This window comes from Gallinula chloropus (genome assembly GCF_964237585.1).
Source record: "Gallinula chloropus genome assembly, chromosome: 1".
Taxonomy (NCBI): domain Eukaryota; kingdom Metazoa; phylum Chordata; class Aves; order Gruiformes; family Rallidae; genus Gallinula; species Gallinula chloropus.
The window spans coordinates 14,552,225-14,840,582 of NC_140085.1; the positions used below are offsets into that span (position 1 = coordinate 14,552,225).

General features: G+C 42.1%; 1 protein-coding gene across 1 annotated transcript; it reads left to right on the plus strand.

Moving 5' to 3' along the window:
• Positions 1–47,824: 47,824 nt before the first annotated feature.
• On the plus strand, positions 47,825–225,062 carry LHFPL3 (LHFPL tetraspan subfamily member 3; the record flags this gene model as incomplete). The annotated part of the gene is made up of 3 exons (XM_084279408.1): positions 47,825–48,293; positions 223,795–224,031; positions 224,875–225,062. 3 exons carry the CDS (start codon positions 47,825–47,827, stop codon positions 225,060–225,062), a joined length of 894 nt encoding a protein of 297 aa, XP_084135534.1.
• Between the last annotated feature and the right edge of the window lie 63,296 nt (positions 225,063–288,358).

Genomic DNA, 288,358 nt, shown 5'->3' on the forward strand with positions numbered 1-288,358 from the left:
TGGAATTGATGAGTGCTGCTGTGTCTAAGAATCAGCAAGGATTAAACCCTCACTGCAGAAGTAGACCACCAAAGCATTTGTACATCATCTAACAGGAGAAAAGTCACTTTCTGGGCTTCCTAAAGCAGATTTGCATGCTGTTACACCTTCAGGCCAGCGGGACATGAAATACATAGTAGCTATTTTGCCAGAGCTTTAATTTTTCAAATTTACATCATGGTATGTATCAATTCAGTTTATTAATAAGTCCAGCTCATCCATCTAAGGAGTAAACAAAAAAGCTGTAACTTAATAAAAAGTTAATTTATATTTTTGATTAATTCTTTTAGAGTTTGAGAGCTGTCTTTAAACATTTAGTAAATTATGTTGACAGTTTGATATAACTAATATATACTAGCACATGGTGGCATTTATAAGAATAGATATAAGAATTTAATGATAACCAAATCATATGTGATTGCTTTTTCTAGCCTCCAGTGAGACTTGATCACATGGTCAAATATATTTTTCTTGTGTTAGAATTACAATATTCCTTTTTCTGAATCTCATTACACTATCTATGTAGCACCTTTGATTTCAAGCACTGAATTATCACAAAAGCAATAAAGCAAAATATGGAAGAAACCCTGGATTTTCATAATCACTTCCTTTAGGTGCTGTGGTTGTTTGACCCTGGCTGGAGACCAGATGCCCACCAAAATTGCTCTATCACTCCCCTTTTCAGCTGGACAGGGGAGAAAATATACATTGAGAGGCTTAAGAGTCAAGATAAGGACAGGGAGAGATCATTCTGCAATCAGCGTCATGAGCAAAACGGATGCAACACATAATAAAGGAAAGCAAGCTCTCTAATTTATTACACTATACATACACACATACAGAGACAGCAAACCAGAGTAGGACCTTAAAACTCCTTCCCCCATCCCTCCCTTCCTCGTGGGCTTAACTTTATTCATGATTTCTCTCTCCCTTCTTCGCCCCCAGGCATCACAGGGAGAGATGGGAAACCAGGTTTCAGTCAGTTCATCACAAATGGTTTTCCTTCGGTGGGGGGTGGGACAGGGGTCCCACAGGAGACAGTCCTCCCCAAACTTCTCCAATATGAGTCCTTTCCCACAGGGCTTCAGCCCTTCACCAACTGTCCCAGCATGGTTCACTTCTATGGGGTGCAATCTGCCAGGCCCAGGCTGCTCCAGCCTGCTCCCTCATGGAGTCACAAGTCCCCTCAGCAAACCTGCTCTATCATGGGTCTTTCCACGTGCTGCAGGTCCTGCAAGAGGCTTGCTCCAGCACAGGTCACAGCATCTTCCATATGTCTCCACCCACTCCAATGTGGGGTCTCTGCTCCCCATCATCATCCATGGGCTGCATGGGGACACTTGCTCCATCGTGGTCTTCACTTCCTGCAGGGGCATCTTTCACTACGGCAACTGGGGTACCTCCTCCCCCTTCCTCACTGACCTTGGTGCCTGCACAGTTTCTTACATCTTCTTCCTCCCTTCTCTGGTGGCAAAAAGCAGCTGCTTCCTGTATTTTTCCTCTTAAATATGATTCACAGAGGTGCCATGACTGGGAAAATTAAGCCAGTTAGACTCCTGTCCCCATGGTCAGCTGCAGTGGAGATCCTGAGCCTTCTCCTGTCCTTCATAGTTGCTGCATGAACAGTACTGGCCTAATGCAATACTCTTGACTCTTTGACAGTAAGATAGTAATCAAGAGATAAGAACACTTATTATATATTGCAGGAATGATCCCATACTCTGTATGGAAAGTTACTGATGGAGGATGAACATATACCACAAGAAAGCCTCTTTGGAACATCTGGTAAGACCGTAAATAAGCCAGAGATGCCCAGAAGATAGAAGAATGTTAAAGACAAAAGGGTTTTGCTTTGTGCCTGCTACTGCTAGCCAAAATATCCATTAATATAGACAAGGAGGTAGGGCTGAAATTGTGAGCCAGTGACTGGTCCAGGCGAAGTCCATTTCTTACTAGCAGTTCCATTCTGAAACACCATAAGCATTGAGGAAGCCATGGGGGAGAAAGCAGAAATAATTAAGGAACCTGAATGTCTACAGTTAAAGATAAGTCTCCTGCTACCAAGCGCTTTGCAGGGCTTGTCAGTGCCTACAAGCTGCCAAAAATGTGTTGGTGGAGAGTGGAAATGGAGTTATTCAAAACAAATTTAAAGAGCATTCTCATGTCCCTGTGCAGCAGCCCCAGCCGAGCTTCATTTCAGGGCCCACAGACATACATTACACATTGCCATCAGGAAACACCAGTCACAGAACTGGAAAATAAAACTCCCTTATGCCTGTAACCTGTTTTCCCATTCTCCTGTGGTGGAGACTCATGGTTTGACTTTGTGACTTCCTTAGTAACCTCAAGGGCTTAAAGATCTTTTGGAAACCAGCACAATTCACAACTTCCAGGCTGTGTGGAATGGTGACTCCATGTAGCCTAACTGCTGGCGCAAGGAACTTGTATCTCCAGCTCAGAAAAAGTGAAGGAGCTTTGGTCAGCCTTTGTTAGAGTGTTCTTCTAAATAAAGATGAATTTATCACATAAATAGGCTTTCATTCAAGAGAGCACTTTCACTTTCTAAAGCATCTCTAAAACATAATTCAGATATATTGCTTTAGTGTTAAGTTCGTTTGGGTGCTCCCACTGTTACCCTGAAGCTATGTTTCCCCTCCAGAGCACTGTATTGAAGCAGAAAGATATTTGCAAGTCAGTTTTTAAAACTGTAATATTTCACTCGAGTTGCATTTATGCAGGGAAAGAGCCTCTCCAACCTTTTTATCGTATCATTTACATTGCAATCAGGTTCTCCATAGCCCACTTAGCAACTATTTGGCATTTCCCAGCTGACACTGTAGTTCCCATTAACAAACCCAGACAGGACAGGCCACATGCCACACCATTTAGTGATGACCAAAGCTACTCACACCCAGCTCAGAAGCATTTAGCTCAGCTGGTTCATCCAAAGTGAGCTCATACTAACTGGGTGGAAGAACACAGATTCAGCCCAGATTGCTCCAGGCTCTGGGAAGCTCTGCATCCTCTTTCTTCAAACTGCTGCTTCATTGCCTTTCAGTGGCCTCATTTTGCTGACCAGAGCTCTGGCTGGGCACAAAGGGTAATGCTCTGCCTCCGCTTTGAATGCTGAGCAGCCTCTTCAAGTGGCATAAGATTCCTTTCTTGTTCCTTTCTCTTTGTCCTAGGGCTTCATCCTAGGAAAGGTGCCTGCAGACCAGACGAGGAAGCATATGCTTCATTTTCAGTAAATGGCTATTACACTGAAATGAACTACTATTCAGTGTAAGGAACATGCTTAAATACCAGCAGGATGCCTAAATCTTTGCAGAAGATTTGCACTGTAACAAGCCTCTACTGGAAATGCAGGTCTTCATTAGAGTTGAAATGAGAGGGCCAGGGCAGCATGTTCTGGGGCAGACAAACAAGGGCTGCTGGACACTGTCCTTCTCAGTCATTGAATTCACCGGAGCTTGTGTTGATGTTTCCATTAAGTGTTAAAACTGTCTTTGAAAATAACTAACTATCCTCTTTGGGTTTTGTAGTATGTACTTTGCAAGTGTGAGCATCAGTGCCATCTCCTCTTCTCCCAGTCCCCAGCACTGGATTCCCAATCTCCTTATGTGATTAGGCTGGAGGCTGCTCAGGGCTTCTACCTTCTGCCTGTTTTGCCTCCTTTTCCAGTGGCTGAGGAGAACAGCAGACTATTTCACAAGAGATCAGTTTAGCATTAGTATAAGAAGGATCTTTGAAAACTGTGTTGCTTCTGTCATTCAGAACTGTGCTCTACATACCAAAATCCCATGCCATTTTCTGGGTTTGCTCATCTATCCACATAGACACAGACTGGGCGCAATCCAAGCAGAATAATTAAAGCAGTAGTTTGATGACAAAATACTTCAAGTTTTGTCCATCTTCTTCAGGATTTATCTGCCACACAAACATTCCTTTAGTTCCAGGTTTTGTTGTCCATGATTTATCCAGCACATCCATTCCAGTCTCTGGAGAAACACACAAAGCACTGAACATGAGACACAATTAAAATGAACTGAAATGAGTAAGGTAAAAGGTAAGTCAAACCACTCATTTAATTACATGCTGTGTTTCTTTCAGCAGCTTATATGGCTGTCTCCTAGGTTATGTGGACATGCTTCTCACCAGGCATGGGAGACGGAACTATATCTTGGACCATACCTGGAAGCAAATTTTTTCAGGTGTACCTTAAGAATGGGCAGTTATTAAAATATTGTAGAGAGGTACTAGTGTATGTTACAACCTGTGGACACCAAGTTCAGTACTTTAATCATCCCCTCACTTCTTTGCTACGAGTATGTTTCTCCAGGGCACTCCATGGTCTTAAACAAGAGTGGTTCCTGGCTGTGGGATGCTGTAGCCTGGCTGTAACAGATTCCTGATTTCCTGCAGCTTCCCTTCCCACAGCTAAGGGGCAAGCCGTACTGTAAAAGCCAACATGCAGCAATTCAGCTGGGCTTCTGCATCTGACAGCATGACTTGTCTGCTAAATAAGTACCCAAATTTTGTTTGGTACAATCAGATGGAGGAAGCTCCCTCGAAGGGCACTTGTACAGATGAAGGGGGGAGGATTTCTCCTATAGAACAAAGCTTGTGACATGAACAGCAGCATAAGCACGCCTCACTGAGACATGCTATCGGATGGAAGTGGAAGTAAAATAATTGAAGTATTCTGTACATGTTAGACAGGCTTTCTAGTCAGAAGTACACTGACTGTCTAACCCTTATTGCAGCTTTATTATTTCTTAGTTTCAGTCTTTGATAAGGCACAAATGGCCGGGTGAGCAAGTAGGAATTGAGTGCATGTATTCCAGCTCACAGGCTCTCCCTCAGCGGCTGTCCTTCCCCACTTCAGCAGCAGTGGAGTTAACCAGGCAGTATCTGAGATGCACACTGGCTGGTGGGATCAAAACAGAGCTAACCACAAGTGACAACCTGCTCTCCTACAACTCCAGCTGCAGAATGCCCATGGCAACTTTGCCAAAATGAAACTGTCTTCACCCACGTGTCTCTGAAATTGCAGGAAGCTCTCTCTGAGTGCCAAAAAAAAGCAAGTGAACCTGACAGCAGATATGCTTTCTTGTCACCACAGGGATAAGGTATATATCTTCAGCTTTTTTTTTTTTTTTTTTAACAGGGACTGTCTTACCCAGATCATCTCTGAAACAGGAACCATGACCGCTTTCTACTCTACTCCCAGCAAACACAGTTCTCACCAAAATAACTGCAATGCTCAGCACTAATTCACTAATCCCTGCAACAGCCACAAATCAGCAGTAACCTTGCCTTTTTGAATACATTGTTAGTGCTACAGAGCAAAAAGCACAGAGAACATGAACAGAAATGGGTGACTATAATAAGGACATTTTAATGGTTATTTTAAGTCTTCCTTATTCCAACCTCTATAGTTGAATTTACAGATAGTCTTTACTACAAGTCTTTGTTCCAACAGTTGTATGTTATTGAATACTGCTGGAGGGGCCCCAACATACAGTGTGGCTAGGTCTGGCATATTTCTGTGCACCATATTTCTGACGCATCATGGACGCAGCAGGTCCACTAAGGACATGCTGCCTACATGGCCAGATGCACAGTAGCCCCTTGTTCCTAAACTACAGGAGTAGTCCATTAGACATTATTCATGAAGGAGGCTTTTGATCACTGCTGCTGCACATTTAATAATGTAAAGCTGTAATACATATTGCAGCTACAAGGCAATATTCATCATTTAGCCATGAAGAATTCTGAACATTTCTGAAGGGCTTAGACATTGTCTTACATTAATTTGTTTTATGTTAGTGTGTGTTGGGAAGTAACTGCAATCCAGATAGATTTTTTATATATGAGTCAAAAAATTATTTTGTGTGCATATTTATGCAGATGTTTCATCTTCATTTTCAGAGGAATACAGGACAAAATAATAATAAAATCATAAGTAATCCATATTTTTAATGTCATTTCCCAGTATGCTTCAATTATAAAAAACTTTCCTGTTGCATCTTGGGTAAGGATGGAAGGCAGCTAAAATGCCTCCAAAAAGGGATATTAATTTGAGAAAAAGCCTGACTTTGTTTCATTGTAATACGAAGAAAGCAATAATGATATGCAAAATGCCTGATACGATTCACTAACTGCAACTGTATGGATAGGCATATTGACTGGTAAAATCATCAAGAGATACATGAAGATTTTAACAAAGTTAATCCTAGGAGCCAAAGAGCTGTACAGCCAGCTAGCTGGGACTTGGTCCGCAGCAGTCTGGTCGATTTGTGCACCTGTTGCAATAGCATTTTTACCTACAGTTGTTGACCCAGAAACTCTGGAATTAGATGTTTTGAGCCTCACTTTAATTTTTCTGCTGAAGGACACACAAGAACTCAGTACTTCCCCTATTTTATTTCACTTTACTGAACTCACAGTTTAGTCAATGTCACTGCACCCATGTTTGCATGTCTCTTTGTGGCTCTGATTCATATAGAGCTCTGGTTCACACTCACAGAACACAGCCAGCAGGCAGGAAAGGAAAAACAGCTTTGTATTCCCCATGTCAAAGAAGTAGCACTTTTTGGACCTTTTTTCTCCTGCCTTTGACAGTAGGACAGAATATAAAATACACAAGTTTCCCCGTAGCCCAGTGTTGTAGCTTTGCGCAGCTGGGCTGGAATATTATAGAATCATAGAATCACAGACTGGTTTGGGTTGGAAGGGAAGATGATCTAGCTCAAAACCCCCACACCTCTCCCTAAGAAATATCATCTCTCCCTGCCTCTTCTGATGTGGAATTGCTATTTGCTATAATTTGTAAGTAGATTTTCTTCTCAAAACTTTTCTGTCTGAATTGGATTGTCTAGGAAAACTTTAAATAACACATTTCTCCATATACGTGTTGCCTCCCTATAGAAATTTACTACTTTAAGGATAATGGACCCCAGTATTAGAGCAAACTGTTCTTCTACAAGCAATAAGAGAAAAATAATGTATTTTTATTATTTTTCACAGTGTGACTAAACTCCTCATAGAATAGGCAGTGTAGCTCACTGGCTGCACCATGGACCCCAGGTCAGGAGTTGGTCTCTGTCCCTCATCTGCTACTCAGTGTTTTTGTCACATGAGTCAGCTCAGAATTTTGCAGACCATGCTGATCGGCATCAAAGCAAAATCTGCACAGCTACACACATGCTGCCAAGAGAGAGTTACACCTTCCCTGGTTCAGTGCCATGCTAGCAAAGCACAGGGCTGACTCCAGGCTCTGAGCAGAAAGAAGTTTGCATTTGCCTGAGCAAGAGCACACAGAGGTGCCTGTGCCTCCAGATCTCCTCTCACTTACCTCCATGGTCATTTTAGGTTTTAGGGAGATTGGAACAGGAATTTTTACATCCAGCATCTTATAATAACAGTTCTTGCAATTAAACTGTGTTCTTGTTTGGGGTGATCCTGTGGAAATTATTAACTAATATGCCACTTAATGCTTAAAAATACTGGGGTTTAGAGTTGTAGGGTACAAGTCCAGGAAGTTTATTAACATTCATCACCAGATAAATCTGGAAATGTAACGGTACATGCTTAATGATGAAAACATGTTCAGAAGCCTTTCTCAGGGAAGTGACTTCTCTTCGCTGGTGGGTTGTTATGATTACTTGGAAACTGCACAATCTGAGATGCTGATGCCTGTCTCTTCTCCTGAATGATGAGAAACTTTTCCTGTCAGAAAACATTTAAAGTATAGTTTTTCTTTCATTGCTTTCAGTTCCCAAAGCAGTTACATCAGAAAGACCTAGAACTGGACCAGTGTGATTTTCTTTTAAACTGATGCAGTTTTATCACTGAAAACATACTAATCAATGTATACTCTAGATGTGTGGGTGCCTATTCTGCCAGAATTGCTATTTTCCCAATGATATTGAAAACTGTCTTGCATGAAGAGGATGCTGTTGCTCTACCTAAATCATTATGGATAGCATCTAGTGAATTTTAGTTTTAGCAAGACCTAAGAAAATAGGTCCTAGTTTGGAGGGCACTCTGGCTGCCCGTTGCTCTCTGGTCTTGGTTCTGATTTCTCTACATGACCCAGAGCTATTACTGCTCCAAGGGCAACAATTCTGGAGTGTATTCAGCCATTATCATAGAACAGTTTTGGTTGGAATGGACCTCAGAGATCACAGTTTCAACCCGCTTGCCATGGGCAAGGACACCCTCCACTAGATGAGGCTTCCCAAAGCCCCATCTAACCTGGCCTTGAACATTGCCAGGGATGGGACAGCTTTTCTGGGCAACCTGTTCCAGTGCCTCACAGTAAAGAATTTCTTCCTAATCTAAATCTACCCTTTTTATTTTAAAGCCATTAACCTTTATCCTGTCACTCCATGCCCTTGTAAACAGCCTCTCTCCAGCTTTCCTGTAGGCCCCTTTAGGTACTAGAAGGCCACAGTAAGATCTCTCCAGAGCTTAATTCTGTCCTCACAGGAGAGGTGCTGCAGCCTTCTGATCATATTCATGGCCTTCTCTGGACTTGTTCCAACAGTTCCATGTCTTTGCCGTGCTGAGGATCCCAGCGCTGGATGCAGTGGTCCAGATGTGTTCTCGGGAAAGCATCTCCCCTCCCTCAATGTGCTGGTCACACATCTTTTGATGTAGTCCAGGATACAGTTGGCTTTCTGGGCTGCAAACACACATTGCTGGGTCACGTTGAGCTTTTTATCAACCAACACATTCAAGTATTATATTCAGAGAACATGAATTATGCATCTGTAACACAATTACACTGTACAGTATGAATCCCCTACATATTAGGGGAATACTAGGTTATAAGCTAAAGAATTGTATCTAGCAAAAGCATAAATACACAACTAAGAGCCAAATGAAAACAGCAGCTGAAGACCATGAGCCTCTCTCTCACCCCTCCAACAGAGGAGAAAGCAGACAGATCCCCCATGGGTTGGGATAAGGATGATAAGGACAGTTTACTGACAACACTGCAAAAACAAAAGCCAAGGACAAAGTACACACACCTGGTGATAATACCAAGCACTTTACTGACCTGATGCGACAATAACACTGAACACTGTACTGAAGTGAGGACCAACCACATTTGAACTGTTCCAGGGGCACACAAGAGTACCCCTTCCCTGCCAGCCCCTTTTACAGAGCAGTGATGCTAGGTGGTGTGGAAAACAGCCAGGGCTAGCTCAGATCACCTGTACTGGCTGCTTGGGAAAGTTAACTCTGGCCTGGCTGGAACCAGGACACAAAAATATGCAACTAAGAGTAAAATGAAGACAATTAAAAGTTTTTCTTTTTAATTCTTTCTCATATCCTCAGGGAAGAAAGCAAGAGATAGTAAAGGAACAGCAGAGAACAGAAAGAGCCTATTTGACAAGTGGGTCAAGTTACTTAGAGAAAGACATTTTAAAAAAAAAAAAACAAACCAAGAATTGAGGATGCAAGGGGAAAGAGAGAGAGAAAATCCAGAATATGGAGAGGAGTCTGCTGAATGGTCTAGTCTTGCCTCCTCTACAACTGACCCATATAAGTTTACTGGCATTGTACTTACATGTGTTTTGCAAAAATCCGTCTTCTAACAAGGCACCCAGCAGAGCTCCATGTTCTATAATTCACAGGGAAATAAGTTCAGTTCTCTGGTAACACAAATTAGGACAGGGATTTTGGAATGGACAGACTGATATTAACAACTGGACTGGAGATGTTGAATTGTCTTATGGGAGGGATGTAGGGATGGGGGGGAAGAGTGCCTGCCCTCCTCAGCTGCACCAACTCTATAGTATGGGACTAGATTTTAATATCCATTTGGTTTAGGAAACCAACCCCAACTTTCTAGTTTTTAGCAGTCAGTTTAAAACAATGTGCCACCACTGGTTTGAATACTTCAGCTGTTGTAATTTTACATGCTGGGTCAGTCCAAACACAAGAAATCGATGTGACATGCACAGAGCATATGTACATCACACAGATGAGAGGAGGGACCATGATTTTGCCTGCCCCTTCACAGGTCTCCAGTTTGTAGGTACCCTGGCAGCACTTCCAAGAGGCCAGTGGCACTTTTCAAGGCTGTTTCTGGTTCCCAGGCTCGCAGGTCCAGGCTGGCAGACCATTCTCTGTCAGTATTTTTTCAGCAGACCATTTCTTCTGTTCTATAATTTTCCTTTTCTAACAAGGCTCCCTTGCTGCCTGCTCACATCAAGGTTGTTGCCTTGTCCTTTTTTCAATTGCAATTGTCTGCCATCCATCTGTCTGGTTTACGGCTTCCCCTCTTTTCCTAGTTGACAAGGTCCTGGATCAGACAATTGTACCCAAATACTCTTATATCTACATATCCTTATCAGTCAGTGTTACTGACTCCCATTACTGCGTCCTGTATTGGTTGTTGGTTAGGTTTGGGTCTCTATGTCCTCTTGTTTGTGGCATCCTCCTTTTCTTAGCATCCCCTTTTGCATCAGGAAGGTCCTTACCCTGACACCTTTCAGGAAGCATACACTCTCCTTCCACGTACCCTTACAGTAATAATTAGGACCTTGCTGAGCAGTGAGGAACATGCCAGCAGAGAGAAAAGGGAACTGGTGTAATATCCAACATATACTATATTAGTAGTTGGACTTTGAATGTGACACAAAATTTCACCAGAAGCCAGTACAGAGACTTTAAAATGGGAGCATTATGTTGAAACAATTGAGTTCCCAAAAGGCTGTGAGCTGCAGCATCCTGTATCTGCTGCATTTGGGAGATAACATAGTTGGTAACTCCTGCAAACAAAGAATTGCAATAATCCAGCCCTGAGAAGTCAAACCAATTCAAAACCCTCCCCTCTTAGGAAGGGACACAGCCTGCTGCTATTTCATAGGCAGCACAAAGATGGCCTGGTAAATCAGTGTGCACATATCTGCTGATCAGTCTGGCAACTCAACGGTGTTTTCTGCATCCAAGGACTGGCTTTCCTCTCTTGCATGTCCTTACAGCTGGGCCCAGCACAGTTGATGGTGACTCCCTTGCCCTGTCCTGGGTTTGTCTTCCTGCTGGCTTCTTTCTTTTCTTTCTTTGTTCTTTTTTTAACACAGAAGGCTCAAACATGCTGTACACATCCACTGGGACCCACACAGACAAGATATCCATTATGATTAAAATAAATTTAAACAGAAACTGATAAAGCATCTGCAGCTGTAGTCTTCAAACAAAACAGATTTAACTGAAGGTACAAAATGATGCCAATACAGCCATAAAAGTGAAGGTTCAAAGTCACCACTCTTTTCCTCCATTTACCTGTCAGCAGTTATGACAGTGAACACAGAGTGGGATGAGACAGACACAGTGAAGGAGACATTAAAACACCTTCTTCTCTTTACATTAAAAACTGGAGCCCTGGGTCCACCCATCACTGTCTATATTCCCACTTCCCAGAAGAAGCTGTGTCCTTCCCTACCATGAGCAGCATGGGATGGCTTCTTCTCTCCACACTTGCTTCCTCAGAAAATCCTGCCTCTGGGGTAAGGTGGTGTTAATTCAACCTGTAGAAACAGCAGAAAGCTTGACCCATTGCAGTTAACTGAGCCATGTACAAGGGCAAAAAGGTACCTGCTACCTCTGTGCTAATCAACATTTCAAATCTATCACATGCCTCAAATTAATTTCCAGCTGCAAAGCAATCATTTTTCAAGCACTTGATAAAAACTGTATGTAGAAATTAGACATAGCTTTGATTGATTATTTGTCATCAAAATGGTTATTTATGACAGTTTCAAATTTGATGAAATAAATTCATTTCAGTAAACTCCAATTCTTTTGTTGATAAAACTGAAGAGAATTCCCTTGGTAATTCCTGTGGCAAGTACCACAGAGATCCCACCTAACCTTGTGTTTGAATATAAAAATATTGGCACAGTCAGACCTAGGGAATGTCTCTGCCACAGTCCCTGAGGTGATTATTTGGCACAGAAGTGTTCACCTTAATTTTAAACTAGCAGGGCCAGAGGGGATTCTGCAGTTGATGGGACACTGTAAATAGAGCACAGTCAGGCACAGAATCACACAGCCCAACACAGATTTGCAGTCTGGCTTCTCCTTTCCTTTCCCCTCAACTCAATCCAATGAAGCTTGATCCAGACTTGGAGCTAGGTCTATCCTTCTGTGACATCCAGAGGACTCAGAGAGGACTAATTTAGGCTCATCAGTAGAAAATACTTGAGGAAAAGAGCTCCTCATTCATCATGGGAGAGAGCAGGCACAGAATTATTCGTGTGGAATTGCCCTAAAAATGTGTGTTCATTCCCTAAGAAAAGCCCTAATCTCTGTATATTACCCACAAGGCAGTACAAACACATGTGTCTGGCACATTTGGTCTGTTATCAGCTGGCTCTAGCTATGGTGCTCATGTTTTCAGAGCTTTTGCAAGGTGGCACCATCCAAAAACTAGCCCAAGATCTCAAGTTAGCATCCAAGATCTCCTGAGCACATCTCCTGGGCACTTAGGTGGGCTCTTCAGTACTCTGGCTGACAAATTGAGCTCTCCTACTTTCCCAGTGATCACCTGGCAACTGGGGAACACGAGCTTGGGAACAGGATGCTGCTGTTTCCACTGTGAGATGCAATCCTGATCCTCTCTACAAGATCTGAGGGAAGCGATGTCCCATAGAAGCAGGCCAGTAGGGGACAGAAAATGGTCTTCCCTTAGCTGTTGAAGGGCACTTAAGTGACAGTTGTTTAGTGAAGTGCCAGTCGCTTTCCCTGGCTGAGGAGCTGTGTGCAACCCAGTACAACAGTCTCAGAGTCCACCCTTTAACACAGGTACACCCCCCTCTGCCACACTCTTCGGAGACAATCCAAAGTAATTGCAAAGCTGTCTACTGGTACCATGAAAGCAGATGATAAGTAGTGAAAGACCTTTATGGGTTTAGCAGGCTGTGGTCTTACGGGAGGAACTCAGGTGGTTCCTCCAAGAGGAGTTATCTCAAAATGCATTTGCTTAGTGCTAATGAGAAGGTACTGGTATTCAATTGCATGGGGTTTCTATGCATGCTAAAAAGACACACAGCCTCATTAATCCCCTTTAACTGTGAGCAATTTTTCTTTCACTTTTAATACTTTCAAGCCCAGGGAGTACCAAGGGGAATACAGGACAGGCTGGCTACAGAGGAGTTATTTCTTCTGAAATCATGTTCATCTGTCTGTCAGGAATTCTTGAAACAACTGCAATAAATCCTGAATTTTTAATACGGTTCACAAGTTCAGAGACAGAAAAAACAGTGCTCAGACAGCTGGGATTGCAGTAGTTATGTACGATGTCAGGGTACACATGTTTCTGTAAGAGGAAATCAAATGGGAAACTGCATTGAAAAAAAGTGATCAAATATGGTCAGGAGACAAATAACGACTGCTGGAAAACAAAGAAAGATGGTTCAGAAGAAATGGGCATGAAAGGGCCAGGAGACAAAAATAAGCTTTCTGCCTGTTTTCTTACTGTTCTTTGTTATAGCCAAATACATGGGCCTGTATTTGCCAACACCATACATGTAAAGTAGTGGTACCCAAACCGTGTAACATAGGCTGCTGTATTTGCTCTGAAAAATCCAGACAGCCCGAATCCTTACAGAGTTCTTGGTTGTAAACACAGCAAAAGAGACACAGCAGAAGAGACACAGCTCCAGGGGAGTTATAGATTGGTCATGCTGCCCACAGATTACTGACTGGAATCAATGGTAGGGGTTGATATTTCCCTTGCAGTCCCCCTTGGCATCAGGAGAGAAGCACATGACGTACACAAGGAAGAACGGATCTTGCACCATGTGTGTTTCTTCACTCCAGCTGTGGCCCCACTGAAGCTGGAGTGTCAAACCTCACACTTAACATCAACATGGATAAATATATGCAAGGAATCACAGATGTAATTTACATTAAGGAAAATAATGATGCATATGGACATTGACTAACTAAGAGCTGGGTCAGAAATTATTTCAAGACAGAATTATTTCAAGGCCAGAGGGAGGAGAATGAAAAGGAAGCATGAAAGGGCAGCTGGAGATGAGGAAAACCACAGAGAGAGGATATAATTAAAAAACTGCAATGGACCTTGTCTTGTGCTACCACAGCAGACAATAAGGTCTACTGTCACCAAGTCCAAGGAACCCCAGCTCTGCAGGCAGAAAGCCAAACTGCTGTGAAGGGAAGAGGGTCTGAAAGTCAAGGAAAGACAGTGTGCATAGCAAGGAGGTGAAACAGAGGTTCTCTCCCAGGAACTTTGACAGAGTGGCCAGTCAAAGCCTACGATGAAAACACAGAAATCTCAGTAGGATTTCTGTGTTCACATATGGGGAATTGTCTGTGGTCCCACTGGAGCCAATGGCTGTCTAATCAGTGCAGTCAGTGATAATTAATGCAGGTGGATAATTAATCTGATAATCTGATTAATCTGATAATATAAATTTCTACTTTAGGATGAGATGAATCATTATATCAATTTTATTTGCTAGGTTTCTATTGACCATAAAAGGACTCCAGGGTCTTTTGTTGAGATGCAGATGCCTACAGTCTGGAAATCTGCACAAATCCAGCTGACTAGCCTTAATGCAAAGAACAACAAGGAAGAGTTAGTGACATCAGCAAATTCTGGCTATTACATACAGCAGCATTCCAGGCAATAAACTTGATTTCAACAAGCTCCTTTAGGTTTCCACAAAATGTTTTCCTGGGTCTTTCTGAAGGCAACAGCATCAGTCAAAGTGAGTGGTGAAGAGATCTTTTGAGACAGTGTCTCCATGAGCAGCTGACAGTTTCAATTTCAAACCCACTATGCTAATGTATGCAGCTTGTATGGATATACATGGTTTTCTGGTGCTCTTGGAGGCCTCTGATGGGGTTAAGTATGTTGAGTTTGTCTTGAAACATTCTGCCTACTGGCAGGTACTCAAAAGTAACCGGTGATGTGTTCTGCTCTGGCCAGCACAGACCTTCTTTGCTGTGTGGATGCACTGGCAGTTAGCTCTGGGTATGACTACTTCTCTTCTTAGCTAACTCTATAATTAAGCAATTTTCCAAACTCTTTATATTGACCAAAACTCCTGGTCTTACAGATTCAGGATCTCTTGAACATGCAATACTGATTACTGCATTAAAAGATCTCTCAGAAATGAGAGGTTGTCTTACATTGGAGCAGTTTGGCATTAGGCAGTAGAGAGAGAGGCATAAGACCTGCTATGAGATCTTCGAAGCACAGAGGGAAAAACAGCTTCAGGCATTGAAATGTTGTTAACATACATACTACTGAGAGGGTCAAGATCTGAGCTTGGGCCACTTCCTTCTTCATGCCAGAATATTCCTGCCAGTGAAGCCAGAAGGCTTCCTTTAGCCCCAGGCCAGAATAGGAGCTAACAGTTTAGTGTCTTAAGGGTGGTCAGGAAACTTGAACTTTTGTTAGATGATGAGTCCTAGTTAACACAGTGGAGATATCTGGTTACCTGCTAACCCAAGTCCACAGCGAGGCCAGATGGTGATCAGAGGAGCCTGAACAGTCCATGTGAATCAGCCCCTCCTAAGCCCACTGCAGGTGGACCATTAAGTGATTTCCCCTGTTGCAGAGCCCACTAAGGATTTCAACAGATGAATGTTGCTCTGCAGCACTAAGGAAGCCAAGGGGGTCTTTTGCTTAAAGGACTTACTATGGGATGTTGGATGCATTACATCTGATGGCCCTTAACAAACACCAACAATGCGATCACACTTCCACAGCCTCACTGTGGAAAGGTCATCTTTATAAGGCACAGTTACATCTTTGGCTGCCAGAGATTAATTAGGGATTAACTAGGTCAGACTGCAGCTGGTATGGAAGAGCTTGGTAAGCAAAACCTACAGTAAAATCTACATCTCTATATAGGAGAGATGGGAAGCTTGTGTAGGTGTCCAGAAAGGGTAGGAGAACTTGGGGTTTTGTGTGTCCATGTAGACTTGACCCTGTATTTAGGCTGTTTTATCTTTATGGCACAGGACCTTGATGTAATGTAGCAGATTGCTTAGCTGGTTTCACCCCAAATGTGAATCATATGAAGAGGCCAAGAGGAAAAAGGGAAGAAGTACTGCCCCATGGGGTAGAATGCTGCAACCAGGTATGCCTAGCAGTTTTCTCTGGGTGGAATCTGCACTACTGTGTATGCCATGTACATAGAAAGCTGTCACAGGAAGGTCTCTCCACTGTGTACAGACACTCTGCCAGCAACCACCCCACACACAGCTCATTCATCTGCACACAAATCAATGCTCACACTTTGCCTACAGATTGCTCACATCCATCACAGCAGTGACAGTACCTGGGCATCAGCAGCACATGAAAAACAGGCAACTTGATGGCAGGGGCGGCTGCACAAAATTAAACATAAATGAGGAGGAATATGGAATTAGTTGGGAGGGGCTAATATAGAGATGGCTTGTGTGATACTTTGGTTTTTGATTCTTTACATATACAAAAAGAAATAAAAACATGTTATGCACACATGGAAATATATCATGTGCATATCAGATTGCTGTACAGAGATTGGGGAATTGTGCAGATAGAGCATGACTTCCAGAAGAACAACAGTCAAGGACTTACTACATGCTACGAACAACAAAACTATTCTTGCATTCCTTTTTGCATGCCACGGATTTTAGTAGGCACTGGAGCCACTTAGTTGTAGAACAACCCTCTCACAAGCATTGACTGTGGAGAAGTCCCCCTCATGCCTGAAATTCCCAATTTTTATGTGAGTCACTGGCAATGCAAACTGTTAAGGAAGCTGTTTGGTGCTTACAGCCAGGAAGACAGCTTGAGAGTGGCTTCGATATGCAGTGCTGATTCACCCAGGATTTCCAGGTAACTGGTTGCCTGGAATGTCAGGCACCTGAAAACTTAGGCTGCTGGTAAAATGGCAAATTTCTGGTGAAAACAGGAGTTTGACACCAAAGTGGCAGATGTGGCAAGTGTGTGTAATGACAGGAATTTCTGCAGCAGCACGAGGTCAGTTTACCTTTCTGAAGAATTTCAGGAGAGTGGGGGAAGCTGCTTGCTTCACATAGAACATGTATAGCCAAAGAATAATTAAAAAAACAATCAATCTTATTTTAAAAATCTTGTGGCTTTCAAGGCATTGAATTGTGTTGATTTTGGAGTTTTAGGTAGTGACTTCAGATCACGAGTGAAAATCTGAATCTTGACTCTCATTTGTCACTCTGAAGCAGAGATGCTCACAGCCAGCATTAGGGGGTTCAAAGTAGGCTTGAACTGCAACCCACTTCTGGAGGTTTGACTAAGTAGTATCATTTTCCATCAGAAGAGGGGTGGCCAGGAGGGACAGGGAGGTGATTGTCTCTCTCTACTCTGCCCTCATGAGGCCCCATCTGGAGTCCTGTGTCCAGATCTGGGGACCCCAATACAAGAAAGATGTGGAACTGTTGGAGAGGGTTCAGAGGAGGCCATGAAGGTGATTAGAGGGCTGGAGCACCTCCCCTATGAAGAGAGGCTGAGGGAGCTGGGCTTGCTCAGCCTGGAGAAGAGAAGGCTGTGGGGGAACCTCATTGCAGCCTTCCAGTACCTGAAGGGAGCATGTAAACAGGAGGGGAATCAACTTTTTAAAAGGGTAGACAATGGTAGGACAAGGGGGAATGGATTAAAGCTAAAGGAGGGAAGGTTTAGATTAGATATTAGGGGGAAGTTTTTTACAGAGTGGTGAGGTGCTGGAACAGGCTGCCCAGAGAGGTAGTGGATACCCCGTCCCTGGAGGTGTTCAAGGCCAGGTTGGATGGGGCCCTGGGCAGCCTTGTGTAGATCCAGGCCTGGAGGTTGGTGTCCCTGCCTGTGGCAGCGGGGTTGGAGCTCTATGATCCTTGGGGTCCCTTCAACCCAGACCATTCTATGATTCTATGATATTGTTAATTTGCCTTGTAAATTTTCTTTTGTGTTCCTCCTCTCTTGAAGTTCTGCTTGTTTAAAATAAGTTTAAAATTAGCACTCAAGGTGAAGCTTCAGGTTTCCAGATGGAGACTTGGATTGGAACTACTTCTGTTCATTTGAGAAAGAACCATGAAATGATGATGCCCAGTTAACACAGCCCTTCTTAATGACAAATGCAGCTGGTAAAATGATTCTGTATCTAAGAATACTATGGTTTTTCCCTTGCCAAGCATTTGCAGTATTTTGCTGCCATTTATGTGATACATTTCTTTTTCTACCTAACTCTGTTAAAAATGGGGAAAAAAAATCTGGAGTCACCAATCACCAAATAGTCAAGGTTGGCAAGGACCTCTGGGTTATCTAACTCCAACCTCCTCTTCAAAGTAAAGTAGCCTAGGGCAGGTTGTTCAGGTCTGTGTCCAGTCAGGTTTTGAGTGTCTCCAAGGATGGAGACCCCACAACCTCTCCAGGCAACCTGTGCATGCAGTTTGTCAACTTCACAGGATAAAATGTTGGGGGAGTTTTCCAATATTGATATGTAATTTCCTGTGCACATTGCCTCTTCTCCTGTCACTGGGCACCACTGAGAAGAGCCTGGCTCCATCTTCTTTGCTCTCCCACATCAGTATTTAACACATTGATGAGAATACCCTTAACCTTCTCTTCTCCACACTGAACAGTCCCAGCTCTCTCAGCTTTTCCTCACAGAAGAGATACTGCAGTTCCTTCATCATCTTCACTGACTTTCACTGGACTTAGTCCAGTAAGTCCATGTCACTCTTGTACTGGGAATCCCAGAACTAGACCCAACTGTGTCTCACCAGCACTGAACAGAAAAGAAGGATCACCTCCTCAACCTGCAGGGAATGCTCTGCTTAATGCAGCCCAGGGGCTGGAGGGAATTGTGAGAGCCTGAATGAGAGCACAAGGGCACTCTGGGACACTGTGGCTCAGGATGCATTACTTCAGTTTATAAAATGTTTTGGCATCCACTATGAGGCACATCCATATAAACTTCAGAGCTCTCTCTCATGAAAACCCATGTTCATGTTTGATCTTGAAGTGTAGTGCTTGGATATTTGATCATTTTGCTTATGCTGAAGTAATTTTTCACACAATTAACTGTAGGGAGACAGTAAGAGAGATGGTTCTGATCGTGTTACTTCCCACAGTAAGATCAAAAGTCAGGCATTTTTAGATGGTTCTTGACAGAGACATGGTGAAAGTTTAAAAAAAAGATTACAATTGACGTCAGTGATACAGTCCTTCTTGGTAGCAGCAGGAAACATTCAAATTGGTAAAAATAACTTTTTTTTTAATCTTTTAAGACTGCTGGTAAAAGGTATTTAGGCTGCTCTGGCTTTCCCTCAAAGTCTTCACAAATGTGTCAAGCTGTTTCACCTGAAGACTTGAAAGCAGGAAACAGGAAGACTGTCATAAGCTGTTTGTATTTTTGAAACTGGAGGCTCTCAAGGTGCCAGGTGAGATGGGTGCAGGTTGCTTTGCTGCAAGTGCGTGCACACAGCAAAAACCAGCAGACCATGTGTGCATGGGATGGCTGAGCCTTCCTGGTTTCCTGAGCAGGCCAGGAGGCTTCAGATGTGCCCGATGTTCAGGTGTCCAATGATGGAAGACTCTCAATCTTTGGCTGCAATACCTGAGCTGTCTTGCTAACTCACAAGCAGGAAACCATCAAGCAACCCTATTGCAGTCACAACTTGCTGTCTCAGATGACAATTAACATTCCTTTCAGTGTAAAATTCCTTCTAATTTTATATTTGGTATCAAAACTGCATGCATTTACCATAGTGTCAGTGTCAGCCCAGTCTGAGTTCATATTTATGGTCCAGAGCAAGTACTATAAACTTACATGATAATTTTAGTAGGACCTGTGATAGGCTATGGACTCACCTTCCAGTTCCTCCTCACAATTCCTGAAACCCCATCAAGCCCATGGATCACATGAGTTTCCTTCAATATTCCACCTTTGCCCTTTTCCCCCTAACTTTCTGCCTAATTTTGTCCTTGTGCAAACCTCTTCCCTTTGTGACCTCCAAGCATTCTGGCTCGATCACTTTGCTAATGTCACTCTGGAGAAAGTCCTTTCCCAGATCTGTATGGGCTTCTTACCAGTCAGGGAGGTAGCTCTGGGAAGGTGCCAACACCTCTGCTGTCAGCCTGCTTGATCCAAAATCTCCCGCTGAACACAGTTGATGTCTGTGTCTTTCTACAACTGCCAGATATGCTCTGTCTGGATGTAAGTGGATTAGTCTGTGTGTACTCAGAGTAAATCTGCACCATGTCTTCCAACTTTTAACACCCAATTTTATTACTTATATTACAGAATTATCAATGTAGTTAATAACATTTTTAGTATTTCTTTGCTCCCAGCACCACGATTATCTCATACACTCCAGTGGCTCTCCTCAATATGAATATATGGACACTTGTTTGCAGACATAATGGTCTTTCCCATGTTTCCAGACCTCCTCTAAATGGATGATGGGAATGGAGGAATGAGAAGGAAGGAGAAGAAATAAGATAGTAAGGAATCGAGTCTGTTTGGTAGTTTGGAAGAGGGTTGAAGTCAGGTTTTGAAGGAGGAACTAACAGAGAAATCAAGGTCAGGAAGAGAAAAAGATAGTAAAAGTGGGTAGTGGGAGTTTGCTTGAACAGAAGAAAGATATGCCCCCAAGAAAGAGGGAGAGAGCAATAAAGCTTGCAGAAAGTCTGACACCAAAAAGGAAAGTGTGGGGCTGAACTGTTTCTGGGGAAAAAAAGCAATTCAGAAATCAAGGGTACCACTTGTGTTAAAGATGCATTTCCTATTAAAGGAGAGAGGTAGATTTTATGTAACCTAAACATTTTAAGAAACACTATGGAAGAAAGGGGAAAAGCTACAGAAGAGATGCAAAGGAGAGGTATTGGCCTGTTTGTCTTTGGTAGGGCATCCTTCAATTCATTGTTCACAGGAAGGTTATTCATCCTCTTTGAGAAAGGGGGTATTTTGGATGCCATTCTTAACCTGAAGTCTATGCATGTTGCTTCTGGATGCCAGAGATTGTGCCAGATCTTACAGACCCGCTGCCTATCCCCACGTCCTCCCAGTGCAATGCTCCTCTGATGACCTGTGCACTGTGGGCTGCAGGTCACGCTGCCCTCTCCACCTGGAAACCCAAGTTGGCACCTGAGTCTAATGGTCAGGGAAAACATTTTAGGATATGTCTGGGTCATTTAATGCCAGGAGCCAGTTAGTGAAATGAGCAGGTGTGCAGACAGCTTACCTAATCCAATTGTACTCCTGATGTCCTCAGATGTAATCCATCCAGAGTGCTGCTTCCCTGGATAACAGCTGTAGCAGCCCTGCTCACTGAGATAAGTGTTTACAGGGAATCCCCGGGGACGGGCGATTGTGTCTTTGAATTCCCGCCAGCTTTCACTCCCGTACGGTAGAGCACATATTAAGTCTCCTTAATTCAGAAGAAAATCCAATTTTGAAATTGTGGTGGCACCTGACTCTCTAGCCAAAGTGCACATTGTGTACATGCAGAATGAAAATCAGTGTCCACAGAAGCAGAACACGACACCAGATCTCCCCATTTTCGAGGAGGTACTGACTTTATAAAGTATTGGCTGCTCAGAGCAAGCTCCTTTTTGCAGTCATAACTGCAGTATGTAGTACATACCACCTGCAGCTCAAATATAGCTTATAGTCACTTGCTTCAGCGTTGGAATAGGTTTTTGTTTTGGCTGTTCATAGTCTTCTCCAAAGCAAAAGATGGAACTGAATTCCCAAATGTGAGCAAAAGGCTTCAGCGAACAGTGGATGGAAAAGCTTAACTGGGTGGTTAAGCTCAATTAATGTTACCAAAGATTGCTGGCACTGGGAGGTCTTCTGCTGCAGGAGGAAGTGCTGCAGAGGGATTGCAGCTGGAACATGGACTTTATCTGCAGAAGCATGTTGACACTTAATGGATCACACTGCAGACTGTGTGCCCTGTCTCTGCTGTATCAAGAGATGAAGAATCAGTTCACTTGACAAACACAGAAGAGATGTGATCTGTGAAAACGCAATCTCCAAGCAAGCCACCATACCAGTGAGTTCAAGTTACCACCATATCCTAACAAAATCATCCTGCATCTGCAGGACAACAGAGGAAGTCTTCCTACATCCTTCCAGCTTCCTGATCTAGCACTGCATCCTGATGCATCCTATCCCTAGTACAAGTACTTCACCTTGAGACTTTTCTCAGACCGGTCAGAGGGAATACCAGCAAACAGTATTCCTGGCACTATGTAATGCTCCAGATAGAAGTATGCCATTTTTCATCATTGATACCCTAACACAGGGTTTTTTATTTATTGCTCTGAAGCCCATGCTGACAACTCTAGTGCCATACTCAAATCTGGTTTTGTCCCTCAGGAAATTTTGGTCTTCTTGAAAGTGACAGCTTCATTCAGTGGAGGTTTACATCTCCATTTCATTTGCATTAGCATGGTACAAAGTGTAGTAGTAGATCAGAAAATTTAGTTTGTGCCTTACAGTCTTTTCCTCATCCCCTTCCACCTGGACAGATTGCTTATCATAGTATCTATTATCACCTCTGCTTCTCGTTACCACTTGCTGACACTAGCCAATTTTAAATCTTCAGATAATTCTGTTCCTTCTCTCACACTAACCTCACTGCGAGCTGGGACAGGCTCATTTCCCTGAGTTCAGCACCCAGAAAGGATTATCCTGCTGGCAAGAGAAATCCCCACAGTCACACCCTTGTCTCATCCATCACCTTTCTAAATCATCTCTTCCCACATCATAAGAGTCTACCATTCCAGAGTCATCCTGCCCCAGAAACTGGCCTTTACCCTCACAGCTTCTGCATTTTGCACAATGCCATGTTAATCTGCCTCCCAACTAACCACTGCTGCTGGTTCCTGGTGGTGCATCTGCTTATGTTCTCACTTTCTGCCCAGACTGAACAGTTTCAGATCCATATACTTCTCTTGAAAGACCTCTCTTGGCTTTCTATCAGCTAAAAAAATACTGTGATCATCCCAAAAGCCCTTAATGGGGCTAATGGGTGGTATCTGTGCCTACTGCTACACTTACTCCCTCCGACCTCTATGCTGTGGCTCTCCTAAGACTTCAGACCAGCCTGAGCCGTAACCTTGGACCTTCTTTCCCATTACAGGGTTCATTGCTGTTGTCACACCGGCTACACACGATGGGTTTGCAGGCTATTATACACCTCCCTTATTAACACATCACCTCTTTCAAAATTACAGCTCCAAAGTGCTCCAGTCTCTTTTGCTTACAGCCTTGCAGGCTGCAGCCGTGCTGTGTCTTACTCCTACCCGAGCGTTCCCTGGTTTATGGCCCCGTATCTCCTCTGATTTTGCACTGCTACATTTTACAACGTTTTCCCTTGCTGCAATTATTGTGCTTCCGAAGGTTTTGTATGCATGATGCCTTATAAAAATAAATTGAACCTCTGCTCTTTTTACTGTTTTCTAGCCACAGGGGAAAGTAATTCATTTGTTTGAGGAAAGGGGTGTGGAGAAGGCACCAGCACTAGGTCAAAACTCCTCAAACCTAAAACAGATTACACTTTGCTGAAAGGCAGAGAGATCAAAATGTTTCTTCAAGCACTTTTCCAGACATATGGAGATTAAAGTTAGAAAAAAAATTGGTTTGTATATATTTCCCTTCAGCTTGTGTCGCTTTATCAAAGATAGTCATTTTCAAAAATGGCCCAGTAATAAATCAGAAATAAAACTTGGGAGAAACCAATGAATCTTCACTTATTTTTCAAAGATACTTTTAACTGGATAGCATCCCAAGATACACATGATATTTCTCTGCATGGATATTTATTACTGATTCACCTGCCTCACGTGCCTTTTAATAAACATGTTAAAGTGTCAGCTAGATTCACTGCATCTCCAGTAAAAAGTAATTTTGCATCCTTCACTTAAAAACTAGTTTTGAAACATCCCAAAGCAATTATTCCTCAGTGAATCACAACAGACAGCTTGGTATTGTTAGAGATAAAGCGCCTAAGGGTACTGCTCTTTCTTTTTCCTGCAATGGCACAGGCATCTTCATCACACTGCACTTTAACTCCTCTGCTCTGCTCTCTATGTCTCAAGACTAAGAAACTCTGCATTTACAATGATCTCAAAACATATAAAGGGCATTTCAAAGGGCAGTTATATAAGAGTGCAGGAGATTATGAAGACAGTTAATAGCAAAAGCAACACAAATTTTTACTCCAAATCCTACAGCATTTTATTTCTTGAAAAATAAATTATTTATGACATCTTTCCACATCAGCTACTCATAATGTAATCCTTCTAGGAGGCATTACATTGGTGTTGCTCCTCTCTTTCTCAGCAGGAATCATGTGCAACTTCATTTGCAGTTTGTATTAATTACAGAAGATGGCAGTACTAAAAGTAATTATGATGCATGGTTCATTGGAAGACTACTTCATCATTTATTCCTCAGTTTGGTTTTACAGAGGCTGGAGCACACCAAAGCCAAACTGGGCCTTAGGGCAGAAAAAAATATGAGCTTTAGGACAAACAGAAATTTCAATAATTGCAGGTAAATTAAAAGGGTTGGATTATGTTCAGTATGAATAGGAATGATTCCTGCTATTATTCAATTATGATAAATATTATTAGAAATAATATTTTTATTAGTTATATATTTCCTTCAACTTTCTTCAGTGAAACATTTTGGAAAAGCTACAGAATTTTTGGTGTTACGAAGGGGAGCTCAATCCATAGGCACCAGAGACTGTGGTCTACATAGGCATCATCCCACCACAGCCAAAAGTCTGGGATTGATACCCATTAAGTAGAATTTTCCCAGAGACAACGATGTGTTTGGATCAGTGCCTGAACACTGTTTAGTTTAGGGTTAAATGTACTGACTCGCTTTGCTAACAGCTCTGCTGTTGAAGAAGGGCCAAAGGACTGATAAGAAGCATCTTTTGCTACAAATATCCTTGGAGAAGTGCTGAAAGGCTGATGAAATGGAAACATCCCGCCCCAGCAGGTGCCAGAGCTGGGGCACTGCCAGAGAGTCCTGAAGTCAACAAAAACTGGAGGAAAAGTAAAGGTGGCCGGGGGAGATCATGACCACCCACCCAATTCAAGGACTATGCAAATGACACCATCTCCCCCCCATTTTCAAGGAGGGTGCATACAAGCCAATTGGAATATGATTGACCAATAGGAGATGATGTGGTAATTACTAACCAGTTAGTGTAAGTTTAGGTGGGTTTTTCCAATCCTGTAACAAGATAAATCAGTTGTAAATTCTGTGTGTAGCTGGCCAGTTTTGTGGAATTACCACCTAGCACCCACCTCTGCACAGACATGGAATAATTCAAATACCTCTGCTCTGTGTGTATATTGGCGTACTGCACACCAGGTAATGACTCCACTTTAGGTACAACAGGATCATCTGTGTTCATTTGAGGATCTGAGGATTTAAGGTGAAGTCCTCTCTTCCTTCCCCCACCTCATTCCCTCTTCTTTGTGGGGCACTGAGTGCTTCACACCAAGGAACAGAGGAGAGGACACATAAGTACATGTCTTCCAGCTTCTGGGTCAACATCCCAGTAAGGATCCGTGGGCTCACCTTCATCTGTGCCCTTCTGGGAGCCTCTGAGGCGGCTGCTATAGGTTGCAGAAGAGCACACTGTGGCTGTTCGGGGCAGCTGCTCACTTCTGGGAAATACAGCTGGTTTAAGGAGCCCTCCTAACTGGCTGCAAAGTGATGGGAATTCTTCAGAAGGGACAATTGTGAAGGTTACCACCTGCAACATTCCTTAACGTATTTTCCTTCTAATTATTAGCTCTCCTAAATCCACATGAAATACATGAGATGTTATATTACTAGAGGGTATATTTGCTATTAAATCCTCTGTATAAAAGCAAACAAATAATTGACTTCTGGGGATCATAAGACCATTCTTGCAAGTGGCTGGAAAAATTGCTATCTGTATTTCTGTTCAGAACCTTTAAGATGCAAATTCTGCTGGAAGTTCATAAAGGTTCAGTAATGAGACTGATGCAAAACAGTGTGAAAACCTGAACCACCAAAATCAGAGTTTAGACTCTTTTAATGTCTGAGGAATAAATCAAAGAATTTGAACTGCTTACATGTTTTCATTATTATTTGTGTCCCGACTTTATTTTTGTCAATGCAGAGAACCCATTCTGAAGAGATAAAGACAAAAATTTGGTTTTAGTACTCACTTCTGTAACAGTTAATAGCCCAGTGACTTCAAAAGGAATAGCACATAGCTCACCAAGCCTGAGTTTGGTCCACATAATATAAAATGAAATATGCTTATGCAAAATAAAATTGCATGAAAGTCTTAAAGGATGAAAGCTTACAGTCCTGGAACCCACAACAGAAGCAGAAAGTGAAGAGGAGGAATTCAAACTCTGCTACCACAAGATTTTGCTGCTTTTTTAAAGAGTGTGTAAAATGATTTATTTTTTTATGCAGGTTGTTTCTTTACCTAAACCTCCCCAGTCTTCAGTGATAAGCCTGCCACAAATAAGACAAGTGAGTGTGTGCAGATAATATTAAAAATGCTGTAGAAATTGAAAGGATTTTCTTCCAAACAGATCTCAAGTTCTCCATTTAATTTTTGGTAATTCTGCTTTTATTAAATTATTTTCCTTAACTTCAAAGTTGATTCCAAAAGGAATTGAGGATGGCAAAAACTACTTAGAGAACAAAGTGGAAAGCCTACTATACATTAACCTCCAAATTGGGACAGACAACAGAAGGGAGAACCTTGAAGATCCACTTACGCACGGGCTTTATGCACACACGTGGCCCTCACTTTGGCTCCATGCTCCCTATGGAACAATCTAGCTTTCAAGAACATTGTGATAAATAAATACAAAGAAAAGGGGAAGGGAAGGAACTCTCCTGAAATATTACTGTGTTGAGTAAGTCCACAGTTGGTGGGGCAGAGTCCCTTCCTGAATTTATGCCTTTGTGCCAGGGAAGCATGAACTAGGAATTCAAAACTGGCTTAAAGTTAGTTTAATTAAATCCCATACCTGTCAATCTGTGTCCTCTTGAACAAATTACATCATGGTATTTTTTAATCAAGGGAAAGCTGGAGCAGAAGCAGCCCTCAGGATCCAAAACCCAGCTGTGCCCTGTACAACATTGTCCAGCTCTTGTCTCCACTAAGAGTATTTTGAAAAGTATCTTGCCTGAGTGGCACCACAAAGCATCCAACCACCTTAGCAGGATCCCAGATTTGCAAAATGAAAGCAAGACCATGATCAGCAAAGAGCAATTTACAGGAAACTTTCCCTTTTCACCATCCCTTGCTCACGGCTGCCTTCAGTTGCAGTCCTCTTCTCTACCTCTGCCTGGCATGAATTCATGCTCTGGGATGCTTCGGGTCACTGCTGTGAAGCTGTAAAGGCCCTGCTTTATTAAGCACATCCTTCTCCTAGATTTCCACCAACGCAGCATTATTCTAGCCTTCCAGCACACGAGACACATTTTTTTATACACCTACTGAGCATCACATGAGTGCAAGGTACACCCCATATATTTGTTTTTGCTGTCTCATTCTCTTCCTGACACTGTTTAAACCATGCAGGAGCAGCTCTAGACCAGGTCCCACCGAGCATTGCTTCTAGTTCTGTTAACTTTGGCCCCAAAGCTTCAGTGGCTGTTGGTCTCATACAGCCCTTGCACTCCTGACTATACTTCCACATGCTGTATTCAGCTCTAGCTAGGATTTGGGCTGAGAACTTGCCAGTGAAATGATCTTTAGGTCATTGCTCATCAATGCATCCAGTCTCCAGCGATGCAGAAGAGGCAGGAGATCCAAAGCTCCAGGAGATCTGAAGCTCCAGAACTCAAATTTTAAAAGCCCGATACAAAAGGTCCTTGTGCCACAGCAGCACCTGGGGATGTGCTGGTATAACCCCTCACAGTGCTGCTGTGCTTGGTGTAAGTGCATCACGTGTCAGCTCTGTGTCAACTGGTGGTAAAATAAGAGAAAGCTGTGAAAGAGAAAAGTGTTGTTTTTCCTTGTTAGAGAGTAGGTCACAAGTGTTACTCTGCAGACTGGGAAAATGTCATCAGCTACGAACTTCTTGTGTGATTTAGCCACTTGGAGATGATATTAAATAAAGATGGTGTCAGTAGTGAGAATATAACATGTGAATGTTTTCCTTTATTATTGGCAGAAACAAGCACCTATTAAAAAATACGTGGGCATGTTCAAGGATTGAACAGAGAAATTAGGTAGCGCTCTCTTTCACTAGTAAGAGACCCAGCACAAAACAGTAATTAACTATCACATTCTGTTGGTTTCTCTCATTTAGTTACCTCAGAACACTTTGCAAAGCTGAGTCAACAGCCAGAGATGTCGATCTGTTTCACATTCAGTGTTACCAGGTCAATCACTCTGGGCAAATCAGGAACTGGCTCCCAGTAACTCTGATCCCTGGGGTCTGCTCCAAACTTAGGGAGTTCAGATTCATCAGGGTAAGTAGTGCAATATCAGTTATCTAAGTACTTAATTATCAGGTAGCCTTTGCATATTTTGAGAAGAAAAAAAGGCCAGTCTTAGTTGTTTTTTCATGAACTATTTATTATTCACAAGACCAGACAACTAGTTCTACTTTGTTGGGATAATGTTATAATTCAGATACCAACAAGCATCTTCTATAACTCATTTTGTACATTATCCTTTTATAATAATGCATTCCCTGTTTCATTCCTGCTGGAAAAATAGTCTTCATCCCATACTGGTTTTAAAACACTACTTTATTGATCTAGTTCTCAACTTGGAAAAAAAAACTTCCACTGTGTCCCCTTGAAGACTATCTAATAAAAATAAACACAGCTCCTTTAACTTTTCTTTATAGCCCATTTTGCAGAGCTAGTGCAATATTTGTTGACATCGCCTGTACCCGCTCTAAGGTAATAATAACCTATTGATGTGTTAAGGGACTGATGTTGTAGTGCTCAGGATTTGAAACGGTGCTTGACAAGTGTCTTGTACAGAAAAAAGCATCACCTTTTTGTAGTTTCTTTGGGTTTCGGTTTTTTTAATCAATATATTAGGTGTAATTTTCTTTCCAAGGCATTAGTTTTCATGAAAATTAAGATTATTGTTTTCATACAAGCTCCTGGTCTTACTTGATTGTTCCACTTAGCACCTATTTCTTGGGCTGCTTCCTCAATCTTAGACTAATTATTTTACAGAATTCTACACTGAATTTCCTTTACCATCTGCCGGTCTAATCAAGCTAATGATCCATGTCCTCTGGAAGCAGATTACATTATTCCTCATTATTTGCTCTGCTTCTGACTTTACCTTTGTTCTGTAGAATGAGGACTTGGCCCCAGTTCTTAGCTACTCAAGAGAGCAGTGACAGCACAACTGTAAGCAGATGTTAGATAAGGTTACCTCCAGAGGTATTAGCATCATCTCCTATCACAACTCAGAGTAGCCTAAAAGCTACCTGAAATGAGAGCCAGCACCATTGATGCCCATAGCCACAGTTACTTAAATCAGAGGAATCAAAAAAATTGTGAGGATTGGTGTTTCTTAGCCATGCTCTAAATGCTGCCAGAAGAGGGGGATAACACAACCCCCCACCTTGTGCCTGTATGTTACCAAAGATTTCTCCTACCAAGACTGACTTAATGACAATTTTATACAACCTTCAAGGTGTAAAGAAGATGAAGTGCTGCCAAGATTGAGTTCTTTTTTTAAAAAATGTGTCTTTTGATTGTTTTGATGTAAAATCGTTGAGTATATGAATCAGGGCCCTTAAAACTGACTCATGGCTACTCCAACTTTAAAGCCAGTGAAGCACTAAATAATTGCTTAGGATGAGAATGTCAGGGGTTTTTTCTTCTTTTTAAAAATTGTACAGATTTACATTAAACAGAAATAAGCTGGAGTTTCACCTATGACTAGTGTTCAAACTTAGATCTAGAGTGTAACATAGCTACTCACACTCACTGCTGCTTCTGTGGACGGAGTTCCAGCAAACACATTCACTGTCAGATTCTTGACTGTGAACATTAACAAACATATTGGATAGGAAAAGCACTTATTCTTACAAGTTGAATGCACCTCTGCTCAGGTATGGAAGTCACCAAAAGTATTCATGACTTTTCTTCCAAATAAAAGTCTACAGCAATGAATTTTCTGGGCAGTTGGTGCAGGGACTGCTCATGGTGGTACAATCTCCTAAAAATTGTGAACAGTATCTAAGAAGGGCAAAGTGGTGTGGAGAAGGCATTCTGAATGGCAAATTGTTTATCTCTACAATGAATATGTCAGGTGCTATTTTTGCCAAAAAGCCAGTGAGGCTTCGCATACTGTCAGCCTATCCAGGGCACTGCACAATTAATACTTGTTTATTGGCTGTGATTTATAAGATTTTTTAAAATGAGGAAAAAGATATCCACTGCACATCCAACTTCCTGGGAGGGTAACGCACAGATAAGAAATCAATGTTGCATAGAGACTCTGCAGAGAGAGCACATCCTGGTCCCAGACAAGCCTGACAACGTTTGCGTTCTTACAGAGAAGAGCTAATCAAAGCTGTGACACGGTTAAGTTCCTCTAAATTAGAAGATAAGGAGGAAGGGGAACTGAAGTCCCTGGGAAATTATTTGATACTTCATTTGCACTCAAGAGGCAACCCAACAACTGTCACTGTCACATGGGGACAGAAAGGAAAGAGAGATGCTGATTCCGTAAGATAACGCTGAGCTCTGCTGATTTGTTTCCTCAGCTTCTGTGCCCCAGAGAAATCTCACAATGACAAGTACACTGGAAGATGCTTTTGTTGTGTGTTGTTTCCCTTCCAGAACTTGATTGGTAGTCAGGGATTTAACCTTCGCTTTTCCACATAGCTTGTTTCTTAAATGAACTTGCTGAGCTTCTGAACTTGGGGTGAATCCAGCAAAGCTGTAGCACGTGTTGCCTCAGAGGTGATGAATTCAGGGAGAGCACAGCTTGCAGGCACCTGCTGGAAGCGAGTAGGTCTGGAAATCCACAAAATGGGATGTGTTTTCCTGGAGAAGTTTGGGTCTGGGGTCTTGCAGCAAGGAACGAACTGCTGCTGGCAGGACATTACCAGTGAGGAATGAGTGAGAACTGTGACTCCATGGTGCTGAAGGTTATTTAAGATAACAACCATTTCAAATGCTCAGCTCCACAGAAGTGTGCATTAAAAACTGAATTGTGTTGGAAGGCAGCTGCATTCTTTGGACAAGAGTATGTGAACTCCAAGCCAGTCTCTTCTCCATTACAATACAGGGTGAGAGTTGCCTGAGCTGCACAGTCCAGGCCAGATGACCTCCTTGAACAAGCTGCATTTCAGAGGATATTTATCTAAAGGAGCTGTCTTTACTACCTGCATGGTTCTTGGCATGCGGGAATCACAACTCTCAAATTCTGCCACTGCTTTTAAGAACCTATATCCAGGTGGAATTTATCTGAATTCAGTCTCTAGCCAATGAATCATCTGCTTTTGTCCAGCGTTTAAAGACATTTATCACCACGCTTCTGTTCTGAACATATACGTGGGTTGGTTGACTCTTCTTGTAGTCTCATCTTTGTTAAACAGACAGATTTGGGATGCAGGGTCTTTCAGGTTAAAGTGTATCTTCTCCTTTCACTGCTGTTCCAATCTTTCTGTGAACCATATCTTCATTAACTGGGGCGCCAGTATTACACAGACCAGCTGCACCACTGCCAGATACTCTCACTTGATTTTCTTCTGCATGTGCATCCCAGAATCATGTATATAGAGATGTTTTCCATCATTCATAGATAAAGTATTTGTAACTTTCATTCATAAAATGTAATGTTGTGTAGTAATAAATTAACATATAGAAATTGAGTAATACTGTGTTAATAGTATATTAATAATATTTCTTTGAAAATAAAGATCCAATTGTAATGGGTTTTTTTTTCCATATTTATGCTAAAAGTTGGTTGAAGTCCCATGAGAAATTGTTATATAGACTTCACACTTTGCCTGTTTCAAGAACATCTAATCACCACAGTAGTACAACGTATACTTCTCCGAGTGGGACTTTCAAAGACTGTGTTCCCTGTAAATCTGATCTCTGCAAATGACCTCAGGAAAATGGCTTTGTGGAGAATTACTGTTTCTTTTGTTGGCATAATGCAGTTAATGCTGCTAGTCTTACAAATCTGATGCAGTGACATTACTCTTCATCTTTCGTATTTTAGTGGCCTCAGGGTTTTTTATTCATTTTTACCTTGGGATGATATTTTGCATATGTTTAAAAAAACCCTGCTTCTATTTCTTATTTGGTAGGACAGATATGGAGTTTTATGGCAACTATGGGAGGGAGATGCCACTCTTTTAATTGTTATTTATGACAAGAACAGGTAAGGAGTCAAATGCTCAAATGGTTTAGAGCTGTGATGATTGAAACCACTCCAAAAAATTGGTCCTGTTCAAAATGCAAAATTAAAATGCTAACTCTTTTGTGTAGATTTGCTGTGCAGAAAGATGAAATATCTAGAGACTGGTCGGGCCTGTAAAAATGTATCTGCTGGATACTTCCAACAGTATTTAAGAGACTGCAATTATTATACTAAACAACTATTAGCCTGTTCAGTGATACAATGTCATGCTGAGATTGTGACAAGCAGGCAGAAGGAATGAATGTGTGAGTCCTGCATCAAGGAACAGGTTGCTCTACTAGTGGTAGCAATGGCAGCTCCTCACCCTGCTCTCAGAGGAATATCTACCCTCGGTGAGGAGAAAAGTACCCCATGCTCACCTCAGGGCTCACCTGCACCCTCACAGACAAAGGGAGGCACCTAGACAGAGTCACGACAACTTCCCATGACTGAGGGCTCTGGAAAAGCAGGGGAAATCAAGCCAGTGATGCACATTTAGGAAGGCTGCAGATGCACATTTAGGAAGGCTGCAGAGAATGAACTGGTCTTCTGCCCGGGAGCTGCTCTCTGCTTTTGTATCTATGAATCCTTTAAAATTTACTGCTGAGTCTGATCAAACATTTCAAATTTCAGGGGCGTCACTGTGAACACGCTGGAGCTGTACCTGAGTGGTACCTAGTCTGACATCCACAGCCATTTTGGCAGTGTTCTTCTTTCCAATCAGAAAGAAATGCATCAATAAAAAAAAAAACCAAACAAAAAACCCCACAAAAAAACTGCTCTCAGTCTACATTTGCTATAGTCTTAAATTAATTTCTGACTAGCAAATATGATGATGGTTTGCTTTCATGAGAGTCATTTTTTTGGTCATTTGTCTAAATGCATCTTTGAACAATTGCAGCAGGTATTTTCTTTCTCATTCTTAGAGAGAAGGGATTTTTTTAGGTATTCCCATGCTTTGGCATAGTTACGTATCAAAAATAAAATAAAAAACTGAGACAACTTTGTTTCAACAGTCATACTGTAGAAAAAACAAGAAAGAAGTAACAAGAGGAGGGTCACTCACCTTACGCAAGATGAAATATTTAAACATCTCATTATTCAGGGAGCAGGAACATATTTCACCCTGAGAAAACAGGATCTAGACACTGTCTTCTTGTAGGAAGCACTTAAACCTGTGAGTGAGGGCCAAATCCTATCATACACTGTCCGTGTGAGAGAGCAAGGAGGCAGTTGGCAGACTAAGGAAACCTCTCTGCAGGCAGATTTCTATGTGAACTTCCCTGCTCTGCTCTGGACAGTAACAAAAATATCCCAAACAAGGATGGGGAGAAAACTTTTTGTTCAGCTACATTTTTCTTGCAATTCAGGGGTTCATTTATACAGAAAGCCAGCTCAGCAGAACTGTGTGCCCCTCAACACAACTTCTGTGGGCAGCGTTAAACCTGGTAAAAACCTTACTTTTCCAGTCCTTTTTCTGCCCCGTGTATCTGTGTCGTGGTCTTGAAGCTGACAGCACATGAGCTGCTGTGTCCTGGCACCACCTGAGTTCCGCAAGCACGAGCCCCCCACATTTGGGCTTCTGGGTAACGCAAATGACCCACATTTGACATGGCAGCAGCTGTGTCTTAGGAGGCATAGGTGGGATGTTTAGCATGGTAAAGACTGGGAGCCAGCAGCGAAAGGTCACAATTTATGCTTTTTCCTGGAAGGTAAATCACAGCCCAGAGGCTGGAGTGTCATCTGCTGGTAACCACCAGACCAGGGACTGTTTCTAAGGCACCCGAGTCTATTGTTGGACTATCAAAATGTGCTACACCAGCTGTGTACCTTCCCTGGGCAATGTTTATGGGTCTGCAAGCTGGAGAAGGCTGGGGATCTGTGCATGGCTCTGCTCAGAGCAGGGTGGCTGTTCTGCTGCAGCGCTGAGAAAACCACCTCAGAGCGTGCGTCATTCAGGCTGCACAGGCAGCAAGAAGTAAGGGTTCCCCAGCATGTGGCAACTCAAGAGCCGGCAGAGAAATGCCTGAGAGCAAGAAGGGAATTGGATGGTTCTCCAGGTGACAAAGAAAACTGTGTAACTACTGAACAGTTAGGCATGTTCAGAGGCACAGCTTGCTCCTTCTCCTTAACAGATAGGTCAGGTTCTGCTTATTATAAGAAGCCTGCAGACTCCCTGTCTTGCCCCACCCCCCCCCCCCCCCCCCCAGCTTCCCAACTGCTCTTTCCCAGGATGGTGCCACTGTCACTGGCTGCCAAGAAGGCAGCACAGGATGTGCTGCTGTGACTCAGGGTGGGAAGTCACGGAGGTGTTTGCAGAGACCAACTGTGGCCCAAGGTGAGGACACCCACTCCTGAGGAAAGGATTTTGCTGAGCATCCAGATGGTTGGGAGGAAGTTGGTACCAGGAAAAGGATACGAAGGAAAAAAGAGTAGCTCTGGAAAAGAGTAAAAATATCACAGAAAAAGGAAAAGCAAGAATGCACACAAAGGTACCAACCCAAAAATCCCAGAAGAGCAGACTGTGGCTCCCCTGCAATGCACACCACTGAACACAGCAGAGGGGCCAGAAACTGCAAGCAAAGCTGTCACCTGGATCACGTTTGTCAGACAGAAGGGACAAGGAGTTACCTGGGGCAATAAAACATTTGTAGCTGCTTATGAAGGTGGCTGAATCTTTGCAGCAGGTCTGACAGACTGCCTGCAGCAATGGCTGTCTCTGGCTGGCAGCTCCAGAGGGCAAACCACTGCTGCCAGTGCAGCTCACCAGCCCCAAAAGCTGAAAGCATGGCAGTGCCCAGCACTGCTGCCCTTTCAACCAACTCAGAGGTGCCAGGATGTGTTAGATAAACATCTTCATCCACTTTAAGCAAAATAATTTATTCATAAATGTCTCACGAGAAAGGAAGGCATACCTTATTCAATATTTTATGTAGCTGATGCAGTTTGCAAAGGATTTGTAACTTACCACTTGGCAAACAATGTTTTGGAAGTCCTGCAGAAGTGGGCAAATGGTGGCATTCAAACTCCTGCAGAGAACAGTGGGGCCCTAGACACTGTCATGTCTCCCCCTTTTAACAACAACAGTGTTTTTATAGTTTTGCAGAATGGACGGGAAAAGAGTAAAAAATTATGACCAGTTTTCAGCAGAAATGCAATTATACTGAAATGTGTTAAAAGATTGCATCAATTTCAATTACATTTGAGAGAAAAAACCTTTAAAATTCAAGGCTGAGATTGAACCTTTCTCACATATACTTCCTTACTTTGATACTGATCCATTTAGATGTTTTTATTTCATGTTTACTGTCTTTCTTGTTTCGTGTTGCCCAAACGAGGCGGTTCAATGGGGACCTATCAGCATTTATGAACTGAATTGTTCTGTGATTTCAAAATTTTCACTTTCATTACCTTTGGGCACAAAAATCAATCCTGCCATCAATATTGACCTTACTGGTGGAGCAAGTGGTGGATGCAGAGTGCAACCTGGAACACAGATAGAGAATGTGGTAGGGGCAGGAGAAGATCATATTGTGGCACTTCACAGTTCCTTATTCCTTGTCATGCATCTGGCATCCCTGGGAGCTGACTGAAGGAGGCAAAAATCCAAGTGTGCTCTGTACAAAAGAGGCCATCTACAAATAATTGGAAGTGATTTGTAGTGAGGTCTTCAATTCCAAGTCTGTCTGCCTTATAGAAGAGTTGGGATTTAATTATACTTCTTGCAAAGCTTTCCTGACATTCTTGAGATTACTGAGCACGTACTTAAAGCAGCAAACTCTGCAAACCACTAATGTTAATTTTTCTTTATAGATCCTGGAAAAATGGAAATGCAGTTCAAAACTGATGTGGCAATTTTTAATCATTCTAAATGGATGTCCAGAAAATTGTGGGTCAGTCAGTGTTACAGTGATTCCTAGCAAAAGAATGGGAAATGGGTTTTTGTCAGATTAGTGTGTCAGAGTAAGAATTCCATACAGCATTTAACCTCCTATTGTGTGACACTGTGATTTAAAAATTAACACTATCCAATATCAATATTGCAAGTTCTAAGTGGATTAAAAAGTAACAGATAGGTTTTATGGGGTATTTCTTAAAGAGAATGCCTAATGGAAGAAAGTGTCACTGAAAAGCTGGGCAGTGATGAGTGCCTGGCTCAGTACTTGAACTGGCTAATAAAGTTTGCAAAAACTCCCACACTGGCAAAGTGGTAAATCATGGTGAGAACTTAGACAAAGTAATTCTGGACTGCTCTATAAACTGAACACATATATTGCAGAGGAAAAGAAAAAAAAAAAAACCAAGAAAAAAACCCAAAAACCAAAATCCCAAAGAAAGAATGCTACTGCAGCCAGTGACAAGATTCTCACTGCCTCTGACAGTGATGGTGGTTTACATGCCTTGTTTTAACAGAGTCAGACAGGGGTTAACGTATCTGTAAGCACAGATTGCAGTTCTGCCCCTGAAGACTGGGACATTGCATTAGGATACACAGGACTGAAAATATCTGTAGGTCACTATGGATCAATCAGCTGAGTGAAAGTGCTGATGGTAACACTGCGGCTTGCAGGGCTGGACCTGGAAACAAGAGCGGTTTAGCCTCGTGGCAAGGGAGTCCTTGGCCTGAGCAGGTCTGGGAGCATCAACTGTGTACCAAACAGCCGAGTGCTCCCGGGCCAGATGCTTCACTTTTTCTGTTGTTCATTCTGTATTTCCTAGTTAATGATGCTGTGGGCCAGCCTGATGTTTCTTCCATCTCAAAATTCAAACCATTACTGATAAATTGGCAAAGGTTTAGGATGAGACGAGCAAGTAATCCAAAATCCACCAAGTGCGTGTTACATGATTAAGGATCTTTGGCAGCTTGGCTTTTCAAAAGAGTAAGAAGTAACTTCATCAAGGTCTTTAGTTATATATGTGTGAAGAAGATGGCATCTGATACATTACAGTTATGTCATCTATCAGACAAAGGTACAACAAAATCTAATACCTGGAAGCTGAAGCTAGGCAAGTAATTACCATTATATGATCTTCTAAATCTTGTTTGGGGTCTTCTCACAGGCTGTCCCTAGGCATTTTTCTGGACAAGTAAAGTTGCAAAACAGACCTCATGTTCCAGTGTAGCATCTAGATTTCACAACCCACATTTAGCTTCTGACAAGTGACTGACCTTAGCTCTGGGACCCCCCAGGCCAGGCACAGCAAGGAACACTGCAAAGAAAAACACATTATTTTTTACTCCAAATTGTTTTCATTTATGAGTTGCAACATTTGAAACAGCCAAAACCTGAAGGTCTCTGCTGGATCTCCCCAGCATCTCCTTAGCCAGGGCATCTCCCATGGTGGCGACAGGGACAGAGGTGCTGTGGGCTGAGAGCAAGGGCCAACTCTGGGCTCTGCCCACCACAGGCTTCTGCAGAGAGACATCCTGCTTGACCCTGCACTAAAAACCTCCACGTTTTTTAGTGTGTGGGACTTCTGCAGAGCTCTGCAGAGCTGCATGATGCTGATGTGGCCCTTGACTCCTTTGTCCCATCTTCTCCACCCTTGGTAGATGTGTGAAGATTTTTGATGCCTGGCAAAGACCAAGCCAGCACTGCCAGGTTGGGGCTCCAACCCATGGTGACTTGTACAGGACCTTCACAAGACCAAATGGGATTTGTAGTTTCACAAGGAGAGCTCCTAAACTGTGAGAAGTTTTCCTTAAATACGTGTCCTAGAGACCAACCATAAATTTTTGGCGTGGAGGTAGGGCGTTCTGGGTGAATTGTTACAACCCATGTTGTGCAAATGAGTCTATTATATTCTGTTCTCAAAAAGACACATTATGAATCAAAAATCAATTCACATGTTGAGAAATTCATTTTGAGTAATAGCACCAGGGGGAAAAAAAAGCAAACCAGAAGTGCTCTGTTTCAATATTTTCAAAATGAAATGGTCTTGGTTTTGTTATCTAATACTGCCTCATTCTAAAATTGATCTATGTTTAGTGTTAATAAATGGTAAAAATATGTGAAAAGCAAGTAATGTATCTGACTGGGTATTAGTTTTCCCTAATTTATTTTCAGTTTGGCCACCAAACAGAAAAATCAATTATTCTCACAACTCTATTCACTATAAATAAGTGCCTCTCTTCCAACACATGGCTCTCCACAGTTTTCTTCTCTTTTATGGAGACTCTTATTTTTCCCAGATATAGTAACTCACGGTTTTCCCCAGATGATATCTTCTGACATTTTCATTCACATAAATTCCCCTTAATTTTTTCTACTGTTAGTGATGATTATAACTAGTTAGCCTCTACTGTAAGTTTCATTAGCATGGTGTTTATTGCCTCCTTCAGATAATGATGCTATTAATTAAAATTGTATCTAACAAGGACCCACTGGGTATGTGACTAAATATTGTTCCAACGTACTTAAATGTTGGGTCTGATTATTTTCATTGTCTTTCAAAAGGTTTTCAGTACACATTGTAATGAGCCTATCCAAGTCACTGAGAATATTTTGGACAAGATACTACAAAATGCAGAATCATGTTCTTCAGTGAAACCAGAATGCTATCGCCCTTCCCTCCTATTGCCATTTAACTGGTGAGAAGTATGTTGGATAAAACAGATACCGTGTAAACTCCTATTGTTTACCGCTCATTGGTTTCATTAGCCTCTTCATTTTAGTGGCCATCTGCATCTATTTCTCCCATCATCAAAGTAAGTACGCACACTTATTTTATGCAAAGAGTGTGTATTATTGCCAGTTTCCCACTGTGAAAGTCTTGCTACTTTTTTCAGAGCTATTAAAGTGTTGGCTCCACTCAACAGCTGTTTACCTCGGTACAACCATTAAGATGAAAAATTAGTTTAGAGACATTTTGGGGCCAAAGATAATTTCGGCTGTACATGTGAAGTAAACATTTATTCAAATCACAGCCTGGGGCTAAAAACAAAGAGACATTCCAGAAGTTAGCATCAGGAGAAAGAGCAAGAGACTACAGAAAGTGTTTTTTTACTGATCAGTGGAAAGGGAAAACTTCTAACAGATGACACAAGGGCTGACAGATAGTGGCTATTTTTTTGCTTCATCATGGATGTTAAATTTGATCATATGGTTAACACCATTAACGTTATTATCAAGAGGTGAAATTGCAGGTATGGAATAGGAATGGGAAAAACAATAGGAATTAGGAATAGGTTAAGAACTACATGAATGGGTCAGCTGATTAGGAGAGCCCATGGAAATAACTGAGGGGAATGGCAAATCTTACAGGCAAGAGGCTGAGTCAATACCATGGTACGCCAAAAAAGAAGTTTTAGAATATTAGATTATAACAGGACAAATACAGTACCTGTGTTTAGAAAAGGATGAGGGAGGAATATGAACATAGAGAATAGAACTGATGGAGCGATAGATTGGTCTGCCAAGCTTTAATTCCTAGAATATGGAAATAAACAATTTTTTTACGAATACATGCGAGATAAACCAGGAAGGAATAGCACCTAAAATGGATTTTTCCAGGAACAATCTTGTCAAATTTAATTTGTTCTGTTACAGGAAAACTCACCTTGCAGATAAAGACAAAGATACAGACGTTTTACATCTTCTAAGGCTTTTAGTGCCCTCTTATGTAATATCTTCATAGCCAGATGAGGAAAGGTTGTTATGTGACGCTCCTGGAAGATGAATGCACAGGTAGGTGGCAAGGAACACATTAAAAGAGTAGCTACTTGTAGCTCACTGATATATTGAATGTGTGTATCTTTAGCTGTTCCACAAGACTTGGGTTTGGTGTTAGTCAATATTGTTATTAATGGCTCGAACAATGAAACAGGTTATATGCTTATTAAACCACTAGATTATATTAACCTAAGTGAGCTGCAAGCACTCTGGAGACTTAAGCGGTTAAGTACATAAGCATGATGCTGTGCCCAGGTTAGTATAACCTGCTTGTCATCAGGGCTAATTAATCACATTAGCATCTGGCTAATGTGACCGCACTGCTAGCGGTAGCTGTGATATCCCTGAATGGCACTGCAGTATGCCACAGAGATACTCCAAAAGAGAGAAATTTCATACTTTCTCCATTTAATCTCCTTCACCACTTTGCTGCAGGTCAAGATACTGATTTACTGGCAGGTCACTTAGGCATCTTTAAACATTTTACCATAAATCCTCCTGGAAACACAGCAGACTTAGTTGAGCTGTGTTGTGTAATGCCTGGGTGAATGCTCACTTTATGCTGGAATATCATCTTGTGCAGCATCAAAATCACTCACTGCAGCTCACAAGCTTTCCTTGCAGATTCCTCTATCCAAGTATTGATCAGGCCCTGCGTGTTAGAGAGGTCTGCATAGTCCCAAATATACCTGCACTGGGGGAATGGTAATTTTCCTGCTTTTCCTGAAAATATATTAGATTGCAGGAGGGCTATGATTCTAGTGGATCAATGCCACAGGAGTTAATATCACCTACTTTTACCTCCCCATAGTATAGTTCTAAAATTAGAAACAAGCAGAAACTCTATGCAGCATCCTAATTGGCTTGTCACTGTCCAGCTTCTGACTTAGTGGAGATCAGAAGGTCCTTCTTTTGCTACATCCTCACTGGTCTGTTGTTTCACCTCTCAGGAAGAAATATTTGAAAATAAACGTAACATATCTAATTGGTTATAATGTTAATCTAATTAAAGCATCATTTTTTTATCCAGTGTGAGGTAAAATATTTTTATGTATTCTCTACTGTGAAAAAAAATTACCTGAAAATGTCATAAGTCACATCCTGACTGCTGTAATACTGCCTTGTTATAGGCAGAGAAGGGACTTCAGCGCTGGCAGGAACAATTTTAAGAGCCTCATTAACGTTATGTTTAGCATCATACAGTCCTTATTCAAATGGCTGAATGTTGATGGTATTAAAGTTTGCAGGCACCTACATGATGCTTAGGGGTCTGGAAAGAAAGCCTAAAATGGATCTTGTTGGCAGAAGTGTTTATGTAATTATCTTAAACTAGGCTGATCTATAGAAATATAACATTTCTCCATGTGAATTCCAGACTAGGAATATCTTAACTAAACTTTTATTATATGAAAAACATGTCTAGACACCAGCCTTAACTGTACAGCTATCCTTGAAGATGTACAGTATATAGCCTGCAGCATGGTACTTCACAGTGCCTTTTGTATTGAATCTACTGACCCTCTGGCAAACAGCTGCCACAGCAAGAGAGGTGAAATTTCCATCATTTCAGGTGGCGTCTCTGATGGTGTGTCTGAACGGCACAACGCAGCAAGCCACCTGAGCGCTCTGTCTGGGTTAATTAGCAGCACTGACAAGCAGGCTCTGCTAGTGAGGCAGAGCACTGCTCTGTGTGGTTGCTGTTGGGAGTGAGACGACTTGCTCAGAGATGCCCTGGATAGCAAGACACTGCACTGGGCTGTGCAAAATGCCCTTGACATTGTAATACAGCTTAGCAGGTCCCAAGAGCAAGCTTTTCTTGGTGAGAAGGGACTGGAAAGCTTAAATCCCAAGTGGCCCATAAAATGGTTTGCTTTGGCCTGTGTTTTAGAACCATTTTGCAACTCCTCCAAGTTACATAGGCTGAGGGAAAGAAGCTGGAGCAGATCTTAGCTGAGCTGTATGTCAAGAGTGCAACAAGATCTCTTCTTCTTTGCCGTGGATCTCAATCACTATATTTCCAATTTCCCAGTACTTACTTCACCACGTTTGTCTGAACTCCCACCTGCTTTCCCCTTCAACAGCCATCATCCATGCCATTTTTTCAGAGGTGAATGAATCCTGGGCTATGATGTCCAATCTTTTGCTGTCACCGGGAACCTTGCTACTTAGTGCCTTTTCCACATTTTTCTTTCTTTTAAAAACTGGTGGGATGTTTTCTTCTTTTCAGTCTTTGCTTCCACATGCAACCCAGATATTTCTCACCTTCCTCACATCTTTTCCCCCTCACTACAGCCACTGTTCCTTGCCAGCCCCTACTCTGTCTACTGAATGACGTCTGTCATTTGCAGACATTTGCAGACAAGGGTGGAGTTTGAGATATCTGTCTTTTTTCCTGATGATTGCACCCCATTCCCCAGGTCTTTGGGATATCTAGTCCTGCAGCCTGCTTGGGAGCGGCTCCAGAAGGACCACACTATGCTTTCCCGCTCTGCTCTGCTCTGCTCTATGGGTGCCCTCAAGGACTTACCCTCTGCTATCACCAACAAAAGCAGGACTAAGTTCAAGAGAAGCGGGGCAAATCTTCTAAGTTATCCACTCTCTAATTTTTAAGGTAGGCTTAAATTGGACTGTTTCTGACTGAAACAGTGACAGCAACAGCAGTTTCACTGACACGGGTAACAGCTACTCTGGGCAGCCCTTTGCTGTGTCTCTCCCAAGGTTGCAAACACTACAGAAGTAGAAAGAAATGCCATTCCCCACTCCCCAAGAAGGATCGTATCACCAGTGCAGCTAGGCCCTGGAGGGAAAAGAAGCCAAAATGTGCAGAAACTATAATAAAAAAGACATAATGTAAAAGTTAATGCTTTTTGATAGACAGCAAGAGCTCATCAGTGGTGAGGCTGTGGGTTGCCATGGCGACGGGTCTGCACACCGGAGCTGGCTGGGCTCCTAGTGCTTGGGTCTCCGGCTTAAAGGGAATCACTCCGCTGCTCTGGGTAAACACACCAGTGACTGTCTGCAGTCAGCTCCAGACAATGTGGGACAAGGGAAAAATTGATCCAGACTGACGTGTTTTAAGATGCTACCTACCAGTGCTGGCACCCAGTTAAGCTGTAATGAAGCTCAAAACATGCTTAGGTTATCTCAGTCACCAGTGAAATGGCACAAAAATTCCCGCTTGGCCTGTAGCATTGCCCCAGCTTGAGCTCACACCAAGTGCAGGAAAGTAGGAGCAGAGTGGAGACTTTCTGCTTTTTCAGCTTCTGCTCTGGGGGCCCCATGTATCCTTGGACACAAGCTGGAGCACCCTCAAGATTTGCCTTCCTCCTCATCCAGCCTCAAGATCTAGGCTGGCTCGAAGTACCTTGTTCTCTGGACATACCCGTATCAGTTGTGTTAAAAGTTTATAATGGTTATATGCAGTAGCTATTTAAGAGGGCTCAGCTTGAAATTACTGGTTGGTGACATGCATTGGTTGAAGATGATAGCCAGTGAGTGGTAACACAGAAACCTTTGAGGAACGTCCCAGAGAAGTGGAGCAGTTCATGTACACTTATGTGCAGCTACAGGTATGGAAAGCCTCTGGGCAACTTCCTCCCCTTCTGTTAAGCATGGAAGAAAAGCCTCTGAGGCAGAGCTGCAGTTTCAGATGGGGGAAACTGCTCAGAGGAATGGGTACAATGCAGTCATGTGCCTGAAAGTGGGCATCTCTGTCCCACTGAAGTCTGCATGTGTTTGGGTGGGCACGTTCTCATGAACTCAACAGTTTTTCACAGTTCTCTCAAACTGTCACCCTACCAGGCTCCAGCCCCACAAAAGCTGTCAGACACCTTTCCTGCTATTTATTAATTAAAACACATCTTCCTACTACCCCATTCCCTCCTCATAGTCTTCTTTCTTTCCTATGTAAGTGCTCTCTCTCTAACTCTTCTCCAACCATGCATTCACTCCTCCTCACCACTGCCTTTCTCTTAGTTTCACATCCCATGAATATCAATGAATTCCCAGATGTGCATTCCCAGCAACTGCATTCATCTGTTGTTCTTACCCATGGTATCCAAGGGTTTCCCTGGCACGACACGCAGCCCTTCCCCGTGGCACCCCAAATAAAATGTTTTAAGCAGTCCTCTACCGCTGCTCCAACACTGCAAGAGAAATGCCGTGATTAGAAAAATTAACCAAATAACAGGCTTTTATTTTGTGCTTTGTGTAGTGACAGATACAAAACTGAGCACATCTGTGGTTAAATAAAATGATCAATAGTATGGTCCATGCCAATGGGGAACAAAGTATAGTTTCAAAGACTTTATAAATTTTCTTTACACTTCCCTATTTTATAATCCTGTGTGCAAACAAAAAATGTTTTTAAAAGCAATACTATGGTTGTAGAATACTTCCCGAGTGCCAAAAAAAAAGAGCTGCATGTGTCATTTGATTTACATCCCCTTTCTTCTGTGTTGCATGCTGATGAGCTAATTGGTAAACAGGATCCTGCCTTATCAGGTGCGTGAAACAGCATCTGCTGTCCAGAAAGATCAGGATGATGAGAATCCTGTTTCACCTGTTGAAGAAGCTTTTGGTGAAAATCCTGGCTTAAGATTCTGACTTTTTTTAGATGAGACTAGGTGGCAGCTGCAGGGCTGAGACCCAGTTAATTCCCAGGCAGAAAAATAGGGGAGGTACAACAGGTTGTTTGAAGTAACGGACAATTTTGTGAAGATGATGAAAGCCATCCTGAAGAACTGGAGACTATCCCTGCTTCTGCCACAGAATTATTCTGTGATGCCAGGCAAAATACTTAGAACTTTTTATAGCTCAGCAGCAGCTCAGTATGGCTCCTTCTGAGGCTTCGTTTGTAGAACCGCTGCAACCAAAATCCATGGGAGCTCTGCTTTGAGAAATGAGGTCCCAGCTGCCTTTTACATGTCCTGTCCAACCTTCTATCTCACAAAGACACAGTATTTTCTAAGACTATAAAGCACACAAATAATTCTAGTAAGAACCATAAAAAAGCCTCCTGAGCCTGTCTTTAGATATTCTGAAGAAATTTCTCATAGCAAAGAGTGAGATGAGGATTCAAATCTCTAGAGAGGGACACAACTGGAGTGATTCAGGTGCCCCATAAAATAGACATACGGAACCATTTGATAACAAAACCGGCCACTGCCTGGACACAGGCAATCATGTCTGCTTTCCAACACTCTTTTACTCAGCTTGTCAACAGAAACCAAGTTTCTTCCCCAGCCTTTCCTTTTCTTGCCCAAACAGGATCCCACCTTTCCTCCCCCTACCCCAGTCTGACTCTCTTCCTGCGGCTTCTCCTCTCATTTCAATATTTTTGGCTTCCCAGATCCTTCGATCCATCTTTTTCTGCAGAGCACCTCATTTCTCATCTTGTAGCTCCTTCACAGGTCCAAATCTCTTCCTCCTGACATATCAACTCCAAGTTTCATCTTGCTTGTGCCCACATTCACAAGCACTTTATCTCTACAGATCCCATCTGCCCCAGACCTCCCTTCTTTTTAAGTTCTAGAAATTTCTCGCCCAACCCTCACTCCAGCCTCCACCCCTAAATTGTTTGTCTTAGTTCACTTCAGGTCTCCTACTGCCTTCTGGGTCTGGCTCATATTGTCTTCAACATGAGATCAGGAGTCAGGTGCCATATGCTGAGCTCTGGGGCCCAGATACCCTCCGCCTGGAGAAAACAGGAACATGCACTGGAGGGAAAGACCATCACTTCTCTAGCTGCTCAAGGCTGCAACAAGTTCAGTTCCTCTCTGAAGGCAGCATATGAACAATCTGGTCATGTGCAGCAACTGCAGTAGGAACAAGGTGAGGCAGTGGGGCACCCTCAAGCACCTCCCCCAGCTCTGGACAAAGAACACTCGCTGGGAACCAAATCTCCAGGAATTTTAGCTGTAGCTGGCACGCTTGGACCCACCTTTCCAAGAAAGCAAGACAAGTGTGAGTATTTGGGGTCCACGCTGCCCATGAACAAGCCCATGCCACCTGTGCCACCTGCTGCTCTCCAAGAGGGGAGTGTTCCTGCATGGCGGCAGTACCACTGTGATGGCACCGAGGTGGCTCCCCTTGCGCTTCTACCCTTCGGCAACAGCTTTCAGAGCTCTCTGTCCCCGACGTGAGGAGCATGGGAGCCTGAAAACCTGCCAGCAGCGCTGCCCCTTCCTAGCCCCTCTGCGGCAAACTTGGGAAGGGCCGGCGTGCTCGCTCCATTGGGCCGCGCCTGGTTTTTGGCAGTTGCAGGGCAGAAATCAAACTTTATCTGAGGCGAATTAACATTTTTCAACGAACGCCAGGAGTAATTTCCACTCAAGTCTCCCTCCTCCCGGGCGCTGATGAGCACTAATATTTAATTGAGTGCGGCCCTCTGCCGGCACTGAGCAGCAGCCTGCCGCGGCTGGCGGCCAGCACGGCCTCTCACTCTCCCCAGCCTCCCTTTGCTCCGGCTGCGAGCGCGTCCCAGGAGACCACAACCCTCGGAGCGCTGTAGATATGTACCATGGATTGCTGTTATTAACTCAGGCTCAACGCATAGGTCGGGGACTGCAAATCCAAGTGTCACTGGCATAGGAATGGTTATTACCAGATGCTAATTGCTCATTAATATATGCTAATCACTGCTGCATGCCAACATGCTCAGCACACGGAGTGTCAGGCCAAAGTCACTTGACTGGAGTGGAGCTGCTCTTCACTGGTGCCATCTCACCCACCCACACCAAGAGCTGCTGCCACCATGGCCCCACTGCTGCTCTCTGTTCATGGCAGTATTCTTCTCCAGGTTTGCCATCCTGCCTCCTGAGGAGCAGCCCCTTATTGCCGCGTTCCCCAGACCTAAGACCCGTCCCTGGCAAAGGTCTGATGCAGGCGGGAAACAAGTGCCTGTGGGCTCCCCCTGCACCCGGGCAGGAGGCTGCTGACACAGGGGGTTCAGTGGTTATGGCCCTCGGCTGAAGACAGGCTGATGTTCTCTGAAGGAACGGAGCACGCAGGCTTTTAAAAGAAACCCACGCACAGGCTTTAAAGTTTAAAATCCGTTGGCTGAACATGTCTCCCAGGACACGCAGCGTGAGCAGCGCCGGGACTTGCTCAAGCAGCCAGCCTTCGGCTGCCCCGGCCGGAAGGGGCGCCCCAGGCGCCCGTCAGCGGAGAGGCTGAGGGGAGGCTCCGGCCGCAGCGCCCCAGCCGCCGAGGGGCTCTCCCTTCCCGCCTGGCGAAAGGGCGCGCACGGCCCCTCGCCCCCCGCCGCCTCTCCTCAGGGACGGCTCCTCGGCCGGGCTTCCCCCCACCCCGCCGGCGGGTGGCGGTTGCGCAGGGAGGCGAGGCGCCCCCGGCCCCGCGGCGGGCGTTGTGGCCGTTGGCGACCGGCGCGGCGAGGAGCCGCGGGTGGCGGCGGGAGGGCGGGCTGCGGGGCGGGCGGTGCGCGGCGGCCGGCAGCGCTGAGCCCCGATAGGCGGCGGCGGGCCATGTTGGTGCTGCCGCCGCTGCCGCTGAGGTTGCTGCTGCTGGCGCGGAGCCGCTGAAGCCCGGTGGAGGGGCTCGCTGGCTCTCGCACGCAGCGGCGGCGGAACGCGTCGCGTCGAGCGGAGCGAGCGGAGAGGAGGAGGAGGAGAAGGAGGAGGAGGAGAGGAGGAGGAGGAGGAGGAGGAGGAAGGGGAGGGGGGATCTTCTCGGCGAGGATGCCCGGAGCGGCTGCAGGGACGGCGGCGACAGGAGCAGGCTCGTCAGGAGCGGCAGCAGCGGGGATGCTCCCGGCTCAGGAGGCGGCCAAGATCTACCACACCAACTACGTGAGGAACTCGCGGGCCATCGGCGTGCTCTGGGCCATCTTCACCATCTGCTTTGCCATCGTCAACGTGGTGTGCTTCATACAGCCCTACTGGATCGGGGACGGCGTGGACACCCCGCAGGCGGGCTACTTCGGGCTCTTCCACTACTGCATCGGCAACGGCTTCAGCCGGGAACTCACCTGCCGGGGCAGCTTCACGGACTTCTCCAGCCTGCCCTCGGGAGCCTTCAAAGCTGCCTCCTTCTTCATCGGGCTCTCGATGATGCTCATCATCGCCTGCATCGTCTGCTTCATCCTCTTCTTCTTCTGCAACACAGCCACTGTCTACAAGATCTGTGCCTGGATGCAGCTGACCTCGGGTGAGTGGGGGCAGCGGCCCCGGCACTGGGGGGGGGGGGGGTCTTCGCGCCGCCTTGCCCAGCCCTGCCCTCCCCGGCCCCGCGGGGGGACACGGGCGGCTGTAGAGAAACTTGCGGCGCCGGCGGCCGCCCGGGCCGAGAAGGTGCAGGGGCGGTGTGGCGGGCGCGGGCGGCATGGGCCCGGGGTGCCCCGCCGGGGCAGGTGGGGGAGCTGGTGCTCGGGGTTGGGGGGGGCGGGACGTGTCAGCAGCGTTGCAGAGCGGTACTGGTGCCTGCCCTGGGCAGCCCCACTGCCCGTTTGGATACCGGGCGTGGGCCGAGGTCAGGTTCAGCCCTCGGCCCCTGGCACTCCCCCGAGGAGCAGAGGTGCGCGGAGAAATTGTCCGGTTTCGTCCTGTGAACCGACCCGTGAGCATGACACAACCCCAGGGAGGGCTGCGGGCGGCGGCAGCTCCAGGCTGTCCTCCGGCGGTTGGTCTGTCGCTAAAGGTCAGGAGAAAATGGCAGTGGGGACTGTGGGGATGCCTGGAGCGGGTGACTGTGGGGGAAGGCAACTGCCAGCCTGTTGAAGGTTAGTCCTGAGCCCGGGTTTCCACCTGGTCGAGGTAGACCCCACTTCAGTTCAGCAGGAGGGGATGATGAGGTCTTGTGCTGGCCAACTGGAAGGGCAGCTGAGGTCATTGGATGCTACACATTCGGGTTTTGGTCAGGGTCTGTTCCCCCTGCTAACATGGTTTATTTTGCTCTGTATGTTAGGAGTGTAAAGGAAAAAAAATCATTTCAGTTGCTGGTTTTGGCTCAGAAGGTCTCCTGACTTCATTTGACTTTCCCCATCACATCCAGTGTCTCCCTGGGGAAAGCGCATGATAAAAAAGAGGGAGAACACCAGGACATCCCTTTTTGTATTTCCAGCAGAGCTTTCCCTCAGAGTTAGAGACAACTGGTGATTTGTGTGCAACTGGGAGGCAGAGAAGAAATGAATGGCCTGTAGAGTTGACATAATAATAAAATCCATTTTAGCAAGATAGAAAAGATCAATTCTTTGCTAATTTGGAAAGAAAAAAAAATTAAAACATACCTTCTACTTTTCCTCCCAGTAAAATCCTGAAATTGAGAAGTTTTGCTTTTGCTGGAATAAGCTGTTAGGGAAACAGAGCAAAATGTCTTCAAAATGGGCTCACAATCACTTTTTCAGTCCCCTTAATTGACCTCCATTTATTTTGGTTTACAAGCAATCTTTCTTCTGAGTTGTTTGCTGAGCAACTTCAGCATTATTCAGTTTGCCACCTAGTCCGTGAGACTTAGTGGAAATTTCTGGTTCATATGAAACGGCTGTAACTGTTTTTCTCTGTGATGCTGTTTTTATGTGTGCTACATCTAATTTTATGGTCTTTCTATCACTTAAGTTTCCATATGGTTTCTTTATCACTTGGGGATTGATCTGTAATCACTTGAGGTTGGTAGATTTTCCCCCTAATCCAGTGAGATTAGGTTTGGGTTCATATCTCTGCATTGGGAATCTTCTTTGATGCTGGTGGCTACTTTGTTCAGTAACACACATTCTGGTAGTCTTATGAATTGTACACAGTCATATCACTTGGCTGGAGGCAGAGCAAACTCTTCTGTGTTTGCACCGCTGAGGTTTCCTCTGCTCCATTAAGGACTTTGACTCTCAGCTGTCTCCTTTCGGTATGGTTCCACTGGTAAAAGGTGGGATGAATATTCACTAGTTTGGTGCATCCTCAGCTTGTTTTGTTCATGTCCTGCATGCAGTAGGACTGCACAATTTCCAAATCCCATACATATTCCAACATCAGAGATAAGGGTGTTTTATTTATTTGGTTCTGCTGCTTTATGCCAACAAAAGCTAGTGCAAGGTAGATAAAATGAATCTGATTCCTTCACTGCATTTCTGCATAGGTGAATGATAATGTTTAGAAACCACTGCATGCAGCCAGGACCCAAACCAGTCCATACTGTGCTGCACGTGAGCAGCTGTGATGAACTCAAGCTACATTTTCAGGCAAAATAACACAGATTATTTTTTGTTATCTTCAAAGCTGGTAGATGCACTGGTGGCATTAAAAAGTCACCAAGAGGAGTTTTACGTCAGCGACAGAATCACTTTTCAGACTGCTTACCCCTAAAATTAAAATAATAGGGAAATGCATGTCTATACCAGGTGGTTATTTGCCATCTTTCGTGGTTTGTACATGAATGTCTTGGTAGAAATGGAACAATGTTGGGTGTTGAAAGAGCTTGGCTTTGTTGTTTGCTGAATGTTATTCTTTAATTCAGGATTTACCTGGTTGTTCATTTCTGTATTACTTCAGAAAGTTTCCTCAAAGGGACAGAAAGCTACCAGAAAAGCCATGTTGGTCCTGTTGCATACTTTGAAGAAGAAAGCAATGATGGTGGGACAGAAGTATAACATAGAATTAAATGTGCAGGACAAGAGAGTAATAATGAGTTTTGATAGATTTTTTTGTGAGCTGCTTCTGTTATTATATTACTGTTTTAAGAGTATAAGTAATAGGTAGTAATAAGTTTAAGATGCTTATCTCACCAATAGCAATATAGTATATGCCATCTACATATGCATATCGTTCTGTGGGGTACAGGAACAAAATTGAATCTGAAGTAGTAAAATAAAAAACTATGTGAATATAGCTTTGATTTAGCTTTCTTTTATGTACCTTAGCAGTGTTAGCATTCAGTTAGAGCATATAATAGTACTTAAAATTGATGTAATTTAAATCTCCTTAGAAGCAGTTTTTTCAATGTGGGATCATGCTTGGTTTAGGATTGCAAATAAAAGCTTAGGAACTAATTTCTTTAAAAGAAAGATTTTGATCACATTCAGTCCTGCATGAGTCATTATGATTTGTCAGTATGATATAGCTCTTGTTTTGAAGAGGTGTTTTTAAAATAAGGCAAAGGTAAACAATGTCCTGGACATATACATTTTCAATCCTTTTTGCTCTCTCATTGTGTCTATGACATGATTAAGCAGAAAAATCCCGGGAAAAGCTATTTCCTTTGTGTATATGAGGACAAAATACGTTAGACTCTTTTATGATTTTTGCCAAGGCTCAGACTGCTTCTCTTGTTCTATGTGCATAATGCTGTCAGGGTACGCTTGGAATCTTGAGCACCAGCGTTGGCAGCCCTGTCCATCCCCTAGCCTCCTTCTGTAATTTCACAATTAGATGTACGAACACTTGCACATTCACTTACCTAATCTCAGGAGCTGCATGAACACAAACATTTACTGCAAGTGTTAGATATGAGGTTGTTATTGTTCCTTACTACCCTGCATCTTAAGTTTGCAAGAAACCTCACAAATAAAGATATTTCTTGAGATTACTCCTTTATAAGTTAAATAAATTAAAGGTTTCAGTTCTGTCATTGTGACTTTTTTCATTATTAGACATAATTCATTACTTTTTTCTTTACTAGGGTGTTGCAAAGTATAAGAAAGAGAAAAATAGAAAAAGCAAAAGAAAGGCATAGAAGTGTTCCATGGACAAGTAGGATGAAAACAATATACCTCTTTTTCAGGAGATGCATAAGCCCATGCCCACAATAAGAGGATAGTTGAACAAAACAGTATAAAACCTCTGTACTTCATCAAACCATCAGCCCATCTAGTCCAGTGATCTCCAACAGCGGTCTGTAATGTGAGCCCATGGAAGCACCAGAGCAGTTAAGGCTCATTTTACCCTCAGTACTCTCTGTCCTCCAGTACTTGTGTTCAGGGATTTCCTGAGATATGTCTTGGCATTTAAAAGCCCTTGCTGAAATTTCTTTTTTATGACTCTGGTCACTTTTTGAACCCGTGTAAACTTTTAGCATTTACAGTTCCACAGAACAAGCAGTTCCACAGCTTAATACGTGCTGTGTGAAGATTCAGTGGAGTTTTAAACCTTGTACCTGTCCATTTCATTTGATCCCCCAGCTCATGTATTGGAAGAGGCTGTGAACAGAGGACCCCCAGACACCTTCCCTGTCCTGTTCCTGATTACACCTTTGCTGTATCCCCTCAGTTATGTGTTTTGGAGAGATGATTAATCTTTGGCTTCGTAGTTACATCTTAGTTGTTAGGTTGTACCATGCCTGTGATCATCCCTGCTGTCCTGCCCACAGCCATTTCCAGTCTACTTTATCCTTTCAGAGACGGTGGGACCAGAACTGCACACAGTATTCAAGACTGACAAACCAGGCATTTATAGAGTGACATAATAATATTCTCTCTTTCATTCTTTGTTCCTTTCCTAGTAATTCCTGATACTCACTTTTTCACTGTTAGTGAAAAGTGGGCTGATGTTTTCACAGAACTGCTTATTATAACCCCAAGACCTTAGTACTGAAGTGGTAATAGTCACCTTGGAGCACATCGTTTTGTGTAGTTAGGTTTTTTTCCCCTCAAAGAAACAACTTCATATTTATTTATCTACCTTGACTTTAATTTGCCTTTTTATTGCCTAGTCACTCAGTATTGTGAAGTCTTTCTTCATAGTCAGACCTTATCTTAGCTACCCTGAATGAATATCAGCAGCAAACTTTGTCACCTCACCATTTACCCTGTTTTCCAGCTCATTTATAAATAAGCGAGCAGCTCCCAAGTTCCAGCACAGATCCCTGCAGGACTCCACCATTGACCTGTCTCCGCTTGGAAAATTGACAGTATTCTCCTACCATCTGTTTCTAATTATTTATCCTTACAAGGACATTTATTTTTATCCTCTGGGAGTTTAGGTTTTTTAAGGCTTATGAATGACAGATTTATCCAATGTCTTTTGGAAATCCAAATGGACTTTCTTAACAAAAATTTCCACAGTGCACATTATTTTTTAATTCTCTGGAGAACTCTAGTAGAGAAAAAACCCCTTAAAATTGGTATGTTGGTCCTACCTTACTTCCTTCCTTTCATCACAGAAATATGCCACGTTAGTGCAGATACTAACATTCCCTGTTGTCTTTCATAGCTCTTACCGATTCTGTGGCACAGATATCACTATTTCCCCAGGGTTTTCCTGAGCCTGTTTTAAACCAGTTGTTAAAACTGGTTTCATGTATCTCAATTGCCAGTTCTTTGGAGCCAAAGCAGCCATAAGATAGAGGTTAGTGCATGCCACAGTTAAAAGTGCTTTAAAACAGAGAATTGTTTCGGAATGGAAAGGTGACATTCCTTGTTGCAGCTGTGTTGTTTGCCTTTATACTTGAAATCAGTCTACAGGACCAGGTGACTTTTATATAAGAGTCTTAAAAGGCTTGACCTTGATGTCAGATCTTGGTATAGGGGTAAAGTACAGAAGGCTAGAAAGAAAAACAGTCTTGTGCTAGTGTTTGAGCAGGGCATCTAGTGAAGTGAGACAAGGATCTTGTTTGTAGCCTCGGTATCCTTAACAATTAATTGGGAGAGTAATAAGCATTTATGGCCACTGAACTTTGCAGGCAGCACCAAATACAAATGGTCTAATAAATGATAGTAAGGATAGCTAATTCCACAGACTGATCTGGATGTCATAATAATCTGGGCTTACTTCAACAGCCTGTATTTTAATACATCAAGTGCACTGTAAGACTTCTGGGCATCAAAATGTAGGAGGCATCCTACTGATGAGAGAATTATGGAAATTATTTGTTATGGAAAAGTTATTTAGAAGATAAATTAGAGGCTGTGGTAGATGGGCATCTGCATGAGAGCTCTCACTGCAGTGCTGCACTTAAGTAGTCCAGTGTGGTCCCTAAATATGTATGCGAAAACTGGGACTGCTGTGCCTGCTCTGTCCAGGTTAAACATCTGTCAAGACTCCCTTTCAAGTATAAAATAGAAAGGGTTTCAGGGCTGACTTAAATAAATCAAAGAAGAAGAGCTAAAAGGATGAATTTTCTTGCTATTCAAAAGAAGATTAAAAATTGACAGATTATGGTGTGTGAGGACCTACGGGGGGAGATTTCAAGTCATGCAGTGCTCCTTAACTTGACAAATGCTGTGTTTGGAAGATGAAGTTACACAAATTTGCATTAGCCATGAGGTATATACATTTGTAACCTGTTAAGTTTAATTTGTTAATTCTCACTACAGTGGTTTCTTCTTCACTTAAAGTTTTTACATAAGATTGGGTGCCTCTTTCTAAGAAGCATGGCCTAACTCACCAGAAGCAAAAGACCTTAACCAACACAGCTGCCAGCTTTTGTTCGCATCACGTACTTCAGTTGTAAAGCAAGATGCGCACAGGAGGCCAAAGGGAGAGGAAGGCAAGTCCCAGAACATTGATCAGGTTTTTGATTTGAGTTTCATCATTGATTCTGACTTTAATAAGAGCATTCACACACCCCCATCCCACCCACAGGCAACTGAGGTTATTTAGTGGTCCATGAGCACTAGCGGGTGTCAGACCTTTGGGGAGAAAATTCTGAAAAATCTGGGATTTGGAAGGCTCTGACCATGATAAAATGAGGATTACTTCCATGTCATGGGGAAATGGGTGGCTGGAGCTGTGTGGGCAGGCAGGGGTTCAGGGAAAGAGCTGAGTGTTCTGCTTGCCAATAAACAGACTGCCTCATCAAACCTATAAGGACATCTCCTAATCCAAGTGGGCCGGGTGCATGTGCTTCTTGTTTCTGACAGGGGAAGTCATGTTGCCAATATGACTTACTGTCCATTCAGTTCCAGAGGAGAGTGTCCTGTCAGACTTAATAGAGATCCCCAGTGCCTCCCTTGTCCTTGGGGTGGGAGTGCTCCATGGTAGCCTTTGCTCTGCTGCTGTCACACTGGCTGTGATGAGTACTGGGGGGGGACTACTCGTGTCCTAATGTGAGTGGGAACATTAGCTGTGTAGGTTGGAAAGATGGAGAATTCAAGGGTTTTCTGTAAAGTTGCGGGTGAAATGAGCATTGAGGCTGTGCAGCCTTTTTTGTTTCATTACTTTATTTTTTTATTATTCCCCATATTTCATGCTTTGGCTATAGAAATGAAGGTAATAGGTGTATCCTGTGAATAGTGGAAATGAAGGAGGAATGCTGTGCCCCAGTGGCCCCTTTCCAAGTCATTTCTTCCCCCACATACCATGTTCTCTCCTACATCACATCATCCCCTGCATTTGGTAGCTAAACTCTCCAGCTCATCGCAGGCTCTTTATTGACAAGGACACAGCATGTGTCAAAGCTGCCAGAAAGCTATTCTGGTGCTGATTTGTCACCTAGATTTATTAAAGTATAAACTATCCCTGTCTTTCCACTGGGGGGAATTTGGGATCTTTTCTGCTCTGCCCAGGAACTAGCTCTTTCACAAAACTTGCAGAAGTTCAGTATCTTGGAGGCTTGTAGCATCAGTCAAATTCGGTTGAAATCAGTCATCAGGCTCAAAGTCACACAGTGGCCTCAATCTTGATCCCAGAGGGAACCTGGCTAAAATGTATCATGTAAGAAGTGTATATCATTTATTTGTATGTGAGATTTGAGATTTTGAAAGCAAAACTTGTTTTTGAAGGATAAAGGTGTTTTGGGAATGGAAAAGAGATATTTTCTTTTGTTCTAGAGTGTAATAAAATTTTCAGCATCTTATAACTCTCCCAATTGCCTTTTATGAACATCCTGGGGGCTGTAGTCCACTGTTTGAAAAACACTAAGATAACAGAATAGTAAGATATAAAAGGAAATGCATGAAGTTATCTGGGCAATTTGAGGATGAATTCCATTTCACCGGGGGGAAAACAAATGAAAAATATAAAAGTGAGGGTAGAAAGGAGGGGAGTAAGAAACTGTGAGAGAATTGAAAATAGGGAAATTTCACCTATTGAAATGTGGGAAGCTGAGAACTGGGATACAGTTGGGAAATGGAAGTGGGGTTTTGGAAAGGAGTGGGTGTTGGCACAGCCTTACTTTCTTGCAACTGAAGGGGCTTCACTGAGATAGGATACGGCTGCTGCTGAGTTCTTTCAAAAATTAATTTTAAAAGCTTAATGAAGACAATTACTATATGGGAAAATGAAGCCAGGAAGAGGAGAAACATATGGATATTATCAGTAGCAGAAGGCATGGAATAACAGAAGGCTAGATTTCAAACACTGAGGTTATTTTACCTTTTGAGAAGTGAACCTTTTTAGCACTGTGGTATAAACAGCATTAGCTTTGATCTTGCAAACATAAAGACAGCAAACATATCAGAACATAAAATCTGTGGTGTGATCAGACAGTCTGGACTCAATATTTGAAAACTAACAAGATCCAGCTGTGAGGAATGGCAGGGTCACAGCAGTGAGGCATCACAAAGGAAAAAATAAAAACATTTTTGCTCAGAAATGGTGAAATGAAAATAAGACATGAACAAGTCTGGAGCCTGAAAAGTCTGCAGAATTGGATAACATCGGTTGCTATCAGCATTGTTAAAAATGCAGCGGCAGCATGACTGAGTGAATAGCTAGAATATGCATTACTGTGTGGAACAGTGTGCAAATCCCAATTACTAAGGGAGAATTATGGCTAGAATCCTTAAGGAGGGGAATATAATAGACTTCAAGATATATCTATTCTAAGAAAGATATTATCCGTCTTCACGTTGGCATTCAGAGATGCAGAAGACTTGAAACGAGCTGGCCTTAGAATGAGAAGGTCATACATACCGGGGAAAATGGTTCCTTTATTTTCTCCTTGAGAAGCCAGATGCAAATTTATGAATTTCATTGATTTTAAAAGGTAGCTGATGGCCTCTGTGGAGAGCCTCTCTGACACAAGCACATCATGTGCTATTTCAGAGAATATTATTCAATCAAGTAATTGAGACTGCATCAGAAGGAGAGAGCTACAGAATAAACGGTTTGAAATAAATTATTACAAACAGTTGATGACTTGTCACACATTCCACTTTCCTTATTTTTCTGGTTATCTTTCAGAAAGGAAAAGTTTATGGACAAAAAAGCTAGACATACTGTACTTGCAAGGTCAAAACCAAATATTCTGAGTCAAGAAGTTTAGAAAACGCTATTTGTGAAATCTTGGGAGGTTCTTCTGTTTACTTCTGAAAGTCAAAAGTCATGCCCCTCACTTGTAAAAGTTTATTGATTAAGGTGAGTGATCTGATGTGATTAACATGGCCAGAGCATCTCTTGTAATGCTGTGCTAGGCTGTATTGCTGCACCTCAGCCCCACAATACTTATTTATCATGATGAATTTTGTGTGCAACAGAAGTTTGAATAAAATAGGACAAGGTCTCTTATGATCAAGGAAGATTTTAACAGGGAGGGAAGGATGGCAGGCTAGCAGCAGCGTGTTTCTCTCCTGCCTGACCTGCTGCCTCTTTGAGTGGCTGCAGAAAAGTGAATGTTCCTTGGTTCTGTGTAACGTAGTGCCTCTTGATGTGGGCAAGAAACTTGGAGAGGGTTGTTTTGCAATGGCCCAGATGACAGCATGTAAGCGCGAAACACCTACATAAATGATCCTGTGCTTCTTGGGGACTAACAGTCTTCCAAGTTAGGCTCAGGCATTTCTGTATGAAGTCATCTTCTCAGCTTGCCAGGGCCCAACAGAGGGATGCAGTGGCTATGCCTCTATCTGCAAATTGAGCATGTCCAGAACCACCCTCTTGTGTAGAGTCATCTGTCACTCTGGCTGGTGACCATACTATGATGGTTTTTTACCTTTGAAAACTGGGTCACTGGACTCACACGGCCTATTGGGAACCATTCCTGACATGTCCTAACTTACAAACTGTGCCCTGGCAATGTTTTAGAAGATTGTTGTTTGGAACAGACAAGAAACACTCCTGTGACACATGCTGTGGTACAATTCTAACAGTTTAATAGTGGAGGCAGTTGAGTTTCAATGCCTGGGAATTCTCCCTGGCTCTGCTTAACTTACCTGTGTAGGCGTAACCAATATGATCTGTGCAAGAAAGTTAAGGCAGTATGGGATTTGGTCCTTCAATATAAATCAATGCATAACTGCAAGTCAGTCCTGTAGGATTAATTTTTGATTTTCTTTCTTTAAATTAACAATAAAAAATCTGTGGATGAAGAATTAGTATGAAGTGTAGTTGAGTTTGAAACTGGACTTAGTAATGACCTTGAAAAAGAAAGATGTTTGTAACCTTTGTCAAGAGGAAGAAGTGATTAAAAATGTAGAACAAGCCACAGAAAACTTCACCTAGAGATAGTGGGAGAATGTTACCCGTGAGCCTAAAAATCATAAATGAATCTGCTCCCTGATGTAGACTGTGTATTTCAAAACCAGATTTCCCCAAGGTATCCTCACCTTGGTTAATACATCTTTGAAGACTATAAAACCGTTATGTATTGAGTCTTAACTTGACAGACATTCAGTGTAGCTTCAAAAAGAGTTAATTCAAAGTTTTAAGATTATTCCCATGGAAGAAATTTTAGGCTTTTTATGAAAATAAAATTATTCATTCTCGTATCTTTATGCTTCTCTAAAGAAAGTTAGTTATTAGTTGGTTGCTGTGTCTTAGTATTTTGCCCTTCTATTAATGGTGAAATTATATTAGAACATCAGTAAAATAAAAAGCTTGAAATTGCAATTCATGGTCATTATACTAGAAAAATACAGTCCTAAAAAATCCAAATATGCTGGGTTTTTATCAGCCATGATCGCTTCCGTTTAGTTCACATCAGGTATTTTTATCTGATTGGATTCATCACTTAGTATCATATCATCCACTGGCTTACAGTCATTTCCAAGCTGACTCTTCACTGTTTGTCAGCCTCAAGGAGCAAGGCAGTAGTGGTGGTGTGGGCTCACTGGTGCAGAATTAAAGGCCTTGTACCTGGAGATGGGTAACAGTGAGTGAAGAGAGTACCTGAGTGTATCTGTTCACCAAGGGATGGCAATGGGATGTCAATGTAGTGTAGTTTTCAAGAGGGCATGCATGATCCAGACGTGTGTTTCATGAATTATTTCCAGCTGATATAGGGCAAAGTTAACATCCTACATTTCATGTAGGATTCTGAACACTGATGTCTAATTCTTACAAAGATGGCAATAGCTGCAAGGAGGAAAACCAGTGACCAGTGGCATTTTTTCCAAGGAGAAAGCTAGGAAAGCTTGGTTAATTTAATGCACAAAGAAAGTTGGTAAGACTGCTGTCTAAAAACACATGTAAGGGCTAAAAAAACAAGACGAAGGGAAAAGAACTGTTTAAGCCAGTGATTTTCACTTTGATTTGATGCTGTAAACTTTTTTTAAAGAAGATGCTACATGCCTTGTAGCATTGTTGGAGCGAATTGCTTCCTGTTTTGCTTCATGACACTTTAAAAATCTCAGTAGTAGTTTATGAACCCCTCCTGAGTACATGGACCAGAGAGTGAAAAAAACGTGTGGCTAATGGTGGGACAAGAAAAAATGGATATTATCTGGATATAAATCACTTCAGCCTGGAAATTAAAAGATTTCTAACTATTAGAGCGGCAACGTTCTGCAGTGACGTTCTAAAGGGAAGAGATTTGGTAATATACTGGGCTATACACTGGAAATAGATGATGTCTGAAAGAGATTACAGAAAGCAATGTTTGTAACAGTATGCCTTGTTCCTCTTTCTCATTTCTCAGAACCAATCCATCTAGGTGAATGCTCTTTTCTATTCTACTCCCATTTGTTCTTTTTTTTAAACAGTATAGCTCCTATCTTAGTACCTTCTAGGATTAAAAATAGACAGTGACCAAGATCTGTAGATCTGTCAAGTGGGGCTCCCTTCCTGCCAGGCATTCTGACCAAACAAGCCAGGGTTTTCTTTAAATTCCCAGCAAAACTGCAAAACAGTGTAAACAACAGCTGCTGCATTTATGTGCTTCACATTTTCCTTTTGCATTCAACATTTTCATGTGACTTGGATCTTTAATTTCCTTTAAGAAAATTTAATTTGTGTCAGCAAAATACTGAAGTTTGAAAGTGAAAGTAGTTGAAAAATAAATCTTTAAGACATTCTAAACCACCAAGGTTACAGGAAAAACAGTTTACAAATGATTAATTTTATGACTAACATGAGATCTAGTTTTGCTAAGCAGGTTTCCTAGAGAAGTTGTTCCTTGTTAACTCTCCATGCACGTAATTATTTTTGGGATGCTGTGCTGCTACATAGTCTTCCTAAATAGCTAAGAAATGTGTAAAATCTCTTCATCTTGTTGGTATGCTACTGGATGCTTCATTTTTTGTGTGAATAGTTTGTGTTGAATACATTGGAAGTCGTAGAAAGAATGAGCTCATCAAGTGGTCTTTGCTCATGCAGAATGGGAAGCAGAGCAACGCGGAGTTCCCTGTTCCATCCTGGCTGCCTCCTTTTCTTGACTCCTGTGGTAGTTTGAGAGGCAGAGAGAGGAAGGAACACTTTGTCAATGGGATAAACAAGTGTTGAGTGCATCAAACAGCTGTATATAAGGCACACCCTGAGCTTCAAATGAAACTATTTTAATCTTGTACATTTCTGTGAAAGCTTTTTCATGCAGTATGCATACTTAAAAATGTCTGTTTGGGATTTTATACCCTTAGGGACAGATCTGAGGAGACAAGTATCTGGTTTTAAATTTAGCCTCGCTGAATTCAGTGAGTTTCTATGTGAACCTAAGATGATACATATAATAGCTGACTGTTAAACATATAGCACAACATTTCATTTAGTTTTAATTCTATTACATGTCGGAGACATTGTGCTGAGGCAAAAGCAAGGTTGTCTGGGAAATTCTAACTGCATTTTTTTGTCTCTTCCCAAGAGGTGGGATTTTTTTTAGTCCTTGGGGCTGCTTTTTCCCAAATCAAGTCTGAACCAAATGCAAAGCACACTTGTACAGACAGCTCCAATTTACTTTACACTACATCAGGTGATGGGGTAAACCTAGAGACAACATCAGGGATGTGCCTGAGAACATGAAACGAAACAAGTTGGGCTTGTTCAGCTTGGGGAATGGAAGGCTCCAGGGGGACCTTATAGCATCCTTCCAGTACCTGAAAGGTGCCTGTAAGAAAGCTGGGGAAGAAGTGTTCACGAGGGCATGTAGCAGTAGGACAAGGGGTAATGGTTTTAAACTCAAGAAGGTGACATTTAGGTTTGATATTAGGAAAAAGTTCTTCAATATGAGGGCGGTATATCACTGGAACATGTTGCCCAGAGAGGTAGTGGATGCCCCATCCCTGGAGATATTCAAGGCTTGGCGGGACCCTGAATGACCTGATCTAGTGAAGATGTTCCTGCTTACTGTAGGGTGGGTTGGACTAGATGACCTCCAAAGTTCCCTTCCAACCTTACACATTCTATGATTCTAAATACCTGACTACACACACCTGGCTTAGCCTGTCAGACTGCATCAGGGTGGTATCACCATTGTCCTTGGCAGTCCTAACCTAGCTCTGACAAGGCCAGTCAAGTATTTCTGCAGTGAATCTAAGAGTGTCCAGGGTCGTTGGGTACGGTGTCGGTCTGTGGAGGCCAAACTTTCAAGCAGTTGTCTACAACATTGTATCTGTGCTTAAAATACCTCAAGGACACTGTCTGATCACAAACTGCTTCTCCAGAAGGACATAGGTCTTCTATAGGTTGTCAGTCACCTATACTCAGGTATCTCACAAGCTCAAGTTCTGGCAAGTGAATCAAACCCTAGCTTCTATCCTTAACTCATCTATAAAACACTTCCATTTAGGTTTCTCAATCTGGAGCTGAATCCACCTTCTATGATTATAAAGCCAGCCTGGTCTCAGGCACCTAATTAGCCCTGATATGAGCTACTCTGAATAGGGCCACCATACATGGGTGGCATGGCTGTTGTGTCATCTGGATAAGCCTTCAGAGATTCTGTAGTTGACCTGTGTTGGCCAGTGGTCTGCAAGGGGACCATCCATGGGGCTGACTGTAAGAGTGTTTTGGTCAGGAGTGCATTTTTAAAGTTAATCTTCTAGTTGTCCCAACCTACTACAACTTGATTTACATTGTAGAGCTGTCTTGGGTTATGAAAACTGAGTTTCTTTCTAAATAAACTGAACTAGATGTCCTCCAGGAGCACACCTGATGCACTTCTACTACTAATGTGTGTACCTTCCACAGGACCAGACTAGGGCTAATCCCAAGTGACATCTCTGAAACACATGCATTGTTGATAGTATGCCCAAGGTACTCCAGATTTGCTCTGTGGCAGTACACAACTTGCTAATGTAGACATGGGCTATGCTTTCATGCATTGGATTTTGTTAATTAGGTTTGCCTGTGTCTTTGATTTATAAAGCTGAGTTTAGGAATGATTCAACAAGTGTTTTGTGCTAAATTAGCAATATAATGTCAAGCATAGTTCCTTCTTACTGTGCTTTTGCCTGGGATTAAAATAAAGCCACAGTGTAAATAAAAGCAGGTATCAGAAATATGATAAAGGAATTTGAATAACTTGAAGATTAGTGGATAGTGTACGAAGAGCTGCAAAATAGGTATTGATAACTGCTAAACAAACCTGTTGATATTTATTGCTCCCTTTATAATAGCACTGAAAGTCAGATTCTAATCGTTTAAGTAAATAACTCAGTTCTCAGTTATTTAAGTAAATAACTCAGTTCTGCTGAGTTTCAGTGATACCTGTCAGGGAGGGATAAATTAAGATAGTAATGTGTATCTAGCATAATTTCTGAAAGGTTTTAGTAGTCTAAAATTAAATTGCATTAGTAATTTTATGTAGGTTCTGCAGTGCCTTTTTGATGCTATATCAACAGACATTGTGATAAGTCATTAATTTGTATGTGGATTTAGCCAATTGAGAATAGGAGAAAGGAAAGTCGTTGTAAATGAATGCTCATTCTTTTGTTTGTAAAAATATGTATTTAAACTGCCATTTCTCAAGCTCTTCTAGAGTAAATTGTATTATTGTGCTGATCTAGAATCTGCTAGCATCAGTGAAAAGCTGTGTTTGTTTCAACAGGCTCCATCAGCTGAGCAAATGATTTAAGCACATGTTTTGATTGGTTGGAAACATGTTTTAAATCCTTGGCTTAATTGAAACCCAGAAAAAATACACATCCATCTGAGGTTATAGATGTCAATCACATATTTACTCTATATGCTTTTTCCTTAGTTATACAAATGCCTGCATTATAATAAATAACAAGGTTGCAGATCCATACCAGAAAACTGAGGGGTTAACTTCTAAGGACCGTTCAGCAACTGTGACTTGGTACTGAGCAATCTCACTCTTGCAAATAATCCTATTGTGTCTATGCCATTCAGCATTAGAGGCGCTATTAATTCTTATATTGTATGACATTATATCGAAGTCTCACTGCACACTTGTAATGTTCAATGTCCTGCTGAACCATCAGATGAAACGCAGTGTGACTCCACAAGAAGAGAAAATTTGTCTTTATGATGTAAACATAAAACGAGCCTTGTGCAATCAATTTTATACTCAGTTAAGTCTTTTAAAGAGGAATAGCTATATGGTCGTTTGGTGCATAACATTCTGCTAGCGTGGAGCTGCATTAGGATGCAGTGGCAGACAGTAAGGTGGGAGCTTAGTAAAAATTAGCATGAGTGAAGTTATTTCATTAGTTTATAGCTAGTATACCAAATTGTCATGGGCTGTAAAGTGTAGAAACACGTATTGTATAAAAAAGTCTACAGCAAGTGTTGTCCTAGTAGCAGATTAGAGAGGGAATTATAAAATAAGTATATCACTCTTTAGAAAGTACAGTGCAATGTAAGTATGGGGTTAGTGCAGTGTGAGTCAGTCCCCTGAAGAGTGAATAGCAGGATCCAGTTGCTGTCCTTCAATGTAATCAAAGACCATGGGAGTGAAAGTAAAGCGTTTGCTCAATTAAGATTATGAAGATAAAGTGCTACCTAAGTAACTAGACAGGTGGCTGTCAGTAACGTGCTTATATTTCTTACCCGCCTAAATAATTTAAGTAATAATAAGCCTTCAAGCTTCACAGTTATCTGAAACAATGTGAAACCACACATTCCCATTCCTTCTGTTCCTCCCTCTCTTCTTCCCTCCCTTTCTATCGCATTTTGTGTTCCCACAGAATTATGTCCCTACTGAGACTGCAAGCCCCCTGGAGCAGGGACTGGATGTGATTTGATGTTTGAACAGAGCCCAACATAAGCTGAATCCTGATTGTGGCCTCCAGCCCTGACTGCCGTGCAAATTGCAGTAAAAATAATAATTATTGTTTGAATTTTATTTGAGTGGTGTGAGTAGCATGAGCTTGATGAGCTACCCAATTTGCAACGATAGTAACTATGTACTGAACAGACCCTGCTGTGCGACCTTGGGTAAGTCATTTCACCTTTCTGAGTTTTGCCAGCTGTAAAATGAGAGTGAGATAATTCTTTAAAAATATTCTACGGGCATGGACTGTTATTACTGCAAAGAGCTGATTGCATGCGGATTCTGGGTCTCCTGTATGCAACGTGACCTCTCACCCTTAAAACTCAGAGATCTCTTGGCCATCTTAGTACTAGTCAGTGTAAACAAGGAAAGATGGCAATTACCTAGGGTAGGAAGTAGCAAAATTAAGCATATTTGTGGATGTATATCACTGTGAGCAACCATCTGTAGGACGATAAATAGTGGCAGACATATATAAACACACTGGCTTCTCATTCCAAACAACATATTCTGTGTGTTTATCTCTGCATTAATGAGGTACTCAGCTTGGTTTTGACATCTGTCACTCTGCAATAATGGCAGTGCAGTTCTGAATTTGAGAACAGAATTTATGGGGATTATTTTAGCCTTTCATTCCATGCACTGGAACTACATGTGATGCAACAGATTGGGCCAAACTAGCTTTTTTCCTTAGATGACAAGACCAGAGTAACTGAATAACGTAAGCAGATGACATGGCTTGAAGTGCATCAGTTCAGGAATCCAAGCAAATGCTGAGGCTGTGATCGTAATGGGCAGGGTTGAGAGGACTGCTGTCATACAGGGAGGAATGACTGACAGATAAGCAAGTTTAGTTGATCCTATTTATTTGGTCACTTCAGCATTCAGCAGAGTATTACACTTCCTTTTTGACTTGCTTTTTCTTTCAGAAAAGAACTGCAGCATATCCAGATATATAGCTCATGGCTCATTTACTCACAGTGCCAGTGAGTGCCACCACAGTGATTCTCTTTTGAACTTCCATGAGTGACAGATTGTTCAGACCACTGGTTTTCAGTGTCCCAGCATACTAGCATGTAGCAGGGTTTTCTGTGGGCAAGAACTGCTGCAGGGAGCAGAAGCACAGTTGATTCCCAAGGAATTACCAGAGATACTCAGGCCACATCCTGGGACCATGCAGCCGAGTGCACTAGCTTATCACCTTATCCAGAAGGACCAAATCTCAGAGACTTTCAGTGTTCTCCATTGTAAAGCAGCATTCAGTTTAATTCTCGATGAAGGAAGGCTTCTTCCTTCTTCACTACTGGCTCCACTTACTGAAGTATTTTTCTTAGAAATACATTTTCCCTGTTTGAAAACAGGCTGTGCAACTGAGCTAATTTTCGCATAAGGCATCCTCATGAGAAAATGCAGGTAGCGAAGAATTACAGGAATGGGTAATTAAGCACCCTTTGTGCGGTCATAGTTGATGGCTCCCTAAGTGGGTTCCACTGTAACATTTTAAAAGCAAATGGGTAGTCATTTGTGGTGCATTGCTGCAAGCTAGATTCCTGGTGTCTGAAGTACAGGGAAAACCCTGAAAATTCTCTCTTAGCAATTCTCAAAGGCTGTTGATGCTGTGTATGCTTTGGTTGTCACTTTACTTGTGGTTCTGACAGAAGAACTGACATGAGCCCAGAAGTAAAGGGATAATAGTGAAACTCCAGGTAAATAATCCTTGCTATTGTACTACAAGTATATCTGTTTCTTCTCTAATGCTAATACCCATCTGGGAAGAGTTTCCTTCCAAAAAGTGTGAAAGCTATAAGAAGATAACAGTTTTCACCCAAGGGTAGTAATCTGGCAAAGATCTGGATACTATTCCTGAGCTGTGAGTTTTAGTCCTACCCGCAGAGATAGTGGAAGGATAATTTCAATCACAAACACTTAGAAAAATCTGACGTGGGGCACTGTTCCAGGAAAGCAGTGCCAAGAAGGATAATTTTATTCTTCAATGAGTTTTCGGGTGGTACTTTCCTTATGCACCGAGAACCCTTTATAGGGGTTTTTTTTGAGCCACATTTTGCCGATGAAACCTCTGCTCCACAGCCAGGGAATGCTGCTGGCTGGGGAAAAAAAATCTATAGTGTTGGCAGCAAATTTTATGACATATTGGGTGATGTCATTAAGGGAGCTGTTAGCAATGTGTCATTTAAGGAACAGCTTCAGCTAGTCCAACATAACGGAAGTGATTTAATTCCATGTCTGCTTGGATTTCTCCTATATAATCAGTGGAGGCCCAGGAGAATTAGGAGACACAGCATGATACTTTTCTGATTACTTTGCTGTCATCTCAAATTTATGGCCTAAAATACATGAGAATAAAGTGTTCGTGCCCAGAGGAGCTCACAAGTGCTTATTACAGGGTGCTCCTCCAATTCATTTAGCTCTGGTGACTGTACAGGATAAGCTCTCTTGTGCAACAAATAACTGGGGTGGGTATAGCATCATCTAGCTCAGGCTATGCAAGCAGGATTGCTGACAAGTGGCAGGGGGAATAGAACTCTGCAGGAGATCCCATGAAGAGGAACATGAGGAAGAGCTCTTCCTGGTGGAGTGACGGACATTAACCCAGCCTGTACCCATCCCCTGAAGTTTATTGTGGCTGTTACAGCTTTCTATCAGCCTTCATTTCACCTCAAGGTGACTTGATCTTGTCTTCTCTGAGTTTTTGCATGGGGTGGGAAGTGATGGTTTGGATGTCCCATAGGGAGTACAGCTCACTAGAAATGGAAGGAGAATAGGTTCATATGTTGCCCCTTGGAAAGCTGCTCAGATCTTCAGTGCAATATCCTCTGTTAGTTGCTTGTGGTTTAGGTCAGAGAATAGAACAGCAGAAAGTTATCCCATGTTGCAGTTTGGACCTGCTGCAGAGCACATTCAGCCTTCTCCTGCTTTTACTGTAGGACACAGAAAGTTGGTTTGGGAGTACCAGCATCAGGAACCAAGCTGATCCTTCTGCCCATCCCTGTAGGGTACAGAGCACAATGCTGTGATGCTGGTGTGGGGATACAGGGTGATAGCTCCAGTTTATTGCCAAATTATGTGGAAAGCAGAAGCACAGGTTGCTTCAGAAAAGGATTAGACAATTAAGAGAGAAGGGAATTTACTGGTCTGCACGGTAGCAATTCACCTTCCGAGGAGCAGATGGATGGAAGTCAGGAAGGAGTAGATGAGGGAAGAATGCTTTCTTTTGTTTCTAATAAGCTTCTGATATTTTCTGCTTCCAGGAATGCCATTCCAGTCTACATGAACCTTTAACACACCAAGTATATCCACTGTTGTGTATTAATTGCTCCTCTGCAGGTAGGCTTAACAGAGATTATTTGGTCTTTCTGTGTGCCGTGGCATGTTCCATCAGGAAGTGCCTGACCATCCTGGTTTGAATCTTGAAAGTGCTTTGGGATCAAGGGGCTGGAGCACCTCTCCTGCGGAGACAGGCTGCAAGAGCCGAGCTTGTTCAGTCTGGAGAAGAGATGGCTTTGGAGAGACCTAATTGTGGTGTACTGATGCTTAAGGGGGTCCTACAGGAAAGTGGGAGAGGGACTGTTCATCAGGGAGTGTAGTGATAGGACAAGGGACAATGGCTTTAAACTGAAAGAGGGTAGATTAAGATTAGATATCAGGAAGAAATTATTTACTATGAGAGTAGTGAGGCACTGGAACAGGTTGCCCAGAGAGGTTGTGGAAGCCCCATCCCTGGAGGTGTTTAAGGCCAGGTTAGATGGGGCTTTGGGCAACCTGGTCTAGTGAGGGTGTCCCTGACCATGGCAGGGGGGTGGAACTAGGTGATCTTTGAGGTCCCTTCCAACCCAAAGCATTTTATGATTCTATGACTTTTTCTCTTCATAAAGTGAAGTCACAGAACTACAGATTATAGGGCCAGAGAGGTCCATTAGTCAGCTTTACTGGGTAGCACACAACATAGTTTTATCGAGCTGTTGCTGTACCGAGCCCAAGTATGCTTATATTTGTTCCTTTACTCTGTGAGACACTGTAATGAGGTGCAGTGAGCATTTGCTGCCAGTGTCAGGATCACTCTTTTCCCTTCCCAGGAGATGGCTGCTGAGTTTGTCTTCTCCTGATATCCTATGATTTAAAAAAATACAGTTGTGGTTGATTTAGTAAATGGTTTGTGCATAATGTCTGTGAATGAAAAAGCATATTTAAAGTAGGAGCAGTATATAATGATACATAGTTAGCATTCATATAGTGGCTTTCAACCAACCACGTAGAAATATTTTGTACATAAGGATAGGCATGGTTACTACTCTATCAGTTCTTTTGGTCTCAGCAACTGAGGACAAAATGCTGCCCATTCTGGTTTTGTATATCAGTAGGACAACCCAGAATAGAATCCAGCCTCTTCCTCTGATCTGTTGTTGTCTGGATCTAATTAAACTGAGAAGATTCATGCACAGCCTTTTATAGGGCCAGTGGTTCTGCAAGTAGCTGCGCTTGGAAGGAGTGGAGGACCATAGCTTCAGCAACTTGATTGCCATGGCAGATGGGCACTTCTGAAATGCAGCTGCTGTTCTCATAGCCCCCAGGAGAGTGGTGGGAATGCTGTGGTGAGGATGAGAGGTCAAGAGGTGAGAGTGGAATGTGCTTCAGTCATGAGGGCTGAGGATGCATTACATGGTGGGAAGCAGAATTGGCAACAATTTGAATTGAGTTGCAGCCGTTAAGGATACTTGAATTCTTAAATCTGATTGTAAACTAACCATGAGTCAACTAAACATGAGTAGTCATGAGTTAAGACCCTCCAGAATCACATATCTGCATAAAAATCCAACATCACAAAACCCAAATACATTTGGTAAGGACTAATTGCCATTTAGAGTTGTACACTGTGGATTCTCATTTCCAGAGTTTGGTCTACAGCTCTGAAGGTTAATGGGAAATTCTTGTGTACTTACAGATCTCCAAACCCCAGCTCTTTAATAAATCACAAAATATCTGAGATACTTGGTGAAATTCTGAGGGTGAGCAGCACACATGCAATTAGCCTAGAAACTTCAGCCTAAGCTTCAGTTGTAAACAATTCCAAATATATTGGGGGTGGGGGTTTTTAACCGAAGTAGGAAAACAAGTTAGTGGGAGAAAAATTTCTAGATCTAGATAAAATGAAATAAAAATAACCGGGCTGGGCGATGATCCTATTTGGAAAAAAAAAAGGTTTTATGCAGAGGACAGAAAAATGGCAGAAAGGGTAAATTTGACAACAAGATAATTTATGACAGTAAGGTGCTACCATTTAGGGGAGTGTTAGAAATTGGAAAAATACCTGCCTAAGAGAGATAAGTTTGGCTATGCAAAGATTGTCTGTAAAGAAAAAAAAAAAGTTCAGTACAAAAAAATCAACTCTTGCAGGTTTTAAAAATAAATTTTAATTGTATAATTTCTAATAAGCTGCAAGGCTTACATCCTTATCATAAAATTCCTCTAAGCAGGAATTAAAAAAAAAAGGCAGAATGAGATTTTCAGTTTCCAAAAATAGTTTGCCAAGAGTGGAGGTTTTTTTCTCCTCCTGATTGCAAGAGAAATCACTCTGCAGTGTTTTATTGAAGAACAAGTGGTATTGAGTAAAAGAATAATTGATAAGTAATTTTTCTCCCTTTCTGTTCCCTAAGCTGGATTTTGTTGTGCTGTCTAGATGAAATATTCACGATGGCACTGACCCCTTTCTTGTGCAATTTGTCCAGTGTTTGCTTGGAGATGTTCAGAAGTAGTGGAGCAGAAAATCCCTTGCTACAGCCAGCATTTGCTGGGGATTACTCCTCACACTGGTATATGTTGAAGGAGATTCTCTGGACAAGCTGATGAAATAGCTGTATGGTTTCAAGACTAGCAATCTTTTGTGCAATCCAGCCAAACACCCTGCCCAAAGAGGGAAAGCTGTGTTCTATTTTTATGAAAGTGGTAAAAATACAGAAAATGTTGAACTGTTCTTTGAAGCGTGGACATTTGAGCTCCGGGTTAATGAGTGAGGTGAAGATAGTGCTGCCTCTTTGCTTCTTTTTGATTCCTAGGAAGAGTACTTCTGGGGTCGGCTAGGGCTCCCCATTTCCTGAAGAAATCAGGAGTATTTGCTGATGTATTGTATTTGACCATGCTGACTTCACTGCATTGCTGCTCTGAAGGGCATCCTTAAGCAGAGAGCTGAAGTCTCAGATAATTGAACGATCAAGATAATTATATATAGAAATATGTATGTGTCTTGCAGAGTGACCAAGTGTTCTCTCTTTTGATAATTGACCAATTTTGCTAGAACTCAGGCTGGGAGCTCATCAGAGCAGTGACTCCTCCTGGTTTCTGGGAAGTACATCCTTCTCTTTGGGTATTCGGTGTCATACTGCAAGGGAAACTGCAATCAGGACACCTGGCTCCAGTGCTGGCATTGCGGGAGCTGGAAATAATGGTGTTATCCCTTCCAGCCAATGCCCCGGTATCGGAGACACGAAGAGAACAGCATCTCATGTCCTGCTTCCTCCCTGAACTCTTGTGTACCTTAGATCTCTCATGCCATTTTTATTTCTTTGTACAATCCTTCGCAAAAAAGTTCCTTCATTCTTTTGGCTCTGTTCTGCCACTAGGCCAAAAGGATTTGCGTCCAATGCCTGAGAGGGCAGGTCTTACTAAATTCAGCCCCAGTTACAGGAACTTACTGCCTGTCAGGACAAAGAATGTTTCTGGAGTTGAATGGTACCCCTTTGGTGATGGTGGAGGTCAGGGAAGCTTTCAGCCACAGGCTTGCATCTGCCATGCCATCCCACGACTGTAGACGAGTTCAGGTTCTGAATTTTACTTGCTACAGTCAGCTGAACAGGAGAGGATGTTATTCCAGGAAACTCAGTTGTGCCAGGTAGTGAGGAGGATCTTGAGATAACTTGGATGAAGCAAAAATAATGGTGCTATCAAACATGCAGGTAAGGCAGTAGGACCATGCGCATGGAGGAGAAGCAGGCCTATGATGTTTTGAGTCGCATGATGGAAGCAATCACAAGGTAAGTACATAGAGTGTCGTGCTGTGTGAGCACAGCTGTACTCTTCCCTTCATAGACACCCATGGTATGCAGTATAGAAGGTGTCCGGTTGGCATTTGAGCCTGGTTGTGATGAGCCCTGTCCAGAAGGAGGTACAAAGAGACCACTGTGTTCCAAAAAGTTCCATGTTCAGAACAGGCAAGGCAAGACGGGAAGCAGTGGCAGAGAAAAGAACAATAAGCACCATAAGCACAGTGTCCCAGAGAGCCAGGAGGATGGTCTCCGTCTCCTGACTCACACTCCACTAAGCTCTGCTGCCTGAAAGCAGTCTTGGGAGGGCTTTTTGGGCCATGGGCCATGGATTGAGGTGAAGTGTTTTTAAAGAATGTTCTACCAAATCTCAATGAGAGATATTAGCAGTAATTACATATCATCTTGCTCTATGGTCTTCATGTCTAATTGCTTTGTCTCTTTTCTATACATCATTCTAGCACAGCTCGGCTCTACATCCAGTCCATCTCTGCTCCACTGTACTCATGCCTGCTAAAAGTTTTTATACTGAGTAGCTGCCATAAATGTACAGTATCAGCTTTCCTAATCTGGTTAACTCAGTATTTTTTTCATTATTTGATTATTGCAGTATCAAAAAGGTCTGAGTGCCTTTGTGGATGAGTGACTAGAGAATGTATTTTTGTGGAAAGGATCTTTTTTTAGTTAGGAAGCAATTCTAAAAATGCCTGAAAAATCCTTAATGATATTTATTCTACTCATCTGACCTAAAAATAGCTAAAGCGATTTGAGTAGAAATGAAAAATTGCTTGCATTCTGAGTTTCAGCTCTGTGTGGAAGGCAACATACCCTCAGATCAAACAGTGAGGTAAAAGTCAGGATATCCTAGTTTAGAATCATAGTTTTGATACATTGTGTGGCTTTGAGCACCTCATACAGTTTCTCCTTCTTTAAGTCCGGTATGCAGATTACTTGCCACCTAAGCTTGCTGTAGAAACATGACATCCTGATAACAAAGCTGAGAGAGCATGGGATGGATGAGTAGACAGTGAGGTGGGTTGAGAATTGGCTGTTGGACCGAGCTCAGAGTGTCATGATCAATGGAGCACAATCCGAATGGAGGCCTGTGACTAGCGTTGTTCCCCAGGGCTCAGTGTTGGGTCCAGTCCTGTTTAATATCCTCATTGACAACCTTGATGAAGCAATAGCATCCACCCTCAGCAAGTACGCTGAGGATACAAAGCTGGGAGGAGTGGCTGACACACAGGAACACTGCGCTGCCATCCAGCGAGACCTGGACAGGCTGGAAAGCTGGGCTGGGAGAAACCTAATGAAGTTCAACAAAAGTAAGTGTAAAGTCTTGCACCTGGGAAGGAATAACCGTTCATATCAGTACAGGCTGGGGGATGACCTGCTGGGGAAGAGCTCTGTGGAGAAGGACCTGGGGGTCCTGGTTGATGACAGGTTGGCCATGAGCCAGCAGTGTGCCCTAAGAGAGCCAATGGGATCTTAGGGTGCATCAGGAGGAGTGTGGCCAGCAGGTTGAAGGAGATGATCCTCCCTCTCTACTCTGCCCTGGTCAGGCCCCACCTGGAGTATTGTGTCCAGTTCTGGGCTCCCTGGTATAAAAAGGACAGGGATCTCCTGGAGAGGGTCCAAAGAAGGGCCACGAAGATGATTAAGGGCCTGGAGCATCTCCCCTATGAGGAAAGGCTGAGTGAGCTGGGATTGTTCAGTCTTGAGAAGAGAAGACTAAGGGGGGACCTTATTAGTGTTTATAAATATCTTAAGCATGGGATGCAGGGGAAATTGGCCAGCCCCTTTTCAGTGGTCTGTGGAGATGGGACAAGGGGCAATGGCTGCAAATTAGAGCACGGGAAGTTCCACACCAACATGTGGAAGAACTTTTCCACAGTGAGGGTGACAGAGCCCTGGGACAGGCTGCCCAGGGAGGTTGTGGAGTCTCCATCTCTGGAGATATTCAAGACCCGCCTGGATGCCAATCTGTGCAATATGAGCTGGGGAGCTGCTTTGGCAAGGGGGTTGGAACCCAATGATCTCTTGAGGTCCCTTCCAACCCCTACGATTCTATGATTCTATGATAGTTAACATTTCTAAGTCTTTAGTAAATCATGTCATGCTGCTTTGTAGTTGGGGTACATCTGTATATAACCCATAGGTCCATTTCATGTAGATCACACCACATTGGTTGGGTTTCCTTAAGAATTGCTGCTGGAGAGCAAGAGGTTAATATATAACCTGTTAACAGCTTGCTTGGACCTCAGAAAGGTTTCTCAGCCCTGCTTTTCTCTCTGATCTTAGAGTGTTGGAGCACTTTGCAAATGTTCATGAGCTGAGCCTCTTAACCCCAGACAGAGAAGGGCAGCTCTGCTGCTACTTAATGAGGAGAAATTTGAGGTTCACAGAAACTTACACCAACAGCTCTCAGACTCAAGAGTCTAAGCCTGAAGATGCTGGTTTTCTGAGACTGGGTCAAGGTTGCCTGGGAAAGACATGGTATGTCCAGGTCTGTAGCCTATAGCTCTAGTCTCTTAATAACCAGATTAGCTGTGCTTTGTCTGTGAAACGTTCCTCTTAATGGAGCTTCACGCAGAGTTATAACTGCTTGAACCTGGAAGCATGACACTGTATTAGCCAGAATGCAGCCAGTGACCCTGACATGAAAATATGGTCTAGATTAACCAAAAATACAGTGCTGTATTTTCAGTGAAGTATTATTTAGTATTGAATGACCTTTTTCATCACTTTCTTTCCATGACTTGTAAATAGAGATGAATCCAGGTTTGTCTAAGGTCACATTACTGTGGTGCAGCTGATGATAATCTTACAGTAAAACTGTGTAATAAAAAACCTGTTACTGTGAAATCTGTCAAATGACAGTCCCCTTGTGTGTATGCAGGGAGTTGGGGACCCTTGTGTTGCGTGGTCTGTGGGAGTCTGATGCATAGAGGAAAAAAAACCCAGCACCCTATCTAAAAAAAGAAAAGAAACAGGATTCTCCTGACAGACCATCAGATTCCTAACCAACTCATATTGCAAAACTTCATCGCACTACTGTGGGTACTTTGGTTTTTTTTCCAATTTCTCGTGCAGATCTGGTTTGCAGAACACCATGAGGGTGTGTGCTGGTTTTGTCTGGGATAGAGTCAATTGTCTTCATCGCAGCTGGCACAGGGCTGTGGTTTGGGTTTGTGCTGGACACAGAGCTGATAACACAGGGATGTTTTAGCTGTTGCTGAGCAGTGCTCACACAGAGCCAAGGCCTCATCTGCCCCTCACCCCACCTCACCAGCGAGTGGGCTGGGGGTGCACAAGGATTTGGGAGGGGACACAGCTGGAACAGCTGAGCCCAACAAACCAAAAGGATATTCCACACCATATGACATCATGTTCAGCATACAAACGGGGGGGAAGGACATTGAGAGTGATGGCATTTGTTCTCCAAAGTCACTGTTATGTATGACCGAGCCCTGCTTTCCTGAAGATGGCTGAACACCTGCCTGCAGTGGGAAGTAGTGAATGATTTCCTTGGTTTGCTTTGTTTGTGTGCACATCTTTTGCTTTATCTATTAAACTGTCTTTATCTCAACCCATGAGTTTTCTCACTTTTACTCTTCTGATTCTCTTCTCCATCCCGCTGGTGAGGGGGGGTGAATGAGCAGCTGTGTTGGATTTTGGCTGGGGTTAAACCATGACAGTGTGTGGTTTTTCCATTCCTACCAACAGGTTTGAGTAAACAGGGAGCTGTAAGGAAGGATTTATTGCAGAAACACTGGAGGATGGAATAAGGGTGGGATAATCTCTTTGCTGCCATGTGGCTGAGGGTGTTAAAGGAGCAAAGACACCCTGCATAACAGCTTGGGAGTGAAGCACTGTGACAAAACAGGTGTTCTGACAGGGAGATGAGCTGGAATTCCTATACTTAAGACCCGTAAATTAAGAAGGAAGCTGTATATGCATCATACTTTTTCCCAAGCACAACTGCAGTCTGGGTGGAGAATGAATTGAAAGCAGCACTGAGGAGAAAGATTTGCGAGTGTTGATTGATGAAAAGCTCAGTGTGAGCCAGTAATGTGCACTTGCAGCCCAGAAAGCCAACTGTACCCTGGGCTGTATCGTAAAAAGCGTGACCAGCAGATTGAGGGGAGAAGATTTCCCTCCCCCCCTCCCCCAGGTTACTGCATCCAGCTCTTGGGTGCCCAGCACAGGAAAGACCTGTTGGAGTGAGACCAGAGAGACCTAGAACCTACCTATGGCTTCTACCCTCTCTGTAGGAGGAAAGAACCAACAGCAGCTGGACTGCTGTGAAAACAGAGGTCTGTTGCCCATTTCTGCCCTTCTCCATCCCTTCTTCTCAGGGGAACATGACTCAGCAGTCTCTTAGAAGTAGGGCTGCACTCAAGACTGAAACATGAGGTCAAGACACCTGGCTAGGCTTGGCTGCTGAAAGCAGTACATTCTTCTTGACAGGAAGCAGCGAGGATCAGACTGAAAGAAGGCAGTGTAGTTTGGTCACTCTTTGAGATAACTGTCTAGGGTAAGCATCTCAACATCTGTCTGTTTGCATATGAGCATAGTTTACCTGCTATATGTGTGACAGGTTTGTTCTACTGATGTGTGCTTACCAGTAGGGAGAGGGAATGCAAACCAAAGTCTTCACAGATGGAAGGATGTGGAGAGCTCCAGCTTTGCCATATCAGTCAACACCAACTTTTCACCTCTTATAGATCAACATAGTCTGAAAATGCAGCCTTTTCTTGCACCCTGTTCAGCTGCCCAAATTCTCACGGTCATCAACCTGGTGCCAAGCCACTTATCCTGCCCATGTATCTGTTTCACCCTATTTCCAGTGATGATGTGTCCTCATTCTTCTGTCCGCCATGGTGTACCTGTCTGTCAGGTCTGTGCAGCTGAGATGCCAAAGAATGAGTCCAATGTTAATTGTTTGTACTTTATAAAAAAACCCTTGCTATTTATTTAGTAAGAAGTTTTCTGAAGTTTGTAGTGTTTAAGAGTGGTGCATAAAGTGCTGGCTTCTAAGGAAGATAATGATTTCCAAACCAAAAGTTGATTGTTTTTCCTGTTTTGAATATATCCAATTCCTGCAACCCCCAGAAGTGATGAAAGGTCATGCAGAAAAGACCACAGAATATATAGATTGGGACATGCATATTATTTTCTTGCTGTTAAATTTAAGTCTCTTTAAAGAAAGATATGACTTTATTGGAAAAAACAGAGGCCCATGGGTGCTCCACATTGCTGCAGTAGATCACAGAGCACTTGCAAATGGCACTGACACCTCAGGGCAGATCCCTGGGGGTTAGCAGTGTCCTGACAGTGCACATCTAACCTCTTAACTGTGCTCTCCAGTCTCTAGCATTGCTAATTACCATCTAGCACTACTAAATAAATAATGCATGCTGCATTCCTCTGAATTTATAAATAGGGGAGTGCTGCCAGTCATACAGACCTTCCCAGTAATGGTGCTCTGTAGTGTCCTATCTGCTTGAGTAAAAAGTTGTTAGGGCATCTGTCCTGCTATTTGGTGAGAGACTCTGTAAGAGGTGAAGCTTTCTAGCTTTTCTGCATTTCCCAAATGTGTGCTAGTAATGCTGTGTCTCACATCCCTAATCCACGATGATATGGCTGGGAGCTGTTGATTTACATGAATCATTCACATCCTAGCTTTGGCCACTATCAGTTCACATTGTAAAAGGTTTGCAATTGCTTTATCCAGTGGTGAACAGCAATAAAGAGACATTTCCAGTGTCTCTTTATAGGATTTAGTAACAACATTAGTTGAGAAGTAATGTATGCAAAGGCATTTCCAAATCCATGAAAGGAAACTTTCTGGGGTAAAATTGGTTGCTTCCTGAGCTAAACTCATGGTGTAATTCTGAGATAATCCATATAGCCGATTAGAAATGTTAACCAAAAGATTTTTCGTTACAAAGTGATGGTTTGCAATAATCAAAGCCATGTGTAGCACTCTGCTAGAGTGAGCAAAACTGAAGCTAATGGGAAAGGTGTCTCCTGTCTAGGCCAGGAATCACCAAGGGGAATGCTCTGGAATAGCCCGTTGTCTGAGATGCCGAACACCCACTATCAAACCTTTCCCTTGAATTAGATGACCTTGATACCTTAATGTTGGAAACTCCTCCCTGCCCAGGAGGATGCCCTGACAGACATCCTGTCGGCTGCCCTAGCATGTCTCTCTCTTTTATGGAAAGCTTCAGTAAGGTTTTGGTTGCATCGCAGTGAGGAGTGGGGTGTCTTTTGGGTTTTGCAGAAAAGCCATTTCCTCTCCAGACTAACAACAGACAAACCAGACCATCCTGCAGTGCTAAAAACCAGTGTAAACAATTGTTGCTTCCCCCTTTGCCTGCAAAAGAGTCACTCCTGGCAGCACACAGGAGGCTGCGGTGTTCGCTGAGCCGCTGCGTGTGCCGTGCTGCTGGGGCGGCTGAGCCCAGCATGGCGGGGCAGGGCCCCGGGCAGACCCCTGCCCTTGGCTGTGCTCCTACCCTGGCACTGCAGGCAGGGTACAATCCTGCCTCTTGCCTGACAGTAAGTTGGGAAGGTGAGAAATTTTCTGGCATGTGCTTTCCCACTGTGCAGCTGGACAGAACCAGGTCTTAAGGCTATTGTTGTGTTTGCCTCTTACAGAGGGAATAAATAGGCCAAATAAATAAATGAAAAAGGCCAAAGGCTTTTTGTCAGTGGTTGTTCTTTAATTGTGTTTCTCTCCTGCCTTGTAACTTACAGGAAGCCCTTTAGTACCAGTTTCATTATTAAATGAATGAGTCCTTATTAAAGATCATGCATTCCTATACCCTTTTCCCAAATTTAATGCTTCCTGGCCTCTGTAAGAGTTCAGAGTGTTTCTCAGGGTGTTAGTGTGGTGCACTGCTTTGCCTTTTTTGGTATGAGGATAATAATGAAAGCTTGCTAGAACCCATGTTTTGTCTGTCTAAAATCTCATTACTGTCAACTTCTGAAGGGGAAAAAAAAGTAACTTGCATACTTTCCTCGTTGAAAATTAATTTCCTTGGTCACAGAGAGTAACACTACCTGTAATTATATGAGTAAGAGTTACAGCCTTTAGCCACTTTTGGAAGCTTTTCTGTATCATAACAGACGAGAATGTAGTCTGATGAGTTGTAAAGAGGAATGTTTTATTCTTTATCCTTTTGAGGCTGTGGATGTGTCATAAGGTGACATCCATATATTATTGGTATGTTTGCCCTTCATTTATTTGGTAATTAATTCTGTCTTTGCTTCTTTACTTTGTTTCAGTTGGGGCTTTCAAATTTATATTAATATCTGTTATATTCCAGATAAAAATACTGAGTTTGCAAACATAATAGATGCAGTGATGGTGGCTCTAAGAGTTCCTAAATGACAGCAGGAGTGACTGTGTTTGGTTGTAGGAATTTATTTCTCTTTTGATAATTGTTATTACTACATATGCTTGGTAAATAGATCATAAGGAGGGCTTTAAAACACTTACAGGATCCTAACAATCTGTAACAGTTCAGATCATTCTGTTTGGCTGAACACTGATATAGGAAAGTTAATTGTAAAGCAGGTAGATAATCTGGTATATAGCCAAAGGATGGTGCCTTAATCACAGATATTATGTGTAGGATTATTTTTGACTTTCCATAAAAACTTATGACAGCAGACATCTAAACCACTTGTATTGACTTACGAAGGTCTAGGCATAACAGCAATAACCGTGTTGCAGAGATGAATCACACATTTGTTTTTGCAAGTTTATTTGCTGTGGCTGATCCAGATCCAACAATCTGTCAATGGGCCTCCATGTGCAGGGTGGGATTCTCTTGGCAAGTTAGACAACTTTATAAAGTCTGTCCTCAGGGATGCCTAGGTGAACCGATGATTTCCTCTTTGTCTCACTCTTATTCAATGTTTACCAAGGGAAACGGTGGCTGCAGTGAAAAGGCAGTGAGGTCTGACTTCATCAGTGTGCAGAGAACCCTAAAACCAGCTTTTCTTGTGAGCACCACTGTGACTGTTTGCTTCATGATGGAAGCATCACGTTTAAGAGAAAACCTTGCTTAACCTACTAATGCTTAACTGAGCTCAGTTTTCCAGTGTGCTACATTCACTGTTGGCCACAGTCTACTGCAAAACTTTTACAGCTGGGTTCAAATCTTTGACCATTTTTGGATATGTCTGTCTTAGAGACTGTCTGTGCCATCAGCCTGTGCTGCATCTGCTGCAGGGGGTTGTGGAGAGCATGCAGGGAAAGTGTGCTTGTTCCAGCCTTGCTCATGAGCTGCTGCTGGCTGTTGATAAGGACCACTGCTTCTCCAAGGCTTCACTTCTCTCTTACCCTTTTCTGTCTTCTCCAGACTGTGGGTCTGTCAGCTCTTTGGCTAGGCAACATCTAAGTCTGTGAGACCAAAGTGGGAATAGGGTGCTTTTGGATGTCATACATGTGACCATAAAAACCCAAAAGGCAACAATTCTTTAATATGTACATTTCTGTAGTAAATGCTGCAACTTTGTGCTTCCCTGCTTATAATTGTGGGGTTTTTTTTCTCCTTTAAATTATTTGTATCTTTTTATGTCAAAACAATTTGAATCTATTTCTGTTACAAGATGGTGTAGGGTAATGATAGGCATTTATGGGTTTCTTTGTTGAGCTGCAGAAAATGTTTTAAAAGCCTTGTAGTTTTATTTTTCTCTTGGAATGTCATGCTACTTACAAACTAACATCTTCATCAAGGCTCACTTATGAAAGGACAATGCAACTTCCTGTGCTCATTGACAGTCCTTGGAGCTTACTTCACTCCCTGCTTTTTTCTGGAGACTATATTTGAAGTAGGTAAGATCACTGAAACCATGTCGAGATGTGAGAAGCTCCAGATAAATTAGATGACTGAAATAACAGTGATTGCTTTTAACTTGATTTCTCTTTTTCTCTGTTTGCAGGCAGATGGGAGGAAAGGTCTGTACTGCAGTCATTTACATGATTGCCTACTTTATCCCTTGACCTGAGAACCTGAATAGTGGTAGGTAGAATAAGCTCTAGTCAGGCAATGAGAGGCCAAAGCGAACAAGGGGTTTCTTTGTTTAATCCTTCCCTACTGCTTTTACTGAATACAGCTAATTTCCATCACTTCCATACAGAGATATTGTAAAGTTGAATAACGATTAAAGGGGATGTTTTAATCTATCCAGCTTTCTTTGTGTGAAAGATCTGCATTTAACAGCTGATTTTATTAACAATTCAAATGTAACTGATGAGTTTTCTGTATATTGTGTGAGTCTTTTTGGCAAATAAACATTTCTACAAACACTAAAGAGCTCAGAAGGTGCATGTGTTGTATGTTTGTTACTCATCTGAATTAATCTTTTCTACCTGTAAATGGTGGTGCTTGGGAGTCTTAGAATTGAAAACAAAAGTAGTATTTAGCAAGATAAATTTGAGATGACAGCAACATTCTAGATTTTTTTTTTAACAAAATGATACATAAGCAGAAAATTTCAGAGAGGAAGACTCGGAACAGACTCTGGTACCAAGGAAGCTGGAAGAGAATTGGACAGGAAAATCTCAATTTCCTAGAAATCTAGAGCAGCTGATAAGTTTCTTGTGCAAATAAGTGTATTTGATTTCATGCCTAATGCATATATGCAGCAAGGAATGGTGGAAGCAGACTGAGTGACGTCAGCTGCTGTTCAGCGATGCTCATGGCTCCAGAGATCAAGCCAGTGAAATGAGCAGCCTGCTAGTCAGGAGGGGTCCCACCAGAGGACAGCCACACAACCATGGAGGGAGAAGTGCAGCAATAAACATGCCTTTGGGTGTGTCCCAGATTGACTCTAATGCATGCCAGATATGTGTGTAGGAGTAAAGGAGATTAGCTTTTCAGCTACAGACAAGTCCTTCATTGGTAGTTATTTTTCCCAGGAAGTTTTTCGAACATGGTTTGTTTTTTTTTTAGCCAAGCCCACAGCTATGAAGCTAAAAGGCTGATTGGTTGGTTTTGCCAGAGAGATAGTGATTTGTTGTCCACCTTAAAGTAAGTACTCTAATAAAGGAAGCCACAGTTTAAATTGTTTGCTGCTTTTGAGGTATATGATTTGATCTCATATTAGAAAGGAAAAGATTGTTCTAATACTTTATTGCAACCTTTATAATTGCAACCATAATTTCTGCTGCTAGGGCCAAATAAGTTTCTGCTGCTGGGGTGAGATAACTTAATTACATACAATTCACGACTTAGGTAATTTTGTATAAAAACTATCTACACAGACATGCTTGAGTTTATAAAAATAATTAGGATAATCTGGAAGACAACAAACAAAATCGGTGAGTGTTTTAGATAATGAGCTTCTGTTATTTTAAGTCTGAACATAATTCACAGAATTGTAGAACCACAGAATGGTAGGAGTTGGCAGGGACCTCTGTAAACCATGTAGTCAAACCCCCCTGATAAAGCAGGATCACCTAGAGCAGCTTGCACAGGATCATGTCCAGGCAGGTTTGGAATATCTCCAGAGAAAGAGACTCCACAACCTCTCTCCGCCATCTGTCCTGCTGCTCTGTCACCTTCAAAGTGAAGAAGTTTTTCCTCATATTGAGATCGCAAATTCAGAACATATTGGTGACTCATGGTTAACTTCTTGTCTTCCAAGACTCACAGGTCCTTCTCTGCAGTGCTGCTTCACAGCAAGTCAACCCCTAACCTGTACTGGTCCCTGGGATTATTCATCCCTAGGTGCAGGACTCTACATTTGTCTTTGAATTTCATTTGGTTCCTTCTCTGCCTGACTCAAGTCTGTTCAGATTGTGCTGAATGGCAGTGCAACCTTATGGTGTATCAGCACTCCTTCCAGGTTAGTATCATCTGCAGACTTGCTGTTACCTGTCCCCTCATCCAGCTCATTGATAAATGTGTTGAATAAGACTGGACCCAGTTCTGACCCCTGGGGCACATCGCTAGCTACAGGCCTCCAACTTGATTCTGTGCCACTTAACTCTCTCAGCTGTGCCATTCAGCCAGTTCTCAACCCACCTAACTGTCCACTCATCTAGCCCACATTTCCTAATCTTACTTATGAAGATGTTATTGGTGACAGTGTCAAAAACCTTACTGAAGTTAAGGTAGACAACCTCCAGTGCTCTCCCCTCAGCAACCCAGTGAATCATGCCATCATAGAAAGCTATCATATTGGTCAGGGATGGTTTCCCCTTGGTAAATCCATGTTGACTAGTCCTAATAACTTTCTTTTCCTGCACATGCTTAGAGATAACCTCCAGAATGAGCTGTTCTATCACCTTTCCAGGGATGGAGGTGAGATTGACATTGGCTTTCCTGCAATCCTCAGCCACCTCTCCTGTTCTCTGTGAGCTTTCAGAGATGATGGAGAGTGGTATAGCTGTAACATCTACCAGCTCCCTGAGCACTCATGGGTACATCCCATCAGGGCCCACGAATTTGTGGATCTTGAGTTTGGTTAAATGTTACCTAACCCAATCCTCCTCAACCAAGGTAAGGTATTTCTTTCTCCAGACTTTCTCTCTGTGATCTGGGATTCCTGAGCGTCAGCCTTAGCATTAAAGACCAAAGCAAAGCAGGCATTTAGTAACTCCTCCTTCTCTGTACCACTAAGACACCCAGCTCATTCAGCATAAGTCCAACATTTTCCCCAGTCTTCTTTAGCAGCCAAGGTACTTGAAAAAGCCCCTGTTGTCCTTGACATCCCTTGCTGGATTTAATTCCAAGTGAGCCTTAGCCTTGCTCACTGCATTCCTACATACACTGACTACATTCCTATATTTCTCCCAAGAGGACAGTACATTTTTCAACATGCTGTAAACTTCCTTCTTCCTTTTGAGTTTTTCCAGGAACTTCTTGCTCAGTGATGCAGTTCTGCCTCACTCACTTGATTTCTTACTCTTTGGGAGGTAGTGATCTTGAAGTCGGAGTAAATGGTGCTTAAATATTGACTAGCCCTCCTGGACCCTCCTACCTTTTAGGACCCTAGCCTATGGGAATGTCTCAAGCAGGTCTTTGAAGAAGCCAAAGTTAGTCTTATGAAGCCCAGGGTTGTAGTCATACTTATTGTCCTACTTCTTCCACACAGGATCCTGAACAACACCATCTCATGGTCACTGCAGCCAAGGGTGACCCCAGCCTGTACATCCTCAACCAGTCCTTCTTTGTTAGTACAAGGTCCAGCAACACCCTTCTCCTCGTGGTCTCCTCCAGCACCTGCATCAAGAAGTTACTAGTGCACTGCAGACACCTACTGACTGTGTCGCCTTTCCAGGGTGGTTGAAGTCTTCTTGTAAGGACCAGGACCTGTGATCTTGAGGCAACTTCCAGCTGTCAAAGGAAGTTGCCTCAAACAATTTCTCTTCAGAGAAATTCTGATCGGGTGGCCTGTAATAAACACCCACAGCAGCATCACCAATATTACCCTGTCCCTTAATTCTTACCCATGAGCTCTTGACTTGTTCTTCATCTGTGTCTGGGCAAAGCTCAGTATGATCCAGATGCTCTGTCACATAAAGAGCAATTCCATGACCTCGCCTTGCTGGCCTGTCTTTCCAAAACAGTACGTAGCCATCCATGACAGCATTCTAGTCATGTGAGATATCCCACCATGTCTCTGTAATTGCAATGAGATCATGTCCCTGTGACAGCACACAGACCTCTAGTTCTTCCTATTTAGTCCCCATGCTTGTATTGTAAATGTCCTGAACCAAGTAAGCAGTAGACATGTGGAATGAAGACATATTTATATAGATCATAATTGTCATGACCTTTTCAGAGTTCAGGTAAAGGTAAGTGAGTATCTTTGGTGTCATGTCCAGGTACCGTGTAACTATTTTGTATGTTACCTTTAGAAATCTTGAGGATTTTTGTTAGGTACAGTTTTCTGAAAGCACATAAAAGGCCTTCAGAATTTACCATCTCTGTACGCACAAGCACTCTAATGTTTGAGTAAAATGTTTGTAAGTAGAAATGATGCCTCTCCCTCTTAAAGCCCAGGTTCTTTTGCTCATCAGAGTGGTCCATGAAGGCATCATGTAGTTTGCCACATTGCTAATTCCATTTATACAGTTGTCCAACATTGTGTATTTCTAAAGATTTTGTTACACCTTTAAAACAGAATGTTCTCTTGCTGACATAGTAGATCTGGAACCTGGAACAGCAGAATCCATACAAGGAAAATGAGGATAATCAGGATCAGTCAGCCATCAGCAGCTACCAGACATGTCCGTGGTGAGGAGACAGCTGCAAGGTCAGGCAGGGAGGTCCATGAGTGAGGGTTAACGTGCCACATGTATCCAAGGGCCAAGAGGAGAGGTCTAAGCCAAAGCACAGTTGCTGAGGTGAGGCTTCTAAGCTCCTTGACACAGCCTTTTCCCACAGCAGACCTGTTTTCACAGCAGCCGTAGCCAGGGTCACACTGCTGGGCTGTGCCAGAGTGGACCTCGAACAGAGCAGCTAAACTCTTGGGGGAGACAAGGCGGGCTGCAGAGTCTGTTGGTGAGCACAGGGCACCAACATATGCAGCAGACAGTGCTGGTCTGCACATCCCTGTTTCTAAATCAATCAAACACAGCTGCAGCTTGCAAGCCAGGCTCATCAGGTAACTCCCCTGACTGGTGACAAGTATTACGAGCTTGCAGTGGAGTTCTTAGATTAGGTTACCCTGCTTTTCTCTCTCCAAACCCCCACTAGAGCCTCACATTCACCCCCATTACAGCAGAGCAGCATCTCTTCACTTGCCTGGTCCAGAGGCTGCTGCTTGCCAGGGGCATTTGCAGGTGCTCCCCATCTGTAGGAGAAGGTCCTTCTAGCTGCACCTTCCAGATTGCTATTTAAAATAATTATAAAAAAAAAACCCACACCAACCAATTGGTATTTGTGACTGATGCTGTTTTCCAGTGAGACTAGTGTAATCCTCACATTTTTTTGGAAACTAATAGTTTCCAAAGTGCTCTGTGTGCTGGTTGCTACTCACACCAAATCACCATTCAGAGAGCTTTTAGTTGCGTCCTCTCTGGAGCACACTTGCTGAAATTCATCTGAGCTGATGCCTATCTCAAGGTACATGCTGGTCAGGAAGATAAAACTGCTCAGTTTGTGGATACGTATTTCACAGTGAAGCAGGGAAAAGATTTAGCTGTCTGAGTAGGCAGAAACCAGAAATACTAACCCAGAAATTATATTTTTAGAAAATCACCCTGACTGTTGTGGATGAAATTTACTTTCAGGGACCTGATGAATTCAGTTGATGAGGACTTATTTAAAGAGCAGGTATGCAAGACAGGGATTTTGTTAATTTCGTTCTAGAACAGTGTTAAAAGGTGAGGTTTCTCAAAAAATGAACAGACGTGACTCAGGGTTCAATAAAGAGCCAAGTGAATGACCAGTCATAATTCCTTCCCTATGGTCTTCTTTATTCACTTGAAGGAAATCCAAGAGTAAGTCCTGTTGATGGGAACCCAACACAGATACACCAGGGAAAGACTGGAACTTTGATTTTTTTTTAATTTAAATTAATTTAAATTTGAATTTTTTTAATTTAAAATTTTTTTTTTTTTTCCCCCACAGAGGTGAACATAAGATATTTTGTTTAAGAATTAAACTTTTAAATAAAACTAAAATGCTTTGAATTCTAACAAGTCTTGGGGTTAACAAGAGGAAGATTTAGTAAGATCTGGACTTTGTAAAACTAACAGAACAAAAATTCCATGGAGCAGTTCTTCTGAACTGGGAAGGAAAGGATGTAGAGGAAATTACTAATATAAAAATGGTGTCTCTTCAGATCTGAATACACAGGCAAAATCCAGGATGGAGTAAGTTACTTTCTTCAGCCTGTTTTGGGATGTCTCACTGCTGCTCCGTCAGAGCTCTCACTTTCTTGTTTCCTCATTGCACACATCTGTGCCCAAAACCATGTTCAGCACAGCTTCTCTTCCCAGCTTATCAAAGTCCCTTGGTACGCTCTTTCAGATAAGCTTCTCTGGGCTAGTCCTAGCCAATCTCTACCCTCTGTCTGAAAGGCAAAACGGGCTAATTTTGCTATTTTCCACAAAGCTTAATCTAGACGTTGTGATTAGGGCTACTCCTTTACTTTCCATCATTGTTCCTGTGCCTGGAGGGGTGATACTGTGAGCAACTTGCTGAACAGAATGCAGATAAATAGTTCAAAATGTGAGAGGTGGGGTTAGTACATGGACAGGCTCTATCTGCCTGATGATTTATTGTGGGGAACCCAAACAGCCCAAACCACTGAAACCTCTCTAGGTGCTTCCATCCCCCGCTTAGTTCTCTTCCAGCCTCCGGAGAAGCAAAAGATTCTTTTTCTTTGACTGACTGCAGGGACAGGGGTCAGCGTGGTTGTCACACTGACCATGGCACTTCACTGTAAAAACTGAACTTTGCTAATACAACTACCAGTGGTCATGGACCCAAAACATTTGTTTCAGCTTTGTACCTTTGTCCTTTGCAAGGCCCTCTTGAATCACGATCTCTGTGTCGTTTGGTTTATTTTATCAGAGGCTGTGTCTTGTTTGGTTTATTTTAAAATTCCCTCTAGAAATCCTCAAATTTCAGTAGTTTTAAAATTATGAAATACATACGTAGTCTTGTAAGAAGAAAGGAAGGGGTTGCACTTGTATAGTTTCTATTTTATATGCAGTCCTGAAATTGAAACCCCTATAAATAGGAAGCATCTAGCTGCTCCGGCATCTATTCCTGCAGTCCCACCTCATCACCGGTGGATAAATCAGCAACATTTCCCTTTCTGCAGATTACAGAATGAGATAAGACAGTGATTTTTTTTTTTCCTGAGTATGCTTGCTCCTTTGAGAAATCAGGTTTTGCTTTCCTTCTTAAGGCAGTGTTTGCAATCTATCACTTCAACAAGGCTATCTTGACAAGACATCAACATTGCTTTCTGGTGCCCGTGTGAGGCTGTACAATCACAGCAGTATAGTTTTTCCAACTATGCAGCAAATTATTCCTCAGGTTTGCAGAATCCGTTGGGGGTATCGTTGGGGTGGATGCTCTGTCTTGGTCAAAAACTGCCTTCTCTGTAGTTCAAGCTGCAGTCTATGACTGTCACCCCTCTCAGGGGTTTGTTCCAGGCTGTACAATGATTTTCCTCCATAGAATTACCCGATTGCTATAATCAGTTGCCATCTGCTTCAACTCAGCCTGTTTCTGTGTCAGTACTTCTCTAAGTTGTTGCTGGTTCCCAAACCAATATTAATTCATTCCATCCAGTATGAGAAGAATAGGAAATGTGAGTAAGCCACGACAGGGACAATCACGGGGTGTTTGTAATTCTGAAAGTGGCAAATTGCAGTCTACTGATGCAGAATCTGTTTTTCACCCAAATCAGAGAAAGTTTTGCAATAATGATAATTTTTTTTAAAAAAAAAATCTATAATAAAAATAAAGTCCTCCAAAAGTTTACATATTTATGAACATTTGGAGAGCTGGGCACTTCAGTACACAGCCCCCTTTATGCTGATGGAAATTTTGGTTTTGTGGATAACATACCTCCAAGAAGCTTCCAGTGCTTTGCCTTTTGCAAGATTAACAGATTAATATTTGTTGGTTTATCTCAGACCAATTTTAAATATTTCAGTTTTGGTAGAAATCTTTTTTACCTGTCCTTACAATACCAGTTGCAGGTAACACAGGAACTGAGAGATGCAGACTATGCAACACCCCCTCTGGGAGAGTCAGATGCAACAGGTACACTGCCCAGGCCAGAAGTGGCACCATCCTTTGCTGCAGCCTGTTTTCAGCTGTGAAAACAGTTTCCTCTGTCCTTTCTGTCCACTTCACCTTGCCGAGACCCATTCTTATTTCTCATTGGGTTGAACCTGCTGCAGAGTTAGATTATCATCTCTGTGTAATAATAGATAAAAATAATTTTAAATTACTTCATTTTTTATAGATATATAGAATAACCCAGATTGGAGGAGACCTTGAATAATCATCTCTCCAACCTTTTGCAACATATTTTTTCTCCACTTCTGCTCTGATTTTACCATATTTTTTTGTTAACCAAAAGTCTGGATGAGCCCAGAGACCAGTTAAACTCAGCTATTAATTTACTCATTGACTAGCAATGCTTTTCCCTCGTGGGTATTGCTGTATGGCAAGGTGGAAGGGGAATGGGCTGATGTCCTCTGGTGTCATTCCCTTGCTGCCCCTCCACAGGCAAACTGAATAGGATTTGGAGTATGATTCCTGGTTATTAACCAGAAACATCTTAGACCTCTGTGCTGGAGGAAGCCCTGTACATTAAATAACATAGAGAAAGAGCTTGTAGCTATTCTGGCTGCATCTTAAACCACACTGGGTTAGAACTCAAATGCCTTGTATTCCAAAGGAAGGAAATACTGGTACATAAGCCATATGGTCTAGTCAGGTTCCTTATCTGAAGTGCTGATGGACCATGACCTATGAACTTCATACGTACTCTTTTTGATCAATATTTAGGCATAAAGTCTCCTGAAGCTTAAGCTTTCCTTTATTCCGTGTACTATTCCTTTACACCAGTAAGGGCAGCTGGTTTGGGGTTTTTTCATCTTTTCTTCCATCTTCCACGAAGCTTCATCAGTCTTCACAGCAAAGATGTGTCCCTGTTTTGTTCACCTAAAAGGCAGTAGCTTCCCCAAACTCCTCAACAGCCTAGGTCCTAAAGCTGCTCTATCCCATCTTTTTTCCTCTCAAAACTGGATAATTATTACATGGGTTTTCCCTTGAATTAAGAATATTTTGTTTGCTGACATCCAACTGTATCTAATTTGTGTCACTGGATCTACATCTATCTTTTTTTTCTTACAGTACAAAATAACAACTATTTAGATGATTCACATATATCTCAACTTCAGTGCCCTATCTACCTCCGTTTAAGTATCTTCTTCCTGAACAGAATGGAGACTTTGGCCATAAGTATGTCTCTTTTTTTATACTTAAACTATTCTTATTTTTCTAGCTATATTAGCACTGTACTGGTGTCAGCTACATGAGGCCCTGTAATTGTTCTGCTAGGTCACTATTCTGTTTGGCTTAAAAACCACTTTTAATCATCTTTTTTCTCTACTAAACGTGAATCTTTCTTTAACCTTGTACATATTAAAGACAGAGCTGCCCTTACGGGGCTTGTGGCAATTGCTCTTTCTCACCAGTGCTGCCTTCGTATTATGGGACACTATTAAAGGAAAATACTGACTGTCCCCTCGGAGGACTCAATTTCTTGATACTCAGTCCAAGCCCAGCTGATAAAGTACATTCATGGACACTTCATCCTGTAATTTCCTGATGGTACTGGGCAGGTTTTCTTCATCTTTTAACCTTTGTAGTTCTCCCTAGACAGTTCTGGTTTACAGCATTTTTCCTTGTACGTCAGGCTGTATGGCTGGACACTTTCCTCTCACACACAGGAACCAGCTCAATAACTGACAGAAAGGGCAGGATCCCAATCTGCATCATTCAATCTCATCCTAAAGCATAAATCCTTTGAATGGTGCACTTGGGCATCTAGTGGCTCTATTCCATTCTTCTCTCTTGCATATACTTTGATTTCTACCCAGACCTGATGTTTGAGATGTATTTTCTAATATCCCTTTCTATAGCTCATCTCCATTAGCAATTCTAGATCAACCAAAGTCTTTTTCTATATGCCAGAAGAACTCTTATTCTGCAGTAGATACACAGAGGTCTTTGATTTGCTTACTGTTCCAGATGGGAGTTTTTATCAGATCTCTGTTCCAGTTGAGTTGTTCAATATGGCCAATACCCTGCAGTTGTCTCTGTGGGGCATCCTCCAGTTGTTTCACCTATACAGTTTCCCTTAAACATGCATGGCCACACAGTCCCACCTACACACATACCCCCACATATCTCTGCACCCCAAAATACTCTGTATTGTTTTTTCTTTCATAATGTTTGAGGACTCGCTATGTGCTGTGTCTCAGTTTTAACTAGAAATGTGTGTTTCTCTGTCATCTTATGTGAATGGTGTTAGCTAACCCTACTCTTTTCAACAAAGTTTAACCTGATTTGAAAAGATTTTTTTCTTTAATTAACTTGAGAGGGTCAAAACCTGACACCACCAGCTGTGGCTATTGGGACAGCTGCACTTGAAGCTTGAGTTGACAGGTGGTCAAAACATCCTCTCCCTAAGTCAGAGGGAAGCGAGTTGGGCTAGTGAACCTAAGATGATCTATTTAATAGCTGACTGTTAAACATATAGCACAACATTTCATTTAGTTTTAATTCTATTACATGTTGGAGACATTGTGCTGAGGCAAAAGCAAGGTTGTCTGGGAAATTCTAACTGCATCTTTTTGTCTCTTCCCAAGAGGTGGGATTTTTTTTTTAGTCCTTGGGGCTGCTTTTTCCCAAATCAAGTCTGAACCAAATGCAAAGCACACTTGTACAGACAGCTCCATTTTACTTTACACTACATCAGGTGATGGGGTAAGCCTAGAGACAACATCAGGGAGGTGCCCGAGAACATGAAATGCAACAAGTTGGGCTTGTTCAGCTTGGGGAACGGAAGGCTCCATGGGGACCTTATAGCGGCCTTCCAGTACCTGAAAGGTGCCTGTAAGAAAGCTGGGGAAGAAGTGTTCACGAGAGCATGTAGCAGTAGGACGAGCGGTAATAGTTTTAAACTCGAGAAGGTGACATTTAGGTTTGATATTAGGAAAAAGTTCTTCAATATGAGGGCAGTATATCACCGGAACATGTTGCCCAGAGAGGTAGTGGATGCTTCATCCCTGGAGATATTCAAGGTCAGGCTTGCTGGAACCCTGAGTGACCTGATCTAGTGCAGATGTCCCTGCTTACTGCAGGTGGGTTGGACTAGATGACCTCCAAATTTCCCTCTGTCCTGGTTTTGGTCAGGATGGAGTTAACTTCATTAGTAGCAGCGGATGGAATGCTGTGTTTGAGAGTTAAAATGAAAGCAGTGCTGATAACACCCTGATGGTTTTAGTTGCTGTCAGACAGTCAAGGACTTTCTCAGCTCTTCGTATTTCTCTATTCACGAGAAAGGAGGAGCGAAGCCAGGACAGGTGACCCAACTGGCCAAAGAGAGTATTCCACACCAATTACGTCCTGCCCAGGATATCGGGGGGCTGATGGGAGAAAGAGCAGGGGCAGCTCCGGGACGCGCGGTTCTGGGGGGACGGTCGGGTTCCGGGACGGCTCTGGGTGGCACGGCCTGAGTTGTGGGTTTGGTGAGAAACTGTATTGTGTATCAACAGCTTCATATATTTTTGCTCTAAAGTCCCGTTAGCATTGTTATATTTTATCTTTCTGTTATCTTAGTAAACTATCCTTATCCCAACCCACGGGCCTCTTAGTTTCTGGGTTTTGGGGTTATTTGCCGCTTCCTTTTCCCTTTCCTTGCCTCTCACACACACACACACACACACCCACCCTTCCCTCTCTCCCTGCTCTTTTCCTTTAAGGAGCAGGCAGCTGTGTGGATCTCGGCTCTCAGCCGGGGTAAAACCACGACACCTTCCAACCTTACACGTTCTGTGATTCTATGGTTCTATGTATTTTACATTGAGTATTACAATAGAATTGGTAGAGTAACAAGGTAGTGGATGAAGGAGAAGTAAAAGTTTCTAAAGATGCCATATTATACTCTATAGATAATTTTTTCTGAAAGTAAAATAAGGCAATAACTTGTCTACTGATTCAAATATGATGAATATAAAGAAGTGGGTGGATAAATTTGTTTTAAAATGCAGAGGAAAAGTCAGTTGTATATCAGGATATAAATGACAGGGTTTGAATATAAATGAGATGGCACAGTAAATGACAAGATCTAAGAAGAGGAATCTTTTTGCTAATGAAGGTAACATGTTTTGTTCTTAGTCTGAAGACTTGAGAGAGTGAAAGAACAGAAATGTAAATGAGCGCTTGGGGTTTAGTGATGGGTACAAACCACAGGCTGGAGTCTTGCTCAGTCTGGTGTAAAACCAGAGGTACCAAACTGAAATTAGAAAAGCTAAATTAACACAAAGCTGACAAAAGTGATAATCAAGCTTTGTATGAACAGTCTGGAGTTCATCATGACAGCTGAAGGGTTCGTACTAGACAGGAATATTTCAGGTGGCAATGGAAGCAGTTCAGAAGAGGCTGTTTTAGACAAGGAGGAGATAATTTATCTAAACATTGTCATATATTTTCTGGCTTACAGAAATGGCTGTAAACATTCCAGTAGTGAGTCAGTATGTGACTGCCATGGCCAAGTTCATTAATACAAAGATCCGGAACATCTGTTTGCATAGGCAAATTAGCATCCCTCCCGTTGGTCCTACTGAGCTCCACAGAAGTGTTTGAATGAATCAGACTGGGAAAAGCAGTTTATTTTTTCCCCTCAAATGTGATTTACCTTGCAGAATGTTCTATTTTAAAAATACTATTCTTTGAAATTCTTTGCCATATTTTTCTTTCATGTGTACTTCATGTGGAAAGACTGGTGGTGGAAGGAAGATGGTATCAGGCATGATGCAGCAATGTGACTCTCATGCAAAATTCTGTTACACAAATAATGTATAATTGGGAATTCTGTTATTTCAAAGATTGTTCTGAAAATGTTCATGTTTTTTTAAGGGAGTATTTTAATTCTTAGAGGATTTTACAGAGAAATTCTGGACAGAAGCAAAAAATTAAGTATGTGAGGTCCTTATTTGTGTGTTAGTGCTAAAAGTATGGATATGGATGAGTGGAGGGAAAAGTTATTCTCTCCAGCAACAGAAGATTAATTTTCCTTTGCTCCTGAAAAGATTCTGTTGAGGAAATGGGATCAGAGCAGCCCCTTATGAAATCTCTTACCCTTTTTCTTAATCCTTCCTCTTCAGTGAAGTTCTTTTTCAGTTAAAGGAGAAATAAATATTGCACTTACGTGTATAGAACATGTGAAGGAACAACCTGGAAATCTATTTTTTGGGTAGGTCTACTGCAGTGTGGGTTAGTGAGACTTGTGGTTAGCCCTGGCCAGCAACTAAGCCCCACACAGCCACTGGCTTGATTTTCCCCCCGCAGGATATGGGAGGAAATCAGAAGAGTGAAAGTGAGAAAATTCATAGGCTGAGATAAAGACAGATTAATAAGGAAAGCAAAAGCTATATGTACATGCAAAGCCAGGAATTCATTCCCCACTTCCCATGGGCAGGCAGGTGTTTGGCCATTTCTGGGAAATCAGGACTTCATCATGTGCAACAATTATTTTGGAAAACAAACTCCATCACTTGGAACACTGCCCCTGTTCTCCCCACAGTCATTCCTCTTCCCCAAGCTCCTTAAAGCTGAGCATGATGTCAAATGGTATGGAATGTCCCTTTGGTCAGTTGGGGGTCAGATGTCTCGTCTGTGTCCCCTCCCAACTTCTTGTGTACTGGTGGGATTGTGTGAGAAGCAGAAAAGGCCTTGAATCCATGTAAGCACTGCTCAACAACAACAAAAACATCTCTATATTATCAACACTGTTTCCAGCACAAATCCAAACCACAGCTTCATACTATCTGCTATGAAGAAAATTACCTCCATCTCAGTTGAAACCAAAACTGATTTTAATGCACATCATGGGATTGCCTTCATATTTCCGTGAACACCAAGATTATTGTTCCACAGAGAAATTGTTGACTGCAGGTTACTTTGGCATGTATGTACCCTGAGGTCAATAAATCTTGATATTCATCCTAGCAGAAGTCAGTATTAGTATTATTTTTTAAAAGAAGATTATTGATAAGAGAACAGAGTAGCCAGGTGCTGGTGACAGGTTTCTGATAAACTTCTGAAGATGCTAAATCAGAATTGTCATGCAACAGAGAGGTAAACTACTAGTACCTAGAAGATGAAGTCTTGTTTTTAAAATATATCGACTACATTTGAAATGTAGGAAAACATGGAAGAGAAGTGCTTATACCTCAGGCATCCAGGCAAAGAGGAAATTATTTGGTAAGTTTACCAAGTAGAAAATTTACATGGAATAGATTTCGAAGTTCAGCAAAAGAATAGTATGTTGGATGGTTCATCTATTTAGTAGCATTTATTACTGTGTGTGCTTCTTATAAAGTAACAGCCAGAGTAGCAAAGAGCCATAAGATCATTAAATATCTTGAATATGTGCTATATTGATTCCCTCATAATGTGGCAAATACTGTATCCACATCTAGTCAAGACCATTGTTTATTACTACCAAGAAAAAAAAAAGCCTAGAAAACTAAAAATGTCACCTAATGGAGCTTGTTGGCATTTCTAGTGGACCTTTCATTGTTGAAGCTTTCTCAGAAGCAGGATAGAATTTCTAGTCAAAACAAGGAGAAATAAAAAAGGAGAAGTAAAGAAAATAACCCTCCATTTTGCTTTCTTTTCATCAATCAAGATCAATAGAATGATTGGTTGGATGAATTTACAATTTCTCTCCCTCTCACTTTCCTTCAAAAAATTACTGAAAATAAGGCACATTTTATTTTGATGATTTCTGCTTCATTCTACAGCACAATAGAAACCAGAAATATTTACAAAGCATCAGCTCCATCCTGGACAAAAGGCTGCATGTTGTTTGAATTGGTAATAGTCATATTCCAGGATACCTTTTATGTTTCTGGAGCATAAGCATCTATAAAGGAAGTAATAATAGTATTTCATTGTATTATATCCATTTGTTGACTTTTTTGCAAGTCACAAGGGAGCAAAAATAAAGAAAATACTTGATTTTTAATGGTGCTATGCTTCTGAAGATAGAAATTCTCAAGAGAAAGTTCCATAGTGGTAATTGAAGGAAACTAACTAGGAAACTAACTAACTTTGATAATGTAGAAAGGAGGAAAAATCAGATGGAAATAATTATTTGCCTTCAAAAAGACATACAAAGATAGAAGATTCTTTAAAAGAATACAGAAATCAAAAGCACTTAAATGTAAAGCAAAAATTTACTACACAGCAACTGAGTGAAAAGTGCAGCAAATAAAACTAGCTGAACCTTACTTTGTGAAGAGAGTATCAAAGCTGATAAAATTCTAGCTTATCCACTGGAAAGAAGAAATCATGAGGAAGAAATTTGCAAAATAACTGAAAGGAATGTGATAAGACATTCTAGATATTTTTAAATCTGGCTTTCAGGGTTCCTCACAAATCTGTGTATCATGAAACAGAAAATCTACTGGAGCATTTCAAATGCAAACGTTTTGATTCTATCAATCAACCTCAAGAAAGTTGCAGTTTCATTAGGCAACTCAGTAGCTTAAACAGAGAGGGAAATGTTTGTAAACAGTTTAAAAATTGGGGAAAGGCCAACTGTACTTCCATACAGTAAGAGTCTGTAAAATTACAGAACTAATTACACCAGGTCTTTGTTAACGTTCTGACAAAGAACGTTAGAAGCATGCACCAACTTATTATCGGATGAGTCACAGGAAAATAACGTCAGAGATGGGAATACTTCTCTTTTTTTCCCCAGCATCTCAAAAATATTAATAAAAAAAAGAATATAAAAAGAATTACACTGTATGCTTGAAAGGATGGCCACTGGCCTTTTGACCGTGATAAGGTGACTCGGGTCTTAAGACATGTCCAAGGTAGACAGCTACATCTGAAGTTTCCTTTATAGCTAAGTAAGTTGCTTTGTCCTATTTTCGGATTAGTGATCTACCGAGATATCATTTTTTGCCAGTGCCTCATTTTGTTATTGCCTTAAAACAAAGTCTTAAACAGCAAACGCGGATGTACCTAGTCCCCACCTTGAAGGCTACATCTGAGCAGGTGAAACCTCCCCTAAATTCTTGAGACTGCAAGCATACTTATCTCTTGGAGCCACTTTTCAAATAATATGTAATGCATATTGACTTGTAACCTTATAACCAGATCAGAAAAAACAGATCAGCCTTCTCTTTATTCCCTTGATGTAGCAAGGGCCTTTAGCTTAGCTAAGAGGCTGATTTTAAACTTTAAATTTCATTTCTGTCTGTGGCCCTTGGTGTAACAGTAGCTAAATGTTTTATACTCAGTCTGAGATCTAATTTTCCAGCTAAGGACTATTTTAAAGGGAAGGAGAGTAAAGGTGATCTTTTAAAAACTTTTATTTGCCTAGTTAATAGGGCAACTAGTGCAGAGAAAAAAAGACATTTTGTGTGTCTGCTAAATGATCTGAAACTGAAACGTAATACAACATGACCTTATACTTAGCTGACATTTTACTTAATTTTACAGAAGTTATATCTTCTATATCATCTTTCTGGGACTACTTTAGTTTTAGCCAAGTATTGACCTATAAAATAGATATTTCTTAGAAATGATACCTTATACTGATGAAAGAGAAAGTCAGGTTCAAAAATTTCATCTCATACTATGTAAACCACTACAAAAATTATTATTTAAGTATACAAGTACATCATTTAACAGACTACTTACTGAGTATTCCTCCTTTTCTGAAGTGATCACAGCAGGGAAACAGCCTATCTGGAATAATATATATATATACATTGGCTAGGCAGATAACATACTGTATGTATGAATTATTTGTGTCATGTCTTATGCTTTTCCACATACTTTTGACAACTCTAAGATTTCTATCTTGAAAGTAGAAAAGGAGATTTTGAGAAGGAGTCTGCAAACTGAATTTAGGATGAATATCTTCTATTTTAAGAGTTGTGGTTTCTGAAGCAGAGTTTGAAGAATGTTTGTTTCAAAAAAAAAAAATCTCCTTTGGAAATCATTTGACCAGCATTATTTAATGCAGGTAATCCATAAAGGATAGGGAAAATACAGCACCTGCGGTGGACAGAGTAGGCAGCTGCTTGGTAGCAGAACTTCCCCAGCCTCTCCACTGTGGTACCTCAATTTTCATAAAACATCTTTTTGAGTCTGTGTGTAATAATTGGCTTATAGGTATTGGGTTACAAAATGACTGGATGGATGGCAGGATGATAGGTGTGATTTACATGCTGCAGCCTTTGTTTGAAGTAAATGGCCATATAAATTCTGTCATCTGTAGTCATCTTGGGTTAAAGGAGATAATGCTGTTGTTTGTTGAGCTCATTATATTTGCTGTGTTGCTTTAATATAGGCATATGCTGTAACAATGAACTTAGACACTGCTTTTGAGTAGGTAGAAGCCAAAAAAAGCAAAGCTTTTTCTATGTGAAGAAATAGATGTGCTGATGCTGAGGCCTGAGGTACTTGGGCAGCCACTGGAGGGGCTGTGGTGACCTCAATTAAAGAGTAAATCAAGACACTTAACAGTGTGTGAATTTTCCAATTCTTCTCTGCTCTGACGGGTCAAAATCCAGAATAAGTAGTTTGTATTTGGTATTGGGCTTGAAATTGTATCCTGAAAAAACTAAGAGGACCAGGCTCACAATGCTTCTTCATTGAGCTTGCTTATGATGGAGTTTTCCTGCATTGGCATCTGACCATGCTGTGGAAGGAAATGAACTGCTGGCTGCACAGTGGCATCTGCTCATTCATTGGTTTGGTTTAGTACCACTTCAGGCCTTCCAGCTTTCTAAATGTGCTTATTGCAGCCATTAGAGCTGATTAAGTACTCTGCTAAGAACATCAGCTTGGTTACCGATGAGAAACATTCAGCCATGAAGATTCAGAGATCATCAAGTCCAACCCCCCTGCCTAAGCAGGTTCCTTAGAACAGGTTGCACAGGGAGGTGTCCAGACGGGTCTTGAATATCTCCAGAGATGGAGACTCCACACCCCCTGGGCAGCCTGTCCCAGGGCTCTGTCACCCTCACTCTGAACAGTTCTTCCGCATATTGCTGCGGAACTTCCTGTGCTCCAACTTGAAGCCGTTGCCCCTTGTTCTGTCCCCACAGACAACTGAAAAGGGGCTGGCCATTTCCCACTGTGTCCCACACTTGAGATATTTATAAACATTAATAAGATCCCCTCTTAGTCTTCTTTTCTCAAGGCTGAACAGACCCAGTTCATTCAGCCTTTAACTTGATAGCAACCTAATCTGTACAGCTAGATGCAAGAGTGTTGCTGAATATATTATACTGTTGATGGATGTTTAATGTATCATTATGTTTAATTACTGTCACTATTTCTGTTAAAACGTGCTGAGAAACTCAAATTCGGCATCTATGACTATCTTATTTTTGCCATTTCCAATCTATGGAATACTTAATTTTGCAAGCCTGAACTTCATACTTATACCTTGGGATAATTAGCATTATAGCTTATAAAGGAATACTCAAGAATAAAGGATTCAACAGAAGCTATGATCTTTAATTAAAATCAAAATTTAACTAACTTTTTCTGTAGCTTTGCTTGCATTAATGATGCTGGTGGGCAAGGTTATTGGAGCATAATAGCAATATATGCATTGAAATCACTAAACAAAAATAGATGAGTCAGTTTCAGTTAACTCTAGTAAAATAATTAGCATTTGTTGAAAGAAAAAAGGGTGAAAATCAATACAGAAGAAAAATATTTGCACCATACAGAAGGGATTGAAAAATGAAAGGGAAAAAAACCTTTAGAAAAATGCACTTTCAAGTGTCTTTGAGAAATGAATGAGAAACAAAGTAAACAGCCATTGAATGCTCAGAAATTCAATGTGATGAAAGTGAAAATCTTTAGGAATAATTAAGGTGGATAAAATCTCCTTGCATTGCAAACAGTAGAAACAAAACCTTAATCACAGTAGGAGTCAAGCTTGGTAAGACAGACATCACTGTCACTAATAAATCATTACTGAGACGTGATCTAACTGTCATTCCAGAGATCAATTTCTTAATTTTTTTTTTAACTGTAAAACTTGTTTGCATGGGAACTGCACAATTCTGCTGTATGTCTTTAGAGTGTTTTTATTCATGCAAAGTAAGGAACATCTAGAAGCTCATCTAGAATAAAACTCAGTGTCATAAATTAAAATATATCATAGATACCCTAATAGGATTTTACCTTCATGCCCACAATGACCATTTGGATAAATTTTGGCATGCTGAAGTTAGGGGTAGTCTTCAAAAAAAAATTGAAAATTGTGCATATTTGGGGTAGGTTTTTTATAAGAGAATATATTGGGCAAAAAATATTTCATAAAGAATGTAATGTGTACAGCTCAGGGAGTATGTTCCAAAGAAAATCTATTCAAGTGAGAAGCATCAAAGCATTCAAGCAAGACCTTGAATGAGTTATTAGACAGTAAATAGTCTGGGAATGAAGGTAGAAAAATAGATATGAAAGGGAAGGCGGTGGATGTGATGAGCCTTCTGCAGAAGCTGTTTTTTTTCCCTGGCCTGTAATTTAGATGTGAATTTATTCTGTACTGCACATATTATTTATATCTTTTCTCACCACCTTTTTATCTCGTGATTTTGCGTTTGGAGTGACTTTAATGGGAGCAAGGAACAAGACTTACCATAAAATAAAGATGTGATCCTGAGAGGCAGGCCAGGGTTGGGCCCCTGTGAGGATCGTGTCCTGAAATATTAAGGGTCATAACAGTTGCTGATTGCCTGCTGGAATTTCCCCTAAATTATTGCCTTCAAATAATCTGAGTTTAAATGGAAAGTGTCATTTTCCCCCAAGTAAGCTATTTCTCTTTAGCCATTAATGGGAGAAAGAAGACTGTGAGCCATCTGCGATTCTGCTCAATTTCTGCAGGTTATATAGCAAGTTTTAGTAATTTTTTTTCCAGTTCACTGATTTCTCTAGTGGTATAATGTTTTGGGGTAATTATTTCAGCTGCTAAAGATCATTTACAGTATATGTTTGCTATAAATATACACATGCACAAAAATGGTAGCTGGCTTAGAGGATAAGTTGAAAGAGTCTTGATAAAAGAATTTCATCTGTAAGTTATCAGTATAAATCTGGATAAGATAATACTTAATACTTTAATAACTTAAAGCTTTAAGATGGGCATTTTTCAGCCTATCCAGCCTTGTTTAGAACAGTCTTTTTTCAAACAGGTCTGCAGCATCCCTTTCTACTCTTTGTGTCTGAATCTTGCAGGATTTTTTCTTGGCAGCCCATTTTCACCAGGATTTTGCAGGCTTTTGGACACTGGATTTGGAATCATTGCTCTACAACTGACATCTTAAAACTCTGGCAGTGGGTGAAAAAGATGTTGGTTGAAAAGGATTTTCAACCAGAAAAAGAAACTTTTCCAGAAGGAAAGCAGAAGAGAAGAAATTTTTTTTAAGGAAATTTGTGTCACTGTTAACATTTTTACCCGATAAATAGACATATCCATAAGCTGGTAGGTTTACAGGCTGCAAAACCAGCTGATTTATACTCCTGGATAATATAGGCCACGTGTTTTCTTCTGAAATCTGTTTAGGTTGAAATAGGACACACCTTTCAGACAAAACTCCTATCATGTATTTAGTTTCTAGTGGTGTGCCATCACAAAACTGAAAAGGTGTTCCAGCTATAAATCACCCTCCCTATACAAAGTGTACAGCTTATATCTGAATAGTCCTGACTCAGTTTTCAGGTCTTTGGTTTGTTTGGTAGACTGGGGAACCCTCTGAACCAAATTCGTGTTCAACAAGGTGTGTCTTAGGATGTGTGCAGATACTTTTTGTTCTTAAATATCTTGAAGACCTTGAACCTTTTCACGTGAGCCATGTGTTCCAAGCCTTTCATCTTTCTTTTGCCCCTTGTCCGAACTCCCTCTGACTGCTCAACATCTGTCTTGAACTGTGGGCATCAAAGCTGGATGCAGTATTGCAGGATTGAATGCTAAGGTGAAAGCCTGTTGCCCTATCCATCATTTCCACACATTTAGTCCGTTAGCAGAACACCTTACTCAAATGCTTGATCAGCTGAAAACAGCTCAGTGCCCCCCAGCTCTTTTCAGATTGCTTTTTTCCCTGAGAATAGAGTTCCCTCTGTTAACAGCATACGTGGTCTCCGTCTGGCTTTACTGGAGTTGATGCTGGTTGGCTTTCGGGTTCTCCAGACAATCCAATCCCCTGTACCACAGGCTATGTCTCCTCATTATTTAGCCTCTCATCCAATTTTTGTCCCATCTGCCAACATTATTAGTAATGATTTTATGTTTTCTTGCAGATCAGTGATAAAATATAAAGAAGAGTAGGGCTAAGAACTAATGCCTTTAGGATCCCACTGTTAACACATGTTAACACATGTTCAAGTACAATTCCCTAGTGAACGATCAATTGCTCCAGCTTTAGACCTTTTAATGTATGTCATCTTGATTTTTATATTGTTCGGGTTGTGTAGCTTTTAGAAGTCATGGTTACTTTTAGCAACTTGAAACTCCATAAAAAATCAAATTAGTTTGATAAAATCTGCTTGCTATAAGCCCGTGTTGATTGGCGGTAATTATATTAGCCATCTTTATTTCCTTATTAATCAAGTCCCTCTCAAGACATTTCATTATGTTTTTCTGGGATCACTGTCAGGCTGACAGGTCTTTAATTACCTGAGCTGCCTGTGTACTGCTGACTGAAAATACTGGCACAACAGGACTTCTGGGTGTCTGCAAGTTTATGTCTCTGTATGAAGAACAGTGTTAATGGCACAAGCACCTCTTTCAAAATTCTTGGTTGCATGTAGAGCAGATTATTTAAAATGTTAAAAAAAACCTAAGAAGAAGCTGCAGGCTTTGTTGCTGGCAGGAATGTATATCCTTAAATAATAACAAAAATACGTGTTGGAGTTCACATTGGATGAATGGGTAATAATAATTAATAGATGTTAGCAGTCAGGGCACATTACAGGCAGGCAGAAAGATAGCATGTGGCTTATATGGAAAACAATTTTCTGATTGCAGAGGATTTTAACATTACCGCATTCGTTTGGAAATATGAGAGACTCGATAAGTGGGGAAATGCTACATGAAAGTAGCATTTATAAGTTATTACTTTCTGAGCATTTCTCCTCTTATCTCTGGGCCTGTCAATCAATATTTTTTTTTCTCACTCAGTCATCAAAAATATAAACAAATTAGAAAATTGCTGAAGTTTCCTGCAAGAGAAACTTTACTGGAAGTCTTTGCTTATATATTAAATTTTGCAAATATCAAAGTCTCACTCCAAATTAGAAGCTCTTTTTGCTCTCTGATAGAAGTAATGCAGCTTTAGCTACATTTATTCATAATTAATAAATAGAGATACCCAAACCAAATATCCTCAATGACACATCCTGCTTGCTTCTCTTCCCACTCATGGCTGCAGTGTCCTCACCAGCTGGATGGACATGGTTAAGCAGGGGCACCCACCAAGATTGTGTAGGGCTTCGAGGCTCAGCATCCCACAGGCTGGCCAGTGTCTGTGCTCGTTTCCTCTGGCAGGGGTACCAGGCAGGAAGCAGGTCCCAGACCAGTGCAGGCTGACAGTTGCTTTGTCTAAGCAGATGCAAGTGTCAGCTCAAAGCTAGTTGCTCACCTGCTTTGTTGGAGATTACGAGCCTAGAGAAAAAAACAGAAAAACAAGAGCAGGACCTTGGGGAATGTGTAGTGATCTTCTTGCAGACCCACAGAAATGAGGTTAAAAAGATGAAAAAGCTTTGCTGTTCTTTCCCTGCCTTTCCTCAGCTGTGTAGGCATTTACTGAGGACCTTCTCCATGGAAGTGGACCCACTGGGTCTCTCCTTTCCTGGCCACATAGTGTTCTGGCCAGAGGCTGGACTGCAGCTGCCTTGAACCTGCAAGCACAAGATAAACGTGAGGCTGGAGCAGACCCACAGTAAGAAGTTAGGGGGTTTTTTTAGAGTCTTTGATGAATAATATCCACCCTTGAACTGAGGCATGAAGCCACGGAACAGGAAGGTAAACCCTGCTCTACTGATTGGAGGAGATGCAGAAGCAAATCCTCAAGAGGGCATTTTCTCTCCTTTTGCTATCCCTGCACTCCTTTGCAGATTCAAGGGTTTCTCTTGGTCTTGATTAATTTCCAGAGGTAACTCAATATCAATGAAATAGTTACCCAAGTCTATTTTAAGTGCTCTGGGGGACAGTAGTACTGTGTCTGTGTCTGGAAGCCCCACTGCTGCCAGAGGACACCTGTGGGATGGGACTGTGCAACCTGATGCTTTGCTCTGGGTGCTGAGCAGTTGGAAAACAGATGGTGGAAAGGGAATTGGTTTTCTGAGACTGCTCCACCTTTTACAATAACAACTGTTTCAATTAATGCAGTGTTTTTGTAATACCCTGATGCAGTCTTAGGATGTTTGAGCTGGAGGAAGATGCTGCTGAAGAGGTGGCTGCCTTGTTGTTGCATGTTTGTGTCCTAGTTTGACACCAGCCAGTAACTGAGCACCACACAGCCACTTGCTCACCCCTTTGTCCCCAACAAAAGGAGAATGGGGAAAAAAAATGTGGGTTGAGATAAAGACAGTTTAAGAGCATAACAAAGGAAGATAATAACAATAATAAAAATAAATAGCAGTAAAGTGATGCACAAATGCAAATGCTCACCGCATGCAGAAAAAAAACCCAACCTGATGCCCAGCCTGTTTCCAAGCAGTGATCGTACCTCCTATCTCACATCTCCAGTTATATCCAGAGCATGAGGTTATATGGTGTGGAATATCCCCTGACCAGCCTGGGTCACCTATCCTGGCTGTGCTTCTCCCAGCTTCTTGTGCACTTGGCATGTGTGAGAAGCTGAAAAGTCATTGACTTAGTGTACACACTACAACTACCTAGAAACAGCTAAAAACATCAGTGTGTTATCAATATTGTTCTCAGGCTAAGTTCAAACCACAGCACCATACCAGCTACTAGGAAAAGAAAATTAACTCTGTGTTAGCTGAAACCAGGACAGTTTGCCTGGATTTTTTTTCCCCTTAGCTAATAGCAGTTTTTTTCTTGTGCACCAGTCTGCCAAGCCATGTTAAATTTAGAGATTCATCATACCACCCTCCTCCATGGTTGCACAGAGATCACCCATCAGGAAAAAAAAATCACTCAGCTAAAGCATGGGAGCAGAGTAGCATTAATTATAATCGATTTTAAGCTATACAGTAAATGTGCCTCAGTGCTCTGGCACTTTACAAACGTGAAAATATTCATAAAGACAACTTTAAAAATGGAAAAAGAGTGGTACTTTTTTACTCTCAAGTTACTAAAACCTTAGTTTTATGGTATCCTTGCTAAAAATATGTAACTTTAAAACTTCAGTCCTTGATCTTGACCTTACAGTTGATGTAAACAAACTGCTGTGCTCCCCTTGAGTGTCACCCTGCTCTGTTACCTCTTGTGTGAACAGTCGGTCAGAGGGAAAAAACCATCTCAATATCATATATTGAACGTCTTTGCATCAGAATGTGGTGTCATGTCTGTGGTGGAAGATCTTATTTCTGCTTCCTGACCTGTATCACTGCCATTCACTTTCAGCAGTTATGACTTAACCATGACATTGAAGAATCCTTCTTGCTTAGGAAGGATTTATCCCTCATTTTCTCACAAGGATGCTGATTTACAGTGTAAGTGCTTTCCCTTGTACTAAGCGTGGACCTATTTTTAGACACTTATTTTAAAATGTTAATTCCTACATAAAACCAAGTTTTAATTCCTAATTATTTCTTAGGCTTTCCCATATCTTGTCCATTATTTTTATATTATAAATAAAATGTGTTCAGGGACAGACGTTTGCACAGATGGTATATCTTAATGGGCTTTGTACCAGCCTGGTAGTAGATACTGTTGCTCATAATAGTTAACTTTCAATTTTGAAATTCAGAGGTAGTAACATTTTACCATGGCTGGTTGGATACAGTGACATTGGAATCCTGTAAAGTTTATTATTATACACACTGCTTTTTAGATTAGATTTATTGGCTATGTCATTGGGGGGTTTAGGTTACCTGCTTGACATTTCTTTGTGTATAGCACAAAATGTGCTAATTATTTGTATTCATAAAGCAAAATGTGCTGAGGACATGACAGGTTCTGTACAGCTGTATCCAAACACAGCATTTTTCTTAGTATCTCAAGCACAGTCAGTACTCATACAAAATACTATGTTAAGATCCCAATCCAATAGCTTTGGAAATCCACTTTTGGTTTGGATTTCTAGTGTCATTCCGTGTATCCCCTTGTTCTCTGACTCCAGGTGGTGTGGCTGGAGGAGTCAGTCCTGCACCTCTGGAGTTTTCCCAGGGCTAAAGGAAGGAGAGAATGCTGCTTTTGTGTTTTTATCCCAATTCTCTGTTGGCTGTCAAGCAAGTATTTCTTCCACTCCATAAATATTCAAAAGCAGAGGGAAACTCCTTATCTTTGAAATTATTTGTCAAGCTATCAAAATTTACAGAGCGTATGAAGGATTTTGTTACAGAAATTGTCTGCTGCATAATTCACCCATCTAATTTCGTATCAGATCAGTCTTAGCAGATCTTTAAACTGACTCAGGCTGTGGTGATCATGTAACCCTATGAAATGTTTACAAAAACCAGAGATTCAGTTTGTTGCAGAGAAATGTAGAGAGTATATTATGTTTGATACAGGGATTGATTGCTCTTCTCATAAAAGGAAATCAAATGTGGAGTAATTTGTCCTAATTAGCTATGAAAATGGTTTATTTGACTGACTCAAAGACTTTCTGGAATGAAATCCAGTCCATTTTACCGAGTCCTTGTTGCAAATGATCCCTATGAGTTTACATGTGTAAATTGTACGAAATTAAGGACTCTATACCAGGACTACATACTCCCTATATACCAGAAGGAGCCATCATGATTCAATAGCCCTGGGTAATTTCCATCTGCCCCTTCTTTTTTATTGTACTGCAGAGCACACACCTATATGATCATGTTTTCTGCTGGGGTGCACAAGACATCCCTTCTTTGGCAGCATTTGCTGCGCTTGGGAATGGGTGGCTTGTTGGGATGGGATTCACCTGCGGGTGCTGAGAGAACTGTCAGATGTGCTAGCCAAACCCCTTTCCATCATCTATCAGCAATCCTGGCAGACTGGGCAAGTTCCACTCGACTGGAGGCTGGCAGATGTGACACCCATATATAAGAAGGGGCAGAAGGAGGATTTGGGGAACTACAGGCCTGTCAGTCTGATCTCAGTCACGGGGAAGATCATAGAGAGGGTCATCTTGGGAGCTGTCATGCAGCACATGCGTGATGGCCAGGGGATCAGGCCTAGTCAACATGGGTTTACAAAAGGTAGATCCTGTCAAACTAACCTGATCATCTCCTGTGACAAGGTGACCTGCTTAATGGACAAGGGGAAGGCTGTGGATGTGGTCTACCTGGACTTGAGTAAAGCCTCTGACACTTTTTCTCACAGGATTCTGGTTGAGAAACTGGCTGCCAGTGGCCTGGAAAGGTGGACCCTCAGCTGGGTTAAAAACTGGCTGGATGGACGGGCCCAAAGGATAGTGGTGAATGGAACAAAATCCAGCTGGAGGCTCAGGGCTCAGTCTTGGGTCCAGTTTTGTTCAACATCTTTATCAATGACCTCGATGAAGGGATTGAATGCTCCCTCAGTAAGTTTGCAGATGACACTAAACTAGGAGGAAGTGTTGATCTGCCTGAGGGTAGGGAGGCTTCTCAGAGGGATCTGAACAGACTGGACTGATGGGCTCAGACCAACGGGATGAAGTCTGACAAGGCCAAGTGTAGAGTGCTGCACATGGGACATAACAACCCCATGCAGCACTACAGGCTTGGGGGAGACTGGCTGGAGAGCTGTCAGGCAGAGAAGAATCTGGGGTTGTTTGTTGACAACAGGCTGAATATGAGCCAGCAGTGTGCCCGGGCAGCCAAGGAGGCCAATGGCATCTTGGCTTGTATCAAAAACAGTGTGGGCAGTAGGTCTAGGGAGGTCATTGTGCCCCTGTACTCGGCATTGGTGAGGCCACACCTCGAGTACTGTGTGCAGTTCTGGGCTTCTCACCATAAGAAGGACATTGAAGTACTGGAGTGAGTGCAGAGGACAACCAGGCTGATGAAAGGGCTGGAGGGCAGATCATATGAGGAGCGGCTGAGGGAGATGGGGCTGTTTACCTTGAAGAAGAGAAGGCTGAGGGGAGATCTTATCATCACCTACAACTATCTGAAGGGAGGTCGTAGAGGTGGGTGATGGTGTCTTCAGCCAGGTGACAGGAGATAGGACAAGGGGAAATGGCATGAAGCTGTGCCAGGGCAGGTTTAGATTGGACATTGGAAAAAAAAAATTTACTGAAAGAGTTGTCAGGGCCTGGAACAGGCTGCCCAGGGAGGTGGTTGAGTCACCTACCCTGGATGTGTTCAGAAAAAGGGTAGATGAGGTACTTAAGGAATATGGTTTAGCATAGGATGGGAATGGTTGGACTTGATGATCTTCAAAGGTCTTTTCCAACCTTGTGATTGTGTGATTCTGTGATTCTGTTGTGGAGAGTAGAGTTCCCCCAGCAGTGAGTGATGTCTGACAGCAGCCTCCACATCTCATGGCCAGGCTGTGCTTTCCTGCATTTGTGCATGTGAGTGCCTGCTCACACAAATGAAGTCAGAGCAATGACCCTGGGGTCCTCACATTCACTGGTGTGGAAATTGGGCTCATAGCATTCTCCAAGTAGTTCTTTTTCAAGAGCCAAAACCTTTTTACCAAGATGCCCACTAAAGCTAACATAATTGTGAGGTCAAATGCTCAATAATTGAGTAATTTTTGCTTTTTTATCACTTTCTGTGGGAAGCAGTAGAATACTTTCTTGCAGGCCAGATCCTGAAAAGGTGTCTTTGATTTTTTTAGGAGAGGGTGTAATGTTTAGGAGAGGGTGAAAGATGGGCATCTCTCTGTTGATGCACTTTTTGGTGTGTAAAGAAAGGCTACAAAAGGAAGCAGGGTGCTGTTGGGTCTATCAGGGCAATGAACCAATATTTCTCAAATGAGGAAGAATGTTATGCTTGGAAAAATCTATTTGATTTCCAAGGTTTCTCCAGAAAGTACCAAAAAATAAGTGAGAAAACTACTACTAGCCTATTCCCCTAATGCAGTATAGCAGCAGACCAGGCTTTCATTGCTGCCAGTTAACTGTTTTTGGAAGACAGGCTTTCACAGACTGGGATTAGTGTGGCTAGCATTTGCAGACACAGGCTTCTCTCTTTCTCCACAGCATCACTGCAGAGCAGGCAGGCACTCCTGCAGCCAAAGTGGTCAGGTGCACCCCAGCACCACGGGGGACTGAGTTTGAAAGCAGAGGCATGTGTCAGGTAGCTATTCTCTCTTGGTTTGTCAGTGACCAGTTGGGAAGTGCTACGTTACGGCTGATGGAGAAAATGCTGTAATGTGTACTTCCAGTAGACTATAAATATAGGAAATTATGGCAAAATTTGTCATCTCCTATTGTTGCTACCATCCCTTTACCCAGTGCAGGGTGGCACTTCTCTTGCGTGGTTCAGACTGTCACTTGAATGACATTCCTGAGTCCTACTCATGCATGTGAATAGGTGGCTCAGAGTGACCCCAGCCTACGGGAGGTTTTCTGCTGCTTCGAGGGTGATGTTTTTGCAGCAGGGTGAGGATGTGCAAGGCTCTGCAGAGGGGGGAGCACTTGTCTGGGTAGACATCCTCATCCACAGCCTGCTTTCTCCATGAGTCCTGTGGAGTCTGCTCTTGCATGATGCTGGCAGGAAAGAAGGGGGCACCCATACCCTCCAGGATGCCAAAGGAGGGAATATACTGGCCTAATTTGTCGGCTCCATTCAGTGTTTAATTTAATCAGTGATCACGATGGCCTGAAAAGGTTTATTTTTCCTCCTCAGTCTCTGTCTAGACTTTCATTAGTTTTATTGGTGAATTCCTGTCCACTCTGAGTTTTATACCTGCTTTTGATATGGGATGGAGGTAGTCAGCAGTGGTATTTTTAAATATTTGAAGGTGTTTGGCCAGAGGGTAAAATCTCGTTAGTTTTCCTCAGCTGGTGAAGTTCAAGTGGATGGACTGCACAAGAACAAGGAGCAGAACTTCACTATGAGCTTGCATATTGTATCAAAAATAACAAGAGTCCACCCAGAAAGCAGTCTTGTGAATGATAGAACATGATGTGTTCCAGAAAATACAATTTAAAATTCAGGACACCCTTGCCCGAATCATGTGCTATGGTCCGCCATCAAAGTGAATTACAGATCCCAGCAGGATCGCTCCTTTTTGTGTACTTTTGTTGTCTTCAGAGCTTTTATGATAGAGGAAGATTTTTTTTTTCCTTTTGAAAGTCTCCAGCTTTGTCTAATGGCAAGCCCTGAAAATCACAAACACGCTATTTCAGCTGCAGCATCGTCCTGTAGAAACATGTGGCAAAACAAATGAAACCATGGTTATTGGATTTCTTTGGTGAGCACAGAGGGGAAATGTCTCTTTTCCTCTCTCTGGAGGTGTGACCCTCTGTCCCAGGGTCCTGGCATCACCCATGCCTCCTGGCTTGCCTGCATAGGATGTGTGATTGCAGCCCCTTTCTGCAGCATCTTTCTGCATGTGTTTTGATTTATGACAACATGCAGCCCAGTATGATTAGTCCTGGTAATGTTAAGAAGAACTGAATATATAATTTGGAAAACTATTGTCAGTCCATTATGCAGAGAAGGTGTTTTTGTAGCAAACCTTGTACTTAACAGGAGAGAAAACCTTTGTGAGCTCGTGGTTGTTACCCAAACTTCAGCTCCTCAGTAATCAAAGGGCACGGAAAAAAAGTTTGCTTTATTTTGTTAGAAAACTCTCTTCACTTTGTGGTTGTCATTACAAGTCAGAGACTGCACGTCAGAGGAGCAGGGGATGGAGAGGTACAGATTTGTGGACGGAATCCTCAGACATCTGTACACCAGCTTCATGTCATAATGGACCCACAAACAGAGCAGTGCGCCTCAGCATGGCATTTTGTGCTGCTGAGAGCGTGGCACATGGGACTCCTTTTGCTACTGCTCATGCTTTCAGACATAGTTGCTCCTAAGCTATGTGTAAAAGTAATGAAGGACTAAATTCTGCTTTATTAACATTGTTTTATGGGAGAGGGGAATAGATGTTGCAGTTCTGGAAAACACCGCATAGGCAATTAGTATTTTTTTTAACCTCCGTTTCACCTTGCTCCTTCTTAATGTTAAAGTCTTCCTGCCAATAGATCTAATTGAATAGAAACGTGTGTTGGAAATTAAACATTCAAAACACATGCTGGTCACAGCAAAATAACCATTATCCTTAATGGGAATTGTGTGTGCATATTGAGTGAGGGATTCGCTGCTTTGCTTTTAATTCCATGTCATTTAGAATTACCGAATGAATAGGAGTATGTGTATCTGGGCTTGTTTTCTTCCCCTAATGTACAAAAGATCAAATCCTAATTAAGGAGAAATAATTATCAGTCCATCCTCTTGCAGTTCTCTTTTCTGTGTTCCACTGAAATGGTTCTGAATACCTATAGATGGAGTCAAAGATTAGTGGTGTTTTATGGCCAATGATGATTTTTCATCTTGCAGCAATAAATATGATGGCTTCATAATTAGCCTGGTTTGTAAACAAGTGTTAGTATTTAGCTGATAGTGCAAAATGCTCTTCAGCAGTATTCATCAAGTGAACACTTATTTGGGCATATCTTTTGAAAAATGAGGATTATTTATCTAGTGGTCTGAGATTTCTCATCAGACCACAGTATGGAGATAATTTCCTGATGTCTGATTAGCTTGTGCCTTCAAAGCACTGTTGGTGAGTGGAGAAAGGGGTGCCTGAGGAACAGCAGGTCATTGGAGGGTGCACCTAGAAGTGTCACATCCTCGTTAGGACATGCCACTTGCACAGTGCAATGCTCCTGTCTTTTCTGGCATTTATCAGGCATGCCTGTCTGTACTACAGTCCTTCCATCTTCCAGTCATCTTGCTTCTTGTCAGCATATGCCAAGCCTTGTCTGAAGCAAAGCCAAGATGCGTGGGTGCCTCTCCCTCCTCCACGCACCTACTTGTCTGTCTGGGATCGTGGAAGCAATCACAGCATCTCATTCTGCCCTTGTTCACGTCCCCGCGATGGCACTGACATCAGCTGCGTGTTCCACGGCAAGTGCTGGAAGTAACAATGATTTACAGCAACTGCTCTGTCTTGCAGCTTTAGGATGATCGTGCCATAACGGGAGCTACAATGCATGAAGCGTCTCTTGTCTTGCAGTCATCCTCCTGGAAGAGTACAAATTGTTCTGAAAGATAGCTTTAAAAAAATTGGATCCTCACTGACAATCATATATGCCAGTTTTCACCAGTCTTTGCTGTAAAGGATTTGGAAGGAGATGTGTGCAATGGGGGCACCCTTAAAACAGCATCAGCAGGGGTGCAGATGCACCCTAATGCAGTCAGGTTGACCATGACTTTTTCCAGCTGGGGTTGTGGCAGTGACATTTCTTTTGCAAGAGGCAAGTCATTTATTGTTTTAAGAGAAAGGAGTGGATGGGTTTATATGGAAGGAAAGAGAAGTCAGAGCTACAGAGGTGTTCTCAGAGTAACTGGCAGTTTGATGTTTCAGGTATGCCTTCTCAAGCATATTTAGTGCCAGCTGAGATTGTGCTGTGGATGTGAAGGGAGCCCACAGAGATGTGAAGCCAGGCTAATCCAAGAGAGGCAGAGTTGGAGAAAGCTCTCATTGCCCCTTAAAACAGTGTAAATGGCAGCTCATGGGAGAGAGGGTTCAGCTCCATTCCCAGGTTTCAGTGGGAAGTGCAGGATTATGAAAGGCTTTTATACTTTGTGAAATAAGCATATTTAGAATGGAAAGACAAATGTGAAGTGCCACAAACCATAAAATGAGTATTTCAAATTATGTTGCAGGACAGAATTACTACCTTGGATGCTGTACAGTCTGGGGTTCGTGCTGCAGTCCTAGGTCCCACAGCCAGACACCTGCAGTGGCCATACGTACTTCTGGGATTCTCCAGACATTGCCATGAAAGCAGGAGAGCGTTACAGTATTTTTGAGTTGTGATTATTTAGGAAGCACTGAGAAGGGTGGAAATGTGGCAGTGGTGGACACAGAAAAGCAGGGTCTGGAGCGAACAGGTTAACATAGGGCTGTGGAGTTCACTGGCTGACATGGAGACGTGAGCAGCTTGGGGCTCAGCAGGATTTCCATCCTCATACCTCTGGACAGTTGTGTCTAGCTGAGGGTGAAGCATGCATTTGTGTTTGGTTAGCTAGCTGGGGCAAAGAGACCATCTAACACCCATGCACTTCAGCTGCCTTTGGAATGAGAGCAACCAGACAAGGTTTTAATAAAAAAGAACTGTTATCTCAAGGTTCTTTTCTTCTTGGGGGATCCTTTCAGTCCCAGTTATCTTGTCCATTGTGCTTTAAAGAGCCCTCTGGAAAAATTAGAGGCAGGAGCAAAATCTCTACCAGAGAGGGTACACCTTTGCCACTGCACTGAAAACTATTGCTAAAAGATTTTTTTATATAGCTTCATTTCCATAATATCCAAGTGCCTCATAATCTTTAATCATCTTCATCCCCAGTTAATGAAGAACAGAGCAGAGCAGGTTCTGTGTAGATGTTGTCAGAAAGACATAGTAGACTAGAAGACTACCATGGACTAAAGGTAGACTACTGAAGGTATTTCAGCACATCATTTTCTTTAGCCTAAGAGACCTCTCTAAGGTCATATGGGATGATTGGGAATGCAGCAGGGAGTTGAATCCAGGTACACTGAATCATCGATTAACCCCTGGATTATCATGCTGACAAAGCAGGGCAGTTTAGAAATGCAAAGATAAATGGATGTCTGTGTGATCCTTATCCCAGTTTGATACAGCGTATTTAGAAAATAGGGAGTGCAACCTCTGATTTCATAGTGCTGTGATCAGTATATTTAGTACTTCTGATCCATGCTGGTAGCACAAGAATCATTTCAGAGATGTGAAACGGCAGGCAAAGTTTCTTATTTTCAAGCTATGTTTTATTCTTAATCAAAGCAAGGACAAATAGTCCATCAAAATTCTTGCCCTGCATCATCTGAGCAGAGAAACTGGAATGAATGATGTGCCGATGATGAATAGGCCTATTACCTTGTAAATTGTACTATATAGTACCTCTCATAACAACACAAGATGCTGATGCATTTTTTTTATTTGAAGATTTAATGCTCCATTATGTTATTTTAGTTCTCATTCTGGAGGCAATATGGACAGGAAGACATGTATCTGATATATATTGAAGTTAAAGTTGAAAAGTCTGTTTCATATAACTGTGTGAAAAGGAAACATGTTCTGTATTAGTAATAATAATTCTATAACAATGCAGTCTATGAGTTACGCTTTTCTGGTATCAAGTTTGGAAAATTTCAAATAAAGCTACTTGTCCCTGTCACTGTGGGATATTGCCTAGTTATAGACAGGGAGAATTTTCAGGGTTATGCAGTCAGGATAAAAGTTGACAATCTAAACTAAAGTTTTGCCATCCCTATGAAGTTTGGGTACCCTCAGTTTTAGGATTCCATTGTTGCAAATAATTTCAGAAAGGAATGCTAAATAATCCTTTCTTTAGATAAATTAGTGACATTTTGGTCCACTTAGGCTACCTGTGGCTAAAGCAGCTACATTTGATTATGTTCTTTCACCAGAAAGCCATGGTTTCTGGTCTTACAGGAAAAAAAAAAAAGACAAACCATTTTTTTACATGATCTTTTTAGGTGCAAGTGGCATCTGCAATAGGCTGCATGAGAAGACTTCCAGTGGACACCAGGGCTTTCAATTCAAGGTCTCAGTGGACCTCAGGCACCAGAAGATGCTCTGAAGGGGCCTTCAGCCCCCATGGTTGCAGGCAGTCATCTCATGCAACTTCTTCCATATCTGCATCGCCTTCTGCCTTTAAAATAGACAGCCTGGTGGCCTCACTGCTCCAGTCTTAGGTTGATTAGAAGTGCCCTTCCTACTTTTAGTATAAAAATGTTACCAATACCTATATACTTGTTTATTTTCTTAGTGTCTTCTAGCTTAACCAGCTCTTCTTCCTCCCTGATAATAAATATGCAAATTCATACCCACTACTGTATTTATACTGAATAATCATAATCAGATCTCTACTGCCATTTGCTATCCAGACAAACTGGGTTTTTTAGTCTCTTCTTATAAGTTAAAGACAGTCTTCCATAGTATCATGAAAGCCACCTCTCTGTTCTTGCTCCGCTTTGAGAAGACCTTCTTAAACATGTAGGCGTGACATTTTCATACACAATACTGTGGGGGAGGTCCCACCATTCCTTTGTGCAGTGCTGTCACTGCTTCCCCATGTCCGCGGAAATACCTCCTCTACATTCTAGGATCCTTTGTGCTATTTCTGCCTCTTACTGGTGGTTTGCAGAGATTCTGTGACCAGCCAGTGCTTCTGCATATCTAGAAATGTCTAGACACCGAGGTGTCTGTCCTCTGCCATTTCCAGATGATGAGCTCTCTGCTTATACCACAGATGCTCATTATTAGTCCCTAGGTGTATGGCCTTGTACTTTCCACAATTGATTTCCATCCGCTTCTATTAGTTCAGACCTCAAGGTCATCTGGTTATTACTGTGTGCAATCCCAGTTCTCTTCTGAACTGACAGAACTCCTCCTAACTAGGTATCATCAGCAAATTATTACCATCCTCTTGCTTTTGGTTACAGACATTAATGAGATTGATCCCCAAAATGAAACTTTGAGGATATCCCCTGGTAACCCGGAGGTTTGCTCTCAGATTGGATTGTGAAGGCACAGCCAGAGTCTGCCACAATTTATCTGCATCTTTTCTGATGTTGCTGGGTGGTTTGTGGTAGTGCCTGGTGAAAACTAGCTGCCCCTCCTTGGCTCCCCTCTTCACCATGATGGCAGTCCACAAAGCAATTTGGGAGAAGGCGATGGAATGCTCCACCCCAAACCATCCACCCCCAGCCAGAGCTTGCAAGCACCTCCTTCCCTCTTCTGTTTTCCCCTCCAGACAACTTGTCCTTAGCATAAATACTTATACTCGTTGGTAACTTTTAATTCACTGTAAATATCGAGATTGACTTAAAGTCAACACATTTTGCCATAAATAGAGTGCATTTCATGACAAGTGCATAATTAACTTTTTCCTAATTAGTTATTGGCTGCTTGCCAAATTATTTCAGTCACAATATGTATTATTTTTTAGGATGATACCAAGGAAATTACTAGCGTGTCAACTAATTGAAAACATTCAAGTGTCGAAACTTCAGCATCCTGCAGTTTCCCCTCACAGGCAGGTTAGAGGGAAGCTGCAGTAAATTAAAACAGATAGTTTTTCCAGTGGTTTTTGTGTGAGCACCATTTATTACCTAGTATTGATGTGAAGTTAGGACTGAGGTTGGTAACCAAGTAATACTCAACCCCCAGTGTTCCCAGTGTTCCCAGTTCACACCAATGTTACAGGAGGAAAGTGAGGACACAGATGAGGCATCTGGCTGCATTGGCTTGCAGTAGGCAACCAGTGACCTTTTGCTGCTGGAGGGATCCTTACTGTGTTGTGTTTTCCAGGAGATCTCATCAGCAGTAATGCTGGTGCCCTGCATGCTGCGATGTCCCTCTCCACACTGTCTCAAGCGCTGCAATGGCAGGGTGATGTGACCTTGGAGAAAAGGCTGGCTTCTCTCTCACCTCCTGGACACAGGGGCTGCTGGCAGCATGCTGCCTGCCCCACTACAAACTGCTTTCAGTGTGGTACCAGCAAAGGATGTCACTTGTAAAGAAAACTTTTTAATGCTTAGACTTTTCTGTGGGGCTTGCAGCAATCTCTGTCCTTTAGCTTTCTCAACGTTCTGGAGCATTTAAAAATTGTAACATTGAAAGAAGTTAAAGATAAATAATGCATTGTTGGTGTTGATGGGTTAGTTGCAGCGATTTTTTCTTTTTTTTTTTTTTCAATTTTTGCATACCTTAAATCAGAGGGCGACAGAGAATGCACCATTATGGACCTCTATTTTCTTCCATTTCCCTCCTTTGAACTTCACCAGCCTGAGGTGTATTGACACAGCCATGTTACCAGCCAGCACAGGAGACACCTTTCCTTCTCTTTCAGCTTCTGATTCACAATTCTCCATGTGTGGCAGCACCCAGAGTGCCTGGTCTGTGTTGGTGTGGGCTTACTCTGTGCAGGATGAGTGCTCTTGCAGCCTCACCTCTACTAGGCTGGAGGGGAGAAAGGTGCTCAGGGCCATATGGCAAGTAAGTGTGCCCCTGCACCCCCAGTCCAGACATTACCTGTCTGGAACTGGAGGAAGGCAGGGGTTAGATAGCCATTAAGCCCAGCAGGCAGTAAGAAAACTGAAGTCCATAGAAACAGCGTGTATTATTTGCCAGTAACTGTCCCTTGAGTGAAAGCTGGCAAATCAGCCCCAGAGCTCATGCCATTTTCGCGGGAGCTTTGCTGTGTGGTCATGAAGTTAGTAATGGCAGAAGGTGACAGAAATAGTCTGGAAGACCTTAGAAAATGGGCACAATCCAGGTTGGAAGGAGGAGTCTGAGTAGAGATATGCCGGGTGTAATGTCACATGTAATTGCTGCTGACTGTAAAAGTGTGGTAAAACCTGAGCAGTCTGGCACCGCAAGGTGTCTAGACGAATCAGAAATTGTTTAGAAACAGTAGCCTGACCCTCTTCACTGACACAGGGGCTGCACCCCTGCAGAGAAAGGCATGTTCCTGCAGGTATCATCTGGCTCTGGAGAAGAGGACCTGGCCTGCACTGGGGCTTGTGTTTCAAATTGACCAGGAGGCATTTTAATGTGACATATTGTTGACTAATTATGTATTTCATCTGTAGTACCACAGAGGCATTTTTTTTGGTTGAGTTAGTCTAAATCTAAATCAACAGACTAAACCACTGAGACTAGTGTTTGACTCCAGTAATCTCTGCGTGCAGCAGCCACTCGTCAGAGCTGCGGTGTTGAACCTGGAGGCTTTGTGCTGTTCTGTATGTAGACCTATTGGAAAGATGAATCATTTAAAATCACACTGGTTTAGATGAAGCAGAGCATCCCAAAGGTCTGGATTCTGGTCTCTACTGTCTCAGTGGAGTTTTATGTTTGCTCATCATTCAACAGTCCCAGTGTCTCTGGACTCTGGTTTTCACCCCATGGTGAACCTGTAACTCCCAGAACTCAAGACTCTGCAGGGCTGCTTCTTTGGCACCTCTGCCCAGCGCCTCAGGACTCACCAAGCTTGTAACACAAGGATGCCCCAGGACAGCACTGAAGGCAGGACCTGTGCAAACACTGACTGCTTTCTCATTGCTGCCGCTTGGCAGTTTTTCACTTTTTGCTTTAAGATTTCTGCTACAACCAGCTTTGAGTCTCTTCCAACACATACAAGAGTGTTTGGGCCTTGAGCAGCCTGGCCTAGTGGGAGGTATTCCTGCCCATGGTGGGGAGGTTGGAACTTGATGATATTTAAGATCCCTTCCAGCCCAAGCCATTTCGTGATTCTATGGTTCTATGTCCACTAGCACAAACACGACCTGTGTCTATGTCAGAGGCAAGTGCCCACCCTGTGAGCGGAGCCTGTGCTGATGGAGGACGGTGCTCGCCTCACCTTTCACATCCATGCGTGGTGAGTTGTGCACCTCTGGGAAGACAGAAGGTCTGGCTGTTAGGGTTGGCAAAAGTAGGTGACTATTTCCTGCTGAAACATATGGCTTTGTGCAAAATGGAGATCAGGTAAACTGCATCATCAAAGTGTATTGGTTGTGTGGAGCCCTAGAGCTATTTACTCGGGTGTGGAGTTAGGAGAGGTGAAAATATCCCTTTTTGGTAATGGTATTGTGACTATCATAGAAATCCCATATCCGCCTTACATCTCTTTTCAAGTGTAAATTACAGCACGTTGCATAGTGGGTCCCTGAGCTTAGCTGAGGTCTCAAAAGCTCACTGTTATATTCAGCTATGTTATCACTTCTCTATAAAGACTGGTATTATTGTAATATGATCAGTAGAAGTGATACGTTACACATTCACTTTCTGTTAATGAACATGGTGGTCTTCAGTCATAAAGAAGTTAGGTTTACAATGTGTGGCAAATGCTTTTTAAGCTGATGTGCTGCAGTGGTTCCTTTTCAGTTACCCACCATATTATACATTAAATGTCAAAGAGCTCTGGACTGAACAAAACAATATGTCAGCATTATGCAGCAACTGAATGCTAGATGCATTTTAGATGCCCAGCAAAGGAAGAGAGATGCTACATCGCTGGGAATTCTTCCTGACTTTCAATCAAGTAGCTGATCTGAAATGCCAAACACAAACTGCATTTCATTTAAAAATGCTGCTAGGTAGTCCTTGATTGAACACTTTGAACCTGATCAGAATCTAATTTGAGTTTGTATTACAAAAGACACTTATATTAGCACCTCTAGGAGATCAATAACAGATTTTAATGCATACTAATAAAAAAGGTCCTAATTCCAAATACAGCTTTAAGTTTCACAAGAGCAACATAGTTCTTGCTAATCAAATATCTTTGTTGAACAAGAAGCAGTGAAATGGAGTGTTGTTTTCAGACAAATGTGTCAGAGTTATACTAACAAATGCCACAAAAGGAAACCACACTAATCTATTTTTCACAGTTGTGACTGCAATTAAATGGCATGTTTTAGGGGAAAATGCTTCCTCATGGGTGAATCCTGACTTCTTCCTGACAGTTAGTGTTGCTGCTCAGTGCATGCTGCAGTAAAAAATTTCCCTTTATGACAATAAAAAATGCCATCATCTGTAGAATTAAGAAAATATGGAAGAAATTATGTCCATACATGATTGCTCATAGTAGCAAGTAGAGCATTGACTGGCAGAATGATTTTGCTCAAAGGATTTGCCATGGTTGTAAAAATTCCCTATTCAGCTAATTGATAATGAAGACAACCCTTCGTCTCTCTCTTCTGTCGTACTCTAGCCAATGCTTCCTTGGCAGACTGGAGCCCTAGGAGTGCTGCTGCAATAGTAACAGTATGCCAATTTAGTAATAATATGTTCACTCAAAATTCTATATAGATAGGATGCAATTTGATGTTTTAGGATTTATTCTTATTTTCTCCATTGCTCTGTTAATTACATTACTGGATTTGCTGAGCAAAAGCTCAGTGTGTCTCCCAGATTGCAGCAGCCGAGGCAAAACTCGAGAATTGATCTCGGCGGTTTTGTGTAGCACTGCAGGCGATTCACGGTGCAGGAGGTGCAGGAAGATCATATTGATCCTGTAATGTCATTCCCCATACTTCTCTCCTCCCACTGAACTGACCATTTCTTCTCCACTGCAGTCATCCACATGCTGTAGAACCACGGTCCTCTCACTGGTGTAGTACCAGCCTCTCAAAGATGCTTACGACCCCCTTCACGTTACTGACCAACATGCATTCCTTGGGACTTGTGTTCTGACTCCATGTGGCCTACTGATGTTTTTTGGGGTTCTTTGTGTGAATACAGTCATACTCATTCAAAGTATCCAAGATGATTTTTGCTGGGTCTGCAGAAAGAATTACACCTTTATAGTTTATCATAAAAAAATAACAGACATGTAAGTCTGTATCTGTTCACCAAAACAAACAAAATATCCTGAATGCCTGGGATTATATTCGTGATATGACAAGGAGGCAGACTGTGTGAATATAAATCAGTATTTATACATTGGAGCCCCTGCTTGCATGGTTTAGACTCTGTCATTCTAAAGAAAGCTACAGTGATTTTCAATTAACAAGCCAAAATTGTTTCTGCAGTTGTGTAATTGAAGCTCACAGCGTGGTCATGTTTCTGTAGACCAGGGCCATGGTGAGTGAAGTGCTTATGGCTGAGCTCCTCTGGGGAACTGGGAGGGACACAACAGTAATTTGGAGCCACCCTGCAAAGCCCCTGTCCCACTGCACAGAGGTTGCTGCTGTGAAAGAGATGGGTTCTGGGATGCCTTGGGCTTAAAATGCCTTTCAGAAGTAATAAAATGCCCTAACCTAATCGTGTAAGGGAAAGCAAGTGTCCAGAATCACTGTTGGCATAACCAGGTCCTTCTGTGAACACTCTCCTTCCCTAAGTAGACAACACCCTTTCCTTTTGCAGCTGGCACTGAAGGAAAGGGTGCTAGCACCATTTTCTAAATAAAAAACTTGCTGTTCAGCTCTTGGCTATCTTTTGCACAGCATTACCCTCAGCTGGCCTAGACTCCACTGGGAGAGATGGCTATGCTACCACCAGAAACGGTCTTTCCATCTGATGACACCAAAATGAGCACATAATCTTCCAGGTAGGGAAGCTGCTTACACCGGAAAAAAAAGATAAAGAAATGATCTCTGGAGAAGATGTTCCTCAGGTCTACTTTGGTCTCTTTTCCCCTCCACATCTCTCTGCCTGATCTGTCAGGCTGAAGTTACAATTCCCAAGGCTGAGTATGGCTCCTGCTGCCAGGCTGGCTTGGCAAGCCTGTCTCTGGCTAACAGCATGCTGGAGGAGCCACCAAACTCACTCCTCCTGCAGGGACAGCTGCTCCGGAAACAAGGTGGGCAACAGTGTGCAGTGCATCCAGCAGCACAACCATCAGCAAGTGTCTGTGCTTTGGATGGCTCGTGGATTCATGGACACTTTTTATCTTAAAGCTTCGCACATTTTGGTGCAACCAAAACCTGGGCTGGTTTGGAACAGGATGAGTAGATATAGACATGAGTGGATTTTCCGCAGTGCACTACAGCTGCCCCTAAGGTTTCCACTCATCTTAAAAGAAGTAGCTCACTTACCAAACGATTTATGATATTTGCTACTGTGGCATTTCTTCTCCACAGAAGTACGTTTTGTCATAGTACCTCGAAAAACAAAGTAAAGTAAAACAAGGACAGTAAACGTGAGTCCATAAGATGATAAATTGAGTGGAAAATCTTCCTAATGAAACAGTCTGAGGGAGCTGAGTCTTTTTAGACTGGAGAAGACTGAGCAGTGACCTCATTAATGCCTACAAATATGTAAAAGGTAGCTGTCAGGAGGCCAGAACCAGGCTCTTCTCAGTGATGTCCAATGACAGGACAAGGGGAAATCACTGCAAGCTGGAGCATAAGAAGTTCCATGTGAACATAAGGAAAACATTTTCACTGTGAGGGTGATGGAGCACTGGAACAGAGAGGCCAGAGAGGTTCTGGAGTCTCTTTCTCTGGAAACATTCAAACCCCACCTGGACATGTTCCTGTGTGACCTACTCTAGGTGATCCTGCTCTGTCAGGGGGGGTCTTTCAAGGTCACTTACAACCCCTAACATTCTGTGATTGTGTGTGATTCTGCATTAACCATGACACTTGTGTACGCAATGGAAATGGTCTAGATTTTGCTTGAGATTAGAGACTGCTACAAATGGTTACAAATCTGATAAGGAATCGTTGGTGATGAAATATATTACTTAAGGCCAATTTTGCTTTGATTTCATAATTGAGGACTTCTCAACATATGTGCATTATTTAATATTATTTCCCTGCTGATCTTTTGTTGTTGTTCAGGAATTCAGTGTCTCTTTCGCGTTCATGGTTCATATGCATGAGGACATCTCAATTAAACTTCTTTCCTCTACTGTTTTTTGTTATATTTGAAGCTCTGTTCTTTGAAAAAAAATAGATTTTGGTTATTGTTCATTCTGTAATAGAAAGATTACTAATGCAAAAAGAAATCTGGTTACAGTCAAGAATTTTTTATTAACATTTTATTTGCTGATGACTTAAAATCTAGAAAGGTTATATCAAGTTTAAAGTATATTAGCGTTTGTATTGAGCACTATTCCCTAATGACTTATTACAGTTTACTGCCCGTGAATACTTAATCTTGCTTACTAGCTCTTAAATTAGTAGAATAAATGCTGCTAGAAAGAAAAAAAAGAGAAAAATCAAGCTGTATACATGGTGGAGGTTTTGCAAAACTATATGATTAAACCTGCCATAGTATTTGGCATTGATTTAGGACTCAAAGGACGTACTTATTTTTCATAGAGAACTATATATGGACTATAAATAATTCTAAATACAGTTCAGACAAATATAAATCAGTAAGGGGAGAAAAGGACAGACTTAAATTATATCTCATTCCATTTTGCTACCTACTATATATCAAATAAGCCCCAAATTCTTAGCATATGTACTGTCTTAGTACTCTGATACTGGGGTTGTCCACGTCTGTTTGCAGGTTGGGAGCCTGAATGCATGGAAGGCAAAGCCTGCCTTTCCCTGAGATAGCACAGCTGGGGTGTTAGAGGTGTATGTTTCACCCTGCTAACAATCTAACCTCTGGACAACTTTTACCAATTTGCAGCATCCAAGACACAGAATAGGTTCCTTGAAACCCTGCGATCCTGTTACACTCCGAATCTTGCTAGCTGCAAAAGGAACCCTCATTAGATGTAAAGCCAAGAATTTAGTCTTCTTGAAGTCTTAAGAGCACAATGAAAGAATTACTGCTCCAGTTACAATGATGACACTGAACACAAATTCTTAAAATTACGTGCAGACAAAACTTTATAATACCTATTCATTCCTCTAGTGCTGTGCTCATCCTTCGGTTGCTCTGTTCCATCCCACTGTCGATGGCTTCAGTCTTGGGGTACAGAGCATCCTCAGCCTCACGAGTTGTGTGATGTTGATGATTTCCTCCTGGAGGATCCTCTTGAGATCATTTTTGTCTTTATTAATGTGTACTGCAATTTGCCATTTCTTCATTGGCTTGCAAGTCTGTGTTACATCTGAATTTACTGTGTCTCTTACAATGGTTGATATTTGGTCTTTGTTCTTCTTGTTACTCCTAAAACTGGTTTTACTTAGGTCCCAGTTTACAGTCGTGATGACCAGTAGTGCTCTGCTGATAAGCTGCTTATAGCCCTGGGGTCATTTTTTTTGGTGAGCATTTAGAGAGAATTTTAAACAATGTTCTTACTTTTGAGTTTTAGTGAGGTGCTGCTGAGAAAACTGATGAGGGTGCTTTGTTAGACCGAGAGGGAGAAATCCTAAAACCTGGAACATTTTGAAAGTTTTAAGTCTGTGTAATTCTTCTTGCAGTGCTTATCAGGTGAATTGTACGTATTATATAATGTGAAACACCACTCTAATCATAGCAGTGATTATTATGCAAAGTCTTTTTCCAAGGTAGGTCTTGAAATACCCTAAGGATGCAGCATGGAAGCATTGGGGAATTCAGGATGCGTTTTCACACTTTTATTCTATTTTATTCCCTCATATTTCACACCACTCCATGCCAATCATTTGTTAATGAAGAACAGGGACAATGAATTTGAAACATCCAGAACTTTCCTTGTTGTCCTTTGTTCTTGAAATTGTACCTCACCTCTGAGATATACACTGAAGGAAGAACTCCCCATTCAGATGTTGCTCTGCTTTCAACCAACCTTTGTAGATCAGATACAAAAAGAAGGTGACCCTGAAATGCAATGACCCTCTTGGTACTGTAATCTCAAATCAACAAACATAGAAGAAAATAATTAGGAATTTTTTTCAATACCATAAGGCTGTAGGATTTAGTTAGGATTTTTTTTTTCCCAGTGGAAACAGTAAAATTGTGATACAATGATGCTTGCATAGAAAAAAGCAAGCACAGGAAGGTGCAGGGTAATAACACCATGGCCTTCTGTGACTAGGCCAGTGTCATGTGTGGGTTTCACATAAATTGGATTAGTCCATAGGATAGTCACTCTAAGTAGACTGTTACCCTGTGCCAGAGGCAGAAACCTCCATCATGCAATGAAACCCAGCACTGGTCACTGTGGACAGGCTGCAACTCAGGACATCACAGGTTCTGTTTCCAACTGCCTCTGGTATCCAGAAGGACCCCCGTCTTTCCTCTCCACTCACTTTCACTTGCATTTCATTTTGCTGACTGCAGCAATTCCCAAGTTTATATTGACTCTGAATTCTTCCATGCCAAATGACTGTACATTTGTGCCATAAGAAGGCAGTTTAGTCACTTGCCCAGTGATGCCACTGGCATAGCAATGGAGTTGGCTCTCTGGCCAGTTATTTAGAGGAGTAGTTAGGTACATAAAGAAAGGACTGTCAACTATAACTCAGTGTATTTCCTAGGGCACACAATTGCTCAAAGTTCAAACTGTGTGACTTTTTTAATAGTGGGGATTTTTTGTAAGCTTCTTTCTACGTGTAGGATTGTTTCAATGGTTTTTGTTTGTTTGTTTAGTTGGTTGGGTTTTTTATTGTTGCTCAGCTGTTGAAATGGTAGTATTCAATACTAAGGTCTTTCTTCAGTCACAGATGTCATGGCTTTCGGTCAGTGATGTCTTTGCCTGGAAGCGATAACCAAATGTTCCTCTAAGTGTGCAATGGTTTATGGATGAGTGTGGGAGAGTATTGTAGGGACTCAAACTGCCTGGAGGTCCAGTCAGCCTGTGAAGCCATCAAAATCCCATTTCTCAACTTCCAGGAAAGCTTCCAGCCTCCCTCACTGTGGTTACCATGATATAAAGCCTTAGCTCTATGGGAAAGTGACAAGTCAGGTCTCCTCCTCCTAGGCAAGCAGCTTAATCAGAGAGACAGTTTTGCTTCTTCTCTTGGCTCCAATTAGTCTGTAGTTATCTCCTGCCAAGTACCAGTGATTCCCATGGGGCAGAGCACCTCCTGCCCATGGTCAGAGCAGCCCACTCAGGAGGGAAATGATGAGGACTTGATTACCATTACCCATAGGGGTGGGTCTTCCAAATATTTCATGGCATGGAGTGCTGTTTTACCCCCATGATTTTTCAGGATAGAGGAGAGTTCAAGGATGTAGCTGACCACACCAGCATCAGCCACATTCGTGGGGAGGTGTCTGGACACCTAAGCTACACAGGGATCTTTCCAGGCAGGATGGGTCAGGGCAATCCAGTGAAGTTGTCTGCATCCATCTCCTCACAGGGCTTGCATGGGAGGGTCTAGTTGAGGTTCCTGGTCTAAAAGATGCACCAAACTGTGCAAATCTGCCAGAAGAGCACTCAGTGTTTGGGACAGCTCCAAATTCAGGCACCTCGCAGGGTTTGGTCTGATTTTGAGTATTGCATCCATGGACTGAAGCACATAATTTCAATCAAAATCAGCAGAACCCAAGTCTTTTTGTTGCTGTGGGCACAAACCATAACAGGGTTTAGGCTTTCAGCTTTCACCATAACCCCTGATGTCCCACTAATGCCTGTGAGGAAAGCAGGCTGCCAGCAGGAACCTGAAACCTGTTGTGGTATGCCACCCTGGGGGGTTACCTTCCTACTGGTAAAACAGCAACAGTTGTCCTCCCCTTCCCAGGCATGCACTGTCACTGTCTGATTGCTGGAGAATGATGGTGGACCATGGTTCATCCATCTACCCAGTTCTAGGTGGGGCAAAAATCTACTCCAGCAATTAAAGCCTAAATAAAGAGGTTTATCAACAAGGCTATGGGCACATCCCTCTTCCATTGTCACCATGGAAAATAAGTCCTTTAGGTTCCTCAAATTGTACTTGGGTGGTTGTTTTTTTTCAGTAGGTCAGGATTCTCCTTTTGTTTTAACATGGGCATTTATTTTTGTGCTGTTTCTTTTAGCCGTGCATGCAGGGATGCTGTGGGACGGTAACCATAGTAACTGCAGAGCATGGAAGACGTAATTTCACCCCCAAAATGCATATTACTGGGTTTGTGTTTGCTGGAAGTGAATCTCCTCACTCCCTGAACAATAGGAAGAAGTGACAAGAACTTACTTATTTCACAGTGATTAAAGAAGAAACTCAGACAGTTAGCATATAGTGGGGAAAACATGCATTAGGTGCTGTTCTGTTATGTCCAAGAAGCCAGTATAGGCAGATAGGATCAAACAGAAATCTAAGTGTAATTCCCATACAATATTTAATAACAATGAAATAATGTAGTCTGAGGGTTTGTCTTCCACACTGGGCATTTCATTATCTTTGTGAATGTTGTTAGGGGGTTGGTTTAGGAGGTCTCACTAATAACGATGACAAAGTCATGGTTCTGCATTACAAGTAATGACCGTCTTGCCCCTTATGCCAAAGCAGGCACACCAAGTATGGCAATAATGCATCTCATCTTTGGTATCCAGCTACAAGTTTTCACCTCTAGTAGGGCAGCAGGCATCTGCCAGAGGTTGCACCTATATGATGGAGCTCAGCAACTCAGGGAATCATCCTGAGCGCCAAAGCCCCAGGAGGAGATTGGTAAAGTTGGAGAATGTAGAACTGGAGTTTGTTTCATGTGATTAAAAACTGCTTGGGAGTACACAAGAGTAAGAAATACTAGAAAAGCCAAGAAGTGGTTCTGCTCTAATGCCATCTCCAGCCTTATAAAATTGGCCTGTTGTGTGACAGGTCAGGTATGATGCTCTGTTACAACCAAAATGTTTTTACTTGACAGAGGTCCCAGTTTGATACTGCTGCAGAATGCTGTTTGCCAGAAATCTAGTGTTTTTTCTCCCACCCCCTTTCTCCATATAAACAATGGTATTTCCACTGTGCACAGGTGTCCCAGAAGAGGCAGCACAGGCCCTACGACTGCATTGGTTTCTGTTTTGGGCTACACACAGACTTGTCTATTTTAGGGTCCAAACTAAAATCATGGCAGTGTGTAGCAATGCAGGTTGTTATCATCCGTCTTCACCTTGATAGCATGTAGACAGATAGCTGCATTTATTGTTGAATAAAACCCACTTATTATAAAAGCACTTTGGTACTAAATAGTCCTAGGGATTTATTTTTATATGCATTTGAAAAATTAATGCCTTGATAAATCGCACACCAATAGTTTCTTTTCCTAGAAATACCTTTATTCAGGGGACTGCTAAGCCCAACCCTAAGGAACTTAGAAAATTATTACACTGCTTAGAGTAATGAGATTGTATTTATAATACCAAATTTGTAATAACTTAAAAAATAAATTACCCTTCGCTTTTGAACTGATATTTACTTTTCCTTCCTCTCAGAGGGAAACAAAGTTTGAAATTAGAGAAGCTGAGTTTTACAGAATAATGAGACTCCACAAGTCAGATTTTAATGAAAAACAATAATGGCAAGAACTGTTGACTTAATAAGAAAAGAAAAATGAGACAGCTTAATACTCTTTAGCTGCTCTAACGCTGAAATTGGATTTACTTATTTATCTTTTAGGAACCTCCTCCCATTATGACTTTCCACAGACTTGACTTTAGTATTAGTATTTTCATCATGTGAAAAAACTGGTTTCTCTCCATTACACCCCAAAAAGTTACTTTGGGACAAGTGAGCATTTTTAAAACCATGGAAAAGAGGAACAAGCAAAGCAACACACATATAAAACAGGCACCTTTCATGGCCGTAGTTTTTCACACTTCCATGTGGATAAGCAAGGGCACCTACAGATCCCCAGTGAATGTTTCAGGGGTCTGCGTGTTGCATTTCTTGCCTGCTTTGATCTCTGGTACACATTCCTCATTGGTATTTCCCCAGGTTTTGCTCATGGGCCTGAAAACAGTGAGATGATTTTCTGTTATCTAGCAGCAAGTGTGTGTGTGGGGGGGGGGGGGGATATTGCAACAGTGGCTTCACATTCATGAATAACAACAACGGTAATGCGAATGCTTATTCACTTCATAAAACAATTACAATGAAAGTGCTAAAATCAGGGTTTTGTCTTAAAAAAGGAAAAAAATCCCTTGGAAGATTTCCAATGTATGGTAAAGAGTGAACAATGCAACAAAATATTTAAGAAACATAGCAACAGTTGATGAATACATTGATTACAAGGAAAATATGCTTTAAAGATCCATGAATAAATACAGTTAACTGAATCTCTCACCATCACAATTAGCAAACCATGCCTGTGTGAAAAATGTATTGTCAATTAGATGTTTTGTAAGGGAAATCAGTAAAAGAGGCAGGCTCTTGTACAAAAAGGAAAGACGATTAATTGGTATTTTTAACTGAATTGAAAAACATACTTTGTTCTCTGGAAGAATTTGATTTCTTACCTCAAGCTTCACAGCTGTTCCTTTTAAAAAGGTTGTGAAAATATTTTTTTGTAGCATTCAAAGAATGTCTTTCCATGTCCCTTTTTCCCAGAGGAAAAAAAAAAAAGTAAAATAACAAAAACATCTAAAGTTCAAATGTTTGGAGAAATATTGCCCCAAGGTCTGAAACCAAATACAAGAAATTTCCTGCTCACCCTGCAAGATAGAGGCAGTGACAGGTGTATTTATTTTAAAGGGAAGGTGCCCTAGCCTGTCTGCAGCACAGCTTGGAAGAAAACACTGATAACTCCAACTTCAGTAGCTGTGGAGAGAGAGAGACTTGTCAGTTAAAGTGGTTCCTGCATAAGGAGTAACATCACAGGAGCGACATCATAGGCATCCACCAAAGGTGGATGAGCAGGAGCATAGCAGGTTGAATGTCAGATCTACTGCTGAGTTATTTGCTCCTCTTTCTCTAAGCCTGGCAGTGAACAAGCAGGACCAGCCCTAGATTTGAAATCTCTGAGGAAGCTACTAAATGATCTGCTGGAGGCATTGGTGTTAGTGGCATTGACCTGACATGACCAAAACAGGAGCAGGCAGCCAGTTTGTGTTTGCATTGACCACCTTGGATGCTTACCTCACACATCTGCTGAGAATGGGCTCAAGCATGGATGAGATAACATGTTCTTAACATGCAATTTCTCATAGTAATTAGAAGTATCCCAAAAGCTTCTTGATTTTGTGAGCTCTCCAATCTCACCCTCCCTGCTGGTTTAAGACTTCATGTTCTATTTTTTTTTGTTTGCACTGTATCATTTTTGCTGACATGGTTTGACTTGGTTTTGACATTATATTATTGTGTTCCCAGCCTTGCACTGCTGGCTGGATGATACTCAGTGGCATGCAAATAAATAGACAATTACAGTTGGTACAAACATCCATTGTATTTCACAATGTGCAGGCTCCATAGCTGATTTCCAAACCTAAACATGTGTAAGTGGTTTGAATAAGCTGTTTTCTGAAAATACCCATTACTGTCAATCCAGGCTACTCCATGGAAATAGTCTTTTTAAAATGTCTTTATTGTGTAGTTAGTGCTTGTTTGGCCCAAAGATATGAGACGAACCCTGCTTACCTGCTGGGATGCTGCATTGCTCCTACAGCACTGCACTCTCATTTTGGCACTCGCCCACAGCCCTAGCTCCCATCCCAGTGAATGAAAAGCCCAAATAACTTCCCATGTTATGCTTCACTTATGCTTAAAAGCTTACAGTACATTGGTATGTTCCAACCCATTTATACTGGGAGAATTCTGCCAGGTATCCTTCCTCTTATGTGTCAAGTAGGTATTAGATGATAAAAGAAGGAAGGAGTTTTTCAGATTTTAAATATTAAGACCAATATGCCAATAGGCTTTTGTATTTTATTACCACTCTGAAGATGTGATTCATGCCATGGTATCCTCCAGGCTGAATGTTAGATGGCGTGGATCAGTTACACAGCATCTATTTCTCTACCTTTGTGCAAGCTATTGCTTTCGGGGCTAGCCTACCCTAAACTTTGGTCTGGCTGTCCCTGGAGGAATCTTTCTATATGTTGACTTTAGTTCCTCCAAGAAACTTCAGTTTGTTTGGGGGTCTCTTATAAAATGTGAAAAAAGGAAGCTAAGCGAACTGGGCAGTCAGACCTAGTGACTCCCTAAAAGATTTCTCTACTCACTGCAGGAAGTTTTCACTCCCACAGCTACTCTCTTCCATGCTGCCAGGACATTGCATGGATTTGAACAGAATCACTTTATTTCAGGATTGCTTTTGGGTCTTTGTCAGATTGTCTCCTGTTTATATAGTTCCAGGCATCTACAACCAGGAGACTTCCTTCAGTGTTTCCAGTCAGTCTCACCATGACCAGGTGCTCAGTTACAGGTGCCACTGGGGAACCGGTCCCCAGAAGCAGCAATTAGATCAGTCTGAAAGGCACCTTCATCCACAGAGGAGCACCTTTGCACCTTTGGTACAAGCTGGGTTTAAAGAAGGATATGGTGAATCCACAGTGTGGTAGTGTTAAAATGAAAGATAGTCATATACAAGCACAGCATGGTCCTGCTCACAGACATTTGTGTCTCTTTCCTGTTGACCTAAGTTGCAATCAGGAGAAGTAGGATTCATCTACTATAGCTGTTTGTGTGGTCTTCACTGCAGGTACCAGAGGATGCTGTGTAGAGCAATCACATCCTGGGATAAGAAAGAATATGACATAATGGTGCTGTTTTCCAGGAGAACCCACACAGGCAAAAAGTGTAGAGGAGAATCAAACTCTTTTCCATGAAGGATCAAATTGGTTTAGAGAACACTGCCAGAAAGTTGTAGTGCTTACTGGTAAGATTCCCTGGTATATTGGGCTCCCTGGTATAAAAAAGACAGGGATCTCCTTGAGAAAGTCCAGAGAAGGGCTACAAAGATGATTAAGGGCCTGGAACATCTCCCCTGTGAGGAAAGGCTGAGTGAGCTGGGACTGTTCAGCCTTGAGTAAAGAAGACTAGGGGGGGACCTTATTAGTGTTTATAAATATCTTAAGTATGGGATGCAGGGGGAAATGACCAGCCCTTTTTCAGTGGTCTGTGGAGACAGGACAAGGGGCAATGGCTGCAAGTTGGAGCACAGGAAGTTCCGCAGCAATACGCGGAAGAACTTTTTCACAGTGAGGTTGACAGAGCCCTGGAATAGGCTGCCCAGGGAGGTTGTGGAGTCTCCATCTCTGGAGATATTCAAGACCTGTCTGGATGCCTATCTGTGCAATATGAGCTGGGGAGCTGCTTTGGCAGGGGGGTTGGACCCGATGATCTCTCGAGGTCCCTTCCAACCCCTATGATTCTATGATTCAGGAATCAAACTGTATGAAAATTCTGTGCTATCCACCAGAGCTACACAGTACAGACCATCTTTGTGCTAGTTGTATTCCTGGGTTTAGTGGCGTTCAGCCAAATCAACTAATAAAACTTAATGGATCAAATTCTCTCTTCCACGTTAAAATGTTGTGCGTGCTCAGAGAACAAGAAATAGAGTAGTTAAAAAAGACAGTCAACTAAAATGTGGTGTCAAGTGATTAAAAAGCTTTAGAAACACTCAAGTTTCATCTCACATCATGAGAAAGCTCGTCATACATGTCCTCTGGCCTTCAAATACTTCCACGTGCCCTGTTCTCCCGCTCCTAAATTAAAAGCAACTTTCTCATCTGTTGTAAGTCAGATCTTGGCCCATGAAGCTCAGTTTATTGACCACTTTCCTATCCATCCATCCATCCATCCCACGCTGTCTGCTAAAGTACAGGAGTTCAAAGCAAATGAGACAGTTGACTGAGACACATGGCACTAATGAACTATTAATTGTCTATCAGTAAGCTGGAGAATCTATGGAAATGGGACAAAGAGATTTAATATGATGGCAAATCTCACACAGGAAAATAAAACCTGGCACGGGCAACTGAAAGAATCATGAATAATGGAATTGAAGTTTTGAATCTAAAGATGAAAGTAGCAAGAAAATAAAGACAGACCCACTGCCAGGAGTCAAAAACAGAAAGGAAAGTTGGATGAGAGTAATAGAAAAAAGCAGTTTTAGTTGCACAGAAGAAAACTGTAGCCTGGTTGAAAGCCCAAGCTACACCTGATTAATGTCCTAAATTGTTTCACTTGTAAAATAAATTAATAGGAGCCAGGGTAACATATTCTTACTTGGGAATTTGCATCCACTTCAGTAAACTGATTTAAACATGCCTCCAGTTAAATTGTCTTAACAGAGATGAGAAAGCAACAGATCAGGTTGTCCTTCAACCTTCCTTATGATTCTGGACTGGTACTGAATCCACTTGTGCTGTCCGGAAGTGAAGTGAGACTTACAGTTTGTAGTGTGAAAGCAATCTTTCAACAAACTAGTTAGTATGCATTTTGAAGTAATATGTTAAAATCTCCACTGTGCTGCATCTTCAATTCCCATCTGTGCAATAGAGTAGTAGAAAATGGGAAAACTCTTGAGCAGAAGTCTCCAAAATTTGAATTTGAACACAACATATCCATGCTTCTGCATCCCATTCCTCTCCTCCCAGGTTTTCCAACCCTTAACAGAAAATGTCAACAGTAATAGTTGTCCTTATATCATCCATTAACCACATCAAAGAAATACAGTTTAATACTAAATAGGTGTTAGTTAGAGGGAGGTCACCTTGAATAACGAAATCCCGAGCAAAGTGGCAGTAACTCTAATCTTTGTTTTGCAAATATTCCCCAAGGCCTTTTTCAGTAAAGGAGCTAAATGATCTTCTGCAAACATCAGGTCTTCTTTAATTTCTTCCTTCATTTTCCCTTCTGTTTTTACAGCCACTGTCTATTTTTTTCTTTCCTAACTGTGTGCTTAACCTAGCAGTGCTGGTTTGAACTCTTTATGATTGGCTAGGAGGGTTAAATTTAGCAATTACAGACCCTGAAGCCCCAGTATCGTTGGTTTGGCTACTTGAATGTACATTTGTGTTCATTTATGCTAAAAATGCTGGATTTTGAGGAAGGAAGATCTTTTTGGCTGCATGGAAGTTCATTGATTCACTGAGAACCAAAAAAGGTCACTTGATTTGTCCTTATGTGGTTACAATCCTGCCCCCACTTCTTAAGGAAGTATTCAGCAGGGATCCTAAAAGATCCAGGAACATATCCCCACTTCCTCCCTCCCTCCACATAAAGAGTAGTGCTGGCTTTATGGAGATATAATTTTTGCAAAGAAGTATGGCTGTATAGTACTGCTGCATGTGCTAGAAAATCCAGAATGGCCCCCAGAATTGAATGGATCTGAAACTTGGAACAGTATCCGAATCTTAAAATACTTTTGAACATACTTGTAGTCAGAAGCAATTTCAAAAGTGTAATGTGATGTTGCAGCCTCTGTTGATAGCTGAGTTTTAAATATTGTCATCTAGAAAAGTAGGTATAATGGTTTGAGTATTTCAATTAGTATTCATATTGGATGGACTTTCTTATTTGATCATAAAGTCACAAATCAAAGCTTATGCATGGTTGCCTTTTGGGATATTGATCCATGTCCATGCAGGCAGCCTGGCAAAGCTTCTGTTAAATTACTGCAGCTCTCAAGAGCAAAGGATTAATGTAGACGACTGTTAATCAAATTAAGTGTTTCCTAAAATTCTGTAATACGTTTTATGCACAAAGGAAACTATGGTAAGAACTCGTTATTACAACAGAAATTATTTCTTCTATTGTATTTCGTAATACCAAATGGAAATTTTTTCTCTTCTTCAATGAAATCTGGTATTCAAACACTATAGCATGAAATGTGGAAAAAAGCCTGTATGCATAATGATTTGCAGCAGGAAAAGAGGATGTGCAAAATGGAGAAAGAGGTGAAATGGAGGTTCATATCTTGTTTGTAACTCATATGCCATAGGGAGAAATTTATGGGCACGTGCATATATAGATTTTATAAAGTTGCTGCAGACCTGAATTTCCCAATGCTTAAAAAAACTTTGGTTGTTGTCTTGTTCAGTGCAAGCAGGTAGACTCTGGCCCACATGAGCAGGGAAAAGAGAGCTGAACTAGCAGTGCTCTCCTGTGTGCAAAGCCCTTGCTACTGCTCTCCAGGTATGTGGAGAGGGGTGAAGCCGGATTGTGGCACAGTGGTGATACACAACTGCTCTTCAAAGGCTTGAGTCCATGCAGTACCCTCCAGGTTCCCAAATTGTATAGGTCAGATCAGGTGATGACAGCTAGTCTGGTGAGCCATGCTAGTCACATTTGGGAGTCAGTTACATGCTGCCACACTGCAAATAACCGCAGGAGAGCTTATGCATTAAGAGTTGTCCATGGATCGTAGGTTCAGCTGTAACACAGCTCTACAAGTGACCTGCCATCTCCAGTTGGTGAATCATCAGAGTGTCCCTGTGGTGATGAAGGCTGCCTGGGTCCTGGGCTGCATTAGTAAGAGCAAATGGAGCCAATTACCACCGTCTATTCAGCATTCACAAGGCCTCATGCCTTATGCTGTGTCCAAGGTGGAGCTATATACGGCAAGAGATATCTGCTGGAGTTGACATGTTGAAGTCCAATGGACATCTTGCTGGAAGGCCAGCAAGATAGTTAGGGGGCTGGAACACATGATCTGAGGAGAGACAAAGGGAGCTGGATTTGTTCAGGCTGGAGAACAGAAAGTGGTGGGGGGGTATAATTCATGTTTTTATCTACCTTCAGAGGGTTGTAGAGTGGGTCATATTTTTCTGAGGTAAACTGAAAAAGGATGAACAGCAATGTGCAGCAAGGAGAAATCCAAGAAGATACAAGGAGATAGCTCTTGACATTAGAGCAGTAGCCCAGAAATGTTGTGGAGCCTTCATGCTTTGAGATATGTAAGATTTGGCTTCATAAAGCCCTGAACAGTTTATTAAGCTTCAAAGTGGTCCTGCTGATGGACCACTGATAGTTCTGCTGATGGACCAGATGATGTCCAGAGTTCCATCCCAACCCAAGTTGTTCTGTGACTCTATATTCCTGTTCTCATTCAACTCTCCCCCTACGCTGGATGGAGAACTCTGCTAAACAGAGGCATGGGCTAACTTCTTCAATCTTCCTTCACAGAGGTGATTGCTATTTTCTCTTTGCCCTCAAAAATTATTTTATATATGCACAAAGAAAAGGGCGGAATTTTCCTTTTAATACTTAGGCTTGTGAAACAAAGGCAGAGGTCCCTGATGGTAGTATATAAATATATATGTGTAAATAAGTAATAGTGTTATCGACCACTATGCCCCTTGACATTTTTTCACCCAAAATATGCACTTTCCCAAGTGGGAAATTGCCCAAGAATTAATATCTTGAATTTAATATTTAATACATTTTTAAGCCACTGATCAACATTAAAAAGGTCAAACTAGTTCTCATGTGGGCTGAATTTCATAGCCACTTCTTATGGTACTCCTAGAAATCCTTTCTGTAAAACATGCAATGAAAAATGACACTGCCCTGTTGTCAAAGGAATGATCAATGTAGAGGTTATCATATTTCTTACAGGAGATACACACCTAGCTTCCACTTCCATGCCCATCTCATGCCCAGCCTGAATGGAAGCATCAAATGAGTGATGCCAAGGGCTCTGGCATTATCATGACTGTCTGTCTTTGACAGAAGAGTCACCCTCGCCCCTGAGAGGTGAGTCTCTGAAGTTGCACTCTTAACACACTCACATGTTCTTCAGATCACCTGAATCCCAATGAGATCTTCCAATTCTGCCTCTCACTTCTTATACAATGTTAAAGGACTATTACTGATAATTATGCCCGGATTAAGAGCTGTTAATACTTGTCTGGCCTGGTGGGTGGATTAATTAAGTTGTGCCTGTAAAGAAATGCAAACATGAAAATACCATTCAAGTTCTAAATAGTAATACTTATGTTACGAGAGTCCTAGGAGGAGTGATGGTGCAGTGTGTCTGTGTGGGCAGAGACTGCATGTACTGCCCAAAGGGATGACTCTGGTATATCGCCATTGCTGACGTCGTTGGGAGTTGAGGGTATTCACTGTGCACATGGGTGAGCTTTAAATGTGAGGTTTGGCATGTTGCAACAAATTAATCTTTTTTTTTTTTCTTCTCTCCTAATTTACATTTTCTCCAAGACCTGTTTTGATCACTCATATTCCCAGGCTGTGTGAAAATGCATCGCACTTTAGGAAAACAACAGGGAATCAGTACACTCTTTGCATAGAGAAACCACTTATTAATTTTAAAGGCAGCCATTTAATATATAAAGAGTTTATAATCTACATAAGTTTACCTAATTTAAGAATTACATATATCTGGGTCTGTGGTTGACAAGCCTGACTTATTTGGGCTGATAAATTACAGGCTGCATTAAGTAATTGGAATGATTTAAGACTATTCCGCAGAAATGCAGCTGAGAAGCATTACAGTGGGTCTCTTTATTTTTAAGGCATATATTTTAAGAGCTTAAATTGCTACCATAAACACTGTTTTAAACTTTAACCATACAAGTAGGTCCATTTCCAAAGACAGTCGTTTATTTGTCTAGCAATAAACAGTAATTTATGATGCTCAGTGTTGGTTTTCATTGACTCCCCAGCTCCCTGGCAGTGACATAATGCTGTTTAGTTGCTTTGGCTAAAAAGACTACATCATTATCATTTGTGTTATTATGTGAGACAAATATGCTTCCTGTGTTTAAGAAAATAATGGTTTGAAGGTTGGAGAGAAGCCTGGGGTTTATTTTGATATACAAGTTCCTGTCCATGGCAGAAGACTGTTGGGAGATTTTTCATAGAATCATAGAATCGTTTTGGGTTGGAAAAGACCATTAAGACCATCAAGTCCAACCGTTAACCTAGCACTGCCAAGTCCACCACTAAGCCATGTCACTAAGCACCACATCTACATGTCTTTTAAATGCCTCCAGGGGCATTATGTTTCCAGTACCTGTCTTCCCCTTTGGGGCAGGGGTTGGGGGGGAGGCCATAACCAGAGAATAATTGGTCTGATTGTTAAAGACTGAAGCAAAGAAGTCATTAAGTACTCCAGCCTTTTCCTCATCCTTTGTCACTGTGTTTCCTGCTACATCCAGTAAAGGATGGACATTCTCCTTAGCCCTCCTTTTCTTGCTAATGTGTTTCTATTAACATTTTTTAATTGTCTTTTATGGCAGTAGCCAGATTAAGTTCTAGCTGGCCTTTGGCCCTTCTAATTCTCTCTGCATGACCTCATGATATCCTTCCAGTCTTCCTGACTTCCTTTTCTATGGGCTCACAGTGGTTATGCAGAGGGCTGAAGGACAGATCCTCCCACTTCTGCAGCATCCCTGGGGAGACTGATCTGAGCGTGGGGGCAGGTCTTCTCCCAGTTCCACACCCAGGGGACAGTGTATGTCTGGATGTGGTTTCTGAGTGCTGTTTTAATGTCTGAGTGCTAGCATGAGATTTTTTTCTTTGATACTTAAACCACCTAATAAATTGCATCTTGAATGTATGCAGTATTTCTTAAGGTCAAGTTACGCCACTCCCTAATGAAATACAATCAATAATCATTGCAAGAAGCCTGTAGGGTAGTGTATCATTTATCTTGAAACCTTCTGCTCTGAATAAGAATTCTGACTTCACTTTTCAGTATAAATCGTGATCTCTCCTAGCTTCTGCCAGGGATACCATAAAATATGTTGTTATATTAATCAAAGTCCCAGCATCCTGGCATCCAAACTGTGAATTAGTGCTATAGTACAAATGCTCAAGAAAGAGTACTGCATCTTATCCTAGCCTCTCTGAAAGGAGAAACATTTAGTGTGATGGCAGAGAGGGCAGGAGACTGTAGAAATGCTAATTAAACCCTGTCTTTGAAGATTAGATTGATTTGATAAATACACTTTAACACTTATTTCTCTCTTTATTACATGTCCATAAACTACCTATGACCCTTTTTAATGTTTTATAAATAAATTAATGGATTAATTAAATATTTCCTATGTACTTTCCAAATAGGATCATGAAACTTAAAATTCACCAAAATGATGTATAGACCTTGCTGCATAATACAGGATTTGATGTTATTTTATTTAAAGTACATTCAACACTTGAATAAATGTTCAAAAGAGTTTGGGGGCAAAATCAGAGTTGCAATTTTGGAGCCAGCACCTCCTCAGCCTTCAGAAGAGACTTCTCCAGGATTTTCTTTGACTGACTGGCCTCACAAATTAAGTCTCAGCTTCCTACTTCATTTGCAGGGAATTATCTCACTTAATTTGTGCAGGGAGCAGCTATGTTAAGCATTTATGCGGAAAGGATCAGAAAAACACAATAATGTGTTTCTGCGTAAATATTTTTATGAACTGTGAGTAGACTGCATTAAAGATTAGGTAGGGGATATTTGGTTAATTCATTATGTATTTATAAAATTCTTTCGTGTGTTTGGAATGGATTATGGAGGGGTAATACAGTGACAGCAAGAGCCAACATCAATTTGCCTAGAACAAACCATGGCAAAACAAAGTAATCCCTTCCTAGAACAAAGGCAGGAGACTTTGTGGACAGAGGGAAAGCACAGGATATTCACATGAGGTTTTCAGGGCCATCTCACACAGGGATCATGGAAACAAGCTGGAGGAGGAAGTCTCATCTAGGTGAAACTGTGGTAGGGGAGAGAGACGCTGGCTTCTGTAACCTTGTTCACAGAATGTCCAGGAATGAATTTCCAACAAGGAGCTCCACAAGACTCGATCTTGATCCTAAAACTGCCCAGGTTTTACAACACTGATAAGAATGGGGGGAAAGGACGGTGCTTATGAAATCTACAATCTACACGTGATAAAGAGTGAAAGGAGATGAAGGATAGGTTTAGAATTCAAAATTATCTTCCAGATTGAGACAAGAATCTGGAATATATATCAGGCAACTCATCAAGCTTTAGTTACTTTTTCCCATTGGCCACCACCTCTAGAACTTGCCATTGCCTGTGCAACAAGAGCTGTGTAGCACACTGCTCACCCTCCAGGCACAGGTCCTGCTTCTAATTCAGTTCTTACAGGCAGCAGGCATGTCTGCTCATAAAAAAACTGACTTGGCACTGGACCCATCACTTAGCTTTCTGTGTCCAGACAGCATTGCAAGTGGTGAGCTTGACTCTCTACAGGAGACTGATCAGAGCATGCCGAGCCCAAATGTTCAGCAGTCTGAAACAAAACCAACCCCAAACACAGCTTCATTTCCTAAATGAACAAGCCCGCGTGTGTCCTATCATGTTTTTCTCTCATGCCCTTTTTAACTGGTTGTCCTTGTTATCCATACACAGTGCATACAGTCTCCCACCAGTAGTCACAGTGGCTTGTCCACTTTGTCTTCCAGTGCTATGTTTGAACATTCCCCAGTATGCATGTGCCTCTATATAGTGCTACACATGTCTGTGTAAACCTCTGACAGTCTTCTCATAAACTACACACATCCAGCTTCTCAATATATCATCTAGCTGCTCATCAGCTGCACTTGCATGTTCCTTCACTTGCACAACACTAACAACCCTGCATATCATTCAAGCTTCACTGCATTGTTGTACGCCGCAGCAGCAGGTCTTGCAAACCACCAAGCACAGGAAAGATCCTGCCTGAACTGTGATTCTGCTACACAAATAGTCAAAAAATGGAGCACCAGAGTCCTCTGGGTGGCAGAAAATGATGTAAAAGATGCAGTGGTTGTCAAGCAGGACACGAGTCAGCAGTGTCATTGTTCTCAAATTAAAAAAATTTAAAAAACAGCATTGTGGGATGCAGACCCACTGTATGTATTAGACATTAAATAACTAAGAAAATAAATGTTCCATTGAGAATCGGGGAAAACAGTTGGAGTAATCAGTCCAGATTTGGTCACTGCACTTCCAGAAACAAGCAGATTATGCTGGAGAGCAACAAATGCAAACAATAATACTAATCAAATATTTAGAAATGTGGCATCATAGGAAAGCTTTTAGAGAAACAGGGTTGTTTAGTCCAGAGAAGGGATGGCTGATGGAAGACGTGTCGCTTCACACCAGAACTCTCCTATCACCTTTTCTCCTTATCTCCTGTAAGCTGGCTAAGAAGCAGTATGGTTAAATGGAATGGCATGGAGAATTAGTTTTCATACTGAAGCTCTGCAAGCATTTGCTGAGGCAGATTGTAGCATCTCCATCACCAGATAATTCTGAGAAGAATCAAGGATATCTGCATCTCAGGAATGGTTTTAAGTATTGAGCCTAACTTGGACGTGGCAGAGATAAGCCAGACCTTCCCTTACTTTCTACAGGAAAACAGCCTTTTATCCCAAGCAAGCTACTGTCTGTGTTCCAGTTTTTATAAAGTGAATGTTTCTTAATTTTTATTTTCAAGGTGATACTTTAAAAGTGAGTGAAAAATATGCAAATATCAGTCAAAAATATCAAGAGTCTTTCAAATCTCATCATTTTCAAGTAGATATTATTTTTCTTTATGGGACTTAGTAATGTTTGAAATGTTTGGAGGAGGCAGGCTGGTAATCTAATATTTCACATTCATACAAAAATACCCACGATCCCACTGAAAATTAGGGGAGATGTCACTGAGTAAGAACTGCTTGTGTGACTTGGGCCTTTGCAGAGTTATATCCTTCTTTGCAAATTCATAAAAACTGTCATCCATGGCCCCCAAAGCAATTTAGAAACATTATTTAATGTTAAAAATCATCTTGGCTCAGGCCATAACTGAGTTCAAGCAGCTTTGTGGAGCTGGCTGCTTTTCGGTGGAGTAAAATAATCCCTTTGGAAAGCAATTGGGCTGAGTGTTTGTAGTATTTGGAGTCCTAAAAAAAAATGAGGGCAGATATTCTTAGATCCATGCTGGCAGCCATCTAAGCCAATTCACTGATTCAGTGAACCCTGGGTAACCTTGTCAGGGCTTATTCCTACAATGAGAAGGGAAGGCTGGGGACAAACAAATGATAGCTGGTGTGAACTTTCCAGTCACTTTTCTGGCTGTAGCTCCAGTGCAACATGTCCTGTGTTTCCATGCACAGGAAGCGCTCAGCAGTCCTGGCAAAGTGGGCCCTAATGTACTTCCACTTGTTGCCACCTTCCTGCTCCATTGAAACCACCCATGTTTGAATCCCTTCAATCACGTAATAAGGATTCCTATCTTCAGATCTGAAGGTAGAATGTTCAGTAGCACTTCATCCAAGAGGATGGCTCATAGGATCATTCAGGCTAGAAGGGACCTTAGGAGGTTTATTGTACAATCTCCTGCTCCAAGCAGGGTCAGCTATGGCGTCAGACAAAGTTGCTAAGGGTCAGGTCTTGAAACCCTCCCACAGACTGTGCAACCTGCCTGGGCAGCCTGCCTGACTACTTGATGTCCTCATAGGGAAAAAGTTTCTCTTCATATCCTGAACCTCTAATGTGTCTTATTATGCCCATTGTCTTGTCCTCCCACCATGCCCCACGTGCCTGCTGACCACCTCTTAACTACTGGGGTCCTGCTGTCAGGTCCCACAATGTTGTCTCTACTCCAGGTTGAACAAGTCCCAGATCCTCAGTTTCTCCTCAGAGGGCACATAGTCCAACCCTGACCAGGTCTGGTGTAGTAAATGCTGAGCAGAGGGAGATAAGCACTTGCTTTACTGGCTGTGCTCCTCTTAATTCAGCCCAGGATGCTGATAGCCTTCTCTGTGGGCACTGGCTCATGTACAGTGTTCTGTCTGTAGGACCCCAGAGCCTTTCCCACAGAGTTTGTCCCCAGACAGCCTGTCCTCAACTCGCATCACTTCAAAGTTTTCTTCCTAAGTACAAGACATTTGTCTATATTGAATTTGATAGGATTCTTCTTAGCCCAGTCCTCCAGCCTGGTTGGGTCCCTCTGAATGGCAGTCCTGCTTTTGACCCTATCAGCTGGTCCAAGTTTAGTGTCTGATACAAACCTGAACAAAGGGCACTCTGTTGCCTCCTTCAGATTGTTGGCAAAGATGTTACATGGGTTATGTTCTAGGATAGACCCCTGTGGTACCCAGCTTGTCACAAATATCGAGGTAGAGTGCAGCCCATTAACTACTACCCTCCATGCCCTACCACCTAACCACTTAGTTTCATATGGATTTGTCCATCCACCTTCTGTCTGCTTGGATACAATAATATTGTGAGAGAAGTTATTGAAAACTTCACTGAAGTTGAGTGGCACATACTGGTCTCCCCTTGCCCACAAGCCCAGTTATTTTATCATAGATGGCCGTCAAGTTGATTAGGCATGACTTACCCTAGCTTTACCACTGCATCTGTTCCCAGTCACCACCTTCTCCTTCATTTGCACTGAAATGGGTTCCCAGAGGTCTCACTACATGATTTCCCAAAGAGTGCCTCACTGGCTGTAGTTCCCCACAGTGACCTTTGCCTTTTTTGCAAATGTGTGCAATCTGCTTTTCCCCTCTTGTTGGGAACCTCTGCTGATCTCTAGCCTGACAAAGATAGCAACCTTGCAAGGGCATTGGCCAGCTGTGAGCTTCCTTGGGTGCAGCCCATAAGGTCCCAGGGCACTTGTAGTTTTCTGAAGTAATCCTGGACTCAGTCCTCACCCATTGCTAGTAGCAGCTCTCATCCTGGAACCTTTTCACTACATGGAGACCTGTGAGACCTTATTGGTGAAGACTGAGACACAGCTGGCAATGAATACTTCAGGCCTACCTCTGTTCTTAGTCAGTATATTCTCCAGAATTTACAGAAGAAATAGTTTCCTTCCATTGATCTCTTGTTTTAGGGACAGAAGATGCTTCTGAAGGTGGGTGAGCTACTGGAATGAGTTACTGTGTCTCAAGTGACTGTGGTTATTAGAGGTGTCAGGAGGAATCTTGACTCAGGCCAGTAGTAGAGAAGTTCACAGGCACTGCTGGGTCCTCTAAAGATTTGGATGCTTTGGATCCAATTTTCAGAGGTCTGATGTGAATCATCTAAAGATGATCCTTCACTAGTACTATGGGGTTTTATGATTTAAAAGCTGATGGGAAGACAGAATGTTTGGTTGGTTGTTTTATTAATGCAAAATGATACATCAAGTTCATACATTTTGCTTCCCCCTTATGCAGCAGGAGAGGTTTTCTCAGAGTTAGTAACCGGGAAATGGATTCAAACTCAGCAAGGAAAACCCTGTGGCTTGCATTGGTGCAAATACATAAAGCTTGTGAACCAGGTATGTCGCAAGTGTGCCCTTGGAGTCTGTATTCACTATACTGTGCAGTCCATACTCCTTCATCTGAGTTCTTAAACAGATCCAGAAACTATAGTGGTTTTGTTTATACATGGGTAAAAAAGTAGAGTCACCAATAATTTTAAGAACTAGGTGTTATCCCAGAGTTTACTGTGCCAATGCCATCTAGGATGTGCTGTCATGAAAGAAATTGAATAGCACAGTGGTGTGGAGCAGATCCTGGAAAATGAATGATGGTTAAAGTGACTGCCACAAAACACAATCAGGGCAACAAGCACTAGAGGACTGAGAAGAACAATCTGAGGAAAAAGCGGGAAAAAAATCTGTAACTATTTTGTAAAAAGAATTTACAAAGGAAAACATTGTGAGAGTGTTAACACCAAAAAAGACAAGTTACACATACAGGTGCAGATAACAAAGTGCTCTGGCAAGAAGTCTGTGTGAGCATGGAGACACCACAAGAATAATACCTGAACCAGGAGAAGAGGTACAGCATCCCCTTGTATAGTGTTCTTCACATTAATGAACAATAAAATATATATAAAAACATCCCAAAATCCTAGAAAATTACTAATAGTAAAAAGTCCTCAAGTCAAAACAGCTAAACAATGCTATTGAAAATGCATTTATAACATTCTGTGGGATAAAAGTATCCAGAAATATGTTCTGAATGTAACTGCAAAAGCATGGGTATTTGGATTTTCATATTATATCCATCACTGTTACAAGTTATCGGAAGAACGAAGTAATCAGGGCTTCATGACAGCACTTGTTTGAAACAAAACTATAGTGGTGCTTTTACAACCCCTTCTGATTTTTGTAAAGCGTTTTGAGGCATACATCTTGGTATGCAATCTTGGTCCAGAGTTTGGTTGCCAGAAAGTCAGCATACCTGGTCACCAGTTTAGGGTAGGTGCTGATGCAGGGGACATAACCCCACAGCTCAGTTAGGCATCATCACACTGGTACTGCTTTATATGTCAAGACTCAGCTTTTCTTAGAAAAAGCAGCTACTTGCTGAAACCTGACTTGACTGTAAATGGCAAAACACCCACTGATAGCTATGAATCCATGATTTCACCCTCCAGTCTTCCCAAACTGAGTGACTGTCTGCCACGCTGAAAACTTCACCCCAGACATCCATTCTGTCTTTTTTAGATCTCTTAAGCTATTATAAATGTTCTCTGCCTTTCTTGACATTTCTTGGGGAACTGAGTTGGTGTGGATCCGGATTCCTGGCATGCAGAAGCTGGAGAATATTCTGACCACATCAAAGACACATTTCTGCTTCAAGATCTGAAAACAATCTCCATGAAACAGACCTGTCACAGTTAGACCTGTTGCAGTCCTCCAGCTAGAAACTCTTATAGGCCCAGGATTAAGCTTACTACAAACCTCTTACCTTTACCTTTGTTCTTCAAAAAGCTACTTCCTCACTGGATTTAACCTTCTGGTATCTTTATCAACTATTCTCTCAGTTCTTTTAAAAGTGAAAGAACGTTTCATGCGGTATTGAAATAGTGAATTTTATTTGTTTGTCACTTACCAGCAAGGAAACACTGCAAAGAGTAATCCTACCAGGGATTACAGAGCGTTTTGACAAGCAGTAAGCGCTCAGATTCAGCTAAAGCCTGTTTCTTCCCAGGCTCCTCAGTAATCCTTGTTTAGACCACCAGAGTAATTAAGATGTTGCAGGAAACCACAGACCTCAAAGGGAAAGATACAGATGAATTTGTAAAGTTCAGGAGCAACTGGACCATGAGAGGCAGCAGAAAATGCAAGGCTTGAAGAAATACCATTTAGGGCAGACATTTTAAATTATTTGTTCTGAAAGAATTCAGAAATCCTAAACTTTTTATTAGAGCAACTAATCCTCCTTCACCCCAGCACTAAAATTCTGGGTGTTATATATGATAACTGTTAAAGAATAAACTACAGTTTATTCTGTACAAAATGCATGTTCTTTAAAGACTGAATGAAAAAACAAGTACCAGAAAAGTTTTTCTAGAAGTTATTTTGTGTTTATGTAGAAACTTGAAAAAGGAAAACATGTATTTGAAGCTCTTTATCCTCAAGTTCTGGTTACAGTATTCAACTATGTTTTATAGTGTTTTTTTGCCAAGAGAAAGATTTGATGCTAGATTAAACAATACAATGTCTCTTCCATATGACTCCTTATAAAAAGGGAGACTCCATCTTTTTTGTAGCCACTATTATTATAGTACTTGAACAAGGTGATGAGGTCTCCCCTAAACCTTCTAAAATAGGGATAATGAGTTGAAAGGGCAAGCAGAAGGGGATTCAAAAGAGAAACTAGGAATATGTTACTTCATTGTAAATAGTGTGAATTGACATTCTCCTGCCATTACAAACTGTAGAAGCCAAGTGTTTAATAGGATATTAAACCAGATTGTATGTTTATATGGGTGAAATTTGGAATATTAGGGTAATACCCTAGCATAGGTAAGGCTAACTGCTGGGAAACTGTAAATCCTCACATTTCAGTACATATTTTCAATGTCAGGAATAAAGTTTCCCAGGGGAAAGATCACCTCATAACTATTTAACATCAGGCCTTCTTGTAGGTCATCCCTAAACACCTGGTATTTAGCATTATTGGCAACAAGATTTAGATGAAGTGGGCAATCGTATGATATAATCATGTGATATAATTTCCATGAGGGGACGGAGGGCCAAAAAGTATTTGTTTTTATGCACGTGATTTTGTTTTCAGTTTCAGTTCCCCATGTCGCTCAGTTTGGCCAACCAAACTGCTAGGTAAAAAAACCCAACAGTAGAGAGAAACCAGAGATTTTAATCAGTCTTTACAAGCCAAACTCTGCTCAGAAATACTGGAAAGAAACTGTAATGGAAATGATGGCTTGCAGACAAGTTCAGAACTATGGGAGAGGCAGAACAAGCATTTCTTGGGAGAACGATTTTGATCCTTGCATAATATTTTGAATCTTTGGCAAATGTAGCAGTGTGGAATACTTGGAGTGCTAGATTCTGGAAAGGCTTCAGCCCTTGCCAGTCAGCAGAGAAGTTGTTTAGTTTATATTCTGAATAACCATGTGCATACTATTTTTCTAATTGGCACATGTTCTGGCAAAGCTTTTTTTGTGAGTAAAACCAATTTTACCTGATCTTCTCTTTACCTTTGCCTTTTCCTTTTCCCTGAGAAGAGATCAGGATATAGTACAGTCTATAAATATCTGCTCCCACCATTTCTTTAATGCAGTCCTTTTAGCTTAGGCTGGAGTCCTCTGCAATATTTAGGTCCCACTTGCACGGCTTATATCTTTTTCAGATCACTGGAGTCTCTCTCATATGTACATCATCTCCTCGAGCTGGTTCCTTATACTCTCCCTTTGTTCTCTAGGGCTACTGCCCTTTCTTTATCTAGCAAAAGCTTCTGTTCTCTCATTTTGTATGCATCTTAAAGTAATAAGCTTTGCTATGTGTAGACCCCCAGTCATGTAAAACTTCGGGAGTTTAGGCAGAATCTCAGTACCTACACCCAAGAGTGTGAATCTCCTTGTTCAGCCTTGTTTTTTTGTATGGCTCTGTCTGTTGATACATGAGTTTTCAATGAACAGGTTCTCTGCAGACAAGAACATATCCAGAACGGCTTCAACCAGCATTGAGCAGTTTGGTGCCCATCTCACATGCAAAACAGAATATACACAAAGTTTGTGTGACTGCAGGGTTATACAAGACTTTCATGCATACATGTGCTTCCACGGTTTCCCACAGGTCTCACCCTTGATGACATGTTCCTTTGCAGCAGTGAAGGCAAAATTGATTTGACCCAAGGGAGCTCCATCACGACTTGAAGGAGGGGACACCTGCAGTGCTCTCCACAGGCTGCTGCCACAAAGCAGTCCCTGAATGAAAGGCAGATTTCTGATGTGGTCTATCAGTCAGGTCATATCACTGACTGAAAGCCACTAGTGGCTGTCCCTTTTGAAGGCATGTTTGAAGCCTCCTCCTCCCTGCTCCTCAGCACGAGGAGCAAACCTAGGCCTTTGAAACAGCATCAGCACTGACCCCTGGGCAGACCTAACACTTACTTTAAAATCTATTTTTATTTTAAGCTTTTAATTGGGTATTTTTGGCACAGTGAAGGCATATGCTTTACAGGACCACTAACAGAAAATTCAGTCTCTCACCTTTTGCACATGAGCATAATTCATCTTTAAAATTGTCTGGATTGGCTGCCAAAACTCGGAGGCCTGCCACTCTAATTACTCCTGCAACATGAAAGAAGCACACGGCATTAGAGTAATGCACATCACCACTCTTTACAGGCTGAACTTTTGCAAGTGATAAATTTTAATCTTAGAAGAAACTTCTCCAATACTGAAAAAGGCAACTGTAATGAAGGATTTGGACCAGGTCCAGAAAAGAAGGAAGCATCTATCAGTTAAATGCAGCAGTGCCTACCATTTTGGATACCTTATCCTGGGTCCAAACCCCAGGGTCACGTATCTCCAGTTCCTTTTCAATGCATTGCGAAAGCAAGGAGATACAAGGAGATTCATGTTTAACACTGTACAGACTCAAAACATATTTCATCTGTCCCAAGGAGCCACTTCTGTCTGTGGAAACTGTCTTCGCTCTGAAATGAAGAGGATGAGAGGACCATAATGTGCAACAGAAAAGAATTTCCCTGCAGGAGGTTGAAATCAGGAAAGACAACTTTATTTTCCCTCAAGTTCAACACCGTGTTTATGGAGAAACCATTTTTTCAGATAATGCAGTCAAATTTCCATGTAATGTCCTTATCCTTTGCCAACTTCTTTCTGGGAACTTTGTTATATTAAGTTTCTCTACAAAGAATTGCCCTGAATACAGATCCACTTTAATGAACAAAGGCAACTCTGTGCAAGAGGACAAGGGAATTCTCCTCCTGGCAGGTATAATCTGTGCTCACAGGGCAGAGGATCATAGCTGGCACCTACTCCCTGTTTTAGAAACCTTTTTCCTTTTATGCAGTTTTCCTCAAGTCTCAATCAATTCAGGATTTATCCCATCAAACCCAGTCTGAAAAGTGTATTTCTTCAAATTGAATAGAAACCTAAGTTCCAGTAGGACTCTGAGGAGAGGTACGCAGGAGTCAGGAAGAAAATGAAAGGGTGAAAGTAGGGCACAGCAGCAAATGGGAAATGTTAAGAAAATAAGGGGAACTGGGTAAATTGAAGCAGGACCTTGCAAAGGCAAAGGTATAAAGTCAGTTCTGTAGGCACACTTAAGTTCCACATCATTAAATTACGACCAGACTTAGACGAAACTTTCATCTTTATTTCTACCTTCCCGAGTGCCCGCAATGAAATGGTATTTGGGCTTCAGTGACCATTTGACCCTTGCAGCGTTTCTGCCTGTTTCCTAGAGCCACTTCATCAGCTGCAGCATTACTGCCTGGGTACAGCCTGGGCTGCTTTTCCAGTATGAAAACCCTGTTAACTTTGCAGATAACTTTTCTATGTTGGCAGAGCATCCCAACAGCTGAAGAAAAACTTGAGGAACATTTAGCTTTTTCTCTTCACCAGTGACTATGGCACTGTACTACAGCAGTTTTTAACCCACCAAGCTGGGTCAAACACCACTGCACAAACCTCCTGGGCACTTGCTGCCTTGGGGAGGCAAAAAATTGAGGGTTTTTTCCTCAGACCTAGAGGCTAGGTCTGGGGAAGAGTAAGCTGTCAGGGACCACAGGAAAGAAAAACAAGACAGGCAATGCTCCTCAAATAGTGATGGTATTTATATTGGAGTATGCAGTTGATGTTAAGCACTAGGTGAAGCAAGTTTAAGCCTTACGATGGTTCTTGAGTCTTGTTTCTGAAGGTTTGTCTGGTGTTTCTGCAATATGAAAAATCCTTTTGAATCCATGTGTGTGTTTGCTGCAGGAGTGTGACATGGGTGGTGAAATTGGTAGCCCAACAGGGTCAGAAATGTTCCGGGGCAAATCTAACACTTGAACAACCCAGCTGCAATAAATTGATTTGTGCAGGTTGGAAATGGGAGGAGAACATTGTCCTTTTCAAGGCTTTTGGTATTTCCCATCTGTTCCCTCATTCCTATGATTTACACTTATAGTTTAAGACATTCTCCCTTCCCAGCACCCTGTTTTTCACTTTTCCTTGGGTTTCATTTTACTTTATATTGTACTGTGGTCAGACTTTACCTCTGACCAGAGACTTCAATATCAAAGCATTTTTCCAAGAATGAAACACTTTACAGGGTTGTTCTGAGGCTCACATAATGTTCAGCTTTCTGATAACATCCAACTTACTAACTGCTACTGAGTTAGTACAGAAAAAAAGAGCGGTATGTTCTGAGAAGTAAAAAAATGAAGTTTCTCTCTCTAGAAAAATGAGTAATACAGATATGGCCAACTGATAAATTCTGCACTAACAAAAAGTGGACTTGAAAGCATACATAATTTCTCTTTAATACAAATGGATATGGCATACTTTGCAAGATTTTAGCTCCCAGATGACTTTAGAAGTGTGAAGATCAGTTGCATAACTTCAGAGATGCATTTAAGCCCGAAGGATGACAAGTATATTACAGCATCTCTAAATCACGAGAAAAGCTCTAGGCTGGTCTGGGACTCCTAAGTACTCAGACAGAAATTAAAGCTGTAAAGAGAAGCATCAGAATCCTCCTGCACTGTCCAGAGCTTCACTCTTGCACTGCTCTCTGGTCCAGGGCACGGCTCTCCGGTCCAGGTGAGAGGGCTCTCTGTGGTGGGAGCAGCAAAGAGAGCCCCACAGACATGCTTTAACAGCAACATCTATCCCCTTTTCACCTAGCAAGGGTGAACAGCCTCCTGCTGTCCTGTCCCTTGGAGATTTTAAAACCTCTGAGCTGTCTGCAGAGAATTAATCTCACTGTACTTCTGGGGAGGGCAAAAGTCAGCAACAGGGAGGTTTATACTTAATATAGGTTCACCCACAGCCTGCAGAGAGCTCAGCTCTATATCATACCTAAAAAGATTCTCCCAGTGATCAGTAATTTCTTTCCTAGTAAAACGCTGTGTTTCTGCCACAGCCTATTATTTATTGGCTTTGCTGTTGTTCAGAGGAGCCCTAATCACATGGCAGGACTGGGTACTGCACAAATAGAGGGAATTAAGGCAGCCAGCTATAATACAAGACAAGACAGTGGATGAATGTATTCAGAAGAGTACAAAACACAGTGAGATAATATAGTTCATCAAATGCCTTAGTGCTGTCAAGCTAGATTTTTTTAAGATATCCCAATAAAAGGAGAGATTTATCTTGCCAGGTGTCCTGGTTTCGGCTAGGACGGAGTTAATTTTCTTTCTAGCAGTTGGTGTAATGGTGTTTGGAAGTCAGGGTGAGAGCAGTGCTGATAGCACCCTGACAGTTTTAGGTGTTGCCAAGCAGTCAAAGGCTTCTCAGTTGCTCATATTGCCCCACTACTGCGAAGGCGGGGGTGCCCAGGAAGCTGGGAGGGGGCACAGCCATGACAGGTGACCCAAACTGGCCAAAGAGGGTATTCCATACCACTTACATCATGCTCAGCATAAAGGGGGCTGGTATGGTGAGGAGCGCACAGCTCCAGGACACACAGATTTTGGGGACAGTCCAGTTTTGGGACAGGTCTGAGCTGTACAGCCCAAGTTATGATGTCAGGTGAGAAACTGCATTGTGTATCACCAGTTTTGTGTATTTTGCTCTAAAAGTTCTATTATTGTAGTTCTGTCTCTGCTGTCCTAGTAAACTTTCCCTATCCCAACCCACGAGGTTTGCTTCTGACTTTGGTTTTTTCCCTTTTCCCCTTCCCTCCCCAGAGCGAGCAGCCATGGTGCTCAGCTCCCAAGTGGGGGCAGAACCATGACATCTGGCTTGGGCTGCACTAGATGTAGGTGTCTAACTCATCCACTCCCTGTAATCCATGGGCCAAATAGTAATAATCTCTCACTGTCTGGTGTCTGAGGTGATCAGAACATGTCTTGGCCTTGCCAAGGATCTCAGTCTTGGGATCTGAGGCAGCGTTCACCAGGTTTAATTCTCAGCTGAAGTTAAAAGGTGATCTAGTATCTATGAGGAAAAGTGCAGTGCATCAGCATAGCTCTGGGCACCACAGGTATCAACAACCCAAAATATGTCAGCTGTCACGCTCTGCAGCCCTGTTCAGTCCTGCCTGTCTACCATACACTCTTGAAGCTGCCCACAAGAGACTTTACAGCCACCCTGCCTTCACACCTTCTGTCTGATGCAAATCTCCTCTCCAAAGGATCTCACCCTCTGTTCGTTTGTGCTCTGGACATTTGCTCCACATCAACTTCCTAAGCATGTTCATTAACCTCAGTTGCAACTGCTGGTTGTGGTGGTTTGATCTGTCACCCTTCCCATCTGCAGGACAGGAGGGTTGTCATTCAGCAGTGGTATTTCGGGATCAGTCTCGGGACAGTTTCAGATCCCCTGAAGTCTCCCTTTCTGTGGGATTCCTGGAGGTGCAGTGGTAAACTCCCAGCCAATGCAGGAGAAACTATGCCAACCAATATTTTAATGAAATAGATGGCAAAGGAACCCTTGCAAAGATGAGAGTAGAGGGGATAATTAGCTCAGAGCTGAAAGGAAAGAGTGATTGCCGCATTATTCTTCTGAAAACAGGCACTTTATGCAGAAAAAAATATGGTTCCTGGCTTTTATCCCTCAAAGATGGTTGAAAAGCCACAAGTTTCTTTCATTATCACTTCGGCTTTGTCTTGGGGAGCATAATTCCATGTCTCCACAGACAGCCTAGTAGCGTTTGCTGGCTGGCTGCTCCTGGGAGTCAGACCTGGGCTCCCCTCCCTCTGCAAAATGCCATCCTGGGTGCAACAGCCTCACACTACATTGAGCTCCACCACCCGTCTCTAACTGTCTTGCATCTAAAGTGGCAAGAAATAATTTGATCTAAGTGACCACCTTTTAAATTCTTCCTTAAGCTTGAGATTTTTGCTCATTGCAGCTGACTAATCTCCATCTCCAGTGTTGCTGAAGCAAGTGGGATTCGAGGTTTCTGGGGGACCCATCCAGCTTTTTCTGTTTGGGGCTGAGTACACAAACCCGCTCCTTCACCATCAGGAAAACAGTGGGTTGACCTCTCCTGAGCCCATGTGAGGCTTTCCTCAGCCCCATGCCACTCCCTGGTAGTGCCTTCCCCTGGGAACAGAGCAAGTTGCTTTTAAAAGCCTTCAAAATGCTTGAGTGCCACCTGGACTGCTTTAGCATATTAGTGAAAGCTGTTTAGGAGGTTGGTCAGGAAGAAAATTCAGTCTTTCTGAATAGGCAATATTCAGAGTATAAAGAAATATTTAAACCCCATCAAAATGCCATTCTCAGTGAAGATCCCATGCATGATATATAGTGTTTACAGTGTTCTCTCTTCAATGAATATATACTGATAATATTATTTTTACATTAAAAGATAAAGTCTACCATTACTGCACTGCAGACAGAGCTAGTCTCTGCTGTGCAAAAGAAGCCAAAGCTGTGAAGAACTACAGGAGTAGGAAAGGCATTGTCCCTCAGGAGTGTCATTGATATCCTCTTCCAGGAGTTTTTCCACTTTTTCCTGAGGATAGCTTGCATGGAACAAGAGGAGAAGATTTAAAAAGCAAGGAGAAACCCCACTAGCAAGCCAGCCAAGCACTGACACTAGCCCATGCCTGGTGAAGGTGAGCTGGGTACCACTGTGCAGTTCCTCACTTGCTTTCCAGCCACTGCCAATGAAGCTCTCCAGGCAGAGCCGGGTGTCTGGCTAGTAACTAAGCACCACGAAGCTGCTCATCCTTTTTCCCCCAAGGGAATGGGGAGGAGAATAGCAAAAACCCTCAGGGGTGGAGATAAAGACAGTTTAATGAGGTAACAAAGGAAGAGAATAACAGTAGCAGCAACAAAACAACAACAATAATACAAGTGATGCACAAATGTCACTGCTCACTGCGTGCCAGAGGAAAATAAAAATATCCAATGGCTGGTCTGTTTCCGAGCAGCAATCCCACCGCCCGCCTAGCCTCCCCACTTATATCTGGAACATGAGGTTAAATGGTGTGGAATACCCCTCTGTCCAGCTGGGGTCAGCTGTCCTGGCTGTGCTCTCCCAGCTTCTTATGCATCTGGCAGGGTGTGAGAAGCTGAAAAGTCCTTGACTTGGTGTAGACGCTACAACTATCTAGTAACAACTAAACCCAGCAGTGTGCTATCAGAGAGAAAGCTGCATTCAGGTCAGGCAGGCTGTGCTGCCCCTCCAGCTGCCTCACGCATCCATGAAGATGTGTTTAGTGCCTCTGCTCCGGGCTTGAGTGTGGATGGACTGCAGAAGGGACACAGGTGGGACAGAAGTGTCCTCTGCCAGCAGCCTGGGGTAGATTTTCAGGGCTGTAGAGAGCCATTAAGGGTTTTTTGGTTTACCTCCTGTAACTGAGATGCTGGATGGTCCCCTGTGAGTGAACAAGATGTCTGTACCAGTTACCCTGTGGCACATGTGATGAGGTTACTGATGGACCAGCTTCACACCAAGCCAGCTACACAGTTTATCTGCGCTCACAACTCACCAGCTTTAGCAGATAGCTCTGACACACAAAACTGCTGAGTATCTAGGCTGTGTTTTCCATGATTTCTAACTCAAATTAGTTCTTGTGAGGCTTTCATATTTTTTTCTGCCCTGTAGCATTTCACTTTGGCACCTCAAGTGTGAAAACATAAACATAAGAAATGTCATCCTAGACAGAAAAAGGGTCTGTGTCACCCCATCCGCTGAACTCTCCAGTGGCAAAAGGACTTGGGGAGGACATGCAAGTCTGTCCACTTTCTCCAGCCACTGCCTCATAATTCTTCAGCATCCCCTGCCTACTCCCCCTTCCTTTTAAATTTGCTGCTGCTGCCTGCTCCCACAGCCTTCTCTGCATGAAGTGTGCTTGCTTCTACCTCACAGTGGCTGTGCTGAATGTCTTCTCCTGCTGTGGTGGGCTTTGGTAAACAGCAGCTCTACCTTCACTTTCCCCACCATTTTTCCAGTGCTGTGCTGCCAGCCTGGGCACAAGAACGTATCCCAAGTTTCCATCCTTTTCCCCCTTGGTTCTCCCCCCCGCCCAGTCTCCTGAAAATTCACCAGCACCTACTTCGTTTCTGCAACTGCTGTAACATTTGGCCCCAACTTCAGAAGGTGTGATAAATTCCTGTAGCTAACATTTTGCTTAAATATCTAAAATACCTGAAGCTGCTACCTATGTCAGCCTCTTTATTTTCCAAAAGGTCGGTCCCAGAATATTCAGTGGCCATCACCACTGTCTAGACATCTGTAGGAAGTTTTAGCTAAAGTGCGAAATCCAACTATTTTCCCATTGAGTGATCTTCAAAAATATTTGAATATTTTAAATTCTGATTCTCTTGCAAAAACACCAGCATAACAAAGATTACATGACTTTTAACGCAAGCCACTTATGTTCCGTATCTGACCCAAGGTATCCCTTCGATCTTTAGCTTTGTCAAACTTTGCCAGTCAAGAAAACATTTGTGGGCAATCTGAAAAAAATCTACTGGCTGGAGGAAAGAGCTGTTCTCTGTGTTGTTTCCTGGCTCATTCATGGAGTAGCTCACCTATGCAAGACTTATAGCAAAAATGAAAGGAGATAAATCTTATAAATTAATCAGGAAGCCTTTTTAAATTATTAAAATATTCTGCGTTTTCAATTAACTTCTTAAAATGATTTAAAAGCTGCAGAACATATAAATTAGGAATGCATTTAAATTAACGCCAATTTTTTTTTAATGCATCATTTACAAGCTCTCTGATATTGAAGCTTCAGATATTTTCTAGGCTCTTGAATGAATTTTCAGTGCTATAAATATTTTACTATGTTAGTAATAAATACTTATTTATATATTGGGAATTCACCTGCGTATTTAAATGCTGTCATAAAGATACAACTAATAAAAATACTTTTGTACTTCCCGTTATTGTCAGGAGACTCAGCAAGCTGTTGTGCTTTGCTTAGTGCTGAATGCTGATTTCCATCCTGGCAAAGACTTCATTAAGGAAAATAAGTTTGGTGTCAGTACATTGAAAAACCTGACAAAATGCTGACAAAGTGGAATGCATTTATCTTCAAAAAGGTACAGATTTTTAGATAATGCCATTATCCTCTGATCCCCAAAGATTTGGAATCAGGGAACTGCACCCTTGCTATCCTTCTTCTAAGTATGATGGGACCATAGTTCCTAAATTTAGCCATTGGATTAAGAAATACCAATAGCTTATTTGTAACCACAACAGAAGATGACACGATGTAGAACAAAAGCAAAGGCACTCCTTTTTTAAGTGTCTGGAAAAGAAACTTGCTCTGAAGCAAGAAAGCGTGCTACTTGGTAAAGTGAGATAGGTGTGACAGCATGTGACACCTACATGTTTGCCATCACACAGCTTTTCCATCACCTTCACTTCTCCTTTTTCTACAGCTGGGTTGTATTTGGAAAAAACTTTCTGCATGATCATTTTATTTTCATAGTCTTTTCTTGCATTTTTTCCAGTTTTTGTGTATATCTAATGTTCAGAAAAGACAAAACATAATGGCATTCTTTGCTGTGGCATAACTTAAGAGCTTTTAATGGTTGTTGGAGCATTTTGTGGCTCATCAGAATCTCCCTCTGTAGTTAAGATGAAAAAACGTATGATCATTCAAGTGCAGTGGAGAGAATCAGCCATCACAGCAGAGGTAGATGGAACCACTTATGTTCTACATTACACAATGTCTAAATCCAGGCATCGCTTAATGCACTGAAACCCCTACCTGAGGGAATTCTCTGCGTAAATTTCCAAAGGGTTTGTGCATGAGTTAGGTCAGGGATAAAAATACTTTTGGGTCTAGTCAGTCCAAGTGATTCTTTTGATAAGGTTTCTCTTATGAAGATGACTTGAAGCTCTTACTTTCTAAATGCCTAATGCTGAAGTGATTTGTATCCATAGCTTACTTTCATGGGCTGTGGTAGTGAAGTCCAAAAAAATAGCTCCTTGCCTCTTATAGTAGAAGAGCTTTCAAAACCAACAAGATGAAAAATAGATCTCAACAAACAGCACATGCTGAATATTTCAGTTATTTGTAAATAATCTCAGAAATGTTAAAGCCTAGGTCATGGATGAAGATGTTCTGCTAATTAAGACCTGTGCTTGCTTTGCAGCACAATGTGGTTGCTGCATAAATGCTTTGTTACCAAGATTTTGCTCATTTTCCTGCTTCTGGCTCTCAGCAGTTAAATGCATATCCTTTCTATTCAAACTTACTTAAAAACTCTTACTTTTGGTGAGATTTCTTCCACTTAAAGGGAGATTAGGGAGGCTAAGGAACCTCAAGACCTTGTTTTATTTTACTCTCCCATCCGGTCATAAATTTTTGAAAGGGGTTTTTTAGTATCAATTTTGCATCCCTTAAGTGTAAGTTAGCTTGGATTTTGGTGTAGCTTGCAAAGTAATCACAAAATACATTGAAAAATATTATGGGTTGGTTTTGTGATATTACCATTGCCCAGTTCTTCCCCTACGTATAATCAACACATAATACTAGAATCAAGTCTTGCTCATTTATCCTTCATTAAAAAAAAGCCATCTGTTGTGAATTCCATATTAAAATATTTTGAAGTTGTGTAAATACAGTACTGTAGGGCCTGTAACTCACCATACAACATTAAAAAAACTTAATAATGTTCAAAGAGATTTCAAGGGAAAGATTCATTGCCAAAAAGCTGATGCCAAAGCAGTGGAGAGAATTATAAACTGTGTTTTCTAACCCATGTCCGTATGGTGACGGGGGGAAACTGATGCATGGTTAATTTATGTGATGTATGTTGAGGTACCCAGTGAACAGAAAGGGCTTTAGAAATCCAGAAAGTAGTAACAGATGAGTTGAACAGTCTCTGTTCTGATTTACTGGAAAGGAAAGAGATGAAGAGGTGAATATAAGAGAGGGGACACGTGTTGTGAAAGGGGAGCGGCCGCAGGGCAGGCTCTGAGATGCCACCATGGGTCTCACCGGTCCTTTGATGGCAGGACAGCCAACTCTGCAGTGTCCTCTGTACATTGCCTTTCTTCCCTGCCCTCCTGCCATCATGCTTCAGCCTACTCGCAATACAAAGTCTTATGAAATAGATACCGGAACCAGAATTTTGCTGATTATTTCGAACTTCTTATATTTTCTTTCCCTCTGTGTTTGAGGTGAATCATTGTTTCACTGTAATCTGAGTGCTGCCGCAGCTGAAGCTTGCAAAAAGAAGTATATATGTGTATATACAGCTGAATTGCCAAAAGGGAGGCTGGCACTGGAAATAAGAGCTTATTGTTTCCTGTCATGAATATATTTATGGATAAATCAGATCTTATGAATATCTTCCAGAGTTTTTCAGGACAACTCCAGAGCATTATGTATCCATATAAGCTGTATATCCAGTAGGAATGCTACACAGCTCACAGCATGTACACTAAAAAAAAAAAATAAAATCAGGAATTTCAAATAACATTGAAGTTTAGTTAAGGATAATGATTTTCTGTTTCTGCAAGTTTGATGTAGGTATTTTTGTCTGTAAATGTCTGACGTGTTGCTATTTGCAAGGAATATGTTACAGAATAATAGAAATGCAGGCCTGGAAAAAAGACCTGGGTCCATTTCACAGCAATGACACAGAAATATAATGACCTGAAACATCTTAATTAAAAAAAAAGCAGAAATAATGCCACGTAACTTAGATAGTGAGATACACACAATAAACGAAGTATGATCGTGCATTTTAATACACAGCTTTATGGCAACTGACATGTCTATACATTTAAGTGAATATTGAGCACAGCTTGAAGCGGGTAGACTCTTCTTTGAATCAGGGCAGAACAAACTCATGCTTTCTTCAACTGAGTTGAGAACAAAGCCAGGCTGACCAGTGAGAAATCCTAACTTATTTCTGTAGATCAATTTCTCTGCATTGATCTAACAATAAGGTTCATTAGCAGATGTTTAATTGGCTCTAGGACTTGTAGAGATAGCAGCTACAAGAGCAGTTTGACCACAGCCAGAGTAGAAGTGAAGGTGGAGTTGAAGCCATTTCAAGTGGCCGGCTAACGAGTGCACAGAAAGCTCTGAATGTTCTTGAACTTGCACTGTCAAAGATTTCAGTGCAGGTCTTGTTTGCTGGAGTGGGACTTGCACATTGCAGACCAGGGCAAGTATCTCAGCATTTAATGGGCACCATTACCTTGTGCTCTGGCAGGTGGTCAGCACTCACTCCTGCAGCAGCTTTTCCTAGACAAACCACAGAAGCAGACAACGTCATATGCAAACCTACTATTTTTGAAGGAACAAATTATACTCATTATTCCAAAAATCTAAAATGTTAAATTGTGTCCATGGAATGGTATGAAGCTACGATGGGGGAGGTTTAAGTTGGATATTAGGAAGAGATTCTTTACTGAGAGGGTAGTCTGGCATCCTGGAGAACAGGCTCCCCAGGGAAGTGGTCACTGAGCTTGATTGAGTTCAAAAAGCATTTGGACAGTGCACTCGACTGACATGCTTTCACTTAGCTAGCCCTGTGTGGAGCCAGGAGTTGGACTTGATGATCCTTATGAGTCCCTTCCAATTCAGGATATTCTATGACAACCACATTTTGGTGTCACTTCCCCCTTGGTTCTGTTGCAAAAACAAAATGGAAAATAAACGTAGAGTAGAAATAGAATAAGATAGGCTAGGCTAGGTCAGTTGGAAAGAACCTTCAAGAGTCATCTAATCCAAATGCCTGGAATAAGAGTAGGATTTTATTCTCTGTAAATTGATTTGTCTAGCCCATTTATGGATTTATTCTCTGTAAATTGATTTCTCTAGCCCATTTTCTAATTCATATATTTATTTTTACAGCATTCTGCAGTGTTGCATTCACAGTTCAAGTACTCATTCTGTTGGGGGAAAGAAATCCTTCCTTTTTTTTTGCTATAAACATCTTGCTTGATGCTTTCACTGTATTCTTCATAGTAGTTGAAACAGCAAAATGTCATTCCCTATGCACCTTCTTCATGCGCTTCAGGACCACACTGGCATCATTCTCAGCAGCATAGGTGCATTCCCACTGTTGTACTCAGCTTAGCTGTGAGACATGGCACAGGCCTTCCTGCAGTGTAGCTCAACCAGAGACCAGTTTAAATGCAGCTCTTGGCAAAGCTCCTGGCAAAGGCCAGAGGGTCCTGTGCTACAGCTTGCTGCAGCTGTGAAACTGGACACATACAGCCTGTCTAAGCTGGCTTGGACCCCAGACCCCAGGGGACAAGGGTCGTCAGTGCACTGATGTGGAGAGGATAAACAACCCCTAGCTACATCTTTCTGAAAATTCAATGTCTTTTGTTTAACAGTATCACAGCACTTGATCTTTTTGTTACCTGTGTCATGGAAGAATTCAAAAGTACTTATTACTAGACATCCAGCAAACTACTTCTACAGGTCTTATTTTTTTCATGTTTTCTCTGTAGTCCTAGTTGGGGTCTTCAGCATGCAGTTCAAATTAAACTACAAATGTGATATATAGAGCTGCCCAGTAGTTCTTTCCTAAGGCTCTAATTCCGTGAATCATACTGCAATTTACTGGGAAGCCCACAAATTATTGTAGCCACATGAGCAAGTTTTGGGGAGAAGGAAAACAGTTGTGTTCTTCAGACATCCCATTAAAAAAAAATAACTTGATATATTTGACTGCAAAATCATGAAGCATAGAATAGAAAGATCTTTTTGAAATCATTATCCCTTAAGATGTGATTATCTTTTCCCTTGTTTGCCTTCTCCAATCATTGGATGTGTCTTGGTAACTAAAACAAGCCAGTGATTGTTCTGTGGCCATGTGGCCAGCTGGTTTGACATGACTTACACAGATATAGCTAATCTGTTGGACCACATCCAACAGCCTACCTGAACCGGTGTTGGCAAGCTAAGCCCTGAGCCATTCCTAAGCATTGTATGGGAGTAAAACAGATGGTCATGCCAAAACCATGCCAGGAATTGAACTAATAGTGAAAAATGATGGGCAATAACAGGCCAGTACATGTGCCCATGGCCTAGAATTTTGGTTTATTTGCATTGACACAGCTTAAAGTATTGTTTCCTTGATTCACATTAATTAGATGTTTGGATGTTTCCGTTTAAAGGGTCATTGGAGATCATTGCAATTAGTAGCCAGAGACTTCATAAATACAACAGTACTCTCCTCAGAACTGTCTTCAAGCCTGCTAACCATGTGCTTGCTACAGCTGGCTGATATACCAAAGAATATATTTGCACCTGCAAAATCTACAGCTTTAAAAACCAAACTCAAATTCCGAAAGATTCTCTGGAGTAAAGAGAGGCATTGCCTCTGTAATGAGTTTCCAAGAAAGGTCTACAGCCTTTCAACGGTCTCTTCTGTGCCATCTCTGATGGAAGAAAGATTTCTGGCAGACAGGTGGGAGCATAGCAAGGGAGCACCTTCCAGCAGAAATCTTTCTGTGCATGCACAGCTAGAGAGATTGTTCTGGGCACTGACCAGATACTTCTGCTCCTGCAGTGGCCACTGCCCAGCAGCAGCTCTCCCTGATTGTAAATCTCATTAGCATCTGTCACAGTAGTGAATGTTTTTTTTTCCTCTCATGTACACTGAAAATTGGGATAAATTGCATTTCCCAGTGGAGCAGCCATCCTTTCAACTCATTCTGTCCCTAGCAGCTCTGCCTCACTGGGTTAGCATTTTGTCTTTGGAGCTGATGTGCTCTGGCATGGGTCAGAAGGACTGTTTCTATAGATGCTGCCTCTCCCTTAATGCCTGTTCCTTGGGATATTTCTATTTTCACTGCCCTTCAAAATGTGCCATCCAAGGAAGCATGTAGCCCTAATTCCCTCCTCTAATCCGTATTATTAACATCTATGAAATTTTAATGAATATTGCTTTCTGCTATTCTTGAAGTAATTAATGCACACAGAAAAGAGGTGGTTGCCAGCAGAGCCATAAGACATGCCTACATTGGAAATCTCTGCTAGAGAATTAGTATCTGCGGTTCCTTACACCGGGTCATAAATGCAACACACTGATGCTCAGTAACACTATGCACTGTCCTTTACACCATTGCCATCCTCCAGCACTTTTATTTAAACACGCTGGCATCACCTGTAAGTGACACCAGTCACTGAAAACTGCATTAGCATGCCTCTTTGGTCTCCAAGAAGTTTTGAAGTTAGGTGAAGTCTTTACATGTTGACTATTTTGGCAGGCTATATTGTTCTACAATTTATCGGTTGATAACTTTTGCTGCCTCACAGTCATTGTGTTTTCCCAAGTGAAGAACCTTTGGCTGAGCTCTGGAAATATATGCGTTTCCCAGAAATGAAAAGTTATTAAATCAGTACTGCAGGGGAATGCAGAGGAATGATCTGTTTGTAATTCTGGGAAAAACAATTTAGAACACTGTTTTTAAAGCTTAACGAAATTACTTGAAATCTTTCACAAAAACAACCAACCTTTTTCATCTGGTCTCCAAGGATTTCGTTTATCTTTCAGATCTAGTTGCTGCAAAATACTGATAATGCAGAAATTCCATGAGGCGTTAAATCTCCATCTACCAGTGGCTTGCAGAATTAATCAAATTACCTTTTAAAGTTAATGCAGTCGGTGAGAAGAGTTTAATGATATTCAAAACCTTCATGGTAATAATTACAGATGAAGAGGGTCAGTCAGTTGAGAATTAATGCAAAAAGTGCACAGAATGATAATCTGAATTAATGTATCAGACCATGCAGCAGGCATTGGGAGAGTGAGCCATGAAAATAAAATTCATTTACTTCTATTCATAAGAGTGAAATAAGCTCACATGTGTGAGAATTTGAAGGGAAGGCTGAATTTGAGGCTTGAGCTATGCTACAGAGGAGGTGGCGGGTGGAGACTAGTGAAGGAAGTGAAGAAAGAGGGAAGATGAACAGGGATTTATCTGGATTATCTCACAAAGTTTGAAACTGACAGTCTTTCTATCGCAACTCAAAGACAGAAGCTTTTCCACAAATTTCTCTCACCTTAAGGCTCTTCATCTTTTTGATTGTCTCTATTCTGCACACATATTTTTTCCACCATTTTAGAAATGATCAAACACACCACGAGTGCAGGGTTTTACCTGTCCTTTCCTAGACAGTTCATAGTTCTTCTGCTAATGATGAAATGTAACAATCCCAAAAGGGCTTTCTTAAAAATTAATAAAATGTGCCCAAACTTCAGATGAAGCTGGGCAAGCTCAGGCTGCACTCCAGTCTCGCAGGAAGTGGCAGAAGAGCAGCCTGTGTCACTGCAAACCTGGAGCCAAGCATTCTTGTGACCCAAGACCATTGCTTCTGAGCACCTCTTCCTTCCAGTGACTGGCATGAAAACCCAGTCACTGAGGATGTCACGGTTCCTAGGTGCTTGACTTGAGATACCATGCAGTGACATTACTGTCAGAGGAAGGCTATTCAGCACACTCTGAAAAACAGGCCTCTGTTACAGCTTGAGTACCCCAAATATCTTCAAAGTTATAAAAAATTCAAGATTATATTTCTTTTTAAATCTTTACTATCTTGATCATTTATTTCCCACTTCCTTTTTTTGCCACACGTATGTGACTTCAGTACACCTGTGTTTATTCGGTTCCTCTGAGAGACGTCAGTTGCTGTCTTTTCCATACTATTAAATCAGCTCAAGCATCATATTATAAATGCTCCTCAAAACAGAGGCAGTGTTGCTCTTACGGTTAATTGCATATTGAACTTTCTGTGTGCTGTTTTCACATTTCAAGCTTCACTGCATATCAGCCATTCAGATCCTTATTTTGCATGTATGAAGGGATTATCAAGTGTGCCCACTGAGCCCCCTGCAGAGGACCTCTTTAGATAGCAATGTGATTATGCAATTGGACTGTAGGATTACAAATGATGTTTCTGCGTACTGCAGTCCTCAGATAGCTATACACCACTTGCAGGAACTGGAAAGCTGCATTGACATTGGAGATTTCCAGAAATCAAAGTTGACCATGGATGGATCCTTCACCACAATCATAGAATAGAATCTTAGAATCATTTAGGTTGGAAAACGCCTTCAGGATCATCAAGTCATAAACCTAGCACTGCCAAGTCCACCACTAAGCCATGTCCCTAAGCATCACATCTACATGTCTTTTAAATGCCTCCAGGGATGGTGACTGAACCACTTCCCTGGGCAGCCTGTTCCGATGATTGACAATGCCTGCAGTGAAGAAAGTTTCCCTAGCTTCCAACCTAAACCTCCCCTGGCACAACTTGAGGCCAATTCCTCCTGTCCTATCCCTCGTTATTTGGGAAAATTGACCAACCCCCACCTGGTTACAGACTACTTTCAGGTAGTTGTGGAGAGCAATAAGTTTTTCCTTCAGCCTCCTCATCTCCAGACTGAACAACCACAGTTCCCTCAGCCGCTCCTCAGAACACTTTTGCTCTAGACCCTTCACCAGTTTTGTTGCCCTTCTTTGGACATGCTCCTGGACCTCAATGTCTTTCTTGTAGTGAAGGACCCAAAACTGAATACAATACTTCAGGTGCAGCCTCACCACTGCTGAGTATAGAGGGACGATCACTTCCTGAGCCCTATTGGCCACACTGATACAAGCCAGGATGCTGATGGCCTTCTTGGCCACCTGTGCACACTGCCAGCACATATTCCACCAGCTGTTGACCAACACTGCCAGGTCCTTTTCCACTGGGCAGTTCTCCAGCCACTCTTCCCCAAGCCTGTAGTGAATCATGAAATTGTATCGACTCATGACAATTCTTGCAACTCAGGTTCGTTGCTTTGTTGTTCACCTGCCTCCCTAGGGGACAACTCTTTGCTGCTGCTGCTTTTGTCCTTCAAGAGAATTCTCAAGAGAAAGCTCTGGAGCTTCTACCAACTTGTCTGTGAATCTCATGTCATGACTGTGCCTTCATGGGGCTGTTATTGATGCTCTGTGAAGCAACTGAAGGATAAATTGAGCACATCATACTCTGCCTTTGTACTGCAGTAGACCCAAGTAGTGGCATAAGGACATACATTGCTGCAAAATCAAAGTCTGAATACGGCTCAGCTTCATTCAGTGGAGCTGACCTTGCAATAGCACCTGACATATTGTCCCACTGAGAGTTATAATTTTCAATCAAAGCACTTAAAAATACTGCAACCCTTGTTTTTCTATTGCATTACAAAGAAATTTGGCAGTTTCCTTGCTTTGTTGCAAATATTTCTGTTTGCATGTTTGTCATTGAGAAGTGTAGATAATTGACTTGGCTGTGTTTGATCTCACAATCTGGCAAAAAAGTTAAATTCCTGTGGTGTAAGGGGTTTTTTTATGAACTGCTGAGAAGCAAAAGTGATGTAATTATAAAATGTTATAGTTAATCCCTCAGTGATCTTGACATTTTCAAGAAGTGTGCAAATACTCTTGGAAGTCCTGTGATTAGAGAGCATATTCAGCATAGGTAGATAGTTATTTTTAAAAAATTATGGGTGTTTTGTGTGTCACATAGGTTAGATGGGTAGAGGCTACTTCCCTCTTCTGTACTGATTTCATCTGGAAGACACAAGAAGATTTTCCAAATAAGAATTTTATCAGTGCAGCTATCAAATCTAAGGAATCTGTGGGACTGGCCAAGATCTTCCTTCAAACCAGTTTCCAGTAGTTCTTTACCTAGTTTCTTTACAGAGCTTCCTTTTACTCTGGAGAAAATTCTTTAAAAAAAAAAAGAGCATGGAAATAGTTTAGCCAAAAGTGCAAATCAAATCCAGATTTGTAATGCTTCATCCCTAGATATGCTTCAAACCAGTGAGATGTGGTTCCTTTCCCCTTCCCTACTCCCATCACCTCCTTCCCAGCACTGTTCTGCAGCAGTTAAGCCATAGAGTCAGCTGCAGTGTAGGTGCAGGCTGGTGTGGTGATCTGCCCCAGATTTTATTGCAGGGTGTGAGGTGACCGAATAGGAGCACTGCTTGATGTGTCATTTACGACACAGGATTGACCTATGAGAAGTTAGGTCTGGGCAGATAGTGCCCATCTTTTATTGACTGCTGCCCAGTTGGTGCTTTTCCAGGAGCAAGGTGCTTTGGAGCAAAGTGCACAGAGAAGTCACAGAAGGTGCCGTGTAGCTGATAGACTTCTCCCATTTCATATCCATGTCATAGAATCAAAGATCAGATTTACCCGCTTTAAGGAAGGTTTCAGGGTTCAGTCTTTTTTAATTAATGTCTTTAATGTAATTCCTTTCATTCCTCACTGTCTGTGATAGCAATACAGTAAAGTCAGGCTTATACCTTTGTTGAGGAAGTTCACCAGCTCCCATGCATAAATCCTCCTCAACAGCCCTTTGTTGGGATCACGAGGAAGAAGAAAACTAACAGTTATTTACTTTCTCCTTAGAAAATGATGTTACTAATTTGCATAATAAATGAGCAGTGCTTTGGAGTTTGCTTTACTGCTGTAACTGCTGACATTGCAACAGTTTTTCTACAAAATGCCAAAGGTAATGACACCTTTGGCCACGTTTCTCACTCATTCCTGCTCCATCTCTCAGGGGAGAGTCACTATGCATCCCAGTGTTTTACAGCGTGGCAAATACCAGTCCTGGTAGTCCAGGCAGGTCGATGCAAGCAGGACACCCCAGAACTCACAAGTTCCTGGGGGTACTCAGCTAATTCCCCCTTGAGCTAGGACTGGAAAAGGGCAGTTAACATCTCCTCGAGAAACCCTATCCAACTCCAGCCTTAACAGCTTAGTGGTTAACTGGGATTTTTCTGTCATCCTGGAAGCCTGTACTAGGCAGAACATCACAGGGTTATCAACTTTGGCTGTGCTGGTAGGGTCCCAAAGGGGAGTTTATCTGTGCAGACATAGAGCAGGTACATTCGGATTTATTACTGTTTTGTTTCTGACTTGTGCGTGGCCATGGCAGCATGTACACTTTGTATATAACATGATGCAAGCTCTCTTAACACTCTCCAGTGCATGTCAGTCTTCTCCAGGGCAGCAGAAGGCAACAAACTGTAATGAAAACAAAGCTCATATGCTTTGTATCTTCCCTTTGTTATTTTCAGCTGGTGGTTGATCCCAACCCTGTTCTTCCCCTGTACCTTCAGCAGTCTGTGAGCAGCAGCTTTTCCTGCCTTTCTCTTCACTTAACCCAGAAAGTCATCTAGTAATTAAACATGAAGTTCTCACAGTATATAATACATTTACCTCATGGCATCAATCTTCTTAAAAAATACAACTAATAGAAAACATCAGCTTCCCCATGCTCCTCAGTTTCCCGTGTCACCTGATGTTAAAATCCAAACCAGTGGTCAAGTGTTCATATCTAGCTTTGTTTGAGATTTAAGTTTCAAGAAATCTTAAGCAAAACACTTGATCTATGGAAAGTAATACTAAAAAGCACTTATTTTAACTGAAAACCCATTTTTGATGGGGAAAATTAAGTAGTGTTCAGCCAGTAGTTAATGAAAAAATTGCCCAAGCTTGCCAAAGAGATCGTCTGCAGGAATGAGGGGTAATTCATTTACACCAGTTTGAAAATTCCTCCTGAGGTGAGATGTCAACTGGTGTGCTGCACTACAGCATGAAATATTTAAATAATATAGTTTCAGGAACAGTCTTAAAAAGTCAGAGCACTGAGGAGAAGATAGCTGCTCACTGGGCAGGCAGTGCTGCGTTTCGATTCTTGTCCCCCTTTCTGCAACAGAACAAAATGTTTCTGTGGCAAAGGTGTGCTTAGTGTCCCACAACCACAGATACCTGCCAGAGTAGGTTTGGAATGGTTCTAGTGGCCAGGGGACTTGGTTTCTGCATTGGTCTGTGCTAGATAAGCACGTTTGCAGACAGCATCAAGCTGAGTGGTGTGGTTGATGCACGTGAGGGACAGGATGCCATTTGAGGGACCAGGACAAGCTCAAAAAGTGTGCCCATGTGAACCTCATGAGGTTCAACAAAGCCACATGCCAGCTCCCTCATCTGGGTCAGGGCAGCCCCCAGTATCAATACAGGCTGGGGGATGAAGGATTTGAGGCAGCCCTGTGGAGAAGGACTCGGGCGTACTGGCGGATGAAGAACTGGACATGACCCAGCAACGTGCACTTCCAGCCCAGAAAACCAAATGCATCCTGGGCTGCCTCAAAAGAAGCCAAGTTGAGGGAGGGGTTTCTCCTCCTCTACTCCGCTTTCGTAGACCCCACCTGGAGTACTTCATACAGCTCTGGGGTCCTCAGCACAAGACAGACATGGAGCTGTTGGAGCAAATCCAGAGGAGGCCACAAAGATGATCAGAGGGCAAGAGCATCTGTCCTATGAATACAGGCTGAGAGAGTTGGACTTGTTCAGCCTGGAGAAGAAAAGGCTCTGGGGAACCCTTCCAGTACTCAGGGGAGGGGGGGCTATAAGAATGATGAGGACTTGTACTGATGGGACAAGGGGTAATGGTTCAAAAACTAAAATAAGGTAGATTGAGACCAGGCACTAGGAGGGTATTTTTTAAGATGAGTTGGTGAGACCCTGGAGCAGGTTACCCTGGAAACATTCCTGCTCTGAGCAACCTGATCTAGTTGAAGATGTCCCTGCTCATTGCAGGGAGGCTGGAACTAGACAATCTTTGGAGGACCCCTTCCAACCCCAATTATTCTATGATTTTATGATTCTATCATTCCATTATCTTTCACCACAGCCCTTGTGCCACCAGGGACATATTTGGGACAGTTTATAGTTGTGGTAGGCTTTCAGGTGCTGCAGCACTTGCCCAAATGTGACTGCATTTCCATGGGGCCCACCAGAGCTGCAGGCAAATATTTTTGGAGGCAGATTGGACAGCCTGGAGTAAAAGGCAATGCAGGGTTGAAAAATCTGCGTGTCTCAGGTTGCCCAGCTGTGAAAGGAAGAGAGTATCTCACTCACATGGGCAGTTTAAAAAGAATAAAGCTGTAACCTATTATAGAAAATCCTTGAATAGAGAGTACTGTGGAAGTGTGCAAAGCAAAGACTTCTGTGTCTTCGCGTCCTTGAGCTGTGCCTTTCTTTACATTAATGCAAGGGAGAGTTTGTGGTTAGGAAACCTTTTGTACTTATAGCTTTGTGTTGCCTGCCCATGTCGCAGCTATCACTTGTTTCCAGCTTCAGCAGGCAGCTTGCAGCCCAGGTTTTAAATTTTCATTCCTATTCCAAGTAAGTGTTATCTCTTTCACCCTCCATGCAGATCCAGTGCTACTCTTTGGGCACTTACAGCAGCTTTATGTATGGGACATCCCAACCTCAGCTACTCTGGCTGCTAACCCATTGCCCTTCCTCTTCAGCACTGATTTGCCAGAGCTGTGCAAGCAAAATTGAAAGCATCGTGTGCTTTGTCTGTAAAATGAGGCAACTTCAACAGAGTCCTCAACACGTGCATTCCCAAATCTCTTATCTCTGTTTAAAATATAAGTTTTAATCAGGTTTTTCTGGAAGGAGTAACCTTGGCTATATTAGGCTTAAAGATAAAAAGTTGTACTTTGCAATGATGTAGCTACTAGACTGGAAAATCCTAAGGGAAACTGGTTATACAGGTGATCATGCTCCTAATATGGCTTTGGGCTTGAGCCTTTCCACCACTCCCAGAGACCATCCCTAGAGGAGGGGATCATGGCATTCCACCACCCTTGTGCCAGCAGGTCTTGAGCATGCATGTCACTGGGCTGGACATGATGCTACAATGAAGGAGCTCTCTGAATCGTGCCCTTGCCTGAAACTGGGGAACCGGGACTGTGAGACTGCAGTTTTTGCTACCTAATCACTTACTAAGAAGAGGCAAACTAGATATGGGAGTTTCTTTAAGGTCCTGAAAGACTTGGTGTTTTCCTTGTAACTAGTGAGCCATTACATGCTTGGGCTATTGTGTTTCCTAAGGGTGCCTGGTAGGTTTTAATTAGCTGCCTGCACCAAATACTGAGAATGTACAATACTCGAGTGTGACACTTGGTACTGATAGCTGTGGAAAACAGTTCTATCAGTAGGAAAACTTTAAAATCAACTCAAGAGTGTAAGATTAAATACTCTTTTTTTGCACTTAAAGCAAGAATAATTTAGATCTTTGTTGGGCATGGTGCAAAAATGAGCAGAGTAAAACTGCATGCCTGCATAATACCGAGCTTTTATCCTCCTCTCTGCATATTGAAATTATGGATTAATTCATTCTCCATTATTTGCTTGTTTGTTTGTTTATTGTGAACAATGTATTGCTCTGTAGATGGAAAACTTTTTGAAGCTGAGAACAGGCAGGGTTTAACAATGACTGTGTGGATTTTTCCCCAAAAATGCATTGGCAGTGAATTGCAGCTCCAGAATTTTTGATTAACAGGTAATTCAGCATTTGTGCTCTTTTGATCTTTAGTTCTTCACCGAGATTGTCAACATGGCTACAGGAAAATACCACTTACGGCACCGCGTTGTCAGGGAACCATTGTATTAGTAGTAAATCATATCTTAAATAGAACTGTCGTGATTTACCCCTGGCCAGCAATTAAGCCCCACGCAGCTGCTTGTTCATTACATGCCCTCCCCCGGCAGGATCAGGGAGAGAATCAGAAGAGTGAAAGAGAACTCATGGGTTGAGATAAAAGCAGTTTAATAAGATACATACAAATTAAGAAATAATAATAACACCACAAAAAAATATGAACAGCACAATTTCTCCTTACCTGATGTGATGCTACATGAGAACCCTCCAGCTACTGCACAAGCAAAGCGAAACAAGGAGTTTGTTCACCACTTCCCATCAGCAGGCAGGTGTTCAGCTAGCACACCAAAGCTGATGCTGCGCATCAACTGCCGCACCATGCCCACAGCCACTGCTGCAGGTCTTCAGCTGCTGCTCTGGGCCCCCAGCCCACCCTCCAGTTATAAATAGAACACGATGTTGCATGGTGTGTAATACCCCTTTGGCAAGTTTGGGTCAGCTGTCCTGACTGTGCCCCCTTCCAGCTTCTCGGTGGTATGAAAAGCTGAAAACTCCTTGACTGCTTGGCAACAACTAAAACATCAGTGTGTTATCAACGTTGTTCTCATCTTAAATCCCATACCACCTGCTAGGGAGAAAGTTAACCTTGTGCCTGCTGAAACCAGGACAAAAACCCATCTGAATGTAAATTCTCAAGTACTTAGTACATTTTCTAAAACAAGTTATGGATTTGGTAACAAAGTAAAGAAAAAAAAAAAAAAACATTAACTCCAGTTCCTGAAGAGAAACAATTGGAATTTGGTTTTGTTCAGGAGAGTAGCTTTGCTTTCAGGGTGGAGATATACACATAAAAAGAACTGTGGTGGAAATGCTTCAATTCCTCCTTGAACCCCTTGCCACCATCCTGTCAACTGAAATAGCAACAGCTACACTATGGTGAGGTTAAGTTGTAAAGATGAAGATAAAACAATGAATTTATCAATGTAACCACAGTTCCCCTCCAGAGTTGAACACTCAGAGCTCTGTACTGTTGAGGTGCTCATTTTTCATGTCCCCATGTGTTGCATTTTCACATGTGCACCTTGCACCCTAGGTAACCAGACTTTGAAGAATCTCTTCCTTCAGAATTGATATAACAAGCTGTGAGAGAGCAGAAAAAACCCAGGGGAAATTCTGGATGGGCAGAGTGCTCATCATAAACCTTCCCTTGTGGGACTACATGTACAACCCCTTTTTTCCGTGAAACTGTAGAGAATCAGTTTTCTCTGCAGATCACTTGTGGTTTGTATGCATGAAAATGCAATATTTCTGCTGCAGTGAAGTGCTTTCCCACATAGTTTTACAAATTGCTTTGTTGTATTCATGCCTTTTTTATCACTTTATTCTCTTAGAAAGAGAAATAAGGCAAGTATGACTCCTTATAAGCTGCCCACAGATCACAACCTGTGATCCACAGAATTATGACCCTTCAGATCCCTCATGAACCTCAGTAGCTTTGGACTCACAAATCAGTAGATCTTTTGTATGCAACGTGGTTATAAAAATGTCATGCGATAGTCTACAACTGCCATTGATCATGTGTTCCTGTGCTATACTACTTTCCCCATTACAAATGCCTGACTGGTTTCTAGTTCTGTTTTCACCGAAGATTAATATTTAGGAATGCAGAGCATTTTTTTAGCAGGAAAACCCTAGAACTAAAGTACTTGCTTCAAAAAGAATGGGTGGGATAAACAACTCCCCATTGTGTGTGTGAGTTCAGTAGCCTGGATGGGAAAACTCCTGTGGTCCAGAAGACCCAGGAGACCCAATAGGTACAATTGATGCACCTATCTGCTCCTCCTCAGAAAAGGTGCTTGCATACATTGTGGAGAACATTCCTCCATCAGGGCACATTCATAGGCATGTTTTCTGAGATTTGTCAGCTCCCAGTGGCAGAAATCCAACTTCCAGGGTAGAACCTTTATTTTCCAGCCAATATGGAAACAGTCATAGAATCATAGAGTCACAGAATGATTCAGGTTAGAAGAGGCCTTAAAGACAGTCTAGTTCCAATCTCCTGCCATGGGCAGGGACACCCTGCACTAGATCAGGTTGCCCAAAGGCTCAACCAACCAGGCCGAACACTGCCAGAGTGAGGACAGCCACAACTTCTCTGGGCAACCTGTGCCAGAGCAATCACCACCCTCACAGGGAAGATTTTTTTTTCTATCTAGTCTAAATCTATCTACTCTGGGTTTAAAATTATTACCCCTTGTCCTATCAGTACTTGCCCCTGTAAGCAGGCCTTTCTCCATCTTTCCTGCATGGCATTTTAGGTAGTGGAAGGCTTCTAGAAGGTCTCCCTCGAGGCTTCTCCAGGCTGAACAAGCCCAACTCTCTCAGTCTGTCTTCACATGAGAGGTGCTCCAGCCCTCTGACCATCTTTGTGGGCCTCCTCTGGATTTGCTCCAGTAGCTCCACATCTTTCTTGTACTGGTGACCCCAGAGCTGTACACAGTACTCCAGGTGGGGCCTTGCGAGAGGAGAGGAGAATAGAGGGGCAGAATCCACTCCCTTGACCTGCTGGACATGCTTCTTTTGACGAAGCCCAGGATACAGTTTGCTTTCTGGACTGCAGGTGCACATTGCTGGGTCATGTTGAGCTTTTCATCAACCAACACCCCTAAGTCCTTCTACTCGGGGCTGGTCTCAATCCATCGGCCACTCTCAATCCATGAAAACATCACCTTTCTTGCCTTTGTTACATGTACTTAAGTCCATGTTTATTGGAATCTGTGGAAATGCATTGGTTTATCCAAAAATCCTGACATGCATTCAAATGCACGGACACAGCTGTTATTTGGCTTGGCTGACTAATTGCTCACGAGCTACCTTACACACCCCCTCTGCTGAATTCAGGGAAACACATTATTTAGTATAACTAATCCTTTCTTTTTCACAAAAATAGTTCAAATAAATTCATACTGTCTCTGTTCAAACATCTCAGTCTCTCTTTGGCCTGAAGGAGGTTGAGTTGTTCTTTGCTGTTAAATGAGGTATTGATTTCCTATTTCTGCTGGCTGACATCCTGTCATATGAAAGACTTTAATCAATAGATCATATGTCTGCTCTAGTTATTTCACATAACATATTATTATTAACATCATCATCATCATTTTTATTAGTTTACATTTCTGCCTCGGCTGCTCCAGAGTATTAGCATGTCTTTCCCCTTGCTCTTTCTTCTAGTTCCATCTCAGTGTAGGAGACCTTGCAACATAAACTGCCAAAGAATAAACTTCTTGATGCCAAAATCAGGCAGTAACCATGCCAACATGGGATGTCCACATATTTTACAAAGTGTTGCCACTTAATTGTGATCTCATTCCTGCTAGTTTTCTACACAACTATTGGCCTCAGTAAGAAGCTCCTCTGTTAGGTAAAAATGGTGGAGAGCTGGATTGAGCCTTCATTTCTGGGCAGAGACATTCTGCTGCCCATATTGTCATTCTAGACGCTTCGTTTTTCATAGGTTCCACTGAGACTCTGAGCTGTTTGGAATTAGCCCATGTAATTTGTCATATCTCCTTTTCCCAGGCTTTTCTATAATGATGCATTTCTGTTGTGTCTAACATATTCCTGTCAACTTTCAGGCCCATTACTGGAGAAAGGCACAGCTGGAATCTGTAACAGAGGAGTAGCACACAAAAATACACTTCTACAGTTGCATCCTTTTTAAGCTATGGTGTCCATTTGCACATCTAGCACATAATTAATGGCAAGCTATTCTTTTAGAAAGAATTTAATGACTGGTTTGGGGCATTTTCAGAAAGTATGGATATTCAGTGAAAATTATTCATCTTGTTTATGAATATATTTTCTGTGTGTATGTAATCTTTATGTTGGTCAAGAAAACAGCAAAAGCTTAGATACATGATTATGAAATACAGTTTATCTTATGAAAGCTTACATTTCTTTTTTAAATCCTTTTCATGGCTTACATTAAAAATAAATTAGCTGCCTAATGAATACATTTTAGGACATCTACTAATGAGTTTCAGTGGCCTTTTTTCCTATAGAGTCATAGGCATTTTGGCTTCTAATTGATAGCAGTTCTACCTTCTCATGCTTCCAAGAGGGTAAAGCATAGTTCTCTGAAATACAGAGAAGTACTGTACATCATCTGACCTTCAGGTCTTGAGAGACACAGTTATCCAAAACATAAAGCTTTGCACTAGAACCCAGAACAAGTCTTGTGATGCAGACACAAATCTTTTCATTCCACTGTCTGCAGCAAATAGTGTAATGATGAAATATTTTTGGTTTAGGCTGTTTAAAATTCCCGTTTAAATGACCAAGAATGTAAGGAGTTTAAATTCTTTGACTTATGAAGAAAATAGGAGCTAGCAAGATCCTAAGCTATATCCTAGGAAACTTTAATTATGTATGTGCATAATCTAAATTTACTTTATATGTGAAATTGTACATTATGTACTCATCCTACATTTTCACAGTTTGTTTTCAAGGTATCACACTGGACTTTTATTTCAGTGCAATCATGAGAAAACCTCTGTACCTGTAATTTGATATAATTGGGCTGTGATGGGAGCTAATGGGCAGATAAAACACTTTTTGACAGCTTTTCAAAATTTGTGTGGAAAGGAAAATACCTGTTCTTTTTACATAAATTCATCCATGACTAACAATTGTGATTATGATACTTGCAACCGGGGGAAGCACTACCTTATACCAGGATTACTCCTACTGAGCTGAATGAAACTACACAAGGAATTAGTCTCCCCAGTATGAAAAAGAGGTTGACATTTTAGGTTCCCCACTTTCACTTGACCTTCAAAATCATACCCTTATGTTTTTGCCTTTGAACTAATTTCTCTCAAATTCTTTCTTTCTCTTCATGAACTGCTTATGAACACAAAACCTTTAACTTCTGTCCTTTCAGAAGACATCAGCAGTGAGCCAGTGATAAACAGCAAAATTACTGAGTATTGATATGAAGAAGTTAAAAATGTTATTTTTTTTTAAGTCAGTAGGATTTTTTAAATCAGTCTGCATTACTGTTTAAGGATTTTTCCCCAAATAAGTTCTGTGCTGTCATGGGGAAGGAATGTTCTTTCAGAGAAAACCAAGCCCAGTGGTGAGGAATACAAACTGTGTATTTCTTTATAGAGTAAGGTCTAAACCTTAATTGTGAAGTCAGCCTAAACTCCCAATAAACCAGGTAAATCTGTTGGGTTGCGTTGTGTTTTATTATTATTATTTGATTAGCAACATTTTAAGGTTGTAATTCAGGATTGTAACTTCCTTTAGCAAAATTCTTGAGTACACGTTTAAGAACATGGTCATGGGGTTTGGTAATTTAAACTCATCACTAAAGTGCCCCGCAGAGTTTCAGAGCTACTAATGCTTTCACTGGTTGTTAGTATTAACTCTTCCTAGATAAAACTCCTGTTTGAGACATTACAGGAAGAAAAGCCAGTCACGATACCCTGACTAAAGAAATTCATCTTCTGTTCACCATCAGGAGGAACGTGAAATTCTGGCATTATCCCTTTATTCTGTGCCATTTTCAGCTGCTGTTTTGGTTTGTACTGTTTTGATTCAGGCAGAAAATAAGCCTTCACACAGCGGTTATTAACAACGCATAGAGAATGGCTAGAAAACTTAATTTTCAAACAAGTCGTTTTGCCAGCACCTGTTCTAACAAAGTCTAGTTTTTTAAAGATTTATGTTTCTTGCTTCATTTGCTTTATGACTGAATTATAGTTAGATTTTCTATTGTCCAGGCCTATTTTTCAGGTCTGCTGGATAAATAAGATACTCAGGATTACTCATGATGTAGAAAACCATGGTACGTCTTAATGGCCTCCCAGGGCAGAGCTGTGTAGCTCCAGATGAACCCAACCATGCATCCTCCTCTGGAAGTTGCTGCTGACCTGATCTGGAGGATGATGTTCTTTAGCTGAGAAAGACCTATATGACTTTTATAAGTTATTTCCAGCCAGAGCCTCTGGAGGAAGGCTCCTGTAGGAGCACAGATGTACCTGTAGATACATCTTTAGCACAGAGCTGAGTGACAGGAGGCAGCTCTTCATTCAATCTGGCCCTTCCTCCATATCTCTAATTTTTCTACCCCCATCACCCTTTTCCAGGCTGAGGACTTTGAAGGTGTCTCTCCCTCATGCGAATCTGCTGATGTCTTTTATACAATTAGCACCTCAGCCCACCTGCCAGATGTGTTCTCAGTCCTGCTTTCATTCCTTGATGTCAAGGAAGATGAGACCGCAGCTGTTAAGTTTCACCTTAAGATTAATCATCCTTGCTGAATGGTGGTGGTGTTTCTTTTCTTAGTCTGAGCCTGCCTGCCCCAGCAGTACCACCGCTCCTAATTGAAGAAGTACAACTTTATTCATCTGAAGGTTTCTCTCCTATGATGTAGTCAAGGTCTTTCTTCCTCTGGATCACATGGGAGGCCCAATGTACTATCCAGTTCAATTAAAATAATTAATCTAGACCTTAAAAAACATTGTTTAAGAGAATACTCAGTGACAGCTTTGAATTTTATTCAAGAGTCTGCTTGCAGTAAACCAAGAATTTTATTAGCAGTTTAAATTTTAATTTATTTCTCTTTCCTGGACATCCATCACTTCACAGGTTTCACAGTCAGGATGGGTTTCAGAATTATGTCTGCCATTATTTTAGTGTTGTCTCTGACACTGAATCATATGGTGTATATGGGATAGTAACTGAACTGGGTGTTTCTTTTTAAGGTTCTCTTTATGACTGTGCTTCAGCAGTCGTCCTGCAAAGAGACAGAAATCTTTTCCAGTTAAGATTATAAGGATTTTTTTTACTATGCCAGTTATGACAAATCTACCTGAAGATACACCAAAATTAAATTACTTTATTGTCATTTTTTTCTGCTACTCATGGAAGATGTGGAGGCATATCAGGGCTACTCGATCAGTTTTCATCATTTACAATCCCTAACACATACCTTGGGTTATCCACCTTTTGAAAAGGCATTGCAAACCTTCATCTTTCTTTGTTGCTACTAATAGCTGCAGGAAAAGCAGCAGAAATCTTATTTCAAAGCTAGCTACATCTAATAGTTGTGGTTTGTTATGTTAGCTCAGACTGGAGCCTTTTACTGTTGTAGAGTGAGAATGTTGGACTAATTTCAGTTAGGTACTTGCATAGGAAGTCTCTTGTATGTCCTGACTGATGAAAATCCATTTCCTATGTAAGAATTGTCAATTTCTTGCTCTGTGTCTCTGGAATTTCAGTAGTTTCTGGAAGATTTCAGAGGTCCTCACTCCCTGGTGGAACTCCTGCAAAACTTGTAAACGCTGCAAGAGCAGAGACCTTCTGGTCCAGGTAGCATAGAAAGCTTGTAAATTTTATAGCAACAGGGAGAAGTGCTGGAGGCAAAAGTCTCTCTAGTATTCCAGCTTCATAATGCCACGGGTGTCATTAAGCTGTTGGGTATTCTTGATCCTAGCCAAAATAAGATCAGAGGGATACTTTTTGATATTTCAATAGGAATACATTTTACTCTCTTCTTGGTTTCTCAGCCCCGAACTGTGAAAGAAGTGTCAGCTGCATTGAAAAAATGTTCTGTCTCTCTGATTCTCTACACAAAGAGAAGAGATTTCTTGTGAAATCAAAGTAACCTGTGATGAAAGCAGCCATTTTTGGAAGAAAGTGGTTGTGAACTTTATGTGCATATGGATGTGTGTTTTCATGAAGCTGCTAAGCAGAGAGGTACATTTCTATTTTGAGACAACAAATAAGTAAATTGTACAATTTTTTTTTCCCAGAATTGCTGGCATTTCATTCCTAATAGCTCAGAGGTTCTTCTGCAACATGCTTTTTCTTCAGATACATTGAGCCATTGTCCCAGCTGCAGTGTGTCCATTGAGACACACCTGAGCTTGATCCAACCTACCAGGGCTGTTGATGGCAGGGTACCCACAGGAGCACAAAAGGTACTGCATACTTGAGTATTTTGAATAAGTTTTGCTCAAATTCGAGTTGAATATTCATGTCAGCTAGTAAAGCTACCTTGAGTATTCCTACTGTAGGGCAGATGGACACCACCACACAGCTGCAAGGCTGAGGTTCAGTTTGATGCAGGTAAGTGCATAGCAGGCACCTGCAGCTTGGGCAAATCACAGCATCAGGAACCACGGGAGGGAGATCATGGAGGTAGAGACTAGCTTCTTAATTTCACATACATTAATTTCTCAAGCGATAATCAACCAAAACAGATTCACATTTGACAGAATCCATTCACATGGAGGTTACACATGATTTGCAGAGTTGAAAGCATTTCATTAGTATCATTTAGAAAGCAGGATACTACCCTATATAATTTGTTTAAAAGGAAGTCACGCTTTCTGCAGCAGTCCGAGGAAATGTATTGACTTCAATAAGGCTGTTAAGAGGAGGTAGCAAAGAGGTTTTGGCTAAACCAGTTGTAACAGTGATTAAGATTTTTGGTGAGAGGGATATATAAATAAATGTTTCTGGAGTTGGATTGTCATTCATTAGGTACAGTGCCATCAACTTCATCTTTCACACCTCACATTACGTTCTGTTGATAGTTTACCTGTCTGGACCATGGCACTTCTGTGTAAGTCACACATTGGGTTCACTTACTCTCATTGACACATTGCTCTACACTGTTGTATGTGCCCATTTTCAAGCTTTTAAGTAAAATTTCATATTTTTCTTACTGCAATGTGCTGCTGGTACCTCTAAAAATACTGATATTCTGGGAACATCAGTTGGATATTCATAACCAGTTCTTAACCCCACACTCAGCTTCACTGGAGCTACTTCCTACATATGCTATTGTAGTGAAAGAAAAGTCATTGTTTCTCATATTAATAGTCCCAGAACAAAGATTTGCTTCAGTCTCAGGTGTGTCTGTATCTGACCATTGTGTCTGCTGTAGGAGGTGATTTTCCCACCAGTTTTGCTCCCTGGTATGCATGCAACAACAGGAAAGAGGCAAAGCCAAAAGGAGGGCTCTTGCTTCACCTTTATACGACATGTCTTTCTGAAGAGCTGACAGGAAGATTTTGTGGTCATCCCATCCTTCCAGGCAAACAGCTTCCTTCCTGTGTCCACCACATGATGGAAATAAGTGCACCCATGCATCAGCTGGAAAATGCTGTGATTCTGTCATCTGCCAGTCTTCACCCCTCAAGGGCTCTGGGAGCACCACCACCACCGGGAAGGGTGATGAGGGACCCTTGGACCACCTGTATTTCACATCATCAGGTGGTACTTCCAGTGAAGAGCAATATACTTCCAGCTGCCCTAGAAGCCTCTAGCCACATGTCTTGTGCATCCTTGGGAAAGGAGGGCTTTGGAGTGACTCCCCCTGGTACCTGTCTCCCACTGGGGTCTGCAAAGAGAGTACAGGATAACAAATCAACACACATCATCACCCTGATTAGGGTGCTGAGCTCTGCTGCAGGCTTAGCATCTGCCTCTAGTCTCCAGCAGCCAGTTGAAGGTTATCCCAACTATGGGTGAACAAAGACTCCTGCAGGTAAGCATCCAGCTGCTGAGAGGGTCGGTGTTTCTTCCTCATCTGCTACACAAGTAGATAAACATCACTTCAGCTTTCTGCTGTGGACAGGAATGGGCTCAGAGAGCATCAGCCCCGTAATGTGCAATGAATCTTATAAAATAAACAATGGGACTAAATAATGACTTGTCACATCCTCCATTGCTTTCACAGGCAACACTATCAGGTCCCACTCTGGCTAGTAATGCCACAGCTGAGGAGCATCTGCCAGGAAGAAAGAGAAAGGAGCATAAGAGTTTCTGGCAGTTACTTTGTGGATGGCATCACATGGTCAGGGATGTGTTAAGAAAAGCTGTGGGTTTTGCACACAGTAAACATACAGAAAATGAGTGTGCAAGCCTATCAGTCTCTTCTGGCTCGTCCATGACTCTCTGATGCAGGCAACTGAAAACTCTGGGGTTTAGCTGCTGGTTCTGACAGGTGGAGTAGAAGTAAGTCTTTGAGAAACTACAGCTTGCAAGTCTGCCCTGGCAGGGACTGTCTTTCTGCTAGGAGCTGGCTCCACAGATTTGTGGGGAGAAATAAATCCATATCTGATGTACAAAATTTGCTGGAAAGGTTTCTGGTCACAGGAAGATCAGGCAGCATATGAATGTGATCCCATACTGTCTTCTTCAGATCAAAGTATTATAACCTGTACCTCATCCTCATGGAGTTGGGATCAAATGGATGAAGCCTTCACCTGAAACCTTTAACAGGTTCCCTAATGGGCATCACCAGCAGACAGAATTCAATAAAAAAAGGTTCTTCATTAAACTGAAAAGCAGATGTGACCCCTTCAAGGGAATACATCTTTTTCAAGCCAAAGGGGAAAGGTTTTGTATTCCTGTGTTCTCCACAGGTTCAGAAAAGGGATGTTTTGAACTTCAACATTTGACACTGTCTCATGCACTGGCAAAAATATCAAATTTCAGGAGGAAGAGGCCAAGGTGAGCTGTAGCCTGGTTTTAAACCATTCTGCTGGGGATTGATGACTGCTGGAGCACCGTGTCTGTTCTCCTCATGCATGGTGCCAGAGGGCAGCCAAGGCACTGAGGTCAGCCCCATTCTTTTGTCACAAGGAGCTACCAAAAGACGTAAATCAGCTACAAGCACATGATAACGAAGCCAAGGGAGAGGGCTATAAATACTGAGAGAGTCCCTTGCCGTTCCTGCCAGGGTTAGGGTGGCAGAGCTGGTGGTCCTCAGCTGGGCACCTGCGGCCCTGGCTGAAGTGGGACTCCAGCCACTTCCCTGACCTTCCTTCAGGGCCCTTGCTCTGCAAGTTTTTGATCCATCTCCAGCCACAGCCAGATCTCTCAGGGGTTCTTCTCAATTCTGCCTTGCTACAAGGTCACACAGTCTTCTCCGGTTTTCTGCCCAAAGTCCTTTTGGTCTTTTTCAAGCTTCTTTGAAGAAAGGACTTTGCTGTGCACAGAGGGGTTTCTGGGTCAGCTTTATCAAATAATCCTGCTACTGGAGGCGCATTTCATACCAGTAGGATAACTTAGCAGTTTCCCAAATGAAATAAGTTTTAGTGGCAAAGGTTTTTTGTTTGAGGGTTGGGGTTTTTTGGTATAACTGTTTCTGACCTTTTTTGTTAATTATGTAATACTTTTTTTTTTTAATATATTACTATATGGGTCATACAAATAATAATTTGAACCCAAGTTAGGTAAATAGTCTTTCCATGCTGTTTTTTATAGGAAAGGGCTGCCTTTTGGATATTTGCCAGCAAATACCACCTACATATGGAAAAAGAAGAAAATACAGACCATGATTCAGAATGTGTGTTTCCCAAAACAGGGCTCAGTTCAGAGGGTAAACACACAATTTTGTTATTGCCATCTTTATAAATGTTCCACAAACATTTTCTTGCTCTGTGTGCATTTTCCCTTTCTGCTCCTATCCTTGGGAGCAGTGGGCACAGCACCTCCAGGCATATCCCAGAGAGGCACACAGCAGTCATGGCAGCACAGAGACCTAAAAACTTGCAGATTGGTAAAAGGCCGAAAGGGTCCATGGGGGAATGGGATGCTGAGGAGTTGCTGTGTTCTGAAGTCCTAAGGATAAAGCCTTTGAGGTGTATCTCAGAAGATTTAACTCATTTCTCCAGACCCATGTAAGTGCTTCAAGGCCAAATACCCCATCATTATGCTTGCAGCATTACTGGTGCACTTACAGTGTGCTGTACAGGAGGTGGGATCCTTCTCCGCTCCCAGGCAGCATTTTCAGACTGCTCCAGTGGTTGTGTAAAAGTGAGAATTAACATAATTTCCCCATCTGAGAGGAAAATGGTACCTGCAGGCATAGTTCTTAGACAGGAAAATCTAAGATCTACTCTAAAAAGTAAGGGGGGAAGATTCATCTGGATGCGGGATTCCCCAGAAATTTAGGCTTGGTTTCTGAATCAGAGATGTTCTTCAGAATTCATGTTCACTCCAAATGAAGCCGTATCTCCAGCTTAATACATTTTTTTTGTGGTGAGCTCAGCCATCCATCTCAAAAGTTGAATACTCTAATTCAGAGCATTCAAGATTTACTAATGTAGCTCTCAAATTGTAATGCAGATAACAGTGCTGCTCTGTGAAAGCATTCAATTTAGAGATAAAATAAAAAAGGACTCTATTCTGCATTTCAGTATTGATATAATTTAAATGCCGCAACAGTGCAATTCATTCTTGCATGCCTTTGGCTAACAGCCAGCCACAAAAATGGTGTGTGAGGAGAGAGAGAAAAAGAGAAGACATTATAGAAAAATAAAGCACACTGGCAAAAGGCTGATTTTAATGGTAGGAACTGCACCTACGCTATTATTTTTGTTTCATAACTCCAGTAAAACTCTGCCTATAAATATTCCATAGGCAGGCTTAACCCCTAAAATCCATCACTTTTCAAGGTCTGCCAACTATTTTCCTGTTATCAATTCTAGTAATTATTTCACTTGCAAATAAAGGGACTGAAAAAGAACTGAAAAGCAAGACTGCCAGAGATTTCCTGGGTTCAAATAGAGCTACCTTCAACAGGCAGATTGAATGTTCTGATGTGGCTGAGGGGAGCTTTCACATCCATGTGCTGCAGGGCTGACTATGGAGGGACAAGCTGTCTGAACTGGAGAATCTTGGCTGTACTGCACTGAGGTTTGTCTGTCTGGATTGTTTTAGAATATTTTTTTCACATGAGAGTTAGTGTGAATAAATTGTTTTTAACTAACTCTAAATATTCTGATACATGGAAAAAAAAGAGATGTATACTTGCACTTTAGCAAACCTGGGAATTGTCTCATAAATATTAAAGAGCACTACACTTTTTGCAAAGTCCCTTTAAGTAAGCCTGTCCATTTCCATAGGGCAACATGTCTGTTGAAATGAAAATCGCGTTTCTTTTAAAATAAAAGCTGGATTAAAAGTTTTCTGTAAGAGCTCGTTTCCACTCTAACTCATTTTCAAGCCAATGCTACAGTCCAAAAAAAAAAATGTTTAGGCCATCCACAAGGTATTGCTGTCAAAACAATGAAACAGCTGTCAGTCTTCACCATCTGTTTTCTTACAGTAATTCTACTTTTCACTTGAATTCCCATCTTTTAGGTTGTCCAGAGACAAGCTGTTTTTTGCAGTCTGTGGTTCAGTTTGAGGAAGCCCCAAGTGTGATCATTTGAAGTTAGTGCATTTTTGGAACACAGAATTAAATTGCGAAATATTTTGGCTGTGTTACAGTGAGGACTCCTGTTTATTTTGGTTTAGGAAAATAAACAGCAAACTGGCAAACCAGAAGAATGGAGCTAGGGAGTTGAACTTGTTCTGATTGTGTCCTTAATAGAGTCTGACTGCTCTCTCTGTGTCCAGTGGTAGAGTTACCGTAGGCAGAGTGTTGATTTCTATCTGGAAACACAAGAAGCTTTGTATTGAAGCCAGATGTCCATCTGGTCTCTCAGGTATCCCTGAGCACGTGTGCGTACAGTGAGTTGGAGCGCAGCAGAGAGTTGGTGTGAGGAAGGTGGTGGAACAATACTCAGTGGCCTTCAGTGCATGCAGGTAGATTCAGTGTGGCTGTGTGAAGCCGCCACTTGCACTCTTTGGGTAGGGAAAGCACCACACTGGTGTGGGTGGACTGCAGGTACATCGAATGCAGTGAAGTCTGGAGAGCGCAGAGCGGTGCTGCAGAAGCACGAGTCTCTGCGCACTCAGTTGCGCCTCCGCCATACGCCACTTTGTCACATACAGTCCTAACAGCCCCTCAAACTGAAATAAGTCTTACAATGCTCAAGCTGATGGCTAACTTAGAAAGAATGTTTTTATCACTGCTTTATTGTACCTAATATCAGTGTGTGCTACTAGCTCTGTAATTGACTGATCCTTCTGTTAACTCTATGAGACTCTTGATTATTTGATATCTTGAAATAAAGAAGCCCATGGTCTAATTAGCCATTTTGTTTTCTAATTAGAAAGAGGATATTTCCTCAGATGTAGATAAATACTGCCTTGCAGGTACCTGCAGTGTTACTTTGCTTTTGACTTATGACAGGGCAGAGAACAATGTTCTTTGCTGTATCTGATATTGTTCACTTACTCTCTGAACAGCCACAGGCTTTTCAAGTGTCTTTCTGATGCAGGAATTATTTTCTAACTTCATTGCCCTATGTGCATTAATATTTGCACTATTCCTTTTCTGGACTCTTTCTGTTTAAACTCTGATCTTTTGAAATAAAAAGAACAGAACAGACGCACTGTTAAAGGCAAAGGTAAGCATTTTGTTTACCTTGGGACCTTATGAGTTAAGAATTGTCTGTCCTGTTCCTTGTGATTCCCAAAATTTTGACTGTTTCTGTAAGCAGGAGTTCTTACGGAGCACAGACATGAGTCTTTCCCCTTTGACCCCCATTAAATTTCCGAGCTAATAATGCAGAGGAGTCATTCGGACCATTTCCTTTACGTTTCTCTGTCCCCTGACTGTCACATTGCTTCAGCAGGGCTCTCTTGAGGAGTTCCTCCTGTTTTTTTCTAGCTTTGATTAATCTAAAGAATTATTTTTTTCTATTTGTCAATTCTCTAGTTCTCTCAGGACATATATAAATATAATTAGTACCACTAGTGACAGTCTGGGACTTTAACGTGCTCAAGTGTAACCTTCTGTCATACTGAGAAGCGACCCTTTATTGATGCATCTGTTCCTACAGTGTTTGCAGGCCGTGTCACTGCTTATCTTTCACACCATGATTTACTTATCTTCTTGTACAGAACTCTGCCAATGGCTTTTTGAAAGCGCTGCTGAACCACGTCAGCTGCTTCTGTTTCCATCTGCTATCTTGTAGAATGGTGAAAAATGAAATGATCCCTCCAAGTCCCTCTGTCTGAGCAGCACTTTAAAAATGAGTGTGAGAATCATGGTTGTGACCAATCCATTTGCCTTTTGTTCCTCTTATGTGAGAAAAGGACAGCTGAAAAAAAATCTTCCCTGATACAACATTTGACTTATGCCTTTCTTGTTGACTGATTCTCACTTTTACAGCCTTGTCTTTCTCTATCTTAAATTAAATCAACTTCAGATATCATTGAAGCCAGACATCCTTTGAAACTTCATGCTGATAGGAAGAGGCAGATATCAGCTAAGCAGCAGGTATTAAAATACCAGTATCCACTTTAGGAAAGGAAGGTACAGCTACTTTACAAATGCATTTTCAATTTCAGGGTGTTTTTTTTGTTCTTCCCTGTGCTCCTAAAAGGAAAGCTGCAGCACTCTTTGATCTTAGAAGACTGCAGCACATTGAAGAGTGTAACAAAACTGTTTCCTTGCTTATTATAAGACCCAAAATGTTTTATTCTTTCCCATCATTTCAATATTAGATTGCACTTCAAATTGCAGAACAAAGCAGCTGATATTAAAAAGAAAGAATTCTTCTCTTCTCATTACGTGATTCAAAAAGGGACTGGAGAATTGCATGGCATGAAAAATCCACTGTGGCCATTAAACTGTCTCTGGCTCAAGAGGTCTCTGACCTGCAACACACGGCAGAGTGAGGAAATATCCCTGTGTATTTTCCCTGGTTATGTAGTGTTTCCGTTCTTTCTGTTGTCCCACTCTCCTGGGGGATGGAGGAAGGACAGTTACTGAGTGGTGGCACATGTCTGGGTGTGCATGGACAGAGAGGTTTGTCCTGGAGATCAGAGGGTGAGTCAGTACACCTTGTTGTAAGGCAATTGGGTCTTGGAGCATGGGAACAGGAGCTGCTGGACAATTATCTGATCATTTCATCCTGGGCAAAAGCCAAAGCTTCCCTAAGAAGGCAAGTGCTTCAATGCAAACAGAGGATATTACTGCTTTGTGAAATTCTTTAACGAAGATTGTAGAGACTGTATTCAGCATCTTTGAAATATGACGTCTTTGATCAGCTGCATGTGCAAAGATGGGCTGAGGTAAAAGACAGGGAGAGAATGCACGGTTACTTTTAATTAAAATGATTGATTACTACAGTGTGTGATAGTCTGAAACTGATTAATGTTCTTAATGAGTTACTTTAATCTATTTGTGGGTTTCTTTTCAGGTCTCTTGTGGGTATACATTATCAATACCTTCCTTTGCCAAAGCAAATTATTTTTCCTGTCTTTTTCAGGATGGTTTATACAGATAGCCACATTCAGAGTTACAGATGTTAGGAATCTGAGGTTGCTTATTCATAGTCAGGAGGCTTAACTAATTATTATCTATAACACGCGACCTTCTAATAACCTTCCCTACAAAGACAAGATGCAGAATGAGACAGTAGTAATTAGAGAAGTCATGAATGTCAAATTACGACTTCTGAGTAACAGTTTAATCACTGATTAGTTAATGCTGGTCAGTATCTTACCTTTTATGAGGACAAGGTATAAATCCCAATTGACTGACCTTACTATCCTTCTGCATGATGGGCCAGGGTCACTGCCACAGCCTGGTCTGCTGGACCATCCCCTGCATCCTGTGGTGTTGCCCAGGAGGTGATGGTTCTGCCTTCCCCTTGGGACTCAGACGCACTTCTCAGTGGGGGAATGCTGTGGGACTGGGGAATTGCTGCTCTCAGATGCTTTTGGGTTTGTGTGGCAAGGTTTTGGTAGTGGGGCTAAAGGGGTGACTTCTGCAAGAAGCTGTTAGATGCTTCCCCCATGTCTGACAGAGCCATTAGGCTCCAAGACAGACCTGCTGCTGGCCAATACCAAGCCCATCAGGGACAGCGGCAGCACCTCTTGGATAACAGAGTTAAGAAGGAAAAAAATCCCAAACAAACAAGAAACAGGTTTTTTTCCACCAGAGAGAGGACTGAGATGTGGGAACGTTTGCAGACAGACAGGTCAGTGAAAAAGGAAGGGCAGGAGGTGATCCAAGCACCGGAGCAGAGATTCCCCAGCAGCCCATGGAGAAGACCATGGTGAAGCAGTCTGTCCCATGCAGACCATGGACTTGATGGGAGAGCAGATACCTACCTGCAGCGCATGGAGGACCCCACACTCTAGCAGGTGGATCCACCCAAAGGAGGCTGTGACCCCCATGGGAAGTCCTTGCTGGAGCAGGCTCCTGGGAAGACCTGCAGCCCATGGTGAGAGGATACTACTCTGGAGCAGGTTTGCTGGCAGGACTTGTGACCCCTATCAGGTACCCATGCTTTAGCAGTGTGGTCCTGAAGGTCTGCAGCCCATGGAAGGGACCCACACTGGGGCAGTTGATAAAGAACCACAGCCCATGAGATGGACTTGTGTTGGAGAAGTTTATGGAGGACTGTCTCCTGTGGAAGGACTCCACGCTGGAGCAGGGGAAAAGTGTGAGGAGTCCTTCCCCTGGGGAGGAAGGAGCGACAGAGACAATGTGTGATGAACTGACCCCAACCCCCATTCCCCATTTCCCTGTGCTGCTGGGTGGAGGAGGGAGAGAAATCAGGAATGAAGCAGAGCCTGGGAAGAAGGGAGGGGTGGGGGGAGGAGTTTTAAGATTTGTTTTTTATTTCTCATTATCCTACTCTGATTTGATTGGGTAATGAATTAGATTAATTTTATTCCTGGTTGAGTCAGGTTTGCCCATGACAGTAATTGCTGACTGCTGACTCCAGAGAGACCTTTTAGCAGCCTTCCAGTACCAAATGGGTGCTCATAAGAAAGATGGGGACAAAATTTTTGTAGGACCTGTTGTGATACGACAGAAAGTAATGTTTTCAAACGAAAAGAGGGTAGATCTGGCTCGATAAAAGGAAGACAGTTTTTTACAGTGAGGATGGTGAAACACTAGAATAGGTTACCCAGTGAGGTGGTAGGAAACATTCAAAGTCAGCTTGAACAGCACTCTGAGCAACCTGATCTAGCTAAAGATGTCCCTGCTCATTGCAGTGGGTTGGAACTCAATGATCTTTGGAGGTGCCTTCCAACCCAAACCATTCTCTGATTCTATGATTGCTTTGTGTCTGACACAGAGCCTGCACACAACTCTTTGGTGTTTTGTTTGCTGGAGGAGGGACTGGTTCAACTCCATCCATCCAGATGCCTCCAACATTATTTGTCTTCTGCTTTAAATTCAGCACATGAAGCTAGTACTCCTGCCTACAAGGTAGTAGGTATTCAGTGCGTGATGAGTGTTCATGTCCAAGGCTGGCACATCCCCACTGCGGTCTCACATGCTTCTGAAGAGGTTAAGGAATATTGTGCACCAAGGAAGCAGGCTTGCTTTTTTTTTTCTCCCTAAGTTTTCCATGCCCATCAAGTTTGAAAGCCTGGGGCAAGATTAATTAAAATCAATGGAGCAAAGCAAATTAAGCACTTAAAAGTGCTCTTTGGGGGCTATCAAAACCAGAATAATTCAAAATAAATACTCAGATGTGTGGGGCTTGTTATGAGACTGTTTTATCATTCAGCCGATTCATCTTCTCTCTCCCTTATTTCTTTATCTGCTTTTCACAGGGCTCAGCAGATGCTCTTTCCTCAGCTTTTCACACCAGCATGTCTCTGTGCAATCTCAGGACTCTGCTCCCACGCACCTAAAATAAAAATCACACTTCAAACACACAGCCTAATCCAGCAACTCTTACTCACACTAGTAAGCCTTGCAGAGATATAAATAGCGCCGTTCAGGTTAATGGGATTGTTTGTGAATAAAAAGAGTAGGCTCACAATTCCAAGTAGCAATCATGGGATGGAAATCTGCATTTTGCTTTGACTACAAGAAGCACAGTTTTGTATTGTGTATATATGATTATCAGGAAAAATTCTATCACTTGCAGGTATCTCCAGATGCCTTAAGCTGTCTCCCTGGCTGCCATCCTAGCCCAGGTTAGACTCAGCATCCTTCACACAGGAGGAGTTGTAAGGGTAGATATTCACTCTATGAAATCTCAAATATTTTTTGTTTTGTTTTTTAATTCATTCTGTGCTTCTGCCCCTTAGAATCCTATATGACTCTGGTAGGAAAATCTGCTGATTGATATATGCCTGCTTCTGCCTGAGGTCTTAGGGAGCCTTCTAGAGTGATTCCAGCTATCAGGTCTATCATGCATGGATGGATCTATTTGATGCCTCCTAGTGTAATTCCAGAGGTTATGGGCAGACTAGGAAGGTGATCATTGAAATCTCTATCAAAATAGTTGTTGTCTACTCAGCCTGACTACACAAGGAGGGTAGTGGCATTCCGAATTACATTGTATATTTAGCATACCTGATACTGAATTTATCACTGGAAGGAATAGGAACCTGGAGATCAATCCTCCAGATTACACCGTGTCTTTGGCTCAGTGTGGTAGGAAGAAGACTCTGAGTCCCCAGGGTCCTGACTACTTGTCTATAAACTATGTGCTGCACTGGAGTGTGTGTATTCTGAGTGACCAGGCTTTTCCCCATGATAGCAACAGTATTGCACGATGAGTAGGAAGCACTTACGGCACCTGCAGCCCAAATTATGCTCTTATTTTTATGGTATCAGAAAACAGATCAAGACACGTTTTGAGCTGCCACATAGAACCAATTTGTCAGATCTTTTCTTTTTTCCCCTTTTAAATAATTTTCTGAGTTCCCTCCATTTATCTGGGTGATTGGCATGACACTGAAGGGTGCTGTGCTTGTGCCAGTCAGAATCAAAACTTGCTTTCAGAAGGCTCCTTTGCTTCCTGAGTGTGAGAGATGGTGCTACCCACAACAGATTTACTGGTACTCTGGCTTTAGACCTTACTGAACATCTCTTTTTCAGATACAGACATCTTGAAGTGCAAGGTGCAATTTTATACATGAAGCTTGAATGGAAAATAAACAGAGAGCTAATGTGTGGCCTGGGCAGATGTATTCTTTTAGAAACACACCTGTCAAAAAGGTTCAGCTCAATAGTCCACAATTAAGAGTTTCTGGATTAAATTTCATCATGAGGTTGATGGAAGGCCAGCAAACGTAATGCAAGTGCTTCCAGGGACTTAGTAGCTTTGACTGGTTTTTGGGCTTTGTAGGTGTAGTTGACAGACTACAGGAAAGGGAACAGAATTTGCCTTCCTGAAGAAAGTTTAAACTTATTCCAGTTAATTAAAATTGGTTCAACATTACTAGAAAAATTCTTTCTCATCAATTTATATGTTCAAATAACTAATTCAGTTTAGGCTGACTTGGACCCAGTGTTTGCTCTTCATAAGAATTTCAATGAAGTTTTACTGGCATGGATACTTACAGCAAGCGAACACATACACTAGGGATTCAATTAGTATTATGTGCTTTCACGTAGCAATTAGAGGCCCCCACTGGGACTGAAGCCCCCAGGAGCCAGTTCACATGAGGAGATGTCCGAGATCACATAGTGTAATTCATGGTTTCCTTTTCAAGGCCAGGGTCTTTGCCTCTCCTCTTTAATTTCTTCTTCCCTCTCTGGCCCTGTATTTAAAAAAGGTCACAGATAGAAAATTTTTAAAAATAAAATTTAAGCTTTTCTCTCCTATGCCCTGTCCAAAACTTGTTTTATCCATGTGCCTCTTTCTGTATTTTTAATGTTGTTCTGCAGATTTCAATGTTCAGGTGTTTGTAGAGGAAAATCTTTTTTAGCTAGGAAGCATTTGCTCTTCTACTGTCCTCTGAGATAATATAGATATTATGATCATGTATTGACAGGTCAACATACAGCTGCTGTTCTATCTAATAAAAAGGAATATGAAGCAGAAAGGTTTCACCATATATGTTTTATTCTTTCGAAGGGTTACTAAATTATAGACTGGTGGCCCCTCAGACCACCAAACTGACCAGCCTTGCTCAATTAGCAGCTTTTGGAGAGAAAATGTCCCAAAAGGACAGACATAATGCAAAGGCTGTGGGAGCCCTCTGTATAGTCTTGGAAATAGTAGATATTGTATCATGAATTAAATAGCTGATACTTTGCTCAGTGGAGAGCTACAGCCTAAAGCCATCTCACCAGGCTTTGCTTTGAGAAAGTTAAATCTAGTATAAGTTGTTTTTCTGGGCTTCTTCAATAGTTAGTGGAGAGAGTGAAGGTCTGTACCTCCAAGAAGTTAACCTTGCCATGCTGTGAGTGCCTGAGCTGTGCAGGATGAGTCAGTCCATGGATTTGCTTCTTTCTTTTCACATGGTCTCAGACAACAGGTGTAGCTGAGAAGCTCTGCTCCTGGATGCTTCATGTGAGGCAGGATGGATGCCGCTGAGCAGGTGAATCCTTGCTTTGCAGGATGTGCCCTACTGCCATGAACCCCAAAAGAAGCTTTTGTTTCTGCCAAACAGTATCGGTTACTGGCAAGAGGCTACTGCTGAGATCAAGCAGCACACAGGCTCATCATGCCCAGGTTCACGTTCCCTTCCCGAGCCAAGGACTAGGAAGAGTGAAGTGGGTGATAGGTAGTCTGTGGTGGGAGCAGAGCATAACTGGACCACTGGGTCAGCCCTTGGAGTGGGAGAAACTGCTGGTACATGTGCATCTGCCTGTCCCAATGTCTGCAGACTGCTGCTGGAGAACCTGCATTCTCTGCAAGAGAGGGCTGAAATAATATGCAAACAGTATTCACTGTTTTTCCTAATCTTGCTTTTCTGGTTGTCAGGTTGCTGCTGGTGGTGGTGTTGCTTCTGTGCATGTCTGCCACAGGAGAGCATGCCAGCTATGGACAGCACTCTTCAAACTGCTGTCAGAGCAGGGCTTCTGTCCTTCCTTGCATTATTGGCTGTAAAAGTGGCTGCCAAGAATATTTTAAGTATATTTTCATGATTCAGTCACAGTTGAGGTTTGCAGAGAGGAAGGAAAATGGCTTTTGGTGGTGAAACTGCCCACAGCCCAGTTCCCGTGTCTGTTAGCAGCAGACTTTGTTGTGAGTATCATCCCCGCGTGCTTGCCAGACAAAAATATCTTATCCATCACAGTCTGTGACAAAGATGTTTTCACCTATAGCAAATCTCATCCATTGAAAAACTCCATAGAGCCCTTGCCAAAATACTTACCTTTGAATGCTTCTCCCTAGACATAGAATTCTTCCTCACCACCAAAATAAGAATAATATTTAAGTTACAATGAAGTGCTGCTGTTCAACAGCCAGTATCCTGTAATAATCATATTAATTCTCCCCCCATCTACGCCTAAATGAAAACCTGTCTGTGCCACTGTTCGGTTTCCCTGGTTACAGTGGCTTTCTGTTATTCAGGTGCGAATTTCCAGTGTTAAACACGGTGTCTTATTGCTTTTGTGCTGTGGTTAAGGTTAGAAGGGATTGGGTGAGCTTTTGTCTGAGCAAAAAATACATATTCCTATTAACTTATGTAAAAATGATAGCATTTACACTATGTGTATATTTGTAATTTTTAAAAAAATAGAGGAGTACTTAACAGAGGAGTGAAACTGGGAAAACACTATTGTGGTAGGTTACCAAAGATACAGGTTTTGTATAAAATTTGATGAATATTTGATTTGCAACTTTGTAATCTTAAGCAAAGTCAAATTGATATTCTGAATACATAGGAAAAATTTTCCTTTAGTGGTCATATGGTACATTCTGTATTGCTGCCTCACCTTCAGGGTGAAGGATGGCAGCTTTCAGACCTGTCAACCTGTGGGTTGGGATGGTTAGGGAACAGTTTCAGAATCCCCTTTTCCAGCCATGCAAAAGCAATGGGGACAGCTTGCAGGATTAAACACTTTCTTGCATTGACACACCCACCACACCATCTCTTCGGTGCAGATGTGGACACAATTATTTCTCTTGCTCCCAGACTGACATTTAGAGCATCCCATTTCAGAAGGTTACAGCTGAAAACACTGCAAATCACATTCCTTCTTCCCTCTCATAATGTATGTTTAATATACATTGCCTTTTATTCCACTTGGACAACAAAACTCAGTTACACAGAGAGTTTTGCAACAGCACTAGAGGAGAATGGTTGGCAGTGTGCACCCTTAGGCCTTTGTACCGTGTGGTTCTTTCCATAATACTTCCATGACAGCGCTGCTTGGCTAGCAACTTTTTTTGTACTTAGAGGTTGTTTGTGAATTTGCTTATTGTACATATATTCCCACTGTGTAGAAGGGAAAGGGCAGTTTATTATGAGTTTTGTCTCATTATGTTACATGATTCCATGAAACAGAGAAATTAGTCTTCCATTTTGCCAACTACTACATGCTGTTCTGACACCGACATTACCTCACGTGTTCTGACCTGGCATATGACCATTACAATAGCACAGAAATTGCCATTTCAGATCAAACCATCATTTTCTTGTGCCTGGTATCACTTCTATGAAAGCTGTGTGCAGAAAAATTATAAATTAAGATGAATAGGGCTTCAAAGGATATGTTGTGGGGTTTTTCTTCCCTGAGAGACAAGAGTGCAAGGTGAGCTTTCTGGGTTAGGAGATACTTTCAGTTTTCCAAAAGCTAGGCCTGGTGTGGGGTTATTGACTATTGACTGTTTTTAATAGGCCCCTAAGTAAAAACGTTACATCAAGAAATACTAAGGAAGAATTTTTCTGTGATTGCATCAGGAGTTGATAATCTTTTATCCATAGATACCTCCTCTCTCCTAAGCAAATTTCTCGGAAGACATGGCAGCAAAAAGTCCACTGCCCATCCTAGCAGTTAAAGTGAGGCCCCTGCTCTGGTGGTACTCAAAGGGTATGGACATGTGCAAGCACTTCCATCCTACAGACACCTAAGATAGGTCCACAGAAGCTTACCTGTACAACAAACATGGCATGGTGCTGCACAAAGGTGGTGGTTGGCTCTGTAAGTTGTAGCCACATTAGTACAGTGCTATGCCCAGGCTCATCATCTCTGCTCCTCAGCAGACCTAATATCCCCAAGCATAGGTCAACACTGATGAGCTGTCTTGCTCCCTGTTTCAGAGCTCGTTACATCAGCATTGTCTGAGGAAAGTGCATTTTCTTCCACTGCACACAACTGACCTATCTGCATACCTAGGGAGGATTACAGACATGCTTCTTGACAGATGAGTTACAAAGGAGTGTGCAACACCCCTGACCAGACCAGTGTAAAAAGTGCACCTACAATTAAGGGTCATTGTTTTCCTCCCCAGTGCAGTTTGCACAGTGGAATGAGGTAACCCACATATGCCCATCCATGCTGGGATGAATTTACCTTCAGGCATTGCAGTTTCTGTGAGGTCTCTGTTGGGTACATGTAGTTGTGTTAAGCACGATGGTGTTAAGAGAAAACGGCAGCTGGAGAGCTGGAGGGAATGGGAAGAACAGGGAGACAATAGTAAAAATGAAAGAGCCTTTGGGAGAAATCTCTCTCATGTCAGTAGCTCATAGTCTTCAAGAGGCATCTGGTGAGTTTACAGACCTAGTCAGCAAGACAAGAATCTTACTGGTAAAAATAACCCTAAAAGTAATACAACATAAATTTGCACCAAATTTAAACTGAATAATGTAGTTTCATTCTTAAAACTTACACATCCTTCTGTGTATTAAAGATACTCTATAATATTTAAAACTCAGTCTCACAAATCAAGTTGGATGAGATTCCATTTTCCTAATTTGTAGCTGTCTAGAACATGGCTCTTCCCCAGTAATTACTGGAGAGAGAAAGGTACTTGCAGAGTGATTAATTCAGACAACCTCTGACTTGGGTTATCCTACAAGTGCCCAGCTGAGCTGTCACATTCAGCTTGTCAACATCATCCAACCCTGTAAGAAGCACATGAAAATCAGTTAGACATGCCACATAAAGCAAGAGAGAGAGAGAGCTTTCAGTTTAGCTTTGGGTGATATTTAACAAAAATGCCCTCTGGTCTGTTCTGTATAACAAGATTTTTAGCCTGGTTTCCCCTTGAAATGAGGCGTATGTGATCACGCTGTATTCCTATCTATCTGTCACGTTCTTCTCAGAAATTTTATTATCAATAGTGTGCTTCAGTCAAATCTAATGGAGGAGACCCAAACGTCCTATCTTCCTGAGAGGTCTGACACTGACTAGTTTGACAAAAGACTCCCAAATTAGTATATTCACTAGATGAAAACTGGCAACAGGAACTTGGTGGTTGTCAGTTTGACCTTGTGGTTGGCTGATGACAGCCTGTGTACTGACAAGTGAATAAATACGCGTGGAGTTGAGAACCTGTTACAGCATCTGCTGCTATTTAATCTGGTCAGCATTTAGGAGGTAAGGGAGTAAGAAGGTATCTTTATGCTTGGAGAATTTGAAGAGGAGAAGTAAGAGACCTGGAGAGGTTAAGGTGTTGCATCTGGTGATAGAGCTGGTGATAGAGGACAAAAAGATGTAAAAATATTGCTTAGTTCTGCTGCTAAAATCCCCCCAACTTTACCCTGTATTTTTAATGTCACCAAATTAAATGCTAACCAACATTTTCACTTCACAGCACTTACCTTAGAACTGACACATAGCGATAAACCCACACAGCTGTTTGTAGAGTATTCTCAAATTAATCCTCTCACTTATCTGTATGCACATCATTCGTGTTAAATTCTCTGAATCCAGCAACCTTCCAGGACATGATTACTTAAATCACTGCCCATATACCAATTTCTCAATATAACCCGAATGTTAATATTTTGCAAGTTTGAAATGGTTGAACATCAACATGATTTACAGAGTCTATTTTAATTATCTTGAACAAACAGTTATCATTTCAATTCTGTAACTATGGAAATGAAAAGAATACGACAGGATGGAAAAATAAATGGCAGAATCACCTGCACAGAAATGATAATACATGGGTTAAATATACGCCGAAAAAGCAGAACAATGGAAAGTGTCAAATGGGGACCCATCTTCCCTAAAGATTAATAGTAAGGGACATTATTTTGCTGTTCAGTTTGAAATGGGATTCCTCATTGACTTAAAAAATTATATTACCAGGATATTCCCATTACCGTTTTACTTATCTTTGGCTGTGCTTGAGGAGTATCCTCTTGTTGGCATAATAATTTTTTACTGTTTCTCTTTTCTTTTTTCCAAAATACCTCCTCTCAGATACATGTTCTGAGTTTCTTGTCAGTCTTCAATCCCTCTTTCCAGTGGAGCCTCCTCCATCAAGACAACCTCTCATTTCTCTTTCTTCTTGGTCTACCCAATCCAGTCTGTCTTCCAGCAGCCCACTCATTCTTTGCGTTCTCAAAGGCCAAAGGATTTGTCAACAGGTCAGTATTTCCCTCACTCAATGCCATCCTGAACACTCATTTCTGTAGTCATTTCTATGCAAAGTGAGATAAATTTAAGCAAAAAAATGTAATAATATCTTCATGCCCCACTGAGCTATCCCATCATCTTCTTGTTGCCACCCTTATCTTTATTAGCTTTCCCTTCTACCATCTATCTGCCTTGTCTTGGGTAGTAAACTACATGCAGTCCTTGGAAGCAAACTCTTTGAATCAGCAGAAGTATCTTTCCATTTCAATGATCTATGACAAGTAATGTAAGTGAGAGTATATTCCATATTGCTAACTACTACATATTTCACAAGATCTAAATTTGATGAATCGACACCAGGGAAACCCACTATTTTTCTATTCCCTACACAGTGTGTTTAGATTTTACTGTTTAATCAAGTGATACTTGGCTCATTTGAACTGACTTATGTACAATTCTCAGCCTTCAATTCCCACAATCTAATCAACAGTTTCATAACAAGCAGTAAACAGTCATCACGCTCGATCCCAGCAGCAGGCTGCGTGTTGAGGCAGAGATGTTGAATTCAAGGACAAAACTTACTCTGGACCCAACCTTGTTGGGACAGAGACTGATTTTCATTTTCCTTGCAGCCAGGAGGAAAGCTAGTCATGCAGCACAGTAGACGTATACATTTCTTTTGGGTTTGGGGCATTTTTAGTCCAAGAGCAAATTTGGCACAGGTCTGTATTTTCTGTACAAAAAAATAGTACCTAGGAGGTAGTTTAGTGAATGCTACAGAAATCAGCTCTAGCTCAGTAGGCTTTATGAGTTGTACCATGTTCAAGGAAAAGCCTGTTTGAAAAGTGGCAATGCAAGTAAATTTAAGAATGACTTCTGAAGCTGAGTTCATCCGTTATTCCCATTAGAGGTCACAAATTGGAAATATATACCATTTCCCTAAAACCACATTTGTAGCTGTTTCTTTCTATTACAGCATTAACGGCAACATCTATATGAAAATATTTCAAATTATTCATAAGGAATACACAGCTGTACTCAAATTATTCACAGGAATACATAGCTGAACATCTCTGTGTGCTATGGTCAGTGAATTAGAGATCTTGCTTGAATTCCATCTTTAATTTTCTAGTTCTAATTACAGTCAAAATTGTAATGTTGCAGTTAATAGCTAGCAGCAGTTTGACAAGCTGGATGACACAATTTGTTGCAGAGATAAATAATTTCTTCCAACTGGAAAACAGAACATCATTCATAATCAGAAATAATTGTGTACAGAAAGTGTGTCTTTTAATGGGAAAGTGGCACTCATTTAATAAGTGTATAATTACGTTTTTTAAAATTATTTCCCAAATTACTCTCAGTGAGAGGACATTGGTTCAGATTGGCATTTATATGCTTTTTATCAATAGGTTCCACTCATAGGGGCTACCTTTGCATTGCTCACAGACAAAAGTCACTTTCTATTCCTAATTCTGCATTCAAATAAAACAATTTTTATCAGAGGAAAGTTACACGTTTTGAGAACATAAACTCAAAAATCTTTAGGAAATTTCTTTGTGATCCCCACATCTGGTGTGATGCACCTCTCTTGCATTGGGGATTTTTGTTTAAATTTGCTTCAACTTTTGCATATGATGTATCTGAGATGCCATGAATGGTTTGGTATTAATTAAAGATAAAACAGTTACATGAATGGCTCTAGGGCAGGGGAAGGGGATAAAAAGAAGGAAAATACAAAGTTCACAAAGCTTTTCATCCCAGTTTTGATGATGTTTTTGAATTTGGAATTATCAGACAGAGTGCTTTTGCATTTTATGTTTGGACACCACTTATCCATAAGCAAATAGTCATTTGGGCACAATATTGAGCATTTTAACAGGCTGAAGCAGAAGAGAATAAATCTTACAGTAATGAACATCCTACTTAACTCCATCAGGGACAAAAACATTGCAAAACCATGGGGCCACTTCCTGCAGTGATGTTTTTCTTTTCAGACACACTGCAACAAAATTATTTTTAATGGCAGAACCATTAGCTTAAACCAATCAGGTATTAAAATCTGGTTAAATTTCTACCACTTCCCATGTAAACCTGTATAATGTGCGAGTATAAACAGACAGTTTATTATATGTCAGATGATCCCACAGTTTTTGATGGAAAGCTGCATGTTGCCTAATGCCTACCGAGATGTCGTCCTGTAGCTGAAGAGGACTTTGACTAGAAAGAGAAAACCAATTTTTGAGTAAAAGTATCTGAAATATCCCTTGGCTGAATAAGATGAACTGCCATCCTCTATCTCTAAAGCTATTTGTCTTGTAATTCCTTCCAGCCAGAACATTTTTCCGTGGCCTGGATTCTGTTAACATTATATTAAATTTATTGCACATTCATAATTCTATTTAAAATATGAGACTAACTCCAGTGTGACTGCAATGTGTGAGATCAGAATTTCTCTATGGTATAAATGGAAACTCACGTACTTTGGAAACAGATAATGCTGAGGGAACTAAAAACTCTAAAGATATAAAGAGAGTTGTATTTCACAAGGCTTAAGTAGGCTTTACTTTTAATCCTTTTTTTTAAAAATAGACATGCTGAACAATTATTCATTCAGAAATGGTAAACCTTCAAAAAAGACAATGCTATAAGGTAAGAACTAGAAATTAAATAAGGGAAAAATCCCTTCTAATATGATTATAGTTACACATTAGGGTATTTATGATCTATCAAGAGCAACCAAAGCCTGGCTCATCTATACACAGTTTGTTTAACAGAGCAGAGATAACATATTTAACACAGCTGGAGCCAAAGTATTTAGTTTCTTTTACATTAGTAAATGTCTGCCTTTGCTGCCTGGCTTATTATTTCCACAGCAAAGGAAAATAAATCCCTAGACTGTGGATTGGGATGCAGAAAAAAGGGATGAAAAAAACACTTAGGGTGACTCTGGCTTTCTTCACCTACACTTAGCACTCATAGCTTTCTTCATGGCACTTCATGGCCTTCTTCATGGCACTTCACTGCAGAAACCTTAAGTTAGGCCAGAAGAAAGACTTCAGAAACACTAGTTCAGAAAAAAAATTTTAATAAGTGTAATATACCCTGAAAACTGAAAGCACCTTCCACCTCGCTGGCATATGTAGTACTTCAAAAAGCTTCTCTAATTAAAAATCACTTGTGATTTGCTTCAGATAATATGCAGGAATGCAGGAATGTGTTCCAGTTTGTAATTTTTTTCTAGACCAAAATTTAATTCAGTCCCAGAAATAGTCAGAGCTGTGCTAGTCCCTTATTTGCTCAAGTGCCAGTGTTAATGAAACCGGGGGAAACACACAGGGCAGGATTCAGCTTGCAGATTAATACTTCAATGTACATGTCTATACATGGAGGGCTCCAAGCAAGCCCAGTGTCCAGTCACTCCCAGTATAGTTACTGGACATGTAGTCAATACAGGCAGTGGAACCTGGAGAGCTGTTTGGCTCACCTGGAAACAGGCACATAAAATTGATGAGCGAATTGTCACCTAGGCTCCACTGACTGTATTGACCACATCTCCATGGACTACAGTTGGAGTGTAAACAGTTCAATTTAGCTGTCTTAATCTCTGTGTACATTAACGACTTGAGTTCTGGTGGTTCTTGTTCATGTCAGAATGAATTATTGGATGGAGCTAAAACATTCCTGAATTACGTTGGCATTATTTGGTAATATTATGAGCAAGAACCTCTTCTGCAGCTATGGAGTTTGGCTGCTTAATTAGATCTTCCTGAATGTTTGAAGCACCCAAAACTGATGTGCTTAAAATCACCAGTTGTGGTTTTATATCTTTCCATACCTAATTTTCTATGAGTTTTTGAAGAGTCGAAGGACCATAGTGATCATCTACATTGAGTCTCTGCTGAATACAGAGATTTACTATGTTAGTAGATCAAGGGCAAAGATTTAAAGGCATCGATTGCCCTGGTCACTCCCCTTAATGCTACATGATATGGCTCCACTCCAGGTCATGGGGTAAGTAGGACTGACACAGCTGTACAGCTATGTACTTCCCCACAAAGGCTATGGTTATAGCCAGCCCTAGACTTACCAAACAAATGTATCTCAGTTTAGTCCCACTACACTGATTTTGGAGGCATTGAGGAGGGGAATGGATACACTCACTTTGAAGGCCTAGAGTTCAAGACAAAGATTGTATTTCTGCAGCTTGAACCTGGATGCTGAAATACTAAAAATGCCCTACACATCCCTGTAACTGTTCACTTTGTATATTTTTGAGTGAAGTGACCTAAAAAAATTGTATCTGTATATATATATATGTCTTTTTATATAAAGTTGATAAAAAAGTCCCTGTTCATAATGTATGCAGAGGGACTGACCCTGGTGACATTTAATCAATTTTGCACTTGACTTCAGTAGAAGCAAAAATGGGCCCACAGTGAATGCACATCCAGGGGAAATTATACCCAGGTGCTTTTCAATTAAATGTTTATCCAATTGTCCTGGTTTTGGTCAGGATGGAGTTAACTTCTTTTGTAGCAGCGGATGGAATGCTGTGTTTGAGAGTTAAAATGAAAGCAGTGCTGATAACACCCTGATGGTTTTAGTTGCTGTCAGACAGTCAAGGACTTTCTCAGCTCTTCATATTTCTCTATTCAAGAGAAAGGAGGGGCGAAGCCAGGACAGGTGACCCAACTGGCCAAAGAGAGTATTCCATGCCAATTACGTCCTGCCCAGGATATCGGGGGCTGACAGGAGGAAGAGCAGGGGCGGCTCCGGGACACACGGATCTTGGGGGACGGTCGGGTTCCGGGACGGCTCTGGGTGGCTCGGCCTGAGTTGTGGGTTCGGTGAGAAACTGCATTGTGTATCAACAGCTTCATATATTTTTGCTCTAAAGTCCTGTTAGCATTGTTATATTTTATCTTTCTGTTATCTTAGTAAACTATCCTTATCCCAACCCACGGGCCTCTTAGTTTCTTGGTTTTGGGGTTATTTGCCCCTTCCTTTTCCCTTCCCTTGCCTCTCACCCTCCCCACCCCCCCCCTTTCCCTCTTCCCCTGCTATTTTCCTTTAAGGAGCAGGCAGCTGCATGGATCTTGGCTCTCAGCCAGGGTAAAACCACGACACCAATTTAAAAGGGATTTCTTTTTTTTTTTTTTTTTTGGACAGATATAATTCTCAGTACTTGTCTGGTTTATATGGGTTGCCTTTCTTTACAATGTATATATGTAGAAAAATCTAAGCTGAACTGCATCCTTTGATGTTAAAGGAGGTGTTTATACACAGTTTTACTTAGTAAGTTCCTTCCCAGCAAAATGTACTGAAATACTGGAGTGTCACACTGTGAAGTACAGTCTGAGTAGCTTATACTGCCTGAACTGCATGGGGGAAATAATGGTTTTGACAAAATTCATGCTTGCAGCTTTCCAGGTCTCGTGCATATGTATTTACAAACTTTAGATATCTTGCATATATTTCATCAGTGTCAGCCATAATATAAACCTTCCCTGAGAAAATTATGCAATTATTATCTACACAGTAAGTAAAGTGTACTGATACATCTGAAAGTGTTGCCTGGAGCCTGAGGCTTTTACAAGCATTATGATCCTAGACACTATTATTAACCTATCAGCGTGTTTAAATATGTCAAATTAGAAGTCTGACAGTAGAAGGCTGGTTAACATTGCAGAAAGGAAAAAGGCATGTGTTCAAACATTTCTCTTTGCATAAAAGCTTTAGAAACAGTGTTATATATGGGGCCTGAAATTAGTCTGCTCAGGTCTGGTATGTTTTAGAACAATGAGTGAATTTCATGTGTTTGAAAGTGATAACGCTGTTCTTGATTCATCTCCTGAAAATCTTCTCTGTGTGTGCTGGCACCAGCACACTTGCACCAGTAGGCCCCCATGGCAGTGCAAGGAGGGTCTGCCCACCCCAAGAAGGGGATATGCCTCCAAGGCTGTTTTTTCGAGGGCAACTCTGAAGTGCAGTCTTTAGATTATGCGTCTGTGCTGGATACAGAAAGTCCTACCATAAATGTCAGGGGTTGGGGTGCAAAAAACATGGTGCCCTGAAGGTTTCCCTTTCTACACAAGACAGAGGTTTAGGAACAAGATGTAATACATAGGGCAGATCCTACGATGGTGCTGCCAGGTCCTACCACCTGGAGAAGGAATGTGTCAGAAGTGTTCTTCCATTTGTGGTGAGCATCTGGATTGAACATCTAGTTCACAGGTCTCTGTGGATGTAGGAGGCTGGGCACAGATTCCTATGGGCATTGGCACCAGCATGGGTCTCAGCAGAAGGCTGAAGTGGCGCATTTGTTTTAATTTAACTTAATTATTTTATCTTCATACCACCCTTCAGGTGTACTTTCATAGAATCATAAAATGGTCTAGGTTGGAAGGAACCCCAAGGATCATAGAGTTCCAACCCCCCCGGCCACAACCTCCAGGCCTGGATCTACACAAGGTTGCCCAGGGCCCCATCCAACTTCGCCTTGAATACCTCCAGGGATGAGGCATCTACCACCTCTCTGGGCAGCCTGTTCCAGCATCTTACCACTCCAATACTTTTAATATTTCTCTTTAAGTAAACATCAACATCTTTCACATTGAGGCTGTTATTGAAAATCATTGTGAGATTCACAATGAAATCATGAGAGCCGAGAACACTGAAGCATCACGTGCTTGAAACGAAAGCTGCTATCAGGCCCTGAGGTGCTATTGCACAGCATTTCCACATGTTAGAGGCGATCAGCCAGAGGCAACATTTGGAGACGCTGTGATTTCTCTCCTTTGGGAGCAAATACATAGTTTCTCTCATGCTCTAAGATAAACATTTCACTTATTAATGTGTCTCTCAGAATTTATGACTGCTGCATCAGCAGAGATAAAATGCAGCAATCACAGACTAAAATATTGCATCTCCTGTAATGAGGTTTGGGGTAGCAAATTTACTAATTTTTCTTTTCTCTGTATCCCAGGAGATGCAAATACTCAACAGCATGTGAACTGCCAAACCTTTACTGTGACTGTTCATAAGAGCAAATGGAGCGCTGAGTCCTTACAAAGTTCAAATAATTCCTTCAGAATTAGGCCTACAGCTGTAACCTGTGAATGCCAGAGCTTGGAAAATATAAGACAACTTTAAACCCTGGCAATTTGACTTTGAATTCAAGTGTAATGAGGCTGAACAAAAAAAACCCAAACCAAAACAGATTTGAGGAACAGCTAGAAAAAGGCATAAAAACTACTAAGCCTTCTGAAAAAAAAAACATCAGAAGGAGAAAATCTGCCAGAAGTCCAGGAAGATGATCAAAGTGTAAAGTCTCTGAGAAATCTCTGATAAAAGTCTCAGAGAAGACAGGGATATTCTAGGAAAAGAACCTAAAATAAGTCTTCTGTATACACAGTTACTTTGGATGAGTTTGGGGAGGTTTCCACAGTGGAAATCTTCCTTCCAGGAGACTTTTCAGATGTTCTTTTTCAAACTGAAATGGAGAGAGAAAGATTCATAAAAAAAATAGACAAAATGAATGATAACGTATCAGAAAGATCCACAAGAACAGATAGGACAGAATTTTAAAGGAATTCAGGGATGAAGTATTTGACATTTCTAACTTCTTGTTTAAAATCCCTTTAGTACCAGAGGCTGGGAGATAGTTAATTTAATACCAGTTTTCAAAGGGTTCAGAGGAGAAAGAAGGAACTGCAGAACAGGAAGTTGATGGCAGAAATTTTGAATTTACAGCCACATTGGAAAATATGACATAAATATTGGGAACAGTCAACCTAGATTTTAGAAACTGAAATTATGATTCAGTAGAGTAGCTCTGAAAATGCTCAGAAAGGGTCAGCAGAGATGAGCAGAGACAGCAAACCTCTCCTGTAGCAGGACAGACTGAAGAGGCCAGGACTGTCCATCCTTGCAAAATCATGATTGAGCAGAGATAGGGTGTCTGTATAAAAGAAGGAGGTACACGGGTAAGTCTGGTAGAACAATATTGTCCACTGTAATTTCCCATACAGGAATTAGGAGCCGCTAAATCAAGGTAGTGAGTGAAATTTTTGAAAACTTTCTTGTTTCTTTTTTTGTTTTTTCTTTTGTGTGGTCTAATGGAAGTCTTTACCTCGGGACATTGTGAACACTGAAATATTACAAGCATCAGCTGGACAAATGAATTGAGGAAGGAAAAAAATCATTAAATCCCACTAAGTGTAAAGATACTTCCGCTGAACTGCAGATTATTTGAGACTGGCAGAATACCCTGGGGAAGTGTTGCTGCTTGTTTGCACTATGCTTGCTGGCTTCTGCTGCCCGCTGCCGGGGACAGTGTATGGGGAGGTGGGAATGAGGACAGTGAGACGAGAGGAACAGCTGACCTAGTGCGCCTGGATTTATACTGTTGTGTTCTTCTGAGCTTTTCAATTACATTGTCTCCCTCTGTTATCCACACGCAGATACGTGGAGGACCAGATCAGTACAGATATTTGGGTTACCCATTCCAGCTGATTCTCACAGTAGCTAAAACAGTCAAATAGTGGTAGGCACTTAATAAGATATACTCATTTACTGTCAAAAGAAATATTTTTCCTTTAAAAAATAGCAGTGGCATTTATTCATCTGAAAGCGTACAGACGTTATCACCAAGTGATATAGAGTCTCTTACTGAGAAGTTATGTATCAGCAAAGGGCTGTTGCATCGTAGAGGTTAGATGCATTATTGCAAGTGATAGGGCTGTGACAATGCAGTGATCCTGCCTACTGGAGCTGGAAAAGGGATGTCCCCGGAGGACTCCTTCTCACCATTGAGGTGTGGTAGCCAATGGGATGCCTCTTGGTTCATGCACTAATATTTTGAAATAAAAAGAATTAAAATGTGATGTTAGCAAACATTTTTAGCACTTACATTTGTTACTAGTTGTGAGGGTTTTGATGCATTAATATTACAAACTAAGGATGGTTTGTATGCCCCAAACGTATAGGCATGTTAAGCATTCAGATTGATGTAACCCTGCAAACCCTAAATAAAGCCAATTAAACCCAGGTCCCAACAGGAAGATTTGAGTTTTTGTAAAAATATGCAGCTGCAGCTCACTAGAAAGGGAAAGCAGGAATGTGTCTGAGTAACTGACAGGACCAAGGGAGCAATCAGCCTTGTTACCTTAGAGAGGTAACATTTAAACAGAAAAATAAGAGAATAGGATGAAAGACTGAGAAGAAAAAAGAGGGCTAAGGGGCACTTCCCAAAGTGGGAAGGCCATTAGATGCCACCTCTTATCCTACCCTCCCATACTCTAGATTTGTTCGCTGCAGTCCTTCTTAAATCTTGGGTCCTTACCAGTGCATAGTTGTTCACACCAAAACCATGGCAAATTGTTTAATTTTATGTCTGCATTCAGTTTCTTTGGGGGATGGAGATTTCACTGCAATAACTGTGGAAACTGTGGGAGCTGCAGCCAGCCAATACTCCTACCTGCCTAATTCAATTAAAGGGCACATTACAATTGCTCTCAATGTCTTACCGTGCAGCTTTGGATTAAAATCAAGGTACTCTCACAATGCTCTATGGGATACTAGCACTCCTCCCAGGAAATCTCTGGAGAAATTTCCACCGTAGAGATGGGGACAGTCAACTTCAGCTGTCTGGACAGCAGTCAGGCAAAGGCTCATCTATCAATCTTGTGATTAAATGGACAATTATTCACAGACAGCGCTGGTTTTGTACTGATGTGCCTGTACAGGGAAGGAAAATGAGAGGATCTGGACCTGAGTTTAAATCAGTGTTTTAGCTGGGTGACATCCAGGAGACACAAATTAATCGAGTCTTTAGCAGGCATTCATTGATGCTGAAGATTGCATGGGTGTCTTTGCCTTCACAGATAACACCCAGGAACCCAAAATCTTTAATAGTGACACACATGTCTGAGAGAGGTTTTTCCACTTCCCCAGTTCAGAGAAATATGTTGGAAAATGTTGAATCTGGGGTGTAATGTGTTTGTTGTGTTGTAGGCAATGTATAAAGCCCATCCGGTGTGTGGTGTGTGGAAAGAGGGTTGGCAAACAGGAAAAATGTCCTGAGCAACAGATGGTAAGGTGACATTATAAGCGTCTGAGCAGTGATAACTTTAATCCAATTAGTTTCCTAATCAAGATTAAGACGACACCAATGATGTGAGAGAAGGTGAAGAAGAAACCTGTAATCTCTAAAACAAATATAAGGGGATGAAAAGCATGGTGATGGGTAAGAGGAAGGAAATCATGAGAAACATCACTGTATGTGTTGTTGATATGAAAACAAAGTAGTCGGGCTTTGCATCAACAAACATGCACAGAAGAAAAAGCGAGCTGTATGGCAGAATTATAAACCTTTACATAGATAGCTGAGGGACCAGGAGGGGTCAGCAAGTTAAGCAAAAGAGCTAAGAATAATTTTGAAGTATCTAGGTGTTTGATAAGAATGAATGGTGTTACCATTCAAACACAGTTGGAGGTTACCAAGTTTCTGCTGTAGCTGTGAGGAATGGAAAGGTAAGTGAAAGGAGAGGCTGAGGGATATCTAAATGAAATTTATGTCCCAAGCCATGTCTGCAGTTGAAACTGTTGAGGACTGTTTCTAGCTTTGCCCTTCCCCTAGGAGCTGTGGGCATTTAGCTTACTTTGCCATGCTGGATTTTTTACCTAGAAAGCTGTCTCAGCAAAACTCCTCCTGCTCCATCAGCACCCTGTGAAGCCAGTGCTACTGATTAGCTTAAATCTCTGCAGTTGCATCAGCTGAGCTCTCCTCTCTCTTTTATGTATGGGACAGATGATCTGTTTTGTGTAGCTCATGTAGCTGCTGCAGTATCTGCAGCACTGAGAAGGGGTGCATGCAGAAGCTGCAGAGTGTGGGCATTGCCAACTTGCTACAGGCATTTGCTTCCCAGCTGCAAGTGCTAGAGTGGAGCATGTGTTTATGAACCAAGCCTTGGCAGGTGGCACGAGGCTGGGGGACACATCTGGAAGACTCAGCAGGAGGTACAGAGCCTTTGTGTATGGAAAGTGGTGTTGCTTTCTTGAAACGTGCGCTGGCAAACTTGGCCAGAGAAATCAATTGTGGATAAACCTCAAATTACACCTTTTCTACCCCTGATGAAAATGCTCTTTATTTTCAAGGGATTCTCAATAAAAACAGAGTACTTACAGTTTTTCTCAGAAATGTTTTTGAGTTGTGTTTAGTCAGTAGAGTTCACAATGATCAACCTGAACATTTGAAATGTTCCCACTGACCTGCTGCACTCGTTATTGGCAAAAAAAGTTTCACACAAAATATTTTTCTCCGTGCTGCCAAAAATGAGAAGTACTTTGACACTGGCAAGAGGGAAGGCATTAGCTGGCCATCCTGGCTGACTAAAGATGTAGGGGCAGCAAATCTATATTGAATCTGAAATCCAATGTCGTGGTTTTACCCCAGCTGAGAGCCGAGATCCACGCAGCTGCCTGCTCTTTAAAGGAAAAGAGCAGGGGAAGGGGGGGGCGGGGCAGGAAAGGCAAGGGAAGGGAAAAGGAAGGGGAAAATAACAACCCCAAAACCAAGAAACCAAAAGCCCGTGGGCTGGGATAAGGATAGTTTACTAAAATAGCAGAAAGATAAAATATAACAATGCTAACAGGACTTCAGAGCAAAAATATATGAAGCTGTTGATACACAATGCAGTTTCTCACCAAACCCACAACTCAGGCCGAGCCACCCAGAGCCGTCCCAGAACCCGACCGTCCCCCAAGAACCGCGCGACCCACAGCCGCCCCTGCTCTTCCTCCCGTCAGCCCCCCGATATCCTGGGCAGGACGTAACTGGCGTGGAATACTCTCTTTGGACAGTTTGGGTCACCTGTCCTGGCTTCGCCCCTCCTTTCTCATGAATAGAGAAGTATGAAGAGCTGAGAAAGTCCTTGACTGTCTGACAGCAACTAAAACCATCAGGGTGTTACCAGCACTGCTTTCATTTTAACTCTCAAACACAGCATTCCATCCGCTGCTACAAAAGAAGTTAACTCCATCCTGACCAAAACCAGGACATCCAAGTAAGCTGAGGGCGTTAGTGGGTCACAAGACTGAGTATGGCATTGCATAGGTTCTACTGAAAAGATCTGCTCATCTGTCAGGTCAGCTTGATTAGATTCAGTAGGAATGATTACATTTCTTAGGATTGTTCTAGCTGGTTATGAGGATATTATTACAGAAATAACAGTTTTCTTAAGCAGAAATTGGTAAAATAAAGATAATTATTTGCCCTTCTTACCATAGCCCTGCTAGGCAGAAGTAAGGCATCCCCAAACTGATACAGACACATCACATGAGGCTCAACATCACATAAGGGAAGCTCCAAAAACCCATCCTTAATTGTACCTTTTAACTAATTGTACCTTTTCACTAATTCATGCATTCATTTTCAGGAGTACCTAAGTTAGCACATGACAACATAATTCTTGGATACACAAATTACTTCCACCAAATTTATATCAGCACTTTATTACCTTGTTCCCATAGTTACACTATTAGTACAGTTTAACAAGGCACTTTCTTGCTAACAAAAAATGCTAGCAACGAACCCAAATAAAAATACTTTATTGTTATTGTCCAATTTAACCACTGGGCAAGGTCAGTATTACTTTTCTGGTCAATAGGGTAGCTCTTATGCATCAGTATACCCGCAGCTGAATTTGCTTTCATCCAGTACATTCCTCTGCTCTTTGGTTTCTGCAAAGCTGGAAAGAGTCCCCTCTGCACAAGGTCAAGAAATAATGCAGGGATTTCTTCAGTTGTAGTATGTCATCTGTTATTGTTCAAACAAGGTTTCCACTCCACATATACAGACGTGTCAGCAGGAAACCTTCATGTTAATAGATGCATTTGTGAACCAGCATGGATGTTGCATGGGCATGAATATGCCTCTCCAGAGTGTTCTGGAGATGTTCATTTTTTAAAATTCAGCATTCCAAAAAGGAATGATACTTCAGAGCAGCATGGCTGGAGTAGGGGACAGCAGTACCAGTTGTGCTCCAAGGAGCCCAAGACACTCTTTTCATCTGTGGCTCAGTCTGCTTCGAGACTTCACCAAGAATAAAGTTCAATTTTGTCTGAGAAGTTGCATGGATGAATGCTAAATGTAGGTTTCATCAGGCTGGAAACATGTTGAGCTGGTCATGTTTCAATGTTGAATCAAGTATTTATATCATTAAGGCTTATGGTGTATGTTTTACTCATGAAACAAGATGGGAAACATTATTCTCACAGTAGAAAGGCTAAGAGAAAAGACTGATTTTGAGGGGCTCAACAGGTGCTTTTGAGGTGATGAGCAGCTGAGTGTCTTACCAGAAGCCCTCTGCACACATTTTTATTTAATTTGTGCTATTCCACTTAACCTTGCTGGGGTATTGTCAGAAAAACTGTTAGCATATTTTTCTGAACCTGATGGACTTATTCAGGAACCTTGAGATGTCAAATGCCACTTTTCAAGGCCAAACATCACACAATATTTTAAACCATGCAAAATCAAAAGTGTTGGTTGCTATTCCTTCATGAATTACAGGTTATCTCTGCAGTCTTTATTTTTCCCTTGGGCTTAATGAGAGGAAAATTGTCACACGATATTGTGTCTTCAGTCCCAAAAAGGCAGAGTCATAGAACCCTAGAATCACAGCATCCATGCAGAATAACTGCTACTGTACAGGTTTTAAGGAAGATTTTACAGTCTGCATTTGATGTCTCAGGAGTTGTGTAGCATCTTGGTATAGACCTGTGCATTTCTGGAATCACTGTGTTTCCTCTGGAACAAGCACTCTTACCTCTCCTTTCCTTTACAGATTCTGAACTTGCACTTTTGGAGAGAATTGCACAACCTGTTTTCCATATGTCCATGTCTTTACCATCGTGGTCAGGGAGTTTGTCAGCAGATTGAAGAAGATGCCTCCCCAAACTAAAGTTTTCCAAAGAAACTGTTATGAGCTCTGAGGTGAATTAGATTTACTTCCGATACCCTTGTTAGGGATAGGTCAGAAGCTCTCAGACCCATCACTTTGTAGTACCACTTTCCAATGCAAGTAGTCCTGTGAGGCCGAGAAATTAATTCACAGGTGTCACTGGTTATAGAGGCAGGAATAGTGCATTAAAGATTGCTAACTGACTGTAGCCAGTGGTGATTCTGATGGGCTGAGGTCTTGAAGTTTATGTTTCCTCTAAACATTAGTTTATAAAAATCAAATGATCTGAACGACAAGACACTGGATTTCTTTTAAGCTGCATTGATTTGAATACTCATATAACTCTTACGCGGTATTTCAACTGCTTGCAGTGTGATGGTGGAAGCACTTGCTGATGCATTCAGGAACATTTTGGGTTACTTGTGGAATTCCCTTTCAGTACATCTTAATTTCTCAGACAGAAATCACCAGCAGTGGTATATTAGCAGGCATATGCCAGAATTTTTTTTTAATGGAAGCAGACCTAGATTCTGTGACTTCTGGGCATCAGAGCTGAAAATCAGCACCAGAGTGGTTATGTGCTGTGTGGGAAATACTAAGGATTGCTTTACCTCAGAGGCATTGCAGCACCTGAACCGTACACGTGCAGGATTTACAAAAATGTTCAAAAGGTATTACAACTTGATATAAACCTAGACAGGACTTGAAACTGCGTGTGCATGCACACAAGGATTTGCTGACAACTATACTGGTAAACTTTGCTGCATAGTGCAAATCTGGGGTTAACCAGCCAGACTAAAGAGAACAAAGGCACAGAAATGTACTTCTATAGAAGTGAAAAGATAGTACAAAATTAACCCTTCCAGTTAGGAATCAATAGGAGAATCGGGATTAACAAAGCAAGGACTGTTGCAGTTACACTGAACAAAATGGGACACGTTATTGATCAGACATGCTTGATAGCAAACGTAAGACGAGACGCGGTTGCCAATATAGATGTATTATAGTAAATAATTAATGCAGATTTCTTCCACTTCCAAGGATTTTCAAATTTTCTCAATTCTGGCCTGAGAAATGCGATGAATTCAGGAGGTTCAGCTATCTCTTAGGCTTGGCCCTAGGTAAAAGGGTAGTCTTACCTTTAACAGGGAAAAGGCAACATCATCAGTGTTGCAGGTCTCATTCTCCAGGGCTCTCTCCCACCATCCAAGCTCAGATGCTCAGTGGGAGAGACATTGCTGCCTCTGATACCTCTGCTGCTGTTAGCTTCAATGAGACATCAGCTCTTGAAAGGCAGTAAAGTCTCACTGCTAAATGTCAACTTTAATGAAGAAGCAATGCAGCCGAGCGGTCTGGGGGCCTATTGTCCATTTCTCTTTTCTTCAGTGCAAAGCTGTTAGGAGATCAGGAAGAGCTGTAGCAGAGATAAGTGAAGAATAACACATGACAAGCTCTGCAGGCATAAAGACATATGCATGCGCCTCGGGGGCATTGAAAGGAGCTATACAAAAGTCAATGCCTTTATCATCCGTTCAGAACTTGTCTTGCCTCTGTGCCAGTCCATTTGCAATATTGGCTAATGCGGCTTTGGAAATCAGATTCAAATGATTGTAATGACTTTAGTTAAACCTTAACAACGAACAAGGCTGCCTCCTTCTGCTTCCACCTCTCTCTTTCAGAGGAAACTCCCATATTGCCGCCTCTCAGCTCCCTGTCTCCTCCACATGTTAAGGTCTTCCCCTCTGCAGGTCTTTGGCTATGCTTTACCCATTTCCACTTGCCTGAAGTATAAAGGTGTTCCTAATCTGGTCTCACTTCTTTCCTATCCTACAAACCACTCCCAGGTAGAAGTGTGGGTCCCCTCATTCAGAGGAGATAGATAGAGAAAAAATTGCAGGCTGGCTCTGGGAAAGCAGCTGATTTTTAAAAGGGGAATGAGACCAGTCTGGAACTAGATCTTCCCATACAGGGCTAGCTGGAGCCCTCTGGCAGAGTACATTGAGGGATCACCAGCCCTGAGGAAACTGGTGAATCCTGAGCAGATTTTAATACTTGAAGGATAAGCCAGTGTCTCAGAGCATGGTCCCTGCTTGTCAAGGCAAGCATGGCATTTAGTCAACTGCAAGTAATTTCTAGCAAAACATTAATGCTTTACAAAAGACAAGAGCCTTTCCCTTTCTCCCTCAATGAACTCAACTACTTTTTTCTTTGCTCATGAGAATGTTTCCTTGTCCATCACTTCATCTTTCTACTTCAGTCACTTTCTGTGAAACTTCACTTTCTCCACTGAAGTACATGGGGAACACAAAGCTCCAAGTGAAGGTAAAGGAAATGGGACTGCCATGCCCACAAATAGGGTTTAGAATGGCTACAAACTGTAGATCTTTAAACACTTCTCATTTCAACATTAAATCACAATTCCTTGTCGTGATGCATTATATTCTGGGAATCATCGCTATGCTTTGGCAGTGAACAGAGTGGTGACCATGATCCTGCATCTCAGCTTGCAGCAGAGGTATCTCAACAGTGGCTATTGTTCTTAGCCCCTGCCAAACAACTTCTTGAATCTCTCAATTAGTTTACTTAGGAGAGTTTACTCTGGCCAGCCATCAACCAAGAGCTGGCACAGGGATCTGCCCAGCAGCTGTTTGTACTGGAGGTGTTTCACTGCTCCCGTCTGGTCTGCCATGCAGCGTGCTGACTCAGCATTCCGCACCAGCATGGCGGGAGTGTGGGGTGGGGGTTGGAGCAGGAATGGGGAGGGCCACACAAACATAGAGGAGAGGCTCAGCACAGTAAGAAGACTTCCCCCAGTGCCCTCCATTTATTTAATTTCCTCTTGTAAGTGTTTGTAGCACCTGTGTTCCTTTCACGGTATGACAGCAAACAAAGCACAGGTCAGATAACAGCTGGTTGAAGTCTTGGTGGCTATTTTGAAATGAGTCGCTCAGTTGTTGACCACTGACCCATGCTGTTTCATGTGCTGGATGGGTGAGTTACCCCATTTTCCAATCATTTCCAATGCTAACTGTCAAACACCCTTAAGTGGTCATGTAAATGAAGCTGTGAATGGATGTCATACTAGATGTTTCTCTGAAGCACTAATCCGCAGGGGCTGAGTCTTTAATGCATTACTAATATGCTGTTGCTGATAGTGTGCTCCATGGCACACGCTGGGTGAGACACAGACAAACCCCTGCAGTCAGTGGTTGCAGGAGTGTGAATGGATTTCAGTAACAGTGTAGGGAAGCCTTGATGCTTGTGAACTGATTGGTTCCTTGGTGTAGGCTGAACTGGTTTCACAGGGTGCAACCATAGGAGGAAAAATAGTCAGCAAGAGGGTTGCTGACTAGAATGCGGGGCAGGGTATATCCAGGTAGAGAGTTTTGCTAAATTTATGGTCAAAGGAAGGCAAATCTGAAGCTTTTCAGCAAAATGGCCATAGTACTTAAGCCTAGAGTTTGCCTTCAGTGCTGCTCCTGCCATAAGGCTCAGATGGGTGCTGTTTGGATTGTTCCTGTGTCCAGCTCTGCAGCTAGTGCAAAGCTCATATGCTGAGAAAAGTGATGATCGTGTGTTTCTGATGTCTCAAGATACATGGTCTAAGATCTGCAAATTCTTGCAGTTATTTTAAAGCTGAATTTTGATTCACAAAGAAACATATCCTAATAATTATTTTTTAATACACTGACCAAATTCCATATTTTAATAACTATTTAACAGCATCAGCTTGGACAACTTAAAACTTTTCAGCCTGACTACAGCTACTCAGTTTGTGCCAGAATGTCTCCCCTGACAACTCAAAACTGCCTTCTACTTTACAGCCTAAATGTATTCCTGGATGGTTTATATCCATTTGTGCAGCTGCCAAGACTGCCCTTCCAGTTAAGTAGCTCTTCCTCCTCTCTGGGATACATTCTCTTGTGTTTATGCTCAGTAATCATAAAATTTGCCAGTGCAACAGCACCATAAGGCATGCAGATCTGTTTTCTAGGCAACACTAGATTTTTCTTAGAGGTTTTCACCTCCTGTTTTTTTGCAAGTGAGTACTTACTGTCTGCAAAGTTGTTCATTTTCAGGAGCAAAAGACTGAAACAGTGGTATTTATTATGGACCCTAGATTTAGCTGTAGAAATTCCCTTCTTGTATGAGTATGTCTTGCTTCTGCATCTTGCTTCCCCCTCAGAAGCCTGCCTGCAGAACTTTGTCATGTTTATTCCAAAAAGTGGCTGATGCACCCCCAGAATTCCCCACTCACAAGCATGTTTAGATTTGCTTACAATTGCAGTAGCTTCAGAAACAAGCTGGAGTCATGCACTTCCCTAGTACAAAGCTGGGCTGTTGTTAGTTGCTTGAAGTTTGGCAGAGATATCAGGACAACTTGAATGAAGAATGGCAAAAAAAGGGTCTTTTTGGCTTTCCTCTTTCTTTCCCATCAAATTTTCAAGCCTTTAATAAAGGAAAGGGCAAATGCCTATAAAGACTACAGTGAGATAGCCAAATAATGAGGTCCTTGTTTGCGTCTTTTACCCCATTTATTCTGCTAGATTTCATCTATTTCATCATTCTAATTCTTTGGCTGCTATCCCCCTTACACAGTATTTGGTTTTAAATTTCAAAGATGTTTATCTCTCAACCTCTTCATAAGAACCTGGGCCTGGATAAACCTACTAAAGCTTCAAATCTAGTCACGTTATCAAGGGCATCATGCAGTTAAGTTTCCTAAAGTACCACATTACATCTTAAAATAATCTTACTCTGATTAACTGGTGGTTCCAAGAATCAGTCTTCTAAAGATTAGAGCCACCAGCACCTGATGGCTCTAAGGCTTACACTACGCTGAAAAAACTTTCCCTGATACTGACAGTGCTCATATTTACCATTTCAATGGGTACATTTTACTGGTGACTCACAGTCTTCCAAGGGCTAATCAACATACTCCTATGTTTTCTCCACCATTTGTCCCAATAGGCTCCCACATTGATAGTGTCTCCCATCAGTGAAGGACCACTCTTGCAAAAAATCCTAATGAAGACACTAAATAATTGACACCCAGGATGATACTTGAGATGCCCAACACAGTGGGCATCAAGACTCCCTCACAGTGGCTCAAAACTCCCTTCAAGCAAAGATGCCAGCTCCCCATGAAGAAGGACCAAAAGCACCTCAAATTCTCATGCTGCACTTTGTCTTCTCCCAGTTAATAAATGTTTCTGTTTGACATAGTAGTAAATCCTTTCTGAAAAGCATGTTATTTAGCTTTCTTTTATAAAGTTATTGCTTCCTACATGTCAGAACCATGCTAACATTACCCCACTTTGCATATTTTTTTCCATTTCTTTAATTCTTCTATCCTTCAATAACAATTCAAATCACTGAAGTCAAACTGGTGAGTGTTTGCTTGAATTACTTTACAAATCTCAATTTTATTTTGTTTTTCTGTTCTGCAGTATCTCACCAATAAATTCGTTTTAAAAAACCTTCCTACCAGCTTTGCAGGTCAGTGTGCCGGTAATTTCAGTATTTAGGGTTGGACAGTCCATTTGTCCAGCTTGAGCACATTATGATCATTTTAGTTTCACTGTGGGCTTGGAGGCAAGAATTCTCATTTCCGAATGCTCATGCCCATCAGCTATCAGGGTACTGTACTCCTATTCTCTATCTTTCTCCACATTGAAAAATGATCCAAAGTATTGGTTCCCAGTCCCAGCCTCACTCCATTTCTGCTTTTTTTCTTCTTTCTTTGTTAACTTAATTGGAGACTATTTGAGGTTTTGTTTCAATTTCTCTTGAAAGATTTAGCACAGCTTGACTTTTGGCAAGCTATCTTTTAGACCTGCATTGTCTAGCCTCCAAAATGTGTCTTTCTTTGTTAACTAGTCCCTTTTCCTTTAATTTCTAGGGTCTGTCCTTACATCTTTTCTTCTTTCCTTTTTCCAAGGCTTTTTAGGGGGATGGGTAATGAGGGTAGAAGGAAACAGAGTTTTCTACTCATTCAGATAGAGTTGAAAGTACCCTTGCAATTTCATTTGTCTTCTTAAACTGCTTTAGAAAATTTATATCTTTCTTTGAAAGAAATTCAAGGCATTCCCCATGATTAAGTGTGGGTCTCTTCAGTCTAGTTACCTTGTCAACCAGTTTCTTTAGCTTATCAAAGCTTGTTCCTCTGGAATATGCTTTTTAAAACCCAGCTTCATGATCATTTTTATTCATATTCTCATTTTACTTAAATTGAATTGACTCATGGTCACTGAAGGTAAGATTATTTTCAGCTCTTCCTTCTATTTACCAAAACTGTTTAAAATAGCTTCACTACTTGGATCAGTAACTTGTAATGAAACACCAGCTGTACAAATCTCAATCCATCTAGCCTCTGTCATTCATAATAGCACCTCTTCTCCAGTCTGTCTGTTGTAGTCTACTCTGAATTTATACTGGGCTTATTCATTATTAAATCTAGTACATTTCAGTATGCTATAGTTTGATATGGTTTGGCTGAAGACCAGGTTCTACAAAAAGAAGTTAACGTTAAATTAGAAAGCTGTAACACTCCACTGTGACAGCATCCAAAATAAACACTTTCAATAGTAAGTTTTGTTATCAAGCAAAGCCAAGGCAAAATTGCATTAGGCAGTTGTGATCTGACAACAAGAAGAAAAAAAAAAGGCAGTATAAACAAGTAGTTCTTCAATTATTTAAGCTATTACATTATTTACACAGTTCTTTTTTCAGGAGACTCTAGCGTGTGAGAAAAGTTGCTTTTGGATATCCCCACATCGTCAAACAACCTGGCGTCATGACAGTTGACTCCCAGGCCGTGGCCCTCTGAGCTCATGCATTTGGAAGCTCCTGTGTCATTCCTGTGATCTCAGGGTACGGACCTTCAGCAGACATGCAGAGCTCATAACACACCTTCTGTGATACAAAAACACGCCAAAAAACCGCTGGTGGGCTATGACACAGTTTTCATGTTACTTTAGGCTCTTTAAAGAGAAAAATCAGAAAATAAAATTTATTAGATCCCAGGGTCAGTGGACACCACAGGAGGTAAAACAGTGTAAATGTAACTTTTGACACATACCTGCCTGTGGGCTGCACCACCTCCAGTACCTGCTTCATTGCAAAGAATTATTTTTATCTCTTGTCATATAGAATTTCAGTTTACCTATTTTTCATCAGTTAGTCATCTACCTCTGCTGTAGCTGTTAGCAATTCGTTGTCATGACATTTCTAGGGGGTTTTGCCCACATGGTGATTAACCTGTATCCATTAATAGTCTCCCGTTCCCATATTTTTCTGGACAAGGCACTATAAATACCTATTGCATGTAACAGTGGCTGGAACTCCAATTGTGGTCTTTCACACAAGTCATAATCTGTGACATTCTTATATTATCTTTATGTTCAAGCTAGGATAGTTGTTCTACTAACTAAATCATTTACAGAACTGCATTAATCTCAATGTTTAGTTATCATGGCTAATGATCAGTTAAATGCTCCCATGATGATACAACCCCTCACAGAATTTCTGCCTCTATCTTATCAAAGAAATCTCTATTCATACATGAATCCAACACTTGAGGTCTAAAACAGGCACCCTTAGTGCAGTAGAATTTGTCTTACAGTTTTTCCCTCAAGTGATCTTAACTGAAGCAGATTGCAGTCTCTGATGTTCTTTTATATGTATTTATAACTTAACATGCACTTCACATATGACTTCACCTTCCCAGCTGTTACCATCTTTCTGAACATGTCATGCTTGTCTTTGGGAACGGCTATTGGTCAACCATATTTCTGTTATGCAGCTTCACATCTTGCAGCAGCTGATCAATATTCTGCATTTTGCTATCTAAGCATAACCATCAGTCATCAAAATATCTCAGTTATCTGTCAACTCAGGCAGGTTATGGTGAGTCTTCTCTCCCTGACTGTAGCACCTACCTTACTACTGCGTTCCACACTACTATTTTCTTTCTCTTTGTTGTCCAGTCACTGAATATTTAGTCATCTCTTTCTTTTCTTAAAATCAGCTCTTTGTATGTGTATGTGTGTGTGTGTGTGTGTGTGTGTGTATATATATATATATATGTATATATATAATCTGATTTGTCATAAAAATTCTGTGTCCTAATAAGTCAAGTAGCCATAATTGTGTTGAGTCTTTTATTCTGTCACAGGAATGCAGTGGAAGGTTCCCATCCTTTTTGTCCCACTTAGCACCATCTATAAATGTTCTTAATCCTGTGAAGAGGTTCAGGCTTGTCTACATTTCAAAGTGAGATAATATGAAATAAGAGAGGAAGTAGACTAAGGCACATAATGCTGAAGCCTCTCACATCACCATCATATGTTTTTCTGGGTTTTATTTCAAATGAGAACTAGTCTCAGGAATCAAAGGCATTTGATTACCTTTATACATGTTGTTTGAAGCTTTCTGAAGGAAAATTAACCCACAAACCTTTTCTTCTTCACTTGGGGATGGAGAGAGCATCTTTGGACCTCTCTAGGAAGGTCTGCTTTTGTCCACATAACTGAGATGAAAGCGGCACATCAGTGCCCTGGGGTAATTCCACAGAGCATCTCCCTTGTCCCACATGGGACCCCAGAGCACAGAAGTCCAGATATGGTCCATCTCTCCAAGAATGCTACTCTCGTGTCTTGAATTTTGTGCCACCTTTTTCACTGGCTATCTCATACCCAAAGGCAATCATGTGATTAGCAACACTAAATGAGCACCACCAAGATATCCTGTTGTCAGAGGAACTTTCTGTCTGCTTATGCCTCAGATTAACAGGCTGTGTCATCTCCTTGGGGAGCCACTTGGCACCTCTCTGAAGATCCTCTCCAAAATTGAAAACTAGACCTGGCAGTCTTCAAACAAAGCAGTGATTAAGAAATCTTATGTGGTGTTTGCCTCTTTGTGTTGCACAAGAACTATTTTAGGAGTTAAGGAAGCTCTGTGTGGTTCAAGAGCCTTCTCCTAAGCACAGGTTTTGTGCTGATGAAGCTGACATATTGACTCAGAATTTTAAGGTCCCCATCCAGCACTGAAGAACTTTTGGAAAGGAACTTGTAAGCTTGTCCAAAAATCATCTGTTCTATATGCAGCAGTAGTGTTACTGTGAATGGAATCAGTAAATGGAGAGAATCGGGGGATTTTCTTCAAAATTGCCCATTTGCTCCAAGCTAGAACAGAAATGTAAACACAGAGAATTATTATTCCACTCATTAATACACTCCATATCTCTCAAGGCAATCTCATCTGCATGTATGTGCAGCCTCTACGTGCACCCAGGGCTTCATTTGACCCTGTGCCTTCAGCCACCTCCCCTCACCTTTCTTTCTTCCTCCCTCAGGTACGACCTCCTGAAAGGCTGTAGTCCTAACGAATGTCCCCTACCAGAGTCCTCACCTTTCATTTTGCTCTGTCCTGGAAGTTCACTCAACCAACATGGCTGGCAAAAGCTCTATTCAATTTATTGAAGTTTAATGGGCCTCTGGTTTTGTAAATACCAAAAAAAAAAAAATCTGAAAACAAAGAACCACTCCAGTTTTGGAACCATGGAGACTCAGAGGCTTCTGCATGTGTGGGTATGGAAAGAAAATAGCTGGTTAGTGTAATTGCCATTAAACTTTCACTCTTTTATCAGGAAACTTGCCATCATCATACCCCACATGCAAGCAAATCGTGTCTGTTGTCAGGAAAAGAATGAAGATGAGAGAGGAGTCCTGCCAGCGGGAATTTCTCAGCACTGGTTTCCTGTATAACAGTCAGCCTTTTTATAAATAGAATATTAATCTGTCACCATATTTGGCACAACGATAGGATCATGAACTACTTGCTTGCTAATTACCATTTGAGCTCATGCACAGAGCACGGGCTGTGATAATATTAGCTTGGTCAGAGTCACAAGTATGTCAGTGCCAGCAACAATTCAGTGTCTGATTCCAATCTCTGAAAGTGTCATATCTGCATCCTTCCATCCCGGGAGCTAAAATCCTGGATTCCCTCTCTTCATATGAATAATTTTTCCTGTCACTCAGAGCCCTAAAGGAAAACCATGTGACAGTTTCTGTTAGCTGTTCATATGAGAAAAAAGCTTTTAAGAAGACAAGTAAATGCATATCAGGCATGTTTAGCTACTGTTTATTAATTATTTCTTAAAAGCTCCAAAATCTTCACTAGACTGCAATATGTAGGAGAAACAATTTTTTACCCCATGTCTTGTAAGAAAATTAGAACAATGACTGGAGGAAGCCCAGGGCTTACTGGCTTCCTGCCAGTAATTTTCTCAAGCAACCAAAGGGAAAATGATTTGGATATGATTCTCGTAAGTTTTAGAGTTGCCCAAACCATTCCAAAGGGTGTCAGCGACACTAATCAGTCATTTATCAATTCCCCCCCCTCCCCCGCTACTTCTCATAAGAGCCCTGTTTAGCTATAGAGGTCCTAGGCTGTCGGTAGGCTCAGGAAGATGGTGCTACTCACCACCACGTATCCAGCTCACACACAAAAGTCTGCCTTCAACCAATTCAGATTTAACGTTTTTCCTTACTTGAATCAAAGATTCTATAGGAACAGATTATTTAAGTCTTTTCATTCAATAGGTGAACTTTCCAAATCCAAAAGTTTCTGAGTTTGTTAGAAGTGGATAGTAGCAAAACAGTAGTAGCCTTTGTTATGTTTCTGTCTCAGCCACATTACCATTAGAGACAGTGGAAATTTAGACAAAGACATGGAACCCATGTTATAAAATCATCTCCTAGCAGTTTCAACTGAAATTGCATTAAATGGTTTCCACTTTTCATATTTGTATAAAACTGAAAGTAATTTCCTTCTGGAGAAAAATCTTCTAATCCTCTTTAGAAGGATTAAAATGTAAAAATTTCTAGCAATACAAAGTAGATCTGTGGGTGGGTTTTATACCTGTCTTTTCAGCCTTGTAGCTGATAAATGAATTGTTACCTGCTTCATATTATTGAGCAAGTCTGTATTCTTAAAGTCATTCAGTGCAAAATATTCCCTCAGCAAGTAAAGATTCAAGGTTGACTAGCCTTACTTATGTTAACTTCTATAGATAATTTATTGGACAAGCAGTCATCTAGTAGAAAGCATTTTAACTGTATAGACAAAGGAGATGATGATCATTATGATGATGATAATTCCCTTTTTAATGTCCGCCTTTATGCAAAAGGATCTAGTCCAACCACTATTTTACCTGTGTGTTTTAGTACCAAGTCCAACTGCAACGAACAGAATGACTTCAGAAAGTTAAGGAAGTATATCAAAGCAGGCAGGTACAGAATTTAGGAAAGATGAGTTAATTGGAAATCTGAGGAACTCAGCTGGGAAGCTGTGTGCTGAGCTCCTGAGATAAGGACCCATGTTTTTAATTACCAAGGTGGAAAAGAAGAAAGTTTAATTATTTTTAGGAAGCACTAAGGACATATGTCTGATGTGCTATGTAACAAAAACCCACCGAAATGTCAGTATTTGCTAACTGTTCTTGGACAATTAGCAGAAAAATCCCACATCTATTGATCATTAGCTGAGCAGTAAACTTTCTGTCATTTTGAGGATGATTAATAGAAGTTAACTGGCTTTAGTAGTTGCTTTTATGTAGTAAATCAAACTTTTGTCAGCAGTTACCTGGGTAAACATGGACATTTTCACAAACACCAGAAGTATGCAGACTTGCTGCATCATTTCAGTGGAGTCAGTTGCAACTGTGAGGGCGATGCTTATGTGTTTGCTGCGAGAAGAATCTTTCTGGAAGCACATGTAACCAGCTCAAGAAAGAAATTTATTGTATAGTTTGTGTCTAAAATGTTTGGAAGGGCTTGTAAAATTGTGTAAATGAGTTAAGGCAGGCAGTAGGCAACTTACAATTTGTCCAACTTGGATGTTCTGAGTAAATCAGTCTTTATCTAATTGTCCTTGTTGCTAAGCCTAATTGTCCTTGAAAGTATTATAAGCTGTTATATTTTCACACAAATGAACTGCTCAGGAAGAATTTCTCAAATGCATTAGGTGCAGCTTTTATTGTACATCAAATGCATTCCTCAGATGTGCTATCAAGGCTTTGTCTACAGCAATTGTGTAGCTGTCAAAAGGAAAATACCATTCCTGAGCTCTGTTTTCATGTCTCTCTCCCATTATTTCAACATATAGATTCAATGCAGGTGTGTTTTTGTTTGTGGGCATTCAAGGTATGTAAAATGACAAGGCTTATGCTTGTTCAGAAACAAGAAGAACTCATTGCAGTTCCCACAGTGACAGCAGCTGTTACTTGCACAGGCTACCTGGTACATAAACTGTGGTTTCTGAACAGCAGTCTGGCTCAGCAGCTGTTTAAAAGGCCGAAAGCCACACAATGTTTTCTTTTCAATTAGCACATATACCAGTTTAGAGCATGATGCAACAATATAATACTAAGATGGTATAAAAGATGGTTTAGGAGCCATTATATCTCATCAGCTATATTAAGAAAGAAGAGAGAATGCTGGAATTATGCTTGTTTTCCAAGGCAGGAAAGACAATGCAGACAATTACTGAAAGCATACGGATTTTCTCATTCTCCTAGATCCAATAGAAACTGAGGAATGAACCCATTCATCATTATCTTTATTTTTAGACTTTTCTTATTTTACTTAATTTTTATATCCTATCCTCCCTTACTGAAGATGCCCCAATGGCATTGCCCTGGTTAACACTGCCCTCACGTTGTTTGCTTCAGTGAAGCCAACAAGTCTGCCAGCGTGACCAGTGTCAGCTGCAGTTAAGTGTATCCATGCACTATTCCCATTGCTCTGAGAAGAAATGTGCCATGAGTAACCAACTTTTCTGTCCCCTCTTACCAATGACCTGACATAATCAATTCAGGTGGCTATGACCTCTGGAGACCACCTGATCCATCACCCCACTCACAGCAGGGCTGACATGAGGTTTCCCAGGGAAAGACATTGCCCAAAAGCAACTGGCAAGGTAGAAGTGATGCTTTTGCTGTGCTCCTTCATCAGTGCCTGGTGACAGTCCCTGCAGGCAGTGGGAAGCCAGGTCCTATGTAGAAGTCCACTCCTCTGAGATTGACACATTGGCATGGTTTCTCAGCCCGTGGATTTTCTCAGCTAGTGACTCAGTGGTGAGAGACCACTGCATGGGTTTGCTTTTTGTGTGTGCTTCTGTAATGTCCATCTCAGGACACATCATATCCTCTCAGGGACAGAAGCCATGGTGTCATGGTGCCCTTCACTGCCAGACACACTCCAGTAAGAAGAGGAGCAGACAATCCCCAAGGATGCTGCTCCCCAGTGACCACAAGACATGTGTCTGAACTCCAAATCCTGTGCCAGTCCAAGGCTGTGGTCAAGCTGAGGCTGGTAAGGTGAGGATAGAGGCTCTTCATTGTTAAAAGGATCCACAAATTTTCATGTTTGAGATGTCATGTGGTGATTCCTTAGATAAACCAGATCAGAAGTTGACAGCAATGTTGACAGCTTATTTTTTTCCTTGCAGAACAATGTAATTACTTGTGGTTTTGAAGAGTACAAACCTTATGCATAAAACATTTCACTTAAAGGTGTACTGCCAACTGACCAATAAAAACCCAAAAAACCTTGCTATTACCTGTGTATTACAAACATACAGATTACTAGAAATGGGGTATTTTTCCGCCCCTATATTTTTCTCTGGTTTGTTTGTCTGACCATTTCACAGTAATCCAGTGTTTCCCTTAAATATCAAAGTTATTAATAATTTTCCTTTTTTTTTTTCCTGTGGTCCTTTCATATTCCAATTAAGAAATGAGTCTCACCAGGGAAATGGGATTACTGGTACAAAAACTGGCCAGGGATTCAGGATGTGACTTTTTTTTTTTAAACAAGGTGCACAATTGATGTTGTATCTTAGGTTTTTATATTAAATACTTAATCAAAGCGTCTAATTCTGTGACTTGTTTTTAAGTAACCTAGCTTTGAAGCTCAGGATGAAAAAGTGTGTTGCTTTAATGATAACTGTGTAGGTTCTCATCAAAACGAAAGTTTGGTCTCATTATCCCATTGTTCTCCTTTTCTTTTTTCTCCAAGCTGCCTGTCTCGTCCTGGGTTGTATGATTTTTCCTGATGGCTGGGATTCAGATGAGGTAAAACGGATGTGTGGTGAAAAGACAGACAAGTACACGCTGGGGGCTTGTTCAGTCCGCTGGGCATATATCCTGGCAATTATTGGAATCTTGGATGCCCTGATCCTCTCATTTCTGGCATTTGTGCTTGGCAACAGACAAGACAGCTTGCTAGCAGAGGAGCTCAAGTTGGAAAACAAAGGTAGGACTGCTTTAGAAACACTATTATTGGGTGGCCTCAAGTGCAATTGCTTAAAAACAATGATTGGTTTAATTTTATTTTATACTTAAAAGTTGGCATACTGGCTTACTTCCTAAGCTGCTGGGAAAGAGGAAATGCAAGGTGCAGAGGAAGTTTTGCTTTTCAACCTCCAAAACCTAAGAAAGGTCAAAATTGCTATGATTGCAGTACTATGTATAACTTATCCTTAGTTTTCAGAGCAGTAGATGGGATGTTTTGTGTTACCCACTTGTACATTATTCCATTAGCTTTTAAGTTGCACTATCTCCATCTTTTTTCAGTACCCCATGGAAGATTTGTTCGTTTGTCTTCTTTAGGACTTTGCACAGTAGTAGGAAGGGCTGTGATGTGGCATGTGTGTTAGCACAGTGCACAGCAGGGAGGGAGTGTCAGCCTGGGAGATTGGGAAGGAGCTGTGCAATGGGACTGCCCATGCAGCGAGGCACCGGTGAACTAGGGATCAGAGCCAGGAACAAAGAACAATCCTGGTTCTTGTTTGATCTGTCACATCTGATACGATAGACACCTCAGAAGGCATGTCCCCACCTTGTCTTTTTAATGGGCCTGTTGTCCTTGGGTCTGTCTAATCCCTTCTGAACCTGCTGATACTGTTGGCTTCTACAGCACCACATGGCTCTCAGTTCCTGAAGCTCACTACTGACTGCTAACGAAGTATTTTCTTTTATCTGTTTCAAATTGATCACCTATTAGTTTCACCAAGTGTCCCCCAGATGCAGTAGTGCAGGGTTCTGTATTCCACCCATCCACCACCTTTGTAATTTCGTAGATTGCTTCTAATAATAGGAAAGATATTAGGAGCCCTTCACCACTGGATTGGAAATGTACACTGTGCATACAAAAATAGCTGGTCTCAGTCCTGCTCCCAAAGGACCATTATCCACCTATCTGAAAGCACCAGCACCCTGGCCGCAGCTTGCGAATTGCAGGCAGTCAGCATGCTCAACCCAAAGACAAATGGACTTGAAGATTGAACTTCACATGCAATTCCAGACCTGGTTAGAGCCTACTAAGTTGTGGGTTAGGGAAAGTATATGTTGCTTGCAATTGCATGTGTACATCTGTTCTGCAGGTAAACTGAGGGCATCAGTTTCAAGGACTGTCCCAGTGGCCCTTTACTGAAAGGATAATATTAATCCACATTTGAAAATTAAAATACTTATCAGGAGGGCATTCACAGCTATGCCACAAGTGCTTTTGGCATCAGCACTGTATATCATTTGTCTATACCATACAGAGCTCACATACCCTACAACTGCTCGTATCAAAGAACCTCATCTGTTTTGGCACCGTATGAGTGAAAAAAAACGGCTTCTGGAGACTAATCACCTCTCACATCACTGGCACAAGCTCTTGCCAGAACATTTGGTCCTCAGCATGTTGGATAAAATCATTCAGCAGCTCATTTTCCTTGGATTAAACACATAAATGTACTGCACCACCAGCTTCAAAGAAAACCAGAACTCAAGAAGAAGGGACCCCATCCCACTTTACCTTCACAGTCAAACCTGAAGTCCACTACTTTTTAAACTGTCTTCTAAATTAAAAGAGAAAGAGGTAACATATCTTCTAAAAGGGACATCATCTCCTCCTTCTTCCCAAAATCTTTCTGCTAACTAAAAACAGGGCAGGTCTGTTCCCCTGCAGAATCCTGCCATTTCCCCACCTACATGTGTTGCCACTGGGCACAGCTGCAGCCCCAGAGGAGTCCCAAAGACAGCACAGTGGGCACACGGGTAGACACCAGCACCACATCCTTGCTTTTCCTTCTGCCCTGTTGATGGAGCACAGCATAGGGTGCACTCCCTGCAAACCAGGGAGGGGTTTCTGCCCAAAAGGCTGCACTCCAGAGTAGGCACTGGGATGTGCAAGTAGGACTCGTGATTTTTTAACCTAGCAGTCATTTGACTGTGGATGCTACCCACAGTGTTTAGGAGGAAGAATTTGGGTTTGTGTGGCCAGGGTTGTGAGGCAGGTTGTATAATATAGGCAGTCACTGGCTGCTTGCTTAGGTGACCAGTTTGGGGCAGTGGTCTATGGCTAGTGAGGATATTGATAACTTACAGCATAATGATGAAGAGGCTCATAAGAGATTAGGGCCAGTGCTTGTGCATCTGGCTTTTTGGGAGAACAGCCAGCTCTGTACCCAAGAGGAACCTCCACTTGCCCTGTCAGCTATTCCTCTGCTGCTGGGGCTTTGCCCCAAACATGCATAGGAGAAGAGACAGTAAATTAAGTATAAGAGCCACAACAATATTAGTTTATGTGGAAAAACCTCCGAGAACAAGAAATTATGCAACAGTCAGACAACTGGGCAGCTGTTTGGGTAATCTTGTCTGGAGGCTTCATTGCAGATCAGCTGCTGCAAGCGTATTAATGAGAGCCTGCAGTGGCTGTGTGAGTACCTGGCTCCACAGTTGTTTCTGAGCATCGGTGACAAGTAAACAGTTAAAAGTATATGAAATGCAACAGGATGGTAAAAAGGTGAGATAAATTACAGAAGAAGAGCAACCTGCACTTCTCTGTAGACTTGGAACTGTCCACCTGCTTTATGCTTTTGATGACTGCAGTTCTGCATACTTACATAGGTTAATGAATGTTCACAAGTAAGGAATGTTACTTATTCACAGAAGACAGCCTTATTTCTTCCATACAAGAATGCTTCCTTTTTCACTACATGATAAAAATAGTGCTTAGTCATTTCTTATTTGCTTAGATTTGAGACTAAACTACAATGCAAGTTTCATGTCTCAGAAACATAACTCAAGTTTAGCAGACTTTCTTCAGGTTATAACCTGTTTAATTCAGTTTTGTAATCATGCAAATTCTACTCAGTAGTCCATGCCTTTTTCAGTGAAAAAAACTGTTTTGAATTAAAAAAGGGTATTTCTAAAAAGGTATTTCTAAAAAGACATTCACATTACATTTATGCATTCACAAAGAAGGGGAAGAACAGTGTTACATGGTTTTCATTCATTTGTAGGAACTAATGGTGACTTAAACGCCTGCATGTTATTAAACTAGTGCCATTCAGGGTGATAACAAAAATAGTCAGAATTCAGATTAGCTTTAAGTTTCATCAACACCATTTTGAGTGAGCTATCAGCATCAGGCATAAACCTTGATGTTGTATAATGACATATTTATACTGTAATGTCTTCATATAGAATCATAGAACAGTTCAGGTTGGAAGGGACCTTCAAGACCATCTAGTTCTAACCCCCTGACATGGGCTGGGACACCCTCCACCCTAGGCCGGGCTGTCCGAAGTTCCATCCAACCTGACCTTGAACACTTCCAAGGGAGGGAGTAGCCACAGCTTCTCTGGGCAACCTGTTCCAGTGCCTCACCACCCTCATAATACAGAATATCTGCCTTGTATCTAATATAAATCTACCCTCTCTCAATTTATGCCTTAATGACATAAAATTTGTAGACAAAAGGTGAAGAGACCAAATGAGAAGTTTCCAAAAGAAATCGAGAGCGCAAGGCGCTTACTTTTATGGTAGGAAGTGGTAATATGGTCTGCATTGTGAGTGATAAATACAAAAGCATTAAGAAGAAATGATCCTGTTAAGTAATGTCAGCATGAGCAGGTGGATGATGCATTTTGTGGGCAGCTGTGGTTTTTCTGATGGATAGAACAGCTTCATAAGATGTTTATGTTTAATATTTGACTCATCTTTGGGGCCCATATGGTCACAGATAAGCAATTTGCACTAAATATTTCTCAGAGTTTAAAGCCTAAGGCTGGAATAGATAAAAGGAGCAGGGAGCTAGACAGAAGGCTTGAAGGATTCATTTACCTTGCAACTCAAACTGCAAGGCTGAAACTACACCACGTGCCCCATTGCAGAGAAATCATCACAGAGCTTAGTGCACAATGGCCAGCCCAGGACTTACCAGTTGGTTGAGACTTAGATCCTTGTTGTTCTGCATACCAGTGCTGTCAGGGACTGATACAGGTATTGAAGACTGGCTCCGTACCTCTGCCTGAGCTGCAGTCACTGAAGAATAAAGTGACTTAGAGACAAAAGCTAAGGCTGAGTTGCTTCCTGGGGACAAAGCAGTTTTCTGTAAAAGAAGAATAAAAGTCTTGCACACACCTTTGGTTAGAGAATTGTCTTCTCTAAACAGGAATAGTCTACCTACATGATTGCTGCTGCAACAGAAAGCCATCTGCAGAAGTCCTAGCATCTGAATCTGAGTGACAGAAGGCAGGCGATGTACTTGTCCTGTCGAGGGACTACATGACAGAGTGCACATCAGCTGTCATTCTTCAGAAGGGAAATAGCTCAAGTCACAGCGCATGTGCAAACTGCTGTGGAATTGTGAAGCCCTGTTTATCAATATGTACTTCTCATGGAATACACACACAAACTTTCAGGCTAATTTATTCAAAATTAGATAAATAAACATGAATACTGATACCCGATTTGAGTTTACACATATAGCTACAGCAGTTACTAGAACTGCCAACAGTCTTGGTAGTAATAGAGTACAAATGCAGTTGGAACACCTTGTAGATCCATGTTGTCTGTCCAATAAAATGATATGGTTCCTTTTTTGTAAAGTTTTTTGCCCCTGACTCCTCCTGATAAACAAAGTCAGTGTGTACACCATTTCATTTCAGTTAGTGTGTACCTTCAAAAATAAAGATACTTTCAAAAATGAAATACAGGATTTCTGTGACCCTCTTCCCTTTTTAGAGTGGTATTCCTCTTCATGTCTCCTAGTCTCCTCCCAACTTTCCTTTCTAACGAGTTCAAGAGAGATCCACTTCAGCCTGTCGCTGCCTCGGTGTGTGGCCCCATGTTCAAAGCACTTAAAATGACTTTGAACTCAGAACCAATTTGGCCACTTGAATTTTCATTTGAGAAGGGAAACATGGAAGAAAGTCATTGGGGAGTGATCTATGATGGATTATTATAGACAGCCCACCACATATACTTGCCAGACTGCAGCTGGACAGAGGAAGCTGGAACTATGTCAAGGGTTTTTGCACTTGCTTCAAAGGAGAAGTATTTAGGTACCTTGCTTTTCAAAAGCAAAATCAGGCTCTTCTTTGAAGTTCACAGCCATAGGTTGGAAATTCCTGGCCCCATTTCTAGCTTCAAAACATGATTCTCTGCCATGCCAGCCAAGAACAAAGTCTTGTCACTTATGTGAAGAGCTCTCTGTTTCTCTTTAAGCTTCCACTGACAAGTGGCTCGTCTGTCATAATGTCATTGCAGTTAGCTCCAGTTGTTAATTTATTTGTTTAATTACAACTTATTTTCCTTCAGGTATCACCTCCAAAATGAGCTGCAAAGAGCTCTGAGTATAAGAACAGTAGGCAAGTACTATAAGATAGATTTTATCTGGAAACCTGCAACTAGTGGCCAAGCTAACAGATTTTTTTAAGTTTTTTCCCAAAAAATTCCTGGGTTTTTTTAGATAATGGACATGATTGTCCTGAGATTTCACCTACATAAGTTATATTTTATAAATATAAAGATAAATGTAGAGATTTCATTGTGGTGGCATCAGATGAAGATCCAGGATGAATATTGTCATAGCACTGCTTTAGGATGTACACCCAGCTTTCACCCAAGGGCTGTACAAACAGTCATAAAATTGCTTGCCCAGTATGTATTGAATTCTGTCGCACAAAGTGGAACAGCTCTACTGAGAGGATTTTTGGGTGCCCCTCCTCCACAGAAGTCTACCGTATGTTGTGTAGGACACTGTTGTGAGAGATAAGAGCTCGAAGTCTGAGAACCTCAGAATCAAAGTATTTTGTAGGCCGTAGAAGAAACTATGGGGAAGAAACAGGAGAGTGAGACCAGAAATCAAGGGGCTTCAATACAGACTTGGAAGACATTTTCATGTGTTTCTTTTTAAAATGTCTACTTTTGTGTTTATGGGCATGTGAGAAGCTACTTAGATTTTTCTACTGCTATTGCATGGTGTTCAGAATAGCTGAGTTGATTCTCTTTGGTTCTTTGGTTCTCTTACTGAGTTTGTATCTATCATTTTTTTTTTCCATTTCACCTTTAAATTGCAAGGGGGAATGAGACTGATTTTGATGATAAGGTATGTTGTGGTGCAGCAAGGGAAGATGAACTAGAAAAGCTAAATGGTGGTGGAATTATTAAAGTATGTATTTTAAGACTAAGCCCTGATAAACATATTTTATGAGGGAACTACTTTAACCATTGTGCTAAATGATGATACTCTTAAGGGGAGGCAAATGAGCCATCAAAACTAAAAGTTGAAAGCTGATTAAAATACGTTATTAAATAAAGGTCAATCTTACCGTAGTGCTGATTGATATCTCAGCTGATCCTACAGTTCCTTCCCAGCTCTACTTTCTATAATAAGAAAGTAAAATTAGTCCTAAGCATATGCATCAATTACTTAGCTGAAGAAGTTGTAGACCATGAAGAGTCCTAGTTTCTTAGTGAAGAAAAAACATGTTGACTGTTTTCTCTCTCAAGAGAGAGATGGAGCCCATGTGCTGTTACACTCTGTAAGGAGTCTCATACAATAGCTCTGTTACAGAAATTATCATTCCATTTAGTGAGCTCCTGATATGAGGGGCCAAGTATGGTGACTTAAAGGCATGCTAGTAGCAGAAGGCTAGGCAGCCTCAAAATATTACTTCTTAAATGGTGTAAGGAATTCAATGCATTGTATGGCCTCTATGGTCAGCTGAAAAATTCTGTAGGACAGCAAGCCACAGAGGGGTTGAGTGTTACCAAGCAGAGTGGCATGACGCATGGGAATGGGGGATGAAGTCATTAGACACTACTGTTACAAGCCAAAACCAAATATCCAGACTGGTCAAGACAAAGGCCGGACAGATCTGCAGACCTGTGTTGTTAACTTAAAAGGAAGCCTATGTTTTGTTGAAAGCAAGCCCATATTTACAGAGCTAGAATCCAACAAGTCAGACTGTGCCATCAGTAGTAGCTGCATTAGAAACAGTGTTTTGAAGTTTGAACAACTAAATCAGAGATATTTCACAATACATAGATACATAAAAGGGAAGTAGCTGGCACATATTTCATTCCAGGTAGGGCTAGTCACACACAAATATTATCACACCCCACTATCTACACCTTCCTCCTTACTGACAGAAACCATATTTTTAGGAGGAACAGCAGAGCACAAGAGAGGTCATGACCCAGCCACTCTTGCGTGAGGACTTTGGGCAGTCTTAATTCAGACTAAATAATAAAAGGCAGGTTTGTGCCAAGAATCTGGACTGTGACTGGTAACACCTGAACTAGAGGATGCTTCTGCTGCCCAGACCAACCTGCCACTTCAGAGAGCTGCTTGGGCTGTCCATATGTTCATACCAACCCTAACATCTTCTCCTCACTGGAGAAGAAGGAAGCCAGCACAACTGAACTGTAATTGTTCCTTGTTGAATCAAGTTTCAGTAATTTGCTTGGAAATCTTTCTCATGATTTAAAAAGTCATTAGTTCCATTATCTAATTTTCACTGTGAATTTGTTTTGATTCTTCTTCAGCAGTTTCATAAAGCCAGGATCATTTTCTATCTGCATACAAAATATCTGAAAGAAATGCAGGTAACCTCTCGCATTCTGGGCACAGTGTCAACAGAAACAAAGGATGTTGTCAGTAGCTTTAGATTAAAGGAGCTATCAAAAAATCAAAATGAAAGCAAGACAAATTTTCCTGTTCCCAAAGTTATGGTCAATGAGACGTATAAGCCATACCTAATGAAATATTTGCAATATCTGACTCTTTCTGGTTTCTGTTGCAGGTAATGTCCAAGACCATTTACTATAGTAGCAAGTAGTTGACCTGGTTTGTGCTGGCAGTGTAGATTTTGTCTATTTAGCCAATCATTATTATATTGCTTTATTCTAGAACCTTGAAACTGTTCATGCTATTTCTTCATCACTTCTAGAGTTGACCTGAGTTTCCTTTGAGTCCCTCATCTTCTCGTGAGTGACAAGTTTGGTGGACATCAGTTTGTTGTCCCCACTGACCTGTTCCTGGATGCCTGGGAAGCCTGGCCCTGGAACAGGCCCAGACTAGGACACTCATGTTCCGTAACTCTGGGTTGACCCTACCAGGCCCAAGTCTGCCACAGCCAAATGTCAGGGTTCTGCTCTGGTCAGCTAATGTTTTTGTCTGTTGTCTTTGATATGTCTGTACAGTTTTACTTGATAAAATACCAGAAAACAACAGTGGAATAGGAAACAGATACATGATATTCAGGAGTAATATTGCACTCAAAATAATTATAGGCGTGAGGTAGCTTCATTTGCTAGAAAAGAATAGAGTAGATAACAAGTGAAATTATAATCCAGGGATATTTTATGAAGATTTTACCTACCTCTTGTATCTAGAGGATATTTTTTTTCTTAGTTCATGTTTTTAAAGGAAATAAATGAATTTGCTTGTAGCACATGGTCCACGTTATTATGTTTAGTCTTTCGGGCATTTGGCATGCAAGCACTCCAGCTGTCAGAAATTTTTTTATGCACCTACTTCAAGAGCATTCAGCATGAAATGGACTCTACAGACATGGTAAAACTGAAAATAGCGGTTTAGTTGCAATCTCATTTGACTAAATGTATGTACAATACCCCAGCACATTTGATTTTACGAACTGCCTACACCTTAACTTTGTAAATCTAAAAATTCTCAGGATCATAATGAGCTGGCAAGAGGATGTCATTGCACAAAGTCACTCATCTCAAAATGCTTTCATCTCAAAGCACTTGCACCCTTCTAAGGTGGCAGCATTTGGCACAGGACAGACCATCGCTGAGTTTACTGTATGATATTTCCCTCAGCTCCTGCCTTCTGATGTTCCCAACTGACTGTCTTCTAATCACTGAGTGTATTGTTCCTGCCTATGACATGCACGCTGAAGCCAAAACTTACTGCTCTTTGTATAACTCCAGTGTCTCGTAAGAGGCTGAAAGGATCAGCATGATCATTTAAACTATTCTCCAATGTCACTTAGGCTGTAGGGTGGCCTGAATCCCCTCCAGATTATCAGCACTGTGTAAACTGTGGAACCAGAGCTGAACACTGTTCTGACTTTGACATATGCAGAAGTGCTACAACCCCTCCACTTCTGCTCAGCATTTCCTTGTCTGCATCTGAGATGCCCATAGCCCTTCTGTCTGCCAGCACATCTCCAGCTCATGTTCAGCTGACGTTCCACATGCTGGCTGTCAGCTGAATGTCTCCTTGATGTATCATTTTGCATCAGGCTGTGCTTATAGAATCATCCATTTGCTAATGCACATAAAGACTTCTTTCCTCTTCTTTATCCAATATTAATGCTCCCCTTTGTCTGGTACAGCTGAAGACTCTGAATGCCCACTGTAGGATCTAATAGGTGGACAATGATCTAGAAATACTGAGCAAATCCACCAGTGTGGCTACCAGCAATGAAGTGTAAAGGTAGATAATTCTTGCTTCTTGAACACAAAAGCAATAGATTAGCTGTACTTTTTACATTCCTACCATAATAATGTATGTCAATGATAAGTACACATTGGGTAAGAACTGAGAAAAATAGCAATGCTATATAAATGTGTCCTGAAACGGGTGCATCTGGAATATGTGCAGAGAACAACAATTCAGTTAGTTAATGGTTACTTCAAAAAGAGCACTTTGAAACACCAAATTAGATTGGCATAGCTAAAGTGGATTCATTTTATACAAAATGTTTAGTAGTATTCTTTTTATTTTTAAGCAGATTATTGAACCAAAATCTTCAAAGTTCTTCCACTGGGCATGTTGGACATGATTATGCACTGTGTTGGGGTTTTTTTATCCTTTGAAATCGGTAAGAATTTTAGAGGGTGGGAGTAAATTTAATCCATTAGAGCAAATCATATGCTTTTTAAATGGTCATGAATATTGCTTACACTAATCCTTGAGCACAGAGTTTCAAACAACATTTTTCTTGTCTTTTAATGTCTGACATGCATTGAATACCTTCACATTTTCTTTGAAGAACTGTAATAGCACTGACAATAACAACTTACTGACCCCTTGCAAATAAAACTCTGGCAATAAAGATCAGGCATCATATAACCTAATTGGTCTAGTAGAGAAAGTGAAAGTATACTAGAAATCATACAGTGTGTTTCAAATGTTAAGGAGAAGCAAAACGTCAAAGAATCATCTGGAAATTCAGTACTGAAGCCATGCTGGCAAAGTGCAAAAGTGACATACTTAGAAAAGCAGCCACAATACACAGCTCTTGCATCCTTAATGGAAATGCTGGATTAGGTAACATGGAAAGAAGAAATGCCAAATGGCTAAAAAACAACTTTTCTTGAGGAAATAAAAATTTGTATCTGTGCTAAGGCTGTAGTTCTGTGCTCCAGTATTAGCCTGTAGCATGTAATTGTTGAATTTAAAAGGATGGCTGAAACCATCCGAGCATTCACTTGCATGTGGTCTCAGCACTTCCAAGCAGAGGCAGTAGCTATCTACGGAACAAAATTGCCCTCCATTGTTTTGTAAGAGTATCCTGATGCTCTGGGGATGTTAATTCTTATCCCATATGGGCAAAGATGACATGTTATTAAGTACAATAAATCTTCCCATATAACCACCAGCCCAACTATTTTCCTGAAGAGGACTGACAAGTTTATCCTAAATAAATCCCTAAAAGAGCTCTGTGAAATTATTAGAAGTTGTATGTTTATGGTGATGCCAGAGGATCAGCAGGTTTATACACTGATCAATCATTCATACACTAGTGAGCAGCTGGCATCCGAGGCTGTGTCTCCTCATCTATCAAGCAGTTCTCACAAAGGTTAGAGGTAGTAAAGTTGTACTCAGACACAAATACAGGTATAAAAATGTTCTCAAAATGTTAAGTATTGAGGATTACAGCATCAACTGATAGGATTTCATATATCAGAATAATTTCTATATAAGATTGTGATCACAAATAATTTACCAAAGTGTAACCTTCTGTAAATCCAGCTGAAGTCCACCCATTGCTTTTCAGGGCAGTTAACATCCTTGCAGACAGATACAGAGTATGTGCTCACTCAACATCAGTCTCAAAAAACTTGTGGATAAGGTTTTACCAACCTTTGCCCTCTGTTCTATGGAAGGTGTTTCTGAAAGAACAACTTGGGAACCTCTGGAGAAGCTGGAGCTGGGTACAAAGAGAAAGTTCAAAGGCCACTGCTTGGGTCTGTGGCTCTCACTTTGGAAGGGATCTGTTCTCCCTGTTTCTAGACAAAGACTAGATCTGACTTACCAGGGCAAGGAAGTGTGATGAGCACTGCAAGAAGTGGCCAGTGTCGTTGGTCCCCACCATGGCACACTTTGTGCTACTTAGATTATTTTTAATTCTCTAACGCTACACCTAAAACCCATCAGGCTAATCCAGCACCCTCTAAGCCTGCATTACATGTTGTCCCTTTATTCTTCAGAATATTCTCTAAAGTTCTGCATATCGCTGAAGTCACAGTTATCAGCCTGTATATGTCTAGACACATAGTTAGGTTGTGTTCTGGCATAAGTTAAAGCCCTCATTGTAAACGTTGCAGAGAGAGAAAGTATAATCTCTTTCAAACTAGGCATTTATAATAAATAATAAATGTTCCATTTTCTTTTCCGGTCAGGTTTCCTGGGCTGTGTCTCAGTTCCACCTTGGTTCTCCTTTCTTCTTCCTCTTCCCTTCCTTTCTCTCTTTTCAAGAGCATGTATTTGTATCCCATTTGCTTAGAAAATCTCTTTATTTCACTTCAATTTCAGACCTTCAACTTTCATAATCCCATAACTAGGTGTTTTTTCAATTTATATTTTTATAATTAGAGAAAAAAATTGTATCATCATTTAAGCAGACAAAAGAGAAAAAAGGATTTTTTTTTTCAACTGTATATCTAGCATTATTTTCAAACTCTAACAGTAAAAACATTATTAATGGTTGTGTCATTCTCAGCCTGCTTGTGAAGAGGAGGTGAATGTTATCATATAATAAGTATATGTGGACTATTACAGCTATCACTCAGATCTAAGCCCTCTGCATTGACCAATTCCATTTTTTTAACAGGAAAAGAATGCAGCAATTTGTCAGTTGTCCAGTCTAGTTAATGTTTTGTGCCTTATTTCTACGTCTGGAATTTGTGAACTGGCTAGATTTGACAGTTTGAGGTACTTGGTACTTTTCATTTCTAGATCACTGACTCAAATATAGCACATATTTGATGAAAATTGACCAAAAAATTGAATCTGGAGGATGACAGATGGCTGAAGTATGTAAAAAAAAAAAAAGGTTGGTTTCTGCTCAGCTTATAGTAGACAGATGCCAATAATAAAAAAAATGCATATAGCTCAACCCTGCACTAACAAACATTCTAGCTTGGAAGACTCAGAAATGAAAGTGAACATATGTACCTTTCTGTGCCTTCACCATTGAACACCTAACTTTATTTCCAGAAATGGGATTTATCTAGACATGCCTCTCAAATCTCTGAAAATCAGGTTGACAGTATCGAATATCATGCACCCAAAAAGTGAGGTCTCATCTGAAAAACAGCAACTGCTAGTTCCTCACAGGACTGTCCTTGCAGATTGGGTACGTGATGGAAGTGGATGCAGTGTGAGTATGCTAGGAGAGAGCTGATGCTTTTTGGCAAGACTATGTGGTAGATTCAAAGGTCAGCTTCCTATAGCTTCTGTCTGCCTTGGAAAGTACAGTAGTGTCTTTTCATTCCCACTCCACCTCAGCATTTGAACCTTATTGAATTAGTAAAGTGAATTAACCTAGTATTTGACACTTCTTTTTCTAAGTTTCCAAGAATGTTAGTCTCCAGTGAATATGATTTTGCTTTGTCTGCCATTTTCTAGTGACAGATTAGCTCCCAATTCCCAATGAACATAATGAGGTATTTAAGATAAAAATAGTCCTCCTTCTGTGCTCTCCTCTCCCATTTGGATAATATGATTTTTAACTTGCATTCTTATTTAAAGAAAAGATTTGGGCATTTTAGCTGTCCCTCCCATCCTTCCAGGACTGCATTAATATTGTTGCTTTTAAAAATACAGTGACGGGAAACCAGCCTCTACACTTGCATACTGCACTACACATTTGGATAACACAAGTAAAGGAAATGCAGTTCCCTATTTAGATTTGCAACATGTCCAAGTTTTGGAGTTAAATTCACATACTTTCAGAGCTGGTAGCGATGATGATGTTTCTGATTGTTGTATTTCCCTGTCCTCTGAGATGCAGAAGGACTTTTTCAGCAGCAATCAATATATTCACAAATTTTGCTTTAGTTTCAACTATGTCACCGTGATTCCTTGTGGCATAATGTGTACCAGCTAGATCTCAAATCAACACAAACCCAGTTATGGAGCCTTTCTTGACAGACTGCAATTTCAGTGAGTATTTCACGAAACAAAGCCTTTTAATAGATGGCTGTTGAATTTCATGCTTGGCTTTATATGGATTTTTTTCTTATGCTAGTACATTTCACTTTGCTATCTGAAAGCAAAAATTTCTTATATTTCATAATTACTTTATGACATTGCACTGCTTATCTGCCCCCCTATTTATCAACCCCCCTCCCTAATAACTTTTAAACCCGTTCTTCAGTTCCAACAAAGTTTAACAAAAGGCCAACCTCTTAAAAATATAAAACTCCCAGAAGTGTTCTGAAGATCAATGGCTGGATGAAAAAAAAAAAGAGAGCATTAACTAGAGAACCCACTAAGGGAAAGCCAGGAAGCTCGGTGCTTAACAGCACTTGGCTGACCCAGTCAACACAAATCTCATTTTAGATATGCTGCACTGTCTGCCATTCCTTGATCATCTGTCATGCTAAATAAAGTTAGGAAGAGTACATGGGAAACATGGCAATTATTTCTGTATGCATATGTTTGTATATATATATTCATTTTTTTTAAAAAATAGGGAAAATAGAATGAAGCCAAGAGTCTTGCAAGACATTTGTGGCATGCAGGAATCCTGGGAGTGTGGAAGGATTCGGGGTGTTAAGGGAGCTGGGAGTACTAGTGAAGGATCTGTGGACATGAGAAAGATGTGTGTCATAGAAGAAGGTGCATGAGTGTAAGAAGAAACAGAGTATTGCTATGGAGGTGTCATCAGGCCGTGGCAAGGGACCTGGCTCCTACTCTGGCTGTGTAGAAGGACACATGCTGTTCATTGAAAGCCAGGTTTCATTGTTTGCTTTTACCACTGGCACAACACTGGGCTCATTTAAAACTGACTAAAAGAAAGGTAACTCAAGTATCTAACTCACCAAGCATTTAATGAAATGTTTCAGTTTAACTGAAACCACAAGACACACTAGGAAGTAGTGGGAGCCCCGTTTTTCAAAAGAAACTGTAAAGATTCTGTTTCAGTTCAGCCCCAAACTATTTTTTCCACTGCTTGCTTCAGCCATTGAACTGAAAAATTGGTTATTTACCTAACAGTTATACTTTAAAATATTTCTCACAGAGGCATGGCCAGTGCCTTTCACTCATAGGTTTGCTGTGGGGACAGCTCACAAAACGTGCTTGGGAACAGGCACTGCCTATTAAGTTCTCTCCGATAAGATCTCAGGCTGTGCTTTGGAGAATTTGTTCCCTTGTTCAGCCAAAGATAAACAAGGTAGAACCAACCGACCTGCCTCTAACCAACAATAATCTTCCTAGGAGATGCTATCATTTCAGTGGATGCTGTAAGAAACTTTTCTGAAGGTCAGCACATACAAAATAATCAATTCTCATCTACAGATCACAATTCAAATGTGCCAAATGCTACCAGGGTTGATGTTACCAGGTTTGTGAGGTGAAGCCATGATGTTTGCTGCAGATGACAAACTAAACTGGCCATGGGCCATGCCTGAGGAACTTCTTTTTAACTTCCAGAAAATAGATACTATTTCTAATGAGCAGTAGGCAAGCAGAGCGCACTGTATAACTGGTTTGTAGATAAGCAAAAAGCTATATTCACAAGTACTGTCAATCTACACTTTGCAGCAATTTCCTTTAAAGAGTAAAAGATAGAGAAGAGCTGGTCTAGGAAGACTGGCATTTTGAAGATGCAGCATTTCTCTTGTTACAGATGAAGAAAACGTGGAATAAAAGCAAATGTTGTTAACGTGCAGCCTCACCAGCACTGCTCTGGGGTGTGCTGTGCCCAGCAGCTCTGTACAGGCTTCAGTCACCTTTTAGGCTGGCCCCATACCCAACACCTCCCACAGACAGCATGGGGCATGAGTGGGTTTTGCCAGCAGAATGGGCATCCAGGATAAACCTCCATCACCTGATTTCTGCTGCGGTTGCAAAAAGCTACTTCAGCCCTCACAGCAGCATGAGCAAGACCTGAATCAGGCCTGTAATCTTTGTTCTAACAAAACTGTGAAGACAGTTTTCTTCTCCTGAAACAAAAACCTCATTATCTTCTGTCCAGCTGAGGGAGATGACCTGGAGTCAAATTGAGATTGACCTGGAGTCGAGTTATAACTCCTGGTTCAAAGCATCTAAAAAAGAGATGGGCAAAATTTAAATTTGTTGGCACCCAATGGAAAAAAAGATTCTTCTAATTCAATTACATCAAATGCTGTAAGAGTTTTAACATCTAAACTTAGCCCACGGCAGCATATTCTTCCATGCATATACCTCTTTCAGTTTGGGAGGGAAGGAGGTCACGGCACACTGCAGTGACGTGGTGAGGTTTGGAGATGCTGGCTTTTGAGGGACACTGCTCGCTCCAGGCTGGAGGCAGCTGCAGCAGCATTGGCTCCGTACCAGCACCGAGCCCAGAGGCAACATGCCTCAGCACAGCGTTGAGCTGACACAGCCGAATTGGGTTTAGGACTCAGCTAATATCTGCACAGCACCTTGTGCCAAGAGAATGTGCTTTGAGCTGCTGGTTTGGTCTCTGAATTTCAATTGCCATGTGTCATTTCCCTCCTCCAGATGTTGCTGAGGTGCTGTTTCCATCTAGAAAGGGGCGCTTTGGGCATTGTTGTCTTTGGTCATGTATATGTCTCCTAACAGAACACAGTACACGGATCTCCTAAACTCACAGCAGCCCATGCAGACACAGGGCAGAGCCTGAATCAGGTCTCACAGCCTCATAGCTGCATTATTGCAGTACTGGCTGAGCTAAGAAACCCTGTTGATGCGCACTATTTATGGGATTGAGAAACCCCTGTTGCAGCTGTGCTCCCCCTTTTAGATGCAGGCAGCTGCACATGGTCCTCTGAGTTGTGTTACTTTGTGTGGTGAACAACCAAGTGTGCCTCAACATCACTGCCCATTCTGCCTCACCAAGAGCTTGTCTAGCCCTCTGAAATCAAAAGAAATACAGTTAGGTGCAGAAAAGGGAGAAGTAATTCTGTGCTGGAGTAACTACAGTTGGCCAGATTCAAAATTAAAGCTATGATTTTGGTCAGAAGCACTTAAAAAGCAAAACAGGAGGAGGCTGGAATCAGTCCCTGCCTTGAGGTCAGAGCAGAGGAGTGGGCAGTCAAAAGACTCCAAGTCTGTATGACTTCGGATGAAGCACATAACTCCTCAGTGCCTCAGTTTCCCTGTCTGTCCTGCAGAGGCTTGAGCACTGTTTGCCTGCCTCCAGCATCTTCTGTAAGGATTTTTCAATTAACACTTCTGGGATGTTTGGAGTTCCTCATGAGGAAAATATGATAAAAGTGCATATAACTGTAAAAAACAATTTGCTAAAAATAACTCTCAAGAAACGTTTGTCAGACTGAGGAAGTTGAAAGGAGGTGCTGTTTCGTTCAAATAGGGCAAGGGAGAGCCAAAGAGGGAACAGCACGAATCTCATCCCGCTCAGAGGGACGAGGCCAAGCAGTGTTGCGGGCAAGGCAGCTGCACAGCACAGCTCTGCATCCCAAACAGCCCCGCGTTTCTCCAGCAAACACCGGCCTGTCTATATATAGTGAGCAGGGCAGGATGTGATGGGAGGACAGCAGTGCCAGGGGGGACAAGGTGACACCTGCTCCTCACGGTGCTGAGCAGCTTGGCACGCAGCTGCTGTGCTCCCAGCTGCCAGGAGGGATCCAGCCGGCGCTGAGCTGCTCTCATTACTGCTGCACCGGGCTCTTCTGCATGCTGGTCAGCTCAGGGCTTTTGCTCTCGCACTTACGCAAGCAGCAACTCCTGAAACTGTGCTGCACCGGGAAAAATCCCTGTGTGCCATCCATCAGTGGGTTCAGCAGGATGGGGATGGGTGTGCCTTCAGTGACTGCCATGAGAAACTTTAGCTGCTGTAGCAACTGCTCTGGCTGAGCTGCTGGAGATGGGCAGTAAGAAGCATTCACCAAGATATATGCAAATAAAGTTCGTGGTTGCTTTGATACCTCAGTCTTTGTTTGCTACAGGCATCCATATCAGCGACTGGCCAACTCACGGCAAATTCCAAGAAAGAGAAACTCTGGCCAAAAAAAGTTGCAAGTTGTGCAGAGGTTCTCTCTGTGTGGCTTCTTTCAGTGTTTCTCTGAAAGTTTTGAGCACTTGAAGAAAAACTTGAAGTTAGGGACCATCCTACCAGAACTATTAAGAGTAACATCAAAAGATGGGGGAGCACAGAATAGCACAAGCAGAACAATCAGGTTGAGCTGCAAACAGCAACCATGTGGAGATCAAACCCCATTTCCACAGAAATAACTGGGAGAAATCATGTACCTAAATTCAAATGAATAAAAACCCCATTTACTCAGGGAAGTTTTCCCTACTCTCCCAGTTGAATATAGAGTGATTTTCATGTTGTTTTCCAGGAGGTGTTTGGTCCAAGATTGAGAGAGGTCAGTTTGTCAGGCAAAGAAATGCATGGGTTTCTCAATGATCAGACATTTCTGCCCCAGATCAGTTAGGGATGGAGTTACAATATCATGCACCAACATCTACCATCACCTCAGTACTGCCCAGACCATTTGGCCTGGAGCCAGACAACCCAGCTCTGTCTTCAGTTTACATGTCTTTCTGTGATTATGAGACTGTCACAGGCAGGAAGGTGAATTGGACATTTTAAGGCATGTTCTAGACTACATGCTGCCCCATCCATCAGGAGGTGCCTCCAGCCCTGGGGGTTCTCAGGCTGTCAGCAGATGGATGCACATCTCACACTAATAGAGTTCCCTACAAACATATTTGCCTGGATTTCCTTGCAGGCTGTCTGCAAGGTTAACATTTTAGCAATACTTGAAAACTCAAGCTTTAAGAGCCTGAAAAAGCATTATAATATTTATTGTTCTATCCACATCTTCTTAAGTAACAAAAAAGTATGAATTGGTTAGAAACCCATCATTTTCGATGCATGGCAGTGTGGCTTTTCATCTGAGACTCTATTATTTTCACTTTAGAGAGAGGACAAGCAGCTTTTCCTAACACAGCAGCAACACAAAAGTAAGAGCTTGATTCTAGCAAGTGAACTAAAATAAGGATATTAGATCATAAATCTATTTATCCTTATACACACTTTTAGTCTCCATTGGAATGTATAGCCTCTCTTAGCAATGAATGTGTTATGGCACAGTAGGGTGCTTTGAATGCTCTCTGGATGCTCATACTAATGGGATGTGCGGTGTAGGAGCTGAACTGATAGTGTAGGAGCTGATCTGACAGTTCATTGCCACCAGAAGAAGGAGGTCCAGTTGCCTTCCTCACTTCAACCCTTGTGACTGGCTGGGATGAGTGTTGGAGCTCACAGAGCAAAAATCATGAGTACATTCCTGTTGTATAAGTGATCAGATCAGCTCACAGAAACACCTCCCACACTCCAGGAACACCCAGACTGTTGTTGCCCAACAGAGCAACAACAGGTTCAGGAGGGAGGGAGAGTCAAACCACCTCTTGGTGGCAACAAGCTGTTAAGACTGGCACAAATGTTTGATGATCTTAAAAGTATCTTTGGAAGGCCTGGCTCATCCTGAAGCGACCAGTATGTATTGGAAAGGAGGTACTAGCAAGCTGTGCAATTCCACCTGAGGCACTATTAAGAGAGTTTTCTGCTCAGATAACTGTGCAGAAGCCTTCCAGCATTGGTGCCTGGTTGCATTAAATGTTGTATTCACTGTAGCTAACTGTAGTGGCGATGTGTGAATGAAACCAGGTCCCGCTTCTGCAAAATCTAAATAAGGCATTATTAACATGTCCATCAGCTGTCAAGAACATGATAAGTTTTGCAAACTATTCATTAATTTTGTACAGAACCAGTGACAGGTGCAGTATTGTTTCCACAATACCACTGGGGGTGAAGGGTGTCTCATATGCAAACCTACAACATATGCCTGGTTTGGGGTTTTACCATTCTTTCCTTAAAATAAGTAAAGTGTAGATGAATGTTGGAGACATTCACCTGAACTCCTCAAAGTGAATCAGTAATTACTAACTATTAATTTCATTGTACTTTAATTTTGTGAATTCTAAAGCACTTCACAACATCATGGAACAGATTGCCTGATCCACCTGGGAGCTGATGAAACTTAACAGCAACAACCTTTTTCTTTTCAAGACACTTTGCCCTGTCTGAGAAAAGTGGGTGAATCCAAGTGCCTTACACCCCTGAAACTGTCTGACTTCAGCAGTGCAAGGGCCCGGCATGGGGGAGCAGAATAAGACACCAATTTCCCATGGGGACAAGGAACCCTAAAGCCTTTCACAGAGTGAGATCAGCCCCACAGTACACAAGGGTCTACGCTGCCAAAGCCCCTGGGAGCTTTTTCACTGACCTCACAGAGGGCGGCATCCATTTCCACCATAAGAAAAGGAGTTAGGCCACATGATAAAAGCACCATTATCCTTTACAGTGAGGGCATCAACACAGGAATTCAGTGCACTTCATAATCACATCTTCAGCTAAATCCACTTATCTTGCATCTACCTTTAGATATGCCCACATGAAAACCACCACTTAATGTTGGCACCATAGAATTTAATTGATCTGATTTCCAAATATTTTTAGTGTCTCCCTGGCAGCTTTACAATGGCATATATCCCTGTAGTCAAACTTCCATGGTCGTGCAATGAAAACTGGAATATATGTAAGGAAATATTTACAGATACTGTGGGAAATATTTACATAACTGTGTGACTCACAGTTATGGCTTTGGAGTTAGATACATGTTGGGGTTTTTTCCTTGGTGTTTAAAAAGATGTGTATAACAGCACTACAATATTATTACACATTGTAATTACACAACCTAATTACATGATTATATGTCTTTACACTAATTATACAATTAAAAACCATTACAGAAATGATGTGAATCTATTTGAATCAATTAAAATATTTTTAAACCCACCAAGGCATCTGACTAACAAAAAAATATGGAGGGGTAGCAGTCAAACCTGCCAAATCACAGTATGACACCCCGTCGGGTTCTGTGAGAAACTCCTTCGTGCTGTTTTACTCTTGGATGAACAGGAATGTTGGAACATCACAGGGAAATGTTAAAAAGAAGCATTCTGTGCTCCATGTACCCAGAGCAGAATCTTGTAACACCTTCTAGTATGGTTGCACTACAGCAAAAGACTTATAGCCAAGATCTGCTACCAGTGTCTTCAGAACCCGGAAAAGTGTGTTGTTAATGGTGAGTCGAGCTGCTGATTGAATCCAGCCCTGACATGGGCTTGAACCAAAAGGGATGGTGGTGAACAGGTATGAGTGCAGGGAAATTATAGAGCAGGTTTGTACCAAGAGGTTTGGACAGAAAACAGACAGTCTGTGGAGTTTAGTGACTCTAGGGAAGATTAGGAAGAAGGCTGGGGTATGGTCTCGGTGGCAGCTCCACTACCATAAGGCTTACCAGGGGAAAATGCACCCAGGCAGCTGAGCATGAGCAGGTCTACTGAGGCATCTAGGTGCTCATAAGTTGAGGAGCACGGCTGCCACCATGCTCTGTTGAGGAGGGTCTGCAGGAGGCATGAGGATGTCCCTTTTCCTGTTAACTAGAGTTACAAGAGCTGAGTCTCTCACACAGAAAATCCCATTTTCCAGAGAACATCTGGCAGCCTCTTGGTGGGAAATTGCAGAGAAATCTTTTTCTACCAGGCATGCTTCCACTCTTTGGAAACAAAGACTTAATTTTTGGAGCTGTCAGTATAATATTTTCCATAAGCACTAAACTCACCTGAGAACATTATAAGCCCTGGGACATTTATAGAGTGAAAGGGAATGTGACTGGGTCATTTATCACAAACCTTACCAAAGAACATTCCCATTATGATCACTAGCATAGACAATGCATAGAAACAATTATTTACCGGGTTTTCTCCATCTTGCTTTATTTCTGTCTAAACACTAAGGGACATTAATTCACCCACAGGATTTGTGTATAGATTAACAGCAGATCAGTAGCGTAATTGATGCAGAATTAGTCATAGGCTCCCAGCCCTGCCAGCAGTGAATGATTAGGTATTTTTCCGGTGTGAGCCTGCTTTGGGGAATCCCTTTCCCAGACTTTACAGTTCCTCTTTATATGTGAAAGCAAGAACATTATTTAGGCTTTGATAAGCAATGTCTTCTACCTGCAGCATAACCATTAGAAGCTCAGCAGATGTGTTTCACGAGATATATAACCCTTTCAAGCTCCTTTTTATCCTGAAGGCACAATAAAACCTTCACACAAGATAAAGATAGTGAGTCTAACTTCCCTAGTATTGTTCAGCTTCATGTAAATTTGTTCTGTTTACAGTTCATTTTGCAGTTTTATTCTCCGTTCATTCCATATGGTTATTTTAAAATATCTGTATCGATGTCTCCCTGTATATATCTCCCACTCCATTCTGGGCTTTACTTTTTCTTTCCTGAACCACAGGCTGCTCTGTTCAAGAAGTTGTTCTTTTTACCTCTTCATTTCTCACAGTTCTGAAGACATACCTGTATTTTTCTCGCAGCACCCGACATGATGTAGGCACGGAGCCCTCATGCTGGTTTCAATCACATCACACTAGTGAGCCAGTTACAGACATGTCTCTCTTGGCCCACGCTTCACACTTCTGGCAGGGTCAGATCTGCTTCTCTCCCTGTTTGACACGAGCAGAAGTACTGAGTTACGTGCTCATGAGATCTGAATTACAGTTGGAGCCCAGTACTGCAGCCCAGTCTGGGGGCTCCATTTCCACTCCACCTGGGGCAAGGGCAATAGGCATTGAAAATTGGAAATTATGAAGTATGTTTAGCAGCCTGGCCTGGATTCAGAAAAGCAAACATAGCAAGTTGTTGGAAATCAAGCCAAAGATCAAGGTTTTGTGGGTGCATCTTCCTCACTGAAAGACAAAGACATTACCATAATGATATGTAGAAACCAGATTAAATTAGGCATCAAATACATCTGATAATATAATGTCACAAAGAAAATTAAAAAATTAAAAATTTCAGATGGCAGTTCCTCAAATGAGAAATACAGTGCTTTGGGGATCCCTGTTTGCTGTGGGGTTTTTCTCAGAGGCAGGAGAAGCAGCAGGGGAGCTTGTAACACCTTGCAACCGTAACCAAGGACTCAATCCTGCCTCCCTCATGAAAACTAAATTTCCAAAGCCAATTTTTTAAGTAAACAGAGCAGGACCTTTCCTTAAATATCTGCCCTCTACTGAGTCATCAGTGCTGGAGGATGAGGTCCTCTCTCGGCTCAGATGCAACAATAGGATTAACACTCTGCTCTCAGCCCCTCCTGCCGCCTGTTCATCCATCAGTGTCAGTTCTGCTTTTCCCCCAAAATTAGATTAATCTGTCATTCTGGAAGTGATAGCTCAAACTATTTTCATACAGTATTGCTGCGGAGAAAATGTCTGAAGAACTTCTTTCTCCACTGTCGTGTTGTGCTCCTTTGCTCTATGTAGGTGGCAGTGACTACCCCAGGCTGAGTCCAGATCAGATCTGTCTGTGTGATTGCACTGATTTCATTAAAACCATACTCTTGCCCCTTTTAGTTCCTGAGCATCCCCAATACAATTTTTTCAAGGCTTAAATTGTGCCATTTACTAAATATTCCACAACTATAACTAGACCAGATAGCAAGAGGAACAGTTAAGCCTCCCATACTTTACAAAGCAAACTTCCTCTCTGGCATCATGTCAATCAAGTTCCAGATAATTGCCCCTGTGATATACCTGACCTACAACTAAGGCAATTTAGTACAGCCCTAATTGGTGTAACCTGTGTCAGAAGGCAAATAATTTGGAAAGTTCTGGCATCTGAATAGCTTGTGGATAAATCTTGTGCATCTCGGTTACATAATTAAATTTAGAAAATAAGTTCTTCAAACCACATGTCCAGCACATGGGTTCCCAACTTTGGTTTTGATGGGTTTCTATGGGTTGTGTCAAGCCAGGTTCCCAGCCAATCCACCACACGTTCTGTGTTTTCCCAGTATACAGCTCTTGTAGAAAGCTCCAAATGGTTGAACACTGCCAAGGAAATTTGGTTCTTGAGCAGCGAGGCTGACTGACACAGGATACAGCCTGGCAATGACCTTTCTGCTTTTCATGCCTCAACAAGTGTGTTGTAGCACAGATCACAGATAGCATTTCTTCTAAACACAACTAAAAATGCAGAAGAGATGAAAAAATAATAAGTGGAGAGGCTTTTTTTTTCCCTGTTGAGAATCCAGCCAACCCTGATATAAGCGTTGTTGATTTTCTCTCTTCCACAAGTATTTTTTTTCCAGAAGAAACAAAAGAAAAACTTTCATTTTTCTCTCTAAATAATCATAATGACAAAAGAATGATGCTGTGTGGGCACAGGTAAATAAAATCAAGCTTTCTATTAGAAAAACAAATAATTTATGACTAGATGAAGAAAGAGAGTTTTGCCAAGCTCCAACTAATTTGAATACTATCAACTAATTAAGGTTTGAAATATATTCCTTGTAGATATAAATATTATATTTCATGGTGGAAAACAAAGATTGCTTAAAAATTTTGATTGATTTTTTGATACAATTTTTTTTTTACATTTAAATTTAGTTCACAATATTTTTCTTATTTTTAATCCATTCACATGCAAAAGCTAACAGCAATCTAGAGAAATATGCATAGTTTAGACAGCTCAAGGTTATCTTTATATGTGTATTCTATTATTAATGTACATAATAATTTTGATTTTCTTCTAATCTGTCAGCAGTCAGGAGAAAATGTGCTGGAAAGTAAAAATTATTCACAATTTGCAGGCAACAAACAACAAGATTGTCTTGACATTAATTTGGGAAGGAGAAAACATCTCTAAATAAATTTTTAATAACTGAGGGACCGATGCTTAGTTTGATCCCCTGTCATTCCTCAGACTGAAGTGAAGCAGAAGTAGCCCCAAGTGCTCATAAGCCTGATCCAACACTTTGTACTCCAGGAAAAGAAAAAAAAAAAACAACCCTACTTTATGCATTCTCCAACCCAAAACTCAAGAAAATAAAAAAAAAAAAAGGACAGAAAAACATTGAGGTCAAATTGGCTGGATCTGGATCCCAATCCACAGCAGTAAGCTTGGGGTGTTTGGGAGCTGGGGTATTTGCAGATTTGCAGGCACTGATGGCCTGTCGTCAATGTCTGCTCCCCCATCAGTCTAGAATGAGCATCCAGGAAACTACAGGCCTGTCAGTCTGTCCTCAGTCCTGGGGGAAGATCATGGAACAGGTCATCTTGAGTGCTATCACACAGTACACGCATGACAACCGGGTGATCAGGCCCAGTCAACATGGGTTTATGAAAGGAAGGTCCTGCCAAACTAACCTGATTGCCTTCTATGACAAGGTGACTCATTTAGTGGGTGAGGGAAAGGCTGTGGATGTAGTGTATGTAGCATGGGGATGTAGAATCTTGAGTATCTTCCAAAGGCTCTTCTTTCAAACTCTGCTAGAATCCACAGCTTCCGTTGTCTCCAAGCTACCATGTGTCAGTGGTTCGGTTGTAGTTTCACTGAGGAAGGGAGCTTAATTCACAGTGGTAGTTCCTCCAATCACAACATCATCAGTCTCCACGAGAATACCTTGGTGTTTCAGCATTCTGGATGGGGAAAGCCAATGATTTCCCTTTTGTTCCAGAACAGCAGACACAGTATGAGAGCATTATTATGTATTAGTCTTATTTCAAAAATAGTGTGGCCAGCAGGTCCAGTGAAGTGATTATGCCCCTGTACTTGGCACTGGTGAGGCTACACCTTGAGTAATGTGTTCGGTTTTGGGCCCCTCACTACAAGACAGACATTGAGGTCCTGGAGCATGTCCAGAGAAAGGCAACCAGGCAGGTGAAGGGGCTGGAGAACAAACCTTATGAGGAGCAGCTGAGGGAGCTGGGGTTGTTTAGCATGAAGAAGAGGAGTCTGAGGGGAGACCTGATCACCGCCTACAATTACCTGAAAGGAGGTTGTAGAGAAGTGGGTGTTGGTCTCTTTGCTCAAGTGACAGGTGATAGGACCAGGGGGAATGACCTCAAGCTGCACCAGAGCAGGTTCAGATTAGACTTCAGGAAAAAATTCTTTACTGAAAGAGTTATCAGGCACTAGAACAGGCTGTCCAGGGATGTGGTTGAGTCACCAACCCTGGATGTATTTAAAAGACAAGTAGATGAGGTGCTTAGGGATGTGGTTTAGTAGAGGACAGGTATGATTGGACTAGATGATCTCAAAGGTCTTTTCCAACTTAGTGATTCTGTGATTCTGTGATACTTAATAAAATGCAAAGCTTTGCATTAGTTTGACAATGAAATCTTAATGCTGGTGTGAGTTATACTAGCAAGGAAACACAGGGGAGGAGGGAAGCTGCTGGAGGACGTGTCTGTTGGCAATGACATTTCCAGGGCTGCTATCTCCAGAACTCACATCTGCACCAAACTTCAGCCCACTGTGCACAGAACCATGCCATAAGGGGGTTGCAGGCACATTGAAACACGTCTCAACTCCCTTGAGATATAATCATGTCCTCTTGGTTCAGAAGAAGTTGCCACATCAAAGGGGATGTTAGGGCATTGGGTTTGTGACCTGTTCCTGTCAGACCTGAGTTTCTTTGTGCCTCAGGCTTGTCAGCCCAGCTGCACAGTTACAGATGAAATGCATGTTCCCAAAGTCCACTGCTTTCCCTGGAAAGCCCCTTTCCTTTCCCTCTCCTGCTCTCACCAAGCTCTGCATTTCATATTGCAAAAAGTGGTCAGTAACACTGTAGGGAAGAGGAGAAGCTGCTGACCCACGGGGAAACCCTGAGGACATGATGGGGCAGGGGGCACAAGCAAGCAACAAGCTGATGCTAATGTAACCATGGACCTGCCAGCAACATAGCCAACAGAGAGAGCAAAAACTTCATCAAGATACAACTTGCTGTCTGACAGTGGGGGAAACATGGAGTCTTTTAGAAGAAGGCATTTTATTGTTGCTTTGGTATATGCCAAATAAAGGATGACTTTCAACAACCTGACCTAGTGAAAGATTGGACTAGATGATCTTTGAAGGTTCCTTCCAGTCCAAATCCTTATGACTCTTAAGGTTCACAGTCCTTTGTTGACAATGGGCTAGGATGTTTCTGCATACAAAGAATTGTGGTGTTACAGTTCCATCCCACTTGTACTCCATGTATGGAGAGCAGGGTGAGGGAGTGAGGCACTGGCACTGGACACTCAGACCACCGTGGCCACAGGCTGTCACTGCTCCTGAGGCAGGTGCTGCAGTGTGGCTGGTCATGGGCATGCACAGATCCAGCATACCCTAGGCCAGAGCTGCAAGAGTCCTTCCCACTCCTCCCTCCATTGAAACCCTTTGGCTGGTTCACAAATGAACTCATGATGTTGCAGCAAAAAGAAATTGCCCAACAGGAGGAACCTCACTGGGGCTCTGCTGTTTCCAAATCTACATTTTGTGTAGCCTGATCGCTTCAGTGAATAACCTCTTGACCCTGGTGTCCATCCATCAGACAGAGCGATGTGTTTGCCAACAGGAATATCCAGTTGGACAGTCAATCATTTAATAAGCTTTTCTTCCTACACAGATTTTATTGATTTTCTCTTTTAGCGAGAGCAAAAGCCTGTATTGTCAGAGCAGGTGTTCTGCAGCTCTTGCATCCTTTCCTCATGTATCTTTTGTTTTATTTCCCCCTGTATGATTTCCATCATCCCTTATTGCCACAGATACGGTTCTTGTCATCTCTGTGCCCCGAAGCATCTCATTTTCTTTTCACTTGCACCTTGATTAATGTCTTTATAAGTTTTGCTTTCCATTACTTTGCTATAGAGTAGCTGCCCTAGAAGGCTCTTTTCTGTGAAAACCATTGTTTTGGGGATTGGGGGTTTTTTGTAATTGTCATTAATTTCCACTTCTCTGTTGCTCTTTGGCAATTCCAGGTATTTTATCCGGATCTTTTTACTGATTTCTTTATGGTACAAGTTAGCAAGGTTTTGTTTAATTGTTGTTAAATCAGCTGATTTAAACATTCATTTCTAGCAGCCAGAATCCTGTGCTTTTAATTGCCTGCAAATGTGGACTTTGGGTCTAATTTGCTCCTCACTTCTGATTGTTTAATTAGAACGATTATAGAAAAGTCAATGGATTATACCACAGCCAAACTGTTAGAGGCTCACAACAGATATTATAATTAAGCCATCCAGTTTTTCGTCAAATAACTCATTCTACATCCTTTTGAAAACACATAACTGACTCATTAGTTTTGCCATTCGTTAATCCTCTCTACCTTCTGTGGGAGGGAAATATTTTTTTGGCCTTAACCACACTTCAGAGAGTGATTTTGCTCAAGGAAGAGCTTTTTCCTTTGTAACTCAGTTACCTGCACTCTTGCATCCCAGGAGTAGCTACAGCAGCTACTTTCCCTGGGTAGTCATGGGAAGAAAATATGTGAAGGGTCCTGGAGGAAGGAGTGCAGGCTGGGAAGACAGGAGAATCTTAAAATTTCTTGCTGTATCATCATGAGACCAGGCAATTGCCTGCTGAGCTTCCATAGGTGATCTGCAGCTTGTCAGTAGGGATTTAACTGTTTGGGAACCATTCATGAGCTGGAGAAAAGTTTTTCTCTCCAGGGACTGAATCCTCAAAAGTCACAGACACATAGTCTGGGATAACACAAGGCACTGTAAATTCAGCCACAGTCCACACATCTTTCTTCTCCAAGGGCTGATGCACCTATGCACCATTGCCAGCACTGATCATATTCTCACTCTTGCTTCTGTAATAAATATATGAAGATTCTGATAATTTTTTTTTAAATTTTGAATAAAGGACTCTCCATCCTGAAAAAGTCTAGAAGCACTATGATAGGGTGTTAATACTCCCTGCTTATTTTCAGCCCAGCTGTCCCCTCACTAAAGAGATGCATTTTGGCAAAGACAAATTTATGAAAGCCCGGAACAGTGTTCCATGACATAGTCACCTTCCTGTTGCAAAGCCAAGTGTGGGAGTTATTTTTTGCCAGCACCTTGCCATGAGACTGACAAAGTAATTAAAAATAGCTACAATCAGTTTCAAAGAAGGTGAGGATTCTTGTTTTGTCACAGATGACATCATATCCACCTTTCTGAGAGCCTTTTAGCCAAGTTGAGCTTGGTCCTGCTGTAGATTAAAAATATCACAGTTATGTTAGAAACCATGTGCTAGAGGCAAAGGCACAATTGCAGCACAGTGTGGCTGGGCTGGGCTGTGGGGACTGACTCACAGACAGCGTGCACAGCTGAGCTGACCAACCAGGTGAGGGTGAGGCTCTCTAACAGGCATCTGAAGGATGTTGTTGCTCTGCTGCGGAAAGCATAGTTGTTTATTTCTGTGGAAGATGGGGAGATGGAGAGAGCAGGGAGGAAATGTATTCCCGTTAAGAATAAGGGTTCAATTTAAGGTAGAAAACTCTCTCAGAATGAGGAGACAGGCTTTTCTCAGAATGAGGAGACAGGCTTTTCTCCTGGGGAAGGCATCGCCCGCTTGTGTCGGCCTGGCTCAGCACCCCAAACCACCTGGCCCATGGGGATGGGTGTCTTTTGGCATGGCTGCCCCTGTGATGCCATGGCATCCCCTCTGCTCCTTAGGAAGAGTTTCAGTGAGGTCAGATGTTTTTGTTGTGCTGCAAGGCATTTTGGAAACACAGCCAGACAGGTTTTTAGGAGTAAATCCCAGTACTGGTTCCTGGCATGACTGTTCTTCTGGAAGGGAAGAGAAAATAGGGGCCTCTTCTCCCTGCACAGACACCAAGCTGGCAGGCACAGCCCTGCCCCAACTCCAGACAGCTTTTACAGCATCCCAAACCTTGGAGCTGGAAGACACAATTAGATTTTATCACACCACTTAAAATCTCATACAGTTGTGCTCATATTGGGATGGACTGAAACAGGATGTGTACGAGAAAGCATCCTAACATCTGCATCATGCACTGCCCACTCCTTCCCTTCCCTCAGCAGCTTGTTTCCAACCCTCGCTATTAACATGTTTTGCCTAATTTCCTCTTCAGATGTATCTGGTTTCAGCTTTCAACCATTTATCCTCTTCCTCCAGATTAAAGAGCTCTGTTCTCCCAGTGAAGATAGCTATTCACTGTAATCAAGACCTTTCAATCTTCTTTTTGATAATCTAGACAAATAGTGCTTTTTAAATCTTTCTCTCCCCATTAGGTGCCTTCTCTAGTCCTTGGCCGACTTTTCAGCTCTTCTCTGCATCCTTCTCAGTTTTTCAGCATCTTCAGTGATACGTGGATACTAAGGGTGCAGATAGCACACTTATGTCAGCTTCCATCTCGGCATTCCCTGTTGAGCCATCCAAGGTCTCATTAGCCTTCTCAGCTACAAGAGGACTTGAGATCTCATCTTCTTGTTTGGACTCTAAATTCTTTCAAGAAAAAGTAGCACTTAACTAGAGCAGACATTATTTCTTCTTCTGTGGAGTTTCATTCTGCTGACCAAGCAACAGGTCTCACACAGCTGTCTTCTCTGCTGTGTTTAAACGTAACATCAGTTCTTGTGCAAGCTACAGATTTTCTCAGCCATGATCTAATGCAGCATCTGCACTGCTGATCAACAGTTTTAGGTCTAGGAGCAATCTGCCTACACCCCTACAAGGAACAGCCCTGTTTAATGATGGTGGCTCTTTGTCGAATGTTGCTTAGAGAGAGCAGTTCTTCAGCATTATTTCATATGTGCTTTATTAAGCCAACATAGTGCTAATGCTATACACTGAATATCAAGTCAAATGCCTTATAAAGTCTTTTTTAAATTGAAAAATCCACGTTTTTAATAAGCTAATGGGAAATCAGGGGCAGTAGCAAAATGTTTGTCTATGCTGCAGGCTTCCCTGTGCTGAACTACGCTGTGTTAGATCAGCTGCTGGAGGCAATCTCCACCCAAGCAAAGCACCCTGCATGTGCTTATTTACCCTGGTGCCCTACCTACCTCATTAGCAGCGCAATTAAAGAGCCAGTTCAAGAGAGAAATCCATCTACATCATTTAGCTGAGAAAGTTATGATGGTGGTAGAGAGCAATAAATGTAACTTTATAATAAGCATTTTTCTCGGCAAACAGAGGTGACAGGTCCCTTACCCACACAGAGGGATGACCTACCTGTAGGAGATTTGTATTTAGGCATGGAAACAAGACTTAGCAATCTCCAGGGAGTCTTCCCCCCTCCCTGAAATCCCAGAGAACATGCCACAAATCTGAAGATGGACGTGGCCAAAAGAGGCAGCCTTGGCTAGGAATGAGTACTGCACCCAGGGACCAAACTTGGTCTCCTCCTGGCTTTGCGGAGGTCCCCAGGGTAGCTGTGAGATGTCCCAGCAGACTTTTCATTGGGACAACCACCCAGGAAAGTTTAATACAGTAGAAGGTAGGATGAACAATCAATTGCTTCCTGGAATACAGGGGTAGGAAACAGCAGGGATGCATAGAAATGCTCTCCATTAGAAGCCGCTTTCCAGCAGCCAGGAAAAGCTGAGCGTTTCCCCTGCATTTTGTTCAGAGCTCAGCAGGCTTGCATCTCAAATGCATCCTCACCTTTACATTAACTACCGTCTAGCACAGACAGTCCTTCTGCATTGTATCAGCTTTCCTGTATCCCAAGCTTAGGAACCCATCTCTCCCCTAATTCTGAGAGCTATCTACCTATTACATCCATTTGTGAATGCTTGAGGAGGGTTAGATCCCTGAGAGGTGGGTGTTACAGCATCATGGCATGACACTATGATCTCTTTATGAATCTAGCCCCTAGGACATGAACATCCCCAATGTATTCTGCACCAGCACGGCAACAGTGCATTAGGTCTCCGCTGCCGTTTAGTTATCAAGGTCCTTATGACCAATTTTCACAATTAAAATTCAGAAAAAAATCTCCATCCAAATATTTTTTAGTTAATACCTGAGTATTACTGTGACAGACACGGGAAAGTTGATTAATTTTCTTCTCTCAGAGTCAGGAACTCCTTAGGCAATGATACAGGTTCTCAAAAGCTGCTGAACTCCTGCGTCGAAAGTTTAAAGAAAAAAATGCAACCTGAGGCAGAAAGAAATAAGATTCCAGCCCAAATTATTGTCTTGGGGGGTATTTACCACAAACAGGAGAGTGCAAAACATTCAGTGAACAGCACAGCGGGCAGCAGGGCACTCGGAACAGCTGCCTGCCCTCTGCAGCGGGGCAGTAGCTGCAACTGGGCTGTGCTGGGGGAGAATCCTCCGGCACCCCGCTGCTTCCCGCACTTCCTGGCTGCCAGCCACCACCTTCTGATGATAAAGCAAATTTTAGGAATCCTTTTGTTTAAAGCAGTTGTTAAGTTTGAAGCACTAACTTGCTTTCTGCAGAGAAATAGGTGAAGTCTAGACCTAAGGCATTCCTGCTGAGCTGGATGCAAGTTTAAGTTTTCTTTGGGTTCCTTTGAAATCTTCTTCCTCTTTCATTGCAGAATTTCAGATTAATAGTTCTTCCTTTTTCACCCTTTCCTGCTGGAATAAGGACTTTTTTCACTTCAGATATGTCAGTGATGCAGCTGCTGTGGGGCTGCAAGGGAGAAAGCGGTACAGGAGGCTGGTGGCAGTTAACTCTTTTCAGAAGGATTTTTGGGGCACCCAGTTTGGAGTGACTTTCAGAGAAAGAATGTACAACAAAATCCATTCCTGTGCTGAAAAGTTTAATGCACCCAGTATCGTTAGCTGCTTTTGAGAGATCTGGTCCTAGCATTCAGCAGAAGAGAATGACAAGTTGCAGCTCTTCCAACCTGCATGAGCTTCCACCCACCCCCCAGGATGACTCCCTGGCCTCTGTGTCTGTGTTGAAGGATGATGCCACCACCCCACAGCCAGGGTTTGTCCCGAGTCACTGCGGCTGTGGCTGTGCCATGCTGACTGGTTACCTGCCCAGCTGTGCTGGGGTGACCTTTATTGTCCTGCACTGTGGAAGCTGTTCCACTTTTTATAAATATCTCAAAATTCCCTGCATGGGGGAACTGAAACTAGGGCTTCCTCCCTCTGATGAGAGGAGTACAAATGGCTGCTTTGAGTTAGACCCTTTGGTCTGCAGCCACTGGCTGTTAGGAAGAATGATATTTAGCTTCCCCCTTCTGCACACAGGTGGTACTTGGGTTATAGTTTCACTGAATGCTTTATGTTGCAATTTTGCCTTTGAAATACAGACCTTTTAGAAGTCACTCTAAATTCTGATTATGTCTCTGTTTCTCCTGAGGAGATGAGGGAAAACACTACCTGTGTCCAAATTACAGAGTTAGCTACCCAAGTGCCATACGCAAGCCAAGCGGGATGAATAGTGGGAAGAGAAGCACGGCAACAGTCCGCAGCCATTGCTGTATATTTTACTCCTGGTACTGTTAGGATGTTAAATTGCTGCTTGCAGAAAGAGCAGGAATACCCCTGAAAAAAAATGCAGGCATAAGGATGCCAGGAGGGAGCAGGAGTAGTTGTGACATGCCAGCTGGCTGTCAGCTCTTTAGACTCAGCACTCATTCCCATCCGCGCCAGCCTGCAATTTCAGGGGAGCTGTAGCTGCTCATCCCAGGATTGAATTTAGGTCACCACTTCTCTTTGAACATTTTGATGGTTGCCTACCATGTTTGCTAATGATAAGTGCTCAGTGTGGGAGAATTTATAGGCATGATGTTGCTGCAAGTGGAGAAGGAGCTTGGCTGTGACCAAAGGCAGGTGGCCCACATGGTTTCTGGGATCCTGTGCAGCAAGAGACTGATGCTGAACAGTGCTGGCAGTTCCCAGCTCCTGCTGAAGAAACCAGAAGGTATCCAGTGGCTACCGAAATGTAAATGATGGGTCTCCAAGGGACCCGCACTGAGATGTTGTAGGGAAGGCACTTGCCTTGTGCAGAGATGCCCTCCATTGGCCATGCCACCCAGAGAAGGACCACAACAGTAATGTCATCTGGAAGACATCTGTTCTCATGGGGTGGAGACTCTCTTGAAGTTAATTACAATGGTGCTGGTATTACAGTTACACATGGCATTTATCCAATATTCATCTAAATGAGTTTATTCTGGTCCTGCATGACTGATTCCTGATTTATACTAGTTTGAGATCTGCATCTGACCCCTTATCTACTGTGCTGCATACTGATGGTTAGAAAATTTAATTTGTCCTAGAATAGCCTGATTTTGCAAGAAGACATTGCACTGAGAGCCTTTCCTTGTATAATAATTTTGCTTTAGAAACTGATTACTCATGATTCCTATCAGATCTGAATTGCAGATATCTGTGGCAGTGTAGAACTAGGATATTTTAGATTGAAATCGCTCAGCTATCTCTTCTTCTGCAGCTTTCTTACAAAGTAGACTTCATGTTATAAATTACTTTATGGATTTGCAAAGCATCACACAGAAACATTATATACCCTGTAAGTGCCTTAAAATTAATTTGTTCTTGAATGTGTCCAGGTATGAATGAATTTGACATAAGCCTTTCAATTTTATGCTTCACTACAGAAAGTGTACAAAGTACGAGCTGTAAATCAGCTGCCACACTTGCTGAAATGACTGCTCAGATATGAAAAAGTCTGCACAATATTTAAAGAAGATACAAAAAGGTTAACGTGCAAGAGAGCTCACATGCAGCCTCAGGACTTTCTAACCTAAACCAGTGAGATTAATGAAGTTGCATTAACATGCAGATTCTTCAGGCTGGGGCTGGCCCACAGCGTGGCAAGGAGACTGCGGGGGAGCAGTTGGTATCATGATACTGTCTTGACCACTATGTTGGTGGAGCTGAAGGATGCACCAGCATTGCCCCTGTCTGCAGGTAAAGGTCATGGACATGGGCTGCAACAGAAAGTGGTGGTTTCAGTGTACATGACTGATGTTCAGAGGTAGCATTTAGCAGCAAAATTTTAAGTTCTTTTTAAATTAAAAAATATGCAATTTGAGCTCATAACACTTCTTTATGAATTTGTGTCACATTCAGCAATAATTTTATCTGATAAATAGTTTGGACCTCCATGGTAGTTTCCCTTCTCCCTCACAGGTGCACTGCTGATAGGGCAGGATGTATGACTCTAGCGCTCCCTTCCCCGGGAGAGAGGAGCTGCCACTTCCCTCCTTCAGGGCAGCCATTGCTCATCCATCATACCACCAGGAATTTTGGAAAATGTGTCTGAAATATCTTCTTTCAATATAGTTTCACAGAATCACAGAGTCACTTGGTTGGAAAAGACCATTAAGATTGAGTCCAACCATACCCACCATCTATTAAACTGTATCTCTAAGTACGTCATCTACCCATCTTTTAAATACATCCAGGGTTGGTGACTCAACCACCTCCCTGGGCAGCCTGTTCCAGTGCCTGTCAACCCTTTTGGTGAAGAACTTTTTCCTAATGTCTAATCTAAACCCGCCCTGGTGTAGCTTGACTCCATTCCCCCTGGTTCTGTCTGCCATAGAGATAAATATCAAAATTCCTGTTGACTGTAGTGATTCAGCAAAGAGATCTGATCTTCGTCCTTAGCACCACAGGTGAGTTTATAAGATATACACTTCAGAAGCAAAACCAAAGCTTTTCATAGGGGAAATAACTTCAGAAACAGGTCTTTTAAAAATCATGCATTGCTGATAATGACATAAAGGGATGAAAACTGAAGGTATGATTAAACAGATTAAGTCCAAATTTATGGCTTCTCTGAGAAGACAATGGAAACACACTTCAGGCAGGAAAAGATGTAAGAAGTACAGTTTTTCTTTTCAACGGGGAGTTAAATGCTGTGTACTTACAATAACAGGCACAATGTGGTATTTTTATTCCATAGTTTAAAGGATGTTTAATAGCTTAGGTAATGGAGGTTCCAGCATCCCTGCATTGCACAACTTAGATACCATCCCTAACAAGTTTTGCACACAAAGTAATTACTTAAATGAAAGTATTATTTGTACTAATAACCACTTCCTACAAAAAAAAAAAAACCCTTTTTTGTGCTGGCTATTTTAAAATTTATTATTATTATTATTGTTGTTGTTGTTGTTGTTATTATTATTATTCCTATCTACAACCAATATTACCACTACAGGTAGCTGCCCAAATAAAAAACATTGTCAGTAGGGAAAATTTCTCCAATGTTTTCATATAAAAATACAACAGAAATACTAAGATGCAGTACAGTTCTCAGCTCAGCCTTGCTATTAGGGTGCTCCGGGATCAGGGCAGGTGCTCAGAGCCTCATGCTCCAGTTCCTGCTTCCTGACAGTGTGTGCAGCCTGCTCTGATGCAGAAACCAACTCAGTGGTGATGCAGAAACCGAGAGGGTTGTTAGGTGTTGGAATGGGCTGCCCAGGGAGGTGGTGGAGTTGCCATCCCTGGAAGTGTTTAAGAGATGGGTAGGTGCAGTGCTTAGGGACGTGGTTTAGTGGTGGTTTCGGCAGGTTAGATTGATGGCTGGAGTTGATGATCTGAAAGGTTCCTTCCAAGCAAGACAATTCTATGATTCAGTGCTCTCCCTGCTTCTCTTGCCTATCCCTTTCCCAGCCAGCATTTTTCTCCTTCTCCCAGCAGGCTCCAGCACTGAAGGTAGATCTGGCTCTAAAGTGTGGTTCTCCATCCAGTAAAGCTTTTCAGCATGCAATTAATCCATGCCCATTCAGAAAAGTGCAGACACAGCTACATTTTGCCAGGCAAAAAAAGTAGGAGTGTACATAAATATCGGCGCTTTGGTAAGTGCTTTGGTGAGCAAGGATAGGCACATGATACAGGACCACAGGAGGGCAAGAGAGAATGACAGAGGGAGGGCAGTGGTAGCATCAGGGCAGCCGGAGCACGGAGGGCTGAAGGTCAGACAATGACTCAGAAAATCCCACTTCTGTTTCACTACCTTTGTTGGTCCTGGTGTCACCTTTTCCAACTCACTTCCCTGTTCATAACAGCAACTTCCTTGACAATGTCATCCTGGAATTTACACACACAAAGAGCACATTGTGAAAGTCAAGTGTTAATGACATCATTGGTGGAATTACTTGGCTTTGGTGGTAATTTCCATTGTCTCTCTACAAGTTGCTTGAAGTCCTTGGAGACGCAGCTGGGATCTCTGGGGTGTCTTCAACCATTTCACATATACACTGTCAGGGTCACTCCCATCAGCTCAGGGATGTGGAAGCAGACATGAGTCGGGGTGAAATGCTCAGCTCATGGACTCTGAATAAACCTCCAAACACCCTGGGTAGATTTGAGGACAGCCAGGAGAAAGTAAAGCACAGCCCCTCTGCTAGTGGCAGGCTGTGCACATCACATTCATGTGATCCAGCGTCAGCACTTGCAGGAATAATGAGGACTCACAGAGAAGTCATTTTCAAGAATGAAAACAACTGAGTAGATGGAAGGGAGGATGAGATCTCTTTCCTGAGAGAAAAAATGAACACAATAAATAAAAGACCAGATTGGCTGAAGAGCCCAGCCTTTTTCAGGAGGCACTCAGCAACAGCTGGGGCCAAACCCCAACTCAGCAGAAGAGAGCAGGGCATGAAGCCAGATGTTCATGTTGTCCCGAATTACGTGCTCAGAGTAATCCCTGATACTCAGGCAGCCTGTCGCCTCGCCTGCTACTTACTGTCAGTATGTGGGCTGTTAATTCACTGGTACGTTTGAAGCACCTGATGAAACTGTCTCTGATGATCTCAATTTGGAAGCCCTTCTTCTACAAAAGGCTTAACAGGGAAGTTTCATTTTTGGAGATGCACATACCCAAAAAGTGCTAAAGCCTGTATTGTTCAAGAAAAATGTATGAAATGCTGTCATCTAAAATAAGCATCTAGTGCAGTTTGATGTACAGCAGAAACTTTCTGGATGTTATAAAAATAGCCCCTTGTATTAATCTAACAGGTCTAGCCCCCACAGAGATGTACAAAGCCTTAGCGCTGGCAAATGCCTGCTGATGATGCCTTGCTGAGTCACTACATCACCAGCTTCTAACAGAAAGGCTTCATCTAAATAATATATGCTTCACTAATTGCTGTGATGTGTAAAATATGGCTTGTGAGTATGATACAGGTTACAGGGGTGTGACTGTGATGTTTAATTATAAACTACAGAATTTTCAGCATCTTAAAGATAGTTTCCATTCGTGATCTGATCAGGCTTCTTACATCTTACTGCAAGATGTCTGTGGCTTTACCTCTGTGAGTACTTTCCTTTTCCCTCAAGAATAGAATTTCATCTTAAGAAACAAATTAAACAAATACTTTTTATACTAAATATGCTTAACCTAAAGCTTTCTCCCTATGATTTCATAAATGCCTTGAGATTATAGAGGCTCAGCTAGCTTAGTAAAGATGAATTGCCTGTGATCCTGGGAATACAGCCACTGCATTAGTTATTCTTCCTTTCTGTTGCGTTAGGCTTTTTGTAAATAATCTGCATGTTTAATCAATGGAGACTAATTAAGAAGACAAGGCATGTTTTATTGTTGTATTAAAACCTGTTCATTGCCATAGGCAAGATGTCACCAATATTTCTAGACAAAAATTACCACTTGCAATATATATTGTGGAGAATTTTTCTGTAAGCGTTAAAAAAGCTAAAAGAGTATTTTGTCACTGGGTAAAAACAGTAATATGCAGATTTACAACTATGCAACCAAATGCATAATTCACCCATGTATATGATATTTTGGAAGAAAGGGATTGTAACAGACTTGATTTCTTCTTCCTGTGCCCCTAAATTCAAGGATTCCAAAAGACAGAAGATTCCTGTTAAACTATGTTCATAGCAAAGCTGCTCAACACATCTAAATAAAACCAGTCAAGTGTTGGCATCAATTACTGCACTGTAAATATGGACTTTCTTCAGTGACTTTAATAGATTTTTTCCTAAATTCACAGTGTTAACAAAACAGATACCACTGCCCCAAACAGCTGATTTATATGCCAAATAATGTGGTGGAGTAAGCGCCACTTATGGCCAGATCTCTCAACTTTGCTCGTACGAACAATTGCATTGATTTGAACAGAATCAATCAAGTCAGCAGGATTCACTCAGACAAACATCTACGTTGGCAAAAAGAGCAGCACTGCAGGGGGAAGCAGCTTGTGCTGATGGCCCATGTCCACACCAGCAGCGTGGTGGAGTTGGACATGATTGAAGCCAAGCTCCCGCTTGGCCCCACAGTTTGCCCATTATCAGCTGAAACAAGCACAGTAAATGAAAAATTAATCTCAAAAACTTTCTCCTGATCCCAACTGAAACTTGGATGTGGGCTTATCCCCACATGGCACCAGGCCTGCCAGTATCTCGTGCATGTTGTTACATCTTACCAAAGAAAAGAGGTTGGGGATCAGTTTTCCCGGTTCACCACCAAGTGCTGGATCATTCCCATGACTGAACTTGTTCAGGAGTCAACCACCAGCTACATACACTTAAGCTGCTTAGAAACCTAAATTATATATGCATTTTGGGGTAGAGACGCAGTAAAGCTCAGTGGAAGATGCCAAGTCAGAACTCAGGGAAGGACAAGATTTTTACATCTGACCAAAGGAAAACATTATTAAACACTTAAGGGCCAGAAATTATTTTTAATATGGCTACATGATCCTTATGTATGTATGGAGCAGAAACAGTTGTTGACCTAACTAAGAGGGTGGCAGGAGAGTCTCCTGTGGAAAGGAGATGTTGTCCTGGGCAATAAATCTGTGCAGATCCCCTAGGAGACTTGAGCAGTGAGATTTATGGCTCTATTTATGAATGTTTTATACTAACTGGATAGTAACTAAGCCTTCATCTTCATCTCCCCGAGCTCCTCTGGGTCTTCTCCATAGCATCCATGGGGTAGAACTGCACTTCCCACATCCCTGCACATATGGCATGTCCTGGGAGGAAGAAAAAGCAGTGATATCCTGAGGCAATCCCAAGGAAAGCTCACTTATCTGGGAAAAGGCAGTGCAGAGAGAGTATGGGAGCCTTCCTTAGTGCTTGAATAGGGTCTCAGTTTTCATCAAATATTTCCCAAGTGTATCCAATTGGTGTGACGCTGCTGAATTGTAATGACTGTCAGCTAATCTGCACAGAACAGCATCGGTTCCACTTTACTGGGATGTGCCAGGGGGAGGCAGGGAGCCAAGCACAATTCCGTTGCTACAGATTCCTGATCGTTGGCTTTCACAATGCAGAGGGATCAAAATAAAATAGGGGGGAAAAGTAACATTATGTCAATATCACTTTTTTAATAATCTATTTTACCTCATTTTTCCAGCATTATAAATAAGACAGCTGCTGTGCTTTATATCTCAGCACTCAACCAGCTTGCGTGCCCTTCAGCACCTCTGTCTGTTCTATGTTTCACTACTGAAATAATGGTAGGAGGCAAGCCCCCTTTTGTTTTCTTAATTTTCCTACCTTTTTTTCCTTACTGCCTGTTGTGAATCTTTAGAAAAGTTATTATATTGATTATTTTCTCCAGGGACATGCCAATCATTTAATCAATGCAATTAGATATTTCCAGCCACTATGTCTAATCTATCTGTTGTATTTTACAGTTCTTCTGCATTAGACCCAGCTGGAAAATACAACTCTGATATTATTTTGGCTATTTGTGATTTAGATGTCAAATCTACTATAATGTTTTGAAATTATTTTCAAAACGGTTTTCAAGTGATAGTGGAACCATATGGTCTTAGTTAAGAAATGGATGCTTTAAGATAGTATCTCAAATTCTACCTATTTTAGCATCTCCTTTGAGGGTTCTCTCAAATAGCAGACATTTAGACCAATTGATTACTCTGCCACTCCCTCGGGAGAGACTCTTCTTTCTTCCATGCTTGTTACAGATCTTTAACTGTTCAGCAGTGAAATATATAGATGTGCAAGTACACAGTTTTTCTTGATACAAATCGTTCAGGTTGTAGGTTACTTTTAGTATCTGTCCTCATCAGACACAAAGGGTTTATAGGCTTACATGAAGTACTATAAATTCACAATAAATTATAGGAAAAGGTGACTGAAGACACAGTCCTTTGAGGTCCAAAGTATCTAAGTTCCCTTGGGCTTTATCAGGGAATCACAGGTGCAAGATCTTACTGGAACAGGTTTCTGTGGGTGCATAATTAAAAAACACTAAGCATGGCTAACTTTAAAACCTAAGTGATTAGGAGAGTTTGTGTATATAAGGATTTTGTAGGCTTGGTCCTTCAAATGGTACCTATGATCGTGGAAATATAATCAGAAATTATTTTTATTTTATTACTGTAATTTCTCACCTAGAAGTGACTTCTGTAGATATGTACATACCAAGATGATAACTGATGCAATTTTATCCTTGATCTGATTCATTGTTCTGATTTGTGGCTCTTTGTTTCTTAATTTTGCATCTTTATTCCAGTATTTTTGAAGTAGCCAGATTAACATGGTGTTTAAAATTGCCCGTTGATCAAAAGATGCTACTGGACATTTTGATTCTGTGTTGACAGCAAAAAAATGCAGTAAGACACAAAAACTGTTCTATTTTTTATTTTTTATTCATGTTCTGTCACTATTTCTCCTCTTTTAATCCTAGATTTTTCATCTACCACCTTAGTAACCCATTAGGGGACTCGCCTGGCTTCCAGAAAGTTCCTTGTCTGAGTAAACAGAGACAGAAGCCTGAACCATTCACACTCTCCACACTTAAAGCTAATAATGAGATTGTTTACAAATTATACTACAATGTGCAGGTTTTCATTTGATTATACCTTAACTATTCTGTTTTTCCCTTCCTACCTCACAGACGATGGAAATGCTTAAAACAAGTTAAGGTAGTGTGACACAGACTAATGTAAGTGTGAGCATGGCATCCAGGGGACAAGCTGTGAAATGTTTGCGCGCTTCTGCCAAAATACGTTGCATGGCTTTCTGCTGTTGTCTCGTGTTTCTGATGTTAGGCAGCATGTTCAGCAACATGTAAGCATTTCGTTTGATATTTATATTCCCAGCTTTGGTTTTGTATAGTCTTAATAATCCGCCTTTTTCAGTAGCTTGTGGCAGCTGCTAGTGGCAAATCTGCAAGCTGTGTATGTTATTCTTAAGTAACGTTCAGAAGTATCTACAAGGATCAGGGCCCCATTGTATGTGGCTGTTTAGAAATCAACTGTAGAAATGTTGAAGCGTGCAATTAAAATGGGTCAGAAACCATACCAACACTTCTGTTCTTGTGAGTGGAAAGCAGCAGCTCCCAGTTTGCCTTTCTAGAAGTCCAGCCTGGTTCTGGTGCAGCTGGCTGCTGCATACAGCTCTGCTACGCACATCTGTGCCTTTGCATTGTGAATGCTTCGTAACGACTCTTCTGTCGTCAAACTCCTACTTTGTGTGACAGATAACACATTGGAATTCAAAATCTTACGGTTCCACTGCACTCTTAAAAAAAGACTACTACAAGCAAATACGATGTTCTTCTCTGTTTATATCCTTCTTCTAATCTTAGTGCATGAAATGCTTATGAAGGTGAGATCAATGACAGCATCCTGAAACGTACTTGCCCACAAAGGTCTTCTGGTGATGCCTGGTTTTGAAAGTAAGAACTGGCCTGGGTTTCTGTTCACCTGGGATTACCACTCATATTTTAGAGTGCACCATGGTTTTTTGCCATGAGGTTGATCAAATATTGACCAGGTTGCTCAGAAAGGTAGTGTCATGTCCATCCTTGGAGATACTAAGAACTTGACTGGACATGAACTGGAGCAACCTGCTCTAGTTGGACCTGCTTTGAGCAGGGAATTGGAATACATGACCTCCAGAAGTCCCTTCCTACTTACAGTTGTCAATGGATTCTACAGTTTCATGACTGTATAGGTGGGGAGTGGAGTGAAGATTCCAAAGTAATTTTCACTATGCTGTAATCTCTCATTTGAAATCAGATCATGGGAGATCACTGCACTGGTCACTGTTCCACTTTTCTGGATAATAAAAAATATAAATAATAAAATGGATATTATCAAATGCTTGTTATTACTCTCAGTATAGCCAGTTCAGCTACTTGCAACTTTTCTTATCATGCAACAAAAATATCACTTCACTCCATTGCACCAAATATGTGCGAAACTTGTGGAGCTACAGCAAGTGTTATGTGAGAACAGGATGACTTATCAGAAACGTATCTACTTTTGAATTATTGGAGCTGTTCCAGCTGACACTGACAGCTGTCTATGTGATGTTTATATAGCTCTTCTCAAGTTTCCCATGTAAGATCCCTACCTCTGTTCCTAAGACATTAATGATTAGACTGTCAGAGCTGAGAAAATCCACCTGGCGAGCAAGGTCACCTTTGCTATTCTCAGTCAAAGGAAAATATCAGGCTAACAGGGCTAAGGAAGTCCTAATTAATGTCAATAGTGAATTCAAAGCCAGGGAAAAATTGGGCTGGCAAAATAAGTCCCTACAGAGGTAAGATTTTTTTTTTAAACCATTGCAAAATAAGCCTGGAAGCTGTATTTTCAAATATGGTTATGCTGGGGTTGGCTTGCAGCAAAGAAAGGAAGTCAATAATGGGTTTGTGATTTCCTGCCTCCTTCTCCTTGATGAGCTCCCACCAGCAGTCAGGACCTCTGAGACTCAACCAAGGCCCTGAGGTAGGGACACCATAGATCTCTGTTCCCACCTGCCAGTAGGTCACCATGCTCTTTCAGCTTGGCCCCTTCACTCCCCAGGAAATATGCCTCCTCAGGGAAGCTGGAACCATGAAACACATGCAGAACTGGGCCACCCCACAAGCTCCTGTCCTTGCTGGCAGGAGAGCCACCTTCCCCCATCCTACAGAGCAAAACAAACCAATGCCTACCATCTACCCACAGTTGCCATGTGTCCCACAGACAATTTTTGATATGAGCCAACTTTCACAGATGTGTCTCTAGCACCAGCTAAGGATCCTGGATTTACCTTTGAGCCTTGCTACAGTGTGGCACTCTGGCAAGAGATAGTCCATCCTCCCAAAGTATCCAATTAAGCATTTTTGCTCCCATTTTCTTCCCATAAGCTACTCTTAGTCAAAAGTTCAGATTCCCTGAATTGGGCTAATTCCCCTGGTTGCTGCCTCCCTCCTCTCAACCCTTTGACCCCCATTACAGGATTTCTGCAACCAGCCATCTCTCAGACACCACAGACACTCTCAGACACTGCTGAGACATGCAGTATCTCAGCCTGTTCATTTGTGTCACCTGGCTGTTTCACACTGTTCTCCTTACTCAGCCCCTTCTGGTTTCTGTGGCAGCCCAGTGTCGCTGGAAGAAGCCCGGTTTCCCCAGCATGGCAGGGTTGTCTCCATCTCAGTTCTCTTATTTTAAAGTGTGACAGAGAAGTCTGTAAAGGGGAGTGAGTATTTTTGCTTTTCAGTGCGTGTGTGTAACTACAGCTATGTTTTTCATTCCAGAAAGGAATATTCAAATCAGATACGATGAACAAAAATCCCTCAGCCTTTTCAGCGATAGGGACGGTGAAGCAGAGGAAACAATTCCCTAAGGGTGCTGTGGGCTTCCAGTGTTGGTGAGCTTTAGGGACAAATTGTTCAAATACATTAGAAGTTACACTGGTGCAATTAGCCTACCTTGGGACAAGGACTGGTCTGCATGACCAGAAGATAAGGTTCATGACAATCTGAGGAACCCGAACATACACAAGTCCATGGGACCTGATGAGATGCATGCCAGAGTCCTGAAGGAATTGGCTGATGTAGTTGCCAAGCCACTCTCCGTGGTATTTGAAAAATCATGGTGGTCAGATGTAGTCCATAGTGACTGGAAGAGGGGAAACCGCGGCCATTTTTTAAAAGGGTAGGAAAGAGAACCCTGTGAACTACTACCCTGTCAGCCTCACCTTTGTGCCTGGGAAGATCATGGAACAGATCATCCTAGAAGCTATGCTGAGGCACATGGAGGACAGGGAGGTGATTCATGACAGCCAGCATGGCTTTACTAGGGGCAAGTCCTGCCTGACCAATCTAGTGACTTTCTACAATGGAGTGACCGCATCAGTGAACAAGGGAAGAACTATGGATGTCATCTATCTGGATTTCTGCAAGGCCTTTGACAGTCCCCCACAACATCCTTCTCTCTAAATTGGAGAGCTATGGATTTGATGGGTGAGCTGTTCAGTGGACAAGGAATTGGCTGGATGGTCACATCCAGAAGGCAGTTGTCAATGGCTCCAAGTCCAGATGGAAGATGTTGATAAGCGAAGTTCCTCGAGGGTCTGTGCTGGGACTGGTGATGTTTAATATCTTTATTAATGATATTGACAGTGGGATTGAGTGCACCCTCAGCAAGTCTGCTGATGACACCAAGCTGAGTGGTGAGGTTAATGTGCCAGAGGGATGGGATGCCATCCAGAGGGACCTGGGAAGGCTGGAGAAGTGGGCCCAGGTGAAACTCATGAGGTTTAATGAAGCCAAGTGCAGGGTCCTGCACCTGCATCTGGACAATCCCCATAATCCATACAGATTAGGAGAAGATGTGCTTGAAAGCAGGCCTGAAGAAAAGGAACTTGGGAGTACTGTAGATGAGAAGCTGGACATGAATAACCAATGTGCATCTGCAGCCCAGAAGGCCAATCACATCCTGGGCTGCATCAAAAGAAGCACGGCCAGCAGATCGAGTGAGGTGATTCTGCCCCTCTACTGTACTCTGGTGAGAGCTCACCTGGAGTAACGTGTCCAGTTTTGGAGCCCTCAGCACAAGAAGGGCATGGACCTGTTGGAGTGCGTCCAAAGGAGGGACATAAAAATGATCAAAGGGCTGCAGCACCTCTCCTGTGAAGATAGGCTGAGGCTTGTTCAGTTTGGAGAAGAGGAAGCTCTGGGGGGACCTTACACCAGCTTTACAATACCTGAAAGATACCTATAAGAAAGGGGAAGAACTGTTCATGAGGGCAGGTAGCAATAGCACGAGGGGTAATGGTTTTAAACTTGAAAAGGGGACATTTAGGTTGGATATTAGGAAAACATTCTTCAGTATGAGAGTGGTGGATCACTGGAGCAGGTTCCCCAGAGAGGTAGTGGAGGCCCCATCCCTGGAGATATTCAAGGTCAGGCTTGATGGGACTCTGAGCATCCTGATCTAGTGAAGATGTCCCTGCTTACTGCAGTGGGTTGGACTCATCTAAAGGTCCCTTCCAACCCTACACATTCTATGATTCTATGACATTCTGAAGTTTTCTTGTATGATTCTGTTATTTTTAATGGTGTTAACAGCCTCAGCCACAAAATTTAACTGCTGTTCTGAACTGCGCCCGCAGCTGTGGCTGACAGCAGGACACAAAGAAAGGACAGACCTGAAGAACCACTGCAGAATGTTGAATGTCACAATCTTCTCGCTCACACACACACACGCAAGGGTGTAAATCCAGTCACACTGCTTCTGCCTGGTAGCATAAGAACTGACCTTTATTACATACTCAGCCAATTCCAACAGTGCCCACAGAGCCAGCAATCATGGCTCACTGGATCATGCTCACATGTTCCTCTGTAAACCCTGTTGTCTTGGCTGGCTTCCTCTTCAAGCCTCAGAGCATCCATCCTTCATCAAATCCAGCGACACAGTAACCTTATTACCTTGTTCTGAGCAAATGGCAGGAATGTTTTTCCAATGACCTGCAGTGCGGTTTTATCCCTCACACGAAATCCTCCGAAAACTTCACAGACTGCCATCAACCATCAAAATGCTCTCCTAGAATTTCACTCAGCCTTCAGCCACGCACACCTTTGACCCTGTCAGATTAGGAGACTGTTTTCCAACATGCCTCCCAGGTGGCTTCTCTCTGCAGTCTTTCAGTAACCGGAGCACATGCCTTGGGATTTACCATGACACCCTCTGTGCTTCCCAGGCAGGGACGTAGCTCCTCACAGTGACACTGGGAGGCCATGGATCTGTCAACACTGCTACTGCCTGCCACTTCATCTGCCCAACAGCAGCATTAAGCAAAAGCCAGTGCTCTCTGAAATGATCACAGTCTGGCTCACTTGCCTACTGTTTGGTTTCTTCTGTTCCCATTGTTTATATATTCTCTGCACAGCAGAGCTAGGCATGCCCTCATCAGGACATTTCTTGTCTCATACCCTAATTCCTGGCAGTCCCTTGCTGCTAGATACTTTTGCTGGTCTCTGTCATCTCCACAAGGTCTTCTATACTGACATTTCCACCTGACCCCTCTGTCATGCTTGCTCAAGCTGCTATTACAGTGCCACTTTTGGGGCTCTGGGATCTATCCATATCAAAAAGGGTAACACACCATATCTCCCTCTGTTCCCATCTCCCAGCCATGTGCTTATGTCCTCCAGCATTGCCAACACTGAGCTCGAAGTCTTATTATTCAGGGAGTAAACAAGAATACATGTGTTTATCACCAGAGCAGTACATAGGCACAGCACTCCTTTTCTTGATGCTTATATTGTTTGCAACCTAAAAGAATGGTGCTTTTTAACTTTAAGCAAAAGCATTCATTTTTGAAAGGGTGCTTATGACTCAAAGAAGCAGCGCAGTCCCAGGCAGTGTCCATAGCCCATTCAGCATATTAATATGTCTTCAAGGGATGTAAAAGAGCTTTACACAAATGGTAACATGAGAGAGAAGCTGGACCCAGCCCAGCAAAGCACATGGTTTCCTGGAAGTGTGTAAGGAGCCCTTACAAATTCCACAGGATGATCCATGGGCTGAGGTGTGCTCCCATCTAAGTGCTTTGCTGGCTGAGTGCCACAGACCAGCTTCTTCCTGAAAGCCCATGGGACAGCTGGGAAAATGAAATCTGCCCAGTGGAATACCAATGCCTCCCTCACCCAAAGACTATCCAACTTCCCAATGTGTGAGAATTCTTGGGTCTTTATCAAGCTGACCTCAAGCTTTCCTTCCTTCAGCAGGGCACAGTTATAATCCTTCATTACGGCTGGCCAACCTTTCTGCATCACAGGTCCCCAGAATGTCAACCTCTTCCTATGGCATGCAGCCACCAGGAGGACCATGGAGGTCTGAAACAGGACAAAGACCTTGGGGTTGTTCACAGACAAAAGCAGGGTCTCTCTTCCACACTCGCTATGGAAGACAGATTGACTGGGCTTGTCTAAACCCCACATGTTGTCACTGTGCTGGTGTCTGCAACCCCAAAGCCTGACCTACCACAGGGACTCCTGTGTCCCATGGATGCTGTCAGTCCCATGGGAACCACAGTGCTTGGGAACCAGGGCTGAAACACTCATCAAACACAGCCAAAGGATTGGAAGTTATCTGCTTTCTTAAGGGTTGCATTAGCTGTATATCACCGGCTTCCTTTATAAAGGCAGCAAGCGGTACCCCTTCTCTGCTTTCAGACTGCCCAAAGAATTTAACAGGCAGAAACCTGGACAGACCAGTAGAATCTTACAGCCTAGCAATGTATTAATCTGGCAAGTTGTTACACAGGAGTTGAGCTAGAACTGACTGATGCTGTTGCACACACTGCTTTACCTGTCTTCCTGATGAACGGTATCACAGATTTTCCAGTCATTCAACATGCTCATCTTTACGAACCTTTTTTTTTAATTTTTAAGATACATTTCCTTTTCATAATCCTTTTGACAATCAGGCTAGCACCATGAGCCCTCAAGTTCCCATCTTCTTAATCACAGCATTTTCAGCAGAAAATGATCCTCTGAAAGAGTAAAAACAAAGGAGACTCTATACTGGTGCCCATGGAACCAGTTCTTTTCCTGTTCCAGATTACTATTTTATATCAAAATGTGCACTGGAAACCCCAGCTCCTTCTGTGGAGAACCATCTTCAACGGTCTTGGTGTAAAGGGTAATTATAGGTTATTCCCATCTTTAACATCTGTGATGCAGAACTAAAAATTGCAAAATGCAAGTATCTTTCCCTACTGGCAAATGAGATTTGTCATTAATTTTGATCCTCACTAGAGAGGGAAAAGTGGATGAAGGCAGGGAGAGCATATACCTCTGTGGCTCCCTTTGTTAACCAGCAAGAAAAGGTAGCAGGTTATTTTTTTTTTCATTTTCATATTGGCTCAGGACAAACAGAGCACCACCATCTGGGTGCCAAGGAAATGCAGAAAAAAAGCAATTTCACTGAAATGAAGACATACAGCTATCTTCAGCCTATTATTTATTAAGGGGAGGGCAGTTATTCTCCAGAATGCCTGAAGCCAGCTCTAAAGGCAGAGCTCATATATTCTCAGAGGTGTTTGAGCTCAGATCAGCTTTGAGGAGGAGAAAAATATTGCTTCCATCCAGTTTGTGCCAGAGGAGATCTCAAGAAGTAAATCAAAGGACACTAGGGACAAATCATTGATAAAAGCATATCAAAACTTTGTTTAATTTGTTTGCACTGCTGTTGTAAAGCAGACTCACTGGAGACAACATGGGCTACAAATGGAATATGTTACTAAATCAGGACATGACTTACTGGAAGAATAAGTAATGACTTCATCTAAGTCATTACATCTCCTATCAATAGCGTATCTCTGTGGGGAGCACACCCACCTCTGTCTGAGTGTTATATAATCCCTGTAGGGCAAACTTTAGATCTTTAACTGAAGGTCACGACAAGCCCAACCACCCAAAAATCAGTGGGTCAGATGGTCCCTGAGATCAGATATGCATAGATACAGACTAAGAACAGTATGTGGAACATCCAGCATATAATTCCTTCAGTCTGTAAAGTTGTCTTCTGCACAGATACATGAGAAAGCAACACCTTTTAAGACAGCCAAGAGCCAAGGTCCTGCACTTGGGCCACAACAACCCCATGCAACACTAGAGACTTTGGGAAGAGTGGCTGGAAAGCTGTCTGGCAGAAAAGAACCTGGGGGTGTTGGTCAACAGCCAGCAGTGTGCCCAGGTGGCCCAGAAGGCCAACAGCATCCTGGCTTGTATCAGGAATAGTGTGGCCAGCAGGACTAGGGAAGTGACTGTGCTTATACTCGGCACTGGTGAGGCTGCACCTTGAATATTGTGTTCAGTTTAGGGCCCTTCACTACAGAAAAGGTGCTGGAGCATGTCCCAAGAAAAGCAGTCAAGCTGTTGAAGGGTCTCGAGCACAACCCTGATGAGGAGCAGCTGAGGGAACAGGGGTTGTTTAGTCTGGAGAAAAGAACCCTGAACTTGACAAGCTATAGCACAAGAAGAAACGACCTCAAGTTGTTCCAGGGGAGGTTTAGATTGGATATTTTAGGAAAAACTTCTTCACTAAAAGGGTTGTCAAGAACTGGAACAGGCTGTCCAGGGAAGTGGTTGAGTCACAATCCCTGGAAGTATTTAAAAGACATGTAGAACTGGTGCCTAGGGACAAGGTTTAGTGGCTGGACTTGGCAGTGCTAGGCTAACAGTTATACTTGATGATCTTAAGAGTCTTTTGCAATCAAAACAATTTTATGATTCAACTATACAGCTATAGCTAGAACTGACTGCCTTACATCACATGCCTGCCCTGTTTGATTGTAGTTTGGAAACCTCTTAGCTTCTGCATCCAGGCAGCACACATCCGCAGTGCTATTTTCAACATTATCACCATCTCCTCTCTACTCTCCAGACTGATGCTGCCATTTAATCCTTCTGAAATTCCCTCAAGAGCATCCTACAAAAATATCCATTATTATTTGTTCCCACGGTAAGGCCCTGATAGCTTCATCCTTAGACTCCTCGACCTTCTCTGTTCTGGCCCTCTTGATTCTCACTTTGTCTTCCCTCAAAATGTCACAGCTAAAATCAATTCCCTTCTTCAATTCCCTAGCAAACCACACTATATCCTTTCACTGCTTCATTTTCATCCTCTTTGCCAAGTTCATGGTCAAACCTTTCATAAGTTTCCATAAAACTGCTCCTATGAATTTCCTACCATAGAACCATAGGTTGGGTTGGGTTGGAAGAGACCTTAAGGATCATTAAGTTCCAACCCTCCCACCCATGGCAGGGACACCCTCCACTAGCCCAGGTTGCCCAAAGCCCCATCCAATCTGGCCTTGAACACTGCCAGGAAGGGGGCAGACACAGCTTCTCTGGGAAATCTGTTCCCGTGCCTAACCACCCCCAAAGAGGTTTTTTCCTTCTGTCTAATCTAAATCTATCCTTTTTTTAATTTTGAGCCATTATCGTCTTACTACATGCCATTGTAAACAGTCCCTTTACATCTTTCCTGTAGGCCCCTTCAGGTGTTGGAGGGCTCTTTTCCTCCAGACAACCTATTTCCCTTTCCTCTTAACAGTTTCTCCTTCTCCCATCTTGAGCCTCCTGCAACACAAAACCTCCCCCCACAGTGCCAACAAAGAGACTTTCAAACCCTACCAGTCTTCAGGTTTTCCACAGGCTTGTGCCATGTTCAGAAAACGAGGCTTGTCTCCACTATTTTCCTTTGGTGTCCCACCTGCTCCTACCTCTGGTGCTGAGGTGTTGCCTTTGATCAGATACATGTAGTAACTCCCTTGCTCTGTTGTCCTCCACGGAGACAAAGTATGCATAGGGTAGCTGGAAGAGAAATCAATGCCATTCTCCTGTGCAAGTTAGCCTTGCTTGAGTTTATCTCAAAGTAAACCAGAGTCAGTCTCCATCTGCCACTTGGTTTTGTAGCAGGTGAATGACAGCTCATCCTGAGTTGATTACCTCCTTTTTTGGGGGGACACACAGCTGCTGCATGTTTCCCGTCTCTGTTCTAAATTGTTAGGAATTTGGTAGTATTTTAAATGCCTGTAACAGACCTGGCATTACACTAAAATTTCATTGAGGAAAAGATCCCTCTGGGAAGTGAAAAAGAATTTATGAATGAGATTTGGATAAGGAAAGTGTCTCAGGATGTCTATATCCAGAATTTTCATTTTTCCCCGGGTAAAAAAAAAAAAAAAAGGAAATTGACAGTATGACCACAAGATACTGTCTCAGTAGACTCCACTGAGCAGATTTTAAGCATACTAGCCACGTTTCAGAGGACATTCATTCACCTCTGCCTTGTATGTGGCTCTTGAGCCAGATATAAGGCTTAAAAATATTTACCATAACCCACATGATTTCCCTGAGCATTTTATTCCAACCCTGTGATTTACAAAAAAGCCGCCTCTGAAGTAGTTTGTGATGAATATGTGCATTTTCAGGTTCCTTAGAGACAATGTTCATAACAGATTAGAAAGATCAGAGATGCCACCGAGATTTCTAAATAACAAGAATTAGTTGTAATTAAATAGATCATTGTAGAGTGGTGAACAGACTTCTCAGTTCATATCACAGTTAGTAAACAAAAGAGTACAGCTGTTTTATACTGATGATTAAGAAAGTGTGTGGGTTTTGGGGGGTTGGTTTGTTTGGGGTTTTTTTGAAATATGAAGCTGCTACAAAAATTACATCCAAAGTTAGAAGGGTTGGAAGGGTTAATCCCATTTTGCCAATGTCAGCCACGATGGACATTATGTCCTGCAGTAAAAATTGTCAAATAATTTGTAATAGGTTTTCAATAACGTTCCAAAATATGTGCAAGTCGTAACTTAACTGCATTGCTTGTACATTTTATGTCCAATTAATTACAGCTTGTATAAAATATTATGATGCTCCATTCACATGCTTAGAATTTAATTAATTTGAAGTTTACATGACCCTAATAATAAATGTTTCTCCATTATCTTGGTCCAGAGACTTATAAAAGTGTACAGCTTTTCATCAGCTTTAAAGGCAACTCTATCACTGACAGTGGTAAAGTTTACTGAGTCCTACAAAAATTGCCTCCTTCACATAACCTTTGATTAGGTTGTTGTATGAAAGGCAACAGGCAGTATTTATAGACTATCTACGTGAGTGAAAGGACAAGTTGCATGCAGAGTCCCTTGCAAAGCCTATGAACCAGGTAGTATCTTGCTGGTGCAGCTTGGGGATTCATATCAGTGCAGTAAATAGCCAATATCACTTCCCAGGTAGAAAATTCAACACAAAAAATCTTCCAAGTTGGCTGAATACACTTCATCCTCATGATGTGCAAGGTATGATAGTCGCCTCTTACTATCTGTTGGGATAAGAGCTGCTTTTCTAATTAAAACATCCTAAAGACTTATTCCATCCTCTTTTCAGGAACTCACAGTCAATCAAGTAAGTTTTTAAGTGTTGTCTAATAGAAACATCTTGGAAAAAACATGAGTATTTTGCTTAGTGGAATAAAAAAAAAACCCAAACAACAGGGACCATTTATTTCTTTGTCAGGCCTTTCTAAACTCTGTGCCTTTGTAGAATAATGCAGTTGTGCTTCTTGCTAAGGAAGAGCTGTCTGGAGGAACCCAGGTAGACAACTTAGTCATTTACCCAGCAAATCAGAAATCCTCGTGTTCCTATTTTTCCTTACCATCAGTGATACTACCAGAAGGTGCAGCAAGCTGTTTCCATGATCTGCAGAAAGTCCCTCTCTGCTTTAGCATGGGGCACACACAGAGATCACCATCAGCCCATCAGCCATGCTGTTGGGAGTGAGGGACCAGCCTTTTTCTTTTTTTTTCCTTTTAAATCTGAAGCCACACACACTGTTTGCAAAATTAATGACTGACTGGGTGAATGTGGTCTGCTGGGGGGTTTGAAGTGAGGTCAGTACTGATTCATGCTTCAGAGAAGAAGGTGTTTAGTGGTTGATGCAGTGCTTTGGGCTGTGGGTTCAGGCCAGGCATGCAGCAATGTCCTGTGGGACCTGGGCTTTGCTTGCCCATAGTTCACCCTCTGAGACTGTATGTGCTAAAAGCATTCACAGAACAGCTGGATGTATTTATGCAAGAAAAACTTGCAAGGCCCCTGCATGCCATGATTCCTGTTGGGCCCCTGAAGTCCCCGTGCTACAAATTGCACAATATATTGGGGAAACATCCCTATGGTTTTCCCTGTCCTGCTTTACCCTAGGTGTCCACTGCCTACCGCTGCCAGAAAAAGGGTACAGACTGAGTGGACCTCTGATTTGACCTTAAACATACAAAGAGAAAACTGTGTTTTCTCACCTGCCTGTTCCTGGGGAATGCCTGTTCCCTGGAGACCACTGCCACCCTGGCTCCTATGGCTGCTGTGGACCTGGCCCTTTGGGTGCCCTCATGTTCCCACCAACCCTACATTTATCTCATTACAGTATTTATACCATTACAGTAATACCTTGTCAGGTCACCCCATCTCAGAGCAGGAGTGCTGGCTCAGTAGAACATCCTTAGCTAAAAAGCTCAGCCCAGGTCACTCTTGCTCCCAGCACTGTATTACTTCTTTCTCATGCAGTAAAGATCTCAATTTTATTAACAGATTTATTTGCCAGAGTTACAAAATATATGAGATGATACAACAACCAGTTTCCACCAAGGCTACTGCAGGAAAACAGATTATAACTTTCTCTCAGAGCCACAACTCCATCAAGAAATAGGAGGTTTCTCATGAGGGAAGCGCAACACATAACCACTTAATAAAAACAATCTGAGTCCACTGGGAAACCAGCAGAATTTACAGGCATTGTGCTGGGAACAGCAATCCAGCCCTCACAGTCAGCACAGCACTCTTAGCAAACACACAGAGTAGTTAATATTTTGAGGTTGTTTCAGTTGCATTTGTGTATCTTGATAGGTGACATTTCCAAGACACTACAAGTCTCTGCTGAGCTGGACCTATTATTAATTGTGAAACGCTGCTGAACTTTGAAAAATCCTTACATGACAGAGAAAGAAAGAAATGAAGTTCCCCGAGTCATTTATGCACGGAAGGTTATTCCCAGAGGGTTTTTTTTATCAGCCTTCCAGTCCCACTCAGCTGGAGACAAATGCCTTGTGCTGCTCTACACGGAGTGGATCTAGAAACCTGCCTCTGCCTTGGCACGGTGAGCAGCTCCAGCCTTCTGCCCAAGTCCACTTTGTCATTTGTTTCTGCAGTTTTTTATTGCAGCTGAGTGTGGGTGGGAGTTTTCTCCTGGGTGATATTCCTGGCAGGTGTAACCTCATGCGGGGTTCTGTTCTTGAGTGGCTCCCTGGCTGTTTGTCTCTCACTGTGGGAATACCCATATGGTTTCCTTCCTGATGGCACTCCAGGAAAGAGATCCAAAATCCTGCAGGGCAATTGGCACTGTCCCTCCCCCAGGCACCCTGCGGGTGGCTGCGGGTGAGATGCTGGCCAGAGTCAGGCCTGCAATGGGTAAACTGAGGACTGTCATTTGAAACACTGATGTCAGGTAGGAGCTGGACAACAGGTTTCATCAGAGTCACACCTGGAGCTTGTAATGACTCAGATGGACATGCTGACAGTGGCTGGAAGGGGCAGACAAAAAAGTTCTTGAATAACACCTGTAAGTGTCTCTGAGACTGCAGGTTAACGTGGGGAACTTCCCCATGGTCACATAGGGAAATGACCTGCGCAATTGGAGCCCTCCTGCAGAAGCTACCAAGGACAAACTCTCCTTCCCAGCATTGTGCTTGCCCAGCTCTTCACCAGAAGGAGCACAGGGAAAGCCCTGAGAGGCTTAAAGCCGTTGTTACCCAGAACGAGACAAATAGGGGGAAAAATGTACTGAACAGTTGTTTCAGCAGCTGAGATGACTGTTTTGGTTTCTTAGCAACTGTGGGAAAAGCAGCTGCTTGAGAGCTGAGCTGTCTGGTCAAATCCAGCAGGCATCCCTCTGTGGAGGACCACCCTCCTCCTCTCTGCTTATCAGCACCGGGAAACCTCATGGCTCATGGGAAGCCCTCCCTGGATGGCAAACAAGCCCACCGCTCTCTGACGAGTACAGGGGGACGAGCTGCCCATCAGGTTTCACATGTAGTTTCTCCAGACATGGAAAGGTTGCTTGGGGTGAGACTGCTCTTCATTTCGGTGAGTATGGAAAGGACAAGGGCATCTTGCACTAACAGCTGCAATCAGTGACGTTCCCAGGTTGCACCCAAAATAGGAACTGCAGCGCAGAGGAAGTCAGGCTGCAGCTCCTCCATGTCTCAGTGGCAGTGCAGGTCCAGAGGGGAGAAGGAGGACACTCTTATGGCTCTGGTCATCAGCTGCTCAAATTCTGCAAGCCAAAATGAGCTTGATGGCTTGGTGCAGCCAGAGCCTGGTGTCCTCTTGCACAAGACACTTGCCTCCTCTTCTGCCAATGCCGGTGGTGCAGTCACAGCATCCTTCAAAGATTTCTGGTTTGTGATCACTGCTTTTGAGTGCATGAGAAGCTGTTTACAGCTGTTTTCTCAGTGATCAGCAGTGTCAGTCTCTCGCAAGTCCCTGAGCAAATCCACAGGGAGAAAGGGCTGATTTTTGCCAAATGGTTTCAGATCTCAGTGAGTGTCTGTGCTGGAGGAGTTTTCAGCACTGGTGCAGGCTGCTGTACTGGAGCAGCCATTTCATTGTTTTTCTTTCTCAGGGGTAGTGTTTAAATCATTTAAATTTATGCCTGTTACTGACATACTGGTCGTGCTCATTGCTAATAGCTTATTTCCATCCCTACTAACACGATCTCATTCATTCAGATGTAAGTATAAGGATGCTGACCTGTAGTTAATCCTACACATCCCCGACTTCTAATTTAATGACTATTAAATATTAATGGGAGCAGAGAGTTGTAGTCAGATCACCTTTTCAACAGCTTAGTGCCCCCATCACCAGCTACAATGTCATCCTTGATCTTGCTTTTTTATTCCCTTTCTCCCAGTTGCACTTAGGACAAAGGAAGCTGCATTTTATAGACGACTTTGCAGTCAAGCAGCTAGTGCAAGGATTAGAGCTGAACCAGATCTCCCAGCTCCTGGGTAGACATTCAAACCACCACACTGCTGGATAAAAAGGTGGTGGCTGTTTCGTCCAGATCCCAGGAAAGGGCCCTACACCCCAGCCCATGGGCTGCGCTAGAGAAGAGGGGAACGCACACACACAGACACCTGTGACCTGGATCTCCTTGCTGATGCTGTGCAGAAAAGAATTTCATATTCAAGGAGAGATGTGGAGGGTGTCTGTGGTTAGAGGCTTCCCCTAGTGCATGGGAGTGCTGGTTGGAGCCTACCTGCATAGTTCATTAAATAAACTATGGTTGAGGTGGAGGGTGAACCCAGAGGATGAACCTAGGGGCTCCTGTGCAAAGTGATGGACCCAGAGGCTCTGGTGCAAACCTTCATCGCTGCAGTGCTATGTGCCCTGTTGTGTTCCCAGCCTGGTGATGGGAAAACTCTCCTGGCTTGCCTGGGGTACAGGAGAGAATCCTCCTTTCTGTAGCAGAGAGCTGAACATTACCCTTTCAGCTGCCTGATGGTATTACAGTATCTTGATTCCCACAGGAAGTATGATCACCTCTGCTTCAACCAAAGCAAGCCACGTCTCCCACATGACTCTGCGGAGAACATTCCATTATCAGGCCTCTAAGTCTTGGGATAGCAGGGGACAGCAATGGTGGTGGTGTAGGGATCTGTTTCTCTACATCTTCCCTTGCCTTTTTTTCTCATGGCCTTTTGCACCAGGCAGCTGTGACTGCATCCTCACAACAGCCATATCTAACTGCTGCAGTTATTTGTGTTGAAATCTATGTATCTTCAGATGGTTATATTTTTCTGATTCTAAAACTAATGTCTTAATGCAGAACTCAGTCAAAGAAGCTGGGCTTGAAGTGCATTAATACTTAATACTACCTTTTGCTATTGTAATTATGACTTATTTACTTTTTTAATTGCTGTCTGGTTTACTTAGCTCTATGAGAGACATTTCTCAAGAGTATCTTTCTGACTATTTTTTGCAGAAAAATGCAGGCATTTAGTGAGATGGAAATTACTTCCTTATTATTTAAAATTAATTCAGCCTGTCAAAATGAACTCATTGCCATGCACAGTGCTTCCTTTTTAATTCAGTCTCAGCCTTTCTAGCAATTGAAATTCTGTGCTGGGATGATGTACATAGCAGGTTTTTTTATACATATTAAACCCTAAATATTAGGAGGATTAAGGCTGCATATACATTTTAGAATAGCGCCCATAATTATGAAACAAGTTTTGCAGCAGGTATAAAAGAATGTCTGTTTTCCACTGGTCTTGTGAACTGCTTTGCTAGCCAGGAAAGAAGCCGAGAGGATGTCTGGTGGGAACAGTGGAGACTCTGTTGCCTGCTCCTGTGCCTGCTCCTGTAGTATTCCAAAATCTGCTAAACCAGTTGTAAAGAGCAATAAGGTCTTTCCTCAGCTTCATTTTCTCCAGGCTAAATAACCCCAGTTCCCTCAGCTGCTCTTTGTAAGACTTGTGCTCCAGACCCTTCACCAGCCTGGTTGCCCTTCTCTGGACATACTCTGGGACCTGTGTCTGTCTTGTAGTGAGGGGCCCAAACCTGAACACAGTACTCAAGGTGCAGCCTCACCAGTGCCAAGTAGTGTGGGAAGATCACTTCCCTGGTCTTGCTGGCCAGGCTATGTCTGATACAGCCTAGGATGCTGCTGGCCATGCATGGACAGAGAGGAAGGAGAGGCGTCTGACAGCTTCTGTCAGGAGGGGTGACTGAGCTGAAAGCAAGGGAAGAAGGAGGAAAATGAATTTGAAATTGAAACCCCTGTTTTGCAGACTCGCAGTTCATGTTGGTGCCTTGACCCTGCAGTATGCCCACCCTGCACTGCAGTACCCATGGGAGCCGCTCAGCAAGGGGCCATCAGCAGCAGAGCCCACTGTTTGGTTGGGCTCATAAGAGTTTCTTCAGGATCAAAATTAATTAGGAATTGGGAGAGAAGTAAAGGCAGCTGTAAAAGTTCTTCATGCTTCCCACTCAGTCCTCTGAGCTGCTCTCAGGTCACGCTGCATTCCCTTCTTGTAGCAAATGAACATTCTAGTAGCAGAGGTTCAGTTCTCTGGAGTTACCTGAGTGTGTATAGAAACACCCTAGAGATCTGCCTGCCCTGGTCTGGTCTCCTGGTCACCCTCCCTGAAAAGAGGACAGCAGGAAAAGAAGAGGGGTATGGAGGGAGTGGGCAAGGAAAACCCTTGCTTGGGAAGGCACCTGAGAAGATTGCTATTCCCATAGAAAGATGACAACCATGGAAATTCTTTTTCTATTCAGTGACTGAATAAAAAAAAATCATTAAAAAACTTCAACCATTTTGGGCATACCATAGACAGGGCTTTCAGTGTCACTCCTATCTCCAAGAAGAAGGATGTGGGGAGCAATAGATATGGCAGTGTTACCTCCATCCTTGGAGTTGTGATAGAACAAATAATCCTGGAAACCATTCCCAAACGCAAAGGAAAAGAAGATGATTGGTAGCAGTTGGCATGGATTTACAAAGGGGAAATCATATCTGATAAACCTTGCATGGCAACATGACTGGGTCAGTGGTGAAGGGTGAAGCAGTGGACATTGTTCATCTTGACTTTAGCAGGGCTTTCGACACTGTTTGCCATAACAAGAAGCATTGGTTAGAAAAATACACAGTGAGGTGGTTCAAAAACTGGCTGAACTGGCAGGCTGAAAGGATCAGTAGCTTAGAGTCCAGTTGGATGATGGGGCAGATAAAGAATGGAATAAGTTGCTGATACTATCCAGATGGATGTCAACAGGCTGGATAAATGGGTGGACAGGAACTTTGTGAAATTCCACACAGGGAAACCCCAAGTCCTGCATCTGTGGAGGAACAATCTTGTGTACCTGTATATGCTGAGGGGACACCCAGCTGGAAAGCAGCTTGGTAGGGAAGGACCTGCGGTCCTAGTGGACACCATACTGACCAATGTGTCCTTTTGGCAAAGCAGATTCATAGATTCTCTTCTCAGCACTTGTCAGTCCTGTGTTCTGTGTTAGACTCAGTGCAAGGCAGATGCAGAAATACTAGAGGGAGCCCAGAGATGATGAAGGAGCCGGAGGACCTCCCCTACAAAGGAAAGGCTGAGAGAGCTGGAGTTGCTCAGGCTGGAATAGAGAAGAAGGCTCAAGGGGAATTTTATCAGTGTGTATAAATACCTGATGGGGGACAGTAAAGAAGACAGAACCAGAGTCTTCTCAGTGGTGCCCAGGGACAGCATAAGATGCAACAGGCACAAACTGACTTGCAGGAAATTCCATTTAAATATTCAAAAAAACTTTTTTACAGTGAACATGGTCAAGCACTGGAGCAGGTTGCCCAGAGAGGTGATGGAATTTCCATCCCTGGAGATTCTGAAAACATGACTAGACACAGCCCTGAGAAGCCTCCTGTATCCAATCCTCCTCTGAACAACTCTCTTGCCAGTGGGCACTGGTACTAACGCATCCCTGGACTGTACAGCCTCAATAACTACAGACATCTTCAACTTGTGCTACTTCAGTGGATGTTTCTGGTGGAACGGGCACTGGCAACCCCTGAAGTGCCAGAACTGTTAAGAGGCCATGAGAAGAAATCAGAGATTTATTTCCTCCCGTGTTCAGAGCCGCCTTTGTCCCACCAGCTGTGACATTCCCCCAGCAGTATGTCCGGGGTGGGAAGCACTCCTGGGCTCTTACCTCCCCCAGCACTTTGTTTCATGTGTGTGTGATAAGGACCCTGCTGTCAAACTCCGGTGGGAAAGCAGAGTGTTGCCTTTTGCAGATATGGCACAAATGACTGAATCATCAGGAGCGGTTTATAGATACAATTCCTGAAGTTACACAGACTGTGTTTTGATTTAAAGTACTTCATCTGTGCATTGGGAAAAAAATATATAGAAAATACCCCTCCATTTTTCAGGTAAACTAGTAGATTTTAGTCTTTTTTAAAATAGTCTGGTAACTTCAACACAGTGTTTACCAAAGGATGCTAAACCAAATAATTTATTTATTTTCATTTTGGACATTGGATGAGGTTTTCAGGCGTATCCCGGGTTCACGTTGCTGTGAATGTCACTTCACGCGGTGAGTGATTTCCTCGGTGGAGGCGCCGGTTGGAGTGGCGGTGGTGCGGCGAGCGGCCGGTGCAGCACTCCCCTCTAGCGGGCAACGTCCCGACCGCAGCCCGCGGCATCCCGCTCCTCAGCTCGGGCTGGGTGCAGTTCGCTCTTCCCCCAAATAACCGGAAGACTCTCAGTCGGTTTTATCTCTTTATGGTTTGTTATCTGTTTGTGGCACGTTACTTCTGCTCTGAACTCTTAACAGGAAGGAGGGAGGGGGACGCATGAGATGCAGGTGAGGCAGGTGCGGTTCCTGCTTGGGAACCTTGGCCACAGCAGTAGCTCCCCACATGCCACAGAAATCCTCCTGCTAAAGGTGCCATCGACACTGGCAAGTTGTGCTTTAAACACTTTATTTCCACAACACATTTTGGAAGCTAAAATTGTGTTTCAAACAATCAAAAGGAGACTAGATGGTTAGAGGGCTGGAGCACCTGCCCTACGAAGAGAGGCTGGGGCAGCTGGGCTTGTTCAGCCTGGAGAAGAGAAGGCTGCGGGGGAACCTCATTGCAGCCTTCCAGTACCTGAAGGGAACATACAGACAGGAGGGGAATCAACTTTTTAAGAGGGCAGATAATGTCAGGACAAGGGGGAATGGATTAAAGCTGAAGGAGGGAAGGTTTAAATTAGATATTAGGGGGAAGTTTTTTATAGAGTGGTAAGGTGCTTGAAGGGGCTGCTCAGAGAGGTGGTGGATGCCCCATCCCTGGAGGTGTTCAAGGCCAGGTTGGATGGGACCCTGGGCAACCTTGTGTAGATCCAGGCCTGGAGGTTGGTGGCCCTGCCTGTGGCAGGGGGTTGGAACTCTATGATCCTTGGGGTCCCTTCCAACACAGCCCATTCTATGATTCTCTGATTCATGAAGGACAGGTTCACCAGCAGTCACAATCCAGCTCCTGGCTCTGCAGCTCATCTAAATCCACTTCAAAATCCTTATGCACTGGCATCTTCTGATTCAAAATTATGCCCTTGTTCTGTGAGCAAGAAGCAGTGATGTTTAGATTCTAGGAAGCCATTATGGTCAACAGAATAAAGAATAGCCCCTCCCCAATGCCTGTGTCTGCCCATTTGCTACAGTTCTGCTGTGCTGCAGCTATCAAGGACAACTGTTTCTAACAAACTCCTCCCTCTCTTATTTTTCTCTTATATAATTGTGGTCATATTTTTAATTAAGTTAAAATGGGATGTTGCATCAAGCTCCTCAACAGCTTCCAGAATTTTGTGATCTGTCCCATCAATCGACTGAAATCAGAGCACCACGCGCAAGCCACAGATATTTGCATGAACCAGTTTATCTCTTAAAAATATTTCTTGACTGAAGCATAAATTGCCTTTTCCCTAATGCACTATGTAATGAATTGCATTTGAAATATGTTTATTTTTAGCAAACAAATGCTAATGGCAGCTTGCTGTTAAAAATAGACAGTACAGTTGGCACAGAAATGAGGACTGGGGAATCTTTCTCTCCCTGATCAGTGGAAATGCCTCTATGTAAGTCATCTGAGGAGAAAGCACGATGTCCCTAAGGAAGTTAGTCCATTCAACTGGGGAAACTGCGACTAGCAAGTCACTGCTTGTCACCTGAGCCCTGGCTTACAAATAGGCTCTGCAGTCCAACATCCCCAAGGGGCTCTTGTATCTCCCACGGGAGCAAGGGGTATAAGATGGAAACAGCATCTTTTTCTTTTCTTCTCTCCCTGTCAGATGTCTCTGGGTGCAATACAGGTTTTTAATGTGCCTCCAGCCATGCTGGGCTGCAGGAAGTGAGGACACCTCAGCGGGGAGATCACCATGGGGCCCCGGCATCGCTGGCTCTCAGCAGCCGCTCCAAAGGCCAATGGGCTTTATTTGAGACAGGCTTTTCCTAATGTCTAAATGAAACTTCCCTGGCTGCACTTTAAGCCCATTACCTGTCATATCCCCAGAGAGAATGATTTATTCTTTTCCCTTTTTGCAGCAGCTTTTTTCATAGTTGAGAGTGCTATGTCCAGTGAGTCTCCTTTCCTCTAGACTAAACAGCTCAATTGCCCGTGTTTTCTCTTACATTAAGATTTCCAAGGCTTCTGATCACTCTTATTCCTCTGCTTTTGTCATTACCCTGTAGGTCCACTTCTCTCTTACAGTCCAGTGCCAAAAAGCCAACCATGCAGCGGAGGCCTTGCTGAGTAGCCTGGTAGAGTCACTTTGCACATCTTGGCAGATAATATTCCTGCTTGCACATCCTCGTAGAGTATTTGCCTTTTTTCACAACAGAAGGGCTTCATGGACTCATGTAATCAGTTTGTCCATAACTTATACTTTGTACAACTCTTTCTTCTGCCCATACATGTATTGCTATTGAATTGTGCCCTATTTTTTCAGGCCATTTCTCATGTTCATTATAAATATTGAATACTAATTCTGCCCTTTAATACACTTGCAGCCCCTCCTGGAAAAGTGTCCCGCAAATGAAAGAGGAGATCTTGTCTTTCACTGGAGACCCTCTGTTTCATTATCCAAGTGGTTAATTAAAATATTTTAACAATATCAGATCTAAGAAAGATTCCCACAAAACAAATCAATTCAGTCCTTCGACTGGACTGTGAGCCACTGACCACAACTCTAAGAGTATGTCTTTCCAACAACAACTTTTGCATTCATTTTCAGAGCAGTTTATGTAAATAGTGTTTTCAGAGACAAGACTCGCAGGGATGGTTCAAGCCTTTTCGTAGACTGGCCTGTATAAGTGGAAAACAGATAACCTTCCAAGCTGCCCTGGGAACAGTTTCTTGGTACATCATGGAAGAGTTTCCGTACCCCTCCCAAGCTAGACAGAGGATATGTTTCCAATGAAATGTCCTAAAACACATCTGCTCCACTGCACCATTCATCTCACCTGTAGCAGGGCCAAGTTCAGCACCTGTGGGACAGCAGGTTTCTCAGGCATAGGAGTTATAGAGAGCAACGATCTCCCCCTCAACGGCAGTGAAGACTGTGGTGGGCTTCAAGACCTCCTACTCTCAGGGCTGAACATCTGCCAGTCTCCCACAGGTCCTTGCACTGAGGGTCTTCTGGCTCTGGATAGTTTTGTATTGAAAGTACCCAGTTACATTGTTAGAAAGGGCTCCCTTTAGGAGGGAAGATGTTAACTTTCCTGTAAGAATTTTTCAGTTACAGACAGAGAAATGCTTTAGAAGTGAAGATGTGACATGGGTCTACTCACACAGCCTCAAGTGAGGAAGACTGGCAGGTGCCATCATTTCACTGTGGAAGCAATGTGTTTTTTTCTGGCCACTAATCTTGGACAAGACACACCCCCTGCTCAAAAGAAATTACAATTATAATTGTAAACATTATTTTCCCTTCTTTGCTTGGAAGGGAGGTTCAAGTAGGGCAGCATCTCCTTCTTGCTGCCGAAAGATCTTACGCGCTCAGTTCTAGCCAATAAATGCCTTCACTCAGGAAAAAGGATACAGTTTTCATGGAGGACCAGACAAGAAAGCCAGATCTGATTCTTCACCAGTTGATAATGACCTAAAAATCTTGAGAACTATTTTTCAGGGAAAAAAATCCTGAAAAAAAGTCTAGTAAATATGATTGATTTGTTTGTTTCATACATAATCAAGTTAAGGTTATCTGGGGGGTGGGGGTGGGGGAATTCCAGTGGGAAGTTCTTGATAGATCCACTGTGCTTCTCACTATCGTATGATTTTAGAAGTTGAGTTGGTTCTACTGAATCAAAAAAGAAACCAGAAAGTTCAAAAATGGTTTCCAATAGGTGTATATTGTAACAGACAACATGGTAGGGAGTCTAGATTTAAAAAGCACTAGTTTAATAAAAGTAAAACTGTTTCCTTATTTACAGGCTCTAGCATTTACTGGGACCAAAGACATTCCTTCATAATTCTAGACTACAACCTAAACTGGGGTTATAACAATCAGAATTCAGGAATCCCAATTAAAGAAGATTTACCCACGGTGGCATGTGTTTCATTAGCAGATAGCATGAAGAATCAATATTTTATGACCTGTCACATATTTGAGTCATCTGTCATGTTTTATTCTAGATTTTGAAATTATTTGACAGCT